We start from the raw sequence: 255,764 nt of genomic DNA, 5'->3' as shown, positions 1-255,764 counted from the left end.
CCAGGGAAGCCCATCCTCTAAGAGTTTTATAGTGTCTGACCTTACATTTAGGTCCTTAATCCATTTTGAGTTCATTTTTTGTTGTTGTTTTGTTTTGTTTTGTTTTTGCTTTTTTTTTGCGGTACACAGGCCTCTCACTGCTGTGACCTCTCCTGTTGCGAAGCACAGGCTCTGGACGTGCAGGCTCAGCAGCCATGTCTCACGGGTCCAGCTGCTCCACGGCATGTGGGATCCTCCCGGACCGGGGCACGAACCCGTGTCCCCTGCATCGGCAGGCGGACCCCCAACCACTGTGCCACCAGGGAAGCCTGAGTTCATTTTTGTGTATGGTATTAGGGTGTGTTGTAATTTCATTCTTTTACATATATCTGTCCATTTTTCCCAGCACAACTTATTGAAGAGGATGTATTTTTCCATTGTATATTCTTGCCTCCTTTGTCAAAAATAAGGTGACCATATGTGTTTGGGTTTCTTTCTGGGCTTTCTATCCTGTTCCATTGATCGATATTTCTGTTTTTGTGCCAGTACCATACTGTCTTGATTACTGTAGCTTTGTAGTATGGTCTGAAGTCAGCCTGATTCCTCCAGCTCCGTTTTTCTTTCTTAAGATTGATTTGGCTGTTCAGGGTATTTTGTGTTTCCATAAAAATTGTAAAATTTCTTGTACTAGTTCTGGGGACAATGCCATTGGTAATTTGATAGGGATTGCATTGAACCTGTGGCTTGCTTTGGGTAGTATAGTCATTTTCACAATATTGATCTTCCAATCAAGGAGCATGGTGTATCTCTCCAACTATTTCTGTTATCTTTGCCTTTTTTTTTTTTTTTTTTTTTGGCTGCGTTGGGTCTTTGTTGCGGTGTGCAGGCTTTCTTTAGTTGCAATGAGTGGGGACTACTCTTCCTTGTGCTGTGCAGGCTTCTCATTGCATTGGCTTCTCTTGTTGCAGAGCATGGGCTCTAGGTGCATGGGTTTCAGTAGTTGTGGCACAAAGGCTCAGTAGTTGTGGCACACGGGCTTTATTGCTCCACAGCATGTGGGATCTTCCTGGACCAGGGCTCTAACCCATGTCCCCTGCATTGGCAGGTGGGTTGTTAACCGCTGAGCCACCAGGAAGCCCTGTTTCTGTCATCTTTGATTTCCTTCATCAGTGTTTTACTGTTTTCTGAGTACCGGTCTTTTGCCGCCTTAGGTAGGTTTATTCCTAGGTGTTTGTTTTTCTTTTCTTTTTTGAATTTTATTTTATTTATTTATTTTTTCAACAGGGTCTTCTTAGTTATCCATTTTATACATATTAGTGTATATATGCCAATCCTAATCTCCCAATACATCACACTACCACCACCACCAACCCACAGCATTTCTCCCTTGGTGTCCATACGTTTGTTCTGTACATCTGTGTCTCAATTTCTGCCCTGCAAACTGCCTCATCTGTACCATTTTTCTAGGTTCCACATATATGTGTTAATGTACAATATTTGTTTTTCTCTTTCTGACTTACTTCATCTGTATTACAGTCTCTACATTCATCCACATCTCTACAAATGACCCAATATCGTTCCTTTTTATGGCTGAGTAATATTCCATTGTATATATGTACCACATCTTCTTTATCCATCCTTCTGTCGATGGGCATTTAGGTTGCTTCCATGACCTGCCTATTGTAAACAGTGCTGCAATGAACATTGGGGTGCATGTGTCTTTTTGATTTATGGTTTTATCTGGGTATATGCTCAGTAGTGGGATTGCTGGGTCGTATGGTAGTTCTATATTTAGTTTTTTAAGGAAAATCCATACTGTTCTCCATAGTGGCTGTATCCATTTACATTCCCACTAACAGTGCAAGAGGGTTCCCTTTTCTCCACACCCTCTCCAGCATTTATTGTTTGGAGATTTTTTTATGATGGCCATTCTGACTGGTGTGAGGTGATACCTCATTATAGTTTTGATTTACATTTCTCTAATGATTAATGATGTTGAGCATTCTTTAATGTGTTTGTTGGCAATCTGTATATCTTCTTTGGAGAAATGTCTATTTAGATCTTCTGCCCATTTTTGGACTGGGTTTTTTATTTTTTTGATATTGAGCTGCAAGAGCTGCTTGTAAATTTTGGAGATTAATCCTTTGTCAGTTGCTTCATTTGCAAATATTTTTCTCCCATTCTGAGGGCTGTCTTTTCATCTTGTTTATGGTTTCCTTTGCTGTGCAAAAGCTTTTAAGTTTCATTAGGTCCCATTTGTTTATTTTTGTTTTTATTTCCATTTCTCTAGGAGGTGGGTCAAAGAGGATCTTGCTGTGATTTATGTCATGGAGTGTTCTACCTATGTTTTCCTCTAAGAGTTTTATAGTGTCTGGCCTTACATTTAGGTCCTTAATCCATTTTGAGATTATTTTTGTATATGGTGTAGGGAGTGTTCTAATTTCATTCTTTTACATGTAGCTGTCCAGTTTTCCCAGCACCATTTATTGAAGAGGCTGTCTTTCCTCCATTGTATATTCTTGCCTCCTTTATCAAAAAGAAGGTGACCATATATGCGTGGGTTTATCTCTGGGCTTTCTATCCTGTTCCATTGATCTATATTTATGGTTTTGTGCCAGGACCATACTGTCTTGATTACTGTAGCTTTGTAGTAAGGGGCCCTGAAGTCAGGGGGCCTGATTCCTCCAGCTCCGTTTTTCACTATCAAGATTGCTTTTGCTATTCGGGGTCTTTTGTGTTTCCATACAAATTGTGAAATTTTTAGTTCTAGGTCTGTGAAAAATGCCAGTGGTAGTTTGATAGGGATTCCATTGAATCTGTAGATTGCTTTGGGTAGTAGAGTCATTTTCACAATGTTGATTCTTCCAATCCAACAACATGGTATATCTCGCAATCTATTTATATCATCTTTAATTTCTTTCATCAGCGTCTTATAATTTTCTGCCTACAGGTCTTTTGTCTCTTTAGGTAGGTTTATTCCTAGATATTTTATTCTTTTTGTTGCAATGGTAAATGGGAGTGTTTTCTTAATTTCTCTTTCAGATTTTTCATCATTAGTGTATAGGAATGCAAGAGATTCCTTTGCATTAATTTTGTATCCTGCTACTTTACCAAATTCATTGATTAGCTCTAGTGGTTTTCTGGTAGCATCTTTAGGATTCTCTATGTGTAGTATCATGTCATCTGCAAACAGTGACAGCTTTAATTCCTCTTTTCTGATTTGGGTTCTTTTTATTTTTCTTCTCTGATTGCTGTGGCTAAAACTTCCAAAACAATGTTGAATAATAGTGTTGAGAGTGGGCAACCTTTTCTTTTTCCTGATTGTAGTGGAAATGCTTTCAGTTTTTCACCATTGAGGACGATGTTGGCTGTGGATTTGTCATACATGGCCTTTCTTATGTTGAGGTAAGTTCCCTGTATGCCTACTTGTTGGAGGGTTTTTATCATAAATGGGTATTGAATTTGTTGAAAGCTTTTTCTGCATCTATTGAGATGATCATATGGTTTTTATTCTTCAATTTGTTAATATGGTACATCACATTGATTGATTTGCATGTATTGAAGAATCCTTGCATTCCTGGGATAAACCCCATTTGATCATGGTGTATGATCCTTTTAATGTGCTGTTGGATTCTGTTTGCTAGTATTTTGTTGAGGATTTTTGAATCTATGTTCATCAATGATATTGGCCTGTAGTTTTCTTTCTTTATGACATCTCTGTCTGGTTTTGGTATCAGGGGTGATAGTGGCCTCGTAGAATGAGTTTGGAAGTGTTCCTCCCTCTGATATATTTTGGAAGAGGTTGAGAAGGATAGCTGTTAGCTCTTCTCTAAATGTTTGATAGACTTTGCCTGTGAAGCCGTCTGGTCCTGAGCTTTTGTTTGTTGGAAGATGTTTAATCACAGTTTCAAGTTCAGTGCTTGTGATTGGTCTGTTTATATTTTCTATTTCTTCCTGGTTCAGTCTTGGAAGGTTGTGCTTTTCTAAGAATTTGTCCATTTCTTCCAGGTTGTCCATTTTGTTGGCATATATTTCCTTGTAGTAATCTCTCATGTTCCTTTGTACTTCTGCAGTGTCAGTTGTTACTTCTTTTTCATTTCTAATTCTATTGATTTGAGTCTTCTCCCTTTTTTCCTTGATGAGTCTGGCTAATTGTTTATCAATTTTGTTTATCTTCTCAAAGAACCAGATTTAGTTTTATTGATATTTGCTATTGTTTCCTTCATTTCTTTTTCATTCATTTCTGATCTGTTCTTTATTATTTTTTTCCTTCTGCTAACTTTGGGGTTTTTTTTGTTCTTCCATCTCTAATTGCTTTAGGTGTAAGGCTAGGTTGTTTATTTGAGATCTTTCTTGTTTCTTGAGGTAAAATTGTATTGCTATAACCTTCCCTCTTAGAACTGCTCTTGCTGCATCCCATAAGTTTTGGGTCCTCGTGTTTTCATTGTCATTTGTTTCTAGGTGTTTTTTGATTTCCTCTTTGATTTCATCAGTGAACTCTTGGTTATTTAGTAGTGTATCATTTCGTCTCCATGTGTTTGTATTTTTTATAGTTTTGTTCCTGTAACTGATATCCAGTATCAAAGCATTGTGGTCGGAAAAGATACTTAATACGATTTCAATTTTGTTAAAAATACCAAGGCTTGATTTGTGACCCAAGATATGATCTATCCTGAGAATGTTCCATGATCACTTGAGAAGAAAGTGTATTCTGTTGTATTTGGATGGAATGTCCTATAAATATCAATTAAGTCCATCTCGTTTACTGTGTCATTCAAATCGTCTGTGTCCTTATTTATTTTCATTTTGGATGATCTGTCCATTGGTGAAAGTGGGGTGTTAAAGTCCCCTATTATATTGTGTTACTGTCAATTTCCCCTTTTATGGCTGTTAGCATTTGTCTTGTGTATTGAGATGCTCCTATGTTGGGTGCATAAATATTTACAATTGTTATATCTTCTTCTTGGATTGATCCCTTGATCATTATGTAGTGTCCTTCTTTGTCTCTTGTTAAAGTCTTCATTTTAAAGTCTAGTTTGTCTGATATGAGAATTGCTACTCCAGCTCTCTTTTGATTTCCATTTGCATGGAATATCTTTTTCCATCCCCTCACTTTCAGTCTCTATGTGTCCCTAAGTCTGAAGTGGGTCTCTTGTAGACAGCATATATATGGTCTTCTTTTTGTAGCCATTCAGCCAGTCTGTGTCTTTTGGTTGGAGCATTTAATTCATTTACATTTAAGGTAATTATTGATATGTATGTTCCTATTACCATTTTCTTAATTGTTTTGGGTTTGTTATTGTAGGTCTTTTCATTCTCTTGTGTTTCCTGCCTCAAGAGGTTCCTTTAGCATTTGTTGTAAAGCTGGTTTGGTGGTGCTGAATTCTCTTAACTTTTGCTTGTCTGTAAACGTTTTAATTTCTCTGTCGAATCTGAATGAGATCCTTGCTGGGCAGAGTAATCTAGGTGGTAGATGTTTCCCTTTCATCACTTTAAATATGTCCTGCTAGTCACTTCTGGCTTGCAGAGTTTCTGCTGAAAGATCAGCTGTTAACCTTATGGAGATTCCCTTGTATGTTATTTGTAGTTTTTCCCTTGCTGCTTTTAATATTTTTTCTTTGTATTTAATTTTTGATAGTTTGATTAATATGTGTCTTGGCATGTTTCTCCTTGGATTTATCCTGTATGGGACCCTCTGTGCTTCCTGGACTTGATTGACTATTTCATTTCGCATATTAGGGAAGTTTTCAACTATAATCTCTTCAAATATTTTCTCAGTCCCTTTCTTTTTCTCTTCTGCTTCTGGGACCCCTATAATTTGAATGTTGGTGCGTTTAATGTTGCTTTCCATCCTCTCACTTTCTGTCTGTATATGTACCTAAATCTGAAGTGGGTCTCTTGTAGACAGCAAATATATGGGTCTTATTTTTGTATCCATTCAGCCATTCTTATCTTTTGATTGGGCATTTAATCCATTTACATTTAAGATAATTGCTGATATGTGTGTTCTTATTGCCATTTTGTTGTTTTCAGTTATTGGTGGGGTTTTTTTTCTAGTCTTTTTTCTTCCCTTTCTCTTTTGTTCTCTTCTCTTGTGATTTGATGACTATCTTTAGTATTGTGTTTGGATTCCTTTTTCTTTTTTGTGTGTGTATCTAATTTAGATTTTTGGTTTCTTGTTACCATGAGGTTTTGATACAGCAGTCTATATATGCAGGATTGTTTTAAGTTGCTGGTCTCTTAATTTCAAATGCATTTCCAATATCCTGCATTTGTACTCTCCTCTTCTCACAATTGCTGGTTTGGTATCATATTTGTGTGTGGATGATTTCCTACCCTTACTGCATGGTTGCCTTTACTGGTGAGCTTCCCCATTTGTAATTTTCTTGTTTCTAGTTGTGGCCTTTCCTTTTCCAGCTAAACAAGTTTCTTTAGCAAATGTTGTAAAGCTGGCATGATGGTGCTGAATTCTCTTAACTTTTGCTTGTCTGTTAAGCTTTTGATTTCTCCATAGAATCTGAACTAAAGCCTTGTTGGGTAGAGTATTCTTGGTTGCAGCTTTTTCCCTTTCATCACTTTAAATATATCATGCCACTCTCCTTTGTCCTGCAGAGTTTCTGTTGAAAAATCAGCTGAAAATATTATGGAGATTCCCTTGTATGTTATTTGTTGCCTTTCCCTTGCTGCTTTTAACATACTTCTTTGTCTTTAATTTTTGTCAGTTTGAATAATGTGTCTCTCAGCATGTTCCTTCTTGGGTGTATCTTATATGGGACTCCCTGTGCTTCCTGGACTTGAGTGAGTTTTTCCTTTCTCATATTAGGGAAGTTTTCATTATAATCTCTTCAAATATTTTCTCAGACACTTTCTCTCTCTCTTCTCCTTCTGGGACCCTTATTTTGCAAATGTTGGTGTGTTTAATGTTGTCCCAGAGGTTTCTGAGACTCTCCTCATTTCTTTTAATTCTTTTTCCTTTATTCTGTTCCATGGCAGTGATATCCACCATTATGTCTTCCAGCTCATTTATCCGTTCTTCTTCCTCATTTATTCTGCTATTGTTTCCTTCTAGTGTATTTTTCATTTTAGTTATTGTATTGTTCAACCCTGTTTGTTTGTTCCTTATATCTTTTTGTTAAACATTTCTTGTATCTTCTCAGTCTGTGCCCCCATTCTCTTTCTGAGATCTTCAATCATCTTTACTATCATTACTCTGAATTCTTTTTTGGATAGATTGCCTATCTCCACTTCACTTAGTTGTTCTTCTGGGTTTTTTATTGTTCCTTCGTTTGGAACATGTTCCCCTGCCATATTATTTTGCCTAATTTTCTGTGTTTGTGGTCTCTGTTCCACAGGTTGCAGGATCGTATTTTTTCTTGCTTCTGGTGTCTGCCCCCTAGTGTGTGGGTGAGGCTGGTCTAAGAGGCCTGTGGAGGCTTCTGGTGGGTGGAGCTGGGTTTTTTCCCTCTGGTGAGCAGCACCCTGTCAGTGGGTGTCTTTAGAGGTGGCTATGGGCTCAAAAAGACTTTAAGCATCCTGTCTGCTGATGGGGGGGGGGGCTGTGTTCCTGCCCTGTTGCTTTTTCAGCCTGAGGCATCCCAGCACTGGAGCCTACACTTTGTTGGGTGTGACCAGGTCTTGGTGTCCAAATGGTGACATCCAGGAGAGCTCAAGCTGATGAATATTCTCCAGTACCTCTGCCACCACTGTCCTTGTCCCCACAGTGAGCCACAGCCTCCCCCCACCTCCCCAGGAGATCCTCCAACACCAGCAGGTAGGTCTGATCCAGGCTACTATGAAGTCACTGCTTTTTCCCTGGGTCCCAGTGTGCATGAGACCTTGTGTGCACCCTCCAAGAGTGGAGTTTCCATTTCTCCTGGTCCTGTGGAGTTCCTGATCTTCAAGGCCAAATGCTCTGGGAGCTCCTCTTCCCAATGCCAGACCCCTAGACTGGGGATCCTGATGTGGGGCTCAGAACTTTGCTCCTGTGGGGAACTTCTGCAGGTTTCCAGTTTGTGGGTCAACTACCCAGTGGGAATGGGATTTGATTGTATTGCAAATGCTCCCTTCCTAACTGTCTCATTGTGGCTACTTCTTCGTATTTGGATGTATATTATCTTTTTTGGTAGGTTTCGGCCTTTTTGTAGATGGTTGTTTGGCAGTTAGTTGAGATTTTGGTGTTTTCATGAGAGGAGGTGAGCTGAAGTCCTTCTACTCCACCATAATGTCTCTGGTCTTCCTCCAATCTGATGGATTTTTTTTTTTTTTTTTTTGCTATACGTGGGCCTCTCACTGTTGTGGCCTCTCCCGTTGCGGAGCAAAGGCTCTGGACACACAGGCTCAGCGGCCATGGCTCACAGGCCTAGCCACTCCATGGCATGTGGAATCTTCCCAGACTGGGGCATGAACCCGTGTCCCCTGCATTGGCAGGTGGACTCAACCACTGTGCCACCAGGGAAGCCCCAATTTGATGGATTTTTGATAACTGGCCCAGGATTAAGAGAAGTCAAAAGAGAAGATCCAGAGGATGGGTGACATGACTGAGAGACTGGACCCCTGTAATGTGAAGCCTCACACAGGCCTGGTCCACGACCCAGAGAAGGTGAAGAAGGAGATCTGGCAGGAGCTAGAGGAGTTGTAGACCTGAAAACTGCCCAGCACCCACAAGATAAGGAACCACAGGCACAATTTAGCACACTGCTTGGGGCTATGGGCCACCTCAGAGCACTAATATGGCAGCAGTTCCACTCCCAGTAATTCCACACCAAGACATATCATAATTAAAACTGCAAAAGTTAAAGAGAATTCTAAAGGCAACAAGAGAAAAACAAAGAGACATTTACAAGGGAATTCCCATAAAGCTTTCAACTAATTTCTCTGCCAAAACTTTGCAAGCCAGAAGGGAGTGGATGACATATTCAAAGTTCTGAAAGGGAAAAACCTGCAACAAAGATACTCTACCCAGCAAGATTATCATTTAGAATATAAGGAGAGATAAAGAAGTTCTCAGGCAAGCAAAAACTAAACGAGTTCAACAACACTAAACCTACTCCAAAAGAAATGTTGAAGGGTCTTCTCTAAGCGTAAAGAAATTAAGAATCTATAGGGGAGAGAAAATCCCATTAGGAAAGCAAATATATATTACAAACTGAGGATCAACAACTCAAATAAGCTAGTACAAAGTTTAAAAGACAAAAAATTATAAAAGTAACTATAACTACAATACACAGTTAAGGGACAAACATAAAGATGTAAAATATGACTTCAGAAACAGAAAATGTGAGGTGGGGGAGTAAAAACGTGAGGAGGGAGAGTAAAAAAAGTTTAGAACATGTCTGAACTTAAAGGAATACCAGTTTAAAAACAAGTAGATAGGGCTTCCCTGGTGGCACAGTGGTTGAGAGTCCACCTGCCAATGCAGGGGACATGGGTTCGTGCCCCGGTCTGGGAAGATCCCACATGCCGCAGAGTGGCTGGGCCCGTGAGCCATGGCCGCTGAGCCTGCGCGTCTGGAGCCTGTGCTCTGCAACGGGAGAGGCCAGAACAGTGAGAGGCCCGCATACTGCAAAAAAAAAAAAAAGTAGCTATAATTATAGGTTAACATATGTGAGCCCCAGGATAATCAAAAACCTATAATTGATGCATGAAAACTAAAAATGAAGGAACACAGCATACTTCTAAACAAAGAAACAAATCACAAGGGAAGAAACAAAAAGAAAAAGAAATAAGCAGAAAGGAACTACAAAAACAAGTAATAAAATGGCAGTAAGAAAAAAATGGCAGGAAGTACATATCTATCAATAAGTAGTTAAATGTCAATAGACTAAATGTTCCAATCAAAAGAAATAGGGTGGGACAGAGTCAGGATGGCAGCATGGGAAGACACGCAGTTCATGTCTCCCCACAACGAGGGCACCTGCCAGACACTGTTGGGGGACCTCGATGTCCAAGGAGATGGGAGGAACCCACAAGCGACCAAGTAGGATATGGGGTGACTGAGCGTGGAGGAGAAGTGGAGCCTGGACAGGACCGATGCCCCTGAGGGGTGGCTGGGAGGGGGAAGGGGTTCCCACGCCTGGAGGGACCCTCAGGGGCTTGGATCAGGGAGGAGCTCACCTACCGTTTCCCCTGCCCAGTTGGTCCAGGAAGACTGGGACTCCCAGGCCGGGTCCCCTGCCCTCAAAGGACCCCTCAGGGCAGCATTGGTCCTGGGAGTGTAGGAGGGAGGCCAGGGGAAAACAGGAGAGGAAGGCAGGAGGGGCCCTCCAGGACCAGAGGAGCATGAGAGGTGCAGAGGGCATTTGCTCTGCCCACTCGGGCCCAGGAAGCCTGCTGGACTCCCAGGCCGGGTCCCACACCCACCGAGACTAGAGGCACGCCTGGGACCCTTCTGTTGTTTGACCCTAAGCCCCACCCCCCACTCCACACGAGGACCTTTAGCAGCCCTGTGGGTCCTAAGCATAGGCTGCGCCCACTGCCTAAACCCTACCCCAGCCTAATCCCCACACTCACAGCCAAGGCCTTTTCCCCTCTTTTTTTTTCCCCCACTTTTTTACTATTGTGGTTATGTTTAACATTCTGGTTGTTGTTTCATCTATATTTTTATTTTTATATTCTTTCTAACATATCTGTTAGTTTCCTAGTCTAATTTTATTTTTTAATCTTTGTTATTCTGCTCCTTTATTTCTTTTTTTTTCTTCTTTGTCACCCTGTGCAGCTGGCGGGATCTGGTTCATGAGCAAGGGGTCAGGCCAAAGCTCCTGCAGTGGGAGCTCTGAGTACAAACCCCTGGACTAACAGAGAACATCAGACTCCAGGGAATATTCATCAGAGTGAAGTCCCCCAGAGGTCCTAATCTCAGCACCAAGACCCAGCTCTACCCAACAGCCTACAAACTCCAGTGCTAGAAGCTTCAGGCCAAACAATGAGTAAGACAGGAAAAAAATCCCACCTTACAAAAAGAAAAAAATGAGATGGCAAAAAAATATGTCACAGATAAAGGAACAAGGTAAAAATCTACAAGACCAAATAAGGAAATACACAATCTTCCTGAAAAAGAATTGAGAGAAATGATAGACAAAGTAGAAAAAAAAAAAAAACACCAAAGTTAATAGGAAGAAATCATAAGGATCAGATCAGAAATAAATGAAAAAGAAATGAAGGAAACAATAGTAAAGATCAATAAAACTAAAAGTTGGTTCTTTAAGAAGATAAACAAAATTGATAAACCACTAGCCAGACTCATCAAGAAAAAAAGGGAGAAGACTCAAATCAATAGAATTAAAAATAAAAATGGAGAAGTAACAACTGACACTGCAGAAATACAAATAATCATGAGAGATTACTACAAGCAACTCTATGCCAATAAAATGGACAACCTGGAAGAAATGGACAAATTCTTAGAAAAGCACAACATTCTGAGACTGAAGCAGGAAGAAATAGAAAATATAAATAGACCAATCACAAACACTGAAATTGAAACTGTGACTAAAAATCTTCCAACAAACAAAAGCCCAGGACCACATGTCTTCACAGGGGAATTCTATCAAACATTTAGAGAAGAGTTAATGCCTATCCTTCTCAAACACTTCCAAAATGTAGCAGAGGGAGGAACACTCCCAAACTCATTCTACGAGGACACCATCATCTGGTGTCTGATACCAACACCAGACAAAGATATCAAAAAAAAAGAAAACTATAGACCAATATCACTGATGAACATAGACACAAAAATCCTCAACAAAATACTAGCAAACAGAATCCAACAGCACATTAAAAGGATTGTACACCATGATCAAGTGGGGTTTATCCCAGGAATGCAAGGATTCTTCAATATAAACAAATCATTCAATGTGATACACCATATTAACAAATTGAAGGATAAAAACCATATGATAATCTCAATAGATGCAGAAAAAGATTTTGACAAAATGAAACACATATTTATGATGAAAACTCTCCAGAAAGTAGGCATAGAGGGAACCTACCTCAACATAAGAAAGGCCATGTATGACAAACCCACAGCCAACATCGCTCTCAATGGTGAAAATCTGAAACCATTTCCTCTAAGATCAGGAACAACACAAGGATGCCCACTCTCACCACTATTATTCAACATAGTTTTGGAAGTTTTAGCCACAGCAATCAGAGAAGAAAATCAAATAAAAGGAATCCAAACTGGAAAAGAAGAAGTAAAACTCTCACTGTTTGCAGATGACACGATACTATATAGAGAGAATCCTAAAGATGCTACCAGAAAACCACTAGAGCTAATCAATGAATTTGGTAAAGTAGCAGGATACAAAATTAATGCAAAGGAATCTCTTGCATTCCTATACACTAATGATGAAAAATCTGAACGAGAAATTAAGGAAACACCCCATTTACCACTGCAACAAAAAGAATAAAATACCTAGGAATAAACCTATCTAAGGAGACAAAAGACCTGTATGCAGAACACTATAAGACACTGATGAAAGAAATTAAAGATGATACAAACAGATGGAGAGATATACCATGTTCTTGGATTGGAAGAATCAACATTGTGAAAATGACTATACTACCTAAAGCAATCTACAGATTCCATGCAATCCCTATCAAATCACCAATGACATTTTTCACAGAACTAGAACAAAAAAATTCACAATTTGTATGGAAATAAAAAAGAACCCGAATAGCCAAAGCAATCTTGAGAAAGAAAAACGGAGCTGGAAGAATCAGGCTCCCTGACTTCAGACTATACTACAAAGCTACAATAATCAAGACAGTATGGTCCTGGCACAAAACCGTAAATATAGATCAATGGAACAGGATAGAAAGCCCAGAGAGAAACCCGTGCACATATGGTCACCTTATTTTTGATAAAGGAGGCAAAAATATACAATGGAGAAAAGACAGCCTCTTCAATAAGTGGTGCTGTGAAAACTGGACAGCTACATGTAAAAGAATGAATTTAGAATACACCCTAACATCATACACAAAAATAAACTCAAAATGGATTAAAGACCTAAATGTAAGGCCAGACACTATCAAACTCTTAGAGGAAAACATAGGCAGAACACTCCATGACATAAATCACAGCAAGATCCTTTTTGACCCACCTCCTAGAGAAATGGAAATAAAAACAAATATAAACAAATGGGACCTAATGAAACTTAAAAGCTTTTGCACAGCAAAGGAAACCATAAACAAGATGAAAAGACAGCCCTCAGAATGGGAGAAAAATATTTGCAAATGAAGCAACTGACAAAGGATTAATCTCCAAAATTTACAAGCAGCTCATGCAGCTCAATATCAAAAAAATAACCCAATCCAAAAATGAGCAGAAGACCTAAATAGACATTTCTCCAAAGAAGATATACAGACTGCCAACAAACACATGAAAGAATGCTCAACATCATTAATCATTAGAGAAATGCAAATCAAAACTACAATGAGATATCATCTCACACCAGTCAGAATGGCCATCATCAAAAAATCTACAAACAATAAATGCTGGAGAGGGTGTGGAGAAAAGGAACACTCTTGCACTGCTGGTGGGAATGTGAATTGGTACAGCCACTATGGAGAACAGTATGGAGGTTCCTTAAAAAACTACAAATAGAACTACCATATGACCCAGCAATCCCACTACTGGGTATATACCCTGAGAAAACCATAATTCAAAAAGAGTCATGTACCAAAATGTTCATTGCAGCTCTATTTACAATAGCCAGGAGATGGAAACAACCTAAGTGTCCATCATCGGATGAATGGATAAAGAAGATGTGGCACATATATACAATGGAACATTACTCAGCCATAAAAAGAAATGAAATTGAGCTATTTGTAATGAGGTGGATGGACCTAGAGTCTGTCATACAGAGTGAAGTAAGTCAGAAAGAGAAAGACAAATACCGTATGTTAACACGTATATATGGAGTTTAAGGAAAAAAAATGTCATGAGGAACCTAGGGGTAAGACAGGAATAATGACACAGACCTACTAGAGAATGGACTTGAGGATATGGGGAGGGGGAAGGGTAAGCTGGGACAAAGTGAGAGAGTGGCATGGACATATATACACTACCAACGTAAAATAGATAGCTAGTGGGAAGCAGCCGCATAGCATAGGGAGATCAGCTCAGTGCTTTGTGACCACCTAGAGGGGTGGGATAAGGAGGTGGGAGGGAGGGAGACGCAAGAGGGAAGAGATATGGGAACATATGTATATGTATAACTGATTCACTTTTTTATAAAGCAGAAACTAACACACCATTTTAAAGCAATTATACTCCAATAAAGATGCAAAAAAAAATTGACAACTCTTTTACCTCCTTCCATTATTAAACATGAACTTTATGAAAAGTATTGATAGACTGATGTAATGAAACAGTTAACTGATTATTAACAAAATCTGTTCTTTCTCTAGCCAATCAGCTTTCCTCAGAAGAACAGCCTGTGGGGGTTTTAATTCATTCTCCCAATAAATTTGATCACTGATACCAGTTTAATAGTAAAATCAAATTTATCTTATTAACTATACCAGTATTACACCAAAATGTGGTTCACTATAAGTAAAGATTCTTACAAAATAAATCAGTTAAATTACAGTAGTATTTTTTTCAGCCTTCTCAGCAAAATCAGTCTTTGTACATATGCTGTCATGGATCAGGGTGTAAGTCACAGGTCAAGTCTCAGTTAATTATGGATTCCAGAGCTCTCATAGGCAGAACTATTGCCCTGTTTCATATACTTAACACCACTGAACTGTACACTTTAAAATTATTAGGATTATAAATTTTATGTTATGTGTATTTTTGAATAAATAAATAAATATTTTTCAAAACATTTTCAATTCCCCCTCCAGAGGAAGGGCACTGACTTGGGATGGGGAGAATGCCCTGAGAAGGTGCCCAGGGCCTGGCAGCATCCCACATGGGGCCCAGTTGTTGAATAAGCACCCCACACACACAAATTTTTCTGTCTCCCTCCAGAGGAGGCAACTATCCAGAGCCATCCAGGGCGGCATCCTGTGCCAATATGGGACCCCACATGAGCACCTTTCATCACGTTCATCTCACAGAAATGCCTTTCAATCCCCCTTTCATGGTGAGGACCAGCCAGTCACAGAGGTCTGGGGAGAAGGCCTTGGGCCTGACCAAAGTCCCAGGCAGGTCCTAATTGTTAGATATGCCTCCCAAAAGATTTTCAAATCACTCTTGAAAGGTGGACTGTACAAAAGGATAAAGGCCAGGGACTTCCCTGGTGACGCAGTGGATAAGAATCCACCTGCCAATGCAGGGGACACAGGTTCGATCCCTGGTCCGGGAAGATTCCACATGCTGCAGAGCAACTAAGCCCACGCACCAAAACTACTGAGCCTGCGCTCTAGAGCCCGCGTGCCACAACTACTCAGCCCACATGCTGCAGCTTCTGAAGCCCGCGAGCCTAGAGCCCGTACTCCACAACAAGAGAAGCCACCGCAATGAGAAGCCCGTGCACCACAATGAAGAGTAGCCACCACTCACCACGACTAGAGAAAGCCCATGCGCAGCAACAAAGACCCCACACAGCCAAAAATAAATAAAATTAAATCTTTAAAAAAAAAAAAAAAGGATAAAGTCCAGACCATACATGACAAGGGATCTCTGACTTACAAACTCTGCAGCAATTGGTCCAGAGAGTCAAGACTTGGTTGATGACTGCAGCTTCCCTAATATTTGCCCCCCAAGAGCCAAATATGCCCCCCAACCAATCGCATAGGACACCTGCTTGTCATCAGCCACCCCTGGCTTCCTCAAACCAACAGCCTCCAATGGGCACACCTGAGTCTTCCCTTCTCCACAATAAAATTCTCCCTCTCCACTGCCTGCCTTTGAGTCTCTGCCAAATGCAGCAGTGGCAGCTGACCCCCTGGCTCTAGCAAGCTCTGAATAAGCAGCCTCTGTTGTTCTCATTTGGGTGGTCTTTGATTACTTCCATACCTCTAGAATGGGCACATCAGCACAGGCCAGGAGCCCAGGAATGTGCCCAGAGCCGAGCCTTTGTTCCCCATGGCCCCTGGTCATTGGGAACACCTCCTGAAAAGTCTTCTACGTCTCTCTCCTGAGACCTGGACCAGCCCAAACCAGACACTGAGGCCCAAGAAGTGTCCCGTGGGGGCCCAGTCACCAGATAAACCTCTCAAAATATTTCGTCTCCTTCCACAGTGAGGATCAGCTCAAACCAGTGAGGGAAATCCAGGAGGGTGCCTCTGGCTCCAGCCACAGCCCCACACAGGTCCTAGCAGTAGGAGGCAATACCAAAAAATCTTCCTAAATCCCATTCTGAAGGAGGGACCTGGCCCTGCCCAGTCAGGAGGCAGGAAAGTGTCCTGAGCTTGGCCACCTACTGCTTGCGCACTGGGCATCAGATGAACCTCCCAGAAACATTCAAAGTCTCCCTCCAGTGAAGGGACCTGGCTCAGGCCAGCTTGGGAGGTCTAGAGAGGGCATTCCTGGCCCAGCTATAGTCTCATATAGGGCCCATCATTGGAAGTTCTCCCACAGAATATCCCTAAACCCCGTTCCTGTGCCAGGAACCAGCCTGGTTTGGACAGGGCAGCCAGGGAGGTTGTTTCCAGCCCTGTTTCAGGCCTGCATTGTGCCCAATTTTAGGAGGTACTCCCCAAAATCTTTCAAAGTTCCACTCTGGTTGCAGGGAACAGGCTAGGGCAGCCACGGAGGGAACCCAAGTCCCAAGCAGTCCTGGGTGGGCCCAGTTTGGGGGATGAGGTGGGGGAAGAGAGTGTAGGGGAAGTCAGGCAATTCCTGGCATCAAAACATGAAATGTGCTGTATCCATCAAGCTAGGCCAAACCCCCCATGCTTCATGCAGGCTTCGGGAGTTGTCTTATGCGGCAGCTGCAGGAATGTCATGGACAACAACAAATATGACTCATGCCTGGTCCCTCTCCTGGCCTCCCTTGGAAATTTGGGGTGCAAATATTCACTCCAAGCAGCATCAGGACTCTAAGCCGGCGAGCACCTTAGCTCAGCCCAAGAGGACCATTCACTGTCCAGACTGATACAGTGACCTCGCAGTGCTCTCCTCAGCCCCTCTCACAGTGCAACATGCTCTCGAGGTCCTGCTGCCACTTGTCAGGGTGGGGCCCTCCTCTCACACACCACACAGCGGGGATCTGAGAGCAAGAAAGACCCTGGGTGGGGGCGCCTGATGGATGGCCTGGAGCTCCCAGGGCCGTGAAGGGCAGTGCAGGTGACAACAGGGTGATCCCCCTGCCCCAGGGAGGGCTGAGCACAGGAGACACAAAGGGTCAGGGATGACTCTAACTCACTGAAGCCACGTCAGAGAGAGCAGAAGCAGGGATAGGGTGGTGGGAGGGGGTGCATGCGGCCCTCAGGCATAGCAGGAAGAGCAGCCCCAATGTCCACGTACTCTGGGGCATCCTAGGCCCTGCCCAGGAGAGCACAGAGTCACTGCATCCATTGGAGGCACCAAGCAGAGAGCATCCATCAGAGGCATCTATTATAGGGCACTGATTGTCTTGAAAGTCCTAAGGAGGGACATAACTGCAATCAACTCCCAGGAGTGGGGGTGGTCAACGTATGACCTGGAGCCCATGGGGAATTTACTGCAGCCAAGTCTGGTGTGGCCTCTCAGGGCTATTGGAGAGAGACTTGAAAATGTTTTCAGGGGCACCTCCAGCAAGTGGGCACCACAACATTCCTGTGGTGGTGGGGAAGGTGGGTAGCCTTAAAAATCCTAAAAAGCTGAGATGACCTCAGTAGTAGTGTTTGTTGCCTTGAAATGCAAAGCCCTGGGTGTTGGTGTGCACCCCATGAACAAGCAGCACTTCTTGCCATCTAGCACCTCTTTAATGGTGGCTGCTGAACCAGTTGAAGGGGGCCATGCAGCCCTGTAATTAGAGACCATATGATGCTGTCCAGGTCATATCAACTTCAGGAGAAATGCACAATAGGAGACTTGTGCGTTTAAGTTTTATTCAGGACTTAAATTACTGAGTAATTTCTATAGGACTGAGACTGATGACTATAACCCAGGAGACAGCCACTCAATAGCTCTGAGTAAACTGCTCCAAAGAGGTAAGGAAGGAGCCAGTATATATATATATACTGGATGGATGGCTGCCATCACAAAGTACCACAAACTGGAACTTCCCTGGTGGCACAGTGGTTAAGACTCCATGCTCCCAATGCAGGGGGCCAAGGTTTGATCCTGGTCAGGGGACTAGATCCCACATGTGTGCCACAACTGAGAGTTTGTGTGCCACAACTAAGGAGCCTGTGTGCCACAACTAAGGAGCCAGTGAGCCGCAACTAGGAGCCAGCAAGCTGCAACTAAGAAGTCCTCACACCGCAACTAAAGGAGCCTGCCTGCCACAACTAAGGAGTCCATGTGCCACAACTAAGGAGCCGGCAAGCCACAACTAGGGAGCCCTTGAGCCACCACTAAAGGAGCCCACCTGCCGCAACTAAGGAGCCCACGTGCCACAACTAAGAGCTGGTGAGTGGCAACTAAGCAGCCGGTAAGCTGCAACTAAGCAGCTGGTGAGCCACAACTAAGCAGCTGGTGAGCCACAACTAAGCAGGTGGTGAGCCACAACTAAGGAGCCTGCCTGCCACAACTAAGACTCAACACAACCAAATAAATAAATAAATATTTTTAAAATAAATAAATAAGGAGCCAAGCATATTTAAAAAAAAAAAAACAGGGACTTCCCTCGTGGTGCAGTGTTTAAGAATCTGCCTGCCAATGCAGGGGACACAGGTTCGAGCCCTGGTCTGGGAAGATCCCACATGCCACGGAGCAACTAAGCCCGTGCGCCACAACTACTGAGCCTGCATGCCACAACTACTGAAGCCCGTGTGCCTAGAGCCCATGCTCCACAACAACAGAAGCCACCGTAATGAGAAGTCCACTCACCACAACAAAGAGTCGCCCCCGCTTGCCGCAACTAGAGAAAGCCCGCGCGCAGCAACAAAGACCCAACACAGCCAAAAATAAATAAATAAATTTATAAAAAGAAAAAAAAATTACCACAAACTGTGTGGCTTAAAAGAACAGAACTTTAGTCTTTCACAGTTCTGGAGGCCAGAAGTCTGAAACCAAGCTGTCAACAGGCCTGTGCTCCGTACACAGGCTCCGAGGGAAAATCCTTCCTTGTTTCTTCCAGCTTCTGGTATTCACTGGCATTCCTTGGCTTGTGGCTGCATCACTCTGCCTCCATCTTTACATGGCCTAATCCTCTTCTCTTCTCTGTGTATCTCTAATACTTGTCATTGGATTTAGGGCCTACCCTAAATCCAAGGTGATCTCATCTCAAGATCCTTGTGTTAATTACATCTGCAAAGACCCTTTTTCCAAATAAGGTCACATTCACAGGTTCCAGGGATTGGGACTTGGACATATCTCTTAGTGGAAGTACAGGGAGAGCACCATTCAGCCCATTCATTACAGGGTGCTTGGCAAAGTAATATATCCATTAAACCATGCCAGTTTACGTGATCAGCAAGCACATGTGTGAGGCAGAAGGGGACAGGGGAGTTTGAATGCTGTCAATGGTTAAAAGAAAAAAATTACACACTTTATTCCAGTAGAATTTGTAGAAACTAGCTCACAGTCACATTCTGAGGAGTAACACCTTATTTCAAGTTAAGCACACAAAGATCAAGGCATTTTTTGTGGAAATGTGCTAAGTTAAACAGTGCTCTCCAAACAAAGTTCTCCTTTCAGGTTAAAGCAAATCACAGTGCAGCTAAGCAACACTGAAACAAGCTCAGAGTCACATAGTGCAAAAAAAAAATATTGTGTTATTTCAGCTTAGAATAAATGAAGAAGAATCAATGCATTGAGAAAATGTGCTGTATTAGACTTCTCTTGAGAAAGAAAGCCAATAAGATGTATGCGTGTAAAGATAGATCCATACCTATCTACACAGACGATACATACATACATACAAACAGAGAGAGAGAGAGATTGACTGATGTTGAGGTATTAGTCCACATGATTGTGGAGGTTGACAGGTACAAAATCTGCAGGGCAGTCTGGCAGGTGGAAGACTCAGGGAAGAGTTGATGTTGTAGCTTGAGTCCAAAGGCAGTCTGGAGACAGAATTCCTTCTTCCCTGGGGGAGGTCAGTCTTTTTTCTCTTAAGTCCTTCAACTGATTGGATGCGGCCCACTCACATTATGGAGGATAGTCTACTTTACTTGAAGTCCACTGATCTAAATGTTAATTACATCTAAAAAATATCTTCACAGCAACGTCTAAACTAGTGTTTGACCAAATATCTAGGTATCGTAGCCTAGCCAGGTTGACCCATGAAATTATGCATCACACATGCTCCGAGTTATAAAGAGCCCACAAAACTAAAATATTATTTTGACTTAGAGACTTAGAACAAATGAAGATGAACCAATGTATTATTTGTGAAAAGGAAGAGTCACACAATCATGCAAAACTAACATCAAATTAGAACAAATGAAAACGACCGTAACTGTAATTGTGAAAATGAACATGCAGCCACACTCAAAGGGTCGTGGAGAAGTCGCCTGGGCACAGCTGCAGTCCTACATGGACGCTGATAGTCAAAGGAGCCACCAAAAAATATTTCTAAGTCCCCCTCCAGTAGCAGCAGCCAGCACAGGCCAGCCTGTGATAACCTGGGAAGGTGCCCTGGGCTTAGTGGCAGTGCAGGTGGGGCCCAATTGCTGGATAGGCTTCCCCAAAATTTTTCTAAGTCTCCCACTGGAGGCTAGGACTGGCCCAGGTTATGCAGGAAAGCCTAAGAAGGGAGTCCCAGGCCTGGCCATAGTCTTGCATGGGGCCTGAATATGTGGAGAATCTCCCAGAAAGGTTTTTAAAGAGGGAAACTGGTGAAGGGCATTCTGGGTTCATCTCCAGCCCTGTGTCAGACAAAAATTTTTCTAGGTCACCCTCCCAACCAGGGAGGCTCTAGGAGGGTATCCTGGGTCTGCCCACAGCTGAAACTAAGGACAATTATCATTCATAATAGCCAAAAGATGAAAACAGCCCAACTGTCCATCAACTAATGAATGGAAAAACTAAATGCAGTCCATCCATACAATGGAATATTATTCAGCCATAAAAAGGAATGAAGTACTGATTCATGCTACAATGTAAGTGAGCCTTGAAATCATTACACTAAGCAGTGATGGTTGCACACATCTATGAATGTACTAAAACCATCGATTCGTCACTTTAAATGGGGAATTGTACAGTATGTGAAATATGTCTTAATAAAGCTGTCGTTGGGTTTTCCAGTTTCTGCATGTAAGTTTGGAAGTCACCACTCTGTCCTAACAAATAAAAAGATGAACAGACTGAAACGTCAACAACTCTTCTAGGATCCGGAAGGACAAACCACTGCCCCCAAGACTGGGGAGACAAACAAGTAAATACAGGGAGTCACAGCTTATCAGAGCAGAGACTCATCAGCAGAAACTGCTGCAGGAACCAGTGCCAAAATAGGAAAACCTGAACTGTAATTAATGAGTTGCTGGAGGCTCAGTGTGGACAAGTGTGACAATTTAAAACTCCAAGAAGACCCAGTCATAGAGGAGCCTCCACAATTTTTTGAGATTCACTTCCAGAAGCTTGATAGAAAATATCAGAAAAATCTCCTTGTGCTTCTGGCAGCGAGAAGGGAAAAGGAACCATTTGATAAATGCCAGAGCACTCTGTTCTTCACAAATCCTGCCATCAGGGGAAACTAGTTGACCAGAGCCTAACCTGCTGGGTTATTAGCAGTCTAACTGACCTGGGTAAAGGGAAATACCCAGCTCCAGTCAGCTCTAGCCATTATCTCCCACCTAAGGGAGTTCACAGTCTAGAGGCTCAGGCTCACTAAAACACTGAGACCTACTCTCAGCTCCATAAAATACTTCCCCATCCCCCCACATCTCACCACCACATGACTAAAGCCCTATTTACCATAGTCCCTTTTACCCAGTACATTATGTCTGGCTAAGAAAAAATTACAAGAGGGACTTCCCTGGTGGTCCAGTCGTTAAGACTCTGTGCTTCCACTGCAGGGGGTACGGGTTTGATCTCTGGTCCTGAACAAAGATCCCTCAGGCCGAGTGGACTCAGACAAAAAAAAAAAAAGAAAAGAAAAGAAAAAATTACAAGATATACTAAAAAGCAAAAAACACAGTTGGAAGAGACAGAGCAAGTATCAGAACCAGACATGACAAGAATGTGGGAATTGTCAGACCAGGAACTTAAAACAGCCATGATAAATGCAGTAAGGGCTTTTTTTTACTCTTTTTTTTTTTTTTTTGCGGTACGCGGGCCTCTCACTGTTGTGGCCTCTCCCGTTGTGGAGCAACAGGCTCTGGACGCGCAGGCTCAGCGGCCATGGCTCACGGGCCTAGCCGCTCCGCGGCATGTGGGATCTTCCCGGACCGGGGCACGAACCCGCGTCCCCTTCATCGGCAGGCGGACTCTCAACCACTGCGCCACCAGGGAAGCCCGTGCAGCAGTAAGGGCTTTGATAGATAAAATAGTGTGGACAAAGAATGTCGCCTGCCATTTCAGTAAACAAAGGATGCTGAGGCCATCAAGGCTTCAGCCTCTGCAGCCATCTCCAACGGTGGGATTCAGGATCGAGAAAAACAGGATACTGGCCATAGATAGTTAAGGTGGCCATAGATAGTTAATTATTCAAAGGAATAATTTTAATAATCCCAGACTCTTGTACCTTCCCATATACAAAAGCACTAAATTCATTAACTTGAAATGTCTGCTTTTCTTTAATTAACAGTAATCTTTTTTAAATTAATAGACTTTATTTTTTTAGAGAGGTGTTAGATTTACAGAAACAAGAGTAATCTTTTGATGTTCCGACTACATGGGATTTTTTTTTTGCAAAAACTCCTACATATCCTGGCTCCTCCTTACCTCTTCAGAACAGTCCCTCAGAGCTTTCTGAAAGGCTGTCTCCTGGGCTTAAGTCCTTAGTATGTCTGCTGAACGAAACATAATTCTCAACTTTTAGGTTGTGCATTTTTTTTCAGTCAACAACAACATGCAAGACGGTCAATGCAAGCAGAGAGATGGAAATACTAAGATAGAACCAAAGGTAAGTGCTAGAGATTGTTGACCTAAACAAAGAGGTAAACTGAGGCAAGTTCCAAAAGACGAGTTTATTCAGGAATAGTTAGAGGAACTGCAATTCAGGACAAGCAAACTGTAGCAAGCTACAGGCAAGTCCATTCAGGGTTTGGCAGGTTGTATTTATGGGCAGGGAAGGTAAAGAGAGGACAGTTCAGTTAGTCAGTTAAAATAAAAACCAGAGACCACCAGCCTTAGGAAAATTTCCTAAGCAGACAAAATCAATCCAGTCACACAAACAAAGCTTAATTTAGCCCACTTTGTGAGATCAACCTTGACATCTCCTGGGTCATCTCCCATTCATGCCTCTGACAAAACTTTCCAAAGTCAATATGAGACAACCTCTGATCAATCCTACATCATCTGAGAAAATTCCAATGCTATCATTTTGTGTAAATCAGGAATTTTACTGGAAATCAGTCTCTTAGTCCTTAAGTTTTGTCTTCCTGAGGGCATGTGTGTGAGATTCTCCACTTTATATCCTCTGTTTCTATTTTAGATTGAAATTCTGTCACAAGATCAAAAACAATGTAACAGGGCTTCCCTGGTGGCGCAGTGGTTAAGAATCCACCTGCAAATGCAGGGGACACGGGTTTGAGCCCTGGTCCGGGAAGATCCCCCATGCCGCAGAGCAACTAAGCCCGTGTGCCACAGCTACTGATCCTGCGCTCTAGAGCCCACGAGCCACTGCTACTGAGCCCGTGCGCCACAACTACTGAGCCTGTGCTCTAGAACCCGTGCTCCACAACAAGAGAAGCCACCGCAATAAGAAGCCCGTGCACCGCAACGAAGAGTAGCCGCTGCTCGCCGCAACTAGAGAAAGCTGGCGCACAGCAATGAAGACCCAACGCAGCCAAAAATAAATAAAAAGAAAAAAGCAGAAAAAGAATTTTCTCTCATACAAGGTAACTTATCCACTGCCTAGGCTATCAGCAGATTTCTCAGTAGAAACCTTGCAGGCCAGGATAAAACGGTATGATACATTCAAAGCACTGAAAAAAAACACTGCTAACAAGAATATTTTGCCCAGAAAAGTCGTCCTTCAAAAATGAAAGCTAAATAAAGACTTCCCCAAACAAAGAAAAGCTGAAGGAGTTCAGAGCACTAGACCTTTCTAACCAAAAGTTCTGAAATGAGTTCTTCAAGCTGAAACAAAAGGATGCTAATTAGTAATATAAAAACACATGAAAATATAAAATACACCAATAAAGGTAAGTATATAGTCTTATTCAGAATACTCTAAAACTGTAATGTGATGGTGTGTCAACCACTTAACCCTAATATGAAGGTTAAAGAAAAAAAGTACTAAGAAATAGCTAGCTACTGCTACAATAAGTTATTAATGGATACACAATATAAAGAGATGTAAATTGTGACACCAAAAACATAAAATGGAGGAGAGTAAAGGGTAGATCTTTTGTTTGTAATCAAAGTTAAGTTGTTATCAGCTTAAAATAGACTGTTACGTAAGATGTTTCAAGGAAGCCACAGGGTAAACATAAAACAAAACCTATAGTAGATACACACAAGATAAAGAGAAGGGAATCAAAGCACACTACTACAGAAAATCATCAATTCACATAGGAAAACAGCAATAGAGGGGAAAAAACTACAAATAGCCAGAAAACAATTATTAAGACAGCATTAGTCTATGGTCTGCCGTGGCTTGCATTTCCTGAATTGCAATTCCAATGGCTATTCCCAAATAAACTTGCTTTTGCTTGTTTAAAAAAAAAATGACATTAGTAAGGCCATATTGATGGCATCACCTATCAATAATTACTTTAAATACAAATGGATTAAATTCTCCAATCAAAAGACATAGAGTGGTAGTATGAATTAAAAAAAAAAAAAGATTCAGGGCTTCCCTGGTGGCGCAGTGGTTGGGAGTCCGCCTGCCGATGCAGGGGACGCGGGTTCGTGCCCCGGTCCGGGAAGATCCCACATGCCGCGGAGCGGCTGAGCCCGTGAGCCATGGCCGCCGAGCCGGCGCGTCCGGAGCCTGTGCTCCGCGACGGGAGAGGCCACAACAGTGAGAGGCCCGCGTACTGCAAAAAAAAAAAAAAAAAAAAAGATTCAAACTATATGCTTCCTACAAGAGACTCACTTTAGCTTTAAGAACACACATAGGCCCAAAGTGAAGGGATGAGACAAGATATTCCATGCAAATGGAGACCAAAAGTGAGTAGGGGTAGCTACACTTATATCAGACAAAATAGCCTTTAAGTCAAATAATGTAACAAGAGACAAAGAAGGCCATTGTATAATGATAAAGGGGTCAATTTATCAAGAGGATATAAAACCTGTAAATATATATGCACCCAACATTGGAACACATAAATATTAAGTAAATATTAAATGTTTAATAAATATTAAAACAAATACTAACAGATCTGAAGGAAAAAATAGACAATTCAGTAACAGTAGGGGACTTCAACACCCCCACTTTCACAATGGACAGATCAGCCAGACAGAAAATCAATAAGGAAACACTGGACTTTGTGATATTGTGTTTTATAATAAGAAATGTAAAGTTGGCCTTTGTCTTATTTCTGGCACAGAGCTCCTAAAATCCTTGGAATTTTCTAAGTTGTAAGAGCCATAAAGGTGTGTTAATATTCATTAAAAAAACCCATTCAACCACACCTGAGTCTGTTAATGAGGTGACTTCTTGACCACACCTAAGGATGAGGGATGGTTGCCAGGGGAACCAACCATGTTATTGGAGGGTTGGAACTTTCAGTCCCATCCTCCTTAACCTCAAGGGAAGGGAGAGGAGCTGGAAGTTGAATTGATCACCAACAGCCAATGATTTAATGAATCATTCCTATGTAATGAAGCCTCCATCAAAACTCAAAAGGATGGGTTTGGAGAGCTTCCAGGTTGGTGAACATTTGGAAGTGCTGAGAGAGTGGCAAACTGGGAGAGGGCACGGAAACTCCAAGCCCTTTCCCCATAACTTACCTGTGCGTCTCTTCCATCTGGCTGTTCTTTAGTTATATCCTTTTATAATAAGCTGGTAATCTACTAATTTAAATGTTTCTCTGAGTTCTGTGAGCCACCCTAGAAAATTAACTGAACCTGAGGAGGGGAATCATAGGAACCTCTGATCTATAGCTGATCAATCAGAAGCACAGGTAACAAACTAGACTTTTGATTGGCATTTGAAGTGGGAGGTGGGCAGCCTTATAAGACCAAGCCCTTATCCTGTGGGATCTGATGCTATCTCCAGGTAGACAGTGTCAGAACTGAGTTGAATTGTAGTACACACAGCTGGTGTCAGAGAAACACTTGGTGCTGGGGAAAAAACCTGCACATCAAAATTGGTTGCATAACCATGACTTGAATTATACTTTAGGCCAAATAGACCTAAAAGACATATACAGTACTTTCCATGCAAGAGCAGCAGAATACACATTCTCCTCAAACCCTCATGAAACATTCTCCAGGATAGATCATACGTTACACCACAAAACAAATCTTAGCAAGTTTTAAAAAGAGTGAAATCACACCAAGTATTATTTCTGAACACAATGATATGAAAGTAGAAATCAATAGCAAGAGAAAAACTGGAAATTCACAAATATGGGAAACTCAACAACACACTCCTGAATAACCAATAGGTCAAAGAAGAAATAAAAAAGGAAAATTTTTTAAATCTTGAAACAAACAAAAATGGAAACACAACATACCAAAACTTATAGGATGTTGCAAAAGCAGTGCTAAGAAAGAAGTTTACATTGTGTTGTGTTGGTCCCAGCCTACCGATAGTGATGCTATCAGCTAGGTACACCTGAGGCACTCACCCTGGCCCATATTACCCTTAGTGAGCCACACACACATTTCTCCAGCCAATGTTGTGGCTGGAGCAGCCCTTGGTTCTTATTATGATTGCAGGAAAAAACCGTCAGGGAATTTGAGGAACAAGATTTATTACTCACAGGTCCTGGAGCACACACAGCATACCCCAGGGCTACACAGTGAGTTCAGAGGTAGAAAGAAAGAAAGAGAGAGAGAGAGAGAAAAGACCTAGGACTCTGTCTTTATTAGGATCCAAAACTGGTGTGTCTTAGAGTTTTGTAGGTTCATGTTATTGGTTACTATAAAGCTTAAGAGAGACATTCCTTCTAAAAAAAAAAAATGGTTCTGAAGAAGCTGGGGGCAGGAAAGAATAAAGACGCAGACATAGAGAATGGACTTGAGGACACGAGGAGGGGGAAGGGTAAACTGGGACGAAGTGAGAGCGTGGCATGGACATATACACACTACCAAATGTAAAATAGATAGCTAGTGGGAAGCAGCCACATAGCACAGGGAGATCAGCTCTGTGCTTTGTGTCCACCTAGAGGGGTGGGATAGGGAGGGTGGGAGGGAGACACAAGGGGGAGGAGATATGGGGATATATGTATATGTATAGCTGATTCACTTTGTTATACAGCAGAAACTAACACACCATTGTAGAGCAATTACACTCCAATAAAGATGTTAAAAAAAAAAAAAGAGGGGCTTTCCTGGCTGTCCAGTGGTTAAGACTCTGCACTTCCACAGCAAGGGGCACAGATTGGATCCCTGGTCGGGTGAACTAAAATCCCACATGCCGCACAGTGCAGCCAATAAATAAATAAAGCTTAAGAGCAGGAATTAGGGCATAGGAAGGGAGAAGCAGGATCACTCAAATGGTCAGTTATCCAGGTTACCCAGGGCTTTCTGAAAGAGGGACCTTCATGGGAAGGGGGTGGCCTAATTCCTTATCTGATTATTTTGCTAGTAGTTGTACCATACAGCTGCCAAGATGTTTATTCAAGATGGATGTCTTTTGAAATGGATGCCTTGACAATCAAAAGCTTAATGTCAGGCACTAATATAGCTATAAGTGCCTACATTTTTTAAAAATCTCAAATAAATGACCTAACTTTTCACCTCAAGGAATTAGAAAAAGAAGAACAAACTAAATGCAAAGTCAGCAGAAGGAAGGAAATAACAAAGATCAGAGGAGAAATAAATGAAATAGAGATTAGAAAAACAACAGAAAAAAAAATAGGACTTCCCTGGTGGCGCAGTGGTTAAGAATCTGCCTGCCAATGCAGGGCACATGGGTTTGAGCCCTGGTTGGGGAAGATCCCACATGACGCGGAGCAACTAAGCCCGTGCGCCACAACTACTGAGCCTGTGCTCTAGAGCCCGTGAGCCACAACTACTGAGCCTGTGAGCCACAACTACTGAGCCTGCGTGCCACAACTACTGAAGCCTGTGCGCCTAGAGCCCGTGTTCCGCAACAAGACAAGCCACCGCAATGAGAAGTCTGTGCACTGCAACAAAGAGTCACCCCCGCTTGCTGCAACTAGAGAAAGCCCGTGAGCAGCAACGAAGATCCAATGCAGCCAAAAATTAATTAATTAATTTTAAAAAAATAACTAGCATCTTAAAAAAAAAATGAGCTGAAGACCTGAATAGACATTTTTGCAAAGTCATATAAATGGCCAACAGGTACATGAAAAGGTGTTCAACATCTAACTATCAACGAAATGCATAAAATGCATAAAAAAACCATAATGAGTTATAACCTCACCCCTAGAATGGCTATTACCAAAAAGACAAGAGAGGGGCTTCCCTGCTGGCGCAGTGGTTGAGCGTCCGCCTGCCGATAGGGGACGCGGGTTCGTGCCCCGGTCCGGGAAGATCCCACATGCCGTGGAGCGGCTGGGCCCGTGAGCCATGGCCGCTGAGCCTGCACGTCTGGAGCCTGTGCTCCGCAACGGGAGAGGCCACAACAGTGAGAGGCCCGCGTACCGGGAAAAAAAAAAAAAAAAGACAAGAGATATCAAAGGCTGGTGAGGATGTGGAGAAGATTGTGCACTATTGGTGGGAATGTAAACTGGTGCAGCCACTATGGAAAACAGCATGGAGTTTCCTCAAAGAATTAAAAATAGAGCTACCATATGATCCAGCAATCATACTTCTGGGTATACATCCAAAGCAAAAGAAATCACTATCTCTAAGGAAATGAAATCAGTATCTCATAGAGATATCTGCACTCCCATGTGCATTGCAGCATTATTCACAATAGGCAAGACATGGAAACAACCAAAGTGTTCATTGACCAATATATGGATAAAGAAAATGTGAGATATATACATATTATAAATATATCTGTATATATTTATAAAACATATATATTACAAATACATATATCAGTAAAATGTGATATATACATACACATTACTCAGCCATAAAAAAAGAAGGAAATCCTGCCATTTGAGAAAACATGGATGGACCTTGAGGGTATTATGGTAAGTGAAAGAGTCAGACAGAGAAAGACAAATACTGCATGATCACATGATTTATATGTGGAACCTAAAAACATGGAACTCACAGAGAGTAGAATGGTGGTTGCCAGGACTGAGGGGTGGGGGAAATGGAGAGATGTTGGCCAAAGGGTACAAACTTCCAGATACAAGATGAATATGTTCTGGGGATGTAACATACAGCATGGTGACTATAGTTAACAATACTGTACTGTATACTTGAAAGTTGCTAAGAGAGTAGATCTTAAATGTTCTCACCACATACACACACACACAGGTAACTATGTGAGGTGATGGAGGTGTTAACTAACTTATTGTGGTAATCATTTTGCAATATATATGTGTATTAAATCATGTTGCACACCTTAAACTTACACAATGTTGTATGTCTATTATGTCTCAATAAAGCTAGAACACTTGAAAGAAAGGAAGAAAAAAAGAAATGTATGTCACCATGTTGCCATTTTAAAAACCTGTACATGGGCGTGTACACAACTTTATTCATAATTGGCAAAACTTGGAAGCAACCAAGATGTCCTTGAGTAGGGGAATGGATAAACTGCGGTACCTCTGGATAATGGAATATTATTCAGTGCTAAGAAGAAATGAGCTATCAAGCCATGAAAAGACATTGAGGAACCTTAAATGCAGCACTAAGTGAAGAAGTCAGCCCGAAAAGGCTACATATTGCATGATTCCAACTATATGATATTCTGGAAAAGAAAACACTATGGAGACAGTTGTGACAAAAACTCATACAGCAAAACAATGACTCATTTTTTGAAATAAGACTGCTTTGGAATTCAACATGTCACCAGGAAGGGGCAAATTAAATGGGACATTCTGTTTCCTTCCTAAACATGTAACTATTTGGAATCCAACTGTGATTTCACAACTTTATGCTTTAAAACCATTCTCCCTGAGCAAGGGAGCCTTAACTTATGATGATAAGTTAACATTGGAATGTGCTTCGGGAATGTTCAAAAATGAAAACATCTTGGACACCGATAGCAGCATATAAATTTATAGATGCAAAGACCTGATTGACAAATAGTTGGTCTACAAAACAAACCTGTTTTGGAGAGCTAGATACGAATCCCTACAAGTCAAAAAGCTTGTTGTTGCTAGTTAGTAAAATCCATGCTGAAAGGCTTTAGTTGGGAGGCTATTTACCTTGATGTCTTCACATTGGAATGACACCAATAATCAGAGTAGGGAGTTCCCTGGCAGTCCAGTGGTTAGGACTCCATGCCTGAGTTCAGTTCCTGGTCCGGGAACTAAGATGCCTCAAGCCGCAGGATGCGGCCAATAAATAAATAAATTTTTTTTGAAAAAAGAGAATCAGAGTAATTGTGGGCCCGCTAAGAGCAGGGAATCAAGTCAACGTGATGTCATCTTTGTGTTAGTTTTATCACCACATAAAAGAGAAAGATGTTCTAAAGGTTGCAGTCCATTCAAAGAAGTATTTTTGGAAAAGAAAACAAAGTAAAAATATCCTACTGTGTAAAATGGGACAGAAAGAAATGCCACGCTATTTTTATTAAATATAGAATATTATCTAAGTCCTGTTGCATTTATGTTCTCCTTTTGCAGTCTTACATGTATATACCTCAAGAATCTTAAGAATATGCAACAATATAACCTACAAATTTAAGGTCCAGTAAAGAGTTTAAAAAGTAGTTCAAATATTACCGTATCAGAGGACAGAAACATTATAAACACATCATACACATTTTTCTCAAACATATTGTTGGATGTGTTTTCTATTAGTAGTACTACTAAGAAATACTAATTGCCACTGTTAATTAGTCCTATTGTGGTTTTGTTGAAACAATGGCATTTATGTAACAGGAAAGTAAATAATAAACAATAAGTAAACACCAATTTTTCATATTCTTACGTTAAAGTAGTAACTTTGTGGGTGTGTAATTATTATCTATTACATGACGCCTCCTGTCAGGTGTGGCTGTGTCCTGTCTAGACTCTCGAAGCCCACCAGCCCCGAGCCCTACCCAGGCCCGGAGGTAGGGATACCTCACCTCACCTCCACCCAACCCGCACGCGCACAAGGCCCGCCCTCATGATAAATCCCACCCCCTGAACACTGGTGCTTATTTATCCCCACCTCCGCAGTGTCCAGGCTCCGCCCCTCGTGGCCCAGACAGTGCAGTCTCCGAGGAGGACTGGCCTCTTCCGATGTAGGTTGTCATGGTGGCGCCCAACCCGCCTTGCCTCCTCTTTTCCGGTCTCAGTCCGGCGTGGCAAAGCAAGCAGGCTGCCTTAGCCCTCTCAAGGCCTCTGTGTCATGGCGACGCCCCGACTCTCCTTCCGGCCACAGCCTATCATGGCGGTGCCCTGAGTAGCCACTTCCGGACCCAGACCCCTACATTGCCCTGGCTTTTCTCACTCCTGGCTGCCATGGCGGCGCCCAAGGTTTACCGGAAGTACAACATCGGAAGTGAGCCGTAGCCTCTGCCCTGAAGCGAGAGCGGCGCTGGGAAAGATGGCGGCAGCGGCGGCGGCGGCGGTGGGCAATGCGGTTCCTTGCGGGGCTCGGCCTTGCGGGGCCCAGCCCGCCGGGCAGCCCAAGCCCAGGCCGCTGCCGCGCACACTCCTTGCCGCCGGGACGGCGCTCATAGAGAGCGGCGACGAGCTGGTAGCGGCCGTGTGGCCGTACCGGCGGCTGGCGCTGCTGCGGCGCCTCACGGTGCTGCCGTTCGTGGGGCTGCTCTACCCAGCCTGGCTGGGTGCCGCGGCTGCCGGCTGCTGGGGCTGGGGCAGCAGCTGGACGCAGATCCCCGAGGCCGCGCTGCTTGTGCTCGCCACCATCTGCCTCGCGCACGCGCTCACCGTCCTCTCGGGGCATTGGTCCGTGCACGCGCACTGCGCGCTCACCTGCACCCCGGTAAGTGTGCGCACCCGAGACCGACCCTCGGCATGGTCCGGCCTCACCGCGGATCCCAGTTACTGAGTTTATGTCCGTCCCCATCCCAGCCGGGGCCTCCGCATCTGCTGGAGCCGGGTCCCTAGAGGCGCCCTCCACCCTTTTGCGCTAGCTAAATTCTGGCCCCGCTTCTGACTTGGCTGTGTAACCCTGGCGTAGGTTACTTCCCTTCTTTGGAATTCCCCTCTGGTGTGGTCATTTAGATTCGATAAGGTAATAACTGTAAAAAGCTTAGCGCAGGGACCGGCATATGTCACCATTTACTAGCTCCCATACTAGCGAGTACTCGGTTGTTTCTCCTGGAAACGGTCCTACCTTCTTTGTTGTCTGTCTCCTACCTTGTTGTTCGTAGTGTGAGGTTAGACCTGTGGGATGGGTTTCCCTGTCTGTGGAGCTTGCTTTGAGAACTGAGCATCAGTCCTGATGGCCAGTGCTCAGAGCCACCCATGTCCACCCCATGACGACCAAAATGAGCTTGAAATGCAGTTAATTGCAGTGTTTTAAGAGGAGCAGTGGGTGTTTGTGAGCAAGTGACTTAGCTGCTCGGAGTCTCTTTATGTCTGTCTGCAAGGGTGATGGTAAAGAGGTAATGATGAGGTGATGGTAATGATGCCCTCAGAATACAACAGCGAGGTAGTGCATGTGGTCCTTAGTCGTGAGATCTGGATGAATGAGAGCTGCCCTGGGTTAGCAGTTGATATCAGTGACTATGCCACTGCCCTCTGGGCTGGCCTCAGATGACACCAGTAGGTTATGGAGCCATGGGCACTGAGGTCAGCCTCCCCTCTGATCCCACACAGGTTTGTTAAAAGAAGAGAAAAAAGGAACAGCACCCAGGGCTGCAGAAAGAGAAAGAGAAACCACATCACCACCCTCCCTCACCCCTCTTTGACTCTAAGTGTGGACTGAATTCTCTTTCTCTTTTGAGAAAGTGAAATCTCTCTTATCCCAGGGGAGAGACTCAAACTTCTCAAACTTCTGGGGTTGGTGGCTTCAAGTCAGTACAATGAAGGACCCCAGTGAGGGACAAAAGAATGGAGGGAAGTTGGGGGGTAACACCCCCAAACTTCCAGCTGCCTATTGGCCTGCAGCTGAAAAGTGTGACTATTAACTTTCTCTCCGGGGATGGAGAAGAAAGAAGAACTAAGCAGCTGTGGGGTTAGGACAGGCAGATCTGGGTTTGCATCAGAGATCTCAGACAGGGGTGCTTCTTCTCTCTGGGTTTCAGCTTCCCCTTGTGTAAAGTGAGAACTGTAACACCTACCTCAGGGTGCCGTTGTAAGAAGAAACAGCTGAACTCTGCAAAGCACCCGGCGTGTGGCTGGCCGCATGTAGTGCTTTGCACTTTTCTACAGCGTTTCCTGAGTTCATAGTTTTGTCTTTTGTTGTTATTTTTGCCTGCTTTGGGGCCTGTGAACTTCTGGAGAGGCAGGGCCTTGTTTCTCAGGGTCACTGCCATGTCCCCCAACACCCCCCCCAAAAAAAAAAACCCAAAAAACATGGCAACACGGGTTCTGGTGGAGCAGACGTGGGATGGATGCAGCTCACAGGATTCAGGGAGTGCCAGTGCAGTTCCATTCAGTGCCTCCGTGTCTTAGGTGCTGCAGAAAGAACAAAACAGACAAAACACATTGTTTTCATGGTGTTAGTGGGGGAGATAGAACTCAGCAGTCGATGCTAAAGAGAGAAAACCAGGATAAGGATTTTGTGAGGGATCTTTGGATGGAGTATCCAGGGGCAGCATCCTGAGAAGGTGACATTTGAGCGCAGGCCTGAAGCCAGCTGTGTGACCATGCATTCCAGGCAGAGAAAACAGCACGTGCCCTTAGCTGAGGCAAGGATGAGCCTCATCATCCCTTGTCACTCGAGGACACAGCGAGAATAGTAAGGGGGACGGGGGGCGGAGGGGGAGCAGCAGGGCAGGTGGGCTGTAACAGGCCTTGGCTCACGTGGACTGAGAGGGTACCTCACGCCGGGCAGCATTCTTCCTGTTTGAGTTCACCTTCGTCAGCAGAGCTCTGTGCGCTGAGCGCTGTTCATGACCCTGGCTTTATAATATGGGCGGGACCAGAGGCCCAGTGAAGTGCTGTCCCTTGTCCCAGTGACAGACTGGGGAGTGGCCAGTCAGCACCCAGAGCCCAGTGGCATGTTCCAGAGCATGTCCACAGAGCTGCGGCACCTGTGACCTCCCCAGTGGAAGCCGCGGAGCTGGGGCTTGAGAAGGGCTCAGCGGCAGCACTTTGCCTCTCACAGGAGTTCGACCCCAGCAAAGCAACCTTCGTGAAGGTGGTGCCGACTCCCAACAACGGCTCCACTGAGCTCGTAGCCCTGCACCGTGATGAGGTAGGGACCACCTGCTCCAGCATGGGTTTGGATGGGATCCCCAGGCCCTGACATTCCCAGATCAGGGGCCTCTGCCACAGACACACCTCCCACAGGGCGAAGATGGCCAGGAGGTGCTGTCCTTTGAATTCCAGAAGATCAAGTATTCCTACGATGCTCTGGAGAAGAAGCGTTTCCTCCCTGTGGCCTTTCCTGTGGGAAACCTGTTCTCATTCTACCAGAGCAACAGAGGGTTCCAGGAGGACTCGGAGATCCGTGCAGCCGAGAAGAAGTTTGGGAGCAACAGGTGAGTCCCAGCGTCCCAAGCATCGCCCCTGCTGAGACAGGACTGGGCCTCTGCCTGTGGTTACCAGCCCGGGTCTCTATCCCAGCTAGTGGCTCCTTCCCCACTTGTATATGCCCTGTGGTTTGGAGGAATCCACCTTTTCAACAAAACGTCCCAGGTGGACGTGGCGGGCACCCTCTGAGAAACGTGTTCTAGTCTAGTCTCCCTCAGACTTGCCTGCTGATAGGAACCCCCTGGAGGGCCCACAGCTTGGAGCCTGGCCCAGGACTGTTCATCCTCGTTTTGTGTTTGTAACTTGTGTTCTCTTCTTTATTTTAAATTTTTTTTATATATGTATATTCTTGTCACTTTTCTTATACATATCCCGGTGCTTCATGAATGGCGATAAAAAAAGATGGTGGTGAGCAGGATAGCTCTTGTTTGTACCAGATGGAATGCAGATGCTCTGTCAGCACTTTCTCCTTTAACCTTCACCAAAACCACCAGTGTTGACGGGAGCTGGGAGGGGTCAGAGCTGGGCTTCAGAGCCCCCATCCTGGCCATGGTGATAATTGTTCCTGACTCAAAAACGCTCAGAATCTCTAGGAAATTATTTCTTGACATAGTTGCTTTTCAAAAAATTACAAATACGTTACTGCAACCAGCGATCTAGTAGGAAGGTTTATAGGAAACATTTACTGATCCTCCCCTACCCAAGCCAGGTCAACCATGGTGGCAGCCTGGGATGTCCACTTTCACACCGTCCTTGCTTACGCAAAGGTACCCTACACAGTCCAGGGTGGGGCTCAGTTTTTATTGCAATGCAGCCACTGTGCAGTTTCTTTTTCTCAAATCCCATGTCCTGGATATCACTCCAGTTCTGCAGGGCAAAACAAGGACAGCCATAGTGGACCTGGCTGGTCCCATGGCCAGACAGGGCCACCACACAGAGTGCTGTAGAGCACACTTTTCGGCCCTGCTTCTCAAATTCCAGGGCTTTTATTTAGGGAGTCTTTGGAACATCCCAGCTCAGGCGCCCCCTCTCCATAGTGGGGTGGGGCTCAGGCACTGTATTTCAGGCCCCAGGGGACTCCACAGCACCTAGCTGCCGGGCCTCCTCTGTGCAGCTTCAGGGCTCCCGTCCCACGGTCAGCCATTCCTCTCCCCCTGCCTTGTCACCCACCCAGATGATAGGTTCTCGTCTTGCACCAGCCCCACTCAGGGGGGCGGCTGCCTGAAGAGCCCAGTGCTGATTCAGAAGCTTCATCTGGGCTCTGCAGAGCAGGGGGCTGGGGGCAGTCAGCGCACCTGCTTCAGTGCCACATGGTCAAGGAGAGCCGTAGTTGAGCATCCCAATGTCTGGAAGCTCACCATTGCCCCTAGTTGCCCAGGGAGCCCGTCCGTGCCCGGAAGTGGAGGTGTTCAGGGGTGGGGCCCCTGGGGCTTCCCACCAGGAACAGGGCGTGGCATCTGGTCTCTTTCAGGGCCGAGATGGTGGTGCCTGACTTCTCAGAGCTGTTCAAGGAGAGAGCCACCGCGCCCTTCTTTGTGTTCCAGGTAAAGCAGCAGCTCTGGTCCTTCTCCCCACCCTGTTCCTTCGGGCTTTCACAGTCCGCCTCCAAACGTGAAAACCTCTTCCTGTCCTCGTGGTCAGAGCCTGTGGGCACAATGGCCCTCGTGTGCCATCCAGTCCTCCGGAGGCATTCTCCCTGCGTTCCCAGGAACAGACAGGCCCGTGTCCCATAGGTGTTCTGCGTGGGACTCTGGTGTCTGGACGAGTACTGGTACTACAGTGTCTTCACACTCTCCATGCTGGTGGCCTTCGAGGCCTCCCTGGTGCAGCAGCAGATGCGGAACATGTCAGAGATCCGGAAGATGGGCAACAAGCCCCACATGATCCAGGTATGGCCAGTAGCATGACGGGTGGGTAGGAGGGTCCCTGTGGTCTTGGGGTGGGCGAGGCATGGGCATATCCCCAGAGCTGACGGAACCCCACCCCCTCCCAGGTCTACCGGAGCCGAAAGTGGAGGCCCGTTGCCAGCAATGAGATTGTTCCCGGGGACATCGTCTCAATCGGTGAGGCCCAGTTCTGCTCCTTCCCGGTGGGAGCCCAGGCCTCAGGCTCTGTCCAACCCTCCTGTCCCTGCCCTGCAGGCCGCTCCCCACAGGAGAACCTGGTGCCATGCGACGTGCTGCTGTTGCGGGGCCGCTGCATCGTGGACGAGGCCATGCTCACTGGGGAGTCGGTGCCCCAGATGAAGGTGCTGGGTCAGGAGTGGAGGGAGGGGGGTCCTCAGGCGCGTCACTGTCCCATCCATTGAGGAGGACACAGGCCAGGGGAGGGCTGGTGGCTGGGCCAGGAGACTGGAGGAGGCATAGCATCTGGATGGAGACCCTGGGTTTCCTGGCAGGTCAGTGCCCTGGACTAAGGGGAGCCAGGTGGTGATGAGGAGAGGGAAGGAGATGAGAGGCCAGGAGCATCGGTGGGGTGTCAGGCACCCTGGGATCTCAGGCTGAGGTGGGATGACAGAAACCGGGAAGCTGTGAATCCGGGGTGAGGCCGGGTACAGGTTTACAGGAAGTCTATGCTGCACATGAAGGTGGAAAGACAGGGTGGAGCCCCCGCCCCTGTGAGGTGCACCGGCTTGGATGGGGAGCCCTGTGAGGGTCAGGCAGGTTCCTCCCAGCCCCAGGGTCCGACTCTCCAGCCTGGGGATGGAGAAGGAGGCCAAGGTAGGACTAGCCATTGACTTTCCTGTCGTCCCCAGGAACCCATCGAAGACCTCAGCCCCAACCGAGTACTGGACCTCCAGGCCGACTCCCGGCTCCACGTCATCTTCGGGGGCACCAAGGTGGTGCAGCACATCCCTCCCCAGAAAGCCACCACAGGCCTGAAGCGTAAGTGCCTCAGGGGTGTCTGGGGGTGTCCTAGCCCTGCCACCCCCAAACCCTCAAAGTCTGCTTGGCTCTGAGAGAGTCGGGATGAGCAGACATGAATGACGCTGGTCCTTTTTCTCCCCAGCGGTGGACAGTGGGTGTGTGGCCTACGTCCTGAGGACCGGATTCAACACATCCCAGGTGTGGCACCTTGCCCAGTTCTGAGGAGGGTGGTCCCTGGGGCGTATGGTGGACAGCTGAGATGGCAACTCTTTCAGACCCCAGAACATCCACCCCATAGGCTCACTCTGATACCAGGTACTGGGCTGGGGGCCAGAGTGCTGAGACAAGCCCCAGACTAGGCCTGCTTTCCCCGGCTGGGGTTCTGCCTCACAGACAGTAGACTGATTTTGGTCCCGCACACTTGGGAATCACAGTCTGGGCCATAAACTTTTCACTAAAGTGGCGTGAGGATTCCTTGGTAGAGACGATGGTCAGATCTCCTTCCAGAAAATTCATCCCTCCGCCCCAATCTCAGCCACTTCCTTCCCTGACCCCGAGTCTTCAGTCACTGGTCTCCGTAACTCTGTAGCTGTTGGCTGAGTTGCAGCCGCCCACATAGCTGTGCAGTTCCTGGAACAGCTGTGTTGTCAGCTGTGGCGCTCAGTCAGCCCAGGCAGGCACTCCCCAGCAGCAGAGAGAACCTGGCCCTGGTGCTTTTAGGCAGGAAAGGCCGCCACCCTCCCAGGGAAGATCTCTGTCCCTCCGTCCCTCTAGGGCAAGCTGCTGCGCACGATCCTCTTTGGGGTCAAGAGGGTGACAGCGAACAACCTGGAGACCTTCATCTTCATCCTCTTCCTCCTGGTCTTTGCCATTGCGGCAGCCGCCTACGTATGGATCGAAGGTAAGCACTGTGACCACTCCCCTCCCCCCCCCACCTGCTGGACCCCGCGCCCGTGGCCCCCAGGCTGGCAGGCCCTGTCTTCGCAGGTACCAAGGACCCCAGCCGGAACCGCTACAAGCTATTTCTGGAATGCACGCTGATCCTCACTTCTGTCGTGCCCCCCGAGCTGCCCATTGAGCTGTCTCTGGCCGTCAACACTTCCCTCATTGCTCTGGCCAAGCTCTGTGAGTCTCTGGGGCAGGGACATGGTGCTGAGTGGGCTGGGGCCCGGCAGCACCCCTGACACTGGCTCCCACCACCCAGACATGTACTGCACGGAGCCCTTCCGGATCCCCTTCGCCGGCAAGGTGGAGGTGTGCTGCTTTGACAAGACAGGGACCTTGACCAGCGACAGCCTGGTGGTGCGCGGTGTGGCCGGGCTCCGGTGAGTGTGGGGAGTCTGGATCGTGAGGCGCCGAGCCGGGGGCGTTCTGGGAACTCAAGGGACAGACAGCTGCCCAGCCCAAGCCTTCGAAGTGAGGGCCTGTCACAGGCCCTACCACAGAGGTCCATTCTAGGGGGCCCCCAAGCATTCTTCAGTGTGAGTGACAGTGGCAGGGGGCTCAGCTTGGGCTCCAGGCAGCCACGTGACCTCTGGGGGCATTCATGAGACGCGTGCAGGTGTCGCAGGGACCAAGACAATACCCTGCGGCCCCCCACTGTGACCAGCAATTCCCAGGGGGTCCCTCTACCCAGTCACCTCCACCCTGGTAACCAGCTATTCTTCCTCCTTGCAGAGATGGGAAGGAGGTGACCCCTGTGTCCAACATCCCCATAGAAACACACCGGGCTCTGGCCTCATGCCATTCTCTCATGCAGCTGGATGACGGCACCCTTGTGGGTGACCCGCTTGAGAAAGCCATGCTGACGGCCGTAGACTGGACACTGACCAAAGGTGAGGGGCTGGAGCCTCGGCCATACCGCAGCTCTTACGTCCCCGGGCGGGCGGGGTGTGCCTCTCAGGCACCTGTGTGTTCAACTCAGGCAGGTGCGTGGGCACAGGCTCACTTCTGACCTGGGGCAGGGTCCTTCATACCCAGATCTGCCAGCTCGGACCCCTCCCAGAGCCAGGAGTTCCTGCAGGCCCCGGGTCTGGAGATGGGGGGAGGAAGGGGATGGAGGGAGGAAGGGCACGGAGGGGGCAGGTGGGGGCTTGGCTGCCTCTTTGGAGCGAAGGCCCTCAGGACTCGTACTTATTTGTTTCCAGATGAGAAAGTATTCCCCCGAAGTATTAAAACTCAGGGGCTGAAAATTCACCAGCGCTTTCATTTTGCCAGTGCCCTAAAGCGAATGTCCGTGCTCGCCTCCTACGAGAAGCTTGGCTCCACCGATCTCTGCTACATCGCGGCTGTGAAGGGGGCCCCTGAAACCCTGCACTCCATGGTGAGCCAGGCCCGGCCCAGGGTGGGGAGGGGGGTGCGGGGCGGTTGGTGACATCCCCCTGCGTTCCCTGCAGTTCGCCCAGTGCCCACCTGACTACCACCACATCCACACGGAGATTTCCCGGGAAGGAGCCCGTGTCCTGGCGCTGGGGTATAAGGAGCTGGGGCACCTCACTCACCAGCAGGTAAGGGCCCAAGCCCCCCCACCTACCGGCCCCTTGTCCACATCACCTTCTGTCCCCTGTGACCCATTTCCCCTGTGAAATGGGCACAATTTCATCTTCCTCCTCCCTGGTCTCTACCTTTGGAGGCCCCAGGTGGGCACTCAGTCCTCACTTTGTTCTCCTCCCCTGCATGCCCCATTCCCCACGGACCCCATCCCACCCCAGAGCCCAGGGCTGCTCCCTAGAGAGCACACCCAGGTCTCACCTCCTATCCTCACATCCACGGGTTCTCTCACACCCCCTTGGGGAACACCCTGGGGCACCTTGGGTTCCCTGTCTCCAGCCCAGCTCCACCCCTGCCTTGCCCAACCACCTGGTCACTGCATGATCTTGGGGTATCCCCAACCCTTGGTCACCCCCCACATCCCATTGGCTGTAGGCCCTCCTCCCACCTCCAGTACCAATGCTGCTCCTTTACCAGCTTCCACCTTGGCCCTCATCCAAGTGGCTTTCATCTGCTTGCACCCAGTGGCCATGAGATCCTTCCAGAATGCACACCAGGTCACACCTCTGTTCAGAGCCTCGTTCAAGGCCCGTTCCTGAGCCTAGTTACAGACCTTTCAGAGCCACCCGGCTCTGTGCCACCCCACGACCCTCTCTGCCCCATTCCCCTGGCTTCATCTCTCTTGTGGTACTCAGTGCTCTGATTTCTGTGACTTTCTTTATTACATGTCTTCTCCAGTAGAAGGCAAGCTCCGTGAGGGCAGAGATCTTTTAGTTTCTGATACAAGATAGAGCGGGAGCTCTTGCTCGGTGGGTATCAAAGGAGAGTCCCAACTTTCCTGTCCTAGAAGATGAAATACAGGGACTTTGTGTCACGCTGTTGTCTATGGTAGCGGGTAGAGGCACCATTGCGGGGCCAGGGCCACCCAGCCACTGCTGAGCCCCTCTACCACCAGGGCGCCTCTCACCCTCCCCACACCTCTCACCTTCTGACCCTCCAGTGTCCCTCCTGCAAGGATGGGGCCTTCTCTGACCTCTCCCCACCCAGCGTGTTGTCAGAGCTTGGGAAATGGGGGAGGGGGAGAGACAAGTCATGAGAGCACTGCTGTGTCCATCCACAGGCCCGGGAGCTCAAGCGGGAGGCCCTGGAGTGCAACCTGAAGTTCGTCGGCTTCATTGTGGTCTCCTGCCCACTCAAGGCTGACTCCAAGGCCGTGATCCGCGAGATCCAGAACGCCTCCCATCGGGTACAGCCACTGGACCCCTCCCTACCAGGCCCCATGGGTGGGCAGTCTTGGCTACTCCTTACAGAGAGGGAGACATGACAGTAGAGGACAGTTCCATCCTCAGTGGGGCATTCAGCGGTGGGTATCTGGGTCTTGGAAGCAAAGGTTCCATGGCTTTTGGTTGAGCTCCACCATGGCTTGGACACTCATGCTATCCCTCATGCCTGAGGGTGCTCTGGGACTCAATCTGTGCCCATCTTTCTCACATCACTTTCTCAGGCCCCCAGCATCACTGGGAGGTGAGGGCTATTCCCCCCACTCCGCCCCATCTTAGGAAAAAGCTGAGGCTGGGTTGGAGGATGTGGAGACAACACCCAGACAGGCTGTGTGTGTCCCAGTGGCTTTTCTCTGTCAGTCTTGGTGGTTTGTGTATTCTAGTTCAGGACTCAGTTTAGGGTGTGGGAGGCGAGCCTGGCAGTGTCAGAGGGGAGTGACATGATTAGTCCTCACCTGGCCTCAGCAGTCAAGGCCCATCTTGCCGTCACCAGGCTCTAAGCCAGAAGGCTAGAGCTTGTGTCATACCACCCCCAATCTCTTGCCTGGAGCATCTACCAAGCCAAGAGGGTCCACACCAAGGGCTGGCTCTTAGTTTGTGTTGCAAATAAAGGCTATGGGTGTTCTCAGAAAGACACACATACACGTATCATTCGCAGAAAACTTCACCAGCTGAGGCAGGTTGAGGCTCTTGGAAGCCCAGTACCCATTAGGGGGCCAAGCGCTTCCTCTATGGCTGTCCTCAGAAGGGACTTGGCCCCCAGGTCTCCAGGCTGGAGTTCTGATGCCCTGAGCCCTGCTCCACTGAGCCTCCGCCCTCTCCCCAGGTGGTCATGATCACAGGTGACAACCCGCTCACTGCCTGCCACGTGGCTCAGGAGCTGCACTTCATTGAAAAGGCTCACACGCTGATCCTGCAGCCTCCCACGGAGAAAGGTGAGGCCCCATGTGGTCGTGGGCTGGGGGGACCTTGAGTCCAAGAACAGCTCCCGCCCGGTGGCTCACCTCTGTGCCAGGCCTGAGTGAGCACGCCCAGCGTCATCCAGTACCCGTGACACAGGCCTGCGGATCACAGCCCTGCCCCGTGTGCACGTTTGGGCTGTCTGGCCGGGGAGCTCCACCCGACCTGTGCGATAGCGTGCAGGCGGTCACCGGCTCTGGGGCCAGCAACACCTTCCAATCTTAAGGCGGTTGGTTGTTGTCACACCAGCCCACGTTTCATAGCCTCCCACCCGCCTTGGGCCTGGCTGGCTGCCTGTGCGTGGCGAGTGCTCCCCTCGAGCACCGGGACTGCCGGTGCTCGTGTTTGGTGTGGCCAGAACCTGGGGCCGAGGGCTTGGTTTGCATTCGTCAGACTCTTTGCCCCACATGGGAAGGCTTGCCGTTCCCACACCACATAGGAGGAAGCCAACCAGGTCAGCTGTTGGGGCCCCTGCTCTGTAGACAAGGAGACAGAGAAGTGAATCCATCCACCTGGATCATTGGGAAACACTGTGACTAAGGATTTGAACTCAGATGTCCTGGTTCCAGAACTCATGGTCTCTGGCCTCTCCTGAGTAACCAAATTGGTTGCAAGTGGTGCCTGTGAATCAGAAAAGTCAAGGGACGAATCCAGCGCCAGCACCTCTGGCTGGTGGCGTGGAGTCTGTCAGATGCCGTAGGACAGCACCCGGTGCAGGGCCTGGCTTGGGAGCAACATGCACCAGTGATGTCACTGGGCTGCAGGCCAGAGGAGGGTGCTGGTATGGCCCGGCCAAGAGGGCTTCCAGAACCTCCCAGCCCTTCTCTCCGTCTGTGCTGTTGAGCCCAGATCTCTGTCCCAGTCCCAGGCACTGGGCTCTTCCAGAGCCTGGGGATCGTAGGCAGGTGGCCCAGAGGTGGCTGCCAAGACTGTTAAGGAGCAAGTGAAGCTGCTCTAACAGAACAGCCGCAACAGGAGCCAGGAGGAGATTATTTTCCTTTCAAGCTCTGACAGCTCAGGGCCAGCCGTCCAGTGCTGAGAGGGCTGGTGGGCTGCCCTCAGCTGTCCTCGGTGCTCAGCACCTACACCTAGACCAACCAGCTAGAAAGGGGAAGTGGATAGCAAGCAGTGTCTGGCCTGAGGAAGTGATTCGGGGTGCCCTGGCCCTAGGAGAGCAGAGTTTCAGGCAGGCCCCCAGGGTTGAGGGGAGGGGCGCGTCTGAGGTCAGGCTGCCTGGGTTTGAATCTGGCCCATCACATGATCTCAGGCCAGTAGCTTAGGCCCTGGGTTTTCAGATCCTTTGTATTGGAGGTTTCTGTGCACGGTCTCTGTGGGGTGCCTAGTGTCTGGGGTACAGGTTGGTATGGACCTGGGGTGGGGGCCAAGAAGGTGCTCCAGAGAGAGGAGAGGCTAGGACTGCATACGTGGGGTCCAAGTGAGAGGGTCCACCTGAGCAGCTGAGCCCCATCCCTGACCCTGGCACTGGCCCTGCAGGTCGACCGTGTGAGTGGCATTCCATCGACGGCAGCATCATGCTGCCCCTGGCCCAGGGCTCCCCGAAGGCACTGGCCCTGGATCACGCACTGTGCCTCACGGGCGATGGCCTGGCCCACCTGCAGGCCGAGGACCCCCAGCTGCTGCTTCGCCTCATCCCACACGTGCAAGTGTTCGCCCGAGTGGCCCCCAAACAGAAGGTGGGTACGGGGTGGCGGAGGGCAGGCGGGGCCCTGGGGAGGGCGCGCAGCCCTCACTCAGTCCGTCTCTCCCCAAACAGGAGTTTGTCATCACCAGCCTGAAGGAGCTGGGCTACGTGACCCTCATGTGTGGGGATGGCACCAATGACGTGGGTGCCCTGAAGCACGCTGATGTGGGTGAGCCCCTGGGGTTGGGGGCTGTTCTGCCAACACCAGCTTACCATCAGGGACGCGCCACTGAGCAAGTTCTGTGAGGAAGCAGTAGTGAAGGGACGGGGCAGGGACTGGTGGGATTGGGGATCTGAAGGGCTCCAAGGCCAGGAAGAGATCCAAGTGTCTGAGGAAAAGTGTGGCGGAGACCACCAGGAACCTCTGGTGAGGGTCCAGGGCAGCTCCATGGGGCAGACATGACTTGATTTTCTCAGGCCCCCAGGCACTGTATGGGCTCCAAGGGCCAAGGCCAGAGGCCAGGGAGAGTTTATAGCCTCGGATCTGTGTCAACAGAACATAGATGTCAAGTTGATGTTTAAAGACCAATTTAACCTAGTTTCAGTGCTTTACAAATATTCATTTGGTTTATCAACTACGATGTTTATGACACATCATTTACCTCGTTATGATTCTTGGCAATAAACTTCTTTGGAAATCAGTTAGTTTTGACCTACATAGCGTTATATACTTTATTTGGGTATTGTTTTTTTGTTGTCCTTAAGTAGTTTGTAGAAAGTAAGATAGATGCTCTCTTGAGGCGCTCCTTGGGGTGAGTGATCAGGTAAAGTGGGGAGGTTTGGCCCCGGGATTAGCTGTGTTGAACAGACACTCCGTGCTCTGTCCCTCTGGCTTCTGACACACACTCCCACCAGGTGTGGCCCTCCTGGCCAATGCCCCTGAGCGGATCATCGAGCGGCGGCGACGGCCCCGGGACAGCCCCGTCCTGAGCAACAGTGGAGTTAGGGCCACCTCCAGGGCAGCCAAGCAGAGGTCGGGGCTCCCACCCTCTGAGGAGCAGCTGGCCTCCCAGCGGGTAAGTCTCAGAAGGGGGGCACCAGCACCCCCTTGTTGTCAGGTCTCACCCGTTGCTACCTGCCTCATAGGACCGCCTGAGTCAGGTGCTTCGGGACCTCGAGGACGAGAGCATGCCCATCGTGAAGCTGGGGGATGCCAGCATCGCTGCGCCCTTCACCTCCAAACTCTCTTCCATCCAGTGCAGTGAGTCCTGCTGCCGTGATCCTCCCCTACCCCATCCCTAGGCCCATCCTGCCTGGCACCCACGCCCACGCCTGCCTTCCCCCGCAGTTTGCCACGTGATCAAGCAGGGCCGCTGCACGCTGGTGACCACACTGCAGATGTTCAAGATCTTGGCGCTCAATGCCCTCATCCTGGCCTACAGCCAGAGTGTCCTATACTTGGAGGGTGTCAAGTTCAGTGACTTCCAGGCCACACTGCAGGGGCTGCTCCTGGCTGGCTGTTTCCTCTTCATCTCCCGCTCCAAGGTGGGCCAGGACCCTGAGCAAAGCAGGGGCTCCCATCCCAGCCCAAGGGTGCCCTCTGCTTCTCTAAGCCATGGTTCTTGCCCCAGAGGTGCCGGAAGGCTTCTCGGATTGATGGCTGGTGACGCTTGGGCCAGCCAGGGCAGGCTGTTAAAGGTGCCACCACATGTCTGTTTTATCCTCACAGCAGCCCTTGGGATGGGAACTCTCATCCCCAAGTTACAGATGGGGATCACGGGGCAGGGCGGGTGCCCACTGAGGCTCTTCAGAGTGCCGCTGCTCAGGCCCAGCACTGTCCACAGGCTGGGGTCTCAGGTGGGCCACACCATTGAGACAGATGGGAAAACGATTATCAAGAGCACTCAGTACGCAGTGCTGAGAAAAACACCAAGTAGGTCACACAGGCTGTGGGGAATGGCCTCAGGGTCGGTCAGGGAGGTCTGTGTAATGCTGACATTGAGGCCAACGCATAAAGAACAAGAGAACCAGCGAAGAACTAGGCACAAAGGCCGCAGATGGTCATGGGCTGATGCGAGGAGGCCCTGGTGGCCAGAGGGGGTGGGAGGTGGTCTGGGTTGATCATACATGCCCCATGAGCAACAGGGAGGGCTTTAAGTTTATTCTAGAGCGGGGGCGGGGTGGATCTTAAGACCCCTATGGCTGGGCATTGAGCAAGGCAGGGGTGGCATCTGGACTGAGGGGATGCGGGGTGGACAGGGCTCTGGGGACTAGTGCTGACCTGTAAACCCCAGAATTTGGTGACTGCTTTCTGCACAAGGCCTGCCAGGAAGCAGGGTAGGTGGGTGACCCCAGGGCGAGCCTGGGCCCTGACCCCCACTCTGCCCCTGCAGCCCCTCAAGACCCTCTCCCGAGAGCGGCCCCTGCCCAACATCTTCAACTTATACACCATCCTCACTGTCATGCTCCAGTTCTGCGTGCACTTCATGAGTCTCGTCTACCTGTACAGCGAGGCCCAGGCCCGGAGCCCTGAGAAGTGAGTGCACTCCCAGCCTGGGGGTGGACAGGGTGCTCCCAGAGGAGGCAGCATCCCTCCGGTTGGGGGGTGGCAGGAGAAACATGCAGACGTTGGCCTGGGGTGACCAGGGCCAGGCCAGCAGAGTCCACCAGGCAGAGTCCTGGTTCCGCGGGGAGCAGCAGGAATCATGAAGGGGCCCTGACCCCCATGTGTCCCTGAAGGCAGGAGCAATTTGTGGACCTGTACAAAGAATTTGAGCCAAGCCTAGTCAACAGCACAGTGTACATCATGGCCATGGCCATGCAGATGGCCACCTTCGCCATTAACTACAAGGTGAGGCCCAGCCCCTGCCCGCGCACACCCTGCCCACCCTCTGGGCTGCCACGACACACAGCTGCCCATCTGCCTATCCCCACAGGGCCCACCCTTCATGGAGAGCCTGCCTGAGAACCGGCCTCTGGTGTGGAGCCTAGCCGTGTCACTCCTGGCCATCGTGGGCCTGCTCCTTGGTTCCTCACCTGAGTTCAACAGCCAGTTTGGACTCGTGGACATCCCTGTGGAGGTGAGGGGCCCTGTAGACGCGGTCCCAGGACTTGGCCTGGACCTGTCTGCAGGCAGCTGACTCACCAGCACTCCCTGTCCCACAGTTCAAGCTGGTCATCGCCCAGGTCCTACTCCTGGACTTCTGCTTGGCACTCCTGGTCGACCGCGTCCTGCAGTTCTTCCTGGGGACCCCAAAGTTGAAAGTGCCTTCCTGAGATGGCAGTGCTGGCACCTACTGCCCACTCTGCTGCCGCTGGGCAGGAGCCCCGCGAGGGCCCCAGGAGGGAACACTGCCCCCACGGTGAGGCTGACCTGGCCTTGCCCACCAAGACTGAGCTGGGACACCCCCACCCCACCCCCTACGGCTGTCTGAGGCCTGGCTGGCGGAACCAGCCCTGGGCCAGTGTCTTTGGTAAATAAAGCAGCATCAGTGATTTGAAGAAGCCTTGCCTCTGTCTCTGCACCGCAGAAGGGGTCGCTGGGGGCTGGGTGGTCCCCAAGGAAGGTCCTGGCACCCTCCTCATGGACTGTGTGAGGTTCTAACCTCCCTCTGCAACACATTCAGCACTTGGACAGGCCAAGCTCGGAACCCAGAGAGCTCTGCATATTTCATAGTTTTGCAAGTGCCCCCATGTTTCTGTGGTCTCGCAGCTTCACATTTTGACACCTCAGGCACTGAAGGGAGTTTTGAGATCGATGCCATTCTTCCCGTTTCAATAATATGCAAAATACCAGCATGCCTTCCTCTCATAGTGTCAGATATGAGGAAGTTCAATCCAAATCATTACGAATACTGACTCGGGTCACACTCGGGATTCTGCACCACACAGGTCATAGCCAGGGTCTGACCTGCAGCCTGGCTCTCATACTGTTACTGTCCTTCCTCTCAAAAGGTGCTCGCTCACTACAGCTCAGGAACTGTACAATAGATAGGCATGAAAGCTAAGAGCCACAGTCAGAGATTTCTTGCCTTCTTGACAGCCAAAAACTAGAAAAAACTATTTCCTGTCAGAAATTACAGAGTGTGGGGTGTGGGTGCATTTTTATAACTTTGGCAAGCTGCATGTGATGACCTCAGGCCAGGGAACCCAGGCCCGGGCTTCTGGACGACTTCCCCCTCCCCACCGATGCTCAGTGAGGAGCTGTCTACCCTTTCCTGCCCTTGCCGCTTGGTCATCCTCAGCAGCCCACCCCTGACTGGCTTCCCATCAGGAGGAGTGTGGCCCACAGCCCAAGAGAGGCCCTGGGAGCCAAAGTGGGAAAGGGGCTGGGACCAGCTGTGAGCATCAGGTGGGCCCCGAACACTGGCCAAGGTTTCTGGAGGGGCGCGGGTGCCAGGCCCCATCCAGCAGAGGGGCTGCTGGGGTCACATGGAATCCTTGAGACAATTTGAGGCAACACGAAGGGGAGCACTCTTGACTTGTGATTTACTGGGGATGTTTCTTGCCGGGGCTCAGGGCGAGGGTCTCTGTGTCCTCCATGACTGAGAGAAGTGCTAAGGGCGCTCCGGCTCTGCTGTAACTGGGTCTTCAAGAACCTGATCCAGCACTGAGCATTACTGGGTGTCCCCCAGTTGTATCTCCAGCCCCAGCGTTGTTAGGGGACTTCAGTTTCAACTGGAATCAGGCGGGACATCACACCTCCAACCAGGGGGCTCCCATTGCCCCAGCCAGGTTGGGATGAGTTCAGAGGTCCAAGAGACCCCTGGGCAGGGGCGTCATTGGGTCGTAGAACGTAAAAGGTTTGGGACAGGCTCCTCAGGCCAGGCAGACTCTGTGGACTCACTGCAAGGGGAGTGTGCTGGGGTTTGGGGACCCCGCAAAGATATGGGGAGGGGAACCCTGGCTGGGATGGAGTCATTTCGGCAGGTCACTCAGGAGGTCCTGGCTCAGCCGTATATCCAGCCGCTCAGGCAGGGGGCGTGGTCCGCGCTCCCCTGCCGAGAGGGTGCGGCCGACCAGCAGAGGCGTGGTTGGGGGCGGGGCCTCCGCGAGGCGGGGCGAAGAGGAACCCGGGCAGCGGCGGCCGCAGCAGGAAATCGGGGCTGGGCCCCGCTGGCGCCGGCGCGCGATTCCATCCCAATCCCCGTCCCAGCCGAGCGATCCTAGGGCCGGACCATGGACTCAACAGAGCCGGGTAGGCAGCCCGGGATACGGGATCAGAGAGGGGCCTCCCCCGACAGTATCCTACTTCCTAAATCAATGAGGGGCCCCGCCTATCCCTCTCCGTCCAGAGAGCCGGGAGAGGAGTTCCTGAATGGGGAGGACACGGGCATGCTCCACTGTGGGAACCCCCAAGCTGAGGAGGACCCAGGACACCAGTCCCTGATCCCCCCTCCCCCTTTGGAGTCTTCACCCCGGATGCCTGGGGGAGGGGGCCCAGGAAGGGGAAGTGGCCGCTTCTGCTTCTGATATTTGTGATGGGGGCAGGGTGTCACGACCGCTGATGGAGAGGGCAACGCGGCAGGATCCCCACCCGGCTACTCCATTGCCCGGGGAGGGGGACATGCTGATCTGGGCTCCCTAGAAGTGGTGCCTGCGACAGAAATGTGGCAAGGTCCGACTTCGTTTCCGCCTGTCTTTGTGTCTCTGCTTTGCATATTGATTGTCATTTGGTCTTTATGCCTCTTGTGGTTTCAGGCTGGCTGTGTGTGTTTCTGTGGCAGGCCATGTGCCGTTCTGTCCCACGTGTATTTCCATCTGTCTGGGCTGAGGTCCATGTGGTTCCATTGTCAAGCCGGCTCTGTCCCGGGAGACAGTGTGGCTGTATCTAGGATGTCTGTTTTGTCGCTTTGCTTCTGGGCCAATGCATGTGTGGGTGTCTCTGCTCCTCTAAGCAGCTGTCTCTGTGTTGGGTTGTGCCTGAGTCCATCTGCCTGTCCCAAGTCGGGCCCCACCCAAGCCCACACTCCCTCCATCCCAGCTCAGACACCCACGCCATCCTATACTCCCCATGGGAACAGAACTCTCTCTCTCTTCCCTTTCCCTCTCTCCCTCTCTCTCCCCCCCCCCACCGCCCCCGCCCCACCCCGACCCTCCAAACAACCTGCCAAAGTGCTGTGGGTGGAGGGAGGCTTCCATTGGCCCATGTGTGATACTCCCCTCCCCAAGGGCTACCCTCAGCTCCTGAGAGCAGGAAGAGATACAGTGATATCTTCCGGAGCCTGGACAACCTCGAGATCTCACTTGGGAACGTGTGAGTCTGTGCCTGAGTAACCCCAAATTCCACCAGGATCCCCCAAATCCCTAACCATTTAGGTTCCTGAAACCCCATTAGGAACCTGCAACTTCTGGATCCTCAAAACACCTGAATATCCCAAAATTCAACCCCCCAAATCCACCTGAAATCCCCAAAGTGATCCTAGGGCCCCCACGTATCCTTCTTGTGACCCTTGTGACCCCTTAAAACACTTGAGAGCTTTATAATCCCACTCTGAACCCCAAAGTTACCTGGGATCCTTCAAATTCTATCTCAAGTCCCATAAAAAAAAGCTCACCTACTTTCCCCTCTAAAGCCCCATCCCTCAGGACTCCTAGATACAATAGACGTCACAGAGGTGATATCTAGGACCATCCCCAAACTGCCTTGGGGCCCCCAGCACCCCTAGGTGGGACAGACTGGGTGGAGGGTCTGACACCTCCTGACACCCTTACCTCCCAGGACCCTTGAGATGCTGGCTGGAGACCCTGTGCTTTCAGGAGACCCAGAACCTGACAAGACCCCCACAGCCACTTTGGTGAGGGATGGGACCAAGGGGACAGGGAGGAGGGGACCTCGGAGGAGGGGGTCTGAGGAAGGTGGAGCTCCTGCCCTGCTTGTTCCTGAATGCTGTCTCCCTCCCCCTCAGACGAGTGAAACCAACCGTTGGAGTGGTCCCTCCCCAGAGGATCCTGCACCCCTTACAGGTAGGGGGGCTTTGAGGCCAAGCGAGGTGGGGGGGGCAGAAAGGAGTCCTTCCATCATCAACTGCCTATTCCATGCACCAGGGACACGGCAGTGCACACAACAGATCTGAACCCCTGTACTCAGGGAGCCCCCAGTCTGAGTGGAGAATCAGTGTAAAACAACCTGGACAAATGAGAACAAGGGGGTGTTTGGGGAAGCCATAGGGTATAGAACAGGGTCCACTGGTCTGGTTTGAGGGCTCAGGGAAGGCCTCCAGGGGAGGGTTCAGAGGTCAGAGGTCCAACCGTCTGCCCCAGGGGAGGAACTGGACTTGCGGCTCATTCGGACCAAGGGGGGTGTGGATGCAGCCCTGGAGTATGCTAAGACCTGGAGCCGCTACGCCAAGGAGCTGCTGGCCTGGACTGAGAAGAGAGCCAGCCATGGTGAGGGCCCCTTCTACCGGGTCCCAGGCCCTGCCCAGACCCTGCAGTGCTCACACCCTGCCTGACTCACACCCCTGCTGTCTGCCCCCAGAGCTGGAGTTTGCCAAAAACATCATGAAGATTGCTGAGGCGGGAAAGGTGTCCATCCACCAGCAGGTAGCCATGAGCTCACCACCCCCCCCAGAGCCCAGTCTCTCCAGAACCCCAGCCAGATACCCCTAGATCCTCAGCATCCTCCAACACCAGACGGCCTCTCCCCACCCTCAGAGCCACATGCCACTGCAGTACATCTACACCCTGTTTCTGGAGCACGACCTCAGCCTGGGAGCCCTGGCCATGGAGACAGTGGCCCAGCAGAAAAGAGACTACTACCAGGTGAGGGGGTCCTTCATGCATTATTCCCTCCACAACCCCCTGGAGGAAGGCACCGTTACCATCAGCACCATTTGCTGATGAGGAAGCTGAGACCCGGGGATGCTGAGGAACTTGCCCAAGGTTACCCAGCAGAGATTCGAACCAGGCTTCCTGTGCTATTGCGAAACCGTGCTTTTGTTCTTCTGCGGGCCACGGGACGAGGTGCCAAGTGTGCCCAGGAAGAGAGCCTTGGCATCTTTGGGTCTAGGCACAAAGGATGGAGGTGACCACTGAGATTTTCTGGAGACACTGGGCTAGGGGAGGGCAGAGGTCTTCTGGGTGAGAAGACCCAGGAGAGAGAGTGCAGACCCAGAAAAGGGTCCAAAGGATGAAAGACATGTGGCCCCAGTGAATGCAATGATCGAGTAGCCCTGAGGCAGCATCCCCATTCCCCATCCTTCCCAGCCCCTGGCTGCCAAACGGACTGAGATTGAGAAGTGGCGGAAGGAGTTTAAAGAGCAGTGGATGAAAGAGCAGAAGCGGATGGTAAGGTCTAGGGTGGGGGGCTGGGGAAGCGGACTGGGGAAGGAGATGAAGAAGCAGTGACCGCGTCCCTCCTCCACCCACAGAATGAGGCGGTGCAGGCACTGCGGCGGGCCCAGCTCCAGTATGTGCAGCGCAGCGAGGACCTGCGGGTGCGCTCCCAGGCGTCCCCCGAAGACCCGGCCCCCCAGGCCCAGCCGGGACCCAACAAGCAGCAGGAGCGGCGGCGGCGCTCGCGAGAGGAGGCCCAGACCAAGGTGGGGACTCGGCCCCGTGCCCCCCTGTGCTTCGGCACCCCCGGTCCCACGATCTGTCCCACACACGCTCCCTGCCTTGTTCTCTCCAGGCGCTGGAGGCCGAGGCGCTGTACCAGGCCTGCGTCCGCGAGGCCAATGCGCGGCAGCAGGACCTGGAGGCCGCCAAGCAGCGGATCGTATCACACGTGCGCAAACTGGTGCTGCAGGGGGACGAAGTGCTGAGGCGGGTGAGACCCTAACCTGACGGCTGCCCACCACACTCATTCGCCCTGGCTAGGCGCCTACCTGCCCCTAAACCACCTCCAGAGCACCAGGACCCGCTCCCTCTTGCTGGACAGTCAGTTCCGCCCCCCAGACCCTGACTGCACTTCCCCCTCGGCCCCCTCCCAGGGGGTCCTACCCCCAAGATGACCCACCCTGGTTCTGACCACACCCCCAACCCCAGCTGCGGGCTCCTGTCCCTAAGCCACCTCCCACTGCCCGGCCCCGCCCCCAAACCTGGACCGAGCTGGTATCTCTCAGGGTCAGGCCATGCCCCAGGCTCCCAGGCCCAGCCCCTCTCTCACCTGAGGCCTCCGCCCCACAGGTGACCCTGGGATTGTTCGGGCTGCGAGGAGCTCAGGCAGAACGCGGCCCCCGCGCCTTCGCCGCCCTGGCCGAGTGCTGTGCGCCTTTTGAGCCGGGCCAGCGATACCAGGAGTTCGTGAGGGCGCTGCGGCCCGACGCCCCACCGCCCCTGCCACCAGCCTTCTCTTTCCAGGAGTTCACGCACGGGTGGGTCCCCAGGAGCGGGGTCAGGTAGGAGCCAAGCAGGTGGGTGGGGTTGTCCCAGTCATGGGAGAGTTGGGAATTTGGGGCTATTGCACTGGGGGCCATGATGCTCATGGCCATAAGGGCTTGCAGACCCAAGTACTTGGAGTTGGGGCCTAAACGGGATACCAGGGTGATGTCATCCCAGGCAAGTTTCCTGGTTATCAGAGCCCTCAAACCTCTCCTTTCAGTTCCCCTCTGGACACAAGAAAGAAGCTCTCTGGAGCCCCACCTCCACCGCTGGATGAGAGTGCAGCTGAGCCAGGCCCTTGGGAGGACACTGGCACAGGCTGGCAGGGTGAGTGCCGTGAAGGGCAGGCAGGAGTGGTGCTGGGGCAGGAGGCCACACCTAACTGACCTCTCCCCTCCTAGGAACTCTGGGCCCCACTCTGGCCAGTGATGTGGACAGCATGGGTGGTGGCAGCGAGTCTCGGTCCCAGGACTCTCCCACTTCCAGCCCAGGTGGGACCATCCTCCAGCCCCTGGCCAGGCTCTGACCCTCAGTCTCAAACCCATTCTTTGACCTCTGACCTACCCTGCAACCCTGACCTATTTTCTCAACCTCTGACGCATTCTCTTGATCCAACTTCTGAACCACCCCCCAGGTTCTTCAACCCCTAACTCCTGACCTGTCTGACCCACCCCCTCCTGACCTCTGACCCTTTCCCCAAGGGCATCTGTGGGTGGTTTTGGAAGGCCAAAAACCAGGAATGTTTCCTTAGCCTTGGCGCCTCCCCATGACCTCTGTGACCCCCAACCTCTGTAACCCTCTGACTCCAGGCTCTGGCACGAGGCGGCTGGTGAAGGTCTCGTCCACAGGCACCGAATCTTCAGATGACTTGGAGGAGCGAGACCCTGGTGAGGCTGGAAGCAGGTAGGGGTGGGGTGGGGGTGGACTAGGCACTCCTGACCCTGTCTCCCTGCAGACCTGGGAGATGGGCTGGAGAACGGGCCAGGCACCCCGTTCAAGAAGTGGACACTGTCCAACGCGGCCCAGACCCACCGGCTGCGGCGGCTGCGGGGCCCAGCCAAGTGCCGAGAGTGCGAGGCTTTCATGGTCAGCGGAACCGAGTGCGAGGAGGTGTGGCCTGGGCCGATGACCTAATGACCTCTGCTGAACCCCAGTGACCTCTCTGACCCCAGGCATCTCTCTGACCTGAGATCCCTAAGACCTTCCCACCCCTGGGACCTGCCCTGATCTGATGATCTCCTATGAGCCCCCTGCTCCCTGAGGATCCCTGTGACCTTCTCTTCCCCCACTGACCCCCGATGACCTCCCTGACCCTGTGACCTTTCCCTCAGTGCTTTCTGACCTGCCACAAGCGCTGCCTGGAGACTCTACTGATCCTTTGCGGACATAAGCGGCTCCCAGCCCGGACCCCCCTCTTTGGGGTCAACTTCCTGCAACTGCCAAGGGACTTCCCGGAGGAGGTGCCCCTTGTGATCACCAGGTGCACCACCGAGATAGAACAGCGCGCCCTGAGTGTGCAGGTGCCACCTTGACCCTTGACCACCCCCAAGAGTGAGTGACCCAGCCCTCTCAATGGCCAGATTGCAAGCCAGCTGTCCAACTTCCCACCCCTGCCCTTCAGGGCATTTATAGGGTCAGCGGGTCCCGGGTCCGCGTGGAACGGCTGTGCCAGGCTTTTGAGAATGGCCGAGCATTGGTTGACCTGTCAGGGAACTCGCCTCACGATGTCTCGAGTGTTCTCAAGCGATTCCTCCAGGAGGTGGGTGCTCAGCAGCTCAGGAGTCAGAGGCCGGGTGGGCTCAGACTGAGGACCCTCTGTAGCCCACCCACACCCATGTCCCCCCTGCCATTCCACCCCCAGCTCACTGACCCCGTGGTCCCCTTCCACCTCTACGACGCCTTCATCTCTCTGGCTAAGACCCTGCATGCAGACCCTGGGCACGACCCTGGGACCCCCAGCCCCAGCCCTGAGGTTATCCGCTCGCTGAAGAACCTCTTGGTGCAGCTGCCTGACTCTAACTACAACACCCTGCGGCACCTGGTGGCCCATCTATTCAGGTGTGCACTGTCCTTGACCTTGACACATGACTTCTGACCTGAGGCACGGATCCAGGACTCCTTCCTTGGACATGTGACCACTGACCCCTGACCTCTGACCTTTGAATGTGTTTTCTGAGCTCTGAAACTTAATACATGACTCCTGACTTTGTATGCTGACCCCTAACCCCCATTGCCAGGCATGTGGCTGCTGGTCGTACACAATGACTGGGACCACTTACCCATGACTTGGGCAAGCTGCCACTAGCCTGGCTTGCAGATCCTACCCAATGACCAATAACCATACCCTCTGTGCCCTGACCCTTCTCCTCACACTGTCCCCAGGGTGGCTGCACAGTATGAGGAGAACAAGATGTCTGCCAACAACCTGGGCATTGTGTTTGGGCCGACACTGTTGAGGCTGCCGGACGGTCCAGGGGTAGCCAGCGCCGGCCCCGTCACCTGCCTGCTAGACTCCGTGCACCAGGCCCAGCTCATCGAGTTCCTCATTGTACACTATGAGCAGATCTTCGGGGTTGATGACCTCTTCCTGGCCACTGAGCCCCTGCCCCGAGACCCCAGCCCACCCCCTACGACCCTCCCAACCAGCCCCCAGCCACCATACTCACAACCTGCCCTGGATGCCCTGCCCATATCCCTAGCCTCGGACCCCAACCCAGACACCATGCCCCTTAGTGCCCTGGAGAAGCATCCCGAGACCACGCCCACAGAGGTAAGGAATCTGCTGGGCCCACAGACATGGGGAGAGCCTTCTCTCCATTTAATCCTCTCTCTCTCCTGTCTTCCTTCCTTCCTTTCCCTTGAAATTTGTCTATTTCATTCCCTTTCTCCTTTCCTTATTTACCCTGCACTCATTCTGAAAGGAAAGGTAAGGAATGGAGTGGTGGGAAATAATGGAGTAACAACAGGGTAGAGCCTTGCAGAGATACTAACATGAATACCATTCATTCCTTCAACAGAATATTTATTGAACACCTACTATGTGCCAAGCGTTGCTCTAGGCATTGTTCTAGGCATCAGTTAGCAAAATATTCAAAGACTCCATCCTCTTGGTTGCCTACCTTCTAGTGGGAAAGAAACCAACAATAAACAAGAAATATGATACAAAGTCAGTTATACAGGATGTTACAAGGTGATGAATACTATAGAAAAAAGAAAGGGTAGGGTAAAGTAGGGGACATCAAGGGCACCAAGGTGAGAGGTAGTGGGCAGTTTGTAGCAGTAAATAGGATGTTGTGAGTGGGTCTCATGGAGAAGATGGGTTTGAGCAAAGACTGGAAGGATGTGAGGGGGGAGTAAGCCAGGTGGAGATCAGGGGAAGGGTGTTCCAGGCAAAGGGAACAGCCAGTACAAAGGCCCTGAGGTGGGACCATGCCTGGTGTATTCAGGGCAGAGCCCCATGCTGTAATGAATGAGTGAGGGGAAGGTGGAAGGAAGTGAGGCCAAAGAGGGCTGTGCAAGCCTCCATAGACTGCACGCCTACAATGCAGGGGTGCTTGCATAGTAATTGCCCTAAGAGGTAAATACTGTTAATGAAAACCATTTACAGATGAGACTCTTAGGGGAGGCTTTCTGACCCTCAGATCCTGATACACTTACCATTCCCGAGAGCTAGGATCTCCCCTGCAGCACCCCAGAGCTGGGAAAGCTGCTGCTGGTGAGGTGTGGGACTCTGAGAACTGGAATACCTCAGAAAGTGCTCCGGACACAGAGAAAGAATTCCAACTGCTATTAGCATTTAGCGAAAGGATGAACTAAAAGATATTCAGATAAGCTAAAAAGCAGGCCTGAAATTGCAGAAAGTAGAGCAGGATGAAGACCGGTAGTTCACCCATTCCTAATGCAGAGAAGGCTGTCACTTTCCGGGCTGGTCCTCTGTTGAACAAAGGCATTCCTGCCCTCACAGAGCCCACAGTTGAGATTAATGACACTGCTCTTCACAGGAGGACAAGCAGTACACTCTCAAGGGCATCATCTCTCCCCAGATACCAGAACTGCAAGGGAACTTTTGCATGTCTACGAGTCTCAAAGAACTGGCATTTTATTGCTGGAGGTCTCATTCTTGGGTTTCTTCTTGCAGATTCCAACTCTGCAGAGGGACCAGGAAGAGGAAGTAACCAAAGACACCAAAAATGAGGGAGAGGAAGGTGAGTGTGTTGTGGGGTAGCCCAGGGGTTCTGGGGTTGCCCCTGCCTTGGGGTAGCTTGGCTGAATGATGACAATGGGGGAGGGGTGTATCCAGAGGACTTAGGGGTGCTCAGCATTGACCACTCTATCCCACAGTGTCCAGCCAAGGCCCTGAGGACTCACCCCTGGGGACACAGTCCCGTGGCCACTTCAGCCGCCAGCCAGTGAAGTATCCCCGGGGGGGTGTACGGCCTGTCACCCACCAGCTGTCCTGCTTGGCCATGGTGGCTTCCAAATTGTGCGAGGAGACCCCTGTCACATCAGTGCCCCAAGGGAGCTTGCGGAGGCCAAGACCCGGCCCTGCCGCCACCTCCCGTGAGGGCAGCCCTCTGCGCCGCACCCCACTGCCCAAGCATTTTGAGATCACGCAGGAGACGGCCCGGCTACTCTCCAAGCTGCACAACGAGTCTGTGCCCAAGGCCACCTGCTGCCCAGGCACCCAGCCTGAGGAAGCTGAGGACCATTTCTGACTATCCCAGCACTCTGACCAAGAAGCCCAGGACTGAGAAGATGGACCCAACATCCCAGGAGTTCAATGTTGGGGTGTCTGGAGAGTTCCTATGGGGAAAGACTACATGGCCTAGGGGAGAACTAAAACCCTTCAGCAGCAATGTACCAGGATTCCCCCCCCCCCCCACTAGACACAGGTCAATGTCAAGTGACAGGGCCACTCAGGTTCAGAGGTCACTCAGGGTCAATACAGATCATGGGGTCCTTGAGGTCCACCCTAGTCTCTGACCCCTAGGATAGGGGTGCTTTTTGCTACTTTGGTTGTTGCCACTCCCCCATCTGTCTGCCTCCTTAGCTGATCCCAAGTGACCACATATTGGAGGATGTGGGCAACCCAGACTCAACATTCTGCCTGGGGTCTGGTGGCCTCTGAATAAACTGTGTCCTTTATAACCTTGAGTGTCTTTCTTTGCCAGGGAAGGGTGACAGGGGAGGTCGGTGAGGCAGCATCTTTTTGCCCCATTTTACCGACCAGGGAAATCAAAGCCCCCTTTCTTTCATCTCAGAACACCCCGAGCACCTACATGCAGTAGAGGCTGGGCCTGGGCACCTGGCTGAGTCACACCGGGCCGGCCCTCCCGGAGCTCAGCGTGCGATCCGGTCCTGCACAATCAAACAAACATAACTAAGTGCAGATAACCGAGACAATGGGGCTGTGTGCTCTCGGTCGTGGGAGTCCAGGGCCGCCACAGGCGTGGGCCGGGCAGGGAACAGCGCTGCCGGGGGCTGGATTTCGAGAAACCTGAGTGCGGCCAGAGTCAGCTGAGGCCAGAGGTCTGCGGGTCAAGGAAGGCTGCGTCGCGCGGTAGCTCTAAGCCGGCGAAGCCAAGGAGGGGCTGGGGTCGTGGCGGTGGGAGCCGGGTCGGATCAGGGCGTGGCTTAGAACTCGGCGACGGATTGGACACGAGGGAGCGGGCGGGGTGGGGCCGGGGCAGGGGCGCAGACCCTGAGACCACCCGGAGGTGGGCCCGGGCGGCGCTAGGTCACGGCGGGAAATCTCGGGCAGTGAGTGACTCAGCCCCGCGAAGGCCCAAAACTGCGGGCGCGTGAGGTGTGCGGGGACTTGGGGTGCGGGTCCCGCGCCGGAAGTGGAGAGGGGCGACCGAGGAGACGCGAGGCGGAGAGGAAAGAGGGGAGCTGCGGTTCCGGGCGACCCTGTCCCCGCCGCGGCAGCGGAAGAGAGGCTCCTCCAGGTGGTGGGGACCGGGCGGGGCGGGGCGCTGCGGCGGGGGCGGGGCGGCGGGACCCCGCCTCCAGTCCTCTCTTGGCCGCTCCCGCCAGGCGCACCCAGACGCTCTTCTGCTCCAGCCCTCGTCGCCCGGTCATGGGTCTCGGGCGCGAGGCCACCCTGTCTGCGGCGTGACGGGCGGCTCAGGTGAGACCCGCGAGGACGGGGGAGGGTGGGCGCGGGGCCTGGGGAGGGCGCGGCACGTGCTGCGGGGCCCGGGCGCCGCCCCCTCCTCTCCTACCTCCTCCTCTTCCTCCCCTAGCCTGGGGGCCCCCAGAGGCCCGGCCTGCTGCCGCCTTCCTGACCGCCCCTTTTGTCCCACTCGGAACGGCCCGATCCCCCGCCTGCTTAGGGAGCGCTCGCGCCCAGAGCCCGCCGCCCAACTTGTGGGGCTGCCTCACTGCCCCCAATCTGATTGCCCGAGTCACTTCCATGTCCCAGCACCCACCTCCTGCAAGGTCCTAGCAGTGGCCCCACCCTGCGCACACACGCCCCCTGGGCTCCGCTCCCTGCACTGACCCCAACACCAAACTGACCCTCCCTTGCCTGCTTTCACAGCCCACACCCCTTTGTCTTGCCTAACCGACCCCCCCCCGCCACACACACACACACACACACACACACACACACACACACACACAGATTGGTCACAGGTTGGCGCCGCGTGGGCAAATGAGTTTTGTTTTGATTCTTTAGGTTAAAAACAAAACCACCCAGTCGTTTGATTTGGGAGATACCCTTCTAAGAGTCTTATTAGTAATTAAGCAACAACTGCCCCACCCCACCCCCGAACTCACAGACTTGCTTTTCCAGGCCACCCTGGCCCCTACCACTACCACTTTGCCCTCATGCATCTGAGTTTGAGACCCTTGCCCTTCCTGTCCTAATCCTCCCTCTGGCTGCTGCTCCCTTCTCTGTCCCTCCAACAAGGACCTTCTGTACTGACCTTTCCCTCTGTGCCCCCAGATGGTCACCATGGGCCAGTGCTACTACAATGAGACCATCGGCTTCTTCTACAACAACAGCGGCAAGGAGCTCAGCTCCCACTGGCGGCCCAAAGATGTGGTTGTGGTGGCACTGGGGCTGACTGTCAGCGTGCTGGTGCTGCTGACCAACCTGCTGGTCATCGCGGCCATCTCCTCCAACCGTCGCTTCCACCAGCCCATTTACTACCTGCTTGGCAACCTGGCCGCAGCTGACCTCTTTGCCGGTGTAGCCTACCTCTTCCTCATGTTCCATACAGGCCCGCGCACAGCCCGGCTCTCACTTCAGGGCTGGTTCTTGCGGCAGGGCCTGTTGGACACGAGCCTGACGGCGTCCGTGGCCACACTCCTGGCCATCGCCGTGGAGCGGCACCGCAGTGTGATGGCTGTGCAGCTGCACAGCCGCCTGCCCCGAGGCCGGGTCATCATGCTCATCGTGGGCGTGTGGGTGGCCGCGCTGGGCCTGGGGCTGCTGCCCGCCCACTCCTGGCACTGCCTCTGTGCCCTGGACCGCTGCTCGCGCATGGCCCCCCTGCTCAGCCGCTCCTACCTGGCCGTCTGGGCCCTGTCCAGCCTGCTCGTCTTCCTGCTCATGGTGGCTGTCTACACTCGCATTTTCTTCTATGTGAGGCGGCGGGTGCAGCGCATGGCAGAGCATGTCAGCTGCCACCCCCACTACCGTGAAACCACGCTCAGCCTGGTCAAGACTGTTGTCATCATCCTGGGTGAGTGGCACCCTACTTCCCAACTCCTGCGAGACTGATAGAGCATGATGGGAGGGGATGATCTGGGTGGGGAATGTTCTCCAAGGAGGTGCTACCTGAGCAGAGGCAAGGCAAGAGTTCCAGGCAGAGGGAACAGAAGGTGACAGCCCCAAACAGGACCAGCCCAGTGTCTCCAAAGAGGGGAGAAGGCCCACGTGACTGGTCCGCAGGAAGAGAAGGTCAGCACAGCCTCAAAAGGCACAAACAGGAGTCATATTTTGTTCTGAGTTCCATGGGAAGCCCTTAAGAGTTCTTAGCCAGGAGTAATGAGGTCTGGCGGTTGAATGTAGAATGGTCTGAGCAGGGGAGGTGCACACACCACCCCCAAGAAACAAAGAGCAACTCTTCCTAATCATTCCTTTTCCGCCACCGAGTAATCGGTCGGTCCCACAGTGACCTTTCCCCCAAAGAACAAATCTCTATGTAGAAATGTCCAGGGTCCTGTCCACCGTATACCAGTTAGGAAGGGCTTTCCTCTGGCAGACAATCAGAGAAAGGTTTCCCCTCTTAGCAGTTCTGCCCCATCATGCTGCAAAGGCAGCAAGACAGGCAGCTCTTCCCTACAAACTGCACAGCTGTCGCCCAAGCTCTGGAGACTCCTCCAGTTCTGAGCCATTGCAACAGCTGGCCCTGCTCACATCAGGCTCCATCCCGCAGGGGCGTTTGTGGTCTGCTGGACACCGGGCCAGGTGGTGCTGCTTCTGGATGGTCTGGGCTGCAAGTCCTGCAACGTCCTGGCTGTGGAGAAATATTTCCTACTCTTAGCCGAGGCCAACTCGCTGGTCAACGCCGTGGTGTACTCATGCCGAGATGCTGAGATGCGCCGCACCTTCCGCCACCTCCTCTGCTGTCTGTGCCTTCGCCGGTCCACCCACAAGTCTGTTCGCTACACATCCTCCACCCAGACAGGCCCTAGCACTCGCATCATGCTTCCTGAGAATGGCCATTCCCTGATGGACTCCACCCTTTAGCTAACCTTGGACTTCAGCAGGGTACAGCAAATGCCAGAGCTCTGCCCCTGGCCACTTGTGGGTGCGCCCGGCTCTACCCAATCTGCGGGCCAGACTTAAAGGCAGACCCTCAGTCTGGCTTGGCATGAAACCACTGCCAGCCCTACCCAGGCAGACAACTGTGCCCATCTCAGGGCCTGTAGGTTGGGGTCATCTAAGCATCTGGGAGAGAGTTGAACGGGGTGCAGGAATCTGGCCCTTCAGTCATCTCAGGTTGCAGGGCTTTTTAACGGACACTTTTCTGTTTTTACTGCACATGCCTGGCAAGCCCTGTGGACTGCTTCCTCGTCCACGGTGGCATGGGTAATAAAGGTGGGAGAGATGAGGGCCCCCTCAGGCCACGCTGCCCAGTGCAACAGCGTAACAAGGATGGACCATGGGCGCCCCATCTGCCTGAGGCTGATTGTTTAGGCCACAGACTGAGGAGTGCTGAGCGTGAGCTGGGAAAGGTTTATGGCCTCTGGCAGCCTCCAGTGGTCTTGCCTATCCCCACAAGAGTTAAGGGGGTCTACAAGGAGGGGGTCTATAAAGAGTAAACCTTTCCGCTCCGAGGTCTCCAAAGCCTTTTCTGTTGTCAGCTTATCTGTCTGTCCCTATGTCCCAGAATTGTCCACCTCAGCTCAGGCTGAGCTGGGATCCTTCAACGTGGCATCTCCTGGGCCCTGTTCCCATTCCCCTTTGGTCTCTGCATGGCTGTTGCTCCGTCTCTCTTCTTGTTCCCTTTTGCCTCTGTCTCCTCCACCTCTTTCCCTGCCTTCATCTTGCCACCTGCCTCTCTGTCTCCGTTCTCTGGAGCCCAGAGTAGTCTGTGGCCTGTGTGAGGCTTCTCTCACCTGCCTGCCCCCTTGTCTGAGTCCAGATTGTTAATAGTCAGGTGTGTCCATCCCACTGTCCACTCCATCACCTACGTGCACACCTGTGGGCTTGGGGTAGTGGGGTCCATGGACCAGAATGCAGGGTTTTAGAGTTGCCATTTCTCAAGCTTCTCTGATGTGCCTGGCACACTGATAAGCGTTTTAGGTGCATTATTTAATCACCACCTGCATCTTGTGGCATAGGTATTATATATATTTTCATGTGAGGACAGTGGCTCAGAGAGATCGAAATTTGGCCCGTGGTTACATAGTTTCAAAAGGGCACAGAGATACATCGAGGGACTAGAGAGGCCCCTGAGGAAAGGACTTCGGATTTCCACAAAGTCCGGAGTTGGTCACAAGCTCAGCCTGGCTTTCCCCACTTCACCCTGTGGTCTCAGATGTGCCAGACCCATGATGAGTCCCCTCTCAGATACACAGAGGCACTGTGCTAGACACAGCGTAAACCAGGCTCTGGATTCTCTCTGCTTACACACCTAGCCAGATTTTGAACCCAGGCCTCCCATCAGAGGCTGAATTCTTAAACTACTAAAGCATGCATTGCCAAAGAACCAAAAATGTGTAGATCCTTCTACATTAACTGGGGCTGAGTTTCCCTTTGGGAAAATTCTCCCTGCCCTACAACAGGTCTGTGAGGAGGCAAGAACAAACTGGGGTGCCAGGTACTTCTCCAGGGTCCAAGGTAGGCAGTGTGGCTCCTTGAGCCTGGGGCCTGAATCTCAGAAGTGATGACCTAGGCCAGCACCCAGCCACGTGGATGGGGACATAGTCCTTGTCTCCAGGGAGCTCTAGGCCTTTTGGACAAAAGTATCACTTTGGGTGCCAAGGCAGCCAGCCGTTCCTATGGGGTGGGAACCCCTGATGGTCTCCAAAGGTAGCTCTGTTTCACCTGCTCTGAGCTGGCTGCTCTTGCATCAGCATCTTCCAGGTTCTAACCCACACTCTTCTGGTCTCCTTCGGGATCTTGTCCCATCAGTTTTTCCCTCTCTGTAGGTCTCTCCTCTCCACCAGGTGACTTAAGGTTTTTGTCTCAGATGGTCCCTGAAGCTCTCAACCCATCCCCCCACCACTGTTCTCTGAAGGATGCCAAAGTTACCCACTACTTTTCAGATTTCCTGTGTGGTGCTGCACTAGTGGCTGACCTTTTGTACAGGGTGCCAGCTCTCCATAGTCCCCACATGTTCTAGTACTTCCTGTTACTGGGGCCAAGTGTCAGGTTTCCTTCATCAAGGAGCTTTCCAGGTTGTTCTTACACTAGTCTACATCATTCATTTCCATTCCCTTTGGAGTGCCCGAATCTAATCAGACCAGTTGGTGTTTGCATTTCCTCTCCAGCAGCAATGCGAAGAAGATGGGCCCTGTCCTGAAGGGTTCCCAGGAGGTTGAGGTCCCTTTATGAGCCTCGTCTGGGGTCTGTCCCCATTGCAAACAGGCTCTAGGAGGTCCCATGACTTTGGAGAAGTGATTTATGTCTGAGAATAAATCCTTTTCTCTCGCACAAGAATCCTCTGATGCCAGGAGTCCTAACAGCTAGAAACAAAGGCCTGTGAAGATTCGCTCTGATTTGGGGGTGCATCACAGGGTAGGTCCTCAGAAAGCATCCTTCACGTGCTAGCGGAATGCTGTAGGGCAAAAGAATGAATAAAGCAAGGTCACTCTTAATAAGCTGGACCTTGAAAGGTGAATAGAAGTGATTTCTGCAACTGAGAAAATCACTCAGTTTTGACCTTCCAACCACCATCACCACACGTACCTGTACCCCCTATGGAATATTAGAGGTGGGGGGAGGGGGAACTGGGAGGCCGGGAGCCCAAGTGACCCACCTGCTGGCACTGAGGCTGAGGGGAGCAGGGGTCTGGGGCTCCGGGCTTCTGGAGATGAATGGGGGTAGGGGTGTTGATGGGGTTCTGAGAGGCTAGGGAGGGTCTGAGAAGCAAGGGGTGGCTTGGAGGAAGAGTGCAGTGCTCTGAGAAGTTAAGACTCTGAGATGTGTAGGTCCCTGAGGAGTGGGATGCTCTGAGACATGGGAGCCTATGAGGAAGAGTGGGGGCTGGGGGGGGATTGGCTCTAAGAAGTGAGGTCCCTGAGGAGTGGGGACTCTTGAGGAGGTGTGCGGGCTCTGAGAAGGGAGCGCTCTAAGGACGTGTGCGGTGTAAAGTGTCTCAGAGTAGGAATGGTTGAGGGAGGTGGAGATGTGGGAGATGGGGTTTCTGAAGCAGAGCAAAGCCGGCCTTGCCCTCTCCGGCTGGAGGAGGATAGGGGTAGAAAGCGCCGTTGCCTCAGCAACCCCCAACAGAGTCCTAGGCAGATAGGAGGGGCTTTTAGGGGCCTGCCTGTGGGCGAGGCACGGCGGCCCGCGCGGCGGCGGTTGGCTGACGGAGATAGTAGGGCGTGTCCCTGGGCGGGGCGCGCCTGGCTGGCGGCGGTTGGCTGTAGGCGGAGGGGGCGGGGACCGAGGGCGCGCGTGGTGCGCGCATAGACGGCGGCGGTTGGCAACGACGTCCGCGCGAGCTCTCCAGGCTCGGCTGCTCCTTGGTTGAGCGCCCGCCAGGCCTCGCCGCGCATGGACACCCCGTGCTGCCGCCCCGCTGACCCGCGCCGCTCACCGCCCCGGCCCCCACCGGGCTCCGACACGGACGACGTCCTGCAGATCATGGCCATCACCGACCAGAGCCTGGACGAGGCGCAAGCCAGGTGCTGGCGCGGACTCGGCGGGGGCCACCCAAAGTCGCTTCAGTGAAGGGGGCGGGCCGAGGGGCCAGGGCCGGGGCGGCTGGGGGCGTGAGGGGTGAGGAGGGTGCAGGGTGAGAGATGGGGTGGTGAGTCTGGGCGGAGAGGGAGAGGGCACATCGGGGGCGGGGGGTTTGAGGAGGACTGAAGGGGGGTTCTGAGGCCGAAGGGAATGGAACGGATTGAAAGGGGGCTTATGGCGCTAAGCTGTGGGTGCTGGGTTTTAGGAGCTCATCTTGGGGTGAGAGGGATGGGTTTAAGGGGAGTTTGTGGATGGAGAGGTTTATGGTGAAAGGTGGTTTCAGGGTTTATGGATGTAAGGGGGAAGAGGAGTGTTGGGGGGGTGTAAGGGCTGAGAGATGGGTGCACACGGGATTTGTGAAGGATGGACAACTAAATGGATCAGTGGTATGCATGAGGATGGGAAGTTCTGGGGGCAGGTAATGGAGAATGAGTTGTGGGAAATGGGACTCGGGAATGAAGAGATGGTGTGATTTGATTCGGGAAGCATCCAGAAAAAAGGTTAGTGGGGGAGCTGGAGGGGGACAGAGGACTCCCTTTTTTATTAATTTGGCGAATGTTTATTAGACACTATGTGCGGGGCACGGAGCTGGGTGCTGATGTCACTGATCTCAAGCTCATGGTTTGAGGGAGAGAAAGTAAGTAGCAAAACTAAGTATAAGTTGCGCTAAAAGCTGTAAGTAAAGAGATGGCAAGCTGTGGGAAGCCAGGAGAGGGCACAGCACCCTTAGAGGCCCGAAGGTGGGAAAGGGCAGGAAGAATGCAGAGCCAGGGACTGAAAGTCCCCAGTACAGCAGAGAGAGTCTGGAACCAGGATCACATGGGGCCAAGTTTCAGGAAAGGGTTTGGCTTTTATTTCAGTTGCAGTGGGAAAATCACAGTGGTTTTAAGACCACCTGTCCCACTTAACCTCCACCCACCACTTGTCAGTGAGCCAGGATTGGTAAAATGTGCTTCACAAGTCAGCCCATTGTGTTTGGGGCCTGCCTGAATTGTTAGAAGGTAGCAAAGCACAGAATGACATCCTTTTGGAGGATGAGGTCTTGTTGAATGGGACTTGTTTGGGGGTAAGGGACGGTCCCTGTGGATGGGACCAGGGTGTAGTGGTGTGGACGGTGCAGTGCCTAGAACCTTCTAGTGAGGAGGGGTTACAAAGCCAGGTGAACAGCATCCCCAGGAAAGGAGGAGGCAAGTAAAAGGTGGATATGGCAGGCATTTATTCCTCAGACTTTCTTGCCTTTGCTTCTTGTGGAATGTCGACTCTTTCCACAGTTTCATGGCCTCTATCTGGAAAGTTAAGAGTGTCACACACACATAACCCCACCGCACACCACTGGAGCATTGTGCTAGGTGCTCCAGAAACCAAGATGGCTAAGCTGTTCTCTGCCCTTTCAGAGCTCTTTCAGAAGGAAGATGTGTGGGAGACTTAACTCCTAAACAGTCATCATAATAGGAGTGTGCTGAGTAGAGGTAATTCCTGGCACAAAAGAGCTGGGCCGGGAGAGGGTGACCTTCTGTGATGCCTCCTCCGCTAAGCCAGTGTGAGAGCAAGGGCATTGTTGTACTTTTCCTTTGTATTCCCAGGGCTGTGCAGAATGCCTGGCACCTAGCGTTCAGTAAAGTTTTGTGGCACTTAGATTCTGGAAGGGTTGGTAGGAGCTAGGGAAGGGGGAAAACGGGCTCTTCACACCCAGGAACCACAGAAGCAGTGCTTTGGGTGCATGTGGAGCTACCTGTGTTCCTTCTGTTCTAGGCCAGGAGCTGCTTAAGGAGCGAACTCTGCTCAGATGTGGCCTTCCTCAGGCGTGTGTCACCCTGCACTGCCCCAAGGCTGCTACTTTTTTCTTGTAACAATCTCTTGAGATTCTAGACTCCCCTAGGTAGGCTTAGAATGGAATGCAGTCAGTCACCTCTTCTTGCTGTTCTCAAAGAGAGTCGTTTTTCTTTTAAGGCTAAGAAACTGAACAGGGGGTCATTACACTTGCCTTACAACGTAGCTGTTAGGTAGCTGATTCCTGGTTTCTTCCTGAGGTAGAAAGATCCCCGGAGCTTTTATTTTGAGACTTTGGAAGCTTCACATCTGCCCCACTCCTTGCATAGCCTTTAGATAAATTCAAGGCCCTAAAAGTCACCCAAGTCCAGACACCAGTCTTCAGTCCTCAAGTGGGCGGGCCACTTACTCCACTCTGGAGAAAACACAGCTTGGGTGGGTCTTTTCCTCATAGTAAACCTTGCTGCCTGGTAGATTATCAGCTTGGGCAGGGAAGCAGATTGTGTCTTTCCTGATCAGCCAACTGGGTGAGGCCTTTGGCTTCCCTGGCCTTTGGCTTCACTTCAACTGGTGAGGTCTTTCTGACCCTGCCCTCTCTCTGAAACGAGAGAACGGTTTCATCTCTGTGCGCTGCCAACCTCTTAAGAGCCCCTGGAGTCAATTTAGCTCAGCTGGCTAGCAAGAAAAGAATTTTTCATCTCAGATTTGAGGCCTTCTCAACCTGCTTTGTCACCGTGTGCTTAAAGAAGGGAAGCACACCTACTCTCCTTAAACCTGGATTCCTTCTTACACCTTTCTACGTTATTAGGAAGGCAGCTCCACATACTTGGGTGTAATTCATTTTGTTATTATAGCTGAATAGTCTTCAAATAGTGAACTGTGTATTGTTCTTCCTTCTGGCTACACAGATAGTAGAGGGACACTGGGGAGTTTGGAATGCACTGTCTTGGTTGAAATTCAGCCCACATCAGCTGGAAATTTCCTGTGTGATAGGTAACTAGTCTTCTTGAATGATCTTCTGAACTTCTTTGGTGACACCCTGAGCTTTTCCTAGAGAGGGACAGTTTTTGTGTTTTCTGAGTTGGATCTTTCACTGATCACGTTCTCATTCATTTCTTACATGGGACCGGGAAGGCAGGAAATTTTCTCTTGTTTGCCAAGGATTTTCTGAGTATGTCACTCTATCATGTGTAGCCTTAGTTTTTATAATAATAAATTTTACAACATGTTGAAGTTTATGTAGATTTGTTTCCTTTGCTTCTTTTGAATACCTTTATGAAGGGTTTATAAGGTTATCAGACTAGGGTTGAGGGCTCCTCTGTCAGGACTTGGATTCCAAAGTTCTTCCCCCTCCCAGAGTTGTTAACCAGTGTTTGAATCATCGACCCCTTTGAAAATCTGGTGCAATCTCTGGGTCCCCTCCTAACCATGCCCCCTGACAGTGTGCTTGTGTACCACACCTTTGAGAATCCTCAGGCCTCAGGTGTCCTGGGGCCTGGAAGCTGCCCTTCGTCAGTGGTGGACTCACTTTTTTGTCTAGTAGTGAGATTCCTAACAAGTCAGTGTGAAAACTCTAGAGCTGGGAAGGCTGAGGGGTGAGTTTTGGAAATCTGATTTTAAAAGGAAGCAGAATGGTCAACAGTGTCGTCCTGGAGATCTGGGCTCCAGACCTGATGATCTGGAAGAGGCAGCTGAAGAGGACTGGCCCTTCAAGTCATTCTGCATGTTGGAACGACAGGTGGGTTGTGCTGCCAGATTGGCAGATTTAGCTGTTGTGGTCAGTTCTTGACCTTTTGCTTGCAAGGGCATGAAAATGCTCTAGAGAGCTACACTGTCCAAGGAGGTAGCCACTTGCCATATGTCTCTGTAAATTAAAATGAATCAAAATAAACATTCAGGGGACTTCCCTGGTGGTGCAGTGGTTAAGAATCTGCCTGCCAATGCAGAGGACACGGGTTTGATCCCTGGTCCAGGAAGATCCCACATGCTGCAGAGCAACTAAGACTATAGCCACAACTACTGAGCCTGCGCTCTAGAGCCTGCGAGCCACAATTACTGAAGCCCACATGCCCTAGATCCTGCACACCGCAATAACTGAGCCCATGCACCGCTACTGAAGCCCGTGCTCTCTAGGGCCACTTGCCTCAACTACTGAGCCCACATGCTGCGACTACTGAAGCCCGCACGCCTAGAGCCCGTGCTCTGCAGCTAAAGAAGTCACAGCGGGCTTCCCTGGTGACGCAGTGGTTGGGAGTCCGCCTGCCGATGCGGGGGATGCGGGTTCGTGCCCCGGTCCGGGAGGATCCCGCATGCCGCGGAGTGGCTGGGCCCGTCAGCCATGGCCGCTGAGCCTGCGTGTCCGGAGCTTATGCTCCACAATGGGATAGACCACAACAGTGAGAGGCCCGCGTACTGCCAAAAAAAAAAAAAAAAAGAAGTCACAGCAGTGAGAAGCCCGCTCGCTCACCAAAACGAAGAGCAGCCCCTGTTCACCACAACTAGAAAAAGCCCGCGTGCAGCAACAAAGACCCAATGCAACCACAAATAAATTAATTAATTAAATTAAACATTCAGGGACTTCCCTGGTGGTCCAGTGGGTAAGACTCTGCACTCCCAATGCAGGGGGCCCGGGTTCAATCCCTGGTCGGGGAACTAGATCCTGCATGCATGGCGCAACTAAGAAGTCCACTTTCCACAACTAAAGATCCTGCATGCCGCAACGAAGATCCTGCATGCCGCAGCTAAGACGGGTCAAACTAAGACACAGCCTAAATAAATAAATGTTTTTTAAAAATAAAATTAAACATTTAGTTCCTCAGTCACACTAGCTACCTCTCAAGTGCTCAGTAGCCATGTGACTACCATCTTAATGCAGGTAGAGAACATTTCCATCATTGCAGAAAATTCTGGACAGCAGTGTTCTAGAGCAATGCTTCTCTTAGCTGGACCTGCAGCAGATCTCTGCAGAAATCTTATTGCACAGGTTCTGATGTAGCAGGTCTCAGTGGGGCCCAAGAGTCCACATTTCTAACCACCTCCCAAGGGTGCCAATGCCGCTGATCTCAGACCACACTTGGAGAGGTCAGACTCTCAAGAGTGGAGATGATAGCGTGTCATTTATTTCAATTTTCATGAATCATTTTACCTAGTAGATGGTTAATCTGACAAATGGAAATTATTTTTGAGCCTAAGTTGTGTTTGTGGGCATAAGGGATTTTAAATTAATCACAAGGGTCACATATTAGCATTGTTTTGTCTATTTAATATAGAAAGAAAATTAGAAATGAACAAATAAAAATCAGAAAACAGTTGATTTTTTTTTTCTCTAGATGAAACATTTGATCTGGGGCCATGGGACCTTGTTATTTCAGGATCTGTTTACATTTTCAGTCTAAGGAAATCAAGTTTTAGAAGTCCCAGGGTTGTTTCTATATTTCCTTTACATGGTCTGTAAAACCATAGCTCAACTTTGCGTTAGTTTGTAGAACTTGAGTGTAATAGAAAATGATCATTGGGGAATGGTAATAAGGTCTTTAGGGCAAAAAAACTTCACATATAACGAATAAAAATATGATGGAGAATGGTCACTATTATACATGTGTTAAGAGTAAGCTATATGGCATATGCGGTGGTGAACCTGAAACTAAAAAGAGTATATTTAGAGGTTGGCCTTTGGGCAACATAACAGATATTGTAATTAGGGCCTCCATAGCTTTCCTTAGGAAGAAAAGATTTCTCTGAACTTTTTTTAAATTTGATTTTTACATATATGACTTGTTAGGTATTTTCTACTGGTCAAAATTTGCATGACTTTCTTCATTCCTCCAGTATTTCTGCAGACTTTACCTGGAATATGGATTAAATTCCGAATATTAAAAGGAGATGATGACATAAGTTTGACTATCCTTAAAACTTACTCAAATGGCAAGGTATGTACTGTCAAGTGAATGGTGTGCCCCTCGTCTTGGTACCTCTGGGATACTAAATATGGAAACACAGACCTCTAGAAGTATGTACATTAATGCATGTCAGAAAGCATTGAGCTTTCAGCATGCCCATCAAAGAATGCAAGGGGTCAGAAGAGGAATTTATGGTTTGGAATTTCCTAAAGCCAGATAGCATTAGCATGAGAGGATCTATTAGTCCAAAGCCGGGAAGTAAAATTTCAGAGCTGAAATTTTCTTTTTCATCGCCCTTAAGGAGGTTCTGTAGATACCAGTCAACTTGGTGCCTGGCAGTCTGTGTTCTTAGACTGCTTGCAGGTTTTAGCTCTGCTTCTGGGTTAACATGCTTAGCTTGGCTTTGTCTAGTGCCAAAGGAAACTCTTGCTGTCCTTGGTGTGCTTTTCCTAAGAGTTGGATTTTGTTGGATTTTATTTTATTTTATTTTATTTTACTTTTTGCTGCATTGGGTCTTCATTACTGCATGCGGGCTTTCTCTAGTTGCATTGAGCGGGGACTACTCTTCATTGCGGTGCGCAGTCTTCTCATTGCAGTGGCTTCTCTTGCAGAGCACAGGCTTTAGGCACATGGGCTTCAGTAGTTGTGGCACGCGGGCTCAGCAGTTGTGGCTCACAGGCTTAGTTGCTCCGCAGCATGTGGGATCTTCCCAGACCAGGGATTGAACCCATCACCCCTGCATTGGCAGGCAGATTCTTAACCACTGCGCCACCAGGGAAGTCCCGATTTTGTTGGTTTTAAAACAATTTCCTGAAGCTATCTAGGATCACAGCAAAATCCATTTTTTTTGCTATACACGGGACTCTCACTCTTGTGGCCTCTCCCATTGTGGAGCGCAGACTCCGGACGCTCAGGCTCAGCGGCCGTGGCTCATGGGCCCAGCCGCTCTGCAGCATGTGGGATCTTCCCGGACCGGGGCACGAACCCGTGTCCCCTACATCAGCAGGTGGACTCTCAATCACTGTGCCACCAGGGAAGCCCAAAATCCCTTTTGATTGTCTCTCTTGTCATGATGCACTATTAAACCCCTTAATATTTTCCCTTCATTCCTAGAGTGGATGAGTGCCCCGTGTGGGCTCGGCCCTAGAACCGAGACCAAAAAGAGGGGCCCCCAGCCGAGCCCTGTGTGCTTCTGGCTTCTGCTCCCTTCTTTGGCTGTGGAACCTAGCAGTTCTCACCCTAGTTTTTGATTCTCCACTTGCCCCACTTAAGTCTAGAGACGTCAGAGCTCTGCTTTCAGACTCTTCATTTCTACTCTGCTAGTGTCACATCTCTAGCCTCTACCTTTCCTTCAGTTCAGTTCAACAAATCTTTGCTCAGTTAGTGTGCCAAGTATGGTGCTGGCCTGGAATTTCTGAAATGAGTAAGTTGAGGCCTTCATCATGTCCGGGCCAGGCGTGATAAATGCTTTAAACGGAAGAAAGGAGGGAGTAAGAAATCCAGGCTAGGACAGGCCAACCCATTAGAGTCTTGGACTAGACAGAGGAGTAGGACTTCCCCAAGTCCGGAGGAGGGAGAAGGTCAGCAGGACTCTGGTGAAGAGCCTCGAATGCCTTGCTAAGTGGTTTGTGTTTTTGGAGCAGGCAGTGAGAAGCCATTTCACCTTTTGCTCAGGAGAGAGATTTTCATCTCTCTGTGGTTTTGAGTAAGAAATTTAACAATAGTGTTGATTGTGACCAATCCATGGGCAGATTAGGAAATAAGGACATCATAATGAGATTTTCACAGACTTAAATTTATTCCATTTAAAGGTTGCATTTCATTCAAGTCCTGCAGAGTTTTTCTTGTGTTGTATTAAATAACTATCCTCGTTTCCTGTTGCCAAAACTGCCTCCTGATCCAAGGCTTCATTTTGCTAAAATAACTGTAATAATTTCTATGGTTGAATTTGGGTATCAGTACGTATTCTCAACCCCCATTTACTTAGCTGTTTTTGTTTCATTGTTTGTAGGTTTGCTTTTAGAATGACTCTACAGATGACTGATGGTACCCACAACAGTTTGATTCTTCCCAGTTTTACTTTTACAAAGAAGCTTATTTTAAAATGCCAGGGCATCTGACTCCTGGGCTGCATTCCTTTCTGGAGCTTGGCATCCTCTGTGAATTTCTAGGTTTTCCATCAAGATTTGATTTCCTCAGGGTAGGAAACATGTCTTCTAATTTTTGTTCTTTACCTAGGTCTGTCTCCAGGAGGTGACTGGATTTGTCAGCTAAAACAATCCTTCTAGAAATGAGAATAATTAAGGGGATTTGATTTCATCTTTTGTTGAGGTATTAGAATCATTGCCGCTCTCAGGGAAGCTTTTTCAAGAAGTATCTTATTCTAAAGGATAAGATCTCTGAATATATCTCTAAATCAAATTCCTCAGTAATTTAAAATGATACCTTGCTCAGGAAATAAGTCAGATAGAAAAAGACAAATAGTGTATGTTTTCACTGATACGTGAAATCTAATAAATGAAACAAGCAAACAAACAAAAGAAATCTCTCACAGATACAGAGAACAAACTAGTGGTTGCCAGAGGGGAGAGGGCTGGGGGAGAGGCTAAATAGGTGAAGGGGCTTAAAAGGTACAAACTACTAGGTATAAAATAAGTAAGTTACAAGGATGTAATGTACAGCACAGGGAATATAGTCAATATTTTATAATAACTTTGTTTGGAGTATAAGCTATACAAATATTGAATTACTATGGTGTACACCTGAAACTAATGTAACGTAAGTCAACTATACTTCAGTAAAAAATAAGTAAATAAATAAATACCTCCAAAATAAATAAATATAATAAAATAATACCTTGTTCAGGAAAGCAGATTTTTCCATAATTTGGAAAAGTAAATTACAGCTAATATTAGAAGCTACAGTACACAGTTAGTAGAAGCCAGGATGTGACTTATGTTCTATTCATTCCCACATTCCTTTCTCCTTATACAGTGACCGGTATATACTAGTGCCTCAATAAATGTTTGTCCTGTAAATATTGAATAAGTGGGGTTGGAGGATGATAAAGCTGTATGCTTTCATTTTCTGGCATGATTCTATGTGACTCTCAATAGTTTTGTTACAGATTGGTTTTGTTTAGCATTGGTTTTAAAAGGATATTCGCAGATTTGTTTTTTAATTTAGATTATCCTCGGAAGTTTCTTTTATTTATTTAAAAGATTTATGATTTCTCATTCATTGGAATTTTGCTTCTTCATAAACATTAACATTTTGTTTTGTTTTAATGTAGATACTTGGTTGCATAGAACATGTCAGGTACTTGCTAAAGGTGCGAGCACAGACCTTCTTTTTCTCCCCACAGTCCCCATTCACTGCCTTACAATCTGTTCAGTTATCTCAGCTATCTGTCACTATGTAACAAATTACCACAAACCTAACAGCTTAAAACAGTTAAAACTGATCTCAGTTTCCACAGGCAGGAATCTGGGCACAGCTGAGCTGGGTCCTCTGCTCAGGGTCTCACAAGGCTTCGGTCAAGGTGTTGGCTGATCTGTGTTCCTATCTGAAGCTCAGGATCATCTTCCAGTCTCGTAGGGTTGTTGGCAGAACCCTTGCTTGCAGTTGCAGGACTGAAGTTCTTGTTTTCTTGCTGGCTGTCAGCTGGGGGTCTGCTCTCAGCTTCAAGAGGCTGCCTGCGGTTCCCCATTACCGACCCTCTTACAACATGGCAGCTGGCTTCAAGGCCAGCAGGTGACATTCCCCAGTCCACTAAGGTGGAGTCATAATGTAACATAACCACAGGCGAGACTATATACCATCACTTTTGCCAGACTATATACCATCACTTTTGCCACTTTGCAAGTCACAGATTCTGCCCAATCTCAAGGAGACAGGATTATACTCAGTGGGGGTCACCTTAGGACATGTCTGTCACAGAAATTAGTTCATCCCCTTTGATGAATGAGGTAGTCTGTCGTACTTTATGTAATCACTGATGGTTTGCTGTCAGCCGCTTGATCACCTCTAGGCCAAGAACATGCTTAAAGGTTAGACATTTGTTTACTTTTCATAATAAACCACAAAAACATTCTGTGAAGTTACTTTGTATTCATTCAAAGGTGCTTTATACTGTATCGAAAGTAAGATGTTTTATAAGCAGGAAGCTGACCTGGGAATAATCATTCCTAGAATCCCCTTTAAGAAGCAGAGCAGCTGACTTCATTCTCTTTCCTTGTATTCTTTTTTAAATTTATTTCTTTATTTATTATTTATTTTTGGTTGCATTGGGTCTTTGTTGCTTCGCATGGGCTTTCTCTAGTTGCGGTGAATGGGTGGCTACTCTTTGTTGCAGTGCACAGGCTTCTCACTGCCGTGGCTTCTCTTGCTGAGGAGCACGGGCTCTAGGCACGTGGGCTTCAGTAGTTGTGGCACACGAGCTCAGTAGTTGTGGCTGGCGGGTTTAGTTGCTCCGCAGCATGTGGGATCTTCCTGGACCAGGGCTCGAACCCGTGACCCCTGCATTGGCAGGTGGATTCTTAACCACTGTGCCACCAGGGAAGCGGGGCGGGGGTGTGGGGGTGTGTGGGGTGTGTGTAGGCATGTTGACTGGTGCTGAGAGTTAGATAAAAGAGGTATTGGGAGTGTGGCCTTTGGATTTGAGTTTGCATATGAAAGGCACGCTCTCAGGCAAGTTGTTTGCTATATCTGGATTTAGTTAGCCCTGGGAAGGGCAGTCTCTCCCGGCCCCAGGATGTCAAAGCATCATAAAAGATAGAAAATTTTAAACATGATTAATACACACCCTTTCTTTTAGCACTTGCTACATTTCTTTACTTTCTTTTGGGATCAAGTGTCAAAGAGTTTGTGGTTGCTACTTCCACTTCCTCTCCCATCTCCACCCACCTTCTCCCAACCTTCTCACTCTGCTGAGTCACCAGTGACCTCCATGTTGCTAAATCCAAGGTCTCTTCTCCCACTTCACCTCTCAGAAGCATTTCTCACAGATTACTCTTCTCTCTTTGAAACTGTTTTTGGTCCCTCCCCACTGGCAGTTTGGGTCCCAGTCTCTTCTGCAGGATTTTCTCAACTGCTTGACCTCTACAAGTACAGATGCCTAAGCCTGGGGCCTGGGCCGCTCTCTGTCTACATTGTCCTATAGTGATTCCCTCAAGTCTTGTGGCTTAAAGTGCCATCTCTATGCCCAGGACTCCATCTTTGTATTGTTTATCTCCAGCCTTGAGTCCGAGTCCATGTGCCAGCTGCCTACCTGATACCTCCTCTTGGGTAGCTCATAGGGATCTCAGGTGAAACCTGATCAAAGTACAACCCTCCTTTCCAGACCCTCCTCCCCCAAACCTGCTGCCCTCCAGTCTGCCCTGTTGAAGTTGATGATATTTCCATCCATCCAGTTGCTCAGACCTAAAGCTAGTAGTTATCCTAGAACCTCCTCTTTCCCTAAAACCCTACACCAGTTTATCAGGAGGTCCTGTTGATTCTGTTCCCCAAACCAAAGATCTATGTACTTTTTATGTCTACTACCATAACTCTAAGCCAACAGCATTTCTGGACTATTCCAGCTGTGATAGCCTCCAGATTGGTATCCTTGGCTCCATATTTGCCTTCCAGCCCAGTCTCCAGAGAGCAGCCACAGTGATCTTTTTAAAATGCAGTTTGGGCTGAGAGGCCCGCGGGAGCGGCGGAGATGCCGCCTGATGGCATTGAAACGAATGGGAATTGTAAGCTACTATGAGAAAATCCGTACCTTTGCTGTAGCAATAGTAGGTGTTGGTGGAGTTGGCAGTGTGACTGCTGAAATGCTGACAAGATGTGGCATTGGTAAGTTGCTACTCTTTGACTATGACACGGTAGAACTGGCCAATATGAATAGACTTTTCTTCCAACCTCATCAAGCAGGGTTAAGTAAAGTTCAAGCAGCAGAACATACTTTGAGGAACATTAATCCTGATGTTCTTTTCGAAGTACACAACTACAATGTAACCACAGTAGAAAACTTGCAACATTTCATGAATAGAATAAGCAATGGTGGATTAGAAGAAGGAAAACCTGTTGACCTAGTTCTTAGCTGTGTGGACAATTTTGAAGCTCGATCATTTGAAATGCTACGGTTCTGTCCTTTCATAAGAGGGTTTTTCAACAGACCTGGCAGACTCAGTATAGAGGATCATTACTCTCATGCACAGAATGACTCTTCTCCTTCTCACCTGCTCCTTTGTCACCTCTCTTTCAGAAAGCATGCTCTGAATTGTCATCAGATGAAGCCTGCTCTCTTCAGTGTGCCCTGTGAGATCAAGGAAAAGGCAGGTAGGCCGCTGAGAAGACACTTCTTGTGTGGCATCAGGACCACAACAACCTCGCACCTCTGGTCCTGGCTCAGCCCTAACGTGTGTCGTGGGCCATCTTGCTCGTCACATCCCTCTCTGGCAGCGATGGTTCAGTTGGTACATTTCTGCTTTGTCAGAGCCCTGCTTTCCGGTGTATCACACTCATTTATTTTGCAGTTTGTAACTAGAGAAATACTGTTGCCAGTGAGTAATAAGCAGCTGCATTCTAGGTGCAAGACCTCAGAGCCATTGTGGCATTCAGTTGTTTTACAAAAGGATCTGAGATGACAGAATTAGGAAAGTAGAATCATAATCAAAATCTAGCCTGCGCTCTAGAGCCCGTGAGCCACAACTACTGAAGCCCTCGCGCCTAGAGCCCGTGCTCCACAACAAGAGAAGCCACTGCAATGAGAAGCCCGTGCACCGTAATGAAGAGTAGCCCCTACTCGCTGCAACTAGAGGAAGCCCACGCGCAGCAACAAAGACCCAACGCGGCCAAAAATTATTCAATTAATTAATTTTTTAAAAAGAAGGAAGAAAAATTAGTACAGAGAGTATACCCTTCTCCCAGCTTCTTCTAATGGCAACACCTTCAGAACCATAGTGCAGTGATTAAACCAGGAAATTGATGTTGGTACAATGCTCTGTAACTGAGCAACAGGTCCCATTTGAATTTCCCCAGGTTGTGTCCTAAATGCCCTTTTTCTGGTCCAGGATCCCACACTGCATTTAGTCAACGTGTCTCCTTAGTCACCACCAATCTATGAAGTTTCTTCCATTGTTCCTCATCATCCGTGGCTTTCATACTTTTGCTGAGACCTGCTCAGTTATTTTATAGAGTCCCTCAGTGTGGTTCGTCCGTTGTTTCTTCATAATTAGACTGAGGTTGTGCATCTGTGGCAGGAATCGCACAGAAGCAACGTTGTGTCCTCAGTGCATCGTGTCGGAGGTATGTGCTGTCAGTAAGTCCTATCACTGATAGGACCACTGACCTTGATCACTTGGTCAAGGTTAATAGCAATTTGAAGATGGTTTACAAGAGAAGCCACAAATATGGTGAAGACATCATTTAAACCAAAATCATCAGAGAAGGGTTGTCACTTGATTTCTTAGAGTGAGTTGGTGTCTCTCTTTTTGTTTTTGGCTGCATTGGGTCTTTGTTGCTGTGGCGGGCTTTCTCTAGTTGCAGCGAGCGGGGGCTACTCTTCATTGCGGTGTGCGGGCTTCTCATTGCGGTGGCTTCTCTTGTTGTGGAGCACGGGCTCTAGGCATGAGGGCTTCAGTAGTTGTGGCACGCAGGCTCAGTAGTTGTGGCTCACGGGCTCTAGAGCGCAGGCTCAGTAGTTGTGGCTCACGGGCTTACTTGCCCCGCGGCATGTGGGATCTTCCCGGACCAGGGCTCAAACCCGTGTTCCCTGCATTGACAGGCGGATTCTTAACCACTGCTCCACCAGGGAAGTCCAGAGTGAGTTGGTCTCTTGAGATCAATTATTTGAATGTCGTGTGTCACTTTGGAGCGTAGCACTTGAGTATGCTGGGGCTTGTGGAACAAGCTTGAGTATGCTGTGGGCTTGTATGTGGTACAAAAGTATGTTTATTTCTGAACACGGTTTTGGTGCAAGATTGACGTGTACTTGACATGGACGGTGGCAGAGAGCAGTGAAAGGGTCTGAATTCCGCTTTACCTCTGGCTCCATGACCCTGGCATGTGACTGAAACTTCCTCTGTCCCCAGTCCTTCTCTGTGACTTGGGGACAGTGACAACACTTAGCTCACGGTTATTGAAGACTGTGTGAGTTCTTACATATAAGGCTATGGGTGTGGTGCCAGCCTCCAGTAGTTATCTGGTGACTGAAAGAGAAATTCAATTTTAAATCTACATTTGTTTCACCCAAATGCTGTAAGGACGTGATATTTCCCCCCACACACAGTTGGAACATTTTTTATTGTGATAAAACATACATAACATAAAATTTACCACTTTACCATTTTTAAGTGTACAGTTCAGTGGCATTAAGTACATTTACATCATTGTGCAACCGTCACCACCATCCATCTCCAGAACTTTTTCATCTTCCTAAACTGAACACTAACTCCCCATTCCCCACTCCCCTGGCCTCTGGTAACCACCATCCTACTTTCTGTCTTTATGAATGATTGCTCTAAGTACCTCATATAAGTGGAATTATACAATATTTGTCCGTTTGTGACTGGCTTATTTCACTTAATATAATGTTTTCAAGGTTCACCCATGTTGTGGCATGTATCAGAATTTGCTTCTTTTTTATGGCTGAATAATATTCCATCATATAGATGGACCACATTTTGTTTATCCATTCATTGTGGGACATTTGGTTGTTTCCACTTTTTGGCTGTTGTGAATAATGATGCTAATATCTACACAAATATCTGTTTGAGACCTTGCTTTCAGTTATTTGGGGTATATACGCAGGAGTGGAATTGCTGGATCACATGGTAATTGTATATTTAAGAACTGCCAGACTGTTTTCCACAGCAGCTGCACTATTTTACATTCTAACCAGCAGTGCACAAGGGTTCCAATTTCTCCACATCTTCTCCAACACTTGTTATTTTCTGCGTTTGTTTTGTTTTGTTTTTATAATAGCCATCGCGTTGGTTGCGAAGTGGTATCCCATTGTAGTGGACATGATATCCTTTTACACTTGTTTGTATTTGAAAGACTCTGTTTGATGACAGCAGATTTTGGGAATCATATTATTTCAAAGGAATATCTCATTGTGGATCTTCATGGTGTCACTCCTTAACCCAGGTAGAAGTCAACATTTTATCTGTTATCTTTCCCACCACTTTCCTTTCTCATAAGAGCCAGCATGGGGTATATTTCTGTTCTAATTCTTTTACCCTCTATGCACTCTGTAACCCAAAAGCTTATATCCCATTTGGTTTACAAAGCCACTGTAGTTTGAGTGGTCTATGTCTGTTCTCATAGGTTTGTTTGTGTGTGTTTAACTTTTTATTTTGAAACAATCACAGATTCACATAAATGTTCCAAGAACACGCAAATACATTTTCTCCCCGAACTATTAGAGAGTAAGTTGCTGCCACGATGCCCCGTGACCCCTGCGCACTTGAGTGCGTTTCCAACAAACGGGGACAGTCTCCTTTTTACCCACAGGACAACTGTCACGGTCAGGAAGGGAACACTGATACCCCACCCACCATGGAATCCGCAGATCTCATTCAGGCTCTGTCAGTTGTCCCAATAATGTCCTTTATAGAAAAGGACAAAAAGGTCAAAATCTTGTTGCGTTTAGTTATCACATCTCTTCGGTCTTGTTTCATCTGTGACAAGCCCCTGTCTTTCCTTGACTTTCATGACCTTGACCATCTGGAAGATCACAGGCAAGTCCCTCCATCTGGGTTTATCTGGTGTTTCCTCATGATTAGATTTCTGCTACACATCCTCAAAATGAAGCAACGCCTCTTCTCACACAGAGGCTGCTCAGTGGTGCCCACATTTGCTCTGTCCCCTATTGATGACTTGAACTTTGATCACTCAAGTGAGATAGTGTCTGCCAGACTCCTCCTTTTTAAAGTTGCTCCTTTTCCCTTTGTAATAAGTATTCTGTAGGAGGTACTCTGAGACTATCCCTCATTCAATTTCCCTTTTATTCATTTTCGTATTTTGTGTCAGTATAGATTCATGGAATGCATGGAGTCTTATTTTATCACAGTTACTATTATCACTCATTTCGACGCTCAAATTGTCCCCGCGTTGGCTAGCGTGAGACCCTTGAAGCTGGCTCATGTCCTTCTGACATGTCTCCATCAGCCTCTGAGCATTCCCTTCCTTGCTGCCATGACATGTTCCAGGCTCGTATTCTCCCCTCTGCTGCCGGCCCGGGGTCAGCCATTTCTCCAGGAGCCCTGGCTCCACTTAGAGTAGTTCTTGGTCCCGGGTATGCTTGTTACTACTGAGGTGGTACTGCTCTGGTCACTCTCAGGGCACAGAGCTCAGGAGTATTTGCGGGCGATGCATATATATGTGTACACAGACTCATTCATGTCTGTTTTTACTGTATCTGCATACATTGAAAACCATGAGCTCATTTCAGTATCTTTTTTTTTTTTTTTTTTGGCTGCATCAGGCAGCTTATGGGATCTTAGTTCCCCAACCAGTGGTCAAACCCGGGAGCCGGCAGCGAAAGGGCCGAGTCCTAACCACTGGACGGCCAGGGAATTCCCTCATTTCAGTGTCTTTAATTCTGGTTCAGCACCACAGGGTTCATTCTATTTTTCTCTCTCTCTAGATTGGTAACTCCTTTCTCTGACAATAAGAACCCTGCTCCCATCATCCTCAGTACTTCTACTTATTTAATCAGTCGTTCCCTCCCCCCTTCACGTGCATCCCTTTTCACCACCTCAGCCCCTGACCCGGGTCCCCCACCAGCTCCCACTGGCTGCCCTCCTCGCTTCCCTTAGGCTCCAACGCCCAGAGCCAGGTCACCCTCTGCGGACGGCCCCTTGCCCTGTAGGTCCCACACTAAGCTCCTGCTCAGGTGCCTCTCACAGGTGTTTGAATGTCTAATGGCCTGTCTTGTCTGTTCCTTAATTAAATTATGGGGAGCAGATATTATGACTTCTAGTAAACAAGGTTGGGCTTTTTGGGGGTTTAAACAAGTTTGCCCTTAGCCCCTCGCAGCACTCCCTTCAGTGCCCTGTGTGAAACAGGTAAGCAGCATTCCTACAGCTGAACGAGCACAACCCGCGAGTCCTGTGAGCTGGAAGAAACTGCCCACGGGGGACACGCCAGTGTCCATCCCCTGGAGACATTGGCTACGGTCACATGCTCCTCAGGACCGTTGAATTGTATGATGTTGATCACCATCATAAAAACTTACCGTGTTGTTGCCTCTCTCTGAGGTGTGCTGTCCCCCTGCCAGCTCCCACCTGCCGCCAGGGGGAAAAAAACAGCCCTTGGCGGGGGCAGGTGATCCCCACTGCCCTCAGCAGTTGGCTCTGTCATCAGAGCTCCTTGGGTGTGTGGGCCCTTGAGGTTTTTATCGACAACTTAGCTATGCAAAGTAAGGAATTTAGTAGTAATGAAAAGCAGTTTTTCAAAGTAGTTTAATCAGCTGTTGTCTCAGGAAGCTGTAGTTCTTGATGACCTTTTCCCCATTAGTGAGATGATGCTGGGACTTTTGGGGAGACTGCTTCTTGAGAGCTGTGGGTGTGCGCTGTCTGGGCACTTCTCCTTTTGCTTCATCTGATTCTGTATGTCCATGTGTGAACACAGCTGTCAGTCAGCTTCAAACTCAGCAGTTTCAGGAGAAAATGAAAGGTTTGAGACCTACTGCCATCAGGACAGGCTGAGGTGTCCGTTTTAACTCACGCCGCTGCCCTGTCCCATCTTCCCAGGTGGCAAGGGCTACACTCAGGGCTTCTGACTCCACCCAGGCTGAATCCCAAGGCGGCTGTAGGGCTCAGAGCCTAGGCCGTGCGTCAGATCTGGGCATTTCTTCAGAAAATCATGCTTCCTCTCCACTGATTGGCTCCAACATCAGGGTGCCTGGTACATTTGGCTGCACGGGGATGGGGCAGCACCACTCAGCCTTGCAAAGCGCTGGCCATCACAACTGCCGAGAGCTGCCTAAACGTCAAGTTCAGCGTGGCCAGGTGTCTTTTCGTATCAGTAGGAAGTGCAGTCATGGAAGCACTGTGTTTCCAGCACATGGGCCGCAGGCCTTACAGTCTCCAGGATGGACCACGAGGAAAGTAAATGAGATCTCAGTGCTGCCTCAGCTTCCCCCAACCCCATGACCAGGAATGACCAAGTCTCGGGCCAAAGAAAACTATTCAGGGTCATGATCCTGCACCAGCTTCCCATGGGCCTCTGCCCGATGAGCGGTCCTGCAGGCTGAGCCTCCTGGGGTGCCCACGCTGGGAGATAGCACGTTGGCTTCTTGATTTAACCCACGTTTCTCACATTTCCCTCTAGCTAGTGTCTGCGACAGACCTTTAGGGTAAACACTAAACCTGCGCAGAGTGTTTAAAAGCCCAGTAGGTATTGATGGAGCGTGGGCCACAGCCAGAGAGCTCCACGAGTCCTGGCATCATTACCCCAAACTTCCAGTGGCCCGGGACAGACAGTTACTTAACTCCTGTTTTACAGATGAGCAGAGGGAAGCTCCGGAGAGAGGGTGGCACCCCCGTAACCCACAGCCAGGCTGCGTGCTGCCCCTCCACACCCTTTTGTGGCTCAGGGAGGGAACTCTGCACCCACAGGCCCCGGGCACTGTCTGTGCATCTGCTGCACTCATGCACCCATGATGGCTCCTAGCCTCTGCAATCTGTCTCCAGTGGTGAGTGCAGGGTCTAGGACGAGCCGTGTCCTAGGACTGCCCTGGTACCTGACACACAGTGTACACACCTTATATTTTTGTTGAGTGAAAAACTGTTTCTGGTGACTGATACCTATTAAGTGAAATCCTTTATCCTGTACAGCTTAGGGGTTCAGGAAGACTGAGTGTCTGGGGCCTGACTTAGAACCCAAGGCTTATCATTCGTATCATCCTGAAAAGAAAGCCATCCTCCACGTAAACCGTGTTGTCAAATGTTCCTGGAAGCACTACCCCACGAGTTCCAGGAATTGCCTTCCGATGCCTCCTCCGGCCTGTGGGAAGGACACGGGTGCATCTTCCAGGGTCGATACGCAGGCCCTCCACCTGTGCTCTCCTCTGTGTGGTGTCTGGGTGGTCCTGCCTGCCGCAGTCTCCGAAGACCAAGGATACCCTAGGAGTACACCCCCCTCCCGAATCCTTCCCTTGAAACAGCCATCCTTCTTGGTATCTGGAGGAGCTGTCCTGAGGAGAACAAATAAACCCTTTTTAGAGAGCTTTGAATTTAGCTGGGAGGACCCAATACTGGCCCAGTCCCTTTCCTGAAACCCTTGGGGCTGGGTGCGTTACAGAACTCAGAATTGTTTAGGCTTTACGTATGTGGTGTTGACAAGAGCTGAGGCAGAGCCTTGCCTTCAGTGACAGCCTCAGAACAGGAACGGTCGCACACACTGGTGTGGGTCAGGCTCTGCCTCCAAATTCACTTGAATGCCAACTTGCGTAAAGACCTTTGGAACTGGGATTGCAGATGGGCAGCGCGTTGAAGAGCCGCCAGGCGTCCTGGGAAGTTCACATCGAGGGACCTGCTCCGTCTTCTCCAAGCTGTGACTGTCCCCTGTGCTGGCCTCAAGTACGCATCTGTGCCTCACTTTGGTCAGTCCTGGGTTCACTTTGTTTCTGAGGAGCGAGAAGTCCCAGCCTCACCAGCCTTGCTCTCGGGCCAAGGAGCACGGGCAGCTGCCGTGGGGGAAGTGGATGTAATAACTCTCACACAAAGGACCGCCCTCCTATTTCCTCACCACCGTTCCTGGGCCTGGCTGGGAGCTCTCAGGCATAAGTAATCCAGCGGGGTTTTTTTACCTCTGTTTCCCTTCCTCCTCTGCCACTCAGGTCTGTTGCAGTTGCAACATCTTGATCAGTAGCTTCAGCTTTCTGGTTGGGTCTGTCCAACGACTACCCTTCGGGCCAATGTGTGACTTCTTCCAGAATTCAGATTCCTTTTGTGTTTGGCTGGCCCTGGGGCTGAGACCCCTGTGCGGTATTTCGCTGTGGCCGTGCAGGCTGCGGATCTCCTAGAGCTGGAGGGTTATTTTTCAGGTTGCTTGGAGTGTCCTTTCTCGGCTCCACAGGCTCCAGGTGACTCATGAATCAAGCCTCCGATTCTGATTAGCCTACAGAGCTCCTCTGCTGCTATTGACTGTGGCCCATCCCACAGGGGTGATTTGCATTTGAATTCATTAAAATCAAGTATAATTAAATAAGACGTTCTTCAGCCACACTAGCCACATCTCAATCAGTAGCCACACGTAGCTAGTGGCTCCCATATTAGTGCAGATCTAGAACATTCCATCATTGGGAAAGTTCTGTTGGACAGACAGGTGGATTAGTATAGACAAATAGAAAATCAAGGATTATGAAAAAAATTTAATGTCCATGATGATGACTAGAGAAACAAGATGTGGTCCATCTGTACAATGGCCTGTTGTTCAGCCATAAAAAGGAATGAAGTTTTCTGACACAAACTACAACATGGATGAACCTTAAAAACTTTATGCTAGGGCTTCCCTGGTGGCGCAGTCGTTAAGAATCCGCCTGCCAATGCAGAGGACACGGGTTCGAGCCCTGGTCCGGGAAGATCCCACATGCTGCGGAGCAACTAAACCCGCCAGCCACAACTACTGAGCCCGTGTGCCACAACTACTGCAGCCCGCGCGCCTAGAGCCCGTGCTCCTCAGCAAGAGAAGCCACGGCAGTGAGAAGCCCGTGCACTGCAACGAAGAGTAGCCACCCACTCACCGCAACTAGAGAAAGCCCATGCGCAGCAACAAAGACCCAACGCAGCCAAAAATAAATAAATAAATAAAATTTTTAAAAGAAAAAAAAAACTTTCTGCTAACAATAAGGCCCTACTGTATAGCACAGGGAACTATATTCAATATCTTGTAATAACATATAATGCAAAAGAATCTGAAAAAGATATAGATACAGATACAGATAAACTGAATCACTTTGCTGTATACCTGAAACATTGTAAATCAGCTATAGTTCAATTAAAAAAAAAAACAAACCTTTATTCTGAATAAAAGAAGCCAGACACAAAAGTCCACAATAGTGTGTGGTTCCATTTATGTGAAATGTCCGGAAGAGGGAGAAAGAGATTAGCAGTTGCCAGGGGCTGGGGTGGGGAGTGGGGAGTGACTGCTAACAGGGACAGGGTCTCTTTTTTTTTTTTTTTTTTAACATCTTTATTGGGGTATAATTGCTTTACAATGGTGTATTAGTTTCTGCTTTATAACAAAGTGAGTCAGTTATACATATACATATGTTCCCATATCTCTTCCCTCTTGCGTCTCCCTCCCTCCCACCCTCCCTATCCCACCCCTCCAGGCTGTCACAAAGCACCGAGCCAATATCAGGGTCTCTTTTTGAGGTAGTGAAAAAGTCAGGTGGTAGTTGCACAACCTGGTGAATGTACTGAAAACCACTGAGTTCTTCACTGGAAGTGGGTGAGTTGTATGTCACATGAATTATTTCTCAATGAAGCTGTTATAAAAACCAATCAAGAACTGACGGATTTCAGTTGGGGGCCCATAGCTTAAGGCCTTAGTACACAGATCCTTGTGAAGCAGCACTTTCTTGCAGCATCTGTTACCCTATTCAGATTTCTTCTTAGGGCTTAACCATCCACTGAAAGTATCCTGTGTGTTAATTTCATGCAGCATCTGTTACCCGCAAAAGCACAGGCGTGCCTGCAGTGTCCCAACCCTGTTATGGGCTTGGCATACAGTAGCTGTCAGTAAACTTGGCGATGGTGTGAAAGTGACTGATCTCTCTTAACAGAAAATGCTCCTTTTTACTGTCACCTAGAACTGTCCTCAGTCCCTGGGACAATCCCTCTTAGGGAAATTAGGGCCTTGGCGGGCCTAAAAGTCTGATTTCCAGCCCGGGAATGGGTAGGACATGGTTGTGCATGTTGCTGGTCTGGTCACCTCCCTGTGCAGGACTCGGCAAAGTAAAGGTCGTGCCTTTGGGTGACGGTAACCCAGCTTCGGGAGCTTCTAGATATTGTTCAGTTGAATTTAAAGCATTTCTTTGGATGAGAAATAAGATTGTTTAATGTAGACAGAAGCCATCCATAAGTGCTGTTTTTCTTAGCTGCTGCTCTTAAATGTTCCCAAAGCCTCACAGGAGAGCGTGGACTAATTTTCTAGACGTTTTACTTGGCTGCATTTTCTATTACAGCATTTTGCTGTCTTTTCCTTTTGCCCTGTTGCCACAGGAAAAAAAAAACCTAGGCAAACTGCATGCCGTTTTTACAGAGCGTCAGCTGTTCATACAGTAGTTTATGACAGAATCGCAGGCCTTAAGTTAACAAATGCAAAAGTATATTGAAATGAGAATTAATTTGCATATTTGGTTGAGGTTTCAGCACTTAGGTTGTGAGGTATTTTAATTAAGGATTAATTAGAATTGATAGGAATTTGCATAGTGTTATACTCCCGCCATCTGATGAATATCTAACGTGCATGACAGCTGTGATCTCAGAAACCGATGAGAGTTTGCTAAAGGGATATTCCTTGTAAAGTCCTGTGGGACCGAGAAAGTCCAGTGACTTAAAACATGGCTTCATCTAGAATGTTGCTTAAAAAACTGACCTGGGGGACGTTGTCTCAAAGGTAAATGCAGGCAGTTCTCCACACCAACAGGCTGTGCTCCAAGTTATCTCCCGGAAACAAGCATTTAACGGGCCCTTGACAGTGCGGGTGGCCAGCTGGTCAGAATGCCATTGCTCAGCACCAACCCCACCTGGGGGCCAATTTAGGGACAAGGGGGAGGGGGAGGGGGGAGTTGTCGGTGACATCGGTGATCCCCGGGTGACTCCAGTCACACAAGAATGCCCTTCAACCTGCAAGTGGGTGACGTCTCCCCTCTTTACCTTGCCCGTCTGTCCCTTCCCGGGCTCTGGTCCCATCTGCTCGACCAACACCTACAGGACAGAGCCTGCCCGTGTCTCACTCTAAGCAGTGCCTCTAAAGGGTCCCCAGTAAGTCCAAGTGTGGTGTGGTTTAGGGAGATGCCCCTTGTCAGGTTAAGGAGGGTTCTTTCTGTTCCTGGTTTGCTAAGGGTTTTTCTCATTAATGGGTGTTGTTTGAATGAGTTTGTTTCTTTTTTTTTTTTTTTAATTTATTTTGGCTGTGCTGGGTCTTCGTTTCTGTGCGAGGGCTTTCTCTAGTTGTGGCAAGCGGGGGCCACTCTTCATCGCGGTGCACGGGCCTCTCACTATCGCGGCCTCTCCTGTTGCGGAGCACAGGCTCCAGACGCGCAGGCTCAGCAGTTGTGGCTCACGGGCCTAGTTGCTGCGCGGCATGTGGGATCCTCCCAGACCAGGGCTCGAACCCATGTCCCCTGCATTAGCAGGCAGATTCTCAACCATTGCGCCACCAGGGAAGCCCCATTCAGTTTGTTTCTTTCTGCATCCTTTGAGCTATAGTTTTTCTCCTTGTGGTTACTGTGATGCTTTACGTTGATAGGTTTTCATTTACACTGATTTCCATTGGCGTTGATGATTTTTACTGACAGATTTTGGAAGCACCTATGTTCAGAGATGTATCTTCTTGGTTGTGATTCATATGTTTGTTGCATGTACATGCACACAGATGCTGTTGACTTCGGGTTGCTGGTCATTTGTTTTGCCCTTTCGGCTCTGGTCATGAATGTGCTGGGATGTGACTTCCCCATGAGGTCCCGCCCTGAGTTCTCCGTCTGGTGAGTGGGTGGCTTTTTCCGTGTCTCTTCTCCAAAACAGTTTGTTGCAGAAAGGGGCTCTCTCTTCCTTGAGGGCCTGGTAGCACTGGTCCATAAAATGTCCTGGTGGCCTTTGAGGAGAGGTTTCTTAGCACAAGTTCCTATTTCTGGGCCGTGATTCTGTGAGGCCAGGCACGTTCCAGGAACCAGAGCCAAGGCAGTGAACAAGACAGCGACGGTCCTTAGGGAAGAGGGTTGTTCCACACAGCCGTAGAGAGACAGATGTGGCCCTCAGGGCCCTGGGTAGAGGTGGGGTGGGCGGGCGGGCACCTCGGCTGTTGCCTCGGCTAAGGTGTTCACTCCTGGGCTGGGGAACCTGGGCTGCTTCTCTGTGAGGGAAGCGCCCACAGTCTGGGTTCCTGCCACATTTGTGATGCCACCAAGCTGGCGTCCTCGGGGTTTCAGGGGCCTTGCTTCCTCACTAAATAGATCTTCCCATGAGAATGGATTGCTCTTCCTTTACAACCCGGTCCTGGCCCCCTCCTCCTCACTTAACATCTCTATGTCCACTCGATGGGAGCGCCTGCAGTGAGCCTTTTTCCTGTGCACAGGGCTTTCCCTCAGCATCTCATCTCTGGAACTCAGGACACCCTAACAGGCTCTTTCCAGGTGGCAGCTCTGTCTCCGTCCCACGACTGATGACTGTAATGATGCACAGGGAGGCAGGCATCCTACACATGTGTCAGGAGGGTCACTTCTGGACTGTCCCACACCCAGAGCTCGCACCTGGGGCCTGGGCATCTCCAGGACATACCCACAGCCTCCAGCAGTGACCCAGCCACAGTCTGCTCAGGCCACAGGGTTTTGGCTCACCACCGCCCAGTACCAGTGCGAAATACAAGCAAGATGAACTAGGACATGGAAAGGAAGAATGAAGGAAGCATACAAAAGAATACGCCCAGGACTTCCCTGGTGGTCCAGTGGTTAAAACTCTGTGCTCCCAACGCAGGGGGCCCGGGTTCGATCCCTGGTCAGGGAACTAGATCTCACATGCCACAGCTAAGAGCCCGCATCCCGCAACTAAGAGCCCACATGCCGCAACTAAGACACGGAGCAGCCAAATAAAAAGCCCAAAAGTCTCACTAGATTCAACAGACATGAAATTACTCTGTCACATTGCTATAAAGGTTTCTATGTGCAACCTCTCTGTCTGTGTTGGCCTTTCCATAGACGGAGGGCAAACCAGACACTACCTTTCAAGGAGTCCTGATCTAGATTAGGACTGAACAAAACAAGCAAAAATCTCATCCTTCATACTGCACCCACAGAAGGAAAACTGTCAAGAGAAGGGGCAGGATCCAGAGGGGATTCCAAGGAAGGGGGGGCACCTGAAGGCAGTGATTCAGAGGTGTGCTGACCTACCCGGACCTGCATGCATGTAGGTTCTTCCTCAGACCCATGTTAGGCTCTGTGACATGCATACTGTGGAGCAGGGTTGCAGACCACAGTGTTGGTAAATAAAGTTTTATTGGAACACAGCTGCTCATTGGTTTACTATTTTCTGGGGCTGGTTCAGTTCCCAGTAAGGGCTCTTTTCCTGGCTTCCAGACAGATGACTTCTCGCTGTGTCCTCACAAGGGGAATGGAATAAGGAAGAGGTCTCTCTTCCTCTGCTTAGAAGGCCACAGTCTTATGGATTAGGGCCCCACCCCTATGACCTCACTGAACTTTTTTTTTTTTTTTTTGGCTGTGTTGGGTCTTTGTTGCTGTGCGCAGGCTCTCGTTGCAGCAAACAGGGGCTACTCTTCCTTGCGGTGCGTGAGCTTCTCATTGCGGTGGCTTCTCTCATTGCAGAACATGGGGTCTAGGCACGCAGGCTTCAGAAGTTGCAGCTCGTGGGCTCTAGAGAGCAGGCTCAGCAGTTGTGGTGCACGGGCTTATTTACTCCATGGCATGTGGGATCTTACCAGGCCTGGGATCGAGCCCATGTCCCCTGCATTGGCAGGCAGATTCTTAACCACTGCGCCACCAGGGAAGCCCCTCGTTGGATTTTAATTGCATCCTCACAGGCCCTATTCCACATAGACATTGGGGGTTCCACATGTGAATTTGGGGGGGACACAATTCAGTCCATAGCAGTTCCATATTGTTTCTTAGAAAAAACATAATGTGTTGCTATTCATAATTTTATTTTACTTCCTTGTTTGGTTTACTGGAGTTTTTTACCCACAGTAAATTGGGAACATAAGGAAATTTGGTGGTTGGGTGGAAGTGCCTCTGTTTTAGATCCCACCACCTCATCTGAGTGTCTGCAACTGACAGTGTCCCTGAGCTGAGCTCCTGGTCTCCAAAGCCTCCCCGCCTGCCAATCGAGGGCTGTGGGGGAGCTGAGGAGCGCCCCTGGGACCGGAAATGAGCTTGTTGTAATTAACGGTAACGAGTGTCTAATGACCATGATCAGGCAGGGACAGGGTGCTGGGAGACAGATGCGCGGTGCTGAGGGAGAGGCAGGGCCGCATGCAAGGGGCCGCTCGCTGACAGAAGGCAAAGGCGCTCGGCATGGCCGTGTCCACAGCTGGGACCGGTCCTGGTGACTAAGGCACAGGGTAACTTTTTTTAAGTTTTGCTTCTCCTCATACACATACATTCGCAAAAATATACAGCTTTAAAGAAGCAAAGCTTGTAGCTCATGAATGATGGTCATAACATACGCACTGTTAACACCACAGGGCCTGGGGTATGACAGGCATATTGTCTCCTTATTCATGGGCATTTGGGCGGTTTTGGTTTTTCACAGTTACGGGGTGGTCATGAGTGTCCTGTAAATACAGCATCTGCGGGGGTCAGTGTTCCTGTAGGGTAAATTCGCAGAACAGAGTTCTGATCAAGATCAAAGGATATGTGCTTTTTCTGTGTTAATCGGCATTTCAAACCTCCCCTCCAAAAAAGGCCACACCAACACATACCCCGTAAAGAGATATGAGAAAATGGTGTTCTCTTTGTAATTTGAGAGCTTTCATTTGAGGACAGTAAGTCCCGTGGTTTTTTGGGGTATTTTTTAAAATCTCCAGCACCTGGTTGGGTACCTGGCTTGTGATAGACTCTCAGATGCTTACTGTTGGATAAATAAAAGAACGAAAGGGGTTCCCTAGTGGTCTAGTGGTTAGGATTCGGCGCTTTCACTGCTGTGACCCAGGTTCAATCCCTGGTCGGGGAGCTGAGATCCCACAAGGCATGTGTCACGGCCAAGAAAAAAGAATGAAAGACTGCCACGCACCCCTGAGCAGCCCAGAGTCACACACTCATGAACACACACAGGTGTGCACATGCCCCCACCACCGCATGTCCAGCCTGGACCACTGCTGCCCCTAATTGTAATGACGGAAGCTGTGATGGAAGCTGTGGAGGTGGCCTCTCCAGCCCGGGAGTCAGGGTGTGCTGGGGGCCCTCTGGGGCGGGACGGGGTGCTGTGTGTCCCTCTCGAGTCACTCTTGAGCCCCAGCCGCAACCACGGGTGCTCAGGGACGAGCTGCTGAGTAAGCCTGAGACGGTCGCAGAGCATCTGCTGTGCTGCGAAGGGCCATGAAGGGCCCAGCAGAGGGAAAGTTCATGAAGGTGGGTTGGGAAGGCCGTCGCGAAAGACCCTGAGTACGAGGTGTCAGAGTCTAGGCTTTAGTTTAGGTGGATGCAGGCCCTGGTTGAAGTCTTTGAACAAAAGACTGGCGTGATGAGCACAGTGTTTGAAGGTAGTTGGCTTGCCGGTGTGCACAGTGGATCGGAGGGGAGGGGTTTCCTCACAGGTCATGGAGGGCAGGAGAGGGGTCAGCGCAGCAGGGTTCCAGCAGTGGCATTAAGGGAGGGGATGGATGGTGGGTTGATCATGGAGTTTGAATCAATAGGATTTGCAAACAGAGGGCCTGAGGGAGGAGGACGTCCATTATCCGCTCTGGGTTAGGAGTGGTTAGGAGGGTGCGGGCCTTCACAGGGATCAGGCCGCACAGGTCAGCTCTGTCCAGGGGTGCCCAGCGTTTACATCTGGTGCTTCCTGAAGACCAAGTAAGGTTGTTAGAGAATTGGGTCTCTGAACTGGAAGGCCAGCAACTGATAAAAGGGGCACTTTTCCTTTAGTTCTTTCAGAAAAAGCCACATTATAACCCAGTGGGACTGAGTTAAGTGGCAGGGGTTCCTTTGGGTGAGTTGAGGGTCCCCAAACGTAAGGAGGTAAAGCTCCCTGCATGTGAAGAAAATTCCTGCAAGGATATCTCTTGAGCGCCTTCAATTTTCACTGGGGAGTTTTTGACAGAAAAGGTTAACCTGTTACATAGGGAACAAGAAAGGGGCACATGATTAATGAGTAAATATCCATATGATAGGATTAAACTCAATTTTTTTTTTTTGGCCGCACCACGTAGCTTGCAGGATCTTAGCTCCCCGACCAGGGATTGAACCCGGGCCACAGCAGTGAAAGCGCTGAGCCCTAACCACTGGACCACCGGGGAATTCCCTAAACTCAATTTTTATTTGAGCACTTGAGTCAGTCAGTAGCTGATAGTATTGAGAGCCTGTTTCCAAGAAAACACTCTAAACTTTGTTTTTCCAGAAAGTCAGAGCTAGATGGATATCCTATATCATTACCTCCTTCTCCGTTCCCTGCCTTCCATCAGGAACCACCCCCCAATCTTTTTTCCTCTGTAGCCACAGATGTTTCTTCTGTCACTGAAAAAGCAAAGAAGACACAGGTCCTGCAAGACCACCCTCCTCAGACCCGAGCTTGCTCTGTAACCCCTGCAGCAGGCTCTTCCCTGTACTGCCTGTCTCCCATGCTTCTCCGGAACTTGCTAGTCAGGCTGTACCCCACCTTACCCTGCTTTTTCAGAGGTTAACAGCGTTCCCCTAATGACCAAGCCCGTGTTTCCACCCCTCTGTGACTACTTCTGGTTTTTCCTCCACCTACCTGATAACTCTTTCCGTCTCCTCCTTTGCCTGTTCTTGAAATGCTGGTTTTCTAGTATTCAGGGGCATGGCCTTCTCATAGGTGTAGCTGCAGGTACAGGTGGATATGTACGGATTTCCCACACACCACACGCCGATGACTCATGAATACCTGTTTCCCACCCAAACTGGTCAGCTCAGCCCCAGCTCCCAGGAAGCAGCTGCCTCGCAGCCACCTGGACGTTCATGCTTAGCTGGGTCAGGGACCAGGCTGATGCCATTTTTTCTCGTGCCTGCCTGCTGCTTTGTGTGCTGTACTTGGGAAAAAATGGCACCTTCCAGGGCGAATGTGGGAGTGGTCACAGCCTCTTCCTTTCTCTCATGCCCGCATCTGGTGGTCACAGACTCTGGGGCCTCGCCCTCTGGCCGCCCTGTAGCTGACCTGCATCCCCTCGGAGAGCAACAGCTCCCCCCCACTGCCTCCCCTGCCCGTCCACTGCCCGTCCAGTCCTGCCCTCGAGCACGTCACCTTCTCAGTCCAGCTGCGGTGGCTTCTCCATGTTGTAAAGCCAATCATCTTGTTTCTCCGCTTAAAGTCTCTCCGTGGGGGACTTCCCTGGTGTCACAGTGATTAAGAATCCGCCTGCCAATGCAGCGGACAGGGGTTCGAGCCCTGGTCTGGGAAGATCCCACAGGCCGCGGAGCAACTAAGCCCGTGCGCCACAACTACTGAGCCTGCGCTCTAGAGCCTGCGAGCCACAACTACTGAAGCCCGCACGCCTAGAGCCCATGCTCCGCAACAAGAGAAGCCACCGCAATGAGAAGACCGCACACTGCAACGAAGAGTAGCCCCCACTGGCCGCAACTAGAGAAAGCCCGCGCACAGCAACGAAGACCCAATGCAGCCATAAATAAATAAATAAATAAATGTATTTTTTAAAAAAGGTCTCTCGGTGGGTTAGTTCATCTTCTCTGGCACCTCTGGATCAGTCTTTTCCTCTTTACTTTATAGCAACAACCCTCCCCCCAACACACACACAGGAAACACAAACAGACATAATAGATGTGTTACCAAACCAAAGTTCAGTCTTCTGAAAAGCAAAGTCACTCTCCTGACACCGGGCGGTGGTGAAGGAAAGTACAGTGCTTATTGCAGGGTGCCAAGCAAGGGAGTGGGAGACAAGCCTCAGATCTACTCCACCTTGGTCTTTGAGTGAGGGTTTTTTGGTTTGTTTTTTTTTAAGGGGAAGAACAGAGAGGCTGGAATTAATCATCATCTTGTGACATTTCATAATCGTAGTTTCGGAAATCAGGATGTCTCTGGTTTATGATTCGCTGACCAGGTGGGTCCATGGCTTAGGGGTCTGTTAGCTCATCTTGCCCTGGAGACATAACCTGAGTTTGTACATTAGTGACGATATCTATAATAGCAATTTTAGCACGTTAAGGATGTTATCAACAACAGCAATTTTAGTCATCTGACTGATTAGTGTTCAGTTAGCACAGGACTGAGGTCAAAGGGGACAAGAAAGGGAATAAAGTTTTAGATAGAGGAACTAGTCAAACTCAGTAAGGGAACTCGGTTTTGGGGGGCTTAGTTTCAGACGCACAGCAGCACGGCCTTGCCTGAAGCCAGGCGGCCACTAGCCTTCGTATCCCTGCCTGTGCTAGTGTGTGTGTCTGGAACGTGCTTCCTCTCCCATCTGAAGACAAGGTTCAGGGCTTCAGGCTTTCCAGCACCCAGTGCCACCCCGCCCCTGCCCTGCGGGCCCCCACACACACCCAACTGTGGGCTGTGAGCTGTGGTCGGTGTGCCCCCTGCATTCCCGCCACCCGGACTGGGCTCCTAAGCACGGCACCTGGACCAGCGTCACGGGGGTTACTCAGTGTCTGTTATCAGATGAAGTCTTTCTTTCCCCTCAAGGGTTCCGTGAAAAGTGTTCAGACACGAAGCCAGTGCTAACACTCTGTCGTGGTTGTTTTCATTTCGACAACAGACACTGATTCAGTGTCTCCTCTCTTACCCAGGGTTGAACATTCGTGGCATTCTGGCAGAGGGTCCCCCCGACGCTCAGCTCCAAAAGCTGGATAACATGCTGCTGGCCGAGGGCATGTGCAGGCCGGAGAAGCACCGAAGAGGAGCCCAGGCGGCGGCCGGCACAGCAACCCCAGGTGGCTGTCCAAATGACAGTGGCCCTGAGCACTCTGACTCCAGGGCCAAGCTGTCCCAGACCCGACAGATTTACCCCTCTGAGCTAGAGAAACATGAACAGGTGATCTTCCTGCATGGAAGAGTTTCTGTCATGTGAACGCGCATTTGTCAAAGCGAAATGTGGAGCACTAACTGCCTGCCTTTGGTGGCCCAGAGCAGGGCGTCCACACACTTGGTCTCACGGCAAAGGTGGCCGATTTTACCCGAAGCCTTTTGCCTTCACTTCTCAGTAGCCAGCCTGTGTGGGGGCCTCGGGGGGCAGGTGGCTGGTCCCACATGGAGCCCCCGGGACAGCCTGCCGGGTAGTCACCGGCTGGCATTTGTCTCCCCACCCCAGGCCTGCCGTGAGTTCACCACGCATGTCACCAGCCTTCTCCGGGAGCAGAGCAGGATAAGGCCTGTCTCGCCCAAGGAGATCGAGCACGTGGTGGGCATCCTCCACGGCAAGTTCAACAGCGTCCTGATGCAGCTGAAGGAGAGCACCTGCGAGGCCGTGATGACCCTGCGCTCGAGGGTCCTCGACGCCAGGTCAGGCCCTACCTACCCCCGGCCTGTGACCCCAGGGTCAGCTCTCAGGAAGAGGAACCTAAGGCAGTGCTGGCTTGGGTCTAAGTTCTGGGGGCCTCCAGGCCTGTGCAGGGGCTGTGGCCACAGCTGCAGGCGTAGCCCTCACACAGCCTCTTGGAAGGCGACTGAAGTGCTGGCTGCTGCTGTTACAACCTCTAGGGAATCAGAGACGAGGACGAGGCCCCACATACGATCCCCGGCTGAGGCCGTCTGTCTTCACAGGCGTTAGCGGCAGAACTTCGGCAAGCAAGCCACGGAAGTGCTGAATGAATATTTTTACTCCCATGTGAGCAACCCTTACCCCAGTGAAGAAACCAAAGAAGAGCTGGCCAGGAAGGGTGGCATCACCGTCTCCCAGGTGACAGTCCTTCCCTGCCACACCTCCCTGAACCCAGAAGGGAGGGAAAGTTCAGCCCAGTGAGGAGGCCACCCAGGGAAGCTGGTGAAATGTGTGGGGCGGGAGCCGGGTAGGCAGGCTTCCAGTCGGCCTGACTGGGCTCAGGTCCCGGGGTCTGGGCTATGAAAGTGGGCCTCAGGCGGGAAGCCACACCCACCAGGTGTGGGGACTCGCTGAGGCGACCGGTGTGGAGTGTGCGGTCCCGGAGGCGACACCACAGAGTGTATCATGAGGTACTCCGTGGATTGTAGTCGTTGGGATTTAATATTCTCCTAACAGAGGGATGTGCTGTGTTGCGTAAGAGGGGTGGGGTATGAGCTTGGGAGAAGAAGAAGAACTTGGAGGAAAATTAGGACTTGAAGTGATAGACCAGCTCTTGTGCTTAAGTACCGATTCAGTTATCCTGGGATAAGTTCAGGCGCGCGCCTTGCCTTCTTGTTTCTCAAACAGTCCAGTGTGTGTGTCTGGGGGTACAAGACAGACGACATCTGGCTCCAGAGGGGGAATGGTGGTGCAGATCAGAGAAGGGACCTGGACAGCCTTGGGCAACCTTGGTAGTCGGGACCACCACTGTCCTCACTGGAATTGGGGTAAGGTGGCGGGGCTAAGATGAGAACCCAAGAAATATTTCCGAAGGCTTTAAAGCGAGAACAGTAAGTGCAGGCAGCCCACAAGCAAGAGGCAGGACCAGGCCACGCCCGTGGGGCAGCGTGGGGGTCAGGGCACGGCACCCCGCCCCCGGCTGCAGGGAGGGCTGCTCCCACTGTGCAGTTGGAGGGGCTGAGCTTCCAGCCCAGTCAGCCTGTGCCCTCCGTCACCACCCTCTGCTCTGGTCCCTGCCCAGTCCAGCAGCGACTTGGGGACAAGGGCACTCAGGAACCCCGCAGGGTCACACAGGCAGCAAAGCCTCACAGGTGTCCCGGTCACAGGAGACCTCACTCGGCCTGGAACCGCTGCGGTGTCCTCAGCACCTTGGCTGGAGCTGAAGTGAGGGCTGCACCTCTGGGGCTTCGAGGCCCGGAAGAAGTGGGAGCCATGGCAGCTTGTTTGTCACCGTGAGCAGTTGTCTGAAAACGGCCAGATTCACTTCAAGCCCTGGCACCCGCAGAGAGCACATGGGTCTTGGGTCTCAACTTTATCTCAGGAGAGGGTTCGTTGCAAACAAAAGTTTGGAAAGCACCGGCCACATTCCAGTGACTCCTGCTCTGTGGGCGGGCCCTGAGACCCCGCCCACCAGCAGCAGAATTCTGTGCTGGGAGCCCCTCCCCACTCGGGCAGGTCCTCCAGCTGGGAATGTCTGACAGCTGAGGGAGGGCTCGGAATTTGGGATACAGATGTCGTGTAGGCTGTGCGGTTCGCCCAAGGAGGAAGTAGCGGGGGAGGGAGAGCACCATTAGGGCAAAGGGTGTTGCAGATGAGGCAACAGACGTTTTCAGGACAGCTGCAACTCCAGGGTGAGGAGGCCCGAGGGGGAAAGGGCGGGAGAGCTGAGCCCATGGACAGGGAGATGGGCAGAAACCCAGGCGGCTGCAGCTGTGTGAGCCAAAGGGACCAGAGTGACTGGGCAGGGAGTGGCCAATGGCTCCGAGCTACAGCTGGTGGAGAGGGCATCCCACTCCTGTACGAGGTGTCGGGACACACCCCGTGGAGAGGGTGGACCCTGGCCCGGACCAGCTCCCCAGCAGCCACCCTCCCTCACCCACACGGGAAGTTTGCTCTTTGTCCCTCTAAAATGCCAGTTGAATTCAACATGGAAAACTGCTCACTGCTATTCTTCTGCAAACTTAGTCCAGGTTTTGGGCTTCCCTGGTGGCGCAGTGGGTGAGAGTCCGCCTGCCGATGCAGGGGACACGGGTTCGTGCCCCGGTCCGGGAGGATCCCGCATGGCGCGGAGCGGCTGGGCCCGTGAGCCATGGCCGCTGAGCCTGCGCGTCCGGAGCCTGTGCTCCGCAACGGGAGAGGCCACCACAGTGAGAGGCCCGCGTACCGCAAAAAAAAAAAAAAAGAAAAGAAAAGAAACAGATTTTTAGAGGAGAAAAGTCCTCCATCCACAGCGCTGCCACGTAACTCAACTGTTTATTTCTGTTCATTAAAATACATAACCTTTCACCGTAGGGCCTGGTGCCTTACTTTGGGATATGTCTGCACGCTCTTAGGAAGGCACTGCCCAGGGTCTCACCCAGACAATTCTGCCCCCAGGGGACATTTTCATTATCACAACTCTCGGGGGGAGGGGAGGACACTACTGGCATCTGGTGGGTGGAGGCCAGGGGTGCTGCTCAGCACCCTCAGTGCCCAGGACGCCCCCCAGAGAGTGACCCACAGGGAGAGGCCCTGCCCTGGAGGTCTCGGTGCAGGTTTGGAGTCAGAGCTGGGCTCAGACCTCTAGGCCCTGGGCCGGCCCCTTGCTTACAGGATGCATGTGACTGCAGCTCCCTCCTAACTGGCTTTGGGGACTAAAAACAGGCCCTCAGCTCAGTGCTCAGCTCCTTCCCCTGCACTGTCAAGTGGTCCTTATCCTTTGATAAGTTTTGGATTCGACTGTGTTCTTTGCTTAAATTGCATTCCCAGAAATGTGGTTACTGATGCGTCTCCCGCATCAGTATTCAGTCTGTTGCCTGCCGCCGCAGTGAGCAGACACTCGTCTCTCTGAGTGTGTCACACACATGCCTGTTTTCCTTCCAGCTCCCCCCTCTCCTATAAGCCACGCCAGGTCCAGGGTGTCACCAACACACTGCAGACGTTTCCCTGGGCCCACAGTTCATTAGCGCCACCTTCTCAGTCCCGGCCTCTCACCCAGCCCCAGGGCCACACGTTGTCACTCAGTGATGTTCCCCCCGGCTGTCTGTCCACATCGCGTCTCATCGCTAGGTCAGTTTTTTCCAGTGACTTCCATCTCTGCCTGTCCACAGGTCTCAAACTGGTTCAGCAACAAAAGAATCCGGTATAAAAAGAACATGAGGAAGTTTCAAGAAGAGGCTACCACTTACACAGGTAAGATGGCAGAGGACACCACCAATGTCAGGGGCCCGGGCAGCCAGGCCAGCTGCCCTTTGAGGCCCAGCTCCAGTCAGTAAGGCTGCCCAGCCCAGGGTCAGTCGCTCCCATGTGGCCGGGCCCACTGAGCTGCATCTGGGGAAGCAGACTGGTCCCTGCGTACGCCTCTTTTCTCTATTTACACTGTGAGGTTTCTGTTCCCATTAGTGATTATCCCAGTGAAGTCAACACATCCCGGCAGGCTGGGCAGATGCTGTGGGGACAGAAAGTTCCTACCAAAAGTCTGGTTTCCCCACCCACGCAGGGCTGCTGGAGGGGCAGGGAGCCGTAGGAGTCACCTCCGCAGCCTCTTCCTGGCCGGGGGTCTGGTAGGTCCCACTGGTCCTGACCCCTCCTGCCCTTCCAGGTTCCTTTGGTCCCTTTCCGATGACCAGCACCAGTGACACACTTATCACCCTGCAGACGCTGGCCTCCCTCCGGCCCGCCCCTGGGGAAGGCAGCCGTCTGGGCCAGGTGAGTCTCCAACACAATCCCAAGGACACCTGTGGGCTCCCGGACTCTGTGATAGGGCTGACGTGGAGCCCAGGTGGGTGGCGGGTCCTCGGAACCGGCTATCTCGACCGTGTCTCAGTCCATCATGGGGACGAATGCAGGCTGGCAGAGCCGCCTCAGGGAGCCCAGCTCTGTGGCGCCCCACTCGGCGAAGACCTTCACGCCTCACAGGACTCGATGACTGCTGAGGGCTTTGCCTATTGGGAAGGAGCCCTCCCTCCCCGATGGTGTCTGTACCCATCAGGAGAAGGCAAGGGTGGGCAGACGAGGCCCTGATGGTCTGAAGGTACAGCCCCACTGGGCTCAGACCCTTCAACACGTTCATGCCATGGCCTCGCCATCCTGGCTGCCCCCTTGGCCGGTGCGAGCTGGGCCAGAGTGAAGATCTGGGAAGAAAATGAGCCATGGATCTCAGCTGTCTCGGGATGTGCCCTCAGGAACTTTCTCAGGGTTTGGGGCAAGGTGCCAGGCCAGCCAGGATCAGAGGGCATCATCCCTCTCGCAGTCCCTGGGGCCTCTCGGCCTCCCACTGACAGCCACAGGGGCCTGACCCCCCGCGCAGGGTTGTCCTGAAGAGGCTGCGCAGGTGCAGGTGTGACAAGGCCATGCGGGAGTGGGCAGGGCCTTACACAGCCCACCTGTTTCCTTCGGGGTTGACCCCCCACCCGTTTACCCCCAGCCCCTCTTAAAGGTTCAGGGAATGGATGCCTCCCGGTGCCGGGCAGCGCGCATCCCGTCACTGTGGCAACCCCACAGCCCATAATGAGCACCTGAGCAGAGTAAATGCTCTGACACCACCAAGTGGCCAGACCTGTCCGGCTCTGCCCTTGCCCAGGGCTCAGCACCTCGAGCACAGGAGGGGTGAGCGTGTGAGAGTGAATCGGGGTGAGGGTTCCGTGGACTGCGACATGGGGTCCTGTCAACCCCACATAGTAAGCAGGAAGGTTAGGGTTGTGGTGTGGACACCCACCTGTGCCGTGGGCCCCTGCCCTGGACAGGCACAGATGCTCTTCCAGAGAGCAGGTCTCAGGGGCTGAGGTCACCCCAGCTGCGAGCCATCTCCTTGGCCCTGAGCTGCCCTTTGGCTCCCAGTCCCACACTGGGCCCCAGCCTGTCACCTCCCAGGCCTGCGAGTGGACCCCTCCCCTCCCCACTGATGTTCTCCTTCTGGGATCATAGGCCTATGGGTGTCCATCCAAGGGCAGAGTGTGTCCCCCTGAGGCCAGTATCCTTGTCCCAGTTGCTTTCAGACTGAGGGTGGGCGGAGCAACGCTGGCCTCTCAGTGTCCCTGTGTCGCATGATGAGGCAGCCCTTGAAGGCATTCTCTCGATTTGTTTGCCCAGCACTGTCCTCTGTGGCAGATCCTTGGGGCACATGGGAGGTAATAGCTGAGGCGGGGGAGGGGGGAACGGGATGGGTGGGTGAGGAGCAGGGTCTTGGGCCTTGTGGGGTCGGAAGGGGTAGAGGGTGCAGGCAGGAGGGTTCAGCCTGTTAAGGAAAGTTCAAGAATGAGGAAGGTGAATGGGACTTCCCTGGTGACACAGTGGTTAAGAATCCATCTGCCGAGGCAGGGGACACGGGTTCGAGCCCGGGTCCGGGAAGATCCCACATGCCACGGAGCAGCTAAGCCCGTGTGCCACAACTACTGAGCCTGCGCTCTAGAGCCCGCGCGCCACAACTACTGAGCCCGTGCACCACAACTACTGAGCCTGCGAGACATGGCTACTGAAGCCTGCGCACCTAGAGCCCATGCTCCACAGCAAGAGAAGCCACCGCAGTGAGAAGCCCGCGTGGCGCAACAGAGTAGCCCCCGCTCGCGACAACTAGAGAAAGCCCATGCACAGCAGCGAAGACCCAACGCAGCCAAATAAATAAAATAAATATACAATTAAAATAAAAGAGAATGAGGAAGGTGAAGGGGAGCTTGTGAGTTGCAGGCCTTGCTCTCGTGGGCTGCAAACCACTACCAATAGTAGTGGTTTCCATTGTGGGGGGCTCCTGTGGACAAACATCCCAGGGTCACATGTGCCCGATATATCCCCGCCCTGTGGACAGAGCCCACACGCCCGCAGCCATGGGCGCTGCCCTCCTGACTCCCAGCCAGGCCCGCGTCCTGCTGGGTTCCTGAGCCTCTTCCTGCTTACCACGTCTCACCACGATGTTTGGGGGACCACCGTCAGCTCCGGGCCTGCCTGGGTCTCCCTCACCCTCAGAGTGTGTGCCGCGGTGCCCTGCCAGTCCTTTGCCAGAGCCCGGCCAGTGGAGGCCAGTTCCTGCCAAGGAGGCACACTCATGTGCAAGGCCAGCTGTGACCCAGGACTGACCCCTCTGTCCCTGCCCCATCTCCTGGCTCCTCTCACGGTTCTCGGCATGTTCTAGGCCGCCTCAGGGATGTGGGGGCCCGATGGGTCATCTGTCCCACGGCCCCCCTCTGACTCTCTGTCTCTGTCTTTTCAGGCCAGGGGCGGCTGGCAGGTGAGGCGAATGTCGACCGCTTCACCTATTGGAGACCCCGGCAGGGTCACTTCAAACGCATCTAATTAAGTGTTGGGATGAGCAGAAAAGAGGACGGTGCGACCTGCCTTGGTTCCCTGGAATTCATGTTTCCTCAGAAAACCCAGAACTGACAGCAGACAGCGCTCCCTGAGCTGACGGCAGGCGACACCGGTACCATCTTTTGCTTGTCGGCTGGGGTTTGAAATGGGCTGAGACACTGCTCGTTCTGCCAACTCCGTTTGGTGTTTTTTACAGTAATTTTATGGTTAAGGCTGAATTGTTTCTTCCAGGACTTGGCACAAATTCTCCCATTACAGTTTTGGACCGATTTTAATTTCGATGTCGTTCACTCCCAGATTTGTTCCTGCCGATGGCTGACCGCGCAGGTGCAGGGCTGCAGCTGCGCAGTTGGGCGGGTTGTTACTCTGTTTGCTCGTTTGTCCATCCGTGTGCCAACTCGCCCAGACACTGCCTTCCACACTCTCTTCTGCTGTGTCGTTTCATGCGGTTTTGATTTAAGTCTGTTGTGAGCTCAGAATTTTACTGGGAATTGGTTTGGCACCTTTTTCCGTTAATACAAGTTCTACCATTTTCAGCTGAAATGTCGTTAAAGACAGTAAACTTCCCAAGCACTTTCCTGCATCCGTGCTCTTGAAATCCTGCTGGCCCAAGGCTTGGCGCTGCAAGTCCCCCGGCTCCTGGATGCCCCTTTCTGTCTCCTCACCCAGTTCCTCCTCTGCTTCAGCCTTCGGGTGGGACCTTCCCTCTGTCTCCTCCTCTCTTCCCCTCACCGGGAATGAAGATGCTAGAGCTGGGCTGTTGGGAGAATTAAATGAACCTGGGCTCAGGACAGCTCGGGGCCCTGAGCAGGTGCACTGTATCTGCCCGTCAGTCAGTGTCACCGCGGCCCTAACCCCGCACTGTCAGCTGCCACCATGACCAGCATCTGAGCTTCTGTCCAGAGTGTTTCATCTCTGGACACAGAGTGTTCTGACTCCCGTGCATCTCCACACCAGCTCCGCCCAGATCCTGGCCAGCTGGATGCGTCACCGTTCTCCCGGTTCTTGGGCCCCCATGCCCGAGAGATTCCTCTGTCCTGTCTCCAACCCCCGCGGGTGTCACCGCCGTGGCGCCGACACTCTAGTGAGGGTTGCAGACAGGAAACGAGGTGCGGGAGTGAGGGTCGGCTGTGTCACAGCCATGCAGCACAGCGGGGTCCCGGCCTGCACCCCGAAAGACTGAGCACGGTGGTCTCCTGGGATCAAAGGACCTCTGCCCCCCACCCCTGTGGCTTCCATCCCCCCCGCACATCTGCCCATCCCAACCCATCACACCCACGGGCCTCTGGGCAGCAGCCGGCTGCTCTCACCTGGCCTGTCACCACACTGCCCTCCACGTCTCCATTTCTGTTGCTTTCAAGAACCAAGAAATGGATATCTAAGGCGGGTGATACAACCTCAGCCAACCGTGTCCGGGCCCTGGCCCCTTCTCCACCGGCACCCACTGCACGCTAGTCCTCAGGGTGACCTGCCAAGACGGCCCGCGGCGGTCTGGGTGTGTCCCTGCAGACGAGCCCCCACTTGGCACACCAGGCTTCTCTCTACCCGACGCATCTTGCACTGGCCACTGCCTCTGTGTCTGGGAGGATCTTCCTCCAGGGAATGAACTGCCACGGCCGGAGCCCCTCAGCCCCAGTGCTAGATATTTTAGGTAGCTCCCATGTTTGCAGCCCTGTGCCCGCGACGCCCCTCAGCTCGAGTCTCTTTGGTGCTGTTCTGCGAGCCCGCCCGCAGCCTGGCTCTCTGCACGGTTGGTGCTTCTTTTCTTCCCCTCACTGCCTTGCAAACCTTCAGGGCGGGCGGGGGACAGCCATCAGGACCTCCCCCTGCATCTGCGACCTTTCCACTGAGCCCTCCCAGCTGCTCTTCACCCTATCCCTGCCAGCAGGAGCTGTTAGGATGCTGGGCAACCCCAAACCCACAGCCTGGGGGGGTCTCGGTCAGTCGAGGCTGTTGTAGAGCCCACCCTAAAGGCGACCCTGTCCCCATGAGCAGTCACTCCCCATTTCCCGTCCTCAGCCCCTGGCAACCACTCATCCGCTTTCTGTCTCTGTGGATTTGCCTGTTCCGGACATTTCATATACATAGAACCATACATGCGGCCTTCCGTGTCTGGCTTCTTTCCCTCGGCATGTTTTCAGGGTTCACCATTTTATATATAGCATGTGTCAGGGCTTCATTCCTTCTGACGGCCAGCATCCCATTGGGGACCGTGCCTTAAGACAAGGCCTTAGGGAGGTGATTGAGAGAGCGTGCCCGAGGTACCCACAACAGTGGGAGGGCGAGAGGTGCCGGCCCTTGGAAGGGGCCAGGCCTGGTGTGAGCAGGGGGCACCCCAGGGGGACTAACATCTTCACGATCCGCCGCTGCTGCATCGAGAACAGACTGCAGGAAAGGGGGGTCCAAGGGTCCTGCAACCTCCCAGCTGGTGGCCACGTGCAGGCAGGGGTGGTTAGGGTCGGGGGACGTGGGTGAAGGTAGACCTGCAGGACCTGCTGCTGAGTAGGAATGGGGTGGTCTGAGCCGCAGGAAGACTGGACGGGGACATCACAGAGGGAAGGTAGCTCAGCTCTGGACTGACAGGCTTGGGGTGTGCACGCAACTAGACATCGGAGTCTTGTTCAGGATGGAAGTTTGGAAGTTGAGAGAGGCCAGAATATGGGACAAAAACCAAGACAGGATGTCACGGAAGCCAGAAGGACAGATTTCAGGAGCAGAAAGTGAAGGTCCACCAACATGGAAAAATGACTGCCAGACTGAGCAGCCTGGGTTCAGTGGAGCAGTGGGGCCACCGATTAGTTCAAGAGACAATCAGCGACTCAGACGATCAGAGAGCACAGTCAGCTCTCCAGGAGACTCGCGGCAAAGGGGTCGCCAGAGGCCGTGCGGAGAAACTGAGGCAGTGCCGCGGAGAGCTGCCGGGTAGGTCCTGTGGGAGCAAGAGGGTGGGATGTGCCACGGCAGGTCGTGTGGACACTGGAGAGGAGGTGGAGAGCGCGGTCCCAAAGGAAATAGACAAAGCAGCAATTTGCGGGTCCCAGGTGGCCCTGGAGCCTCCCACTCACTTGCGCTCTCTCGTGGCTGTGGCGTGAGTGCGGCTCGTGGTTGGCTCGGCCGCCAGCTTCCAGCTGAGTCCCTTGGAGGTTTGGTTTGCTTGTTTGTTTCGGTTTTCTGGCGTCACTGCGCGGCATGTGGGATCTCAGTTCCCTAACCAGGGATCGAACCTGGGCCCCCTGCAGTGGAAAGCGCCTAGTCTTAACCACTGGACCGCCAGGGAAGTCCTTCTTGGAGGGCTGTAATTTGAGGAAACTCCCTAGGTCAAATTCTGCGCGTAAAGTCACACTTTACCAGCATTTCATACTGCATTATTCAAAAAAATGCCTAAAATGTGGCCCCACGACACTAATCAAGCTATTAAGGACCACAAGAGCGCAGAGGAGTCACCTGGCACCCCCTGACACCACCCTGCTGGCAGAGTGGGTGCTGATGGTACCTCCATGCAACGGGTGGGGACACTGAGGCACAGAGGCTTCGTGACCTGTGCCCCAGGCTCCCATTTAGGAGAGAGACAGGCAGAGCCAAGGCTGTGAGCCCGAAGGCAGTTCTGGGGAGAGTATGGCTGCTCGAGATGGCAATCTTCTAGAATCCATTAATATTAAAAATGCACACACCCTCTCCCTCATCAGTTTTCCTTCTAAGAATTCTTCTACAGGTACATGCAAATGAATGCAAAGTGATGCATTTCCTGCCACATTTTTTTGTAACTGCAAAAAAAATGAAAATAAATGTCTGTCCTTTGGGCACTGTTTAAATCACGCTGTTCAGCCCTGCAGTGGAATAGCATACAACCGTTCAAAAGACTGAAGTAGCTCGTCTCCACAATGCATTAATGTAAAAAGCAGGAAGGATAACCATTTGTGTCCATTTTTGAAATGGGGGTGGGTGGGGGTATCCAAGTATCTCTGGAAGGAGACGCAGGTCACAGCCGTGGCCACTGGGGAAGGAACCAAGGATCCGGTAGTTGACAGGGAAGCGATCTCTCATTTCTCTGTATACCCTTGGGCAGTCTGCAGTTTAGAAATCCCTGAGGCTTGTGCTGGGAGAGCAGCAGGAGCCCTTGGAACACTGACCACTGCCCTCAGCCAGTCCTGCTCATTACTCATTATTCCACCCTCCCCCTCACCCTCCCCCTCGCCCTCCCTCCTCTCCCCCTCCCCCACGAATCTGTGGCTTGGAAGTTCATGATCAGGGCCCCACGGGAGGGGGATCTGGAAACCACCACACAGGGAGAAGAAAGTGGAGGTGGAGTGAGAGGTCCAGCTGCTGTGTCCCATCACCATCCACCAGAGGCCGCTGTGGCCCTGCAGCGAGTACAGAGCTAGAGGCTGGAGACCTACCTCTCTTGGGCTGGAGACCCAGGGATATAAGACCCCCTCAACTTATAGCTGTCGGGTCCAAGGGCCGGGCTCAGGGCAGGAAATGAGACCTCCACCATTACTTTTTTTTTTTTTTTAAAGAAGATGTTGTTGGTAGGAGTTTATTAATTAATTTATTTATTTTTGCTGTGTTGGGTCTTCGTTTCTGTGCGAGGGCTTTCTCTAGTTGTGGCAAGCGGGGGCCGCTCTTCATCGTGGTGCGCGGGCCTCTCACTATCGCAGCCTCTCTTGTTGCGGAGCACGGGCTCCAGACGTGCAGGCTCAGTAGTTGTGGCTCACGGGCCTAGTTGCTCCACGGCATGTGGGATCCTCCCAGACCAGGGCTCGAACCCGTGTCCCCTGCATTAGCAGGCAGATTCTCAACCACTGCGCCACCAGGGAAGCCCCACCATTACTATTATACTCAGTGTGTTCCTTGAAATGTGTCTGACAACCCTCACCCCTGAGCCGGGCACCCTTCCTCTCATGACATTTGCATATGTGTTTGTTACTTGCATATAATATGCACGACTTGCTTTATTTGAATTAAAGATGTGTGGGATTTGCATATCCTTTGCGTACCATTTGTGTAGCTTTTCAGAGATTTGTCTCGCTTTTGTGAGCCAGTTTGCTGGGAGGCAGAGACTGAGGATCCGTGTCCTGGGCTGCCTCTGAGAGATGAGTAGGCACCTTCCCCAGGTTCCATGAAATCACATCTCCATCACCTGGTCAGGAGCCCCAGAAAGGCACACTCTATCTGCTTAGAGCTCCACGGAGCCACTGAGGCAAAAGCCACTGTAACCTGGGTAGGGTTCCAAGCAGCTGGACACAAGACCAATTCACAGTCTCGAGTCAAGGGAGCTACTCTGAGGGGTTTAGGCCAGAGATGGGTTTAAATGCAGGCTCTGGTTCATCAGGTCTGGGCCATGCCTGGGAGTCTGCATTTTCACCATCTCCCAGATAAGGCTGGAACTCTGGCCAGACGTCTGGGAGGGGGAGAGCCGCTAATATTCTCCCTGATTCACACTTTTTTTTTTTTTTAGTGTTTTAATGGTTTTTTTTTAACATCTTTATTGCAGTATAATTGCTTTACAATGGTGTGTTAGTTCCTGCTTTATAACAAAGTGAATCAGTTATACATATACATATATCCCCATATCTCCTCCCTCTTGTGTCTCCCTCCCACCCTCCCTATTCCACCCCTCTAGGTGGTCACAAAGCACCGAGCTGATCTCCCTGTGCTATGCGGTTGCTTCCCACTAGCTATCTATTTTACATTTGGTAGTGTATAACTACTGAAGCCTGCGCGCCTAGAGCCCGCGCTCCGCAACAAGAGAAGCCACCGCAGTGAGAAGCCCCTGCTCACCACAGCTAGAGAAAGCCGGTGCGCAGCAACGAAGACCCAACACAACCAAAAATAAATAAATAGTCATTAAAAAAAAAAATTTCCTCCTGAAGATACCTACCTATCTGAAGACCTGTTCTGCCAGTTTTCCCAGAGCACTGAGAGCCTCATTCCTGATCTCCGCCCTGAACTCCTTTCAAGGTGTGTTGAAGGTGAGCAACTGTAGTGGCTAATGAGCCAGTCCTTGTAGAACCAGGTGATGAGGGACCTTCTTCAGGCATGAGGAGTAGCACTTCCAGTCTCAAAACTTACATCCAAATGCATAGGAGCCTGAGGTCAGAGAGCCAGAGGACCTGAATTTTAGAGTAAATCACAGACACAGGAGCAGCACTGAAGGGTCTCCCGCTGGCCCATGATGGCGCTGACTCACGCAAGAATCACCAGCGGGCCCCAGGATGCTGAGCAGGTTCCTGGGCCCGCACTGTCGTGAGCTGGCCAGAAATTGGATTCCCATGGCGGGCATGTGGGGCATCGTGGGCACCATGGGACTGGTGTGGGCCACCGAGTGGTGGCTGATTCTGGACCAGGTGCCCTACATCAATGGCAAGTTTCAGAAGGATGATTAGGACTTCCCCAGCAGTCCAGTGGTTAAGACTCGGCACTTCCACTGCAGGGGGCACGGGTTTGATCCCCGGTTGGGGAGCTAAGATCCCACACGCAGCGTGGCCCCAAAAAAAGAAGGACAATTAATTAAACCGACACCGCCCTGCCCCCCCCCCCCCCCCAACGAACTCAGATCCCTCTGGTGTCTGGTGGTGCTGCCTCCTTCCATCTGCATCTGGAAAGGCCCAGGCCCTTGAGGAAATACACAGCACGAGTTAGACTTCCTATGTTGGTGGAGATAGTTTTGGTGTGTGAAGGCACACAGCGTGAAACTTTGCTCTGAAAAAAAAAAAGAAGAAGAAGAATCGCCAATGGACACCAGCATCAGCAAGAGAAAGTTTGAAGAACAAATTAGTGCTATTCTCGCTAGCCTCCCTCAACTGAAGAACTGGGGAGATATGTACAGGCAGAACTTGAACTTGTGTTCTGGCCGACTGGGCTGGCCCCTGGTGGGGTCCAGTCTCTCCTGACAGGTATCCCTGGTGTGAGGAGACCCTGCATGTGCTGCCTTCCCTGAGCCTCAGTTTTCCCCGCTGTGAAGTGGAAACAGAATTAGCTCCTGCCCCAGTAGGCTTGGTGGGAATCACGGGAGCACTGAGGACCCAAAGCACTGAGCATGGTGTCCATGCTCTTGGAGAGTCTGGGGTTACCTTGTCCCCGTTCGGCCGACGGGGACACTGACACAGGAAGACAGGAGGGCGGTGGTTTGACCAAGGGCAGCCTAGCTCAGGCTGCCACAATTTCTGTGAAGGCCTGTGAGGGCCGGAGGGTAGATTTGAGGATGGACGGACCCCACCGTCTCCCTGCCTGTTCTTCACTGGGCCGCCAGGGGGCAATCTTACAACGGGAAGTGGATCCAGGCACTGGTTTCCCTTCCCTCTCAGACTCCAATTCCCTTTTTGTCCCCCTCGAGGCCCTACAAGGTGTGTCTTTGACGTCATTTCCCTCTTCACTGGCCCCCTGGCTACCCCTCCCATAAACGTGTTCCCACCCCAGGGCTTTTGCACTGGCCGTTCCCTCTGCCGGAGCACCCTCTCTTCCCTTCTCTGCCCGGCGAACTGTTCTACCCCTCCCCCAAACCCCACCCCTCTCCTCTACTCCCAGCCTGACTCCCACAGACCCTCTCCCCAGGACCTGACCCCTCAGGGTCCCTGACTCACTACCGCCCCCTCCCCTGCTTTCTTCTCCCCCTAGCCGCCCCGTCCTCGCCAGCCAGCCAGCGTCCAGGGGCTGGGGGCACCTCAGGAGCCAGGGGGTTTTGGTTTCTCCTCCTGGAACCGCGTTCTCCCCTGGAATAGGGATGGGGCAACTCCAAAAAAAAAAAAAAAAGGGAATTCCCTGGCCCGGGTTGGGGAACTAAGATACCGAAAGCATGGTGGCGCGGCCAGAAAAAAAAAGAGGTGATGGGGCAACCCCGCAGCTGTGGGCGTGGCTCCGGTTAATCTCGCTCTGGGCCCGTCACCCACACACCCCACCCAATCGCCGCCCAGCCACCGGGGACAGGACGGGGACTGGGCTGTATGTCCCCAGGGAGGATCTACCCATCTCTGGTCCTCAAGTTTTTTGTTTTTTTTTTTTCTCTTTGGCCTCGCGGCTTGCGGGATCTTAGTTCCCCGACCAGATACTGAACCCATGCTCTTGGCAGTGAAAGCGCGGAGTCCTAACCACTGGACCGCCAGGGAACTCCCTCTGGTCCTGGCCGATGGGGATTTTCCGGACCAAAGCGAGTCCTGGGGAGGGTTGAGAGGTGAGGAGAGCTGTGGTCTGTGTGGAGGGGAGATCTGCCATCCCACTCACCCCACGTTGGTCATTGGTCAAAGGCCCCCCGAAGCTCCTAGTTTAATTTCGCAGTGTCTCCTGGGGCAGGGTAGAATTGGGAGACCGGGCAGCACTTGTTCTCAGTCCAGCTGGACCCCACCCCTCATCTGAACCACCCCCTCCCTGGAACCTCGGTGTGTCACCCGCATTCAGACCCTGACTCTGGCTCCTCCCCTCATTTGGTCCCTCCCCATCCCTGGTTCCAGCCTGGGTCTGATACAAGAGGCTGGATTTTGTGCTTAGGCGTCTCCGTGGTGACCCAGCAAGAGTTCACCCAGAGCTCCTGCTCTTACTGACAGGGACCGTCAGAGCCATGGAGGATTTGTGTGTAGGGGAAAGGCCAGAGCCTATGGGAAGCCGGGGGCTCTCAGGCCCAAGAGTGTGGCTCAGGCTGCGGCTCCCCCTTTGGCCTCCAGGGGCCGCCCCAGCCCAAAAGACAAGGCCACCAGGTCCCTATCCTGGTTCCAGCAGGGGAATGGCTCCTACTTCCAGAATCTGCCCCTGCTACCCCAGGATGCCAAGTACACCCTCTGAGCCTCAGTTTCGCCATCTGTAAAGTGGCGCAATTATAGGAACAGCCTCACTGGGAGGGGTCAGTGAAGAGATGCAAGTAAAGCGCTTCAGCATCCAGCAGGTGCTCAATGGATGTGTGGTCCACTTGCCCAGGCCGTGGCTCAGGAAGGCGGACGGAGAAATTAGTGCTAAAGCATGGCCATGGGGCAAGTAGCACATTCTGGGGTGAGACACTCGGGTCTGCTCAGGACACACTGAATGCAAAGAGCATGGGGGAAGTCTTGAGGCCCAGGAGGGGGCTGCACCCACGGAGGGGGTGAGGGGTGCGGTGCTCAGGCTGCAGTGACCTCCCCTCCACGTGGTCAAAGGAGCCAGAGCTTCCTGTAGGAAACTGGTCCAGTTACAGGCTCCTGGCTGCCAGGTACGACAGCTGTAAAGGAGTGAGCTTCCTATTGTCAGGGGCATGCAAGCAAGCAAATGGTCTCCAACAGCATCTGGGCCAGGGGACAAGACAAGAGGCCTAATTCTCCAAGGACACATTAGGAGGCGGGTCACAGCCTGACCACAGGAGACCGAGGGTGGCACCGCCCGGCGGCTGGATTCCCCGGTCAGAGACAGCAGGTTCCAAAAAGCTAGGGAACGAACATTCCTCAGCTCCAGGCACTGGGCAGGCCACTCCTGTCTGGTGAGACGTAAGCTGGATCTGGCCGCGTGGACTGCGTGTTTTTCCAGTGGCTTCTTCAGCCACAGCCTAGATTCCGTCGGGTCAGCCATTTCCAAGTGTTTGTGTTCACCTGGGCCAGACGTCGGGCCTGTGGCCTTGGCCTCCCAGGAGGCCTGGAAAAGCACTGCCAGCCTCCTACTCAGACATCCCTCTGCCTAGAGGCTGCTCATCAAAGCCACTCAGCAGCCAATGACAAAGGATGTGGGAGAGGGACAGTTATGCTGAGGCCCAGGGGGAGCTCGTGTGTCCCGTGAGCAGGGGCCTCCCCCACAGGCCAGGACCCAAGTTGCAAAAACATGACCCTTGGCAAAGCTGACTTTTTGGAGCCCCACTGCCCTGCCTTTCGAACTTTAGGGTCAGCTTGGGACCAGGTCAGCAGACACAACTGCAAGTCAGAAGCCAGGGTTGTGTGTGAACAGCCCTGCCTCCGTGTGGGACCCTGTGAAAGGTACCTCCCTCTCTCAGCCTTGCTTTCCTCGGCTGAAAACTAGAGATAATACCTACCTTAAAAGGTTGTTGACAAGATCCAACCCAATGCCTAGCAGGTGCTTCACAAACCTGAGGACTCTTCTATGCCTCCAGATTGGGTCTGGCTCTGCCTCTCCCATCTGACTGAAAGCCCCCTGAGGGGAGAGGCTGGGTCTTCAAGAGGAGGTAGTGAATTGCAGTTCATCTAACTGTGTCCCTCCCCTGCTCAAAATCCTCACAGACAAAAGGTAAACTCTAAAACCAGCTTTCAAGACGTTTGGACATCTGATCTTGGTTTGGCAAACTCCTATTCTCTCTTCAGAGCCCATAGCAAATGCCCTCTCCTCCAGAAAGCCTTCCTTCGGCCCTTCTCTGGTTTTTTCCAGCCCCTGGCCCTCCTGCTGGCCTAAATCTGACCCCCACAGGCTGAGGTACCTGTGCCTGGCTCTGCCTCCCTCTTCAGAATGGGGCTGTGGAAAGGCCAGTCTAGGGCTGAGTCTGGGCATGATCAAGCATATCTGTACCCACAGGTCTGCAGGTAGACATCACGTGAGAGCACATGTGTGCACGTGTGTGTGTGTGTGTGTGTGTGTGTGTGTGTGTGTGTGTGTCGCTGTCCCCGTGCCGGGCCCCAGGAGGGGCAGCCAAGGCAAATCTCCCCAGACCACCCAAGACAGAGGCATCTTTACAAAGCAAGGAGCATGAGCTGAGCAGGGCCCCTTTATGAGGGAGCCTGACCTGGCTTGGAGCTCATTTGTCTACCGACCCTCAGCCTGGAAGAACTGGAGGTGTGAGCAGCCGACCTCAGCCTCCTCCACCATGCCAGTAGCCTGCCTTATGACCCATCGTTAAAGCTCAGTCTCCGTCTGGGGCACAGGAGGGGCTGAGGCCCGGGGGAGGGCTGAGTCCTGAGTGGGCTCCCCCGATCGCCTTGACGGAGGCCTCGCCAGGCAGCCTTCGAGGACATACCTGAGGTTTGGCAGCCAGTCCCCAGGGCTGAGTCAGCAGGAAGGGACTCGGGACTTCCTAGGAAAAGCATCTGGGACTTCGAGGCGCCCCCAGCCCACGGCCTCCCCAGGGCCACCGGACGGCGGGAGGTGCCACGTGCACCAGGCTGCGCCCGGTGTGCTTTGAGGGACTGAACTGCGGGGGTTCGTGGCGGGTCAGGATCAGCCCTGACTTGGGCGATCTGGGTGTCTGAGGGTTGAGTGTCCCCAAGCGCAGGGTGACAAAGGGCCACTGTGGGTGTTGATGCTCCACTGTACACAGGTGCTCTTGGCTGCCAGCACCCTCGCAGGACCCTGCCTGTGTGTCAGGGTTCATCCGCCCGGGCTGCTGTGAGGGTTGGCACAGTGACCAGCTAGGCTGTCACACCCAAAACAACCGGCAAATCCAGCCGTGTGCACTTTGGCGGGGGGTGGGGGGGGATGACTGCGTGTGGGGCTGCAATTAAGAGTGACGGTGTAGCTGAATGAGTGACAAGAAGGGGGCCTAGTGGTGTGGGAGGGAGTGTCTGACTGGGGAGGACAGGGACAGTGAGTGACCAGGACGGTGTGACCTCAGGACTGATGATAAGGACGCTTGACTCCACGCGCCACATCCGCTGTTTGGCACGGCACCTGTGACCCTGGGTAGGGCGGTGGACGTTTCCCTGCATCCATCACCAAATGTCCGTGTCTGTTGCTCCCCTGATCCCTGGGCTCTCCTCCCTCCTGCCTGCCCAAATCCCCCACCCCAGGCCCTGGGGTCTGGCCTCAGCTCCTGCCCTGGGAGGGGTTGGACAGGACATTGGCGCTCAGCTGGACTGTTCCTTCTCTGCTGGCCTCCTGCTTCTGTTTCCACCATTAAAATGCAAGCATTCCTCCTACCTGACTGAAGCCAGTTCTCCCCGCCAGGCTGGCTCCAGTCTTTGGGGTCTGCGACTGGGTCATACCCAACTCTGAGGGCTGATGAGGGAGACAGACAGGGCTGGGGAAGTGGTGGGTAGCCATGCCAGGGACACGAGGCCCAAGTGGAGGAGCCAGCAGTATTCAGCCAAAACAGGAGGCAGCTGGAGAGGAAGGGGCGCTGGGCTGCGGGTTTGGACCCCGAAGGTCTGCCACGTGGGAGGGGGCAGACCCAGTTCCATAAAGGAAACACTTTTCCACACGCTGAATGCTGCCCCAGGTATAGAGGAGTCTTTGTTATGAGAAACTGTGTGATCTTTCCCAGCTCCAGCACCTTCTGTGGCTCCCCATCACCCACCGGAGACTCTCCAGCTCCTCGCTTGGCAGGAGCTGGGGTGCTGGCACCGGGGCCTCCAAACCTTGTCTCCAAGCACAGCCCTGGGGCCCACCCTCAGAGACTGGGGCTGATACCCTCGGGTTTGCCAGATTCTCCCAGACCCTCCAGGCCCCTACGTCTGGCCCCTGGGCAGGGGAAGATGTTCCCATGAAAGGCATGGGCTGAGCAAAAGTGTGAGTGAGGGCTGGAGAGGCTGGGGGTTGTCCGATGGAGAGTTCTCCAGATGGACAAGAGCCAGCGGGCCACGTAGGCTGAGCGCTGACTCCACAGGTGTGTGGCATTCAAGGCTCTGTACACCTCCCCTGTGTGTCTCCCTTCTCCATGCCCGCCTGAGGTTTCCCTCCTCAGCCTTCACATGTACCTTTCCAGCTGCCTGGTATGCCCTTCCTGCCTTGCCCACCTGGCGAACTCCTAGACATCCTTCAAGACCCACTGCCTGTGTCCTTTTCTCTGAGAAACATTGACCTTCCCTTCAGCCTATGGTGTCCCCATTTGCTGTGTGACCCTGGGCAAGTCCCTTCAGCTGTGAAATGGGGGGGTATGTGTGTGAAAAACCACCCTCCCTAAAAGCATATTTTGAGGCCCAAGGCAATAAATATACATTAAATGCTCTCAAAGTGAGTTAGGGCTTTGGGGACAGGGAGGGCTTGTATCCAGTCACTGCTCAATGTGTGTTCATTTTTATCTTCCTCCTCTTGGATTCTACAGGTTTAAGACTCTCTTGTTTTAAGCACTGTTCCAAGATTTTTCTCCCACTCGCAATACTAGGAATTTTAAGAACCCCTGGTTCTAAAATTATAAGTCTAAAATGCCGTGGGCGGGACCAAGGGCCTCCTTGTGCCCTGAGCTGACGCCAGGGTGGCTGGAGCTGGGGTCTCTAGGGTGGACTTTATGCCCCCCACACCCCAAGCTGACGGGGTGTGGTCTGGCAGCCCCAGTTTTAGGGGGAGAGCAATGGATTTACCAGGAGGCGGATAGCAAACGTTCCAGGAGCGGGGGCGTGGAGACTCCTGGCTCGGAGGCTAGAATGGGGTCACAAGACAGCGTCAAGAAGCACAGGGCTGGGCTTCCCTGGTGGGGCAGTGGTTGAGAGTCCGCCTGCCGATGCAGGGGACACGGGTTCGTGCCCCGGTCCGGGAAGATCCCACATGCTGCGGAGCGGCTGCGCCCGTGAGCCATGGCCGCTGAGCCTGCGCGTCCGGAGCCTGTGCTCTGCAACGGGAGAGGCCGCAACAGCGAGAGGCCGCAACAGCGAGAGGCCCGCGTACCGCAAAAAAAAAACCAAAAAACGAAGCACAGGGCTGTCAGCTCAGAGCCATGCCTTCCTTCTCTTGGAGCCTCAGTTTTCTCATCTGAATATTGGGGCCAAGTGCTGCCCTCTTGAAGAGCTGTTAGCAGGGATGAGGAGGCACTGGGGCTCCAGCCACCGTCCTGTGCCAAGCATTTTCTTGGGCTCTGCCCTCTGCCTGGAACAGTCTCCCTGGCCCGCTTCCCTCTAGGACCCCCTGCTCACTCCTGGCCCAGCCGCAGCAGCTGGGGAGGGGGCCCCAGGATGACGCCCACCCACCCCTGCCCCACCCTAGGGAAGGGGGGCCAGCTGCCGGCCCCAAACTCAGCTGCCCCAGGCCTGGCAGTGGCCGCGGCCCCAACACTTTCTCAATGAAAGGTATTTGGCAGTGGCGTCTGACACCTCATCACACCCAGCCTGGAAGCCAGCTTCTCCTGCCAGCTGCAGGGGGAACCCCCCCAATTCCTGCTGCCCCCCCCAGGACCCCGACAGGCAGGCCCAGAGTCTGCGTTGCCTTGGGCGGGGGCCTACCCCTCTGAGCTTCCCTCTCAGCTGAGGGTGTAGACACAGTAAGTCTGGATAAATGCGCATGCCCCTGGCTCCCAGGGGCCTCAAAGCATCTCCCCTCTCTTGTCCATCACAGCCTATCCAAGGAGAGGCTGGGATGCTGGCACCGGGGCCTCCAAACCTTGTCTCCAAGCACAGCCCTGGGGCCCACCCTCAGAGACTGGGGCTGATACCCTCGGGTTTGCCAGATTCTCCCAGACCCTCCAGGCCCCTAAGTCTGGCCCCTGGGCAGGGGAAGATGTTCCCATGAAAGGCATGGGCTGAGCAAAAGTGTGAGTGAGGGCTGGAGAGGCTGGGGGTTGTCCGATGGAGAGTTCTCCAGATGGACAAGAGCCAGCGGGCCACGTAGGCTGAGCACTGACTCCACAGGTGTGTCGGGGTGTGCGTGAACCTCTCTTCCCGCCAAGGCCAGGCCCTCTTCGGGCCCCCATTGTTGGCACAGACGTGACACCTCTACATGCTAGACAGGCAGATGGTAAGAGGGACTGGAGGGGCAGGGGTGGACAGGTGGGCGAGCGGGTGGGTGGGTGGTAGAGGGGAAGTGGGCAGTTGAGTGGGTAAGTGGGTGGGTGTGCAGAAGGCCTGAGCAGGCCCTAGAATAAGGGAATAATACCCCGCACTCCAACTGCCTGCCGCCACCCTTTCTGGGGGCAATCAGCCAGGCACAATGCTCCCCATTCCAGGCCCCCAGAAACGCCACATTGATGCCTTCCAGGGACCAACGTCTACAGGCCAAGGGAGTCTCACGCGCGTCCTTGAGGGGACTGCTGGGCCATCCAGGGAGCCCCCCGCTCCTGCCGGGATTCACTCTGGGGCCCAAGCAGCCCTTTGCCTCTCCTTTTTGGGACCTCGGTTTCTCTGTCTGGAAAGGGGGTGTGTGATCGGAACAGCGCCTGTCCCATGGGGCGTCAGGACAACTTGCCTGGCCGCGCGCACACAGCGCGCAAGCAATGGTGCTGCACCTCCAGACTGAGAGTCCCGGTGATGGCTCAGGACCATGGCCTTGGGCAGCCAAATCACCACGTGGTCAAGGCATGGCCAGGCCTCAGCCGGGTGTGACCCAGGGCAGGGCAGCTGTGGTCCCGGTGGAAGAAGTCCAGGGAAGCCTCAGTTCCTGCCTCCTGGGGCAAACGGCCCTGCCAGGGCCCCTCCCTGCCCACTGTAGCCCCTGGGCATGTGGCCAGATAGGAGCCACTGACCACAGCCAGGCAAGGAGGATAAGGCCAGGGCAGCAGCTACTACTGTGTTTTGCAGTCAGGGCTGCACAAGCCTGGGCTGCTTATGAGTCAGCTCTGCACACACATGTCGCAGATACACTTCTGTGGGCATCGGTTGGGGCCCACGTGCCTGCCTGAGGAGTGTCCAGGGCCGCACGGGGACCTGCAAGCCGCTTGCACACCCATGTCCGTATGTGCTTCAGGCCTGTTTCTGCCTGCCAAGGTGCACCTGGATCCAGCAGCCCCAGCCTCCAACCTTCTCTCCCCAAGATTGACACCAGGAGTTGGAAATGAAGCATCTTTAATTGAATCCTTGCCCCGACCCCCTGGGGAATCTCCAAGCACCAAACGTATGAGAATTGTGCTCCTCAGTCCCAGAGCCAAGAAGCCTCTTCCCCAGACCTTCAATGGGCCACGTCCGGACCCCACACTCACACCTGTTATTATTTATTCAATAAATAACCCCAAGAACAAAACTCAGGGTAAAGGACCCAAAAAAGCATCCAGCTCAGCACAGAAATCTGAAAGGGAGGATTATCTGAAATCCGGGTCAAAATATGAAATGAAATCAGAGCTGGCATGTGAGCTGGGAATGATCCCCTCTGGGCCTCAGCCGGTCACCAGCCCCGACCATCATCCCAGGATGCTGGCTCCCACAGTCAGGACAAACTCCATTTCACGTCACACAGCAACAATTATCTGCCTGCATTTGCACCATCGGACCTGACTGAATTCTGGGCTGGGGAGGAAGTGCCCAGAAACCTGAAGAGACTTGCCAAGGACAGAGGAGTCTGGAGCAGGGCAGAGGAGCGAGGCTGGGGCCCAGGGTCACTGCTGGACCCTGCCACGGCGGGTGCGGAGGGGACCTGAGGCTCGTGCCTGTGCCCGGCCCACCTCGCCCATCTCCCTGCGGATGTCACCAAGAGCTGCCGATGGGGACTCCAGCAGCCTCTGGAAGAGGCTCGGCCGGCCCTCTGGTGTCTCCCGGCACTGAAAGGTGACGGCTGTGCCAGCATCGGCCTTCATCTCCCTGGAGAAGCCATCAGAGGAGCCATCGAAGCAGCGGCCGATGGCAATCTCCTTGGCCAGCCTTGGGCTCTGGTCAGTGACTGTATAGACACCATAGTTGTGACCCAGAGGGTCCAGCGGGGCCAGCATGGAGAAGACAGCCAGGTCATCAGCGGGTGCAACAGGGGGGTGCCGGGTCAAGTAATCCTGCAGGAGTCCGTTGACCGCCACGCGCCGGCAGCTGCCCTGGGGCATGATGGTCACCAGTGTCCTGTCCACCTGACGCTGGTCGAACAGCATCCCGCTGCACTTGAACTCCACGCAGGCGGCAGATGTGCTAGGGCGCTGGGGGTCTCGGACACTCCGGTCATCCCGCAGACCGTAGAGCTGGCCCCGGGTCCGAGGGTGGCTGCCCCCCGAATTGTGGGAGCGGACCATGTATTCCTGGGGACCCTGGATCTTCACCTTGAGGAAGCAGGCTCTGAACTCCTGCGGGTTGGGCCACCAGGCCAGGAGATCTCCAGTCCAGGAGGCCGGCACGCCCTCGCGGAAGGGGACCACGTTATACTCGTATTTTTCCATCTCCACGCGAGCAAAGCGGAAGTGGCTGGCGGTCACCGGGGCCTCCTGACACTCCCGCAGGTTGCGCCACGGGTACACGGGGCCGTTGGCCTCGGCGGGGTCGCCGGACCTGGGTTTGGCGAGGTTGATGCGGAAGCCATTGCGTTTGAGGGAGGGGTCATCGTGGTCGGTGCGGCGGTAACCCAGCTTGTCTAGGTAGGGCTGGGCCACGCCCACGGTGGCCGGGAGTGGGCGGGGCCGGGATGGGGCGGGCTCCAGCTCCTCCCCGCCCAGGGTGGCCGTGACCAGGGCGGTGTAGGCGTCTGGCCGGTCAGCATCGCAGAAGGCGGGGAGGCAGGCCCCGTTGGGACCAGTGACGGCGCTGTCGAAGCGGCCCCAGGCACGGGGGTTGGCCGAGAAGCCGGGGGCAGGCTCCAGGTTGACCAGCGTGACCACCACGCCCTCCACCTGCTCGTTGGGGTTGAACTTGTCGTTGGCGTAGGCGCGCACCTTCACCAAGCAGCGGCGGCGCTCAGGCACGTCCAGGTTGAACAGACGCCGCTCCCGGATCTCCACGTTGCCCACCAGGAAGACCCGCTCCTCCCGGCGGACCCGTGAGGCCGCCGACCTCTCACGCTGGAAGCCGCTCTCCTCTTCCCACAGGCCCGTGTCAGGGTTCAGCGACCACAGCTTCAGGGCCTCCACGTGACCGGCCATTCGGATCTGGCTGGCGGCCACACGCACGGCCACCGGCCCGGTCTGCAGCTGCTCTGCGGAGCCGGCAGCACGGAGGTCCACCGAGAACATGCCGTAGGTGCGCAGTGGAGCCAACTCCCCGTCACTGTCCACAAATCGCAGGTCACTGGGGGCGGCAGCCGCCGAGGTGACATTTCGGGGGTCAACAAATGTCACCCGGGCCTCCACAGCCCCTGTGTAGGGTTCACCATCAGCTCTGCGGAAGGCTCTCGGAGGGATGACCAGCTCGCCTAAGGGGGCTTCGTCCTCCAGCTCCCCGAGGGATATCGTGTTGCTCTGGCTGGCATCTAAGATGACAGGGGCTTTCTTGCGCATGGCCTTGACCTCATGGTACACGCCCGCACCTCGAGGGTCAAAAGGCAGGACCCTGACAGTGTCCACGAACTGGCCACTGGGGTCCACGAAAGTAATCACCAGCCGCTGAGTGGAAGGTGCCACCTCAATGGTGAAGTCACCCTGGTAGGATGTGAAGCCAATGGGCTCCCGGCCCAGGAGGATCCGAGCAAAGCGCAAGGGCTCCCTAGACTCAGCGGCCACCACACGTCCCCGGATCAGCCCCCGAGGGGGCAGACATTTCCGGCAGCCACATTCAGCCACTATCTTGACTGGGAGGATGTAGCCAGAGCAGTGGATCTTCCTGCTCTCCAGCCGGTGCACCGAGCAGCAGCGGGAGCCTGCGTCCCCACATCGGGGCCTCGAGCCTGCAGGGCTGGGGCAGGGGGTGTCAGGGCAAAGGCCTACGTCCAGGTAGATGGGGCCGCTGCCTGGCTGACCACAGTCGTCTGGAAGCTTGATCAGGTGTTCTCGGGGCTGGGGGTCACAGGCTGGCTGGCCTGGGGCTGTGGAGCAAGAAATCAGCCAGATCAGGGTAAGGGGGGGGGGGAACTCCATGGAGGCCAAGGTTGGGGGCCTAGATTGGGATCAGAGGCTCAACCCGGGGGCTCAGTGGGAGCCTGGGATCCGACTGAGCAAGGTCAGAGATCAGTCTGAAGTCAGGGTTCCATTTGAAGTTGCGTTTTAGCTGGGATTGGGGCTCAGTTTGGTGTCAGGGCTCGCTCAGGGTTGTGGGTAGGGTTGCTGAGGACGCTCACCAAGCACGGTGAGTTGGGCAGTGCCCGATCGCACGGCCCCGGCATCATTCCACGCTTTGCAGTGATAGGTGCCTGCCTGGTCTGGGTGAAGCCCATGCAGCTCCAGGTGGGTCCCGTACCTGTGCGTTCGCCTGTCCAGCAGGGTCCCGTTGTGGAACCTGGGTGGCGGGTGAGCAGCACCATGAATGCCCTTGGCACGGGGGAGGGGCTGCATCTGTCCCGCCCCACATGGAGCACAGGGAGGTTGCAGAGCAGCTTCCTCTGGGTCTCTGAGGCACCACATATCATGGGAAGCCCATTCCAACCCCAAAGCTGGGCGCGAGACCCTTGAGCATGGGGCAAGGCACTCACCAGGAGTATTTCTTGGGCATGGGGGTGCCCAAGGCTTTGCAGCAGAAGGTCACATTCTGGCCAGCCTCTCGAACTCGGGACTCAGGGTGCTTCACCAGATAGGGCTTCTCTGGGGGCAGAGGCAGCAAAGGTCAGGGCCCTGCCCCACCCCAGCTTCTCCCAAAGACCCTTCCCAAGAGCAGGGCCCCATCCTTTCCCTTACAGTGATGCCCTGTTTCACTTGGGCCTTTTCTAATGACCCTCCCCCCACTCAGGTTCACCTCCCATCTGCTGGAGACTGTGCCCTTAATGCTTTTTTTTTTTTTTGTGGTACACAGGCCTCTCACTGCTGTGGCCTCTCCCGCTGCGGAGCACAGGCTCCGGACGCGCAGGCTCAGCGGCCATGGCTCACGGGCCTAGCCGCTCCGCGGCATGTGGGATCTTCCTGGACCGAGGCATGAACCCGTGTCCCCTGCATCGGCAGGCGGACTCTCAACCACTGCACCACGCAGGGAAGCCCATGCTTAATCTTAATGCTTCCCTTTGCAACTCCACCTCTCACCTCACATCTTCTCCAATGACCGTTACATCTTATTTCTTGCTCCATTGGCCTCACTGTACATCACATCATCCCAAGTGCTTGGCGTCACCCAGAATTTCCTCCCCAGTTCCTCAGCCCCCTCATCCCTCTTACCATGAGGCACTTACCCAACTTATTAAGGACAACACTGACCACAGCAGAGATGGAGCTGTTGGCCTGGGCCTGGGCCATGCCTGCAGAGAAGCCATCCATTCGGGCACTGACATTGGCTCGGCTGCTGGCACAGACTCCAGGCACCCAGAAGGTTCCGTGGGCATGGCTAGTAGCCATGGTGCCAGGCCAGTCTCGCAAGGAGACCCTGGCTCCTGGCAGCGGACACCCAGATGGGGTGACCACCGAGCCCAGAAGGATGTGGTCAGTGCACCCACAGGTGTTGGGACCACACCCTGGGGGGTTGGCACAGGAGGCAGAGAAGACTCTTGACCCCTTCCTGGGGAGGGCTATCCTCTCTATCAGTCACTCAGCAAAGGTACCCAGACACCCTCCCCACCTTGTTCCCCTCAGAGAGTCCTCATCATGGACCTGCTTGCAGCAGCCCTTGGTGTGAAGGACATGGGGCTCAGTGGTCAGGGCTGGGCCAAGGGGAGGGACCTGGAATCCTGGTGTGAAGGAGATGCCCTGGAGGAGAGGACAGGATAGGTGACTCTTACAAGGCAGAGAGGCTCCTTCTAGCATGAGAGAAAATGTTCAGGCAGGGGCTGGGGGCCCAGCGAGGGGATGGGTCTTGGGCCCAGAACATCTCCCTCCTGACACAATCCTGTGGTTTCTCCATAAAATGGAAAATTCCACTGGAAACTTCAGGGCAGAGGCACGGAGAAGGCAGAGCCAAGCAGAGTAGGGTGGGGAATCCCACCACCCCATTGGCTACTGTGCTCCCCCACCCTGCTGCATGCTCTGCTGGGGCAGTCTCCAGACCATGTTTGTGGAGACCAGGCCTGATTGGAATTTCCAGTCGCCTCCTGGCTGGCCTGGTGTCTGGACCAGGGAGGGCCTGGGCATCATGTCTGCCAGGGTGTGAGCGCATGTCCACGTGGGCGTGGGGGACGGGCGTGGCCTGCGAATGCCATGCGTGTGTGCACCACGAGTGTGTGAGCCAGCTTCTGTGTGTATCCACGTCCACCAGGACATCCGCACACTCCAACAGGCACACAGAGGAAGTGCCCCCTCAGATCTGCCCATGACTGGACACGACCCCCATGGCGTCCACCCGTCCAGATGTACACATTTACCAATGCTCTTCGGGGGCCCGGAAGGGAAGGAAAAGCGTCTCCAAGTGGTCCAAGTTCTGGTCGTCCAGGCTCCGCCCCTACACTCAGGCTCCGCCTCCTCCCTCCAGGCACCGTCCCATCAGGCTCCACCCCAACTAGCCCCTCTAGGTACTTCCCTCAACTGGCCCCGCCCCTACACCCAGGCCCCGCCTCTAACCCAACTATCTCCTCCAGGCCCCGCCCCTCCTACCTGGACAAGTAGGCCTCACACAATTCTGCGCCTCCAGGGTACGCCCAGGACACGCATCCGCAGCAGGGCTTGGGCAGCGGCGGCGGCGCAAGCGACGGCCTGGCCCGCAGCTCCCCGAACAAGGACCCCACGGGCCCCACGCACCCCACGTGGCCTCTGGGGAGAGGGCAGGGATGGGGGCGTCAGATGGAACCTGGAACTCTGTTGACAGTGTGGGACTGGAGGGTGCTCTCGTCACGTGCATCCGAGTCAGAGAGAAGTCCTGCCCACTGCCTCAATCGGTGCTCCCCCAGGCGCACCAGTCGAATGTGCAGTTGAGGTACCTTCCCGCCCCCGCCAAGATAAGCCCTGCTGTTCTCCCTGCGTCTCACCCACATCTGGGGCTCAAAACACACTTCCACAGAACGGCCCTAGTTCTAGATGAGCAAAAGAGGGCAGTGAGAGGGAGCTATGTTCCTAGGGGCCCCTTCCTGACCCCGACCTGGGCCCCGGCCATTCTTAGCCCCTCCCTTCCAAAGCTCCTCTCCTATCCGCTCCGGCCCTCTCCTGCGGCCTTGCTCCTAAAAGACCCCGCTTCTTCCTAGCCACGCCCTGCACCCTCCCCCTCCCCCCCCAACAAGACACCATCCTTTCAGGCCTCATCCACCTATGGCCAATCCCCGCCGCTCCCTTAGCCCCGCCCTCACCATGCGGGCAGCGGAAGCGCACGTGGTAGTTGGAGCAGCGGCGGCCTCGGGGCTGCTCGCGGTTGAGGCACCAGAAACCTCGCGTGGGGTTCAAGTGTACGCGCTCGCCGACGTCTGACGGCAGGGCCCAGTCTGTGGTGCGCGCCTCCAGCGCCAGCGGCCGCGGGCACACGCGCGCCGGCCCGTAATAGAAGCGGATCGCAGCCAAGCTCTCGAAGTCACCGTCGCCTCCCGGGTGGTCGACGTTGAACCAGGACGTCCACTCGCTGGCCTCTGCGGGCACCGCACGCGCTGGGACCCGGGCCTTAGCCGGTCGGGCTCCATCAGTTCAGGCAGGAGCCTGGGCTGCGGCCCGCCCACCCCCACCTGCGTGTTTAAGCCAGGTCCCCCTCCCTACAAAAGTACATGGGCAAGCCCAGCCTGCCCAGATCCAGAGCCCTCGAGGGCAGAAGGAGCTGTAGAAGGATCAGGGGAGGTTGGATTGCGCTTGCCCCGGCCCTAGTTCTGCCGCTCAGTATCTGAGCTGGCCCATGAGTGCACGCTGAGATCTTGCCACTGTCTCACCAGCCCCCACTCTCAGAATTCAGAACCCTTGAGGTGTAAGGAGATATAAAGGCAGCACGAGGAGCCAGGCCTGAGACCAGCTGTTCCACTGCCTGGCAGCCTCGCATCAGTGCCAGCTGGGACCTTGTTCGCTGCCCACTGAACCTATCAGGCAACCCTCCCTTTCACAGAAGCCAGAGGTGGGAAGGGTCTGGCCTCTCACAGGCTAGCTTCTGTTTCCATCAACCCCCCAAGGGGCGCTCACTCCTTTCCTCATTCAAGAGCAAGTCAAATAGAACCTTCCTAGCTGGGCAGCTAGAGACTTGGGTTCCAGAACTCCTGTTTCCCTGACTGAACTGAGCTTGTTGTCTCACCGCCCCGCCCCACCCCACCCTGGTTTCCTCCTGGACAAAGAGCCTGGGCTCTCATCTCCCTGCTCCTAAAACTTAGACCTCTTGGGGCACCACTTCCAGGGGCTGCCATGCCCAGGGACCAGGACAGTCCTGGGCTCTTCACCCAGCTTGTATCCCCTCCTCTCAAGACCCTACCAGCCAGAGCTCACACAGAGTCCACAGCAGAACAAGGACTCAGACCCAAGCTGGCTCACCTTCCCAGTCCTCCAGGGCTGGTGAGGGCTGGCCAGGGTGCAGCAATGAACCTTCAAGGCCCCACGCAGTCACCATGGGCTCCTCAGGGGTGGTGGTGCCTGTCAAAGGGGTGAGGGGTAGGGGGAAGGACTTCTGTGAACTCCTGGTATGCAAAGTGCTGCCACGATCATCCCCATTTCACAGGGGAGAAGCCGGAATCCAGGGGAGAATTGCAGCACCCCCTCCTCCAGGAAGCCTCCCCATGACCTCCCCACCCCCAGTCTCCCACAGCCCCGTCCCTCACTCTGACACAGCCCCTTAGGCTGGGGAAGTCTGTGTCCACTCTGCTTCCCAGACCCAGTTCTCCCACTGTGCTCAGTGGCCATGAGTTCAGTTGGCTGTGCCCCTCCCTGCTGTCATATTGATCTGAATTTTCTTTCATCCATTTGCTGACTGGAAGTCCCTCCCTCAGTCTACCTTTCATCCCTGCACTTGGGGCCCAAGCTGCCAGTGGGAAGTCCTTGGAATCTAGCCTGGCTTCTCCAGCCGCGAGTTGTCTGAGATAACTGGGCTGGGCAGTGACTTCAGACAAGTCCCTTCCCTCTTGGAGTCTCAGTCTCCCCATCTGAGAAATGGGCCCAGTTCCCCACTCCACTGAGTGTTCCAGAGATGGGAATTTCTTTTCTGAGTGCTGTGTGTGTGTGTGTGGAAGAGGGAAGGAGTTAGGTGAGAGGGGACAGCTCTGGCCCCTTCATAGTGTGACCAAGACTGGATGATTCAGGGTCCAAATGCTGTGGCTGAGATGGGTACCCTGCAGTCCTGAGAATCCAGAGGAGCCTGAAGTTCATAGCCACACTCCCGGTGCCCCTATCGTCCCTTGGAGGAGGGAAGACAGTGGACGAGATCCCCTCCTGCCCCAGGTGGTCCCAGAGCTCCATCTCTTCGTTGCCCCCTCACTCCACCCCCGAGGCTGGCAAAGGGAATGCAGGCCTGGGGAAGCAAGTGGGTCCCTTGGTTCTGTCTCCAGGCTCCGGCTGCTTGCCACGCCCTCTGTCAGACGTCCGGCGCCTAGGGGGCTGGTCTGGGGTCTGGGGGCGCCTCACCTCGGGTCCCCGCCAGGTGCGCGGCGGCGACACAGAGGCAGAGCAGTATCTGCAGTGACGCCATGGCCAGGTCCGAAAGTCGGAGGGAGGGTCCCAGCTCCGCTGTGCACTCGGGTCGGACTCCCGCGGGTCTGGCGGCCGCTGGGGCTGTGGATGGGGGAGGGACGCGACCGCAAGCCACGCCCCGTCCAGGCCACTCCCCGTCCAAGCAACGCTCCCGGGCCTGAGGTGACTTCGGTGCGCAGACAACCTCTTTGGGTCGCCCCCCTCGGTGTGTCTGGCTGTACCTCCGCCCTCGGGCTGGCCTGCGTCCCCTCGGCGCCGGCTGGAAGTCCCCTCCTTAGCCCACCCTCTGTTCTCCACGTCGGGAAGTGCCTCCTGGAATCGAGCCTGAAGCTGTCCGAACCTTCAATGTTTAAGCCGCCCTTTAGGCGGCTAGAAACCCTCCATCGGGTCTAACTTCGATTCTATTGGCTTTAGGCCACCCTGAGCAGCCTGGAAATCCCACCTTGAATCTACCCTCCACTCTTCTGGCTCCAGTTTTCTCCGAGGCCAGCAAGAAGTCCATTTATGTCTGCCCTCCATCCCTCCCGCCTTGGGGCCACCAGGGGACCGGTGGGAAGTTCCTCCCTGAGCTTCCCCACCCCCGCGCCAGACCCCGCGCACAGAGGAGGCCCAGGCGAGGTGGCGGTGGTACGTGTGTTTATTGGCGCGGGCCCAAGCCGCGTGGGCACGGGTGGCTGTCAAAGCGCCGCGATGCAGTCGGTGCCCGTGTACCCCGGCAGGCGCAGAGCGAACTTTCGGCGCACGTCGTCGGGCACGAACCTGCCGGCCACGAAGTGGTGGCGCCCGGAGAAGCGGCCGGCGCATTGCTTGGGCGCCGCCAGCGATACGAGCACGTCGGGTCGTAGCCCGTCCTCGGCGTCGCCGCCGGTCTCTGGGTCCCAGCCTGAGGGAGGAAGGATGGGAGGCGGGGATCAGGAGCTGGGAGGGGTGCAGGCTGTCAGACAAGAGACCTGCCGCCCCATCACCCACTTCCCCTTCCCCATCAGACACAGCCTCTGCTCTGACCCATGAGTTTGGTCAGACCTGCCTCCCATAAAACTGAGCCTCTGGGGGCTTCCCTGGTGGCACAGTGGTTGAGAGTCCGCCTGCCGATGCAGGGGACACAGGTTCGTGCCCCGGTCTGGGAAGATCCCACATGCCGCGGAGCGGCTGGGCCCGTGAGCCATGGCCGCTGAGCCTGCGCGTCCGGAACCTGTGCTCCGCAACGGGAGAGGCCACAACAGTGAGAGGCCCGCGTGCCACAAAAAAAAAAAAAAAAAAAACAACAACTGAGCCTCTGTCCTCAGGCCAGTTTCTCCCCACTCCCCGGAGATGTTTCCCTCCTCCTCTGACCAGAGCTTCTGCCTTCAGACGACCTCATTTATACCTGCTGCCCTTTCCCAATCAGACCTATGCGTCTGCATCTCTATACCTCCCTGCCTATCAATCCTGAGCTCCCCTACTTAAACTAAAGTCTCTTTCCACCCAGACCTCCCAGCCTCCTCCCAGATCCCCACTCTCTACTCAGGGGACAGACTTGCCACCATCCTCAGGCAAGCCTACCCCATCAGACCTGTCTCTTTGCCCCAGGTTCTTGCCTCTGACAAGATGTGCCCCCCGCCCCTCCCAACTTGAGCAGCCAGCCTCCTCCCTCTGACTAGAGACTCTTCCCTCTGCCCTGACATCCCTGCCTTCACCTTCAGACTAGATCTTGCCTTTTGACTTGGCAGGACCCTGACCCCCTCCCTCATTGGGTTGTAGCCTCTGCCATCCCTCAAATGAGCCTCCACCCTCAGACTAGGGGCCACTAATAAGCCCTTCTGACCTAACAGGGAGACCCTCTCTGTCCAAGGCTATCTGTTCAGACAAGAGCTTGCAGACTGTCCCCCCAGACCACCTCCTCCCTTAGACACCACCCCCAGCTCTGTGGCATCCTGCTGGTATGACCCTGGGGTCTTGTAAGCCGGGTGATGTCCCCCTGAGTCTGGCCACCCCCATGGAGGGTCTGGCTGGCCAGCAGCTGTTTGTTCCGTTCTGCCCATTGCCTAATGGCTCCAACAGGCCTGGGGCGGTGGCCAGGATGAGCGGGGCCTTTGCCGAGTGAGCTCACGTCTGCCCCGGGTGACTGGGCCAGGGTGGGCAGTGGGCACACTGTGCTGGGTGTAGGGGGGAGGGGACCCAGGGTCACACGGGCACCAGCCTGGGTACTCCCCATCCGAGGGATGGACATGACCCTCAGCCTCACCCAGAGTGCAGGATCCATCCACGCTGGGGAAACTGAGGCTCAGAGTGGGCAGACAGGCTGGGACCACCAGAAGCCAGGGTACAGGGGCCTCCACCCAAGCCCTCCAGGTCCTCATGCCCCCCACTCCACCTGACATGCCTGAGGGAATGTCCAGGCTCACGAGGGGGATGGACAGTAGCTTGAGCGTGGCCAGCGCACGCATGCAGGGGCCCCCGACCTTGCCCGGCTCCACACCGGGGCCCAGCACGGCGTCCACCACCAGTCTGTAGGCGTTGTTGATGAGCTGGACCTGGGAGGGCAGGCAGGGTCAGGGGGCAATCTTGGGGCACTGTCCCCCACCAACCCCCTCAGTTGCCACCCGAGCTGACCTCCGTGGGCAGATAGGACAGGAAGGGGATGTCCATCTTCTCACACTGGGTAGTCAGGTCCCGGTGCAGCGGGTCCAGTGAGCGTGTGGGGTAGAAGATGGTTGGTTCGTACTCCTGTGGGGAGCGGGAAGGGGTCAGCACTGGGGCCCTCCCAGGCTCCCCACTGGGCCTCTGTCCCCAGATCTGGGTACCAGGCAGCAGACACTGCCTGGCACAAGCACTGGGCATATTCTGTAACCTGACATGCCTCATCCTCCCCCTGGGACACTAATAAGAGGAGGAAGCAATTTTTTTTCAAGGATGGGTTGGGAGCGTGACCCTGAGAGGCCAAGGAAATTCTTGCTACTCACAAACACCCGCAGGTGCCGGGCACAGACCAGCCCCACTGCCCCATTCTGCTCCGGGCCGCACACGACTAGCACCGTCCTCTGCTTCCGGGAGTGGGCAGGCAAAGGGAACACCTGGCAGGGGCACAGCAAAGGCAAAGGCATGGCGTTCGGAACTTCTTACTCCAGTGGGGAAACTGAGGCCTGGAGTAGAGGATGGGATAGGGCTCGGCCCTGGAGGCAAGAGGACAGGACGGGAGGAGAGGGGCTGGGGCCTCTGGGGGCCTCAGTTTCCTTGTTGGAGACCCAGAGTCCTTGCCTCAGGCTCTGCCAAGCCCAAGCAGAAAAACGTGCCTCCTGCCACCACCCGAGCCCAGAGTGCGGTTTGTTTATTCTCGGCCTGAGTTGCAGACATTCTTCCACCTTTTTCCACCGCAGTGGCTGCCCCTCCCACTGCTCATGTTTCCAGGCCTCCGTCCCTCCCGGAGGCCCCAAAGCTGGAGGGAGTAGGGGAGGGGGGTATTTTTCCAACGCGCCATACCCTGTCTCTCTCCGTCTGTCCCTCTCTGTTGGCCTCTGTCTTCACCTCCCTGTCTTTCTCTCTGTATCTCTCAGACTCTCTACGTGTCTCTCCTCATCTGTTTCTCTCATTTCTGTCTTTGCCTCTGTGTCTCTCTTTCTCTCCATCTCTGTATCTCTCAGACTCTCCTCTCTGTCTCTGTGTATCTCCCTCTCTTTAACGCAGAAGAGTCTCAGCCCTACCCTGACTCTCTGCTTGGCCTCAGCTCACTCTCCTTCCCCAGCCTCTATCGAATGGGAGTAACAATGGCTCCGACATGCTTGTGGGGTCTCTACCAGGCCCAGGGTGGCTCCAGGGGGCCCAACTCTACTCTAACCTCCAACCACACAGAGGGAAAGTTAGTTCCTTTTTGAGTCTCCTCCCCAGGGCCCCAGCAAGGTCCTGACCCAACCTGGTCCTACCTATGACCCCACCACGCCATGCCCAGAGCCCCAGACCCACAACCAAGTCGGGGAGAGTGATAACATGCAGCTGGCTAGGACCAAGGGGCCTCTGGACAAACACAGAGCTTTCAGCGCAAAAACTGGACGGTTGGTCATCAACGGCCAGGCATGAGTTTACTACACTGGGTTTGCTTTTGTGGCTTTGATTTTCATTGTTCTCTTTTCCTCTGCGCATCTCACTCAGGATCTGTTTCACTTGGAACTAGCAACATTTAAGTTAAAAGACAATTGAGGCCCCATAAAGAAAGATATTATTAAGTTTTTTAAAAAGTATACAGTGGTGGGCTTCCCTGGTGGCGCAGTGGTCGAGAGTCCGCCTGCCGATGCAGGGGACACGGTTTCGTGCCCCGGTCCGGGAAGATCCCACGTGCCGTGGAGCGGCTGGGCCCGTGAGCCATGGCCGCTGAGCCTGTGCTCCGCAACGGGAGAGGTCTCAACAGTGAGAGGCCCGCGTACCGCAAAAAAAAAAAAAGTACACAGTGGTAATAAGAAGAGGAGGAAGAAGGGGAGGAAGAGGAAAAGGGTTACCTGCTGGAGCCCTGACTCAATCAGGCACTTTCTTAAGGCATTTGTGTTTATTAATTGGTGTCAGTTTATTACCCTTTTTCAGAGGAGGAAACTGAGGCCCAGCGTGGTTTGGCAACATGACACGAAACACTGGACAGTAGTATCGTCATTGCTATTATTCTTGCATCTCTTGCAGGCACCTTGAGGCCTGGGGGTTTGCTCCAGAGCCAAACATAGCTTTACTTCCAACCCCCCAGGGCCCTGTGCAGACCCCTCCCCACCTCTGGGCCTCAGTTCCCCCACCTGTGGCTGGGAGTTGTTTGCGGGTGCTCAGACTTCAGGAACTGACGTCCCCTCTGCTCAAGACCCAGGAGGTGGCAGAGGCAGGCAGTCAAGGGCCCCAGACCCATCTCTGTGGTTGCCTCCACATCTGTGGGGACCCCCGTCTCTGTCCTGACGCTCATTAACACACTGGCCTGGGCCAGTGATGATCTTCTTTGGACCTCAGTTTCCCCATCTGAGTGATGGGCTGGGGTGGCCCCAAGCAAAGAGGGGCTTCTTGAGGGCAGAAATGACCTTCCTGGCCATGGGGGTCATGCAGCTAGGCCTCCACTCTGGTGGGCTGGCCATCTGGTTGGGGTCAAGGTTGAGGATCAGGGGTCAGGTACCTTGGTCACAGCCACGGCACTAGCATGGCCGCACCACTCCACCAGCTGCTGCCGCCCGAAGCGATAATCTTCCAGCAACTCCCGCTCCAGGGCAGCTGCCTCGGCTGTGCTGGGGGTCAGAGTGGGGAGAAATGCTCAGAGACACAGAGAGACGGAAAGACTTAGAGACAGAGACTCAGCTGGAGCCAGAAATGTGCCACCAATGCTCTGAGCCAGGCCCGGATGCCACCCCCACCCCGTGCCCAGAGCCGAAGACCCTCAGTTTCCTCATCCATCGTGCACACCGTTGAACTGAAGCCTGGAAGGCTGCGGGAGTTTTGAGCACAAGCCTGAGGCGCGGGAGCCCTCTGGTGGTAGAAGAAGTGCATGGCCGTGCATGTTGTTCTATTGCCCCAAAGCATGGGATATAGAGCCTCACCCAGATGCCCCCAGCCCCCAAGGCAAGAGGAACCCAGAGGGGGGAATAGAGCATGAAGGACTTAGTTGTTGGGGGTGACGCGTGGATTTCAGGCAGTGAAAACCACTGAAAGGATTCTAGGACACTGGAGGTCAACTGGACTGGGGGTGCCTGTGGGGAGGAGGGTTTTAAAGGCAGCAGAGTTTTGTTTTGTTTTGCTTTGTTTTTTTTGGCCACGTTGGGTGTTCGTTGCTGCGCGCGGGCTTTCTCTAGTTGCGGCGAGCAGGGGCTACTCTTCATTGCGACGTGCAGCCTTCTCATTGTGGTGGCTTCTCTTGTTGCCTAGCATGGGCTCTAGGCGCGGGGGCTTCAGTAGTTGTGGCGCATGGGCTTAGTTGCTCCGCGGCATGTGGGATCTTCCCGGACCAGGGCAAGAACCCGTGTCCCCTGCATTGGCAGGCGGATTCTTAACCACTGTGCCACCAGGGAAGTCCAAGGCAGCAGAGTTTGATGGCTCACATGGGGAGGTGGCTGTGGCGCCTGCAGCTATGAGACTCATTGGTGATCCCTCTTTCAGGGACAGTGATAAAATTCAATAATTGTGGCCAGAGAAATGGAGCCAAAGTGCTTGAGGTGAAGCTCAGCCCCCAGCTCAGTGAGTGACTGAGGTCCGTCTCATCTCTCTGAGCCTTGCAAAAGAGAAGGCAGGACAGGCTAATTTTCAACGTCCAGTGCAAAATGCAAATGTGGGGCCCCTTGATCAATAATTATTAAGAGTTTTAAGATGGTGATGGCAGAGCATTAAACCAAGTGTTGGGCCCTTCTAAGAGCAGGGCCCAGGCTGGCCTTGGTCTGGGCTTGGTGGCTACAGAGAGGAAGAGCTGGCTGGCATTGAGGACTGGAAGACGTTCTTCACTCCAGAATCAGGGGCTGGAGCAGCTGGGCAGGGTCTATAGCCTGATGCCAGCTTCCCATAGCCAGGACCCCTTCCAGCTGGGGAACTGCACTTGCCCCCAGCTCAGCACACCCTAGAGTATAGTGATAATAATAATAATTGTTATTAGGATATTATCATTATTATTATTATCGTAAAAGGACCAGGCCCAGAAGAGTTGGAAGAACATATAACAACTCAGATAAATAAAATGGTTTGCCCAGAGTCATGTAGGAAGCAAGTTGGAAAACTGAGCCTTCTACCCTTGGTGTCTGTCTCCAGAGCCACGGATGGGGTGTGAGCAAAGCAGAGGGAGACCTACAGATGGGCAGAGGTTTGTTGGGATGAATCCTGAGGTTCCTTTTTTTGATTCTGTGAGCAGGAGACCACAACCTTCTAGCCAATTGTGCAGTGTGACCAGGCCAGGCAGCAGGAGGGGTGGAGGTGGGAAGCAAGCATTGCTATGCGATGGGGAGTCAGGGAGGGCTTCCTGGAGGAGCTGGCCTGGAGTGCTGTGGGAGGTAATCTAGGTGGCAAGAACAGTGAGGGCCGAGGCCCTGTGGTGGAAATGAACTTGGCAGGTTCAAGGGACAGAAGAGAGGCAGAGAGAGCGAGGCTGAGAAACTTGGTCAGAAAGATACTTCAGGGTCCCACACAGATGGGGAAGATGGAGGCTTAGGGCAAGGTGACATGCCTTGTCACCCCAGCGAGCAGAGCCAGATTCAACTCCCAGGTTGTCTGCGGCTGAAGCTGCAGGAGGTTGAAGGACCGCATGGGGAAACAGACCTCATGGTGGGGCCAGATGAAGAGCACCCACAGGACAGGCCGGCCCAGCTCCTGAGAAAGAATGTCGAAGGTGCTTTAAGAATGTGGCAGGGCTTCCCTGGTGGTGCAGTGGTTAAGAATCCGCCTGCCAGTGCAGGGGACACAGGTTCAAGCCCTGGTCTGGGAAGATCCCACATGCCGCAGAGCAACTAAGCCCATGTGCCACACTACTGAGCCTGAGCTCTAGAGCCCGCGAGCCGCAACTACTGAAATCCGCGTGCCTAGAGCCCGTGCTCCACAACGAGAAGCCACCGCAATGAGAAGCCCAGACACCTCCACGAAGAGTAGCCCTGCTCGCCGCAAGTAGAGAAAGCCCGCGAGCAGCAACAAAGACCCAGCACAGGCAGGCAGGCAGGCAGGAGGAATATGGCTCATTCCTCTATCTTCACCTTGTGACAGCTCTGTTGCCCCCGCAGGAGGGCTAGGGGAGGATCATGCATTCCTCCTCTTCTTTCTCTGTTCCAAAGCTTTGGCCTCTGGCCTCCACTTGGAACCTTATCTTCCTGCCTAACCGGTCACTGGAGAGATAACCGGGACTCCACAGGCAGAGGGCAGTCCAGGCTTAGGAGCCTGAGGGTAGGGGCAGCAGCTGCTCTGGGCAGGGAAGGGGATAGGGCAGAACTGTTATGGGACTGGGGGATGGTGCTCAGTTTATGAGGGTGCCTCTTGATTCTCCCAACCTCAGCCCCCAGATGAGAGGAGATGTGAGGTCCCGGGATTTGCCCACCAGCCCCAGAAGGGGCAAAATGCTCCAGGAGGGGGCTTTTTAGAGATGAAGCTCTGAGGCTAGGGTGCCTGTGCCACACACTCCCTGCTTTCTCAGCTCCATCTGCTTCTCTCCACCCTCGTGACTCTGCCCACCAGCCCTTCATCATTGCTCACCTGGCTGCCTACTGCAGTCACATCCCCCCAAACTCAACACAAGCCGAGGGGGCTTTGAAAACTTGAACATCAGATTTCACCACCCCCTGTCCTAAACCTTCTTATGGGTCCCCAGTGTTCAGAGAATATTCAAATTCCTCACCTTACATGCCCCCCATTATGTCTCTCATCTCAGCCTCCTCTCCCCGTGTTCCACTCCCACCCAACACACAGCACCCCATCACTCCTTAGTTGGCATCTGAGGCCCCCCCATCCCCCACACCAGGTGAAGTCACAGCTCCAGCTTCTAAAACACTTTCTTCCCCCTGCCTAGCATGTGCTGGGTCTCTCGCTGAGTCTGGACATCAGCCAGTCGCTGCACAGGATCTGCCTTGAGAAGAGGGGCTGAGTGGACAGTGGGCAGGTGGCCGCACAAAGGACTGTGGGGTCTGGTTTACAGTGAGGTCTACAGCCCTGCTTGGGGTCCCATGTCACAAGCGCTTAGAGGACACAAGAGGATGACTTAGGACAAGGTGGAAGGCACAACCAGAGCTGCCAGCTCCAGACCCCAAATTCATCAGCCCACTGGCAAGTGGCCCCATGTATTTAAAACTCACTTTAGCCCTAGCTCAGCCAGTGGCTTCCCTCCCCAGCCTTCAGTTTTCTTCTCTGAACAAGGGGTTAGTAGCAGGTACACTATCAAGGAGGGTGTGAGCATTTGAGGAGCTAAAAGAGCTCAGCTCTTCCCGGATGGGAGACAAGGGGCATGGGCTCCAGGGTCCCTGGGAAAGATGGAAAGGGGAGGCGGGCCCTGCTTAGGCTGTGGGTAATGGGGGAGCGACCAGTGGTGCTGATGAGTAATTCATGACGGGCGGGCCTGCTGCAGATGCCGTTTCCCTGGTAACGCAGCTTTGGAGGTGTCGGCAGCTGCAGGCTGTCTCTCCAGTGAAATGCGGATGGGCCTGGGATTCTCCCTGCCCCCCCATCCCGGCCATGCCTTTGCCTCTGATCTACAGCCCCTGGTCCCCCAGGCCCTCTTCCAGCCATGCCCCAGCCTCCCGTCCCTCTCCCCCCGGCTGACCTGAGGAAACACCGCTCCTCGGGTGCCTCCGCTAGGTCCGGGCCAGCCGCGCTGCTCATGGCGGAGGTGATCTGGGCGCGCAGGCAGCCACCACCACCACAGCCTTTTAAGTGCATCCCTGGGCAGAGGGGGCGTCCTCTCTCCTCCCGCCCACCGTGTGTCCGCCAATCAGGAGACGCCGCGAAGGCGCTGTGCACAGCCGTTGGTCGGTAGGTGCAAGTGGACTTAACCCCACTGCTGCCTCAGAGGATGGCGGGAATCCCAGAGTTGCGAATATTGGCAAGAAAACAAAGTCTGGAGGGGCAGTGATGGGCCGGTTACCCCTGCTATGGGATCCTGGCTTAGGAGCGCGGGGACCCGCCTGTGCTGCGCCCCTCTCCACCCCGGTGCTCTCCTATGCAGGTCACCCACCCACCCCGTACCCAGGTGGAGAAGCCCCCCAGTCTGAAGGTGTTGGCTGCTGACAAGCAGGGTTTCAAAAAAGGTAGGAAAAAGTCCAGGCATATTTGGTAGCCGATGCTAAAGGGTGATCCAGGGGCCATCCCACTGGCATCTTCTGCTTAGTCCCTGCACCTCCTGTGACACCCCGTAGCCCCCAACCCCCAACACTCAGTCCCTAGGACACAGGCAGGCCAGTCTCCAGAGCGTTTATTCTCTCCTGGTAGGGAGGGAGTAGGGGTCCAGTGGTCTGAAGGGCACAGGTGCCTACGTGTACCACCTGAAGCCATAGGTGGAGCGGAGAATCTCCTCGTTCGTGCGCAGCCCGTAGAGCTCGCCCATCATGGGGGTCACCCAGCGCGTTGTGTGGAACACAGACTCGCCTACCTGAGGGGACAGAAGGGTATGGGTGGCGGTGCAGCTAACCCCTTAGGCCCATGCAGCCTGCGGGGACCCCACCAGGCCTGGCAGCCACTGTGCCTACACCCAAAACTGCCTTCCCCTGCTGGCACTTGACACCCACCACCCCTCGGCCCCAGGCTTTCTGTGGGAGGCTGCGTTTCTGCAGTGGCCTAGACCCCCGCCCTCCCTGCTGAGGACCCACCTTCCAATCCGGCACGTCCTTCATGATGATCGCCTCCTCCTCCAAGTTCTCCCGAAGCATCTGGAGAACCCTGCAGGGACAGGGTGGGAGGTGGGGGACAGGCCTGACCACCCTGAGGGGCCCCTGCCGAACAAACCTGCCAAATGTGTCCCTGCCCCACCTCCCCATCACCTCCTGCAGCTTTCAACCCTGCGCATGCTGACCCCTCTTCTTTCCTTTCTTCCACTGGCAGACTCTTACTGTCCTCCTGCCCGGCCCCAATGCCCCCTCCTCCAGAAGCCCTTCCATTCTCTCTCGGGTCTCTGCTGCAAATCAAGTTTGGGGCCCTCTCCAAGGACGAGGGCATCCCCTGGAGCCACGTACAAGGTCATGGCTGTCGGTCCCCATGTGTGTTCTGGCCTTATCCCACGCTGCAGGCTGCAGCACTCAGGCCTGTAACCTCCCGACCCTGGCCCCAGCAGCACACCTCCGGTCCTTCTCTGCCTGCAACAGAGGCATCAGTGCAATGCGGGCCTCGAAGTCCTCGATCTGCAGGCGCCTGTGAAACCCCAAAACCAACACTCAGGTCAGACCATGGTGGGATGGGGGGCAGATGATGAGGTCCTTGGACATGCATTACCCTGGAAAGGGGTTTGGGGGAGAGGCAAGCAAGGGGGAAGGGCTTGGGCAGTGGGCTCTGCCCACTGACAGCCTGAGACGGGGGATGGGGGGGCATGCAGTTGACACAGGCGGCGTCAGTCCACAAGACTGCTGGCTTCACACTTCCTTTTCAGTTCAAAACTTTTTTTTAAATCCTAAAAATAGCCCGGGCCTGATGACTGCAGTGAACTGTGGGGAACGTTCATCATGGGGTTCTGGACTTTACAAAATCACATCACTTTCACTGCAAGATAGCCGTGGGGGAGCAAGCATCATGGGCAGCTCCTTTCTTCTCCCTGCTTTTTGGCATCTCCAAGCCACCAGCCCCATCTGTGCTGGGAGGTGTGGGGAGAGCGATGCCCAATGATGTGGCCCGGGGAGTGGCCTCCGGCCCTGTCCCCTCATCACCAGAAATCTCACAGCAGCACAAGGAAGGGTCTGGGTGAACTTCAGCCCCCACCTCAACCCTCCCACCCCCTCCCCATCCCTCAGGACCCAGGGTAGCAGCCCCGCTCCAGGCTGCTGCCCTCACCACAGTCACACACCGTGGTTACTACTGGGTCCCTCTGGGAGACTGGGCCTGGTCTTGCCTGTCCAGTGTGGCGGCACTAGCGTCCAGCACCCGCCAGGTGCTCCTGAGTTCACTCAACAATGCTGAGCTCCCTCCACTTGCTAGGCCTTCTCCAGCACCGCCTGTGCTGGGGGTGAGCAAGCTCAAGGTGGGTGCTAAGGACACAGGACACAGAGTGGGAGAGGGTGGAGGGGCCTAGCTCGTTGGGAGCCACTGAGAAGAAGCCACGTGGCGGGGCGTCCGGCAAGCTCAGAGGCGGCAAGAGTCCCAACCAAGGCCGTTGCAGACCTGGGTCCCTCAGGCCCTGTACGGCTGGCCCGGCCACTATCTTGCATGATCTGCTTTTTAAGCCTTTATATCACCATTGCCTGGTCACCACCCACAAAAAGACAAAAACCCCCTAAGAGAGTGCATCACGGGCCTGTCCTTCCACCTCCGCGTCTGCTATGCTAACGTGGACCCTCGGGTACCCAGTGGTGGAGGTCAAGGGCACCCAGTAAACATCTGGCGGCGAGCTTCTTGCTTACTAGTCAGTCATTCCTTGAGGGTAAAGCCCAGAAATCGACTTGCTGTGTCAGGGCCTGCACCTACTGAGGCCTGAGGAGTTGACAAGGGGCCCCGAGGTACACTAAGTCCACAGGCACACGTCCCCACCCTTCCATCCTCACCAGCGCAGGGCCTACCTGCGTTCGCGGTTCCACTTCATCATGCTCCAGTACCCAAACAGCAAGGTCCCGATGCCCACGGCGAACATGCTGTAGCCTGTGGGGAGAGGGGGCGCTGCTCAGCACCTGCACGTGGGACAGGCCACCTTGTCCTTTCTTCTCCTGAAGCATAACCCACTCACTGTGCAAACAGTCCAGTAACATGAATGAGGGAGAAGGCAAAAGCCCTCACGAACCCCCTGCCAGAGATGGCCGGTACCATCTCTAATGCCTATTTTTTCAGACTACTTTTTTTTGTCTCTGTGGAAAATCCACTGGCCCCCTCCCTTGGACACCCCCTCCCCGACAGCTGCAGCCCACTCTTTATCCCATTCACCCACTCTGCGGGCAGGGGCACCAGGCTGCTACACCTCTGCCCCCATGCCAGGGTTCCTGGAAGGTACAGGACGGGCAGAGACTATGAGAGGGCCTGAGGGCCTAAACGTTTATGGCTGGGTGGCCCTGGCCCCGCCACTGACTAGAAGGTCGTTTGGTTCCCTTCAGCCAGCTGGTCCCCGTGGGGAAGGACGGTGTCCATGCTGGGTCCCAGCTCCACGGAGGTCCCGGCTGCCTGGGCCACCTCCCTGTGTGCTGCCCACAGGGGGCTGGATGGGGCTGCTGGAGGCAGGCAGTGCCCTGCAGGGGCTGCCCAGCCACCCCCTGGGCTCCCAGGTGCTGCTTCCTCCCGTCCCAGTAGGGTGGATCCCCTTCCCGGGACCCCAGGAGACAGAGGCTGAGATGAATATTTACTGAGAACCCGTGGGCACCTGTGCTGTAATTCTGACTGACAGGCCGTGGGCCTGCTGGGGTCTTCAGGGAGGTCTGGACGCTTGGGGCCTGGCTGGGGCTGGCTCGTCCTGCACCACCTCATCTTTCAAGCCTCAGTCTCTCCTCTGGACAGAACTCGTGGTTGCTGGGATGAATTGACAAGCTCAGCCAGACCGAGCTCCATTTAACACCCAGTAAAGGACCGGCAAATGGTGGGTAAAGCCACTTCCTGGGACTCGCGGGGGGACAAAGTGGGGGCTCTTTCTTCTTCAGCTCGTCTCCAGCACAAGGCTCCTCTGGCACCTCTGTTGGACCCAGAGATAAATGAAAAACTGGCTCAATTTTTTAATCCCTTTAGTTCAACCTGTTAAAAACATGAGCTCACGGTAAGGCACTTCCATGTTATGGGGGACAAGGTAGCGAGGGCACCCTGGTTCCTGTGCTCAGAAGTAGGACCTCTCCTGAGAGGGCCGAGTGCCCAGGACCGGTCCGTAGTGCACTCGTGGCTCTCCCACAATGGCTGACCACCTGTGTTGGGCACTCAACGTTCTTTCCATTGGGTGGGAGTGTTTCATCAGAGCTGCCCGTTATTTGCAACAGCTGCAGAGAGGCCCGGGGCTGCTTCTTCCGACCCAGCCCCAGGGAAAAGACTGAGAGACTGTCTTTGTGAGGACCTCTTGCCCTCAACATTGGGCACCCATGTGTGGGCCCATCTGTAAGATAAATTCCAAGACTAAGGTAAGGTGGCCTTTAAGATGATGCAGCTCTAACTCATCTATTCCCCATTGACAGTGGTGAGGCCGAGGCCCCAGGCCTTCAGGAGGTGTCTGTGCCTCCAGAGCTGCCAGTCTGGTGGGAGAGGCCAACGAGGGGCATGCCCAGAAGGGGGTGCGGGCCACGTGTAAAGAAGACCTGAAATGAATAGAAACGCATCCTGTGTTCATGGATCAGAACTTAACATTGTTCGGATGGCAGCACTCTCCAAACTGAGCTACAGATTCAACAGTCCCCATCAGAATCCCAACCTTCCCGGCCCCCCCCACATAAATTGACAAGCAGATCGTGAAATTCATATGGAAATGCAAGGGACCAGAATAGCTGAAACAATTCTGAAAAAGAAGAACAAGGTTGGAGGACTCTTCAAACTTATCACGCAGCTGTGTGTACAAGACAGTGTGCCCTGGCATAAGGATAGACATGTACATTGATGGAACAGAGCTGAGAGTCCAGAAATAAACCCTCACATTTATGGTCAATTGATTTTGGACGAGGGTGCCAAGATAATTCAATGGGGACAGAACAGTCTTTTCAGCAAATTGGACCACTGGATAGCTACATGCAAAAGAAGTGTGCTCCTTCCTCCCTCCATACACAAAAATTAACTCAAAATGGATCAAAGACCTCAATGTACTAAGAGCTAAAACATAAAACTCTTAGAAAACAGAGAAGTCATTCCCTGTGACCCTGGATAAGGCAATGGTTTCTTAGATATGACACCAGAAGCACAAGTGACAAAAGAAAAAACAGAACTGGACTTCGTTGAAATTTAAAACTTTTGTGCTGCAAATGACACCATCAATGAGCTGAAAAGACAACCCACAGACTGGAAGAAAGTATTTGCAGATCATATACCTGATAAGGGAATGGTATCCAAAATATATAAAGAACTCTTAAAACTCAATAATAAAATAACTAACCACCCAATTAAAAATGCATAAAGGATTTGAACAGAAATTTCTTCAAGGAAGCTATACAAATGGCCAATAAACACATGAAAAGATGTTCAACATCGTTAGTCCCTAGGGAAATGCAAATCAAAGCCACACTAGATACCACCTCACACCTACTAGGATGGCTAAAAGTTTTTTAAATGGAAAGTAATTAGTGTTGTCCAGATGCAGAGAAATTCGAACTCCCGTACATTGCAGGTGGGAACGTAAAATGGTACAGCCAACTTGGGAATAGTCTGGCAGTTCCTCACAATGTTAAATAGGGAGTTACCATGTGACCCAGCAATTCCACTCCACCTCAGAGAAAGGAAACATATGTTCACACAGAAACCTGTACAGGAATGTTCACAGCAGCACTGTTCGTAACAGCCAAAAGGTGGAGACAACTCAAATGTCCAACAAGTGGTAAATGGACACACAAAATGTGGTCCATCCATACAAGAGTATTATTCAGCCATAAAAAAGAATGAAGCACTGAAACACTACAACATAAGCATTAAAAACGTGCTGAGAAGTCACACAAAAAGGACACAGAGTGAATGATGACATTTATATGAGAGGCAAATCCACAGAGACAGAAAGCACTAGCTTGTCAGGGGCTGGGAGAGAATGTGGAGTGACTGCTAACGGGTAGAGCATTTCTTTTTGGGGTGATGAAAATTTTGTAAATTTAGATCATGGCGATGGTTGCATACCTGTGAATAGACTCAAAATTGGTGATCTGTACACATGAAATGGGTGAACTGTATGGTATGGCATGTGAATCTCAATAAAAATGTTAAAGATACCAGAAAAAAAGAAAGGGCCACTCACTGGGTGCAGGTGGGAGTGGAGAGAGGAGAGCTGGGGGTGAGAGGTAAAGGGAAAAGGTGGCGGTAGCAGTCACTTCGGTAGCAGCATGGATTAAAGGCGGCCTGAGCCAGCTTGGCATGTTCTGGGATGTTGGCACTGAGTGGGCTACGCAGAGAAAAGGGGAGTCGGTGCCAGGCTTGGGGCCACAGTGCCTTGACAAGAGCAAGACTGATTGGGAGAGGGCAGCTGTGGATAAGGCTGGAGGACAGAGGACAAGGGCAGGGTGTAAGACAGACTGTAGGGCCTTTGCATTTACTGTTCCCTCTGCCTGGGGAAATCCTTTTCAGAGAGGTCCTTTCGCCCATTCTGGCTAAAGCAAGCCCCAGTTATCCTAGGCCTCGGCACTGACCATAATGGGAAATTATGGAGTGATGTGTCTGTCTCCTCAGCTAAACAGTGAACTCCTCAGGACACAGCCCAGCACCACGGATGCACTTAACAATTACTAAATGCAGGTACATAAATGAAGACCACATCCCAGAAAGGAATGTGGTCTTAATATTCCTCACCCCTCTGCAACCAGGAAAGACTGGGGTGGGTCTGTATGTGCTGCAATGAAAGTTGGTGTCAAGGGCTGTGATGGGAGACCCAACCCCAACTGGTGGTATCTGAGGCACACGGGAGGCACTGCTGTATTATTAACTGATAGAGGACCGGGATATGGGCCACATTTGTCACTTAAAAATGAAAGAGATGCTGACTGTGGGAAGCCCAGGGAGACCCAAGGGCTAGGGTCCTTCTGCAGCCTGGTCACAGAACTATCCATGTATAAAAGACCTCACATCACACACCCGAGAAGTGCACTGACCTGGGTGTCAAGAAGAGACTCAAAGATTGCTTTATATTTGTTGAATCTAGGAATGAGTCTAGAGTCGAGTGCCCATGTGGTGCCAAATCTAGTCTGTAACCTGTTTTTGTATGTCCCTCGGGCTAAGAACACTTTTAGGTTTGCAAAGTTGAAAAAAAAAGCAGCAATAGTGGATAAAGACCATCTGGCAGAGAAAGCACGAACTATTTAGCCGGCTCTTTACGGATAAAGTTTGCCAACCTTTGTTCTGGATTAGAAAAAAGCCAAGAAGGGGCAGGAGAAGACCTGAGTTTTCACCTGACAGTGACTTTTCTACTGTCTGAATTATAACTTTTTTTTTTTTGAAACCATGCCCATGAATTTTTTTGCTTTTTAATTGAGGCATAATTTGCACAACATGCGCATGGTTAAATGTAAAGTTCAATGACTTGCAACAAAGTATTCATTCTTAACTCGTTTTACATTTTTTGTATTTCTCTGTTATCCTTGGGTGCAGAGTATGGGCGCCTTTTACTTTCTCGCTTACATTTTTTTGTGTTAAACCCAATAAAAAATTTTAAAACGTTACTTAGAACCCTGGACAATTTTAAGAACACATAATTCTGGGATAGCCTGAAGTTGGGGGCCACCAGAGAGGAACCACTGCACAGAACATCTTCTCTTTTTTTTTTTTCAGACCATCTTTTAAATTCCCTCGGTATTCCGAGTTTCGGCCCCAGCTTTGCTCTGGGTGGCCCCGTGGGGAGGTCGCATCCTCTCTCGGGCCTCAGTTTCCCCACCTGTGAAACTGGAACGTGGCGGAAGGATCGCGGCGCGGGCTAAATTAACCTCAGTTTCATCAATTGTAAAATGGGAATAATTAACGGGACCGACCTCTTGGGCTGTTCCGAGGAGGCAAAGGGCTTAGTAAATGCTCGACAAACTGCAGCAGTTGTCGTTATTGTTAGTACTGAAGCTGTTGGGGATCCTGGAACTCCGCTTCCCGTCATATGGAGAGGGAAACTGAGGCCCGCTAGACTCCCCGGCGTCCCGACCCCGCCGAGGCACCCAGAAGGCCCAGACCCTGACACCCCGGCGCAGGGCGACACTGACCCGACAGTCCCCGACGCGGAAGGTTCCGCTTGTAGTCGATAGGGCCGTAGCCCCCCAGCGGGGGCATGTCCTGCTTCACCTTCGACGCCGCCATACTTACAGGACCCTGCACTTCCGGTCGCGGGAGGAAGTTACGCAACGGCGGCCAACGCCATAATGAGTGTGGCGGAAGCTGCCGCGCCGGTCTCGCACACGGCTGCGAAACCTAGGGCGCTGGTGCACCTACCTACCCCGGTGCACCTACCTACCCCAGTGCGTGAGAGAGCTCGGATAGCTGGGCCCGGGATCGACTGCACGCCCCAGCTGCGGCCGTAGAGTCCTTATTTTCTCTTCTCCCACACGGGGCGTGGCTTAGTCGGTGTCAAAGCCTGCAGCCCGGCCGGTCGCCAGGGTCCTTGCACCAAAGGACCACCCATTCACCTTACCTCTGGGGCGATGTGCAGGCCAGTTAGAAACCCTCAGATCTCTTCCCCATTTTCTCCCCCTCGGGGGGCCCTGTGGGCAGCCCAGGGCTTCACAGGGTCAGGGCTGAGTACAGAAGTTGGGGGACGGCTGCTACTCAGATTCGGACTCATGAGGAGCCAATTCGGACTCATGAGGACCCAATCCCAGGCACGGATTCCACTCCCCGTGGTGGTCGGGACTCCTTGCTAGTGTCCTCTCATCGGGAACTGGACCATTCAGCGTGATCATGAGTCACAAAGCCCTAGCTAGGGCCTTGGGGGGCACCACGGGGCGGGGTCTGGGGCCCCACCCCGAGGCGGGGTGACGCCCGCGTTCACTTCACAAGGCAGAAATTGTTACCTAGGCAATAAAGGGCACCGCGGCGGTGGGGGCCCGGGAGTGGGCACATGGGGGTGGGGGTGTGCAGGTGCCAAGTGCCATGGGTTAGGCCCGAGATAGGAGTCCGGCCGCCCACCGACAGCAGCCGCCTCCTGCTCCCCACGCGCTTCAGGCGCCACTATGTCGGGCGACAAGCTTCTGAGCGAACTCGGCTATAAACTGGGCCGCACGATAGGCGAGGGCAGTTACTCCAAGGTGAAGGTGGCCACGTCCAAGAAATACAAGGGCCCGGTGGCCATCAAGGTGGTGGACCGGCGGCGCGCGCCGCCAGACTTCGTCAACAAGTTCCTGCCACGCGAGTTGTCCATCCTTCGGGGCGTGCGGCACCCGCACATCGTGCACGTCTTCGAGTTCATCGAGGTGTGCAACGGGAAGCTGTACATCGTGATGGAGGCGGCCGCCACCGACCTACTGCAGGCCGTGCAGCGAAACGGGCGCATCCCCGGGGGGCAGGCACGCGACCTCTTCGGGCAGATTGCCGGTGCTGTGCGCTACCTGCACGACCACCACCTGGTGCACCGCGACCTCAAGTGCGAAAACGTGCTGCTGAGCCCTGATGAACGCCGCGTCAAGCTCACTGACTTCGGCTTCGGCCGTCAGGCGCATGGCTACCCCGACCTGAGCACCACCTACTGCGGCTCGGCCGCCTACGCGTCGCCCGAGGTACTCCTCGGCATCCCCTACGACCCCAAGAAGTACGACATATGGAGCCTGGGTGTTGTGCTCTACGTCATGGTCACCGGGTGTATGCCCTTCGACGACTCCGACATCGCCGGCCTGCCCCGGCGTCAGAAGCGCGGCGTTCTCTACCCCGATGGCCTCGAGCTGTCTGAGCACTGCAAGGCCCTAATAGCCGAGTTGCTGCAGTTCAGCCCGACGGCCAGGCCCTCCGCGAGCCAAGTAGCGCGCAACTGCTGGCTGCGTTCGGAGGACTCCGGCTAGAAGCCGGGGCTCCCACCATTCCTGCCGCCCCGAGCACTGCGCAAGCGCAGCGCACGCGCAAGAAGCGCGCTTCCGGAGTTCCGCGAAGCCGCCGCGCGACACTGCGCACCCGCCCTTTCCTCTTTGCCACTTCGACGCCGTGCGCGGCGGTCGACCCCGTTTGGAATGCAGCTCCTCCGCCACGATCCCAAGAGAAGAAGCTTCCTCGGTTCCCCGAGGGAAGGCCCCCGGGAAGGGGCAGGACGAGAGGAGAGGGAAACGTTGCCCCCGTGCGGAATGAGCGACCGCTACGCGGCCGGCAGTGGCTGCTTGGAGAAGCTGCTGGCGAGCGGACGCGCGCGGAGGGCGTCTGTCCACAGCCAGCCGCGCATGCCGGTGAGGGACGGCGCGCTCCAGGCGCTGCCCCCCTTGGAACTTGGAATAAACTCGCTCTTTCTCGCACCTGGCTCTAGCGACTTCCCCTTTTACGGAGCTGGGGGGAGGGGATCGCTCCCTGGGAGAAGGCAGGCGCGGGCGCCCCATTTTAGAGAAAGGTTTGTAGAGGTTCTTGCTACAGGTCTGAAAAGGGAGTTGGAAGGATTCGAACCCAGACCTTTCGGGCTCCCCATCTTGGGCAGACTCGAAGGGGCTTTGGAGTCGTCCCCGGCGTCGTAATGCTCCTGGGAATGGAGGTGCTGGACTAGGGAGCAAGAACCCCAGCACCCTTCTGGTGTTTAAGGATGGTACAGCAAGGGGCGGGGGTCGCCTGTCCCTACAGAAACAGCATTTGCAAAAGAGAAAATTGATGCCCACACCGGTATCACTTGCCCAAGAACAGCCAGGATTTGCACCTAGATATGTCTGAAGTGGGGTGGGGAGGTGGTGGAAGCTCTCCTTAGTGAGGGTCCCTTCTTTGGTGAGGGTTAAGAGCTTCGGGGAAGAGTCGAGGGTGGGGCATTTGTCTGAGGGTTCATTCTTTACTCTGTTCATTCATGCATTTTTTTTGAGCGCCTGCTGTGTGCCAGGCTCTGGGACTCAGCCAAATGGCTTGGATTCATCCCTGCTGTCAGTGAAGGGAGCAAGTGAAAAGTAAAATAAAAGAATGGCGTGAAAATAAAATAATTGTAAGTTGTTGCTAAATGCCAGGTGGGGGTGAGCAAGGAGGGACTGAAGGGAACGCCATTTGAGCTGAGCCGGGAAGGAATCAAACACTGGAAACAGCAAAAGGAGTGTTCCAAGTGTTCCCAAGACAAGATGGAGCTGGTGTGTTTGAGTAATGCTAGGGACTCCTGTAGCTGGAATGGAGGGGGAAAGGAGGTGGAGAGGTAAAAGGTGTGTGTCTGGTATCTGGAGAGGGACCCCACAGGGCCTGGGGGAGCTTGGGGGTTATTTTGCCTGTGATGAGGTTACTGGGTTTGGTGACAGTGGCTGTTGTCATTTGGGGTGTATGGGAAACACCTCCCTAGGCCCTTCCTACCTGCCTCCACCAGAGCCCCACAGTACCTGAGGAGGGTGGTCATTTATGGGTCTGACCATACCCCACCCCTTGCTCCCTCACCCTCCATGGCTCTCAGGTGTCCTGGGGATTGTGTGCCACCTCTCCCCTCACTCCCTTCAAATAGGCTGTGGCCCCAACCCCCTCATTTTGCAGAGGAAGAAACAGGCTAAGAAAGGGGAAATGACTTGCTCACTCAATAAAAGCCACATCCTTCTCCCCTTGCCCCTAAGGTCCAGCCACACTACTCTCCTTTGTCCTCAACCTGCCTTGCTTGGTCTCACCTCTGAGGCTTTGCACAAGCTGCTCCCACTCCCTGCACCACTTTTCCCCTCCCTTCACGCGAGACTTGGCCTAAAAAGGTCACCTCCCGTGATACCCCATTCTTTCCCTCCTCACCCTTGTCTCAAGGTGTGATCCCAATGCCTGGGGCATGGCACGTGCCTTTTTCTGTCCACTGATTGATCTGTGTAAGCAATGGGCCTGGGGTCCTCCTGCCTCACGGCCACACCCACAACTCAGTTCAGAGGGGACAAGGTCTCAGGGACCAGGGCTGGTGTCCCATTTGTTAGCTGGATAAGATGCATGAGACTTGCCCTCTGTCCACGGAGGAGCTTGTGCCTAATCCAGCAAAGACTCACTTGAAGGCTGGCCGTGGAACCCCGGAAGCGGGCTTCTCTCAGCCAGTGTCGGGGTGTGGGGCACCAGTCATTATGTGTCACGGGTGGAGGACAGGGTTGCGTTTAATTTCAGTCATGTCTTGTACCAGTTCTATGCCTTGCCCAGGCTAGTCATGGCCACGGGGGAGGCTGGAGGCAGAGATGCCCCAATAACAAGAAACAGCAAAATATATAAGTAGGGCTTCCCTGGTGGTGCAGTGGTTGAGAGTCTGCCTGCCGATGCAGGGGACGCAGGTTCGTGCCCCGGTCTGGGAGGATCCCACGTGCCGCGGAGCGGCTGGGCTCGTGGGCCGTGGCCACTGGGCCTGCGCATCCGGAGCCTGTGCTCCGCGGCGGGAGAGGCCACAGCAGTGAGAGGCCCGCGTACCGCAAAAAAAGAAAAGAAGAGAAAAAATATATAAGTAAATAAAAGCACCTAGGAAAACAGGGTGACAGTTACTGCACATTGGAATTCACCAAAGTGCTTACAAGTCTCATTTTTGTGAATAAAATTTTCAAAGTGTGTCAACCTCTGAAAACAAATTTTCACCAGAAATTGTTCATTTCGGAGCCAGCCGGGTGGCTCCCACCCTCTGTGCTTAGAATCTAAGCACATCATGTCCTGCAGCAGACACCCAATGCCGTGCCAATCCAGAAAAGCCCACCACTCTGGGGTGGAGGCTGGTGATGGCTAGGAGCCAGGCCGATGGGCAAAACCCACTACATTCTCACTGCACTCCCCCAGCGCTGTGGGTAAACGGGCCACAAAGCCCCAGGTTCTGGTGGAAATGGAGGCCCAGAAGCAAGGGTGCGGAACCCAGTTAGGGGAAGACTAAATACCCATGACAAGTGAGGCCTGAAAGAAGCCCAAGAAGCAGGTGTCCTCTCCTTTCCTTTGCCTCCCCGTCAACCAAGCACCCTGCTGTCCCTTCCCAAGTTTCCAAGCTGCCCCAAAGCCGCGACAAAAACGTGGGATACCAGGGCTGAGGGGACGAAAAAAAAATACAGCCAACACATCATCCATTTCTTTTTTTTTTTTTTTTTGATCCATTTCTTTATTGTCCTTCAGATTCTAAAACTTCCTCATGACACAATGTATAGCCATTGATTCCAGCGTCTTTGTTTACTGGAACTTCTGTTCCGGTTTGGTGGGAGATTATTTTTTTAAACATTTATTATCAAAGACTTAGAGTCACAATAAATACAAGTGACAATCTCCTCCCCCCAACCAAAACAAACCACCTCCCAAATACCCTACACTAGTGTGACTATTATACTTTTCTTTGTTAAGGATTATAAAACTTTAGCTGTCCTTTTAAGAAAAAAAAAAAGCTCAGTCCAAGTTCTTTAGGCAAACGCCATGTGCAGCATAACTAGGCATCAAAGAAAAACCCTATGGCAGAGCAGCAAGGACTGTCTTTCCCATTATTTACACCCCTGTGATGATAATGTATTATTTATATAGAAAACTCCTCCCCGTGTCTCTCCGCCCACAGGAGAGTGATTTGTGGGACACAGGAGCCACAGGATGCAGCAGGGGTGTACTGTCGCCTCTTTCATTCCCTCTGCACTGGAGTGAGCTTTTGCTTCCTGAAGATCTTATAGTACAGACAGGACCAGAGCCGCGCCCTGCCCCACCCCCGGCCCCCACTCCCCGCCTCCCGAGGAGAGGCCACTGTTGACCTTGTCAAAGGTGTGGGTCCCAACAGTACACATGGGACACCGAGGACTGGAGTCCCCATGACATGGTCAGGATGGCCAGAGCCGTGGGCAGCTCCAAGTGGACACACAGTTATCTGTGAGAGCATCCACGTGCACACTCGGGCCCATACAGGCAGCCACTTCAGATGGGGAAGTGAGCTTGGTGAACCCCACACCCGAGTCCACAGAACAGCTGACGTTTTGAATAGTTTCCAGTTGCCATCGGGGGTTCCTGTCACAGATTCCCGGGCAGTTACAATTGTCATTTGGGACTGGAGGCTCCCACATTCTCTGGTTCTCCTGGGAACCAGATCCTCTCAGCCTACAAACTCCCAGAACTGTAGCCAATTTTGAGGCGTGGGCTTTGGGGCTGGGAGAATACCCTTAATGTTAATATCCTTCCCGTATTCAGAGAGGTATTTAATGCCTTTTCTTGCGACATTATAAATTTCATCACAGAACCATGCACTTGAGGCTTATAGAAGTTACACTGCAAAGGGGAAATTAAAGGGAAAAAGGGGGGAGATAGAAGTTTTGAGACAGTAGAAATGAATAAAGATTAAGGCATCTCACGTTCTTGACCCCCTTTTAAAAAGCTACATTTATGTCACAGTATGTCCTACTATGGGAATGTTCCTGCAAATGCTGGGCTGCAGGAGGCAGAGACAGGGTCAGGGCCCGGCCATCCCATCCTCCGCCTGTGGTGGTCAGTTTGTACTGAACTCACGAGGCCTATTCAACAGCCTGGAGAAGTCTGGCCAGGTGAGGTGAGGAGAGGTGGTTCCTGAGCATAGTGGAGAGTGAGGTTCTGATGGGGACGGGGCTCGGGGCCAATGCAAGTGGCTCAGTTTGAGCCCTGGAGTCACAGACCCAGTCAGCCCCCGCGGGGGTGCAACAACGATGGTGCACCCCCAGTGCAGAGGTGACCTTGGCCCAGACGCCTGAGTTGCTGCATAGGACTGAGGTCAGTTTGCAGGGGAGGCCAGCGGGCACTCCTTCTTGGAGGATTTGGAAAATTTGGCCCATGTCATTGAACAGAGAGAGCTAACAGCTCAGAGTAGTATAAGACAGGTATTTATTTGCCAGGCACACAGAAAAATGAGAGGAATAGAAATGCTTGCATACTCTTGATTTTTTGGTGTAAAAACACACCCTTCCCCGCTCCCCCACCCCTCCTGAAGGTCAATTTCCCCTTTCCCCCAAATCCCTGGATCTTGGAATGAAAGCCACCCTTCTCCTGCCCTCCCCTCCTTCAGCCCATCTACATTATGTACTCAAAAATCAATGAAAAATTTAGGATTTTACACAACAAAAAATTAGAATGCTTTGGAAAACTAGTTCTACGGCATGTCAAAAATGTCCTCTAAACACTGATAGTCACACAACATGGGGGGGGGCGCGGCGGCGGTTAAATGAGCCTTTATTAGAATGTTGCAGCAGTGTATTCGAAGAAGGTGGCCCTACAAAATAAGGATTTTAAATTAAGTCCCTAACTGCATGGATAGTAAAACCAGGGCTGGGGCTGAAGTGAGGAGCAGCATACCCCACCTACACACGCGTGTGCACATACACATGACACCCTCACACCTGCACAGAGCTGGCCCATGTGCAGCACACACACAACAGCTTCTGCCTTTCCTCATGGACCGATTTTTAAGGAGTGGGAGAAACCAAAACACAACACAACTAAAAGCAGACCTGATCCTTTGTAAGACATTTCTGTAGACTCTAGGGGGGGGCTTAAAAAAAAAAAAAAAGTCTGAAGGCAAACCCTGGCAGCATGGCCCTGCTTTAAGGGAAGGTTCTAAACTAGACCCAAACATGAACCCTGAAGTCTGGGGTGGGGGTGCAGGGGCGCCTCCCCACCCAGACACACCTGACAGAAGCACAGGCCAGGGCTTAGGATGTTGTCCATCAAAGTAAGTAGGAAAAGAAAAGGATTTAATAAAATAAACCACCACAACAAAAAAACACAACAGCCAGCCCCTCCAACTTCCCGCTCAGGCTCTGGATGTTGCTGCCGATTCTCTCCTCCCTACTCTGTTGACGGTTCTCGGCTTCCAGGATCCCGGGCTCTCTGGCTGGGTCCGGGTTGCAGTTTGTTCTTCTGCTTAAGTGTGGAAGGTCGGGGGTCTCTGGGACGAGCAGCAGCAGAGACCTTCTGCTGGAGCAAGGGCTGGGTGGTCAGAGGCCCACCCTCCAGGGCATGGGGGCCGTGCTTGGCAGGGAAGGTCTGCACGGTTTACATTAAACTCCATCATCGTGAGGTGATTTAAAAAAAATCTGTCAACCTAGAGATTGCCATGAAGGAAGGCAGTCAAAGATTAGGAGGCTAAGACAGGGAAAAGCAAAAACAAAACAGAATGCTCCGCTCAACTTCAGAAGCCCCGGGCGCCATTGCCCGAGCGTGTCACAGTGTCTAGGGTGAGCCGTCCATGTGCCCTTCAGGGGGCCGAAGGAGAGGGCGAGGAGCAGAACCAGCCCCCAAGGTCCGCTTTTCTGCTGGTGTTGGGCAAACTAAAGGCAAAGAAAGGAAGAAAGCCCATGGGAAAGGTCCCCAGTAATAATCCTGGTCCACCTGTGAAGTGGTCCCCCCACGTCGATGAGACTTTGCAGCCAAGATCGGAACTCTCACTTCCGCAGCGCGGCCGGCGCTTACTCGCCCTCTCGGGCAGCAGGGTGTCTTCCCGAGTGGAGGGTGGTGGGGCCAGGTGGGAGGGAGGAGGGAGCCTGTTCTCCACTGGGCCCGGCTCGCACTATTTCCACGTGGCCGACTGGGGGATGGAGCGTGGCGGGATCATGTCCAGGAGGTACTCCCGCTGGCGGTCCACAGCTGAGGAGGTCTTGTGCACCGTCAAGCTCGGGCTGACAAATGCAAGGGCCCCGCCTGCAACAGAACAGAGCAACAGGCCACAACAGCCCCAGTCAGGGGGAGGCTCCTGGGAGGACCCCAGCCTCAGCTGGGCCCACTGAGCAAAGGTGGTTCAAATACCAGCCTTGAAGCTGAAGAGAATTTAATAACTCAATCGCTTTTACAATGTTCCCAGCCTCTGCCATGGTAACCTTACACGTGGGGCAATAATCAGAGATCCTGTCATCTATCGGAACTATGAAAACTGAGTTATTTACTACAGTACTATACAGAACACTGAAAAACTGCAAATGACTGACCTGTGCAACTGAGCAATCCAGTATGATGCAATACTATGCAGTCATTACAACTGATCCTGTCCTCAAAGTTTTTAATGATATGGTAACATTCTCTCATTAAAACATTAAGAGGGACACAGAATGCTAAAGACAGCACGATCCCTCTGTAAGGTACTTCCTATTTTTTATTATATATGTGCTGGCATTTACACACGTGTGACATGTGAGTGAAGAGGTGGAGGGGGGGTGGGGAGGAGAAAGTCCTGAAGTGCAACATTTGTTCTCCTGGGGTTGACAATGGCCACTGCCATTATCTTCTCTTTTTGTATTCTCCAAATTTCCACAATGAACAAGTATCACTTCTTTTTTTTTGGGGGGGGGGGAGGGCAGTGTGCTGCACGGCTTGCAGGATCTTAGTTCCCCGACCAGGGACTGAACCCAGGCCCCAGCAGTGAAAGCGCCGAGTCCTAACCACTGGACAGCCAGGGAATTCCCCAAGTATCACACACCCACACCCACCCTGCCCCCCACCGCCCCACCAGCCTCCAACCGGCACACTTAGGTTTTGGGCTGGCCTGCGGGAAAGGACTGCCCTGGAGTCTCAGCTGCAGCAGGGACCAGAGTCGTTGTGTTACCCAGAAGTATTTTTGGTGGGTTAATATATTTTGTGGAATAAATGTTCCAAAGTCAAATGCACCACAGAACCCTCCCTGTGCATCCAAGGCCAGCACTCCAGAAACCTGCTGCTAGGTCCTGCCCAGAAAGCCACCATCCAGAAACCCAGGGCAACCAGGAGTCCAAGCAGAACTCTTCTGAGAAACGCTGCTCTTAAGCCATGACACTTTCAGGTCTAATCCCACAAATCGTTGAACACAGCAACTATTTATTCCTTCAGATTCTCTTTCGAATGTTACCCTTAATACGAAGTTTTTACATGGTACTATCACTGTGCATACACGCGTACTCTCATATTTGACTTTCCCCACTTATCTCATGTACTTTCAAATTTCCCAGAAAAGGAACTTCTGACCAGTCTATGAGTTCTTAGCTGTAATCTTAAACATGCTGAACAAAAGTATCTCTGGTTTGTTTACAAATGCTCTCTGCTCTCCAGGAGGGCCAGATTCTTCTGCAGTTGGATGAACTCCCCTGAGCTGACTCTCCTCTAGAAGGCTCTGACATTTGGGCATGTTTATAACTCATGGTCAGCTGCGTGCACAGCCGGTTTCTGTGTTTTGTTTCCACCAACAACCCAGACTTCCCAGTTCTGACTAGTGAGATGGATCTCATGATGGCGCCTCTTCTTCCTAGAGCAACCCCGGCGTGGGGGTGAGGAGGGAGACGGGACACTTGGTCCAATGAGACCTCTCACCCATCTCCTCCTCTCAGCTCTTTGTGCCTACATTTCACTGTCCAATTACTGACGGACACAAGACATATTTAACTTTCATCCTAAGGCCAGCACATAAATAATAAAAAACAGGACAAATGGTATGGGGGATGACCCAAGGACAACCCAGGGAAGGTGGGGCTGTGGCAGACTGGGGAGTGACCACCTGAGTGTCTCCACCTCCCCCGGTTGTTCCTCAAATGCCATCTCCTCAGAGGCCTTTGTTGCCAACCTCAGTTGAAATCTCAGCCCCCGCCCAAGGGTCCCCCTCCTCCTGCCTGCTTTCTCATTCTGTTTTGCACTTTGTACCATCTGACCTGTCTAAGCCAGAGGGGCTGGGAAGAGGGTGCCCAGAGAGCAGGGAATGAAGGACACTGGGTGAGCAAGAAATGAAGTCAGTGTGCCGCAAAAGGTATCAATACACTGTAACAGCAGAATCAGACATTCTCTATGGCTGGAAGGGAGAGGGGGTGAGTTGGCAAAATGAGCATCTATGCTCACAGGGTCCACTGACGGCACGGGGGTGGGGGGCACTGCCTGAACGGGTTCTGTCCCCCATTTTGGGTCAAGGGCTGAGAGTTTGGGTATAGAGGGTGGAGACACCGAGGGTGATTAGTAGTTATCCAGGGCTATCACTTGTTCAGGGCATCCTATTTAGTGAACAGAAGAGATGAAGCTGAAGAGTCCGAGGCAGCACGTCTGCAGGTTCAGGGCCCTTCTGTGCCATTACCTGTGCGTGTGCACGTCTTTGTTCAAAATAAGGAAGGGATGGACCCAACCCCAGCGAGGTCCCTACTCCGAGCCCCACGGGGTCTGCCCACCTGTACTCAGGGGCGCCTTCTTCCAGTTGGAGGTGGCGTTGCCCTTGCCAGCGCTCACGGCTCTCTCGGAATGTCTGCCGGTCCTGCTAACGAGGGCTGTGGCCGAGGCTGCATTCTGCAGTTTGGGTGACTGGCTGAACGTGTGCAGGATGCCTCGGGGCGTTGTGGCCGAGCCCCGGGACAGCTGGCTGGAGGCCTGCAGTGGAGAGAGGGTGCAACAGCTTGTGTGGGGAAGGGGGCAACAGAGGGCAAGATGCTCAGCGCAGCCGCTCCTTGCTCTGGCTGACCTCTTCCCACCCACACGGGATCCCTGAAGTCCAAAATCAGGAGACTAGGTAAGTTACACCGAGGCGGGAGGGTAGGAGGAAGGGAAAGAGAGAGAGACACACACAGACAGACACAGGCAGTGTGACAGTCGGCGACTGACGTGGTCACGGTCTGGGATGTGAGGGCCGGTTGGTGGTTCGGTGCAGGGGGCTCCCGGCACCGCAGTTCTGACCTGTAGCACAGCCCCGTTACTCCAGTCGCGGGCCTCTCCTGAGCGGAACGCCAACTTACGCCGGGGTTTTATGACCTACACAAACGGGGGTTGAAATCGAGGTCAGCACTGTCCAGAGTCTGGCCAAGGGTGATCTAGAGTGACCAAAGGGCAGCAGCTATGGCCGCTTGAGGCCCAGTCCCCACAGGATAGGCATTTCCTGAGGGCAGCGCAGCCACCCACTACGTAGGGATCTTGAGAAGATGTGTTTATTAGTGAATTACAAATGACTTCCAAGGACACAAAAAATTGCCAACAGGGAGCTTTGGGTCTATAGGGGGTGGGAAAGCAAAGCATTAAAAAAAAAAAGCAGCCAAAAAAACTTGATTTCAAACTTGCTTCTCTCCTTAATTTAGCTAGAACATTTCTTCCAAACGCCCCTTTTGTATCTCAATGTGGCTTTCAGAAAAGTCCTTTTAAACAAGAAGTGCTTGTCAGCCGGCACACTGCAAGTGAAAGCTACAAAATCTAAAGAAACTGCAAATTAGTATGTTCACCACCAAACACCACCATTAAATGCAATTTAGACGCACAGTTAACAACCAGGCAGATGATCGCCGAGTGTGGGAGAGAATGTCTGAACATCCTGCCTGCTAGCGACAACTCCCTGCCAAGGGAACGAGGCCCCTCTCCTGGAAGGCGAGGCCACCCAGCCCATGCTCCCAGGCCACAGCTCTGGCTCCCACACCAGGACTCTCACCTGCTTCAGCGCAGGGTGTGGGGCGGCAGCAGGCTCGGCCTTGGCCTGCGCGGGGGCGGCGCCCTGCTGTAGGAGGCGCTGCTCGATCTCCTGCTCCTGCTGTAGCGCCTTCACGAAGGCGGCCTTCAGGCGGCTCGTGTGCTCCACCTTGAGTGCCTTCTTCTGGTTGGATGCCATGCAGTTCTCGCACATGATGGCGCCGCCCTTCTCCTCCCGCCAGCGGCATGTGAAGTCCGTCTTGCACTGTGCACACATGTAGGGCTCCCGAGACAGCACAACGGCGGCTGACATCCTGCCCGCTGCAGGGAGAGATGGGTGTGCCGCACGTCAGAGGAACAGGAACACCACAGTAGGAGCCCGGACTACCCCCCGGTGGGATATGGATGAGGGCAGAGCAGGGGCAGCACCCTGGGCCATGTGGCCCAACTGGCATCAGGACACCAAAGCCTCAGTCAGTGTTCGTTAGGCAAACACATATTGGGTGCCAACTGTGTGCGGGCACTGGGCCAGCCTCGGGAGGCTTTGCTGGCAGAAGCAAAGTTGAAGCACTTAAGAAAACACTGTGAGTTAGGCACCCTTGATACCAACTCTCAAAGACATCAGTGCTGTCAGCTTGGCTTCTCCCAGTCATCTTTCCTACCCACAGTGCAGACATTTCCAACCCTCCCGTACTGCGTCACCAGTGGAGAGGAGATGGTGACCACTCGAGGCCCCCACCCTTGCTAGTGGGTGAGTTAACAGAGGACCAGTCATCTAGGCGAGTGCTTATGCCAACAGGCACTGTGCCTGGTGCCTTGTGGGTATCAGGGTGTCCAATTCTCACAACAAACTTCTAAGGGGCACACCCCACCCCACTGTCCTGAGGAAGAAACTGAGGCCAAGGAGCTGAAGTGACCTGTGCACAGCTGGTCAGCGGCAGGGCCAGGACACATACCCGGCTGCCCTGGGAAATGGGAACTTGGTGGCTCCTTGATCAGCTACAGGAGGGGTGACTGGGGAAGCCACAAAAAGCACCTGCTGAGGTGTGGGGTCGATACTTTTTTTTTTTTTTTTGCGGTACGCGGGCCTCTCACTGTTGTGGCCTCTCCCGTTGCGGAGCACAGGCTCAGCGGCCGTGGCTCACGGGCCCAGCCGCTCCGCGGCATGTGGGATCTTCCCGGACCGGGGCACGAACCCGTGTCCCCTGCATCGGCAGGCGGACTCTCAACCACTGCGCCACCAGGGAAGCCCTCGATACTTTCTTCAATGTATATATGTTTGCCATCCAATGTGCAGTAAGGGGTACCTTTTGCACTCTGTTCCTATCTTTTCTGTGTCCAGCACTCCTGAGTTTAGTTGCCTCTTGGCATTATGGACCATGATGCCGAGAGACCCTTAGCCTCCCCATCCCGCCTTGGGCCTGGCCAAGCTGCCCCTAACTGCTGAGGGGCTGTGCAGGATCTGACTCTAGGGGGGAGACCTGTCACTCCACGGAGCAGATGGGATGTTGCCTGCCCAAGCTGCCCAAGGCTCAGGGGTCTACACTGGGCCCCCAGCTCCAGCCCCCAGCCTACAGCTAACACGCTCTGGTAACAAGGGCACTTTTGCTTTCACACATCCAACCCCAGAGAATGGGGTACCTGCTTCCCAGGCAGCTGCAGCCTGCGTGACCAGTGCCAGAACAGACACACCAGTGCAGGGCTGTACTCAGTGTCCACCTGTGGCTCTGCGAAGTGTCAAGAGACACCTCAAGCAGGACTCAGAGCCTCCTCCCACAGTTAGGTCCTGTTTTTTGACAACAGGAGAGGGAGACAGACCCCTGATGAGAACAAGCGGAGACAGACTGGTCTGGGAGAGCGGGTGCCCAGCACAGGCAAGTGTAGGACGGGCAGGCATCGCCTCCTGACTCAGGCCTCCTGCCTGCCGCACTGCACTGGCCTTATAGCAGCATTTTTGCCAACTTAACCTTATCATAAAGGAGTCATTGAAGAGATCCAGACACATCCAGGCTGTGTCAGAGCCCACACCTCTCCCCACTGGGCCTGGCTCTGGTGCCCCACAGTCCCTCAGGTGGAGTCCACCTGGTCATCCCCTGCCCTGAAGAGGTTACAGCTCTGCCTCCTTCTCAGCTCTGAGCATCTGACGAGATCACGTGGGGTGGGGATTCAGGCTGGCTGCCTAATAAATGCCACCACGAGCTCAATCTAAGGGCAGAAAGTCCTCAGTTTAGCATCTGCTGGAGGCTCCCAAAGGGCCAACCTGACCTCTCACCTTTCAGTATTGTTTTTGCTCACTACCTTATTTATACTCTTTTATTCCTAAAACCCTCTAACATGCAGGTGTGCTTTCCAAACTACTTCCAAGGAGGGTAATAAAATGATCCTGGCCTGGGCATAGGTGTCCCTCTCCCACTTTGGAGACTAAGAGTGCTTGAGGCTCTGCAGAGTTCCACCTTTGCCCAACTCTCAGAAGTGGCCCCATCAGAAAGAAGGTGCCTATGGTATGTTTAAGAAATTATCTAGGGCAGGAGGGAGAAATCAGGAGATTGGGACTGACATGTAAACGCTACTATACATAAAACAGATAACTGACAAGGACCTACTGCATAGCACAGAAAACTCTACTCAATATTCTGTAATGACCTATATGGGAATAGAATCTAAAAAAGAGTGGATATATGCATATGTATAACTGATTCACTTTGCTATACTCCTGAAACGGACACAACACTGTAAATCAACTATACTCCAATAAAAATTAATTTAAAAAAAAAGAAAGAAATTATCTAAACCTCACAGCAAGCAAATAACTAATGACAAGATGTCATCCACAATGCGCCCCACAGCTGTGGGTACACAGCAGACATGCCAACATGTGCTATGCATGGAAAACAACTTGCATGATGGAAACTTCAGCAGCAAGAGATAAAAACGGCCCCAGGCCCAGGGACTCCTCACCTTGCGTCTCCAGCAGGTTCTGCACCACCTCCTCCAGGCCGACCAGGTAGATGAATTCATTGTTGGCAGCACTGGGTAGGAAGTTCATCTCAGGGGCGGGGGGCTTGGGTGGGGGGATTTCAAGCAGCGTCTTCTCCAGCTGTTTGCGCAGTGCAAGCTTGGCGGCTGCCTGCCGACTGGCTGGAGAATCAGCAGAGGTGACCACGGAGGCCACGCTGGTGGGGGTGGAGTTGGCCTGAGCAGAAGTGGCTGTCGTTCCTTTCAGCGATGCTGCGGAGGGCTTTTGGGAGACAATGACCTGGTCAGGGTGCTTGAGGCGCCCACCCTGAGGAGAGCCCAACCACGGCACCCACAGCCCAGGTCGGCACCATTTAGCTACACTAAGTCCTTATGAAAGTAGCTCCAGGTCATCAGCACCATTAGCTATGCTAACAAATCCTTATAAAAGTAACTCAGGACTTCCCTGGTGGCGCAGTGGTTAAGAATCCGCCTGCCAATGCAGGGGACACAGCTTTGAGCCCTGGTCCGGGAAGATCCCACATGCCGCGGAGCAACTGAACCTGTGAGCCACAACTACTGAAGCCCGCGCACCTAGAGCCCGTGCTCCACAACAAAAGAAGCCACCGCAATGAGAAGCCCCCACTCGCTGCAACTAGAGAAAGCCCGCGCGCAGCAACGAAGACCCAATGCAGCCAAAAATTAAAAAAATTTTTTTAAGTAAAAAGTAACTCAGAGCTGCTTGACATCAACAAGCAACAGGAAAAGCGCCATTAAACTAATTGCCCTATGAGATGACCAATCTTATAAATACACTTGTTGAGGTTTAGCTGATATCCAATTAACTTTAAAACCTGTAATTTGCTACACTTTGCCACCTGAGGACACCCATGAAGCCATCACCATGACAGTGGGTAGCCCCTTGGCAACTGTCCCCCACCCAGGCAGCATGGCAACTCTCCTGTCACTATGGCCTGGCTCTCCTCCCAGCACAGGTCTGGCTGGCCTCCTTCCTCAAAAGGTTGCAAAGGTGGCTCACTGTGGCATCAATGGCATTTCCCTCATGAGCATCTTTGTGTGCCCCTGCACTTCACCTTTCCTGACCCTCACTGCTCCTGCATCATTTATCATCTTCTGCACCCCAGTGGCTGACCCTCCACCATCTCCTTGCTCCAGACCACTTGTCGCCCAACGTTATCAAATGCTCTCCCCCAAACTTGGAGCTGACCACGCCAGTGCCCTTAGCTTTGTGGCACTGAAGACACTTCTGGAAATAGAAGGAAAGCTGTGTACACCATCTCCAGGAAAATGCACACACCTGACAACTTGTATGTAACACATCATGGGGCTCAGGGAGCCCAGGACGGTTGCCCAGACCCCCCGCCCATGGGGTCTCCACAGCGGAGCAAAACCCCCCACCATAGAGGATGCCATCACAGCACCTTGGCCTGTCTACTCCAGCCTCTGATCAGCCAGTTCCTCCCTGCCCCTTTTGCAGGCTCCCCTGGCCCCACAGGGAGCACAGCCACAGGATCCATCCACCACTGCCTGCCTGGTTCCCATCCTCATGGCATGAGAACAGGGTATGGCACACGGTAGTAATTTGATCCGAGTTTATGGTGTGGATGAAACTGCCTGCCCGGGACGTCCCCATTTGGGTGGCAAGACTGTACTTGAACCTGACTTTAGAAGAGGCAGGGACGCTGCCCAGAGCCCTGCTGGCCATGATCTTATCTGAGCAAGGCGGGCAAGGATGCACCGTGCCAAAGGAGGAAGAGAAGCTAACTTGCACATCAACAAAAGCCCTTGCAAACCCAGTAATTTCATCTGTCAATGAGGATCATGCTTCAGCCTGCCCGCCCCCTGGTCCCATCTTCCCCGCTCTGTTGGGTGGCAACAAACCCTCCCCATTTCAGAGGCTCTGTATGGAGGTGAAGGGATGCGTGGCTAAGAATAGATGCCCTGGTGCTGAAAGGACATTTGCAGACCTTCTCCGCACATTTGTGCCTATAGAGGGGGAGGGTGCGGAGCGCTCTGGTGCCCCACCCTGAGCCTTCCCTATGTCAGCTCAGATCTCCACCCCTCCCACTCTCGGCAGCTATCCACCTCTGCTAGATGGCAGTTGGCAACGTAAGACTCCTGCCCACGACTTTCATGCACCAACTAGCTCCAAGGAGCTACAGTAACACTGTCTGCGGGGCTGGATTATCCAAGACCTCACCTGGCTCCAAGGAAGCAGGCAAGTCACGCCAAGCCACCCTGGAGACATGACTGGGTCCCAGGACTGTGGGCCATCAGAGGGGCAGCTGCGGGGCACACATATGACCCTCACCTGTGGGATGTTGACGAGCAGACTAGTGTTGGGGACGTTGGTGACGCGGATGAGGCCCTGCTGGATGATCCTCTGTCCCTGAATTTGCACACTGGGCACAGATGCCCGGGGAGCCAGGAGGAGCGGTGGTGGCCCTGTGCTGGAATGTTGTCTGATGTTGTGGATCTGCTGTTAGGGTGTAGTGGGGGGAGACAAGTCAACGAGAGGGACGACAGAGGGCGCCACAGGGAAAGAGCCCCCAACCTGAGAACTAGGAAGGCTCATTCTCGAGAGGTGGAGGCTGCCTGGGGCTTCCCTTAAGCCCTCACTCTGCTTACCTGGGCCCCCCTGACGAGTGGGGGCATGACGACCTGTGAGCTCGCCTGTGGCCCTAACTTCGAGGACGTCTGCTGCCCGCCACGGACCAGGGGTGGTGGGATGACACTGCCAGGCATCCGAGTTGAAGAGGTCTGTCAACAACACCAACCCTCAGATCTTACATGACTTTTTAAACAAACAGGTTTGCTGTTTTTGTAAAAGCACATACTCATTACCCAGAAAAAGGTGGTGGCGGAGAAGGAAGGGCAAGCTTGGACGAAGTGAGAGAGTGGCATGGACATATATGCACTACCAAATGTAAAACAGATAGCTAGTGGCAAGCGGCCGCATAGCACAGGGAGATCAGCTCAGGGCTCTGTGACCACCTAGAGGGGTGGGATAGGGAGAGTGGGAGGGAGACGCAAGAGGGAGGGGATATGAGGATATATGTATACATATAGCTGATTCACTCTGTTATACAGCAGGAAGTAACACAGCACTGTAAAGCAATTATACTCCAATAAAGATGTTTCAAAAAAAAGATTAAAAGAAAAATTAAAATGTCAAAAAAAAAAAGGGTGGTGGCAGAGAAAATAAAAGCTAAAATGCCTATTTATTCAGAACACAAAAGAACCAGGAACAGACTCTGACAAGAGCCACGCCAACCTGGCCCCACCACAGCAAGAGTCCAGCTAACTGGGACCAGTACCACCCGCCTGCTGGTCTGAGCTGGGGGCTCAGGCCTGTTTGAGGGGAGGTGGGCCCCTGGCCTCTCTGTCCTATGGCTGGAAGTGGGAGACCTGCCCATCTCACCCTGTGGGCAGAGGAGGCTGTGAGCCGGGCTGGGACAAGGTCCCACTGGGCCCTCCAACTGCCCTGAGAGAGTCAGGCAGAAGGGAGCCCAGTCTGCCTAGAACCTTGGTCCTCTCTCCAGTCTCTCTAGGGGTGGTCATGGGAGGGGCCCTCCGAGAGTCTGTGTGATTTGTTTATGATGTCAACAGGGGCCTGGGTTGGGTATGGGAACACAAGCATGCTTTATTTTTTGGGCTCCCACCAGACGGCCTCTAATCAGAAGAAACGAGCGGGCTTTTGCAGAAACTGGATCAGGGCTGCTCAGGAGCATGACGCAGAGGGAACACTGACCTGAAGTGATGGCTTGCCGGAAGGAATGTTCTGGGTGCCCCGTACAAGCGGGGGAGGGGTCGTCACAGAGCTCCCAGTGGAGCCTGCGGGCTGCAAGAGAGCAGGACATGCAGGAGATGAGACGGTCACCAACCCTGCTCCTCCCACACGTAATTCTGACAGAAGAGCACTGCTTTTCTTCCTCTTCAAAAGGCATCAGGCTCTCAAACGTTCTGCTTCCCGCCTGCCATGTTCCTTGCAGCAGGAACTGACATGTTTGAAACAGATAAAGGGGATTTCCCTGGTGGTCCAGTGGTTAAGACTCCAGGCTCCCAATGCAGGGGGCCCAGGTTTGATTCCTGGTCAGGGAACAAGATCTCGCATGCCGCACCTAAGAGCCCACATGCCACAACGAAGATCCCGCGTGCCACAACTAAGACCCAGCACAGCCAGATAGACAGATAGATAGGTAGGTAGGTAGATAAATAAATAAATAAAAATAAACAAACAAAGGACAGATTTTCCAGCACCCTTTACCCCCCCACCCTGGGGGTGCTTGGCACCACTGTGGTTCAGGTGCCATCTCTGCCCTTCAGGGGACAAAAAAGGCTGGTGGTGGAGGCTGAGGTGAAGGACCCCAGGCTTAGGTTAATCCCAACCCTAGTGAGAAAATGTTGGGTCCAGGCACTTTATTCTTTTTTTCAAAAAAGATTTATTTATTTATTTATTTTTGGCTGCATTGGGTCTTAGCTGCGGCACGCAGGATCTTCGTTGGCGGGACCTTTCATTATGGCCCGGGGGCTTCTCTCTAGTTGTGGCATGTAGGTTTTCTCTTCTCTAGTTGTGGCACATGGGGTCCAGAGCGCGTGCGCTCTGTGGTTCGCAGCATGCAGGGTTGAGGCACGCGAGCTCAGTAGTTGTGGTGCACAGGCCTAGTTGTCCCGCTGCATGTGGGATCTTAGTTCCCTGACTAGGGATCAAACCCATGTCCCCTGCATTGCAAGGAGGATTCTTCACCACTGGACCACTGGGGAAGTCCCCAGGCACTTCTTAAAGTCACATATTCCACCAGAGAAGGGACACTGACAGACTTGGTTCACATCATCAATTCTTAAGCAATCAACAAGGAAACAAGTAATGAGCAGGCTCTGTCCATCGGGATATTAACAGATGGCAGGCTTGGTCCACTTGTTTACCAGGTGGGGGTGGGGGCTCAAGCAAATCCCCAAGTCAGACCAGTGAGCATCCCCCTGTCCTGCTCCCTTAAGGGGACACATGTTCTACACACTGTACTGCCTGAAGTGCATTTACTTTCTGGTTCACTAAGAGAGTGGTTAGAATATAAGGAAGGGTAGTTTTGTCACCGACCAGGAACCTTCCCAGAATGAGACACCAAAAAAGGACAAAACAAACTTGACCTTGCCTTACATGGTAAGGTGCATTTAGAAGCAGCACAAGGAGCCTGAGGCATCAGGGGAGGTTAACAGGAGTAGAAGCTCTGGGGCCGGGCTATGGTGCACCCTGTGGCATTCAGCAATCTGTCCACAAAAGCACAGCGGCCCCTGCTGGCCAGAACATTCATCCACAGGGCAGAAGGCCTTTCTGAAAAGGGGTCTGAGACAGAGCTGTGCTTCCAGCATGGTAAAAGATGCCTGCTCTCCATTTCCTTGATGGAGTCTACAGGGAATGAGGTTTACATACTCAGATCCAGAACATACTAGACCAAAACGTACTCTGATATCCTCTAAGCTAAATCCAAAACATGAACTTGAGTCTGCAAATTTCCAATTCAGACCCTGTTCCTATGCCCCTAAGGAAACCTGACCCCTCATGACCAGTCTTTCTGGCTCCTGGGGCAGCAGTGGGCCAAGGAAATGACCATGGCTTTCTGTCCCTGGTTCTAAACGACTCTCACTGACCACTGAGGAGGGAACAGACGCGCACATACCTTCTGGGTGGTAGTTTCCTTTTGTATTTGACTCTGCCGCAACTTTTTCAATAAAACGAGTTTTGCTTCTTCTAATCTTAACTCTTCTTTTAGTTGCTTAATCATCCTTTCTCGTTCTTCAGGACTGCTTTTCTACAAGGGCAAGAGAACAAGGGTTGAGGGGGAGAGCTGGGGGCCGGCGAACACAGGCTGTTCCACTGCGAGATGGTTCCCCAGCATGGGGACAAGGCTCACCATGAGGGCCTCAGTGCTGGTCTCCTTCAAGGCATCCTCGGTCAGCCCATTCACCCTCGGGCTCGCAGGCTGCTCGTTGTCAGAGAGTACGATCACGTCGGGCGAAGGGGCTCTCCTCTCGGACTTCATGTCACTGTGGAACAGGAACAGTCACAGGTTACTACCAGAGCGTCTCGACTGCGCTGGACGGCGTCCCCTAGAGCCCCACCCCCACACCCCGCAGATGCCTGGATTCAGACGCAGACACAACAAGGTGGCAGCAAGCAGGGCTGCCTCACCAGACCTCCCCACCACCTGCCCACCCAGGCTGCCTTCTCTCACCGCACTCACCACGGGGCACTCAAATCTGCCAGTTTGCGGCTGAGCCCTTCAAAAGCCGGGACTGTTCTTGGTAACCACTTCTGTGTCCCCCGGGCTGAGGATGCCTACGTGTCTGAAGGTGACACCGTCATTTTGAAAAACACCACGGCTCCTATCTCTACCATGTAGCTCAGTACTGAATAAAAATACTGGGTCCTGAATCTTGGGCCTCTTGCTAGGGCTCCTACCTGCCCGTGTTGGAAGCCACCTGATGGGGCGTCCAGCTCCCACACAAATCAGCCTTTCTTTGCTAAACCCAGACTCGCTAACAGCCCTCACGCCCGTCCCAGGAGACAGAGGGGCTGATGCACATGCTGCCGGCCTACATTCTAGCTCCCCAGCATGGGGTGCCACCACCTCACAAGGTGGCCAAGGCTGCCTGCTAGATAGTCCTTCCTGGGCTACACGTGGCCTCTTCACCCTGCCAGTGGCAATGTGGCAGTAGTGGCTGCATGTTTTGAAACCGACTGGAACATGGAACATTTTCTCTCACAGATCTGGGTACTTTCCACCCACCTGATCCACTCACAAACTAGTTCCCAGCCACCTCTGCCCATTACCCTCTGCCCTCTTACGCCAACCCTACCAGCCAAGTCCCCTAGGACATATATGCACATCTAGTGATGCTAGACTTCTGCTCTGGCATTGCTGACCCCACACATAAGGACCAACAGGTCCCAGAGACGGTGCTTAGTCCCGAACCAAGCAGCTCTGTTTGCTGAGGGCACAACATAAACTTTCCCTTGAGATATGGCCTCAGCATTTGTGTCGAAGGAATCAAATCCTTCTATCAGCAGGAAAACCAGCCAAGGACTGAATGTGTCCACTAGGTGGCACTGTGGCCCAAAGAACAAACTCAATGAAGTTAACTGGGAGTAACACCTCAAAGTTGTCCCATTCCTTCCGGCTGAGCGGGGACAGAGTTATAGATGGAGGACTGGTGTTTTAACAGCCCACTCAACTGCCCTTTCGATTCCCAGAATGAGCTGTGTCTTCAGGGAAGGATGGGCACAGAGGACCAGATACTGCATTCCCTAACTCCCGTAGCCCCTCAACCCGCAGTGTGCTTCCCCAGGCCCCTCCTAGAGCAGCATGGCTGCTGCACCTCAACAATCCCAGACCTGACCTGATTTAACCAGCACAGCTGCTGGATGGTCTTCCAGAAAAGAGACCAGGAGAGTGAACAAAAAAAGGCTTCCATTTCAAGGTATAGAATCCCCTCACTGTGGTTAGCAGCCCACATTCTCAAGTCCAGAAATTGGCTGGCCGTCTATAAAGTAACCCAGGATGTCTCACTAGAGCCTCATCAAACTAAAAACCAATGCAATTCGGGAACCACCACACTTTCAAGTCTCCGTGTCTCCCTGCTGACTGCCAACTCTGCCCAAGATCAACTTTAAAGATGACCTCGGGGGACTTCCCTGGTGGCGCAGTGGTTAAGAATCCACCTGCCAATGCAGGAGACATGGGTTCGAGCCCCGGTCCGGCAAGTTCCCACGTGCCGCGGAGCAACTAAGCCCATGTGCCACAATGTAGCCCCCGCTCGCCGCAACTAGAGAAAGCCCGCGCACAGCAACGAAGACCCGATGCAGCCAAAAATATTAAAAAAAAAAAAAAAGACCTCGGGGCTCCAATTCCGGGTTCTGTGGACATGCACACAGGTACTAAGCAGACACGAGGCTCCAGCACAGGAGTGCAGCCACTGGTCCCAGCCCAGGTGGGTTCCCAGGCAGCTGGCTACACACGGGCAGAGAAGCAGCCCAGGCAGAACCACATCTGGAGTTACAAACTACAGGCGCTTCCTGAGCAAGAGCGCTCTGAGACAACGGTAACTTGCAGGGATTTATCACTTTTTATCACCTCAATGAGGATGTGCACGCCTTCCAAAGGTGAGATGTCTAATAAAGCTCAAATTTGCCTGAGGGAAGAGGGTAGGGTTAGGGACTGGGACCATGTTGAAGCTGAAGCTCCCTGAGATGGTCACTCTGACCACAGCACTCCCAGGTCCCATCTTGGACTGAGACTAATCAATAACTCGTCCAAGAGATGACATCACCTCCCATCAATGATCACTCAGCATCCCAGCAGCCAGCAGGGAGTGAACTTCCTGTATGCTAATCAGGCCACCAAAAAGTCATGTGACAAAGGCATTTCCCTCTTTGGTCATGTGACCCTTTAACTGTGCCTTCCAACGTGAAAACCATGGCAACAGCCAGTTCTAACCAGTTTGTGACACGCAGCCTTCATTTTGAGAAGTGAGGTAGGGTTCAGGTGCTGTCAGGAAATGGAGGCGCCAGCTCACCCTGGGGCTGCCGGGCTGCAGGCATTTCCTGTGTGGTGCCGGCCCGTTCGATTGTTACAGGGACCTGAGTCACCTCTTCCAAACACAGAAGGGTCACCAGCCCCGCTAGTTTCCAAGATGAAAAACTTTCCTAAGTTCAATTTTAAAGCAAAGGTGCTTCAAGGCTCTCATTACTTTCCCAGAGGGTTCTTTTAATTCAGGGAAAAGAACACGCATTTGACAAAGGCTCAAAATTATTGTGGGCATTCTTTTTTTAAAACGTATTTTAAATTATAAAACCATTTAGGCCAGGAGAACAAAGCAGAGGAAATCTAGCCGAACATGCCAGGGGAACAGTTGTAGTGGCCAGGTGTACTGCCTCAATTCAGGGCAGCTGCCTGGGCACCAAGTTTATTTAGAAGCTATATGATTTCAGGGCAAATTCATTAAGCCTATCCTGCCCATCTTGGGAACCCTTATATAAAATATTATGATCCGGGGACTTCCCTGGTGGTCCAGTGGCTAAGACTCCACGCTACCAATGCAGGGGGGCCAGGTTCAATCCCTGGTTAGGGAACTAGATCCCACATGCTGCAACTAAAGATCCCACATGCTGCAACTGAGACCTGGCTCAGTCAAATTAAAAAAAATTATGATCAGAAGAGATTTTACATGACCGACAAAAATCCCTGGAAGCAGGCTAGGCTGTTAGCAAAAATGGTCTCACTACCTCCTCCCCTGTATACCGGCCGTGGCTAAACAGAGTTCTGTTACCTGCCCAGAACTTTCACCAAGTTTCCTAAAGGGAAGGCAGGGATTATAAACTTAACTCATGACAAGATCCCTCCATTCACAGCACCAGACTACCATCCCAGCTGCTAACCAATTAGCAGTCAGTGTGAGGTTAATATTTAGTGTCTCACTGGCCTGTGCCAGGGGAAGCAGTCTCAAGGGAATGCAGCTCTGACCTTTGCTGTTCTCAATATGGGCCTGCCTGATGTCTGGGGAAGGCACACTTGATCCACACTCATTCATTTACTCACTCACTCACTCCAATTTGCTGAAAGCCAACCTAAGAAGCAGGTGCTTTGTCAGGTAGTGGGGAGAAACCCCTGGATAAAAGCAGTTCCATCCTTAGGGTCGACCAGGATGGGCAGACACAAAACCAGGAGGGGGAGGGGCAGATGGGAGTGGACCACCACCTGCCTCAGCCCACTGAGCAGCAGAGCAGCTTCACCAAGGCACGTTACTACCCCAGACCTGCTTGATCAAAGCCTGCACTTTTATAAGATCCCTAAGATGCCTGCACACACTAGGGAAGCCGGGGACGAGGGTGGGCCAAATGAGGCCTGGGGACAACAAACTGCTCCTCAGGGCTAACCCAGGGAAGACAGCAGCGCTGGTGGCCAACTACTCCCTGATAGAACCCTCCCTCTTCCCCTCATCTTTTGGGCCTGGCTGGGCAGGGAGGGGCAGGTGGTTGCTGTTTGCTGGGTATGGCAGGTGCGGGGGAGAGGCTTTTCCAGACCCAACGCCAGTTTCAGCAAACATTAGTCTTGGCCCCACCAGACCCTCCCCCAGGGCATTCCTCCCTCTAGAGCCCATTCGGCCCTCCCAGGCCCACAGCCTCTCCAGCCCTCAGCCCCTGAACTCCAAGTTGCTGCTCACATGTACGTCCTGTCGTGAGCTCCTCCCACCTTCACCACCATCCCCTCCAAGGAATGTTCCTCCGTCATATTTCTCATCTCCCTTGTGAGGCCCAACTCACACTTCAAGATGCGCTTCAAACCACCTGTGCCCTCAGAAAAGGCCCCGGCTGGCCAAGCCCCGCCCTGGGACCGTGGTCAGCACTACCCCACTGTGCTCACGGGACCCGCCCCCGCAACAGCGTGCATGTCTGGGGCAGCCTTCTTCGCCCTGCCTCTAACTGTCCATCTTCGAGGCAGGGAGCTTAGGGCAAAACTCTGGGAGCTTCCACTCAAGGGCACCACAAGCCTGAGCAGAGGCACTCCCCTGACAGAGACCAGCTCACTCACCCTCACCTCAGCAAACTATCCAAGAAAGTGCCTTGCCCTCCTACAAGGTGCCATTATGGCAGCCCTGCGCTGGCTCAGTTCACCCTCCCACAGCCTCCCAGGGTAATGCTGTCATTGCGCATTTGATAGGCGGGTTCCCCCACCCAGGGCTGGGGCCAGAGGTCACCACAGGCATAGCAGCCAGGGAGCCATGGTCCCACCTGGAGCCATCTCCACAATGCTGGGGCCCTACAGCTCCCGGTGAGGGCCAGGATGCTCCTAAGGTGGCCCGACAAGCAAAGGGCTTCCCACCTCCCCAGAGCCAGAGGGACAGGACCCTCCTCCTAGTGCCATGCTGGGTGGTGGACAGGCCACAGGGCTTCCTCCCAGAGCAGGCACTGTGCACCAAGCCTACACACACTGAGGGGAGGGGGAGAGTCACACCCTTACAAAACCTCTCACTTGGTTCTGCCTCTTTCAAGTGAGAAGCCCAGGGTAGGACACTTCCCCCTCTGTGCCCCCTACAAGGATGGGGACAGTAATTCCTGCCCCACTGGGTGGGGTTTACTGCGTGAGGTGAGACCTCAGTGCCAAGGAGGCTCGGATGCCGTAGGAGGCCATCAGGGCAGTTCAGGCCCCAACCTCTCCTGAGGCAGTAAGGGGCTGCTTGTTGTGAAGGTCAACTCGGCACACAGCAGTCAATTGGGTAACACGTGAATATTCTCAAACCCGGTGAAGACAGAGATTGGGCCTGCTCTGTGGGTGCTCAGATGACACAGCTGGTGTGCACCTACCTCCTCCTCTTCCCTGCACCTGGTTCCAGGATGGGGCCTATGAGTTCACAAGGAATCTGCAATGCCTGTAGACTGACCGATCACCTCGCACATGTGAGCAGCTCTTTCCACACGCACACAGATGCTGCACTGGTAAAGGATGTGCAAACTCACTTAAAAGGATTTCTGGGGCTTCCCTGGTGGCGCAGTGGTTGAGAGTCTGCCTGCCAATGCGGGGAACACGGGTTTGTGCCCCGGTCCGGGAGGATCCCACATGCCGCGGAGCAGCTGGGCCCGTGAGCCATGGCCGCTGAGCCTGCGCATCCAGAGCCTGTGCTCTGCGGTGGGAAGAGGCCACGGCAGTGAGAGGCCCGCGTGCCGCAAAAAAAAAAAAAAAAAAAGGATTTCTGAATTCTGTGTCATTATGTCTTGTCAAGCACTAGGCCCTGGAAGTCCAACTCCTAACCTATGAGTCCAGGACTCTGGTGGATGTTAAGGAGGAGTCCTAATACACCTGGTTGACAAAACCCTGTACACAGGACCACCGCACTACACCCTTACGAGGCCATCCATTCAGTCCTGAAGAGCACCGTGGAGGTAGCTCATTCCAAGTGATCCATGCCTCCCCATGCTCACGTCCTCGTGTCTGGTCCTATCCCCAGGATCTGGGTTAGTTCTGTGGCTCACTCTCTGAGGCCAGGAGTGAGGAACATAGAGGAAGCAACGATGCAAGCTTTTGAAGCAAGGTCACAGCCTCAAAAGCTTGTGCTTGTGACTTCCCCTGGTGGCACAGTGGTTAAGAATCCGCCTGCCAGTGCAGGGGACACAGGTTCAGGCCCTGGTCCGGGAAGGTCCTGCATGCCGCGGAGCAACTAAGCCCGTGCGCCGCAACTACTGAGCCTGCGCTCTAGAGCCCGCGAGCCACAACTGCTGAGCCCGCACACCTAGAGCCTGTGCTCCGCAACAAGAGAAGCCACTGCAATGAGAAGCCTGCTCACCACAACGAAGAGTAGCCCCCCTGCTCACCGCAGCTAGAGAAAGCCCGCACGCAGCAACAAAGACCCAACACAGCCAAATATAAATAAATAAATAAAAACTAATTAATTAAAAAATAATAATTAAAAAAAAAGCTTGTGCTTGGGCCCTTGGAACATTTGCTCTGAGAGACCACCCCAGAGTAGGATGCCAAACTAGCTGCTTGCAAAGAGGGTCACAGACACAGACACAGAGATGGGCCCAGCCATCCCACATGAGTAACCAAGCCACTGGGGACACCCAATCCAGCTGACGTGGGACTACAAAGATGAGAACCCAAGAAGCTGCACCCAGCTGGAACCAGCAGACCTGACAGATGATGCTACACCAATACAGTTACTTTAAACCACTAAACTAATGGGGCCGGCAGCCCAGCTCTGCCCCCAGCGAGCTGGCCTACGCCACTATAATGCCATGACCTCCCTCAGACTCAACAAGGCCACCTACTCTAGACGCTACAGTACCCTGGGAGAGAGAAGGTGGGAAAGAAAAGGTGTACTCAAGTAACCATCCCTGCTGAACCTCAAATCCCCCCAAAAGGACCAGCAGTACTTCTCTGCACACAGAGGCTGCCCGGGGCAGATGCAGACTTGGGAAGGGATTGGAGCATAGCTCTAGGACTGCCCAGCAGGAGCACAGAGCTGCCCAACAAAGAAAAGGGGGTGTATATACAGAAGGTCCCACAGGAGAGGAGGGGGCCATCCTCAGGTCTGGGAGCCACTACCAGCGGCTTCAGGCACTACCGGGAGTGGTGTCTGAGTCAACGCTGGAAAGCAATTCCATGTACTTAATCCAATGAGCACTCCCATTCCAGAAATACTTCTAGAAACGTCCTAAAGAGAGAAAAATACGACATTTATCACCAGTTCCCAGGTTAGTCCTACTACCTGGTAACATTTCACTGGCAGTTCCCAGTTGCATATTGGGCATCTCCGCAGACACACACCACTGGGATCTTTCACAGCCGTTTGGGCATGGGAGCTGCTCACTGGGACCCCATGACACCCCACCCTCCTTTCCCAAGGGGCCCCATCCACTCAGACACACCCGATGTGATTAGAAAGGGAACCGCTGCATGCAGACACAGGTGCGCCCCAAAGCCGAACACTTGCTTGCCCTTGGGGTTGGTAGGCACTGACGGGTGCCTGGTCCCTGCCGCGCCCCCCAGAGCCCACCTGCTTCCCGCCAGCCCCAGCCCCTCAGCTCCCTCGGCTCCCTGGGCTCCCCTGCGCAATTCCCCCAATTCCCCCTCGACTCCCTTCTTGGCATCCATTACCACTTCTCCCAGCACTGTAACTTGACACCCTGTTGGCTGGGATGTCAAGACAAAAGCCCAGAGCCTGCTTTGTGGGGGCCAGGAAGTCAGAATACATTTTGCTTCTAGGCCACAGAGGCCATGGAGGTGAGCAGCTGGGACAGGATTTTTGAAACCCAGCCATAATTCTTCCTGGAGACTCCAGGTCCGGCTATCTCTCTGGGACTCCATTATGGCCCACCCTGCCATGGCAACAGCCGAACATCTCGGAAGAAAGGAAGAGAGCAAGTGTGACCAGGGTCTGGTCCCGAGAGCCCATCCCCCAACCAGGGCCCCCAGCACAGAGGCGGGCAGTCCCAGGGCAGAGGCAGCTGCAGTGGAAGAGCACTGTGCCATCAGCAAGGCCAGGAGGCATCCAGCCTGTCCTGCTGGGGATCCTTCTAGGAACACAGGAGCCCCCAGAAGTCACACAGCCTGGCTAGGGAGACCCAGAGGACCTCACTGGGACTGGAAGCAGGGATAGGGGCCAGTTTTGGGGGCATGCAGAGTCGATGGAGAAACATGCCAAGAATGGGCAGAAGGGAGTGTTCCCTGGGCCAGCAACTGGCAGTGGCCCCACAAAAAGACCCTGACATCAAATGGCAATGGGACAGCCTGCAGGGCCAGCACCCACCCAAGGAGGTCACTGCAGCATGACCCTGCCAGCAGGCAACATGTTCCAGTCAGGTCACCACCAGGAAGGTTAAATCCGATTCAGCACGCTCTCTGCTCAGAAATTTGGAAAGGGGCACTTATTAGAAATGACCACATAGTCAGAACTGAAATGCTGACTTATGTCAGATTTGGGAAAATCACCCAGGACATTTGCTGACCCTTTTTGATGGTCATCCCTGTGCCAACCACCAAGATGCATGCTTCCATGTGATCGTCTCAACTGCTCAACTGTCACCCACATCACCCACATCCACAGGTGCGGAAAGAGTCTTAAGAGAGTGATTTCCTGAGGTCACACACCCATGGCCTGAGGATAACCTGGGCCCACAGCAGGCCCAGCCTCCTATGGACCTCTGGCAGGCCTGGTCAACTCTGGCACGCCAAGGTCTGCCAGGTGTACTCCACAGTGCACTGGGACCTGGGCCTCCTGTCCCAGTCAGACCAGCTGGGCACCCATAGCCTGAAGGGGGCTAAATGGTATCCCAAAAAGGAGATGCAGGGCAGGAAAGGGTAGGTCTCACATAACTGTCAACTGAGGCCTCTAACTCAGGTTATCAAATACCATTTTTGGACTAGGTTAAAAAGGGGAAAATATTTTTATTTATACTTGAAGGATGCTGGATAGCCACCAGCATCTGCATGCCAAGTCTCTGAGGTGATAAAGAGATGACAGTGCGAGGACATGGATGTGGTCCTTGGACTTGACTGGGAAACAACTCTTACTACACATGGACCGCTACCTGCTTGAGGAAGCTGCGTGGGGCTTCAGCACTCGGGAATCCAGGTTTCCAAAGGGCCTGGGCCTGGGGAATTAAGGTAAAAGGAGTGTGGGACCCCTCTGCTGGTCACAGCACTATCACTAGCATCGCCTCTTTGCTCTGTCACCATACCCGCATGCCAGGCCAACGTTCCTCCAGGGAGAAACTCAGGAGCACGCTGCAGCACGGAGGGACTCCCTACACCAGATGAACCCAAACACACCTCCTGGGATGCCAGCTTCCTCACCGACTCACAGCAAGTCAGCTGTGTGCAGATGAAATCTCACTCGAGAAACAAACACTGTTTTCCAGCTTGCAATGACCACAAACTCTTGTGATAAATACAAAGTGCTCTATTTGCCTGGAACTTTCTTGCCCCCTCTTAAATATCTGTGTTTCAAACTGCTGGGTCCTGCCCCTCCACGCCCTGGCAAATCCCAGGGGATGTCCTCCCAGCACGGCTCAGGTGTCCCCCACCCACCCCACCTGACCTGCCCCAGCTGCTCTAAGCAAAGCAGCTGTGAGACTCCGCCCAGGTCAGCCATGAGGACTCTGGGGGGCTGGGCACTCGTCAGTGGCTCCTGGGACCTGGCCCAGTCACCAAACCTCAAAGAGCTTCAGTTTCTTCATCTGCAGAATGGGATGTCACTGACCATGAGAGGATGCTGTGAATGGTAAAGGGCACAGAAAGTGCATCTAGTCAACGGATGATGACCCCACCTCTCTTCCCCATCCTTGCAGAACATAGTAATGTGCACACTCAGGGCAGCCCCCATCACCTTTTCTGCTATAATTTAGCTCTGAATTGATTCATCTGGCCACCTTCCCTGCAATCCGAGGTCTCTAGGGACAAGATCCCAGGCTGAGGGCTTCTCTTCCTCTCACTGTCTGACCCCATCAGGCCATTAACCACTGTCCTGCCTGAGATGTGAGCTCAGAGTCGTGCCAGGCATCCTTGCTTGTGCCCACTGTGGACAGCCTGCCTGCGGTCCTCCCAGAGTGGTCCTCAGGACCCCTTCAGGGGCTCTGCCAGGCTGCTGTAACATCAAGATGACATTTGCCTTTTTCACCAAGTCAGGAGAGCTGCACCAAACTGTGCCAAGACTCACGGTGTCATCACGCTGTAGGCAACACCCTGCATGAAGTACAAGCTATTGATTTTATTAAAACTCAAGCATTTGAGAACATGTCTTTTTAATATTCTGTGACAAGATAAAGCACTCCTGTTGCATACAGAAGCAGAACAGATATGCAGGAAAAAAATCACACGTTTGAGCGTTCATGATGCTTGAAGGAAGGTCGGACAGACATGCTGTGGTTATTCAGACTTGGGTGTCTGGCACACACTTTCCCCAAAATGGTCAAAGCAAAGCCTGTTCACTTCAAGGAAAACAACCGATAATATGTCACTAATGATAATGTCTGAGCTTCCAACAAGCAAAATGTAGAATTTTGGAAAATTTGTGAGCCCAAGAGCTTCCCAACAGATCGGATAATTAACTAATCTGATTCCGCGATACTGTAAAATGAAATATATCAGTATTTGAAAGATCTCTGTAACTCAGTAAACTAATATTTTCTAATGTTCGATGGTATTACAAACTCAAACATGAGTAAAAGATCATTCAGGGAGAGAAAAAACAAATCTAGGCAGAAGAACCCAAAATAATTTGTGTAGACGCTCCACTCTCAAGGTGGAGCATGACTCCGCATCCCTTTCCTTAGGTGTGAGCTGACTTCCTTCCAAAGGGCACAGCACGGAAAGGGAGAAGGAAAGTAACTTTACAGTGAAGACACCTGACATACACCCAGGTGATCAAGGTGTGACAAGTCACACTGATGGCACGTGCCCTGGACACACGTGTGATGAGAAGGGCACTTCCCCTCTGAGGTCCTCCTCTCCAAAACCCAGTCCAACCATGAGAAAAACACCAGACAATTCCAACTGAGGGCCATTCTACAGAACACCTAACTCCAAACCGTCAAGGTTGTCAAAACCAAGAAAGTCTGAGAAACTGTCTCAGCCCAGAGAAGCCTAGAGACATAATGACAAAATGTCATGTGGGATCCTGGAACAGAAAAGGTATGTAAAAAAACAGGAAATCTGAATAGACAATATAGACTTTGGTTAATAGTAATTACTCGTGACAAATGTTCCACAGTAATCTGTTAACAATGAGGGAGACTGGGAAAGGGTGTGCAGGAACGATCTTCGCAAACTTTCTGTAAATCTAAAACAATCCTAAAATTTTTTTTTAAATTCTTCTGTTCAGGGACTTCCCTGGTGGCGCAGTGGTTAAGAGTCTGCCTGCCAATGCAAGGGACACGGGGTCGAGCCCTGGTCCGGGAAGATCCCACAGCCACGGAGTAACTAAGCCCGCCACAACCACTGGGCCTGAGCTCTAGAGCCCGCCAGCCAACTACTGAGCCCGTGTGCCACAACTACTGAAACCCGCACACCTAGAGCCCGTGCTCCACAACGAGAAGCCACCGCAGTGAGAAGCCCGCGCACCTCAACAAAGAGTAGCCCCTGCTCGCCGCAACTAGAGAAAGCCCGCGTGCAGCAATGAAGACCCAATGCAGCCAAAGATAAATTAATTAATTAAAATAAATAAATAAAGTTAAAATGATACTTAAAAAAAATTGTTCTGTTCAAGGTGCAAGAGAGACTGACAGATTTTAATGTAACTGAGTACAAAAACTTCACTGATAATCGAGGTTTCAGAGTCTATAGTGCAACTAACCGTTAGGAATGGCCACTCTGTGTTTTGGTGTCGTATTAAAGGAAGAAACACACAATTATCCAAGACTAACCAAATACTCCTCCCTGCTCAAACTGCTTCTCTGTGTCAGGCTGGATTTTCTTCACATGCTTCATCCCTAAAAACTTATCACAAGAGACTGGATGAAGAAGCAGATATGAGAATCCAGCTGTCTACTTATTAAAGAGATCTGCAAAACAGTTATTTTTTTTATAAGCAATGTTCTTTATGCTAACATGTAGTGGGTTTATTATCGTCATCTTTAAATAAATAAGTTATTTTCAGATTTTCTAACACAGTAAATGTCAACATATTTTCCACACGACCAAAGGTTCTCTGGGGTCCAGAGATGGAAAAGGGGCTACACCAGTGCTTTCGGCAAAGGGTTTCCTGTCCCCATCACAGATGCCAGTCTGAGCAGAGGTTCCCAAGTGCAGTCCTCCTGACATACCACAATCCACGTGGTTTTTTCATGCTGCCAAAGTTGTGTTTTGAAAAGCAAGACGTACTAAAAATTTAATAGGACTCACCACACATACACGCTGTAATTTCCCTATAAAACCTATTCAATTATAAGACAACAAAATTTGGTAACCCTGTTCCTGTGGCCTTAAAAAGCGGCAACTGTACAGGCCCCACAGTTACCCAGTTCACAGAGAACTTGCCACTGCCCAGGGCAGCTTGGACACCCTGCATATGCAGATGGGCAGGCCAAGCACAGACTTCCCGTAGAGGCAGGTCAGGCACCCCAGGCACCCAACGCCAGGAAACTATCCTGCATCTCACGCCCCACTCCCCCCTTATGCCGCACTGCAGGCAAAGGCATCTCCTCCCTCATCCAGCATGTCTACCTCTGTTCTCACATGCAGGCATCCAGCAAACTTCCAAGCTCCACCCACATCCAGAGCATCAACTCTCCCTGCTCCAGAGGGTGGTCCATGGGCTGCATTTCCCAGCCTGACATCCGGCTCTGCTCCCACCGCCATGGGTCTTCTCAGGCCCTGACTCCAGGCAAACACAATGGCTCCAGGGAGCTAGCTGGATGCCCGAGCACCCCTATTTCTGGGCCGTGAGCTTCCCAGGACATGCCACCCGGACTGCTCTTTCCCACAGTGCCCACAGATACCACACGTGCCTGGATTGGTTGTTCTCTTTAAAGCACTGTTGTGTTAAAGCTGCTTTTGAAAGCTATCAAGGGCCTGCTTTAAGGAACTCTGCATGTCACCAGATTTCAGTGCCCCCTAAGACCTGAAGCTTTTCAATGTGATTACATCACAACTATTTTTAAGATTTAAGCTCTAAAAATAAGCACTCTTATGGCTTGGGATCCAAGGAAGGGGACACACAGTAACGTCTGGTATGTCTCCCATCTCTCCACCCATCAGACGCTCCCCACCTCCTTCGCACTCCCCGCCTCCCCCGGGCGGGCCCATCCACAGAGCTGGATCAGCCACAGGGAACTCAGCTCCCCTCTCCCTCATTCTTGGACACCTGTGAGTCCCAAGTCTCCTTTCCATCAGTGCTGTGACAAACCTTACTGGACTATGCCTCACTTCAGAGGAGATGGTGGGCTCCAAGGGTGGGGTGAACTGTCCTGGGCTACACAGGGGTGTGAGTGAAATTGAGCCGTCAGACCCCACATTTTTTTTAACCACCTGCTATCCCCCGCTCCCTTTCAGGCTCACAAATTACAATTCGAGTGCTCATCTTCTTGAGGAAAAAATCCAGAAATCTCTTGCAATCAGGCCAGCTCTCTTTTTCCTCCAGGGCACACTCTGCTAACTGAGAAAATACTCCTCTCCTGGTATAAATCCTGCTTGCCCCACCTGGGGTGACACACGGTATGTGTGGGAAGTGCTGGGTATTCACTCCTGCTTCTACATGTTCTACAAACAGAGCTCCCTTCATCCTTCTTCTCCACCAGGTTAGGTGGCCATGAGGGACAGGATGGGATCCCTCAGGCCAGCACACTCGCCATCCCCACCCCCAGGGTTGGTTATGGTTCCGGTACACCTGCTCTCCTCATGTCAGAGAAACTGACTGTAAGATAAAAAGCAATGTATATAAAAGCAGAGCCTCCATGGCAGAGGGCTGGCCAGAGACCCTCCCTCATGTACCACCATAGGTAGAATGTTTAAACCCACTACAGCAGTGAGGGCATTGCCTGTCAGCATGTGGCAAAGCACCAGCAGGAATACATGCCATAAGAGGATATCAGAAACTGCAACTGCAGAATTATACTGAATAATTTCAAAATAAGGAAATGATCTGCTTAATCTGCCAATCTGCTTAACTCACACATGTGTGAAGAGAAGAGTTCCTGACTGTTAAACAAACAAGTGCTTACAGCTACTATCCTGATGACTGTAGACGGTGGCTTGCTGGTTCCTGTCAGGGCAGCCACACAGTAATATCCCCAGAAGGCTGGCACTATCCAGTGAGAAACCATCCCCTCCAAGGCCAGAGGAGGGCGCCGTAAAGGCAACGGGGAAGTGGCAAAACTGTGGAGCTCCTTACCTGTCACCAGGCTGGCTCACAATATGCCCCATGTGAACTAGGTCACTCTAAGAGTTAGAAACAGGGCACCCAGAGTCTGTCACTCTGCCATCCAAAAATAATCTAATGATTTTCAGAAGTACAGGTGAACCCCTCAAAGTACAATTATTACAAACCTGGGATAAGATAACGGCCCAGAATAAAGACAGGTGGACAGAGGAGAACCGGGATGAGGAGCCCCAAGGGAAGGGGAGAGGCAGCGAATGAGGAGATGGAAAGAAGTCACAGAGGTTTGGAGAGGTGGCAGCTGAGGCAGGGGAATCCAGAACGAGGAACCGATTTCTGAAGGAACGTACCTCTCAGTTCAGCTCTTACGTGCTGAAATGCAAGCAGGCTATGGATTTCTAGTTGGAACTGATGGAGCTGCTCCCCAAGGCTGCTTGGCCCCTCCTGGAAGCCGCCCAGCCGCAGACAGGGAACTAGCAAGTGAAAGGCCAGCCCACAACAGGTGCTGGGGAGGGGCTGGGCTCCCCAAGAGCCTCCCACAGAGTGCCAAAGCCCCCCCCCCACACACACTGAGGGAAATAATCGTCACACAGAAGGAACAGGCTCCTGGCTGCGTGACTTCCGAAGCTCTCACACTGTGGCGGGGGGGGGGGGGGGGCTGTCAATCGCTGGCGACTGTAGGAGGAGCCAGGGTGAGGGCCACAATCACACTCACTCAGGCTGTGAGAGAACCAGAGCCCTTTCCAGAGCCATCACGCCCACAGCTGTGTAACATTCCCCTGAATCACTCAAGGACGCACATTCCAGCAGACAGCTGGCCGGTGGGTCAGGCACAGCTGCAGTGGAGCATGGTGGGGAGAACAGGGTAGGAGGGGGGCTCGCGTCTGCCGTGGAGGACCCCCACCCACACCCACGCGGGAAGCTGGCGCAGCAACCATCGCTGGCCTCACCCTCTGTCATGGAAGGGAGAGGGCTGATGGTCACACAAGCAGGCCAGGACCTGGACTCAGACCTCTCTGAAGACTCCATGGCTAAAACTGTAAAGCCTGACAACACCAAGTGAGGATTAAGTTAGCTGGACCTCCACGCCTGTGAGAGTAAAACCACCCAGACATTTTTGGGGAAAGGCATGGCAGTTTCTTTAAAACAGCTCAATACCCACCTACCCTGTGACCCCAGCAATTTGACCCCTAGGTATTTAGCAAGAGAAATGATGATCGATGTCCACGCGAAAGACTTCTACGGGAATGATCACAGCACCCCAAACTGGAGACTGCCCAGTATCGGTGGACAGGCGAGTGGACGACTATGCATATCCACGCGGGAGTCCCTCAGCAAAATGCTGATACACACAACAGAGATGAATCCTAATCACGTGGAGTGAGAGAAGCCAGACCCCACCAAGCACATACTCTATGATTCCATTTCTAGGAAGTTTGAGAAGAGGCAAGATTGGTGGAGAGTGGGAGAATACACCCAGTCAGGGAGGGCAGGAAATGTATGGATGGCTCCAGGGCACTTTCTGGGGTGATAAGGTTCTGTACACAGGTGGATACATGTGTGAAAACCGCAGCAGGAGAGGCATACACAGCAGGCACCAGCAGTACTTCCTGGCAGGGCAATGCAACCCCGGGTTTACTGTATCCTTCTTCTCCCAAAGGCCGCTTGTAAAGCATGTCCACCCAAACAAGGACTCTATAACTTACGGAGTCATCTTGGAAACGTTAAGTGATGCACATACCTTTTCCTGTGGACTCCATTTCTACACAGAACAGAACAAAACAAGGCCATCCACACAATCCAACATTACAGATGACAGGCGGAAGCACTATCATGTTACTTTCAGGTTCATTTTCACTTTGGAAGAGGACTCGGGCATTAACATGGGTGTGGATGACATGCCCCACACACCACACTCACCACTGTGGGTGGCCAAGCCCTGTCTTAAGAGCAAATGATCTACCATTGAGAATCCTAACTTCTATACAGAGTGTCGCCCTCCACTACCAAACTCCAAAAAGAAAGATGGGGCAGTGATTCTGTCATCAAGGATACCGGCTTCAACAAAGGTGCCCTGCTTTTGCAGCCTTGGTAAACAGAGAGTGTACTTCTGGTGCATTTTACAGTCTGTTAAACCTTGCAAGAAGGCAGAAATCCAGAAAAACTAAAGCCAAGAACAGCTCTAATGGCTCAGGTGCTACTGCCAGCTCCCAATAGGCCACAGGTCACTCGGTAGGGATAAGAACACACATCAGAGTCCTTCCCACCCACACCATGGGGCAGACCATTGGTCCAAGTAAAGCCCTGTGCCACAGCAAAAGAGACACACGATGCAAAGCAGGGAAGGAAGAGGTGTCAGACAGCTGCCTGAAGACCACGCACACCAATGGAAGCCAGGCAGACACAGTCACCATGACACCTGCCCCACACATCCATACAAGACCCACATGGCTGGCTGTCGAGCAGCAGAAATGGGGCTCCAAGTCTGCCCCTGCCCTGCCTGTGAGACCCTGGGAGCCCAGCCTTGTTTCCTCCCAGGTAAAATGAGGAAATAGAGATGGACTGCTTAGGCATCCAGTGACTTCCATCCCTAGGCGAGCCACACCCCTAAAGTCGAGGCTCCCCAACACCTCTGCATATTCTTTCAAGATCCAGTACCCTGAAAAACAGCTAAGTCAGATCCTGTCCCATCATTTCTGCCCCCAGGGACGAGCATGGTACCTGCCACAGACAATCCGGGGAGAGTTGGCGCCTCAGAAAAAGGCACACAAAAAAACATTTTCAGTGAAGTATGGGGGTGGCTAATCATGAAGTTCCCACCCCACACAGGCCCAGGGCAACCAAGGGACCCAGCCCTAACCTTTCAGGTGCAGAACCTCTGGAGAACAGGCTCATGTTTTACTCAGTTAAATGTTCCTCTACCCAAGAGGGGAAAAACAAAGCTCTTTTCACCTGTGTGTGGCCTAGACTATTTTTGAAGATCAACAATTTGTGACAGAAAGAGAGTCTCCTCTATAGGAAAGTGCAGGAGTGGAATCTATTTATCTCAGAAACAAAACAGAGAACCCAAAACAGCTTCCTCTGCCTGTCCCAGCTCCAGACCTCATCCAGCAGTCCAGACTTGGGGTAGAGGGAGGGCAGCACATGCTCATGAGCTTTGGGTTGGCCTCACAAGACCAACAGGATCAACCTCCAGCTCTGCGGGGTTTTGTTTTTCCCTGAGCACACTGACGGATGCCAGAACGGAAACCAAACTATTTTAACCTCATTTATATTTTTTAACATCCATATTGAGGTATAATTTACATACCACAAAATTCATCCATTTTAAGAGTATAATTCAGTGATTTTTTAGTAAATTTAGAGTTGTGCAACCATCCCTACAATCCAATTTTAGAACACTTCCATCACCCCAAAACGTTCCCTTGTGCCTGTGAACAGTTAATCACTGCCCTCACCCACCCCCAACCCCTGCCTCAGACCACCATCTGAATGCTGTCTGTCTCTGTAAGTTTGCTTTTTTGGACACTCCCTGTAGATGAAATTATACAATACATAGTCTCTGGGTCTGGTGTCTCCCCCTCGGCATGGTGAGTCTGAGCTTCATCCATGTTGCAGCACAAATTGGTAACTCGCTTCTTTAAAATTGCTGATTAGTAATCCACTGCATGGATATAGCACATTTTGTTTATCCGTGGCCTTCTGGATTGTTTCCACCTTTCTGCCTGTTGTGAATCATGCTGCTACGGACACCCATGTACCTGTCTTTGTGTGGACACGCTTTCATTTCTCTCAGGTACCTTCCTTGGACAGACTCTTGGGTCATGTGGTAAGTTCATGTCTAACTTTCTAAGAAACTGACAAACCGTTTATGCCATTTTACATTGCCACCAGCAATGTATCAGGGTTCCAGTCTCTCCACGTCCTCGCCAACACTTGTTATCATCCTTTCTTATTTTTTTTTAAAGAGCTTTTATTTATTTATTTGGCCACGCTGTACAGCATGCGGGATCTTGGTTCCCTGACCAGGGATCAAACCCATGCCCTCTGCAGTGGAAGCGTGGAGTCTAAACCACTGGACCACCAGGGAAGTCCTTTGTCTGTCTTTTTTTATTACAGCTACCCCTGAGACTTGTTTTATGGCCTAGCATATGGTCCACTCTGGAAAATGTTTCATGTGCACATGAGATGTATTCTATAGATGCCCTTTAGCCAAACAGATCAACAGTGCTCTTCGAGTCTTCTAGAATCTTGCCGATTTTCTGTTTAGTTGCTCTACCAATTGTTAAGAGAGGAGTACTGAAATCTCTTTTTTCTTTTTTTTTTTTTGCGGTACGCGGGCCTCTCACTGTTGTGGCCTCTCCCATTGTGGAGCACAGGCTCCGGACGTGCAGGCTAAGCGGCCATGGCTCACAGGCCCAGCCGCTCCGCGGCATGTGGGATCTTCCCGGACCGGGACACAAACCCGTGACCCCTGCGTCGGCAGGCGGACTCTCAACCACTGCGCCACCAGGGAAGCCCCTGAAATCTCTATAATTTATGAACTGTCTATTTCTCTTAGCAATCCTATCAGTTTATGCCTCAGATATTTTGGGATTCTGTTGTTAGGTACATATACATTTGTTACTGGTATATCTTCCCATGTACTGTTAAAAAATGTCCCTCTTTGGCTCTAGGAATATTTTTTTGTCTTAAAGTCAATTTTATCTGATATTAATACAGTCATTCTAGTTTTCTTATGGTTACTTATGGTATATCTTTCCTCATCCTTTTACCTAAGGATCTAATGGTTGTCTCTTATAGACAATATATAATTAGGGGGGCTTCCCTGGTGGCGCAATGGTTGAGAGTCCACCTACCAATGCAGGAGACACGGGTTCGTGTCCCGGTCCGGGAAGATCCCACATGCCGCGGAGTGGCTACGCCCGTGAGTCATGGCCGCTGAGCCTGCGCGTCCGGAGCCTGTGCTCCGCAACGGGAGAGACCACAACAGTGAGAGGTCTGCGTACCGCAAAAAAGGAAAAAAAAAAAAAAAAAAATATATATATATATATACACACATATATATATACACACACACACACACATATATATATATATATATATATATAAAATTAGGCTGGATCTTGCCTTTTTAATCTGCTCTGACAATCTCTGCCTTTTGATTGGGGTGTTTAGACTACTCACATTAAATGCAATTATTGATCTGGTTGGATTTACATTTATCCTTTAGCTGTTTGTTTTCTACATGTCTTCCTTCTTTTTTGTTCTTCTGTTCCTCATTGACTGCTTTCTTTTGTGTTAAATATTTAATGTACCACAATTCTTCTGTTGATTTTTTTAAACTATATTTTAAAGTTATTTTCTTAATAGTTGCTCTAGGGATTACAATATGCATTTTATTAACAATACAGTCTGCTTCAGATTAACACTAACCTGATCCCGGTAAAATATAGAAACTTTACTCCAATACAGCTCCATTTCATTCCTGTTTTGTACTGTTGTTGACCCGTATATCACGTGTCTATATATGTTATAAATACAACAGATTGTTGTATGCCTTTGGTCAACTGCCAAAGAGCTATGGTTGTTTTTGTCAATTCTATCCAGTGTTATGGCTAATGCTTCATATGATGTTATGTCTTTTAACTAAGAAGAAATGAGAAAAAAATGTCTTTTCTATTAGCCCACATATTTACCATTTCCAGTGCTCTTTATTTCTTCCTGTGAATGTACGTTACCAACATGTCACTTCCTTTCAGCCTGAAGAACCAGCAGGTCTGCCAGCAACAAATCCTCTCAGTCTTTGTTTATCTGAAAATCTCTTTTTGCTTTCGTTTCTGAAGGAGAGTTCTGATGCACTGAGAATTCTGGGTTGACAATTTTCTTCTTTGAGTACTTTGAATGCCATTCAGTTCCCTTTTGGTTTCCATTTGAATGTCTCAGGTGAGAAGTCAGCTGTTAATTATATTAATGCTTCCCCTGTATGTGATGAGTTGTTTTTCTCTTGCTACTTTCAAGATTTTCCCTTTTTCTCTGGCTTGTAACAGTTTGACTCTGATGTGTCTAGGTATAGATCTCTTTGTATTTATGCTACTTGAGGTTTGTTAAGCTTCTTGGATAAGCTTCTGCTCAAATACATGTTTGGCCATTCTTTCTTCAAATTGTTTTTCTGTCTTGCCCCCAAACATGTCTGCAACCTTGGGCTAACACAGCCACTGTCCCTCCCCACTTACCCATCTCCAAAACTGTCACTTTAACCAACAAGGCCATGGGCAGGGCTGCTGCCCACCACTCTAAATTGAGTGAGCCCCTTCTCACCCCTGCAGAGAAGCTGTTGGTCCTTACAGCCTGCACTGGCTAGGCAGAACTTCCCTACCAAGAGAGCTGGGGAGAGGGCATGAGAGGAGCCCCAGGTCAAGTGCCACATATTCTCACCATTTTTACCCAGAGTTCAGCAGTTTCTTAAGCACAAACACTTCGCAGATTGTTGTGTGCTTCTGGTCAATTTCCAGAGTGTTGAAATGGCTGATTTTGGGGGGTCAATTCTGTGCTGCTTCATAGTTGTTTTTTTGGGGAAAGGATTTGACAATTTCTCCTCATTCAATCACTGCTGGAAGCTGCCCTCCAGCCCTGATTTATTTTGAAAATAAAACACACACACATTGGGAGACTAAGTCAGAAAAAAATGCCGAAGAGAGATGAAGAGGGGAACTGCAGAGAAGGAGAGAACTGATCCTACCATTTTATCGATATCCTCATGCTCTAAATCTCCCCAATGTCATTTAAAAAAAAAAAGAAAAGAAAAGTTGTATCTTGGTGATTTTAATTCACCAGCACTTCCTTAAAGAAAAAGGAAATTCTCTCTGCTAGAAGCCACCAGAAACCCCTCTCTAGCCTTCAATATGCCTAAACTGGGTCATAAGAATAGCACAGCATGAAAGAAAGAAGCAGTTTTTAAAAAGAGCCAAACAAATTCTAGAAAAATACTATACAGCAATGAAAAGAGTAACTATTCCTACATTCAACAACATAAGTAAATTTCACAAACATTATGTTGAATGAAAGCAAGCAAAGGGTACAGACTACATAATTCCAATTACTTAAAGTTCAAAAACAGGAAAAACTAACCTGTGCTGTTTGAAGTCAAGAAAGTGGTTACTCGGAGGGTAGTGACAAGTGGGCATGAGGGCGCTAGTAACGTTCTATTTCTTGATTTGAGCTACAAGGATGTGCTCAGTTTGTGAAATGTACCAAGTGGCACATGCGTACTTTTCATTATGTATGCTATAACTCAATTAAATAAAATTCTCTATATGGAGGTTCCCAAGGGATGAGCCAGACACTCTCAATGAGGATCCAAAGACTGCCTGCTTCTAACACAGAAACCATGGCCACTCACTCCAAAAAAGATTACAGTTTTAGAATGGCTCTGGGCTGGACTTGATCCTATTATTCTGTCAAAATTCACAACTATACTTCAACAAACTAGACAGAACACTCTATGTGAGCACTCAAGGAGACACTAGCTCTATATGTGATGTCGTATTTTAAGTGAAGCTTTAAGACTGAAGGGTAGTTGTTACCAGCACTTATTTCCCTCACCACATGCCATGCACCAGGGTCAATTCTGGGCACGCATCTGTCACCCAGAGATGCAGAGCACAGATTATCATCCATTTTACAAATGAAGTAGCACGGGCCAGTATCATCTGCCCAAGGTCAGTCAGAGAGTGTGATCTGAGCCCCACTCTGCCAAAGCCGGGCTCCTTCCACAATCTCACACTGCTTCAAGAATGCCCTGGGGTCTCCCTAGTCCCACAGGAGGACCCCTGCTCTGTGTGCCTGGGTTAGTCTCTGTCTCTTGCTCTCTTACATTCTTTTATGCTCCTTCAACACTTAACCTCTCCCTCACAATTCACTGGCCTGCCCTACAGGGGAGCATGGTGATTACAGGAAAAAATGTAGACCAGGAGCCCAGGAACACAAGAGGGACCCAGTAAATCTCTGCAAGTGTGGGCTCCTCCTTCTCTTCACCCACCTGTGACATTCTGAAAGGAAAGGGAAGGGAAAGCAGACCCAAACTTAAAATTTTATTTCTAGAACTTTAAAAGAGGCCTCTGGTTTTAGAACAGGGACTGCAGAAAGCAGAGCCAGATAAAAAAGGCCTTTCTGGGTAGCAAGAACACAAAGCACACCACCCCAGACTAATACGCTTCCCCAGTAGGAGGGGGTTAGATTTTCCCATTTATCTCAAGGCGTAAGAATTTTTAAAGCTGAGAAATACTGAGTCAGACAATCTCTGAAGTCCTTAGGACGCCAACAATGTGGGGCCCAAATGAATTTAATGCAAAGACTGCAGGTTGGGGTCCCTCTGCGGGGTCAGTCAACACAAGGAGGCAAAGAGCACCAGGTTCTCCAGATCTGCACTTACTGCCCCTCATCCCACCCCGGGCAAACAGACATGGAAGGGAGTCTGCAGAGGAGGCACTGAGGGAGACAAGGGATGAACCACAGAGGGGCCACACACAGAGGGGCCGCGGGGCTTCTCAGGAGGCCATGGCCACCGGCTGCTGGCTCATGGGACATCAGGGTGTGAAGGGAGGGGTAAAGCAGGAGCTGGAGCTAGGCCTGCAATTCTCTTTACAGGGAGAAAAGAGGGTTTCTTAGTGAAGACATGGGGTGGTACACTGAGTCTTATTTCTTTCAAGCTTTTTCCTTAAAAGCTGAGGATTGGGAAAGTTACTCTTGAAGCAATCAGTATCAATGAAGGAGAAACCGAAAGAGCACATCACAGGAGTCCCGAACACAGGGGCCCCTCCTCCCTGATGCACGGCCTAGGAGGAGTGGTGACGCACGTGAGAGGGCTGTGCTCCCGACTCTGCCCCTGGCCAAGTGACCCAAGCAGGGTGTAGCATCATCCCTGGCCTCCCATGCCCCAGATCTGAAAAGCAGGGAAGCTGGACCAAATGAAAAAGTTTTCCTATAAACCAGAAGCACAGAGCTAGACAGCAGGTACAAGTTTAGTGAAGGCCTGCTGTCAAGCAGGGGAGCCAACAGAGGCTACCACTCCCCCATCCTGTGAGACCCACACCCCATGCTACAGATGTCTGGGCCCCAGGGCCCCAAGAGGGAGGTCCCTTGGCCAGGACGGTGGGGGAGGTGCCAGGGCTGGAGCCCACAGCCATCTCCATGATAAGCCACCGAAAGCTGCTTCCTGTAGGCCTGACGGCGGCTTCACCCCCACAGGCCTCCTCACGTCCAGGCCTGTCCCTGGTTCCTGGACCCTCCTGCTCACCTGTGTGTGGTTCGCATGTCCACGGGCCCATCGCCCACCTGCCCTTCGCCTCTGCCCATGGCCATCGCCTCTGCGCCTCTCAGCAACCCTTGGGCTGGGCCTGCTCCCGGCTCAGGCGTCACTCTCATGTCTCCGTCAGCGTTTAACTCTGAAGCCAACACTCCTCTCTCCATTTTTATTTTCTTGCTCTCCACATCGTCCTCTGCTGGGTCCCGGTCAAGCGCTCGTTTCTGACTCCGTGTTCGGCATGCTTCTTCAGTCATTCTGAACTTTAGGGGATGGAGAAAACATGACATTTAAACTTGGCACAACGAAGTGGCTGTCTTCTCAGACTTTTCACAATGTCAGCATGGAGTGTTTTCCTCACCATGTGACAATGGCAGAAGTAGGTACAACAAATGAAGGGCCCACAAAGCGTGCCCAGGACATTTCTTCACTGCCTTGGGGAAGGCGAGGGCAGGAGCAACAGAGCATCTGGGAAGCCAAGCTATGCATCGCCCCATCCAGGGCCAGAAACCTGCAGGGGCCTGGGCAGGAACAACGGAAGGTGGCTGCTTATCAGAAAGAAGGGGGAAATCTCTGCACTCCAGACTCAAGAGCAAATAGAGGAAACTGTTCTAGATCTGAATTCCCTGCCTATGGGATCCTGAGCACCTACATGGGATTGGAGGTATCTGGAATCCAAGAAGGAGGGACCATGCTGTCTCAGGAGCAGGGTCACAGCCCAACTCCAGCCCTGCACTGCACTGATGAGGGTTGACCCTTCTACTCCTGCTTCAGTGAGGGGCAGCCTTCTCACTCCCTGCTCACCTCAGGAGGGTGAGGAGTGGGGGGTCACATTTAACCCTTTGACTGCCGATGAGGCGAACTTTGAGTGGGGTGAGGCCTGGCCCATCACCATGCCGGCACCCTGTACCTGCAGCATACACATATCTTGATTGAAAGAAGAAAGAAAAGAAGAAAAAAAACAGCTGAGTCAGTTTTTGATCCCATGACATCACTGGGCTCCACATGACCCTTCCCAGGATTCAGTCTGAGAGACAAAGCACTTTCCAGAAAACCAGTCTGAACCGGTTCCAGACAACAAGCTGAAGTGTTGTTAACCCTCACAGAGACAGGAGGGAAGACGGCAGTGATGTCTGTTTACAGGGAGACTGCTGGCATTCCACAACCTCTGGGACACGAGTACTCGCTCTTAAAGGGGCCGCTCAGAGCCCAGCCTTGATGTCCCAGCGGGGCAGGACATGGGAAACCAGACTTCAACAGTCAGGGTCTAAAAAGCCATTCAAGAGTTCATCACAGGACAGAAAAAGAATTTAGCTGCCAGGCTCCTGAAGTACCAGTTCTCCACAGGACAGTCAATGCCCACATCTACCAACGTGGGGGCCCGGGGAGGAGCACACTGTATGAGCCCCTCAAAGAATCCCAATTCACACCTGCAGTGCGCCTACGATGAAGACCTCCTGGCTCTGTGTCCAAGCAGGCAGGACACCCAGCACCTCAGTTTCCTCACCAGCAAACACCCTGGGAGGCCTGTCCTGGGTATGGCCAAGCAGAACCAGTCCCAAAGCAGCCCACCTTCTGGAGACTTGGTGTGGGTGGGGAGAGCACAGGGCATTGAAGGGGCCCCATCACTGTATTTGGGACACACTCCTGAGCTGACTCATTTGCAAGCTCCTTAAAGGAGCTGATTTCACAAATGAGCAACACTGCAGGGCCCTGCCTTGGACTCAAACTGAAAGGAAGGAAAGTGACAGCTGCTTCGGGCTCCTGGCACAGGAGGCCGAGCGTCCGTCTGACACGTGTTAGGCCAGCGTGCCCCGGCCTGGACCCTCAGACATCTGCTCCCACGGGCAGTCCAAAAGGGTTGAATCAAGCAGGTTTCCCCGTGGCCATGTCACCCCCGCCCCTGGGGTGCTCCCCATTCCAGGCAGGGCTTGAGAAGTCTGAAGCTCAAGGGCACAGCCTATCAACTTGGCCTCCATCTGCCTCCAACCCCTCCTGGCATCCCAGCCTGCACCTGCTGCTCACCCCGTGCCACCTCAGCCCTCAGCCACACTCCGTCCCTCTGCTCTCACCCAGATCTCCCCATCCCCTCCTTCATCTGTAGAGGTCATCTCCTCACCACCCCAGAGGGAAGCAAGGGATGCTCCCATGTCCCTCTCAGCCTAAAGTTCTAGTTTCTGTCCTTCTCCAACATGCTTTCACCACAAATGCTGTCAGCCTGCTCACTGAGTCTGTCTGTCCTGTCTCCCCATGAGCTGCAGACAAGTCACTGCCCTGAATTGAATGTCAGTCACCCTCCCCTCCTCTCCCTCACTGTGGGAGGGTTGGGTCACTTTCCTTTGGGGGCACTGCCTAAACAACAGGAGCTGCTCGAACGTATGGGGAATTGCATGAGAGGAATGATTTCAGCGGCCATGTTGGATGGTGGGTACCTGTGCTCCCAGGATCAGAGAGGAGCCTATTGGGGGTAAAAGATGAAGGGAGTCCAGGACCTCAGGCACGGAGGGCCCCCACTGGAGTCAAAGGAAATTCTGTCCCTAAGGGAGAAGCTCCCAGGCTGGCCTGGTGCCCACTGGGGGAGGGGAGGTCCGAAGTGAACAGGGAGAATGCACCCCTCAATCCTGAACTCAGAACCACCCCCAATACTTCCCCACTTCGCCTCTGCTCCAGCCCAGCCTGCAGGGCCCCCACCCCCAGCACAGCCTCCGGCCTTGTAAACCCCAGGCTCCAATCCATGAAGCTCATCTGAACCCCAGACCCTGCATGAAGTCCCTCCTTCCTCCCAACTGCCCACATGGACTGGGGTGGGAGGAGAGGCTGATGAGGAGGTCGCTGTGCATCAGGTCACCAGACCAGCAAGGTGGTGCCCCCGTGACCTCACATCATTGTCACTGGTGAAGGACAAGTGGTCACAAGGGGCCAGAGTAGAGCCTCACACCCATGGGGCTGCTCCCACCAGCCCCAGAGACCATGCTAGGCCACAGTTCTGGTCGGGGTCCCTAGCAGAGGACCTGGGAGACCATCTGCTTGTGTTCTGTGTGCAGTGTCAGGGCAGCTCACTCAGAAGCTGAGGGGCTGGAACTCTGCCAACCCCAGGCACGCCCTGTGCCTCTGGCAGGCTGCTGAGTGGGGGAGGGGTGCAGCAGCCTTGCCCCCCTCCCCCACCACATAAAGGGTGAGCACAGCTGGAGGGGGTGGGGCCAGCCATGGGGGATGGAGCCTCAGGCTCTGACCTCCCCCTCCTTGGGTGGAGCCTCCTCCACTGGGAAGGCGGTTGCCTTAGTGCCCACATGGGGCCCGCCACTGGCCAATCCCGGACACGACACCACCAGGCAATTGCTCGTGGGGAGGGCAGGTGTTAGTAAGGAGTGGCCTCTCCCTCCTCTCAGCAGGAAGGACCAGTGCCCCTACCTAGCAAATCAGGGCTGGCAGCCACCGCCCTGCAGGCACAGAGGCAGGGACAGCAAAAAAAAAAAGTTGTCAGGAAGAAACCAGCCTTGAGGAATGAAGTGCGACCTAGGAATGAAGCATGACCCACAATTTCTGCAAAATGCAGTGAGGAGGTGCATTAGAATACTTTCTAAAGAGCAGGTGAAGAGGTTGGATTACTGCAACTGACAAATTAGGATCTGCTTCAAAACTCCTGGTGAGTGAGGGAGAGATAGCAGCCACAATGGCATAAGTTCCACCACAGGCCCGGGGAGAACTGCTGGCCCACAGAGAGCAGCCCCCTCTAATCAAGGCAGGATCCAGTGCCGGCTGCTGTCTGCAGGGACAGATCCCAAAAGCAGCAAGCCCATCGTAAAGATGCGGCCACCAGGGCTGCAAGGCTGCCTGAGACACAGGCTGCTACATGGGGAGCTGGGCTGGAACCCAGGTGGCCTCAGCCCCTCCTCACTCTCTCCAAACATAACCTGGCTGCACAGGCAGGATGCAACCCAAGTCTTCCTCAGGCCAAAGAAGGGCAGGCTCCAGCCATACTAGAGGCTTCACAAGCACACAGCACAGACCAATCCCAGGATGAGTGGGCTACCAAGTCCCAGGCGGAATGCTGACACATGGCTTTGGGTTGGATGTGAATTTCAATTGCTTCTACCAAAAGATGCTTTCTTTTATTAAAATGTCACCTTCCAACTGGTCTGAGGACCTCAGGTGGAAAATCTGTTCTAAGACAACTCCAAAAGGGTGAATTGTGCTGTGGCAGGAACCAGTATTGTTTTTTTGGCTGTGCTTGGGTCTTCGTTGCTGCACACGGGCTTTCTCTAGTTGCAGCGAGCGGGGGCTACTCTTCGTTGTGGTACGCGGGATTCTTATTGTAGTGGCTTCTCTTGTTGCAGAGCACGGGCTCTAGGAGTGCAGGCTTCAGTAGTTGCAGCATGTGGGCTCAGTAGTTGCGGCACATGGGCCGTAGAGTGCATGGGTTTCAGTAGTTGCAGCGTGTGCGCTCAGTAGTTGTGGCGCACAGGCTGTAGGGAATGTGGGCTTCAGTAGTTGTGGCACACGGGCTTAGATGATCCACAGCATGTGGGATCTTCCCAGACGAGGGATTGAAGCCGTGTTCCCTGCATTGGCAGGCGGATTCTTAACTACTTCACCTGGGAAGTCCCAGGAACCAATATTTTTAAACAGAACTCAGAAGACTAACACTGACTCTGCACAGGGGGTGGGGGTGGGGTTGGTTGAGAGGGGGGATTAGATAGGCATAAGTCATACAGCCATAACCCTGAGGTTATCATTAATACTCTGTACTAGGAAATGTTATTTATACCACACTGCTACAAAATAACAGCAGGAACACTACTAGTAATACTCCTGTTTCAGGCATGAGGAAAATGAGGCTTAGGAACATGTGTTCGGGAGAAGTGAGAGAGCTGATGCTCTGAAAAGGAGATGATGTGGGGTGCTTTTTCCAGAGCCCAAAGAAGGGAGTGAGCTCGATGAGGTGGCAAAAGGAGGGTGCTGAGTGTAGACTGACCTCAGGTGGAGCACAGAGGGCAGCGGGTGTGTTGGATGGAGGGGGAGGGGGAGTGGGATCCAATTTGTTCTAAAGGATTTGGGGACAGACTGAGGCAGGGAAGTGGCAGGGGGAACAGTCAGGGGGGTTCTGTATCTCGTGGTTCAGGATGGAAAGGGGATAGAGCAGCAGGGAGACATGACCAATGCTGGGTGTACTTTAGAGGATTTAGACAACACAACATACCAACAGTTGGACGCCAGGTGAGAGAGGGTTGCTTTGTTTTTTTTGTTTGTTTGTTTTTTTGCCAGAGCAACTGGAAAAAGATGGATTTGATTTTCTGATATGGGGAAGGAGCAGATCTGGGGGAAGAATGTTGGGAGTGGGATTGTTTGGCATGCAGAGAGGCTGAGGAGTGTCTGCTGACAGGCGGAGGCCTGCACACACACACACGAGATAGCCACTGTCCTCAGGGCGGTGTGGAAACAAGGGCCTGGGCCTATGCAGCAACCGATGCAGTTGAGTAACGACAGGTTCCAAATGCAGCCTCACTAGCCACTGGCCAAGTTCCACACTCTCCACAGCCCCTGGCTGACAGGCATATGTCTTCCCTTCCAGACCAGAGACCTCACTCTGCTCTCTGCCTGAGCTACTTCCTGATACATATCTTTGAGTGACAGTGGCAGGGATAGAGCAGCTGTGTTCTGGAAGGAAATCACACCCAAAACACCAGCTCTCGAGTTTTAAATAATGTCAAACCTCGTTAAGGCCAAGTAGAAGGGATGAAATTTAACTTGGGAAACAGAAAGTTGATCCCAACAGCCAGCCCCCATCACTAGACACTGCAGAGAACAGAGGATGGACCTCAGGGAGCAACTGGCCAGGGGAGCTTGTCACTCTCTGAGCCTCAGCTTTCCCATCCATACCTCATAGATGCGCTATGTGAAGAGGCACAGAGTGACATTAGTAAAAACTTGAATGAGAAAATCAAGTTGCAGAATGATATGATGCCATTCACAGTTTTAAAATGCTTACAACCTGCAGAAAAAAATACTGAAAGAAAGTTCACTAAAATTGAAACTGAAAGAAATTGGACTAAAATCCACAACACTCATCTCAGAAACTTTCACTGTCTGTATTAAGCATTTCTGGATTAAATTACTTCTCTTAACAGGGACTATTTATCAGTTTCTTTGTATTCAAAGAAAACAAAGATAAAAAGGAGAGTTATAGATAAAATAACACTCCCACCTACAAAGGCTGAGAATTGAAAGAACAAGTGGTATTGGGTGGGGGTGAGGGAAGAAGGCCCTGCACTGGAAGGAGGACCCCCCGGCCAGCTCCTTCAGCAGGCAGAACAAAGAACCCAAAATGAACCGTGACCTTCAGTGGACTGAAAGGGGATGCCGCTGCCACTTTCCCATTTGTTGTTGGCAGCTTAACAGTCCACCTTTATATCACTTGCTACAGCGAATCCTGGGCTCTAAGCAGTAAACCCAAACCCCTTAGCTCATCCCCACAGCCCATCTTCTACCTGGGCCAATAGCTGTCCCAAGTGGACATCAGGCCACAGCATCAGTGTGGGCTCATTCTGAGAGGGCCCACGGCCCACACTGTTCCTCACTAGGGCTGCCCACAGCAACAACGCCCATACAGCTTGACGGCTTCATCTCAACGTTAAACTCTTCCACGGCAGAAGATTTTTCCCATTCATCTCCATTTTCGGTGTGGAGCCAACAGTACGGGTTCAGAATGTGCTACTGAATTAAACCTACATTTCTGTAAATTAGCCTCACAAAGTGTATGATTCCTGGGGTTGCCCTACAAGGCAAAATGTAGCAAGCAAGTCAAGGGCTTTCATTAAAAAGTCCTGGGATTTCCCTGGTGGCACAGTGGTTTAGAACCCGCCTGCCAATGCAGGGGACACAGGTTCGAGCCCTGATCCGGGAAGATCCCACATGCCGTGGAGCAATTAAGCCCGTGCACCACAACTACTGAAGCCTGCGCACCACAACTACAGAAGCCCGTGAGCCTAGAGCCCGTGCTCTGCAACAAGAAGCCACCGCAATGAGAAGCCCACACACGACGAAGAGTATCCCCCACTCACTGCAACTAGAGAAAGCCCACACACAGCAACGAAGACCCAATGCAGCCAAAAACAAAAAAACCCCTGCATTCTGACTTTCTGGGAGGCGAGTGTACTGAGATGGAGCCTCACAGGTTGAGGCCAAGGCGGGAACAGGAATCCAGGGAGATGGTCCAGGCAGAGGAACAGCATGGGCCAAGCCACTGAGCTGTGAGTCTCAGGCAAAGGAAGGGAGGCCACAGTTGAGTCCTGTGCTAAAGGTTTCCTGAAAAAGAGAACTAAGTCTTCCTCACTGATTGAAGCTGGGTTCTGAACCCTTAGTTGTCTGAAAACTGAAGACACTCCAGAATACAGGTGTTTTCTCTCTTGGACATCATCGGAAGGGCCCCTGACCCAGCCACCTGGCTAGGAGCTCCTTGGGCCTTCAAAGACCTGAACTGAGAAGATGAGGAGGACAGACTCTCCCTGCAGCAGTCCTGTGATCCAGGAGGGGACAGGCCACACCCATACATGTGGGGGCAGGGGGACAGGTGCCATATACCCAGAGCCTCTGGGGGTAGAAGACCAGCCTGTCATCCCACAAGGTGGAGAAATCCAAGTCTAGTGGGTCTGGAACCCAGGTCCAACACTCTTCTTTCTACCTGGCATTCTTACAAGCTGCCCACTGTGGAACGTTCCACTATACACTCTAAACCCCTTTTGTTAATCATGTTTAAATTGTTTGTTTTCACCTGGAGAGACAAGCACATGGTAGGGCTTAAATGACACTTGCCAGTGAGGAGCAGGACAGAACAGCTGTCCTCAAATGCCTCCACGGCAGCCTCACCTCAGAAAATTAAGACTTGCCCTGCCAGGGGCTGCGGAAGCACTCATGGGAAGGCCTGGGCAGGGAAGACCCCTGCAACCAAAAGGTACAAGCCCCCTGTCATCAATGTTCCTGGTGTATCCCCAGCTCCAGAAAAGTGCCAGTCACATAGTAGGTGCACTTCAAACATTTAACGAATGAACAAATGTAGGTTTTACAGAGAGGAGCTCAGGGACTGGGGGGTGGGGTGAGGGGTTGGTGAGCACGGGCTCCCTTTCACCACTGGGTTTCTTGGATCTCAACCCAAGTTTAATGCTCCTCTGTTGTTAACAGAAATGTGGGGTCTTCCTTTACAGACAGAACACCTTACACTGACTGAGTATTTACCCCACATGGATCATCTCAGATGCAAGGTGAGTGCTATCATCAGCCTCTGTTTTACAGGTAGGGAAACTGAGGCAGGTGAAGGTCACACAGCAAGTGGGTGGGACACTGCTGGGAACTGAAGCCCATGCTCCTCCAGACAGTGCCCACTGAAACACCCCCGTCAACTACCTAGAGTCAGGCGTGGTTTCCAAAGGACACAGGAAGCTCCTCACAAGCAGGAAGTTTCGCTCTGGCCCAATGGGGTCCAGACGAGATATTAAATGTTTACAATTTTATTGAGTGTTATGAGTGAGACCACACCTTTTGCTGTTTGCTTTCAGAGTACAGTAAGTTCTGCTGGAGCTCAACATATGCATTCCCAAAACTTGCCACATGGTGCAAAATCATTCAATAAAAACACAGGGCTGGACTTCCCTGGTGATGCAGTGGTTAAGAATCCACCTGTCAACGGAGGGGACACAGGCTCGAGCCCTGGTCTGGGAAGATCCCACATGCGGCAGAGCAACTAAGCCCGTGCGCCACAACTACTGAGCCTGCGCTCTAGAACCCGCGAGCCACAGCTACTGAGCCTGCGTGCCACAACTACTGAAGCCCACGCACCTAGAGCCCATGCTCCGCAACAAGAGAAGCCACCACAATGAGAAGCCTGTGCACCGCAATGAAGAGTAGCCCCTGCTCGTGGCAACTAAAGAAAGCCCCTGTGCAGCGAAGACCCAATGCAGCCAAAAATAAATTAATTAAAACAAACAAACAAACAAAAAACACAGGGCTTGTAGGAACAATGGGGTTAGGGCACAATACCCTAAAACTTCATTAGCGCCATAAAAAAAAGACAGGAACCTGATTTTTAAATGGCAGCACGTTAAACAGCTAAGAAATACACAAATGCTGCCTGAAGCCTTATGCCTCACCTGAGGGAAGATCTGGTGTTTGCTGTGACAGTGGGTGAGATGCAGTTTCTGAGTTACTGTGACATGCTGGAAGGAGGTTGTCTGACCCCAGAAGGGGATGTGTATGGCCCAGAGGGGGCAAGATGCCCATGTGAGGCGTGTGCATTTTCCTTTAGGGTACCAGCAGGCGCTCTTTTAGCTAGGAGCAGTTTTCCGGATTCCTGTAGTACAGGAGTCTGCAAACTTTTTCTTAAAAGGGACACAGTAAATATTTTCAGTTCTGCAGGTCATTCAGTCTCTGTCCTGATTACTCAAGCTCTGCAACTGTGACAGTTCGTTCTCGAAGGGGCACAGCTGTGTCCCAATCAAACATTATTTACCCAAACAGGCCAGCAGCCTGTGGGCCATAGCTTCCCAACCCCTAGACCTAGCATTTCTCCTGGACAAAATCGCACATAACCAAACGGTGTGCCCAATATATTAATAGTGTTGGAACAAACCTGCTTTTCCAAACAAGCCTCACAGCAGAACTGACAACAGAGAAAAATCGATTTCAAAAAAAGGACCTGAATGTGTAAATTCAATCCAAGCCCAGAACTCAAGGTTAACCCTTTTGACAAGTCAGAAGAAATTTAGTTTCAAAAAGTGTTGAATGCAGACTGCTTACTTCAGGGTCAGTCTGTCCCACTACGTGAGTCTATTTTATACCATCCTAAAAGCCCTACACACTCTCAAGATAAATAGGTCCCTCGTAGAGGGAAATTACATGCTATAAACTCAATTGCTGCAGTGGATGAAACTTTAACCCAGTTACAGAAACAAGCAGGTCCTAAGCACACGTGCCTGAGCATCAGACCAAAGCTCTAAGGAAAAGCACAGGAGCTGAGAACGACCTGATTGGGGAGGGAGGGGGGGGGGGCGCAGGGGTTAAGCCAGGAAGGAAAGTGTGAATCAAGCACACTAGGGCTGAGTCGCTGGAGACCTGGGGGTCCTGGGAAGAGCCACAGGGCCAGGCTTCTCCAGGTAACCAGAAATCACCTTTGCCCTTGAGGGCTGGGGACAGGGGGGTCATCTGTGCTAGAGAAACCCTAAGAAGTGCACTCTACCTGGTTGGAGGGGTTGGGATCTGGGAGGACACAGGTTCACACCATACTGCACCCAACTGTCCCACTCCAGTGCCATCACAGCCATGCACCTTGCATCCTTAATGAACCTCAGTGCATTCTGCCTGCAACTGTAGCTCCACAGCTCAGCCCCAGCCTGGGGACACCAGGAGAGCCTCGGGAACAGCAGTTAGGCTCAGCCTCCACCTGGTCAGCACCTTGGTCCTTCAATTCTCCTGAGCTTTATGTGAACGCTAGGCCTGACTGGTAGGCACATCACCTCACCCCCAGCCTTGTGGCGTCGTGTCCATCCCACACAGGAGCTCCCTGGACCTGGGGACTTGTTGCAAGTTTTCTGAGCCTTCTTCCTAGCGTTAAGAGAAGCCGACGCTGGCTCACCAGATAAACAGCCACGTAACAAAAATAAAAGACTTGACCAACAAATTCTTCTGTCCTGCTGAAGGTGCTCACTTGCTCTTTCAAAGGCTTCTCATAAGGTGGGCAATCTCACTGCTGGCCTCCAAAGGTGGCCAGTGGTGCCTAGGCTCTGGGTAGGCTGAGGCAATGAGAAGGGAGTAAAAAAGGGATGAGGAACACAGGGTGCTCCAGACTTGGGAGCATCTGACCCCACCTGATGGACACCCTACTGGCAGAGGATGGACGCAGGAAACCAGGGTGTCGGCAGACACCTCCCTGCTCCCCAAAATGCAGCACACCAGGCTAGTTGAACACCAAGCAACCTTGCGCCACACACACAAATACACACGTGTGTGTGCACCCACACTCGTGCAAACACAAACACATGGGCCCACGTACACATGAACACCACACACATACGTGTGCACAGTTTTCATCCCCTCCTCCCACCTCCAAACCTTCTCCAATTACCTTACAAAGGGTCTTCTCTATTCATTTATGAGCAAAAGAACAGCAGTTCTTATGGGTGATCAGTGTCCAACTATCTCAAGAAGAAGCAAAACTATTAAGTATGGAAATAAGATTAGACACAGGGTCCAGGATCACCAACTTCTAAAGCAAGTGAAGGAGCCCAGAGGGCCTTGCAGAGAGACCTGCAGGGCCTTGTGCACACCTCCGCCACATCAACCCACAATTCCTCCAAGACAAATCATTTCGCACCTGGGTGGAACAGCCGATCATTTTAAAATCACTAGCACTGCAACCATGCTCATTTCTACTACTTTGTGTACACAGTAATTTAAGTTTCCAGAGAAGGCGAAGAACTGACTTTTGTCTACTGTTGTTTATCTGAGTGACGCCTGAACCCAGAAGGGAACTTCTGCAGCAGGGAGGAGCCTGGTCAGTTACTAACGACCAGGGACACCCTTCTAGTTCACAGCCCATCTGGCCCAGGACGTGGACGCTGACAGTCTCCAAATACTGATTCTAAACCAGACAGTGACCTCCAAGGGGCCAGTGACCTGGAGGTACCACCTTTGTGGAGGGCAGGAAGAGCAGCTTGGGGGGATCCCCGCCTTCATGGGAGCAAAGACCCAGTAAGGGCTATGAGATATGTGTGTCAATCACCATTTTGTTACAAATCAACACTGGAAAAGAAATCCACCCTGCCCGACCAGAGGAGGAGGCTAAGGATCTAGCTTCATTTGAGCTAGGCCCCAAGAGTAGAATCTGGAGTTGTAGATAGAGATGGAAGAGGGAGAAAGAAATGGTAGCACAAAAGGTGAAGTGGCAGAAATACACAGGCGCATGAAAACCCATCTCCAAAGTAAGTAGATGAAACCAAATAAAAGGAGATCAAAACTTTTAACAACTTTTTAAAATGGAATGAGGTTGCTTAAAAGGAAAAAACAGGGCTTCCCTGGTGGCGCAGTGCTTGAGGGTCCGCCTGCCGATGCAGGGGACACGGGTTTGTGCCCCGGTCCGGGAAGATCCCACATGCCGCGGAGCGGCTGGGCCCGTGAGCCATGGCCGCTGAGCCTGCGCGTCCGGAGCCTATGCTCTGCAACGGGAGAGGCCACAACAGTGAGAGGCCCGCGTACTGCAAAAAAAAAAAAAAAGAAAAAGAAAAGAAAAAAACATTCCCCCATTACAGTGAGGCCACTTATATTCAGTTTAAGAGGCTAAACAGTGATGATCGGGCCTCCCAGAGACTTCTCTGACTCAGGGTGCCCTGCAGGAGTGTAGCGACTGGGGGTGGGGTAGGGGCCCTGACCAGCCCGCCTTCAGCCTGTGAGAGTGAGGAGAGCTGGAACCTTTAATTAGGTCCTGAAGGACAGAGGAGGGGAGTGCTGAGACCCGTGAAACGGCACAGAGTATGCTGCAAAAAGACACATGCACGCACACAACTTAAATGAAGTGCCTCCAGTCACTCCATCAAACAAATCAATCTGAGCACTGGCGCTCTCCGCAGGGAGCTCTCTGCCCTCAGCCCCCAGAGGTGCGCTCTACCTAACCCTTCAGGGAAGAGACACCATTTGCAAATGCAGCGCTCAGCTCAGACACAGAAGTCAAAGGGGAAGGTTAAGTTCAGGAGCATCTCGACCTCCTCCTAACAGGGCACTTCTATCATGCCCGGTGCGCCCAAACACCACACTCCATCTGAAATGCTAATGACCCATCTAAAAGGCCATCACCACCCAGAGGAGTCATGCAAGATAACGTCAGACCAAATCAGCCATCCTATGAAAGTCATCTCAGTCCTTGGTTCAAGAACCACCCAGATATGTAGGTATATAGAGTGTTAAGACTGAAAAGAGTAAAAAAAAATAAAGTAAAAAAACCACACACACAGAAACTCAGGCTTTTACATTTACAAATAAACACACATTTACAATCTGATTATTTTTTTAAGGTGGTGGACATGTAAATACAGCCTCTGAAATAATGCTTTTTTGGGATATATTTAACAAAATTAACCTAGAAAGCAGAAACTTTAATGTACTCAAGTAGTAACCACCCAACATTTTAAAAATAAAGCCTGAATGGTCTTCAGATTCCTAAAGGAAAATCCCATGTAGACGTGCACTGTGGAGAAAGGCGCTTGGAAGCACCTCACCCCAGTACCGCTTGTGGGAACAGAGCAGGTTTTGGGACAAGTCACCTCCAGAAAAATCAGTGGTCACTGCCTTCAATGAGGCTCATGCCACAGTAACAGCCAGCCCTCTGGTAGCATGCCCGGCCACTCAAACTCACCTGGGGACATGCAGGGCCTGGCCTGGAACAGCCAAGTCCCCTGACCTCAACAACCATCCTCCCTCCCTGGAGTCATGGGGGAGGGGCGGCTAAAGAAAGCACAGATCCTGTTGGGGAAGATGGTGTAAGTAGGGAGTATGTTTTTATCTTCCCCCAGACATAGACAATCTCCTAAAAACTTCTGAAAACAGGGAACACCGCTAACCAGACAGGCCACGCAGATTCCACTGAGCTCTGTCTACCCCTCAGCCTCATGCCTTGGCCTCTGAGTGCCCCTTCCCAGGGACATGAGATGAAAGCCTGTCTACACCTCCTAGTCAAAGCACACAGTAGGACAAAGTACACCTAAACTGATCACGTTTTAAGAGGGGAGGAGAGAGATGGGTAACGAGTGTTTTTAAAACTGTCGATAGCACCCCCAGGCTCACCCCCACATGAGGACTTGGATTTTGTGTTTACACTCTCAGAAGTCCTCAGTAAGCACCCAACACTGCCCATCTGGAAGCGACTCCACATGGGTGTCTGAGCCTCTGACAGCGGGGGCCTGTGCCTGAAGCCCAACCCCTGCAGCCCCGGAGAGAGAGAAACAAATGGTGCCAGAGAACGGGACACAGAAATAAAGGTGCCACCTGTGAGGGGAATCTGAAAAATATGAAATGTCCACAGGGAAATGGTGACCAGGAGTCCTCTGGTGTAGGACGTCACTGTGAGGGATGTCTGGCTGAGTTTCCCTCCCACGGGAAAGGACCAGTCCTCTGTCCCTCCCAGCTGCCTCCTAGGCTGAGCCTCCTCGGCCCACAAAGGGTTAAGCCTGCCATTTCCATGCCACCTGCAATGTGCCAATCGGGCGTCACATCAAAAATGGGAGGGCTTAACTCTTCCAGGGCTGACTCCCTCAGGGCCTGGCCAAGAACGCAGCCCTGACCACCAGCTTCATCGAGCTGGAAATGGCAGGAGGTTTTACACAGAAAATTCCAGGAAGGGCCAGAAAAGCCTTCTCCAGTCTTGGGAGGAAATGTGAGTGGAAAGTGGGAGAACCAAATGTGCATCTTTCATCATTTTCAACAGGACACCCAGCAATGTGGTGACGCCACTGCCTGGAAGCACTGCCTGGGCTCCTTTGTCAGCTCCTCCCTGCACACATCCTGCAGCAGGCAGGGCCGGAGGCCGCCCCAAAAGGCTCAGAGCCAGCAGGGAAACCTACGTCTAGGACTAAATAAGTTTCTGGTCTCAAAGAAGCCCATGGGCCTAAGAAACAGTTTCTACTGATGCACAGTTCTTGCAGCACTTCCTGCACAGCTGTGAGAGCTGGAACAGAAATCCTACTTCTCTCCTCCACCCTGTAAGTGGAAATCTTCCCCTTGGGCAGGGGGTTGTTCTGGGTATAGACACCTACAACAACCTCCAGGAAATAGCCAAGCTGACCTAGAGCATATCACATTAGTGGTCATTTTGTAAAACACGCTACTCAAGGTAAAAGCAAGGCCTCACCCCAGCCAAGGCCCTGCCGGCCTCTCTGACCTGTCTACTGCTGTCCCCCACACGTCCCCGCTACCCCTCGACCCTATTCTCTCAGCTCCAGCCACTCTGACATTCCAGCTGCTTCTCTGAAAACCAAGTTTACTCCCACCTCAGAGCTTTTGTACTTCCTGCTCCCCCTACCTGGAAGGTCCTCCCCCACGTCTCTGTATACCACTCTCTTCTTCAGCCGAAACAGCAAAGTTACATGTATCTCCCCTCCATGCACTTCGGTGGGTCTCTACCCCTTTCCCACTTCATCACCACTTGACATTCTATTTACTCACCTCTCCGTTTACGTGTTTGTCCCCCCCACCCCATCCCCCACAAGAACAGATAATATATATCTCTTTGTTCAGTGGTACCATCCCAGGGCCCAGGACAGAACAGGTGTTCGATACATATTTGTTAAACAGATGAGAAAAAGTACTTTCAGAACTTCCAGCTATGGCACTCCCCTTCCTCGTTACATAAGCCAAAAAGTCTTCATGTCAATAGAAAACATAATGATCAAAACCAAACAAAACGCTTACTTCATACCATATATGACAATCAACTCAAAATGGGTCAAAGACCTAAATACTAAAAGCTAAACCTACAAAACTCTTAGAAGAGTATGTAAGGGTGAATCATGACCTTCGATTTGCCAAGAGATTCTTAGATATGACACCAAAAGCTCAATATCAACAAAAGAAAAAAGATAAATTAGACTTCATCAAAACTAAATTCTTCTGTGCAAAAGAGAGTGAAAAGATCAACAGAGCGGGAAAAACATTAGAAATCATATCTCTAATAAGGGTCTGGTGTCAGAATATATAAACAACTCTTAAAACTTAGCGACAAACCCAATTCAACAAAACAGGCAAAAGACTTGAAAAGACATTTCTCCAAAGACAGACAAATGGCCAATAAGCACATGAAAAGATGGTCAGCATCATTAGTCATTAGGGAAATGCAAATCAAAACCACAATGAGATACTACCTCTCACCCACCAGGATGACTATTAAAAAAAAAGGAAAATAAGCGTTGTTGAGGATGTGGAGACATTGGAACCACCACATATTGCTGGTGGGAATGTAAAATGGTAAAATGGTGCAGTAATGTGAGAAACAGTCTGGCAGTTCCTCAAAAAGTTAAATACAGAATTACCATATGACCCAACAATTCTACTTCTAGATATATACCCAAGAGATGTGCATTTATTCAAACAAAAACTTGTACATAAATGTTAAAAAGCAGCACTATTCACAACAGCCAACAAGTAAGAACAACCCAAATGTTCATCAATGGGTGAATGGATAAACAAAATGTCGTGTATCCACACAATGAAATATTTTTCAGCCATAAAAAGGAATCGGGCTTCCCTGGTGGCACCATGGTTAAGAATCTGCCTGCCAATACAGGGGACAAGGGTTCGAGCCCTGGTCCCGGAAGATCCCACATGCCACGGAGCAACTAAGCCCGTGCGCCGTAACTACTGAGCCTGTGCTCTACAGCCCGCGAGCCACAACTACTGAGCCTGCATGACACAACTACTGAAGCCCATGCGCCTAGAGCCCGTGCTCCGCAACAAGAGAAGCCACCGCAATGAGAAGTCCACGCACCGCAACGAAGAGTAGCCCCCACTCGCCGCAACTAGAGAAAGCCTGCGCGCAGCACGAAGACCCAACACAGCCAAAAATAAATAAATAAATTTTTAAAAAGGAATAAATTTCTGATTCATGTCACAATGCAGATGAACTATGAAAACATGCTAAGTGAGACAGGCCAGACACAGAAGGCCATACAGTATATGATTCCATCTATCTGAGATGTCCAGAGCCACGCGAATCTATAGAGACAGAAAGTATCGATAGATTAATGGTTGCTAGGGACTGGATGGCACAGAGGTAGGGGAATGCAGGAGTATAGGGTAATACATACAAATTTCACTTTGGGATGATGAAAATGTTCTAGAACTAGAGGTGATGGCTGCACAACGTTGTGACCGTAGTAAATGCCAATGTACACTTTAAATGTGTGAATTTTACTTTATTATTTTTTAAGCAGGAAAATAAAAAACAAAATAATCTTAACCTCAAGAGCCACAACCCCTCTACGGCTGCTTAACTACTAAAACGCAAAAGCAGGTTTACTATGACCCCCAAGAGCACCGAACAGGGTCCTCAAGGAAAGACTCCTTTGTGTAACAAGATCCCAAACAATCGAAGAGCCATTGTCCACTGGGATGCAGTCCTTCCACGAGCAACAACCGTCAGCTTCTCACAGCAACCAAGGGGACCAGAGCAAGCCCACGGTACAGATGGGAGTGTGACCACGTGGGACACAAATGGGACAATTTACCAACAGGGAGCCAACTTGGAGAGAGGGCAAGACCTCTGATGGCAGGGGTCACACGGGCCAGCACCGCAGATCTGGATTCAAGTCAGGTCCGTCACAGGCTTCACACTGGGATTGTGCCAGATGCCTCAGTCTCACAGACATTTCACTCACGCATTCACCCAAACACCTGCTTAGTTTCTACCAGGGAGCAGGAGCTAACTGGCCCCCAGGGACACCCTTGGGGTTTCAACAAAAGGCTTCCCACCCATAGCAGCATAGCTCCAGTAGGCCACTGGGGGGACACACACAGATGTGTGGGGTAGGCAGTGGACAGAGCAGGCTGAGACATGGGGCTGAGGTCCCTCGCACACTGGGAGTTGCAGTAATCCCTAGATCACACATAAGGATCAAATCTGCAAAGCAGTGCTTTTTATAAGACGAAGTCATACTGAAGACCAGCTAACTACCTACTTTATCCAGTCTTAATTGGCTATGGCTGCTATGTACAGACCACACCAATAGAGGTGAGATTGATTTCTAATGAATAATATATTAATTTATGTCAGAAAACAACATATGGGACATTACAGCATCAGGGTGTTGATGCACTGTGGTGATAAAATGCACTCTGGGTACTGGGGGAGGTGGGCGGAGTGCTCCCAGAACAGAAGGTGCCATCAGCATCACACTACATTAGGTCAAAACCAGAATGCCTGGTTCATCTCTGCACACCTCAGCTTCCTCACCTGTGAAATGAGAACAGCGCCCACTTTATCACTAAGGTTCTTCAAGGGCTCCATGAAGGTACTGTAAGGGTTGTTATTACAGAAAATGAGAATGCTGTTAACAAGAGGTTGTCCCGCTTAACAGGCTACTACTGGCCACAGCCCCTCACAGCAATTCCAGAATCTCTGCTGAAGGTTTTCTGCTTGAATTTTAACCACAAGCGGCCACCATCCTCACTTTTGTAAACGAGTGTTTCCCCTGCCCTGGGTGACATGAATCATAAAGCTCCCTGAGGGAATGCCTGGGTCAAACACCATCTTCCAAACTTTTCATTACGGAAAATTGCAAACATACCCAAAGAAGCAGCGAGAACAGCACAATTAACTGCTCATGCCCACCACCCAGCTTCCATGGTTGTCAGACGACCACCTTGGTCTTTCACACACCTCACGCCCACTAGCCTCTAAGAAGCAAATGCCATACAACATGCATTTATGAACAGTTCAGCGTTTATCACTACAAGGACACAAAACCACAATCCCATGATCACACCATCAACAATTAAACAATCATTCCTCAATCTTTGTTGAAGTCACGCTTGGCTGAAACCTACAGGTTCCCCTGCCACTTTCTTTTCAATCATACGTTGAAGAAATCAGGCCATTTGTCCTGTTTCCCACAATTGGGTTTTGCCAGTTGGCATCCCTGTGGTATAATGTAACACAACCCCAATGTCCCAAAACTAGATTTTGAGGTCCAACCAAGCACACATCCCTCTAGAAGCATGTGCACCCTTCCTGGAAGGGTGCTGGAAGGGGGCTGGAAGCCACTGAGGTCCACTGTCTAGACCCACCATTTCATCAGATGCCTGCAAATGTATGAATTTACAATCCCATCGTTTCATATTAATTAGCCAGAATGTTAACAGCTACACGGTCCATTAGCCACATGTGGCTATTTAAAAAGATTTAAATCAAATAAAATTAAAACTTGACTTCCTCAATCATGATATTCCAGGTACCACACTGGACAGTGCGAGTAGAGCATTCCGGAAAATTCTGGCAGCACTGATCTATCTTCGAAGGAAACTAGCTCTTACCCCCTTTTTTGTTCCTTGCAAATACAGTCTGTAGAGTAGAGGCAAGATAAATGCTTGCTTCTTTCCTTCTATCTACCAATTTTCAAAATGAGTTGATTCCCTAACACCTTCCAAAGGGCACCAGTGAGTTTCTTCCTTTCCTTTGAGCACCAATAGGAACACTGGATTTTTTTAATACATTTGAGGCTCCAACTCAGGGACTAATTCTCATTCACATTTACCTGCCCCACCCTTGGTGGGGTGGAAGGGGGGATTCCTTCTGACACAACCCTGGTACCATCTTATACAACTGGGACATTCCCAATGCAGATTTAGAATTAAAACATTTTCACTTAAGTATTTTGATCTTTTATTTGCATATGTCTTTCATCCTAAAAATTTTGGTTCTTTTTTTTGGGGGGGAGGCATAGTTCCCCAACCAAGGATCAAACCCAGGCCCCCAGCAGTGGAAGCGTGGAGTCCTAACCAGTGGACCACCAAGGAATTCCCAATTTTGGTTCTTAAAGACATCAATTACTTGTTTTCTCCTACAATATGTAACAGTAAGACTATGGGCATTGTTGACCTGAAACCAAAAATATGATTCCTAAAAACAGTTAAAGATTTTTTTCTAATTTTTGCCTTTATGGCATATCTCATATCTTACAATCAAACTACTATGATTTAGGGAATTCCCTGGTGGTCCAGTGGTTAGGACTCTGCAATCTCACTGCCGAGGGCCTGGGTTCGATCTCTGGTCAAGGAACTAAGATCCCGCATGCCACATGGCATGGCCCCCCCAAAAAAAGGAAAAATAAAAATAAAATACAGGGCTTCCCTGGTGGCGCAGTGCTTAAGAATCCACCTGCCAATGCAGGGTACAAGGGTTCGAGGCCCTGGTCCGGGAAGAACCCACGTGCCACGGAGCAACTAAGCCCGCGTGCCACAACTACTGAGCCCGCATGCCACAAGTACTGACCCCGCATGCTACAACTACTGAAGCCTGTGCTCCACAACAAGAGAAGCCACTGCAATGAGAAGCCCGCGCACCTCAACGAAGAGTAGCCCCCACTCGCCACAACTAGAGAAAGCCACAACTCGCCACAACTAGAGAAAGCCTCCGCGCAGTAACGAAGACACAACACAGCAAAAAATAAATTAAATAAATTAAAAAATAATAATAAAATAAAATATAAACAAATACACATGTCTATATCCCACCCCCACCGTTCCTTATGAGGGATAAAAGTGAGTGCGGTACATCTCTTTATCTTTCACCTTATAATTTTTTCTACTCATTTCACCCTAGAAATCCCATCACCATGACAAGAAGACACCCCTCCTTCCTCTGCTCAGGGGCTCGGCTCCACCCCACTGGCGATCCAGCCCCATCAGTCCCAGGCCCAAATGACAAACATCTAAGTTATTTCCAGTTTTATACTTCAGAATGTTGTAATGAACAGTCTTGTCACAAACCTTATTTTTGACAGTCTATCTTTGGCATACATTTCTAGAAGTGGACTTGCTGGAGCAAAGGGTAAGCAAATCCCCCTCCGAGGAGTTGTGAACCTCCAAAAGCAACATATGGTGCTGCGTCATTCCCACCAAGAGAATGGTGTCCACCTTTCAGGACAAAGGGTCAGAAATATCTTAGGGAAGCTCCAAAAAGCATTATTCTTAGTATCAGAAAAGACTGAGTATCTTTTATGCCTTGGTTAAGGGTCATCTGCATTTGCTTTTCCTGTTTGTTTTTCTGTAAGTCACACCCATTTTTGATCCGTAACACCAAGCACAAGGCCAGTCTCTCAGCACGCGAGCAGTATACGTAGCTGCTGAACGAACAGGACCCGACAAGCAAAATTCAAGGGTGGACACCAATTCCATTAGCCCAAGCAGGCAGCCTGACCCTCAGTATTCACACTGACAGCCACATACACTGTGGGGGCATCGTGTGGGGGCTGTGTATGCGCCTCAAGACTCCCCAGGACCCAGTCCTCCTCCTGCCTTGCTCTTCCTCTGTGCCCAGAGTCCTGAGCAGCAGGAATGGGGAGGCCTCAGCTGACTTTAGGCCATGGTTCAACTGAAAGTGGAACAATCAATCAATCTGCTGAGCTGACTTACACCCACAACAAAAAGTACACAAGCTGACATATTTATACATCTCTTAAAAATAACTGCTCAGGGAATTTCCTGGTGGTCCAGGGGTTAGGACTCTGTGCTCTCACTGCCAAGAGCCCAGGTTCGACCCCTGGTCAGGGAACTGAGATCCCACACCGCAGCCAAAAAATAAAATTGCTCAAGGGTGTTTTTGCCTGTTTGACATCGACCACCATCTGCCACAACCATTCACAGACCATCCTTTCCCGTCAAGCCCCTTCACTCACCGGGTACAGAGAGGCAGGGCCAGAGGGAACACCTGAGGGGGCTTCCAGAAATTCCCTCCGGAATCACCAAACTAACTGCTTTGTAATGCTCTGGCTGTGTCTTCCTTGTTGACCCTGTGATAGGAAAGGAGCAGTTTTCTTTCATTCATTCATTCATTCACTCAGCAAGTACTTACTGCTTGGACTATGTACTTCCTAGTTAACAGAGGGCCCGGCAGAGGTGGGGTCACCCAGCCGAGGACCTCAGAGAACCCTAAGCCAGCCCACTGCCTTCAGACAATGCCCTGGGCTATAGGATAAGGGATGATCACTCACCCCTCTGGGCTGCAGGTAAGACCTTGTCAAGACGTAAAGTACCACGATTTTCCAACACTAACGTCCAAAGAGAGCCTGTTGACAATCAAGCGCCAAACCCACTTTCTAGGTGGCTGGCTCACTGCATGCTGCCACCAGCACCAGGTAACGAGCACTGTCAACACCGATGATCCTCAACTAGCCTAGGAAACCGGCACAGACTTTGAGTCATTTTTTGTCTCCAGAGAGCTCTGGGGGCCTGGGGCAGGGCTGGGGGGGCATGTAAAATGGTGCAGCCACAATAACAACAGTCTGGCGGTTCCTCAGAATATTAAAGACTCATGACCCAACAATTCCACTCCTAGGTATACATCCAAAGGAAGTGAAAACAAGTCCACACAAATTTGTGTACATAAATGTTCACAGCACTATTCATAATTACCGAAAGGTGGGAATAGCCCAAATCTATCCCAGATGAATGGATAAACAAAATGTGGTCTATCCATTTGATGGAATATACTCAGCCACAAAAATGGATGAAGCACTGACTCATGCTACAGAGTGGATGAACCCTGAAAACTTGCTGAGTATGAGAAGTTAAACACACAAGGTCATAGATATTATGTGATTCCATTGATATGAAATGTCCAGAACAGGCAAATCCATAGAGATAGAAAGTAGATTAGTGGTTGCCAGGGGCTGAGGAAGGGAGATTGGAGAGGGACTGCTAATGGGTGTGGGCTTTCTTTTGAAGGTGATGAAAGTGTTCTGGAACTAGATAGACGTGATATTTGTACAACTCCTGAATATACAAAAACATCACTAAACTGTATACTACAAATGGGTGAATTATATGGTATGCAAATTATCTCAATTTAAAAAATTTTTTTTTTTTTTTAATACCAGTAAAGTTTGTTTTTGCTGGGTAAACATTCTGGAAATGTTTTCCTGACACCAGGATTACCTGACCATGCCCATACTATCATCTCGCTATATGCAGATAAGAGCTGAAACCTCACAAACCGACCCCCAACCCTTGTCACATACCTTGCTCAGCCCAGCAGCCAGTTCTTACCCTGTGCAGCTGTGACACTGTTTGAAGGGCATACACCCCTTGGAAAGTCACCAGCCAGCTGGCCTATAAGAGGAAGCAGCTAACCAACCCAGGAGGTCTCCAAGCTATCTCCGTGTTCTAAGACGTCTCTCAGTCCTACATTCTTCTCCAGGTAGGCAGCCCTGGCCCAAAACATCACTGGTCTGATAGTAACAGACAAAATCCCACCTGGGTTTTGGGCTCTGTCTTGCTGGGTCCCGAAAGCCCTGGACAGAGTCTCCACCTGAGAGCCCTATAAGCAGTAGGGGATGGCTCAGTCTCCCCATAGGCACGGGGTGCGGTAAGGGCAATGAGCTCCAAGCACTGGTGGTTAAGGATAAATTCTAACGGTTTCTGTCAGCATTGGGAAATCACAGGAATGGCCAGAGGGCAAAGGTCACTTGGCCAGGATTATCCTCTGCCCCTGATGCTCACGGAGGACAGTTCATCCTACTTGGGCCTGGCCTTTTCAAACGAGCGACCCCTGAGATGCAACAGGAGAGCAAACGGCCATCCTGGAGGAGGCAGGGCCTGGGCAGCCCTGTGGAGATGGCCCAATGTGCAATCCCAGAGGTACCTGTCTTCCTCCTTCTCCTCTAGGAGGTGTCCATCAGCTTTTAAAGCAGTGCTCTGTTTCAAATGTCCAAGGACCTGAATAACGCCTACTGGGTAAGTCAGTGCCTCCGTTCCACAGATACTAGATACTACACACTCACCTGGCTTCTGGGCATGGGACGGTGGTCCTACCAGCCGGCCATGGTGGGAGCTATGTCAAAAGGCAACTCCGTCAACGTGCTGGCCAACCTAAAGCAAAGAACAGAGGAAGAAACACTGAGTTTCCAAGGAAAATTTCTGGAATGTACAGACAGTTTTAAATGTCTCCAATCCCTGGAATTGCAAAATTCTAGATTTCAAACAGAGCTCTGTGTCTGCTGCCTTCCAAGGGAGGGCAAGCTGAGGAAATCAATTTCTATCAGTCTCTGATGTATGATCCAATAAGGTGCACTAACCAATAAATACTAACATCTCAAACACTACAGATCTCATCTTTAGCAATATGGATGGAGACAAGAGGTGGTACACAACCACAAGCCAACATACTGAACACACAGAAAACACTTCAAGGTTTTGATGATAATGGTAAAGACATTAACAGCAGAAATAGAAATACTAGCATTTAATAGATGTTTAGTAGTGAGTTCCAGGTACTATGCTACAATTCAGTATCTCTTTGAATCCCCAGGACAATCTTAGGGATAAATTACACAATCACCCTCATTTTACACATAAGGGACCTGACATGTCTGATATTCAGGAACTTGCCCAGGGCCACCCAGGTCTCCCTCTCCAGAGATGACCTCTCCCCTCCCCAGTGCGCACTCCCCAACATAGACCCCAAGGAAACCACCCACCATTACCGGCAGTGCAGAGTTTGCCCTCAAGAAGCTGAGGGCATGAGGTGCCCAGGGATGGACAAAATTCATCTCCCACATGGAGGCGGCTTCACCACCACAGGGCAACTAGAAGTTTCACCCAGGGATCAACTCCAAAGGTCTTACACTGCCCAGGCAGAAAGAGTCTGCCTGTTTCACAGATAGGAAAACTAAGGCTCAAGAATGTTTAGGAACTCTCCCAAGGTCCCAGAGATAGCATGGTCCCAGAACTTCCCCTCCTTTGTGACATCAGATGTCCAGGCCTCTGGGCACAGAGATTGAACCCAGTGAACCAGCCAAATCTCAGACTCCCAGGCAGTTGTCAGTTGTAGCTTGCCAAATATTGTCAATATCACCTCTGTTGTCATTCTTTGCACCCACATGACTATCAGGAGCTTGCTCTGATATGAAAACTTTATTTTTAAGCTGGGTTCACAGCAATTCACAGCTCATGGATGGCGAGAAACACTCCCACAGGAGAACTTGCAAAATAAGCAAGTATCAGTGAACTCTATGCAAAGACCTTTGGGAACCAAGGAGCACACAGCATCCTCCTCAGTGAGGGCCAGGGCTACAGCCACCACCAGGGCTAGCTCCTAGGGAGAGGGGCCCTTTCTGCCACTCTTTTTGGCCCCACTCAGGCTGGGAAATGCAGTAGATGCCATGAATCTTAGTTCTCTCTCTCTCTTTTTTTTTTTTTTAATATTTACTTAGTTAGTAAGGCTGCGCCGGGTCTCAGTTGCAGCACATGGGATCTTCGTTGCAGCACGTTTAGCTGCAGCACGCAGGCTCTTAGTTGCAGCATGCGTGTCGGATCTAATTCCCTGACCAGGGATCGAACCCAGGCCCCCTGCATTGGGAGCGCAGAGTCTTACCCACTGGACCACCAGGGAAGTTGCGATCAGAGTTCTTTTACCTCCCAAGCCAAGGCCTCTCTCTGCCATGGAGGGGGAAGCCTCAGAAAGTAGGGGTCCTGGGCTTTTCCAAGCACCTACTCTCTTCAGGATCAAGGGCAATATACAAAAGTCAGTGGTATTTCCACATGGCAATGTTGTTCCACATGCCATTTGTTCCAAATGGCAACAAACAACCAAAACTCAAAGCTCTTAAAAAAAAATCAATTAATACTACCATAAATGTGAAATACTTAAGGATAAATCCGATCTTTCAAAAAAATGTGCAAGACCTGTAAGCTGAAACTACAGTAAGACATCGCTAAGAGAAATGAAAGAAAACCTAAATAAACAGAGAGATATGACTTTTCCATGGGTCAGAAGGTGTCAATTCTCCCCTAAATTGATTCATAGATTCAAAGTCCCAATCAAAAATTGCCAGCATGGGACTTCCCTGGTGGTGCAGTGGTTAAGACTCTGACTGACAATGCAGGGGACACGGGTTCGAGCCCTGGTCCGGGAAGATCCCACATGCCGTGGAGCAACTAAGCCCGTGTGCCACAACCACTGAGCCTGCGCTCTAGAGCCGTGAGCCACAACTGCTGAGCCCACGTGCCACAAATACTGAAGCCCGCGTGTGTAGAGCCCTTGCTCCACAACAAGAGAAGCCACCACAATGAGAAGTCTGCACACCACATCAAAGAGTAGCCCCCGCTCGCCACAACTAGAGAAAGCCCGTGTGCAGCAACGATGACCCAACGCAGCCAAAAATTAAATAAATAAATAAATTTATTTATTAAGAAAAAAAAACTGCAGGCATGTTTTGCCGGAAAAAACAGACTGATTCCAAAATTTATATGGAAATGCAAAGGACTTAGACTAGTGAAATACTCAAAAAGAGAAACAAATTTGGAAGACTTACCTAACCTGATTTCAAGACATACTGTATGTAAAGTTAACAGTAGCCAAGACAGTATGATATGAACGTAAAGACAGACAAGTAGACAGATGGAACAGAATACACCATGCACATGTGGACAAATGATTTTCAACAAAGATCCAAGTACCCTAACTCCGTGAGACCACAAGACACACTGGACATTTTCCTGAAGGGTTAACCTGCGAGAAAGGTGACCTTAATCTGTTATCATAATGCATACAGTGCATCATGGGGCAGTATGCAACATACAAGAAGTTTTAAGGTCACCTCAGACTTTCACCCTCCACCACAGCTTTCCCCACCTCAGCTCATGGTAAATTCAGTCTTTCAAAATGCTCAGATTAAAATCTGGAGTTGCCTTTTTTTTTTCTATTTTGTGTGCGCCATGAGGCATGTGGGATCTTAGTTCCCCGGTCAGGGATCAAACCTGTGACCCCTGCATTGGGAGCGAGAAGTCTTAACCACTGGACCGCCAGAAAGTCCCTTTTTTTTTTGGCTGCACTTGCCTTCTTGATAGGACTACCCATCATCCAGTCTGCCAGGAAATCCTACTGATTTTGCCATCAAACACATCTGGGGTCCCACCACTTCTCACACCTCCACTTGCCACACTATCCTCCCTTAATACGACGGAGGTCTGCAAACTGGACCCCCTGCTTTCATTCCTCAGCTCGAAACCTTCCAAAGGCCCTGCAATCGCTCAGAGTGAAGCCCCATCCTCTCTTGACATGTCCACCCTCCTCCAGCCATGCTGGCCTCCAACACACCAGGCACCCTCCCACCTTGGGGTTCTTCAAGGTTTTCAACAAAATCCCCGATACTTTGTAATTTTAACAATCGATTCTTCAATTTGCATCCCAAGTTGAAAATGACCTTTGAAAACATAACTACCATACAATAATCTCTAAATGTCAACAAATGCCCAGTCCATATTCAGCTTCACACAATTTCCCAAAAACGTCTGTACACAGCCTGTTCTAACAGTAGTTGCTAGCTTTTGTGCTAGCATTTGTGCTAGCTGCTCTCTGCCTCCATCACTCTCCCCCACCATGGCTATCTCCTCCGTGTACCCCCAAGTCACTGCTCAAATGTCTCCCTCAAAGAGGCCCACCCTGCTCACCCTGCCCTTTCTCTGCCACAGCCCTGGCCCCTCCTCAAACTCCACACAACACAGCTACTGTATCTATGGACTTTCTCACCCGGCAAGAACATAAATGCCACAAGGAAAAGGGTGTCTGCCTGGTGCCTGATATCATTTCAAGCACCTCCAACAGTGTCCGGTGCTCAATAAATATTTATAGAATGAATGAGCAGAGATGGTTTAACATTGAGGGAGAAAGAACCAATCTGAGGAGTTCACACCCCAAAAACCCCTTGATACAATTAGAGCAAAATTCACGAAGGAGCAGAAACCAAGCAGAGACCACTTAGCACCATCAGGATTGGGAGCATTTCTCTAAAATAAACTGTAATCACTTTCCACTGGTATATCATTTGGGTTGCTGTGCCATCTACCCCACACTGGCTGGGTTTAGAGAGCTTTTACTGTTTTTATTTCCAACCCATATATTTAAAACAGTATCAAGTAACCCTTAAGTACACAATTACCAACTCGTAAGAGACTCTTCCACTCCCTTGATAAATCATTATGGTTTGGCTTTGACCCTGCACCTGGGTACTCCACTTACATGCATACACACACAACACCCCGAATCTTCGACCTACCCAAACAACAATTTCCCAATCTGAGGGAGATCACACTTGGTAAGGAGGCAGTGATTGGTGGTTTACATGAAATCAAGTCACTGCACTTTGGGCAACAAAAGTCCACTGTTAAAAAAAAAAAAAAAAAAAAAAAAGAGTCCACTGTTGCCACTTCATCCTCTCCAGCTCAGGCAAGAGAGGTCCGCTCCCTTTTAACTTGAGGGGAGGAGCCTCCGGCCAGACACTGGCTGCTGTCTAGGGAGCTCCAGTTCCTTAGAGACGCTTCAGCTGCAATGCCCATGGCCAGCCCAGGGACAGCTCTCAGAGGCCATGGGCACCTGATGGGGAAGCCTGGGCTCTCCAAGGTGCCCCCCAGAGGGCCCCATCATCCCTTCTGAGGCCTGGCCCTATGGAAGCTGCACACTTCTGATCTCCTCCTACCACCGTCTGCACTCACCAAACACTTGCCCAGTGTTTTACCACTCTGGCTCTAATCCAATCCCGGGAACATATTAAGCCAAAAAACCTCCAAGATGAAACCCAGCAATAATACCATTCACCTTCTCCTACCCCTAGGTCCACAAAGTCCACGTGTTCCACACAAAATGAGCACCCCACCCAGACCCTCTCTGCCAACAGTCTTAGCGACTGTACTGCTAACTGTCAAGGAGAGGAAGTCCCCAGCTAGCTCTATGAGAAAGGGAGAAACTGAGGCAGGGCAACAGTGGATCATCTCAAGGAAGCCCAGAGGTCACACTGCTCCAACATGCGCTGGCTGGTTAGGGAAAGATTAACTTGGGTCAGAGTCAATTCCCTAATCCAAGGGTCGGCAAACTACTGCCTGGGCCTGTTCTGGCGAATGGCTTTCCTGGGACACAGCCACGCCCACTCAAGTTTGCACTGTCTCCAGCGGCTTTCACCTACAGGGCAGAGCTGAGTAGTAATGACAAAGACAGCAACGGTGGAAAATACTGACTACCTGATCCTTGAGAGCAGGAGGGAACCATGGCCCTAACAGGCTCTGCTGAGCATTAAAGGGACAGAGATGACTCAGGCAGAGCAGCATGCCTGAGACAAGAAGTCAAGGCAGAGGCACAGCAAGGGGGTGCTTCAGCTCCACGTCAGCCCCAGGGGACCAAGCAGTACCTGCTCTCCCCAAGGCAAAGAGCCTCATTAACCCTATATCCCCACAGAGTGAGGGAGAGCATGACTAGGCAGACTCGAGAGGCAAAGAACCAACCCCATGAGGGCCAAGGAGCCGACAGTGAGGCCAGCTGCACAAGCCTATCCTTGGCAACCAGAGCTGGCCGGTCTCCACTGTCAAGCCAAAGCATCTACCAGGGTAACAACCAGTATGTGCCCTCCAGACCCCCGGTCTGCCCCTGACTCTCCTCCCTCAGCCACAGTAACCACGGCCTCACCAAGAGACAGACTGTCCACTCCCCACACTATGCCAATGCAGCTGTTCCTAAAGCTCGTTAAAACCCCCCAACACCCCCAACACCTCACCACAGCCTTTAAGGCCCTGACTGTTTAGGCGCAGGTGACCCTATGAAGTCATCTGGGACGCACATAGTACGTGTACACACACCATGCTCCTGGCTCCAACCACACAGGCCTTGTTTCGATTCATCTTACCCACCATATCTGCCTTCCTCCACCACTGGGCCTTTGCACATGCTGTTCTCACTGCCATGAAAGTCCTTCCTTCCCCCCACTCACCTTTCAAACTCAAAACATGTGTTACTCAGGCACCCTCTCCTTGCTTCCATCCCCGAGGACTACAGCCCCATCACGTGGCACGGCTGATCTTGACATCTGACATCAAGCATCCCACTAGGTTCTCTCCCCCAAACGCTCTACACTCCACAAGAGAAAGGGCGCTTGCTCATCTCCTTATCCAAGGCCCAAGGAGGCATGGAGAAGAAATGACAAAATGGCATCCTCTGTGAGTTATAAATACTCAACCACTATGTTTTCACCACCAACCTGATGCAAAAACATAACAATATAAATATAACATCAGGAAGAAACAATATGGAGATAGGCAAGGCCACAGCGTCGCCACAGCCCCTGCGGAGCCCAGAGCTTCTTGGGGTGGGGGGAGCTCTCCCCAACTCCCTCACATGGCTGTTTGGAGAAAGGTGCCTGGAGATTCCCTTAGGCCTCAATGGCCTTGTGTCTGGAAGGGCCTCCCCTATCACCACTAAGAAGTGTGACCTATCCCAGCACCCATTCACCCACACCCTGCACTCCCCTCCCCATTTCTATTGCCAAGATTCCATATCCCTCCCTAAAAAACCCATCAACAATCCTTCCAACAGAAGGCCCTGCCCTCTCGAAGGCTTGACTCCAGCACGACCCTCCTTTCTTCTGAGCATCCCTCCCTTTCACACTACCAGACCATCCTGATGATAATGAACAGAATCCTACTGATGAATCATACAGCTAGCTGCCCAGCCACGACCCTCCTGATAATTAAACAGTCCATCCAGCCTGGGGCCAAATCCAACTGTGCCCCTGGGAGCCCACCTAGCCCCTTAGGACTCAAGACCATCCTGAGGACCAAGTGGCAGGCCCTGGCTCCAGGCAGGCTCTCAAAGAGAAGCAACTAGTTCTTACTTTGACTACTATGATTAATGTTGTTCCTCAAAATATTTTGATTCCTTATAACAAGGTTCCTTTCAGTGTTTCCACCCTCGATCCCTAGCAGCTGCCCAGGCAGTCCACTCGGCAGTTCAGAACTTCAGATAAACCCCCATACTTAAAATGCCCAGGGATCAGGAACTTCCCTGGTGGCCCAGTGGTAAAGAATCCGCCCTCCAATGCAGGGAACGCGGGTTTGATCCCTGGTCAGGGAACTAAGATCCCACAGGGCAACTAAGCCCGTGTGCCACAACTACTGAGCTCGTGCGCCTCAACAGAGCCCACATGCCTCAAACTATAGAGCCAACGCACAACAACTAGAGAAGAGAAAACCCGCACGCCACAACTAGAGAGAAGCACGCGTACCGCAACGAAAGATCCTGCATGCCTCATCAAAGATCCCACGTGCCACAACTGACCCAACACAGCCAAAAATAATAATAAATAAAATAAAACAATAAAAAAAATAAATAAAATTTTTAAAAGCCCAGGGATCAAATGTTCACATCTAGACAAGTCTGAGACTTTGGTAGGTGTTTGAAATGTCTAGCATTAGGGCATTACGATATTAAAGGATACCTTGAAGAAAATGTCACAAGAACAAAAGAGGAAATAACTTCTGTGTTAGTAACGAGTAACTACGAACTAGAGTCTCCCCTTCTGTGCATACACATCAATATGTGCCACACTAAGGGAATTCTCTAACAAAGAGCCACAGAAAACCAAGGAACACCTTCAATCTCTGCGCTGAGCACTGGAGGAGAGAAGATCTCAAATGTTCCTGGACTGTCCTCCTAAATCTCCTGCAGACTCTAGTTCTGTGTGACTCTACTGAGGGGAGGAAGTACATCCAGGCCCCACCGCTCTAGGGACCAAAGAACACCCATGGAATCACGCTCCCAAGATGATGTTAAAATGAGCCTTCTAGAACCATGTATATCTTTTTTTTTTTTTTTAAAGCCCCTAGTATCTGGCATAAGGTAGACCATCAAAATGTGAGTGTCTCTGTTCATTTCTCCCTAAGCTAACTCTTGGAGGATAAAAATGCATGCTCTAGGCTTCCCTGGTGGTGCAGTGGTTAAGAATCCTCCTGCCGGGCTTCCCTGGTGGCGCAGTGCTTGGGAGTCCACCTGCCAATGCAGGGGACACGGGTTCGATCCCTGGTCAGGGAGGATCCCACATGCCGCGGAGCAACTAAACCCATGCACCACAACCACTGAGCCTGTGCTCTAGAGCCTGTGGGCCACAACTGCTGAGCCTACATGCCACAACTAGTGCAGCCGACGTGTCTAGAGCCCGTGCTCCGCAACAAAAGAAGCCACCACAATGAGAAGCCCGCGTGCAGCAACGAAGACCCAATGCAGCCAAAAATAAATAAATAAATTTATTTTTAAAAATGCATGCATGCTCTCATAAGGAGGCAGGCTATTTCTGAATTCAGAAAGGTTCTGGGTTTTTTTCCTTTTTTTTTTTACTGTGCTAAAATACACATAACATAAAATTTACTGTCTTAATCATATTTTGGCCTTAGTCATTTTTAAGTGTACAGTTCAGTGCCATTAAGTACATTCACACTGTTGTACAGCCATCACCATCATCCATCTCCAGAACTTTTTCACCTTGCAAAACTGAAACTCTGTCCCCATTAACTAACTACCCACTAACTACCCATTTTTCCCTCCCTCCCATGCCCATCCAGGCAACCACCATCCTACTTTCTGTCTCTATGAATCTGACTACTCTAGGTGCCTCATATAAATAGAATCATGCAGTATTTGTCCTTTTCTGTCTGGCGTATTTCACTCAGTACAATGTCTCTTTGAGGTAGAACAAATCATTTTAACCTTTCGAGGGCTTAGTGTGTACAGAACAAGGCCCATGGGTCTGGTACACCCACAGCCAAAAAGCATGGCTCTAGAACCCTGTTTCCCAGACCAGCCATGTCCCTGACATGTTCTACTATCAACCAGTCCTTCCCTCCACTCCCCAAATAAATTGCACAAAAAGATACTGGAAAGACTTACAATAGTGAGATGAAAGCAGCATCTAATGTTATACCTCAGATGGACTTCAAGTATGCCAGGTCTCATCACCCCAGTTCTTGCCTCCCAGAGCACTCTGTCTCCCCAGGACACACCTATTCCAGCCCCATCTCACAGCCATGAACCAAGGGAGTCAAGAAATCCCTGTTAGATGAACGATAAAGATAACTAACTCGTCTTGGGCACAATCTTTTCCTATATGTGGAAGCCAGAGATATCACAGCACAACCCAAACCTATTCCTTGGAGCACCTGAGCCAGACTCAGAAACCCTTACGCAGGCCCACTGGCGGTGTGAGCCCTGAGTTCTGGACACGTCAAACTCACGTCAAACTCAAAAGACAACAGAGACACAGACAACTAGCCCCAACAATGCACTCAGCAATCAATGTCACTGAAGAGGAAAACACTGCATCCCCTCAAGGTCTGAGTACCAAACCCACTTATCTTGTGAGGCTGACACAAAGCCAGGCCCAGGGGAGTCAGTCACCACACCGGCCAAGTCCATGGATGCTATGTGGGAAAACAGTGACACCAAATGACCCCACATGAGGTACCCAACTCCAACAGGAGGAGGACATTTGGTTCATTACCAATAATTTCAGATAGAAACGCCCATAGCACCTCAATTATCACTTTGGTTAACTGCTCCAGAATAAGAAGGGCAAAAATGATTTTCTGGGCTTCCCCACCTAGTTTGGCTTGGGCAAACAGGCAGTCTCCTTTCCAAACAGACATGTCCCTGTGTGGCCTGTGACTGCAAAATATAGTGTCCTCCTGGGACGACTAACAAGGGGGAGGCTGAGGAGGTAACTGAGTCTCCAGGACCACTCGGAACAGAAAAATTTGAGAGTGAGGATCACAAAAAGCCCCAACCACAGAAGATCTCCATTACAGCAGGTGGCCTGAACAGGAGGTTCCCAAAGCAGCGGGCCTCACTGCCAAGAAGGCACCATCCAGGTGGCCTCCACGTCACAAAGCATGTCAACCAGCTGTATCAGTATTTATTTTCATGTCAAGAAATAAAACCTCCAGCCATTCCATTCTTGTGGCAAGTTTTCTTGAGTTTGTTTTTAAAGAAGCAACACCTTATTTATCACACAATCTCCCGGAAAAGCAAGAATCCTTTTTTCACCAAGTGGAGGACTAGGTGTCCTCCACTGCCTCTGAGGGGTCCCGGCCCTGGCCACAGGCGCCATGTGCTGCCTCAACCCAGGTCCTGTGGCCGTGGGCCTGTGTGTGCTGAGAAAGCAGAAGCAAAGCCACCAGCTGAGCACCTTCTCTATGCCGTAAAGACAGACCCCAACTCTGTGATGACACGGGCACCAACCATGACCTGCATATTCATGGACAGGGCAAAGACCTGCACATCACCCCAAGTCTCTCTGAGGAGCAACATGAAGGCCATAGGCTGAGCCCAGAGTTTATACTTCCTCACCAGCCATCTTCAAACAGGCAGTCTTGGTGAACAAGCAGCAATCTGGCGCAAGCTGGTAACTAGGGCAGGTGCTCCCTACAAGTTTAAGAACCGGTATCTCACTTTCCAGAACTGGAATAGAGAAGGGAAAACCTGTTCAGGAGCATGGAGGGAGCAGTGTTCTGTGCTGGCCCCACTGTATATAAATGAAGACCTACCTGGGCCTAAAGGAAAAAACTTCATGGTCTTGAAATCCAAACAAAATCTAAAAGTAGTTCACAAAGCTTATCCCTGTAAGGTCCAAGATAAGACTATTTTGGTCAGGTAGCAGCAGGTAGGATGGCAGAAATATCACCAAAGAAATGTAAACTAGGGGGACTTCTCTGGTGGTGCAGTGGTTAAGAATCTGCCTGCCAATGCAGGGGACACGGGTTCGAGCCCTGGTCCGGGAAGATCCCACATGCCGAGGAGTAACTAAGTCCATGTGCCACAACTACTGAGCCTGCACTCTAGAGCCTGCGAGCCACAACTACTGAGTCTGAGTGCCACAACTACTGAAGCCCGCGTGCCTAGACCCCGTGCTCCACAACAAGAGAAACCACTGCAATGAGAATCCCACGCGTAGCCCTCGCTCGCCGCAACTAGAGAAAGCCCGTGCACAGCAACGAATACCCAACACAGCCAAAAATAAAATAAATAAATTAAGAAAAAAAAAAAAAGAAATGTAAACTTGGCAGACCACACAGTCCAGGAGAGGACCTCCAGTTTTCACCTCTAAAACGCACTCCCCTACTCCCCCATCCCCTCACCCCTGCCCAGAAGGGCCCCTGTGGCACTTGGGCACTTCCTGGGAGGCAGGGCTACTGTCTGCTCACTACCAAGGAAAGCACCCACCAGCTGTCCCACTACTGCTGGACGGACCTGGAGCCTCAGCTGGCCTCTGCCACCTTGATCCTCATGAAGGGTCCCATCCTCCAGGCAGGCAACAGGAGACTGAGAACAAGTAACTGAGATCTATGTAAGGTGGTACTTTCCAGAACACCAAAGGGTCCGCCTAGATCCAAATCCAGAGCAGCTAGTGAGTACCCAGGCAGGCGGCAAGGTCAGCATTGTTCACACACAAACCTCCAGATGCCCCCTAGCTGAGTTTTGGACAGAAGGGTGGCCTTGGTCGAATTCTGGAAATCCAGTCTGATGCTGGGTCTTCAAATACAAAACAAGCTACAACCATCTGAGCAACCAAGCTTTCCTAAGAGGCAGAATTCAGTTTCTCTATCTGTCAGGAACCAGGTCAAACAGTCAAAACCATCTAGTAACTTCTGACACGTGGCTGGAGCCATCCAACAACCACATCACAGCACTGATGGCCGTGACTGAGGCCACGTGTTCAGCCCAGGAGTCCCGAGGCCTCATGGCAAGGTCCAGGCCAACAAGCCAGTTCCCAGCCCCAGACACTTCATCATTGCCACAAACTCTGATGATGTATCACAAGGATCACAAAAACTGCATGAGTGATTAAAATGCTGCAAAGTTCCAAGGAAGAAACTACAACGATGGCAACATTTATCAGTAAATTGTGGCTTACACTACATAAGCCAATTAAGAACAAATTAAGAGGGACTTCCGTGGTGCTTCAGTGGCTAAGACTCCACGTTCCCAATGTAGGGGGCCCAGGTTCGATCCCTGGTCAGGGAACTAGATACCACATGCCGCAACTAAGAGTTCGCATGCCCCAACTAAAACAAGATCCTGTATGCCACGACGAAGATCCCATGTGCCTCAACTAAGACCCGGTGCAGCCAAATAAATAAATAAATATTAAAAAAAAAAAGAACAAATTGAGAAATGACATGAACAGACACCACATCTTCCTGACAATGTACCCAACGATAAAAGTATGATCAGAGGAGGTCAGGAACAGAGGGGCTCCTCAGGGAGGGTGTTTCAGAGAACCATCGGACTGTCCTCACTGCCCCCAGCCCTTATAAGGTAAAATGAGCCCAAGATGGAAGAAGCAGAGCCTTCCCAAGGTCTCAGAGGAGGTAGGGAAGAGGGGAGGGTGGGCTACACCAGGCTTCTCTAGGCCATCAGAGCTTCCCAGCACCTTGCACAGACACTTCCCATCACTCTATCCTCACAGAAGGCCCACTGGGGAGAAGAGGTGCTGGGCAGACACAGGGCCTTGCTGGCTGGGAAGGGTTCTGCTTGACTCAGCCGAAGAGCCAGCATCTAGGGAGCAAGCAGGAACGAAACCGTGCTAGAGAGTCAGACACATAGAGAAGCCGGCTACTGGAGGAGAGAGGCAGCAAAGACCAAATCCCCGGGCCCTACCAAAGCTTTAGAAGAGTGAAAGGCCTGCTTCCTGGGGTGCAACGGCAAGGACACCAGAATTTTGAAATACACTTTGTTTTGGCTTCCGCTGCAAGTTGGAGATTTCCTTGCTGGTAGCAGATTTTAGTACTAAACCTGATGCGCTATGAGGTACAATGCGAACGTCATGTGAATCTCTGACTTAAAATAAGAAGCCCAAAGAAAGCTGTGGGCTGTGCCCTCAGTGGGACTTTGTCTCTACCTGAGACTCACCCCAGAGTGGGCCGGGGACCCCACAAAAGGCAGGACTCTGCCACACGAAGCCCATGTCCAACACGGACTGAAATGTCTTTCCTCCATTTGCACACATACACACACGCACAAGCACATATAGAGCCATCACACACGTGCATAAGCACATGTGCACAAGCACACACAAGGGTGCACACAAAACCAATATATACAGGACACCACATGGGCACACACGAGGCCAGCACACACTTTATCTTCCAGGCAAAGGTATACTTCTAAGCTGTCAGTTGTTGAGAACGTAGACCACACATGCCAGAGAAACACTGTCCTAAGTAGGGTTAGGCTCCCAAGTAGCCCACAAAGTCCACCTCATTCCAATATTCTCAAAGCACAGTCCTGCCAATACAACCCAACCCAAAGCACGAAATCCCCTGGGAAGTCGCCTCGAGTCCCAGCCCTAGCCCTCCCAGACCAAAAGGGGCGAGGAGGAGAGAGGAGGAGTAGTGCCACAGGGGCAAGGGTAGGGGTGTTCACTCACCTCACCTTTATTGGGCCAGCCTTGCAGGGACCCTCTGTCCTCCTCCGAGGCCTATCCCACTGCCATGCTCTGTCACCAGCCACCTAACGCAGACCTAGGTCCTACCTAACCATCCAGTACCAAGATCCAGCCTGAGCCCCAGGCACTGCAGGTCTGTCCCCAAGACCCCAGTCACACTACTGCTAGAGTGGGGGCTCCACTGTCCCCCATGGTCCAGGACTCATCAGTGTTCATCGGACTTTGGTGGCACAGAAAGGGGAGGGCCTGATTCTCCACTGAGAAAGCTACCACTGGGCACACAGATTCAAACTGCTGCAGAAAAAAAAGCTCACTGCTGACAAAGGAACATCCAAAGAATCACCTTTAACACGTTGACAAGAGATTTTGTTACTAAAGGAGGAAAAGAAAAGTACAACAGTGGATAATGATTATTAAATTCTTTATTTGGTGCCAGGCATGGTGCCAGTACTTTACATACCTGATTTCATTTAATCCTCATAACCACAGAATGAGGTACTACCAACACTAACCACACTTCACGCTGGGAGACTGTCACTGTTACCCACACTTCACACAGGGGACTGCCATTGATGCCCACACTTGACAGGTGAAAAAAACAGAGGCTAAGGTAAGTCAAGGTGATTGGCCAGGGTCACAGGATTAAGAAGTTAAATGGGGATCCAGATGCAGGTCAGCCATCTCCCAGACCCAGGCTCAAATCTGAACCACCACACCTTCGAGGGAAGTCGGACTCTTAAGGCCATCCTAAGGCTGGATCCTTCCCAAGGCTACGGGAAGACTTCCTAAAGCAAAGATGAGCAAGCACACCCTCGATTCCCTCTTACAAGAGCACACTAACTTAGCCCTTTACTGAATTGCTAGAAACCTCCTGGAGGAATGAGCCTTGTTGTGCAAACCCTCATTCCATGGACCATACAGCAAATTCAATGACTCGTGTGCATCTTCACCTTCTGCAAAAGGCACTAAAACCCTCAGAGGTTGACGAAGCACATATTTCTGAGCCCCTACATGCTAGGGTACATACAAGCCAAGGGAAGGGGCTTAAAGGACTTGATCAACACTACCAGGGACTTCCCTGGTAGTCCAGTGGTTAAGACTCTGCACTTCCACTGTCGGGGGCGTGGGTTTGATGCTGGTTGGAAATGAAGATCCCTCATGCTGCGGGGCACAGCAAAAAACTAAGGGGAAAAAAAAACACTGCCAGCCTAGGTCATAAACTAGGACCTCTTCATCTTCTTTTCCATTGTGTGAGATGTACACACAAGCCAACCACTCTTAGCACTCCACAGAGCAGACCAGGGGTCCCTGGCAAGGAACAGATGTGCAGAATTATCTTTTCCTTCCATCAGAACAGCACAGCACTCACGCATGAGGTAGGGAACAGAGCAGACACAGACCATTGGGAAGGAGACAGGTCCTCTGACCAAAGACAGCAAGGAGAGTGCAAGGACAGCAGAAGACACATGGCCAAGGGACATGGAGCTGGGGGACAGCCCAGGCCCTGTGGGAGCACTTCCTAAGGTGGGTGGTGGCCAGGGCATGTGCTGGCCCTCCCAGCTCTGCATATGAGGCACCAGGCTGCTGCCCTCACCCAACTCACCTGATTCCTCACTCCCACCCATGACCTCAAAATCAGGACCCTGATGGTGTCTTGGTCATCATCAGGCAGATGTCACTCTCAGACCCAAGTCATTTTTTTTTCCAAGTGCCAGGTCCCCACGGCCCTTTTCCTTCCTGTGTCCACAACCCCTCTCCCTACTCTCAAAACCAGTATTGTCATTGGGTAAGACACCCACCTGTCTTCTCCCCTGAACTCTACAAGAAGAGTCAGGATTTGGAAACATTTGAGCAATGCATGAAACAGGGAAACATTCTCAAACTAGGAAGCCGCAGCTGTTGGAAAAATTCATGTGATGTTTCAGAGAAGTGTCTTAATCGCCCTAGGTCTGTTTGGAAAAGTGTCCAAAACCTCAAGCTGGAAAATTCTCAGAATCCAGAAAATGCTGATTACCGGGACTTCCCTGGTGGCCCAGTGGTTGACTTCGCCTTCCAATGCAGGGGGTGTGGGTTCGATCCCTGGTCAGGGAGCTAAGATCCCACATACCTCAGGGCCAAAAAACCAAAACATAAAACAGAAGCAATATTGTAACAAATCGAATACAGACGTTAAAAATGGTCCACATCAAAAAAAAAAAAAAATGCTGATTACCAGCCAGCTCCTGGGGCACAGGAATCACATGGAGCCTCTTCCTGGTCCCTCTAATTGCTACAAAGCTCTTTTTCAGGCTAAGTTAAGGGCCACGTCCTTCTAATTTCCACCTATCCATCACTACTTCACTCTTGGGAACAGAGCAGAACAAACTCGTATATACAAGACAGTCCCTCAGATATTTTATTCTTTTACCCATTATTTATCACACTTTCATCTAACACAAAGCACTATTTCTTTGGGGAGGAAGAGACACAAGGACAAATCAAGTTCCGCACCCAGCCCCCAGAGCCAGCCGAGATCTGTCAGGGTCAAAGACATGTGCCTCCTGTTCATGAGGGTCCTGAGCCCTGATGGTCACACGGGACCGCCACACCTCAACACACTACGTTCTCCTAGTGAAGCAGAAAGTGGCCATCCAGGGTCACAGGCTGTGCCCTGGGTCTCACCAATGCCCACCTTCTCCCAGGCAGTAAACACGATCTCAGACCACCCTTCTCTAGGGCCCAGCTCACCTCACCTTTGCTCATACTCAGCACCCCTAAAACCGAAGACCCACTATCTCAGGGCCTGAGACACCTGTACTGCATTTCACTCCATAGGCCACCTACTGGAGTAGCTTAGGCTCTTCTACGTCAATGGGTTAACTTTTTAAAATAACTTAAAAGAAAAATTAGCCAACCCTAGTTCATAGACTTAGAAGACTGGTTAAACTGATTCTAAGTGACCCTAATTTTTCTAAGCAATTTAAGTTACTTTCTCCCTTCTGCAATAAACCAAGGTAACGAAGTGGGCATGCTCCCACCATCTTAAACTTCACAGAAGGTGCATGTTTCTCATCTGCTCACCCAATGCTAAGTACCTTCCCCAGGTGGCGACCTGTCCACTCTTGCTGCCTTTTGTGTCAGGGTCACCTGATCTTATCTCTGGAAAGTAAGAGGAACCCCTTCCATCCTCCCTGAGGGGGGTGAGTGGGTACCTGATGGCACCAACAGCAGGAAAGGCCAACTGTCCAATCCTGAGCTGAGATCCCAACTCACCAATGGGTCTCCTGGAACCCCTCGCCACCCCCCACCCACCCAATCTTCTCTCTTCCAAGAACATGATCAATCCCTCTAACCAGTTCTCCTATGAAATGGTTTAAAGACTACTTCAGCAGGCAGAATGGACTTCCCCACATATAAAGGATATGCAAAAAATAACCTCCCTCGAAGCTTTTTAGCAGCCAGCTTGTGCTGTCCTAGACTCATCCTTATCTGAGTGTTAAGGTCCTTCACTCTTGCCCCAGACTAGCACAGCTGATCATCAGAGCCTCGTACAGGATCTGATGGCTAGCTTTTTTGAATCTTGAAATGGACACCCAAAATGGATCACCCGAAGGATGACTAAATAATAAGTGTCATTACTTTTTATTAATAGATGGGGAAAAGCAGTTTAATGCTCTTAAAATTGAAAGCCATCAACCACTCAATTCCAGAACAGGAAACACAGCTAGAGTTTTTGTTTTGTTTTGTTTTGAAGGCAGCCCTGAGACTCCAGAAGCAGCCCTGAGTTCTTCTTCCCTGTGTCCTGTCCCACCCTCACACCAGAGATACCATGATGACCTCAAAAAACAAAGCCCTGAGGAAGGAAACCTGCCAATGGACCTACACTACATAAATAAAAGAGAAACCTAAAACAAAACAAAAAATTCTAAACTAACCAGGCCATAAAGAAATAAGGATAACAGAGATCAGACCAGGAAGCACTAGAAGGGAACAGAGATCTATGTTCTGTCTTCTGCAAGTCAACCCAGGGCAGGCCACTCCTCCTCTCAGGCCTCAGTTTCCAGTTTGCAACATCAAGGGCTGTCCTGTTCATCTGGAAGTCTGTATGCTGCCTGCTGGGTTCAGCAAAACAGCACACAGAAGCAAGCTAGTCCCAGGTGAATGTTACATTTGTCTGCTGCCCAAGGACCAAAAATAGTTACATTTCTAATGCTCTGCCTGACAAATATAAATTGACAGTAAGGCTACAATTACATTTTAATCCAGACTCAGTCCCTTAATATCCTTAACCAAGAAAACTTCAAAAGCAAACTTCAAAAACTTCAAATGCCTACTACTGACACCTGAGGCTCCCACCACCTCCCCAGTCTTTGGCATCGGGAAATGTCACTTGTATGGTTGAAACAAACAAAAAGCCTCAACAATAAAAACTTTAAAGGTTTGCAGAGAGAGGCAAGAGACAGATGACCAACATACAAACTGCTGAGAAGGTCAGCTAATCAAACAAAAGTGTTAAAGAAAATACTAATCAAACCCTCGAAATCTCCCCAGGTTCCGGTGGGTGTAAGAGAGTCCCAGGGAGGGATCTGACTCCAGAATCCTCTGAAAGAACTGCCCACCATTGAAGGGGGTGGGCATTAACCCTTTACATGCAGGAGAGAAGACAAAATGAGGTTCAGGTGTTGTCAATGATATGCAAGTCCTGAGAATATCACAGGTCTGGAGTGACTCAACCAATTCAATCAACACCTTCAAACCAAGGATTCAGTTTGCCATGCTCCTACTTTCCCCACACCACTGAGCAATTGCGAAAAAAATGTGTTTCCTCCGTGGATGAATGAAGATTGTAGCAGCAAAGTTTTCAGAACTGGCTGGCAGAGTGAGCCTGCCCAAAACACACAAGAAAGCTAAAAATATGCTGTCACTGCCACAAAGTCCACCAAATGGAAACTCAAGTGACGAAGATACTGACCTGAAACCTGCTCACCTCCAAGGTCATGGTGAGCAGCTGCCTCTAAGGTAAGAATGTGTTGAGTCAAGTTTAACAGCTACTGACTCAAAGGCTAATTGCACAGAACAACTGCGATTGTAGGAAATGTTATATTGGGATTATATGCAGATTTAAGACCACAAGGTTTTTTCACTTCCCTTCCGGATAACCTGACTGACCTTTTAGGTGAGATCTCCTTACAATAAGTTCTGAAGACCTCCAAATTGTTAGGTTGTGGTGGAATTTTGTTATAAAGAAAATCTAGCTCCTCAATCTGAGTGTTTCATTGTGCGTGATAACTGAGATGTTAAGACCCAGGGGGATCATCATGTAGCTGTCCTCTGGGCAGAGAAGCATTTTGTTTTTTGGTTACTTTTCTTTTTTTTGGCCCCACCTAGAGACACGCGGGATCTTAGTTCCTCGACCAGGGTTAGAACTGTGCCCCCTGCAGTGGAAGCTAGGAGTCCTAACCACTAGACTGCCAGGGAATTTCCCCAGAGAAGGATTTCTGTCTCAGAGGTAAATGGAGGATCAAGGGCTAGGATATCCCTGACTACTTTTAAACATTTCCCAATTGCCCTCACAGCCATCCCATGAGATTAAGATACAGTCCCTGTCTATGGATGGGAAAGCTGAGGCCAGGTGGCCAGAAAACCTGCCCAATGCTGAAGAGTGGTAAGCTGTAGTCAGATCTGTCAAATTCCCAAACTGGCTAGAGAGCTATAAGTGCGGAAGGAGGACAGGATTCGGGAACAAACTCTCCTGTTTGCCACTGCAAGCACCATCAAGCAACCTACTTCTCATCCCTGAGCAGAGTCCACTCAGTGATAAAGCCAGAGGTACAGGGGCGCCTCTGGGTTCTCAAAGGCAGGACCCCATGAGAATCTGCCTGGCAAACATCTTACAAATGGAAGGGCTGACCCTGAAAATCAGAATGTGGGGTTCAGCAAGCTCGGGATCAGGAAAAGGGGCTGTGTCTCCTTTGTCCTGATGAGGCACCACCAACCTAGCCATTGTGTATCACCAGGGAGGCACTAAGGCTGGTGGGAAAAACATTCATAGTCTGAAATCGGAAAGGTTGGGGCCCAGTCCCAGCTGTAGAAAAATCAGCAAGGTGACTCTGGCAAGTATCACCCTCTGTAGGGACTTCACCTTCTTCCATCTGAAATGTGGGAACAAGGTTGTGGTTCCAAGGGGCAGAGACAGTGATGGTTTGTCCCACAAACATAGAGGTGCTCCACACATGAGAAGCAGAACAGTCATTAATGCTTTGGGGCTCTGCCTCATCTGCTAAAGTCATGATGGTACACTCACTGAACTCCAATTTATTGAGCAGGTACACATACTAGGTGCTGTGCTATGCCACTTGCATTTATTATCTCACTCCCAACTCAGCCATTTAAGGCAGACATTACTACCCCCTTTTCAGAAATGGGAAACAGAGGACAAGGTTCACCAAGGTCAAGCCACAGGGAAGTGGCCGGGTGGAGCTCACACCCAACCTCAGGCAAAGCCAGGGCTGACCCATGACACCATTACAGGGACCTGCTACCTGGGAACAGGCCCACGGCCTCACATGGTAAAGAGCAGGCGGTACTGGATATGCAACAGCCTCCCTGGCACCAGGAGGATCTGGCTGGCCCCTATAATGCAGCACTATTTATTAAAAGTGTACTCAAAGGCATTACCTCATTTAGGATGAATTAGGTTTGAAGGTTCAAACCAAAAGACCTGACTAGCAAGGCAGGTCAAGTGGTTTCAAGGCTAGAGATGGAGATGCAGAAGGAATGGCTGAAAGATTCAAGTACCTCTGTGAAAATCAAGAGAGAGAAAGTGAGTGCAGTGCACTGAAGCCGCAAAGACCCTTTCCCACATACCCTGGAGGGTTCCAGAGGATTTCAAGTCACTTCCTACGGCTACCTTCAGGTATTCAATTAGAGTAAGTTTCTGTCTTCTAAAAGGCTAACCTACATTCTCATCACACACAAAAAGAGGTCATAAATACAGCCTAGAAAGCAAGAGGAGGGGCAAGAAGACCGTGGTCTAACATTCCTCTTGACTAAGAAGTCCTGGATCCTGTTTGCCGGAATCCACAAGTATGTAAGATCTGTCCCCAGCTGGTACTTTTGTTTCTCATAACACCAGTCTCACTACTTCCATCTCACTGCCACCACTTCAGGTCCCCTGTATTTTTTTACGTCAACCTTCTTAACACGTTGCCTTCCTAATTCAAGGCAAAGATGTAGCTTTGCACAGTTAGCACATAAAGTAAGTTTCACTACCTGAAAGAAAAGCAATCTGAGGCCAGGCTGTCCAACTCACCTCCTAAAACAGTTCAAATAACTCAAGAGCATCCATTCTAACAAACAACCACACTTGGCAGGCTGCACAGTTCTGTAAGCCTCAATCTATGACACTGCCAACTCGTTCTTCTGGTTCTGCTGCACTTCCTAACCCGACAACTATTACAAGGAAATCCCAATGATACTCTATTACCCCAGGACGACTGCTCATGAAGACCTCACCTACTCACCTGTTTCATAATCCTCCTAGTTTTCTACAATGAGCATAAATTAACTCAATCATCAGGGAGAAAAAAATAAGCCTAGGGAAAATAATCTTTTCCATTCCATTTGATGGCACAGAAACACCCAAAGTCCAAACTTGGTAGTTTGGACTACCAAGTCCAAACAGGTAGTTCTCCAGGTAAGCATCTGAGTTGCCTATGCTTTCAGAGGTTAACACACCCACACCAAGAGTCCTTAACTGGATTCAGTGGTAAGGGCATTACATTTCTGTCTCTTGGAAACAGACACATTCAAGACTCTGAAGGTCATTCTTGATTTTCTCCCAACAGAACACAAGAAAATGCCAACATTTCAGAATGGCTTCGCTACTCTCCCCCTCATGTCCTTCAGGCGCCATCTTCCAGTCTTCTGCTATCTAAGGCCCAATGCAGCCTCATCACATGGGTCCCTGTATTATCCTCTTCAATGAGGTCCTACTGTTCTCAAGGTAAATTCCAGAAGCCTCAGCCCTGGAGCCTGCACATTTGTCTCTCTCTGCTCCAACCACACTGATCTTCCTTCAGTCCCAAGCACTCTCTCTGCCAGAAATGCTCTCCCTTTTTCACTTTACCTATTTAGCTCCTACATGTCCTCTGATCCCAGCTGAAAAAAGACCCTCTCAAGTCTTGCTCACCATGTCACAGCATCCTTCTCTCCTTGGCCCTTGTAAGTTTCCCCAAGTTTATGAGATTAGTTACGATTTCTCTCCCATTAATCTCACAGTAAACTCCACTGAGCAGGGATTCCTAGCATGTTGCCGGAGGCACAATAAGCACATTGATATTTATTGAATAAATCAATACAGAAATCACTACTGGCAATGCCACAAAGTCACAAAATAAGTGATACAAAACAAGTGAGAAGAACTACTAAACAGTTGAGAATTGGAGTCATTTTTTACTTAAATTTAAAACGTTCCTTCTTTCGGGCTTCCCTGGTGGTGCAGTGGTTGAGAGTCTGCCTGCCGATGCAGGGGACACGGGTTCGTGCCCCGGTCCGGGAAGATCCCACATGCCGCGGAGCAGCTGGGCCCGTGAGCCATGGCCGCTGAGCCTGCGCGTCCGGAGCCTGTGCTCCGCAACGGGAGAGGCCGCAACAGTGAGAGGCCCGCGTACATAAATAAAATGTTCCTTCTTTTAAAAAAAATCATAGGGCTTCCCTGGTGGCGCAGTGGTTGAGAGTCCGCCTGCCGATGCAGGGGACACGTGTTCGTGCCCCGGTCTGGGAAGATCCCACATGCCGCGGAGCGGCTGGGCCCGTGAGCCATGACCGCTGAGCCTGCGCGTCTGGAGCCTGTGCTCCGCAATGGGAGAGGCCACAACAGTGAGAGGCCCGCGTACGGCAGAAAAACAAAAAAAAACAAAAAAAAACATAAAACACAAGTATCAAAAAGTTAAGAAAACAAACAAACAAACTACTGCTACCCCTAATCTTGGTACAAATCCTTCCAGGACTTTTTTTTTTTTTTTTTTACCAAAAGCAGCATTATTTCTTTCCTCTCTATCAAAATATAAAATTGTAGGATCCGCCAAATTATACTGCATTAATAGAGATGACTTGACATTAAAAAAAAAAATGACGTCATCTGAATGAAAATAACAATGCATTCAAATCATTAATACATTAATCCCATTCTCTACACCACATCCAAGATGAGAGGCAATCCTCTGCAAAACCCAGCTTCAGAATTTTAGGGGAGAAATAGGGGATGAAAGATGAAGGGTGGGGGGGTAACTGAGGAAAGGGTCTAGCAAATTACTCTCAAAATCCCCAACCTAAACTGCTTCCTCTAGAAAAGGACCAACTTTTCTGAGTTACAGGCTATGGAAGCAAGGCAAAGGGGTGACTCTGTGGCTTGGTTCTTAAAAGCCAGCTGGTAACTCTGCTCTCCGAGGACAAAGCAAGGCTAGAAATGGTGTCACCAGGTCATCCCCCAACTCCAAGCAGAGGTGTACTGGAGCCTGGACATTTATAAATGGCCTTGTGTTTTAGGAGCTCCCAGAAAATACTCACATACTGGGCTTGCAAACAGGAGCTCCTAGGCTCTGGTGCCCCACAGGGCAGGCGCAAGCCCAGCTCTGCCTCTCTACTAAGCAGTCTTGGGCAAGCAGCCTGACCTCCAGAAGCCCCAGTTTCCTCACCTGTAAAGTGGGGACTATACTCTCTCTTCCTCCATCGGATTGTTAAGGGCACTGAAATATGTCTGTGCACTGAGCTTAGCACACAGTGGGCATTCAAATCGGGGCCGGTGTGATCTTTTAGCCTTCCTCCACAGCTTGCTGTCAGGTCTAACACGCTACTCAGCATACTGATCTGGTGCCAGCAAACACTGCACATAATCTAACTTAAAAGAAAACTTGTAACCACTACCAGAAGAAATAAAAACATCAACAGGACAGTGGGTCCAAGACTAAAGCAACTGCACAGAAGGCTGTCTGTCCCTCAGTTTCTCTGCGCTACCACAGCCAGAAGGTGTCACTGTGTGAAATGGACATACAGAACCAGAGACTTAACCAGCACTGTGCACTCCAAGAAAACTGAAAGAAGTAAAAGGGTAAGGAAGAGGAAATTAAAGTCGCAAGTGACTCACTCGGACTTTGATCTAAAGAATCCAAAGCTCTAAGGATAAGGATGAACTACACACCTAAAGGCATAGGATCAGATACACAAAATTAAGCAGTCCCTGCAAAATTCCCAGGGCAGGGCAGAAACGTGCACCCAATGTGTCATTGAGTTCCTAAGGGAGGGATCCCCATTCATTTCTGGGTCCCAGTGTTTGCGCACACACCAAGTGTCAATCACGCTCTAGGCTAGGGCCCTGCCCATAAGCCCTTCCTTGTTGAAGTGATCAATTCCGATTCTTGGCAATAATCCCTTTAAAAGGCCAGCTGCTGCTGTCTAGTCACTGATGCCGACCCATTCCAGGTGGGAAAAAAGAAATCAATACAGCCAACGCCTAGATGGGGAGGCAAATTTAAAGTGTAAAGCCCTGTGAAAAGCCGGAACCCACAGAGGGGGAAGGGTCCCGCGGCTCCCGGGGGTCAGGCAGGAAGGGCGCGAGCGGGGGGAGGGCCAGCCCTGCAGGCGTGGGCGCGCGGGGACTCTTATTCTGACACGGGATCCGCAGCCGCCGTCGCCGTCGCCGCGGGGTTCAGCGCCGCGGCCCGGCCAGCCCGCGACCCCCGCCCGGGACCCTCGCCCTGCGCGCCCACGTGCCACCGCCCCCCAGCCCGTCCCGGCCTCTGGGAAGCTGCGCCTCTCGGCCCGACCCCTCCCCCGACCCCAGAGGAAGCGCAGGAGGAAGAGGGGCGACGACGCGACTTTCCAAGACCCCCGCCCGGCCCGGCCCCCACGTGCCCGGGCGGCGTCAGAGCGCGGAACTTTCCAGGGCAGCGCAAGAAAGACGCTCCCAGAATAAAAGCAGTACTCGCTCGCTCTCACTTTTCCATGCTCACACAGGGGGTCCCTCACAGCCCCCCGACCCTCCGACCCTGCCCAACCCACACCGCCCCTGCCGCTCCAGTCTCCCTCGCAAGACCTCAGCCCCGACCCCAGCCCCCGCCCCCCGCCAAGTTTGGTCCGGAACTTACCGGGCCGCGGGCCGGCCGGGCCCTAGGACAGCGCGCAGGTTCAAGGGGCCGCGGGGCCGGGGTCGGGGTCGCCTGCGGGGCCGGGCGGCCGAGGGGCTGGGGGCGCCGGGCCGCGCGCGCTCGCTCCGCCTGTGGGGCCGCCCGGGCCCGCGGCGCTCGCTCCGCCGGTCCGCCCGCCCGCCCGCGCCGCCGGCCAGATAATGCGCCCCTCGGCCGCACACATGGAGCCCGGCGCCGGCGTCACCGCCCGGGACATGCGCACCAGGTCAGCGCGCCCGGCCCGCGGCCCCCAAAACACCGGGGAGCTCTTAAAGGCGACGCCGCCCGCCCGCGCCCGGATGGGCGGGGCCAGTCGGTTGGGGCGGGGCCTGATAGTGGTGGGCGGGGTCAGGCAGACCGACACCGCCCCGGAAGCACCGCCCCTCCTGACCGCACTCCACTGGACGCCCGGCCCCGCGCGCCGGTTTCCCACGAGGGCTCGGGCGGGCTCCTGCCGCAGGGTTAGGGGGGTCGTCGCCAGCTCACCCGCGGCAGAGCCGGGCGGGCCGCGCCCAGGGTTGACTCATGACGCGCTCACTGCTGACCTCGCTCCAACTGAGCTGCGAGACCTCAGGCAACTGCTTCTGAAAACCAAGGTTAGAATGCCACCCCCGGCGGGGTCGTCACACAGAAGTTCCCCTCCAGGGGATAGGCGAAACCGTAATTCTTACTGCGCAGTAAAGAGTTCTACAAAGTAAGCTCCAGACCCACCCACTTCAAAGACACTTCAGGGATGACTGCTCTCCCTCTCCAGTTACCTCCCAATCTGCCCCCGTGCCTCTGGGAGAAGGTGAAACCCCCCAAGAAAGCAAATCTGCACCCTTCCCTCTCCAGTGACTTGGAGGAAACACGGGAAACAGTCTAACCTGATAGAGGATGGGCTTTGGAGATGTTCGACTACATAAAACAAACACAGTTTTAATAGGGAAAATAAAATATCTAGTATCACAAGAAGCTCTCAATATCAAGATTAGGTTCTGAAGAATCACCAGAAAAGGCCCTTTCCATGTTCTTTTTACAGCGTTAAAACAAATAATTCATGATGAGACACCTAGATAACATATCCTAATACAAGTGAAACAAAAGTTTCACCAAACATACCTTGCAATGTACTGATATTTTCTATTTCATTTTTTAAAAAGAATCAATGTAATTCTAACCCACTGTTAGTCTTGACCCCAAACTTTAAAAACACTTAATGCAGAATAAGTTTTACAAGTAAAATTTTCTGCTATGTGCCCCCACCACAATAAGAAGTTAAAAAAAAGCCCATTTTAATTGTGTTGAGTTCCACACCTAATTGGCAACTTTTTGTTGTTGATTCCACCCCCAATCAATCCTACCCCCAAAATCTTCCAAGGGCTTAATGCCAACGTCTGGCACAACTTCCCCAGGGCCAAAAAAGAAGCATTCCTTAAACTAAAAATGATACAAAATACAAGTTGTTGACCCCCAAACACCTTCCCTGACCCAGATTTGTCAGCAATTTGCTTTGCTACTAAGAAATTCGAATGTTCAAATTCAAAAACCAAACAAAAACAGTTTATTCTCAAACAGGTAACTTGGTATAGGAATGCAGGAAACTCCCTAATCCCATATGCAAAGATAGTTTAAAGGAAATGATTTTCACTCTAATTCGACAGCTGTTTATTTTGAGAACTGCTTTACTCGACGATTAATCAGATGATGTATATTAAAGCAATAGAAGCAAAATATTACCTCACTGCTCCTCACCTGGCTCTTGATTAATGCCAACTTAATTAACTATAAACAGAGCAAAGTGTGGTCAGGTGGGAGACCCAAGACTTGAGATTGACACAGGGATTCCAGAATCTGAGCTGGCAAACCCCGTAGGAGTCACCAAGGTGACAACCATCCTGTTTTAAAGAGGGAGGCATGGGACTTCCCTGGTGGCGCAGTGGTTAAGAATCCGCCTGCCAATGCAGGGGACACGGGTTCGAGCCCTGGTCCGGGAAGATCCCACATGCCGCAGAGCAACTAAGCCCATGCGCCACATGTGAGCCTGTGCTCTAGAGCCCGCGAGCCACGACTACTGAGCCCACGCGCCACAACTACTGAAGCCAGCTCCCCTAGAGCCCATGCTCTGCAACAAGAGAAGCCACAACAGTGAGAAGCCCGCGCTCCGCAACAAGAGAAGCCACCACTCTTCGCATCTACAGAAAGCCCGCGCGTAGCAATTAAGACCCAACGCAGCCATAAATAAATAAATAAATTTATTTAAAAAAATAAAGAGGGAGGCATCAGCTGTGACATATTAATGACACACACACCCCCATGGACTGAGGTGTGCACTGGTGACAGGTGGGCTGCTCCAGGGGACAGTGCCAACTTCTCCAGCTGGGAAAGGGTGAAATAGAGTTTACTTCTGTGATAGGAAGAGAGGGCCAAGTGTGTAGATGGAAAAAGCGATAGTGAATCCAGACCTGTTTGGGGTACCAGATGCTCAGGCGGGTGAATGCTGAGACTGCTTGGCCTAAAGACCTTGTGCCTATAGTACTGAACTAAACAGCAAATAGTTCAGCTGGGTGATTATGAAATATGATGCAATCACCTTCAGATGCCATTCTAAAACTGAAGAAACCCTAATTTAAGAGACAACTAGGGCTAGAACCATGTTTCTCCTGAAGTTTTTCCCCTCTGCCCTAAGAACAAGGCAGTCAATTAATAGTTATGGGTACCAGTTAACATGATACTCTAAAAACACTTCTGTTATTAAGTTAAACAAAAATTTCTGCCGAATTCACTTCATATCCTTCAGACCAGATCCTTGCTAATAATAGCCAAGCCTCCTTCCACCCTAACCACTGCAGAAATATTCTAATTATCTTTCTAATGTACTATTAGATAAACTTCCAAAAACCAACTGAGCTAATTCCTGTACAACAAAGGGACTGAAGAAAAGAAATTTGGGCCAAATCCATGTTCGTGTCCCCTTTTATAAAGTAGAAATTGGTCAAAGGCTCAACAATAGTGTGAAACCAACTGAAAAGGAGTAGCATCACCTACTAAATGTTTAAGGTACTGTACTTTTGGGGTTTTAATCAGAAAATGTCTTTAAAGTTCCTGGTGGACAAAATTTAAGATATCTTACATTATAAACACCGGTCAACAAGAACCGTCTAAGAGACCTCTCATCACAAGGGTTTTGTAGGCTGGGGAGTCTGTAGGCACCAGCTCCAGAAGTTCACAGGCTGGTGGCACAGAAAGACATAGAATGCTTTCAATGCAGAAAATGCATTCATAGAAAAGACAGGAATCACAAAGGAAGAGGCTGCTCCCCTCCCTGGAGAGGGGTCTGGGAGATCTTTATGGATGTGACATTTGAGCTAGCTCTTAATGGATGAACATCCCAGGCATCCAGAACAGCAGAAGCAAGGGCCAGAGCTGGCTACTCCTGGAGTGTGAGGGCTTTGGGGCAGACAGGGCTGCAAAGGGATGGATTCATTAACTTTAAACTTTCTAGGTGGCTTTCTCTCTCAGAACACGGAATGAACTGTGGACCACTTCAATTCACAAGCTAAGCAGACCTAGTTATGTAGACTTTAACCAATTTTTAGATTACTGCTATCAAACAGTGACACTAGGCTCCCTCTTGTTTTCTGAGAAGCTTTCCAAAGAATAAACAAGTTGTTCATTCAAAAGTGTACCAAGTTTCGGACTTCCCTGGTGGCACAGTGGTTAAGAATCCGCATGCCAATGCAGGGGACATGGGTTCGAGCGCTGGCCCGGGAAGATCCCACGTGCTGTGGAGCAACTATGCCTGTGTGCCACAACTACTGAGCCTGCGCTCTAGAGCTCACGAGCCACAACTGCTGAAGCCCGTGCACCTAGAGCCCGTGCTCCTCAACAAGAGAAGCCACCACAATGAGAAGCCCGTGCACCGCAGCTAGAGAAAGCCCGCGCACAGCAACAAAGACCCAGTGCAGCCAAAAATTTAAAATATAAATTAATTAATTAATTTACAAAAGTGTACCAAGTTTAAAAAAAAAAGTACCTTTATGAAAAAGAGCACTACTTTCCACACTTTGCACTTTTAGTACTCTAAAGTCTAAAACTATTTTCATTGAGTTTAGGGACAATATAACCACAATCTCTAAGAGGATTATTTTAAAGTTTCTTATTTCACCCCAAATTCACTCTCAGATGGTGAGACTGCAAAGCAATTGGTTGGGAAAGGAAAGGAAAAGATTCATTTCTATGTGAATTTGATTTCCCTAGTACTTTGATATTTTTGGTACTTTTTTCAAGGACCAGAAAATAGTTAAAGGGACTATGCTTTATGAAAAATACAATACTCCCAACACATTACAGCTTCTACAACAAATGTCATTTTTTAAATCACAACACTTTTACACTAGATTAGGAGTTTGTGGGAGACAGATAAGCACCCATCTGCCCCATCCCTGTCGTGTATGCAGAAAAGCTCTCTGAAGCACAGCTCTCTAGAGATGAGCCACTTTGTCAACATGTGTTTGTTTTGAGTATCGTTTCTAACCACAATTCTGAACGCTTAGTGTAGATGCAACATGGAGTTCAGGCTCCATCTGCAGTTAGTCTCTGTGTGGCCCTGACGATATCCCACTGTTACAGGGCTCTGAGCACAAATGCTTCCCTAAAGGGTTAAATACAAACTGCTCAGAAGTATCATTGTGAACCGGAAGTGTATCTCCCACTCTGTCTTCATCTGCATGTGTCACCAGTTGGCAAGGAATATCTCTTTTGTGTCTATATATGGCTTACAAAAAAAAAAATATGCATATCTAATTTAGGTCAATTTTAAGTCTTTGAAAAGTTAGTAAGTGAACCATGTTTTCTATGAATTAAAGAATTAACAGGAAAAAAATCAGAAAACTACCAGAAAAAAAAAAATGCTATATGACAGTCTTAAGTCTAGAGATCAACCTATTCAAACCTGCTTAACAAAGAAAGAGTATTAATCACATCAGTGGCCTGCTAATAAACATCCTTGGTTTAGACATGAAGAAAAACATGTTTTAAAAACTTGGTATCCAGTTCACACCCTCCTCCCCAGTTATTAAATGGCAGATCTTCCAACCTAACATAGGAAAGAGGAAAACATTCCTCCCCAAAGTTTTCCTAATAGGATGAATACTCCCCTCCTCCACTGGTGCCCAGCATTTCACTATAGGAAATTCAGGAGGCGGGTCTTTCTAGTTTTCTCCTTCACAGCTTGATAACAAACACCATGTCCTCTTGCATGTTGACCTAGTCAGGCCTATAATTTTACCAACTCCTGGTTTGGGAGCAGTAAAATCTTTTTTTCAAATTTGGCTCAAAAATCAACCTTCAATAGAGATACTTTAAGAGGTTAAGTATAAATATAAAGCCTAAACCTTGAAAATGTCATGCAAGTTAAAAAACTGTTCTGGGGACTTCCCTAGTGGCACAGTGGTTAAGAATCCGCCTGCCAATGCAGGGGACACGGGTTCGATCCCTGGCCGGGGAAGATCCCATATGCCGCGGAGCAACTAAGCCCGTGCACCACAACTACTGAGCCCGCGTGCTGCAACTACTGAAGCCCACGCGCCTAGAGCCCATGCTCTGCAACAAGAGAAGCCACCGCAATAAGAAGCCCGTGCACTGCAACGAAGAGTAGCCCCCACCTGCCACAGAGAGCAAAGAAAGCCTGTGCACAGCAACGAAGACCCAACGCAGCCAAAAAAAAAAAACTGTTCTGCTGTATTAAGAGTTTTAGACCAGCTTAAATGACAATTCTCAAAGGAAAAAAATTCAGAAGCAGCCCCCATTATCTGTCCTCCTGAAACTCCATGTAGACTGCATACTATTATAAATAGAGTCTGCATGGTCTGATTTCACTGGCCATCATTGGTTTCTGATTGAAAATACTTATTCAGAGCTCAATTTAAATATTATTTTAGAGTTCAATCTTGAATCCTACTATGGCACATTTTATAAGACTCTCTACCTTTGAAGGTAACTTTGGGCTTTTCTTGCCAAAGGTGCTCAGTTCAAACTCTGATTTTTAGATGAGCATAACCTCCTCAGGTCAAGGGAACTCACCAGATTGTTTCTTTACCTCCAGGTCCCTGACGGTGCCCACGCTGTTCCTCTCCTGGGAATGAGTAGCCACCTAAAAAGCAGCCCTCCCCACCGCCCCTTCCTTTGCAGGCTCTCCTTCCGCAATCCAACTGCAGCATTTTGCTGCAGTTATCAGTTCATGAACTTGTTTTTTCTAGTAGCATATGAGCTCCTGTGTCCAGCCAGGTGCCTGACCCTTAGCAAGTTAAATGAATATTTCCATCACACTCAAAAGTAAGGCTTTTCCTACAACATACTATAGCCACATAGAGTGTAGGTTTGAGCCTTTTTCCTAGTTACCCTGTCATGCTTCAGGAGGCACTGCAAGTCCATATGGTACACCAAGGTGGTGCAGTGGCGGCAGCGGCAGCAGCAGCAGTGTAAGGCTATGATGAACTAAGGAACCCACTGTCAAAAATCAGCCAATCCAGGAACCTCTAGATCATCAGCCCTCAGTCATACGCAGCAGCCTGTGGCCCCAACGTGGACTGGTTTGCTCTTGGGCAGTATTAACTGCCATAGATAGCTATCCAAACTTGGGTGCCAACCTCAAGAGGAATAGTCAGCCTTGGTATGATTCTGCTAACAACTACCTTTACTAGGCACCTACAACAATCCAGCTGCTTGCTTCGTGCTTACCATCCCCACCCAACAAATGAAGAAACTGAGGCTCAAAGAGGCTAGGCCACTTGCAGTTAGGCCACCTTCCTGAGGTCACAGAGCCAGCAAGTGGCAGAATCTGGCTTTCTGGCCCCAAAGTTTCTACTGCACACAGGGCACTTTTACAAAGCAACAAAGACAAATTAATTCTTCAAGAGCACACTCTTGCAGAAGGATCTATCTACTGTCTGCTTCCTTTAGTTCTATACACATCTCCAGAGCAGCCCTCTGCAGGCAAGCTCCTGCAGGGAACACTGTGATAATGCAATAGGAAACCATCCTGTTAACCACCCTGCCAGATAGTCCTGAGTTTGTGGGTACATTAGCTGAGCCCCTAGAACTGCTAGGTGCAGGTCCACTGGTGGCTCCCAGTTCTGACAAAGCAGCTTACTGAGCAAAAAATGATAACCTGAACATGTTTTCTATGCTCAAATTGGAGCCCAAGAACTCAGCCTGGAGTGTGGGGAACAGGAAATGAAGAGAGAGCATGCATCCACTTCCCAAGGGCAACAGAGCCCAGAGGTGGGAGTCTGGTCACGTGCACAGTTGCATTGCTTGTCCACGCCCACTTCCGGCCTGGGCCTTCCGCTTCACCTCATGAGTCAGTACTTGGGTGAAGGGAAAGGAAAAGAAGACAGACTACCAGAAACTCTCCTTGTAATATGCTCTCTCTCCCCTGCTGGGCCCTGGGCCCTGAATGAATATCCACCCCGGCTCTCTGGCTCCACCCCTCAAAAATACACCTACTTAAGAAAAGCACCTGTCACATAATTGATCTATGTGGACTAATATCAAATCCGGGCCACAACATAGGAAGATCAAAATAGTGCTTCCCCAGTCCCAATACAAGAGGGAACCCTAGGGCAGAGGGAACTCTGTGCACCAAGAACCTACTGATACATGACAAAGCAGTCCACCTATTTGAAATCTCACTTTTCCTATGCCATAAACAACAGCCAAGCACTACCCTTGTCTGATTTTTTTTTTTTTTAAGATTTAAAACAAGGCGAGAAGGGCTTTAATAGCTGTTTACCTCTTTGCATAATATGCACTGCCATGAAGAAATGCCACAGGATTCCAAAAACACACTGCTACCAACTTCAAGAAAAGTAAAGCTGAAAATGCTCCTGGCAATAACCATTCCAGACTCTCTTTTGTTTCTCCAAGACTACAGCCACAGTCATCCTGGATCAACTAGTGCCAAAAGCCAACAATCAACCGGGAAAACACCATAATTTCTGCTTCCTTTCAGAAGGAGGAAACAGAAGCAAGGAGTCCAGTGAGGAAATTAGAAGGGTAGTAAGGTTTCACTTCCAAACCTCCAAGAAACTCCACCCCAAACTCCCAACATCCAGGAATATGCCCAAAGAAGCCCTGAGATATTCTTTCATTCATTTGTTTACTTGTCTGTGACTGGGATGTAAGATCCTTGAGGGCTGACTGCATCTGTCCCTGGGGGCCCAGCTCACTGCTAGGCCCCCAGCACCCAGCATGGTATGCCTAGCACATCACTGGCACACATTTATTGCTGAATTATTTGCTGGCATAGGAAGTTATATGAGCCAGAAAATCTAACACTTTCTATTTTTCAATCCAATTTTAGTTGTATTAAAAAACAAAAAAACCCTACCTTATGGCCACACAGGAAAACTTGTGCCAAGTTAAGCCCTTACTTGAGTGTTTAAACGTCCCTTATAGGCCAGTTTGGAGAGACAAATTCATATTCAAACAATGCACCAGTGTAAACAAAGGCAGCCAGGTTGCAGAGAGGATAAAGCCAAAATTAATACTAGAAATTCAAAATAACAACATCCATTCATTTGGATGGAACGACTCCATACAGTAGTTATTCCCCAATTCCGAGGGAGGTCAGCTTCTTTCTTATCATCAAAATCCCACAGGGATTTAATGCCCCCAGTGCTGTCTCCAACAGGAAGGAAACCCTGACTTCCCCAGCTATTTCAGTTACATAAATCAACAGTTTATTGTCCAGTTAGAAGCTGGGCAGTGTTGCGACCCACATACCTTTTTAGAGCTGCCCACCAACGGATAACCACGTTACATTACACCTAATAAATGTATCTAGATCAATATCGTTTCTAACTATCCGAGGGTTTTTATTGCTGTAAGGATCTTTCAATTCAAAAAAAAGTTTAAAAAACTTCCCGTTAGATAAAAGGGACTTGGTGGTGGCGCCACCATCCACCAGAGTGAAGTCTGTGGCACACAAGGGACATCATAATTTCAAAAGGGATAATAATCCCCTTAAAGTTGTTTACCCTATGTTTTATATTTTAAAAATAATAAACTTTGCTCCTTTCCCATATAATGGAATAAATGTCCTTAAAAGAATTAAGAGAAATTTAAGACTGGCAGATATTTCCTGGCTTCAATAGTAAATTCACTCTGTGTGGGGGGGGGATGGGGGCAGAGGGAGGGAAAGGGGATATTTCAAGAGAGGGGGAAAAACCCTTTTCTTCAAACTTGGAAGCAGTGCAGTGGGGGCCTAGCTCAGATTCTTCACCCACTATTCACCCGCAACCCGGGTTTTAGCTATCAAGGGCAAGTGCCATCTGTCCCCACATGAATAAGTGAAAAAGGCTGGACCCAACTCACCAGCCATGATGTTAAGGCTTTCACTAATTGCTAAGACAAAACCCTCTCAAAAAAGATAAAAAGTGTCCTGCCCACCCCAGCCTCCATCCCCAGAGTTTGAGTTAGCATCTTCACAGCTCTCTGAATCCTTGGGAACTCAAGGTGAATCCTGATCTCCTCATGGGCACTAAGCCACACACTCAATGTACTATTCTTTTGTGCCAATAAATGCCTTTGTACATCACTTTTCCAGTCTTTTGTCCCCAAATCTGATCCATTACCCTAAAAGAACGGTTCTTCTTCCAAGGTTCTAACGTGTAAGAAGAGATCACTCATCAGGTAACTGCTGCATATCGCTCAGTCAAGCAGTCCCAAAATATGGCCGTGATCCTTTATGGTTCACCTTCTTTTTCTTCCCACAATTCAAGCTAGTAATAATCTTCTATCTCGCCTGTGGTCTAATTATAGTAATACATCTCCATGGCCTTAACTCACAAATTACCCCATTTTACAGAGAGAGAAAGCAAGGCGAAGGCAAACACAAACCCCTGTCACACAGCAAATCCATCTCACGTCTGCTATCTGAACACAGAAAAACACTACTAGACCCAGGTGGGCAGTGGGTTTTGCACGAGACACTCCGAGTTTCTTTCTCTTCGCTCTGCGGGCATATTTGGCCTTGGCAAAATGTCAAGTGCTTCCTGTCTGGGAGTCCAGACCAGAACCATAATCTCCTGAGCACAACAACCAACCTATTGCACACCAACCATGTGCTAGGCGCTGTGTTGGCTGCCTCCTGTTTGTTATCTCAGATTCATTCATTCACACATCTAGGAAGCACTTCCCATTTGTAGGCGCCTTTACACACATTCACAGAGATGTGACCCCCTCAAATATTTAGTAACGTGCTGATCTTGTGCCATAACTTATCCAAGGCCACACAGCTAGGAAGGACAGACCCAGAATCTGAATCAGGTCCTTCTGACTTCAAAGTTCCCTCTTCCCTAACACCTCACCTTGCTGGTCCTATGGGCTTCATTTTCAAATAACAAACATGTGCCAGCACTTCTCTGCCCTGTCTCAGGACACCTTAAGCCCCGAGCTCCCCACCAAATTTCCTCTTCCCCTCAGGGCAAGCTGACCAGGAAGAGGCAGTAGGGGAGCAACCAGGTCTGTAGCAGCTTCCTGCCTGGACTTGACTACCCCAGGAGCAGAGGGCCCAGGAAACTCTCCAAGCGCTTCTCCACAGAAGAAAATAGCTCGAGTTGAAACTTGTGTCCACATGGTCCACCGACAGATTTAGAACTCAAATTATAGCCTCGGCAGGAGTCTTCACAAAGGACTCAAATTAAGCAAGACCCAGATGGAAATGAACAGGAGAGACAGTCTTAAGTCAAACTTGTAAAGTGAACTGCAGTTCTAGCAGAATCAGAGGGAAGAACTGGTTGAAATGCTAAACCAACCAAGTTCAGCCTATATTTCAGAACTCCACTTCAGGAACATTTTCCCCACATTTTTAGCCTGAAACTTGTGCATGGACACGAAGTGGTTACAAGTTACTCAGGTTTCAAACTGAGTTCATTCCTGTCCTTTGGACCATCTCTCAATGCCAGCATTCATCTACTTGGGCTCCAGAGAGCTCTGCGTTTGGCAAAACAGATAAAATTAGCTACTGGAGTGAACTTGGAATCCAGGGTGGGCCATTAAAAAAAAAAGGTACACATGAGATTTGTAAAAGCCACGTAAAAACTTCCTTTCAGCCAAGCTGAAGTCACCTAAAACTTAGAGAAATGAATTCAAATCCCCTGTTCCTTGCCTCCCTTCCACCCTTCCTGGATCTAAGGTGACCCATTTCCTGCTTCTTGCTCTGCCTTTCAAACCCGAGTGGCCCACAAATTGAGGATCCACTGGAGATCAAGGGGTAAATCAGAAGGCCTAGGGATAGAAAACACAGCTGGAAGAACTGAAAGAGCGTTTTTCTTCTCTTTTTTTTTTTTTTCTTTTTTTGGGGGGGTGAGTTATACTATGCAGAGGGAGGACTGAGGAATGGGACAGGAAGTTGAAAGTGTGATAATGGGGTACAATGCTCCAGCCCTGTCCCTCCTGCCTCTACACTGGCCTGACAACACTGTGGTGGCCCCATGACTCAAAAATGGAGCAACCAAGACTGTCCTTCGACAACAGCTCCTGCTCCCCCAAATCTAGCAGGTCTTAAAGGATGAAAGAAAACAGCATTATTTTTGCCTGTCTCCCAATTTCCCTTCCAATCACAAATTCCTCCAGGTCCCTGGAAGCTGAGGTAAAAGTTCAGAGAATAGCCCTAATCCGGCAAGAAAGAAGACTGAAGATGGGAGGGGTATATTTCTGATCTCTCCTTCCAGAATAGAGAGAAGTGGGTACCACTGAAGTTGAGGGCTCGAAGGAAAAATGACGGAAGAGTTTCTCCCTTAGCAAATCAGGAGGGAAACCTCAGGAAAGGAGGCATGTCCTCAGGCAAGTGGAAGGGGAACCCCTGGGAATTCAGGGGGACCCTTTAGAGAAGTGAAGAAATCCACTGTGTCCTCCATCAGAGAGGAGGTATCTTGAAAGAGTGCAGGCACGTTTCAGAGATGTGAGGAGCCTAACAGAAGTGGGACATCTCATATTACGGGGAGGACCTCTGGAGAAGCCAGGGACCCCTCCAAACACTGCAGCATCCACAGATTAGTAGGAGTCCCCCCCAGAATGGGAACTTTTTTGGAAAAGTGGGGAACATTCCTCAAGTAAATAAGGATCCAGTCAGACGTATGGGCATTTCAGAGTAGAGGGCCCCCTCAGTAAAATGGAGGTACTCATCAAAAAGTAGCGGGTCCCATCAAAAGTGGGGTCAAATCAGAAAAGTGGGGAACACCTCCAACAAGGATTCTGACAGAAGCAGGAACACCTCAGATTAGTTGGGGGGCACTTGGGAAAAGGAGGAAGTCATCCAAAGAAGTGGGGACAGAAAAGCAGGGAGAGCAACGCAGAAAGGTAGGGGGAAAGGGAGACCTGTGAAAAGTGGGGGACACCTTAAAAAGGCAAGGGCCAAAAAGGAACACAGAACAGTGGGACAACAGCTCAGAGAAGCAGGGATCTCCTCGCAGAGGTGGGGGTCCCCCAGAGAAGTGAGGGGAAGTGTGCCCTAGAAGCAGGGATATCTCCCTGAGAGAAGTGGGGGTCCCTCAGGGAAGACATGGGGGTCCCAGAAACGCAGGGGATCCCTCAAAAAGCAATCCCTCGGAGAAGCAGGGATCCCCTTAGAGAAGTTGGGAGCGGTAGTCTCAAAGAGGCGGGGGCCCTCGGAGAAGGCGCCCCTCACGGAGGCAGGCGGTCCCTCAAAGAGATGGGGCACCCTCAGGGAAGGGAGGCTCCTATCAGAGAGGCGGGGTTTAGGGAAGCAGGTCTCCTCAGACAAGGGGGTCCACGCATGGAAGCGGCCCCCTCAGAGAAGCGGAAGCCCCAGAGAAGCCCGGGACACCGGAAGCCGGGGACCCGCCACCAGCGGCGCCCGCCCCTCACTCACCGAAGTTGCTCGGCGCCTCTGCGGGCGGCTGTTCGGCCCTGGGCGGCCTCGGGTGGCAGGGTCGTATCCAGTCCGCTCGGGTTCCGCGGCGGCAGCTCCTTCAGGTGGCGCCCGCGGTGGCGGCGGCGCGGCGACAAGACGACGGACTATCGACGGACTAACTGAGCGAGCGGCGCGGAGCGCGTTCGGGCGGCGGGGGTGCGCGTGCGCGCGCTGGGGCGCTGACCCCGGGCGGGAGGAGCCGCCGCACAGCGCTCGAAGCCGCCGCTCGGTCTCGCCGCTCCGTCTCACACTGAAATTGCCCGCTTCGCAGCCCGGCTTCCCCGGTTGCTAGGCAGATTTCGCCTCGCACACTTCCGGGTTGAGGCGCGTCTCACTGAGTGGCGGCGCCGCAGGCCAATGAGGTCCAGCCAGGGTTCCCGGGATCCGCGCCCCGAAGAGGGCGTGGCCATACTCATGACGGACAGCAGCCGACGGCCAATGAGCGCGCTGGCCGGCTGGCCCTCGGGATAAGGCTGAGGGCCTGGGCGGGCCCAAGGAGGCGGGACGAGGTGACTGACAGGCGGCCTGCCAATGGGAGAGTGTAGCGGGCCTCAGGTCCAGTCAGGGTGCTGTGGGGCGGAGCTTATCTTCAGGGTAGGAACACCGCGAGGGGTGGGGCATGAGGACGCGTTAATCCGTGGCCGGCTCGCTCGGACATTGGCGGGGGGTTACGCCGGGCTGCCCGGCGGCCAACAACTGGATGGGCAGGGGGTTCCCCGCAGTGCTCAGCAGGGGCGCCCCACCCACAATGCATCGGAGGTGGCCTGGGCCCGGCGGGCGTGGGGCGGTTACGCCGGGCAGTGGGCGGGGCCTCATGAGGCGCGCTCTAAGGACACTGGGCGAGCTGCGGCGCGGCCTTGTTTCCGAGGGGTTTCGTTGGCCCTGGGCTCTCTTCTGACTAGAGTCACGGGTTCGACTCTCTTCTGAGGTGAATCTTGGGTTTCTTGCCTCCGGCCCCCGTTCTAAGGAAAACCTTGAGGAATCTTGCCCCTGACCCCTCTTTCTGAGAAGAGTTTTAGCTATTCTTGCCCTGCCCACTTTTCTGAGAATTGCCAGGAAAAGAATGATTTTGTATGTTCAGGACCACCCTCCACCACCGCTCTCTGTTCAAAGAAGATTTGACGGGATTCGGGCCCCTGTCCGCTTTACTAAGGAGAATTTGGGGAGCTCAGGGTCCACTGCCTTTCCTGGAGAGTATTTAGAGAACATACCCTGCCTGTTTTCTGAGCCCTAGTGGGAGCCACTGGCCTTGTTCCTCCCTGATCTGGGGGGCAGTGGGGGCTGCATGTCCCCGGCCTATGTTTCTTTTTTTTTTTAAATATTTATTTAATTAATTTTTGTTTGCGTTGGGTCTTCCTTGCTGCGTGGGCTTTCTCTAGTTGCAGCGAGCAGGGGCTACTTCTTCCTTGCGGGTGCACGGGCTTCTCACTGCGGTGGCTTCTCTTGTTGCAGAGCACGGGGTCTAGGAGCACGGGCTTCACAGGCTCAGTAATTGTGGCTCGCGGGCTCTAGAGCGCAGGCTCAGTAGTGGCGGCGCACGGGCTTAGTTGCTCCGCGGCATGTGGGATCTTCCCCCACCAGGGCTCAAACCCGTGTCCCCTGCATTGGCAGGCGGATTCTTAACCACTGCGCCACCAGGGAAGCCCTAGCCTTCATTTCTAAAGATAACTTGGGAAATTTCTAAGTTGCATGTACCTCCTCCAACCAGAGGAGAAATTTGGGATTTAAAGCACCTCTCCTCTCTCCAGAGAGGAATTGCAGGAAACGGATGGCCCCTCACCCTTCTTAGTCAAGAACTGCCAGGGAGCTATGCTCCCTGCGCTTTTTCTAAGCAGTGTTTGAGTGTTGCAGGAAGAGTTCCTCTTTTCCTAAGAACGGCAACCATTTAATTCCTGTGCCCCAGAAAAGTTACCCATTTAGCTCTCCTTCCTTGTTTTTGTTTTTTGTTTGTTTGTTTGTTTTGAGGAGAATTTTTCCAAGCAGCTGTCCACTCTTTCCCAAGGGTCAAATCCGTGGCCCTTCCTAATTCTGTCCCCTGTCGGGCTCTTCAGTCCCACTTTTCTTCTCTGAGTGGGGCCCTTCCAAGAAGTAGTCCTGCTTCCCACCTGTCCTGAGACAAAACTAAGTAGTCACCAAACTCTGCTGTAGCATCCACCATGGCCTACCAGGCATCAGAGGCCTTCACCTCTGTCTTCCCCCAGCTGGTCTGAACTGCTCCTATGATTTACCCCCGAAGAACCCAGTTATACCCTTCACAGGCAACCAGACATCCACTGAATTGAAGGGGTGAAGAAGGCAGCAATGAGAAAGAGCCATAACACTCTGAGGATTCAATATGGCAAACTTTTATCTCCCCCCACTTTGTGCACAGAAGTGTGCAAGTTACTGAGATACCTGAATTATAGGATGGAACTTGTGAACCAAGATGAGCACAATAAAGGGAAATAGGCCTATTAGACAAGGCAGACTGTTATACTAAAGAGATACCCAGAATATGTTGTAGGAATGTAGAGGAGGAAGTGATTAAATTAAATAATGGATGTGGGCTTCCCTGGTGGTGCAGTGGTTAAGAATCTGCCTGCCAATGCAGGGGACACGGGTTCGAGCCCTGGTCCAGGAAGATCCCCCATGCCACGGAGTAACTAAGCCCGTGTGCCACAACTACTGAGCCTATGCTCTAGAGCCCGTGAGCCACTGCTACTGAGCCTGTGCTCTAGAACCCGTGCTCCACAACAAGAGAAGCCACCGCGATGAGAAGCCTGTGCACCACAACGAAGAGTAGCCCCCATTTGCCGCAACTAGAGAAAACCCGTGTGCAGCAACAGACCTGACGCAGCCAAAAATATAAATAAATAAATTTTTTTTTTTAAATTGAGGTAATGGATGTGATGGTGCTTCATAAACCTTGAAGCAGTGTTCCTGTGTAGAAAGGATTATTGTTATTGTTACAAGTGGGCTGACATTCCTGGAAGAAAAGTAAAAAATAAATTCTGAGAGTCAGAGTGATGGGAGGTTGGCAGAGAGCCCTGTGGGGCCTGACTCCCTGAGTGATCTCAGCCCAGACCCAAGTGGCAAGGCTCACGGAGTCCTTGGATAGGAAAAGAAGCCACTGGAAACATAAAGACACTGTGTTCCCAGAGTGCCTTGTTTGTACCTCTGTTGTAGCACTTACCACATTCTGCAAGTGTCTGAGGCAGTCTGGGTGGAAAATAAACCCTTGGACTTTTGGTGACTGGCAGAACTCGGGTCAAACACACGCCTGCCACTCCCTAGCTAGGCCAGTTACTTTCCTTAGCCATATCAGGAGTGAGAACACCAGTCTCTAAAGGTTGCACTGAGGATTGTGAGCTCAAAGTGCCTTGCATGGTACCTGGTACACATTAGGACTCAGGAGTTTTTTGTTTCATTCCAGTCACTAACTAGGTTGCTTTCTGAGAGCAAGAATCCAGCCTTAGGGCTTCCCTGGTGGCGCAGTGGTTGAGAGTCCGCCTGCCGATGCAGGGGACACGGGTTCGTGCCCTGGTCCGGGAAGATCCCACATACCACGGAGCGGCTGGGCCCGTGAGCCATGGCCGCTGAGCCTGCACATCCGGGGCCTGTGCTCCACAGCGGGAGAGGCCGCGACAGTGAGAGGCCCATGTACCGCAAAAAAAAAAAAAAAAAAAAAAAGAATCCAGCCTTATTCATTTAAGTAATCCCTCAGTGCTTTTATAGTTCTGAATTGAACTGGGATCAAAGAGCAGCTTGTTGTCCAACCCCTTCATTTTATACATGAGAAACTGAGGGGCCCAGAGGGCAACTGTGACTTGTTCACATCCTACTGCTACTTTATGGCTGGATCCTAAACTTGCATTGTCTTAATCTCACTTTTGGCCTCTGTGCAGGAAAGATAAGAAGGAAGGAGACCTGTGCCCTTGAGTCATGCAGAGCAGAGTCATGTAAGAACCCCAAATTCCCTGAGCCTTACTTATGTCTCTCTCAGGCAAGCTGGGAGAAGGTTCTGGATACAGCTCTAATACAGTCCCCAAACTCAAGAGCAAAGGGCAAGTGGGGTCCCTGACCAGGGTCAAGGCCACCTAAATTAACTTTATCAAAGGGAAATTGCAAATGAAGTGAGGTTATTTCAGAGTTACTCTATGTAATTTCCAGACTGATCCCTGGAAATGTCAGGACCTATAATTAGATCTCACTTTTTATTTTAAGAATGCACAGAATTTCTCTGATTCTCTGGAAAAAAGCATTGCCTGGAGGCAGAGATGTTGGATTAAGCGATGTCCATGAAGTCTGGAATCCTAAGCATAAGCAGAAGTCCCATTTGGCTGGAAAATTGTATCCTTGAAGAATCAAAGGCAAATGGGCATTTGTCAGAGAGAGTGAAATACCCCACCAAAATGGATGACGGAGCACAGCTTCTGAGATTAAAAAAAAAAAAAAAAAGAAAGAAACAAAAGGAAAGAAGAGCACATGACCCATTCCAAGGATGGGCTTTCCTTTCCATGGTGGTAGCAGCGATTGCATCTTTCTGCATCAAGGCATGTCCCTTCCTGGTCTGGGAAATCATGTGGGCAAACTGGCTAAGTGACATTCACATCCAAATAGGGAAATGGGAACTGAGCCAGGTGAATGCACAGGCAGCAAGGAAGGCAGGGCCTCAACAGTAGTTAGAAAAATGATGACCTGATGGGTGCTAGCCTGCAGAGACATTCTCTTGGTGTTTTGGCTTTGGACAAGGAAGAGTGCCCACTGACAATGAAGAATGACAGCTTGTTAATACCAGTGGAAAGGGTACTAAGCACAAATATGAAAGCCCAGTAGTGTCACTCAATGATAGTTGAAGT

General features: G+C 51.4%; 10 protein-coding genes across 27 annotated transcripts; 6 read left to right on the top strand and 4 right to left on the bottom strand.

The window, feature by feature from the left end:
• The first annotated feature begins 31,851 nt into the window (after window positions 1-31,851).
• Window positions 31,852-47,706, top strand: ATP13A1 (ATPase 13A1). 3 transcript variants are annotated; one of them, XM_079917222.1, is made up of 26 exons: window positions 31,852-32,323; window positions 34,616-34,705; window positions 34,801-34,991; window positions 36,455-36,527; window positions 36,717-36,872; window positions 36,977-37,046; window positions 37,125-37,231; window positions 37,739-37,868; window positions 37,993-38,048; window positions 38,625-38,751; window positions 38,838-38,975; window positions 39,055-39,175; window positions 39,528-39,685; window positions 39,998-40,173; window positions 40,247-40,357; window positions 41,461-41,586; window positions 42,447-42,555; window positions 44,075-44,274; window positions 44,355-44,451; window positions 45,138-45,298; window positions 45,369-45,483; window positions 45,571-45,767; window positions 46,616-46,758; window positions 46,962-47,073; window positions 47,159-47,302; window positions 47,388-47,706. In XM_079917222.1, exons 1-26 carry the CDS (start codon window positions 31,922-31,924, stop codon window positions 47,496-47,498), a joined length of 3,621 nt encoding a protein of 1,206 aa, XP_079773348.1. In that variant the 5' UTR covers window positions 31,852-31,921; the 3' UTR covers window positions 47,499-47,706. The 3 variants fall into 3 exon arrangements, 2 of the variants coding, with proteins under 2 accessions (XP_079773348.1, XP_079773347.1); XM_079917221.1 differs by having other exon boundaries at window positions 34,771-34,991; XR_013827645.1 differs by lacking the exon at window positions 46,962-47,073 and having other exon boundaries at window positions 34,771-34,991; window positions 47,388-47,523.
• Window positions 47,707-49,287: 1,581 nt separating this feature from the next.
• On the top strand, window positions 49,288-58,677 carry GMIP (GEM interacting protein; the record flags this gene model as incomplete). 5 transcript variants are annotated; one of them, XM_079917591.1, is made up of 22 exons in its annotated part: window positions 49,309-49,419; window positions 49,713-49,839; window positions 50,394-50,478; window positions 50,944-51,019; window positions 51,131-51,188; window positions 51,486-51,611; window positions 51,703-51,767; window positions 51,879-51,986; window positions 52,431-52,511; window positions 52,595-52,765; window positions 52,855-52,992; window positions 53,352-53,563; window positions 53,767-53,873; window positions 53,948-54,037; window positions 54,356-54,433; window positions 54,502-54,656; window positions 54,878-55,066; window positions 55,168-55,305; window positions 55,408-55,604; window positions 55,929-56,316; window positions 57,685-57,751; window positions 57,888-58,677. In XM_079917591.1, 21 exons carry the CDS (start codon window positions 49,830-49,832, stop codon window positions 58,259-58,261), a joined length of 2,913 nt encoding a protein of 970 aa, XP_079773717.1. In that variant the 3' UTR covers window positions 58,262-58,677. The 5 variants fall into 5 exon arrangements, with proteins under 5 accessions (XP_079773719.1, XP_079773716.1, XP_079773720.1 ...); XM_079917593.1 differs by lacking the exon at window positions 49,713-49,839 and having other exon boundaries at window positions 49,288-49,419; window positions 53,352-53,539; XM_079917590.1 differs by lacking the exon at window positions 49,713-49,839 and having other exon boundaries at window positions 49,288-49,419.
• Window positions 58,678-59,251: 574 nt separating this feature from the next.
• Window positions 59,252-64,795, top strand: LPAR2 (lysophosphatidic acid receptor 2). The gene is made up of 4 exons (XM_079918884.1): window positions 59,252-59,352; window positions 59,583-59,676; window positions 60,496-61,237; window positions 61,934-64,795. Exons 3-4 carry the CDS (start codon window positions 60,496-60,498, stop codon window positions 62,245-62,247), a joined length of 1,056 nt encoding a protein of 351 aa, XP_079775010.1. The 5' UTR covers window positions 59,252-59,352; window positions 59,583-59,676; the 3' UTR covers window positions 62,248-64,795.
• A 507-nt stretch (window positions 64,796-65,302) lies between these two features.
• PBX4 (PBX homeobox 4) lies at window positions 65,303-103,898 on the top strand. 3 transcript variants are annotated; one of them, XM_079918886.1, is made up of 8 exons: window positions 65,303-65,855; window positions 77,833-77,906; window positions 96,232-96,375; window positions 96,753-96,943; window positions 97,205-97,340; window positions 100,292-100,373; window positions 100,839-100,889; window positions 103,387-103,898. In XM_079918886.1, the coding sequence occupies exons 1-4, from the start codon at window positions 65,725-65,727 to the stop codon at window positions 96,761-96,763; spliced, it is 360 nt and encodes a 119-aa protein (XP_079775012.1). In that variant the 5' UTR covers window positions 65,303-65,724; the 3' UTR covers window positions 96,764-96,943; window positions 97,205-97,340; window positions 100,292-100,373; window positions 100,839-100,889; window positions 103,387-103,898. The 3 variants fall into 3 exon arrangements, with proteins under 3 accessions (XP_079775012.1, XP_079775011.1, XP_079775013.1); XM_079918885.1 differs by having other exon boundaries at window positions 100,783-100,889; XM_079918887.1 differs by lacking the exon at window positions 100,839-100,889.
• Window positions 103,899-109,699: 5,801 nt separating this feature from the next.
• LOC307184417 (cytochrome b-c1 complex subunit 10-like) lies at window positions 109,700-109,870 on the top strand (the record flags this gene model as incomplete). The annotated part of the gene is made up of 1 exon (XM_079917930.1): window positions 109,700-109,870. The coding sequence occupies one exon, from the start codon at window positions 109,700-109,702 to the stop codon at window positions 109,868-109,870; it is 171 nt and encodes a 56-aa protein (XP_079774056.1).
• A 9,743-nt stretch (window positions 109,871-119,613) lies between these two features.
• CILP2 (cartilage intermediate layer protein 2) lies at window positions 119,614-127,588 on the bottom strand (the record flags this gene model as incomplete). The annotated part of the gene is made up of 8 exons (XM_079918005.1): window positions 127,510-127,588; window positions 126,427-126,525; window positions 125,277-125,549; window positions 124,591-124,746; window positions 123,240-123,518; window positions 122,553-122,661; window positions 122,202-122,359; window positions 119,614-121,949 (listed from the first exon to the last, which is right to left on the bottom strand). Exons 1-8 carry the CDS (start codon window positions 127,571-127,573, stop codon window positions 119,614-119,616), a joined length of 3,474 nt encoding a protein of 1,157 aa, XP_079774131.1. The 5' UTR covers window positions 127,574-127,588.
• Window positions 127,589-128,252: 664 nt separating this feature from the next.
• On the bottom strand, window positions 128,253-136,848 carry YJEFN3 (YjeF N-terminal domain containing 3; the record flags this gene model as incomplete). The annotated part of the gene is made up of 6 exons (XM_079917876.1): window positions 128,253-128,458; window positions 129,929-130,088; window positions 130,168-130,281; window positions 130,518-130,628; window positions 132,692-132,800; window positions 136,790-136,848. The coding sequence occupies 6 exons, from the start codon at window positions 136,846-136,848 to the stop codon at window positions 128,253-128,255; spliced, it is 759 nt and encodes a 252-aa protein (XP_079774002.1).
• A 578-nt stretch (window positions 136,849-137,426) lies between these two features.
• On the bottom strand, window positions 137,427-145,130 carry NDUFA13 (NADH:ubiquinone oxidoreductase subunit A13). Its single transcript, XM_079917481.1, has 5 exons — window positions 144,996-145,130; window positions 139,725-139,803; window positions 138,298-138,369; window positions 137,832-137,901; window positions 137,427-137,614 (listed from the first exon to the last, which is right to left on the bottom strand). Exons 1-5 carry the CDS (start codon window positions 145,087-145,089, stop codon window positions 137,495-137,497), a joined length of 435 nt encoding a protein of 144 aa, XP_079773607.1. The 5' UTR covers window positions 145,090-145,130; the 3' UTR covers window positions 137,427-137,494.
• Window positions 145,131-145,137: 7 nt separating this feature from the next.
• TSSK6 (testis specific serine kinase 6) lies at window positions 145,138-147,214 on the top strand. The gene has a single exon (XM_079917480.1). It carries the CDS (start codon window positions 145,959-145,961, stop codon window positions 146,778-146,780), a length of 822 nt encoding a protein of 273 aa, XP_079773606.1. The 5' UTR covers window positions 145,138-145,958; the 3' UTR covers window positions 146,781-147,214.
• Window positions 147,215-150,579: 3,365 nt separating this feature from the next.
• On the bottom strand, window positions 150,580-251,377 carry GATAD2A (GATA zinc finger domain containing 2A). Of its 10 annotated transcripts, XM_079916733.1 has the most exons (14): window positions 237,969-237,980; window positions 213,367-213,454; window positions 211,264-211,377; window positions 189,833-190,101; window positions 166,080-166,212; window positions 165,846-165,977; window positions 163,919-164,008; window positions 162,796-162,927; window positions 162,479-162,646; window positions 160,150-160,429; window positions 157,214-157,512; window positions 156,403-156,549; window positions 155,976-156,171; window positions 150,580-153,501 (listed from the first exon to the last, which is right to left on the bottom strand). In XM_079916733.1, the coding sequence occupies exons 4-14, from the start codon at window positions 190,093-190,095 to the stop codon at window positions 153,371-153,373; spliced, it is 1,971 nt and encodes a 656-aa protein (XP_079772859.1). In that variant the 5' UTR covers window positions 190,096-190,101; window positions 211,264-211,377; window positions 213,367-213,454; window positions 237,969-237,980; the 3' UTR covers window positions 150,580-153,370. The 10 variants fall into 10 exon arrangements, with proteins under 10 accessions (XP_079772859.1, XP_079772856.1, XP_079772854.1 ...); XM_079916730.1 differs by lacking the exons at window positions 211,264-211,377; window positions 237,969-237,980 and adding an exon at window positions 250,885-251,377 and having other exon boundaries at window positions 156,367-156,549; XM_079916728.1 differs by lacking the exon at window positions 211,264-211,377 and having other exon boundaries at window positions 156,367-156,549; window positions 237,969-238,234.
• Window positions 251,378-255,764: the final 4,387 nt, after the last annotated feature.

The sequence above is a fragment of the Stenella coeruleoalba genome (assembly GCF_951394435.1).
Source record: "Stenella coeruleoalba genome assembly, chromosome: 3".
Lineage (NCBI taxonomy): Eukaryota > Metazoa > Chordata > Mammalia > Artiodactyla > Delphinidae > Stenella > Stenella coeruleoalba.
The sequence above is the reverse complement of the archived record's forward strand: the minus strand, read 5'-3'. Positions and strand labels throughout refer to the sequence as shown.

Excerpts from the sequence above, each read along its gene's own strand:
- ATP13A1 (XM_079917221.1), top strand. The coding sequence starts at position 31,922 with ATGGCGGCAGCGGCGGCGGCGGCGGTGGGCAATGCGGTTCCTTGCGGG. Across the intron at positions 45,299-45,368 it reads AGCAGCTGGCCTCCCAGCGG|GACCGCCTGAGTCAGGTGCT; the intron begins GTAAGTCTCAGA and ends CCTGCCTCATAG. Across the intron at positions 47,074-47,158 it reads CCTTCGCCATTAACTACAAG|GGCCCACCCTTCATGGAGAG; the intron begins GTGAGGCCCAGC and ends CTATCCCCACAG.
- LPAR2 (XM_079918884.1), top strand. The coding sequence starts at position 60,496 with ATGGTCACCATGGGCCAGTGCTACTACAATGAGACCATCGGCTTCTTC. Across the intron at positions 61,238-61,933 it reads GACTGTTGTCATCATCCTGG|GGGCGTTTGTGGTCTGCTGG; the intron begins GTGAGTGGCACC and ends TCCATCCCGCAG.
- PBX4 (XM_079918887.1), top strand. The coding sequence starts at position 65,725 with ATGGACACCCCGTGCTGCCGCCCCGCTGACCCGCGCCGCTCACCGCCC. Across the intron at positions 65,856-77,832 it reads CTGGACGAGGCGCAAGCCAG|AAAGCATGCTCTGAATTGTC; the intron begins GTGCTGGCGCGG and ends CCTCTCTTTCAG. Across the intron at positions 77,907-96,231 it reads TGAGATCAAGGAAAAGGCAG|GGTTGAACATTCGTGGCATT; the intron begins GTAGGCCGCTGA and ends TCTCTTACCCAG.
- NDUFA13 (XM_079917481.1), bottom strand. The coding sequence starts at position 145,089 with ATGGCGGCGTCGAAGGTGAAGCAGGACATGCCCCCGCTGGGGGGCTAC. Across the intron at positions 137,902-138,297 it reads CAGGCAGAGAAGGACCGGAG|GGTTCTCCAGATGCTTCGGG; the intron begins GTGTGCTGCTGG and ends CTGTCCCTGCAG. Across the intron at positions 137,615-137,831 it reads AGGACGTGCCGGATTGGAAG|GTAGGCGAGTCTGTGTTCCA; the intron begins GTGGGTCCTCAG and ends CTGTCCCCTCAG.
- TSSK6 (XM_079917480.1), top strand. The coding sequence starts at position 145,959 with ATGTCGGGCGACAAGCTTCTGAGCGAACTCGGCTATAAACTGGGCCGC.
- GATAD2A (XM_079916730.1), bottom strand. Across the intron at positions 164,009-165,845 it reads AGGAAACTACCACCCAGAAG|CCCGCAGGCTCCACTGGGAG; the intron begins GTATGTGCGCGT and ends GCTCTCTTGCAG. Across the intron at positions 162,647-162,795 it reads CACTCGTCAGGGGGGCCCAG|CAGATCCACAACATCAGACA; the intron begins GTAAGCAGAGTG and ends ACACCCTAACAG.